Source organism: Pseudonaja textilis, chromosome 4 (assembly GCF_049901715.1).
Source record: "Pseudonaja textilis isolate UNSWEBS1 chromosome 4, rPseTex1.2, whole genome shotgun sequence".
NCBI classification, from domain to species: domain Eukaryota; kingdom Metazoa; phylum Chordata; class Lepidosauria; order Squamata; family Elapidae; genus Pseudonaja; species Pseudonaja textilis.
In genome coordinates, this window is record NC_141993.1 from 63882084 (window position 1) to 64166565 (window position 284482).

The 284482-nt window shown below is 36.2% G+C and overlaps 6 protein-coding genes and 1 long non-coding RNA gene across 14 annotated transcripts; 4 read left to right on the plus strand and 3 right to left on the minus strand.

Annotated features, from left to right (window-relative positions):
* Positions 1-12010: 12010 nt before the first annotated feature.
* On the minus strand, positions 12011-100804 carry TRIP12 (thyroid hormone receptor interactor 12). 6 transcript variants are annotated; one of them, XM_026701547.2, is made up of 42 exons: positions 100251-100804; positions 85047-85193; positions 71009-71134; positions 67565-68373; positions 62730-62835; positions 59833-59969; positions 54968-55051; positions 53169-53264; positions 52419-52567; positions 51884-51919; positions 51504-51599; positions 50234-50326; positions 49900-50061; positions 49575-49643; positions 49325-49490; positions 46506-46623; positions 46225-46381; positions 45171-45324; positions 43538-43766; positions 40936-41054; positions 39208-39415; positions 38575-38675; positions 36307-36481; positions 35669-35810; positions 33729-33920; positions 33053-33204; positions 29452-29609; positions 27552-27625; positions 27253-27452; positions 23829-23956; positions 23507-23658; positions 22628-22770; positions 20436-20592; positions 19751-19849; positions 19045-19159; positions 18167-18321; positions 17392-17556; positions 17035-17199; positions 16264-16377; positions 15417-15511; positions 15183-15286; positions 12011-14104 (listed from the first exon to the last, which is right to left on the minus strand). In XM_026701547.2, exons 2-42 carry the CDS (start codon positions 85142-85144, stop codon positions 13908-13910), a joined length of 6195 nt encoding a protein of 2064 aa, XP_026557332.1. In that variant the 5' UTR covers positions 85145-85193; positions 100251-100804; the 3' UTR covers positions 12011-13907. The 6 variants fall into 6 exon arrangements, with proteins under 6 accessions (XP_026557332.1, XP_026557328.1, XP_026557331.1 ...); XM_026701543.2 differs by having other exon boundaries at positions 29452-29624; XM_026701546.2 differs by lacking the exon at positions 100251-100804 and adding an exon at positions 99803-99975 and having other exon boundaries at positions 29452-29624.
* FBXO36 (F-box protein 36) lies at positions 100796-122037 on the plus strand. The gene is made up of 4 exons (XM_026701550.2): positions 100796-100987; positions 105612-105720; positions 111640-111812; positions 119905-122037. Exons 1-4 carry the CDS (start codon positions 100892-100894, stop codon positions 120094-120096), a joined length of 570 nt encoding a protein of 189 aa, XP_026557335.1. The 5' UTR covers positions 100796-100891; the 3' UTR covers positions 120097-122037.
* A 9694-nt stretch (positions 122038-131731) lies between these two features.
* SLC16A14 (solute carrier family 16 member 14) lies at positions 131732-153937 on the minus strand. 2 transcript variants are annotated; one of them, XM_026701131.2, is made up of 5 exons: positions 153692-153937; positions 138732-139007; positions 136599-136742; positions 134377-135378; positions 131732-132922 (listed from the first exon to the last, which is right to left on the minus strand). In XM_026701131.2, the coding sequence occupies exons 2-5, from the start codon at positions 138991-138993 to the stop codon at positions 132771-132773; spliced, it is 1560 nt and encodes a 519-aa protein (XP_026556916.2). In that variant the 5' UTR covers positions 138994-139007; positions 153692-153937; the 3' UTR covers positions 131732-132770. The 2 variants fall into 2 exon arrangements, with proteins under 2 accessions (XP_026556916.2, XP_087789395.1); XM_087933269.1 differs by lacking the exon at positions 153692-153937 and having other exon boundaries at positions 132645-132922; positions 138769-138855.
* Positions 153938-167982: 14045 nt separating this feature from the next.
* LOC113436943 (putative G protein-coupled receptor 148) lies at positions 167983-168974 on the plus strand. The gene has a single exon (XM_026701681.2). The coding sequence runs from the start codon at positions 168009-168011 to the stop codon at positions 168972-168974; it is 966 nt and encodes a 321-aa protein (XP_026557466.2). The 5' UTR covers positions 167983-168008.
* An 11993-nt stretch (positions 168975-180967) lies between these two features.
* Positions 180968-186054, minus strand: LOC148125865 (uncharacterized). Its single transcript, XR_015743577.1, has 2 exons — positions 185855-186054; positions 180968-184083 (listed from the first exon to the last, which is right to left on the minus strand). It is a non-coding gene; the product is annotated as an uncharacterized LOC148125865 (long non-coding RNA).
* An 85-nt stretch (positions 186055-186139) lies between these two features.
* On the plus strand, positions 186140-225801 carry ZBTB38 (zinc finger and BTB domain containing 38). The gene is made up of 3 exons (XM_026701682.2): positions 186140-186208; positions 186761-187134; positions 218985-225801. Exon 3 carries the CDS (start codon positions 218985-218987, stop codon positions 222573-222575), a length of 3591 nt encoding a protein of 1196 aa, XP_026557467.2. The 5' UTR covers positions 186140-186208; positions 186761-187134; the 3' UTR covers positions 222576-225801.
* Positions 225802-230286: 4485 nt separating this feature from the next.
* Positions 230287-284259, plus strand: RASA2 (RAS p21 protein activator 2). Of its 2 annotated transcripts, XM_026701553.2 has the most exons (24): positions 230287-230497; positions 234053-234170; positions 237523-237626; positions 238720-238814; positions 239881-239957; positions 244931-245014; positions 246432-246504; positions 248146-248222; positions 249364-249462; positions 251099-251255; positions 252756-252904; positions 253816-253930; positions 255690-255764; positions 256716-256839; positions 257743-257849; positions 261365-261451; positions 261531-261608; positions 261979-262052; positions 263683-263789; positions 264367-264449; positions 268284-268492; positions 277624-277727; positions 280343-280532; positions 281434-284259. In XM_026701553.2, exons 1-24 carry the CDS (start codon positions 230434-230436, stop codon positions 281462-281464), a joined length of 2481 nt encoding a protein of 826 aa, XP_026557338.1. In that variant the 5' UTR covers positions 230287-230433; the 3' UTR covers positions 281465-284259. The 2 variants fall into 2 exon arrangements, with proteins under 2 accessions (XP_026557338.1, XP_087789396.1); XM_087933270.1 differs by lacking the exons at positions 230287-230497; positions 234053-234170 and adding an exon at positions 237814-237944.
* The last annotated feature ends 223 nt before the right edge of the window (positions 284260-284482 follow it).

Here is a 284482-nt window from a genome sequence, read left to right on the forward strand (position 1 = left end):
AGGCACAACTAGTCTAAATAGCAAAAAGGTTCCATGCAAAGATTGGCTCTCGCACCAACTAACATCCTACACAATTTAGCCCGACTGATTTGTGATGTAATCATTGCTTGATTTGATTACTGCAGTACATTTACTTGAGGCTAGAGATGACCTAGAAGCTGCAACTCGTACAGAATGCTTTAGTTGCATTATCCGTGATAGTGGAGTGACTAAATAGAACCATAAAACATCAATCCTGAAAACACCACACTGGTTGCCGATAGGTCTAAGTTCAGGTGTTCTATTAATCTGTAAGGTACCTTGCAGTCTAAATATTCATCTCATTTAGTTTGTCGTCCCATTAGCAAGTTTGACTCATGGTACAGTAGCTTAAAGTAGGACTTTATTATATTATATAGAATATTATATTCTTAAGAAACTGTAGATTTTACTTAAGATTCCCCCCTCCTTTTCTGAAAGAGGGTTCTCTGAGAAGAAGGTAATATAGAAGTCAAATAATGTTCCTGATATTATAAATTTAGTTTTTTACTATTGAGAGACAGAAAAGACTTAAATTAGGCTTAGCATAGTTTTCAAATCAATACATTTTTTCAAACACTTTTAAAATCCAGGGGAGAAAATGGAAAATTCTGGCTCAGTCAATTAAAGCTATTCCATAGTCCACTTTAATCATCATCCAATCCAGTGTGGCCATTGGTTCACCCTAAAATGTAATCTGTTGCACCAGCCACCAAGAATGCCTAGATGTATACACATACACACACCAGTTCATATGTTTTATTTGATGGCAAACTGAAAATATTCTGACAATATGGGGAAAGCAATTAATTTTCCCTTCCCCAACTGGCTGCATCTTTTTTCTGCTTTTATCTGCTGAACTTTAATATTACATAAAGTGCCACACTTGCTCCCTCTGGTGGTGATTGTTTCCTAAATTTACACTTGTGCTTGGTGCTTTGCATCACAGCTTCTGTGCAATATCCATGTTGGTGTGATATTCAAGGAATTCTAATGGGAAACACCTGGTGGGCAATTAAAGTGAGGGCTGCTATATTAGATAATGTATTTCCTTTGACCCCAAGTGTTCCTCCATAGCGTTTTTTATAATCTCTCTGTTCAGTGCTGAGTCCTTTTAAATGTAGAATGAACTAAATGAAACCAATCTGATAATGTCCAACCAGCAGTAAATGAAGGTATTAACATGAGTAGAGCTTATTACTGTTTTTTGCAATAGGTTGCCACTTTTGATTTACAGAAGTGATTCTCGTGGCTTTTAGAACTTGCTTCCATCAGCAATCAACTGATTAAAGAAGTAAAGAGAGACTTGGCAAAGTCTTTGGCAGAAAAGAAAATTGAATTCAGCTCAGCTCTCTAGAGCATTGTTTCTTAGTCTTGGCAACTTTTAAGATGTGTGTGCTTCAGCTCCCAGAATTCCACACATTTTGAAGTTGCTGAGGTTGTGAAATGCTACTCCAGAAGGATATCAGTTCTTTGTCTTTTCTAGAATCTAATATACTTGTTTCAGTTCTAAAGAAGGAAGAAAGTTCAAATCCATGTAGACAGTAGAATTTTGGGCTGACTGGTAACACTTTGCATGAGGGCCTGCCCATTGGCTAAAAGCTACTGTAAGCCAGCTCCAAATCCCATTATCCTAGATATGGTTAGTAAGGGGACATGTTTTTTTGTGGGTCTGTTAATTACAGTAGATTGAATGACTGAAAGTATTGTAGCCTTATTTCAAAGGATTTTCACGTACTAGAAGCAAAAAGATTCGAAAAACAATCATTATGCTTGTAATAAATTATAATAAATATATAATATATAAATATTTTTAAAATTCTTCTAATTTCTTCACATGTACACATCGTACATTGCTTATTTCAATAAATTTGTTAGGACACTGCAGTTAGACTTCTTTAGCTTAAATGTGGATTTTAAATAGAAGAAAATTGGATAGGTAATGAACCAGAATAGACTGTTATCTCCAAATAGTTATAACTATAGCTATAAATAACTCTAAATTATAAATAGTACCATTTGCAAATCACTTCAATATTAATTCTTTTCAGAAGTATATATCATATAGACATTTATAATGCAAATAGAACAATTTATAGTGCAAATAGAACAATTATCTTTGGTATGGAAAGTGCTTACTTTCAGTTAAGACCACTATTAGGCCATGTATGTTAACTGTTTGGTCAATTGCATCTAAAATATTTAAAATCTCATTTGCGTCCAGCTCATTATTTGAGCAGAATGTGCTGAGGTAAAATGTTTACGAATCTATGAAAACAGCAGCAAAAAAATCCTTCAAACTGTTCCCTAAGGAAAAGAGTCACATATACATGTATTGAATGTATATATATATTTTTGATCAACCATTGAGAGCTTTGCATAATAAAAACATAAACCCTCTGCTTCAAATTAGGTACAATTGTTTCACTAGCTAACGTCTAAACTTTGATGCCTTGAACACTGCTGGGTCACTTATGACCTTGTCAGCTGGGTAGAACCACAGGAGTAGAAAGGAATGCATAGGGAAGGGTGGGAGGGGCAGAATTCTTCCCCCATCCTGGGCTCATAGGAAGATGACTCCAGCCAGCAGAAAGCTTGTCTAGTTGGGTTTTTGCACTAAAGAGCTTTCTTTGGCTCTGGCAGAATGCACCTTCTGACTCTGAAGGAAATTGATATTACAGGAGGGTTGCAATTATTTTGCAGTTTTAAGCATCTGGGAGAAAATTATTTTTTCCCACCATCTTCTTATGGTGGCTCCAGTCCACAAATGCATGCTGACTTGGCTGCCTAATCATCCTAAACTAGGAGTAGAAAATGAGAAGCATCTAAAATAGTATTTTTCAAACTTGGCAACTGTAAGATGTGTGGGCTTCAACTCCCAGAATTTCCCCAGCCAATATATGCAGTACTTTTTCTTTTATCAGTAAAGAGAGAAAAAAAACACACCTTAAAATAAAAAAGACTAAAAACGCATCCATTTTGGTGTCATAGCACCCTCTAGTGAGAAAGAATTAAAAAATAGCGCAGAGGGGTTCAAGAGGAATTTCTATTACCTGAAATACAACAAAAATAAAGTTGTATTTTAAAATAATTAAATAAAAAGATTACTATTTCACTGACAATAAAATATTTAAGAAAAAATAAATTTAAAAAGTGTGCAGATCTTGGTGTGCTATGCAACCCTTGTACAGCATTCAAGCTGAAATAAGGTACAGATCCCTGCCTAAATCATAATGTGGTTTGATTAGTTTTGGATTATGTTCTATTTATGTTCTATTGTGAGACCGGCCAATTGCAAATTGATCCACAGTTAAGTGAGCCCTGTTTTAACATGTACAAATTAGATTGTTCCATACCTAATTTAAAAAGTCAAGTGCATACTTAATGTGATAGTGTTTAACTTTTTTTTTTTCAAAGTAAAGTCTCCATGAACCTGACTCTTGTTGATTTATGTCACTTTCTGATAATACATTCCAGACTGATTTCTTATTGACAAGTCTAGCCTGCTGCCCTTGTACTTCCTATATATACCCAACCAGGTTCTCAACTACTCTCCCCAGCCAGACAGGGTATACATCAGACGTGGTATTCAGCAGATTCTGAACAGTTCTGGAGAGCCAGCAGTGGAAATTTTGAGTAGTTTGGAGAACCAGCAAATACCACCTCTGACTGGCCATCTATTCTCTGCCTCCCGAGTCCCAGCTGATTGGCTGGGTCTTCTTTTGTTGCCCTGCACAGGAGAACGGAGTTGGAAAGCAGGTTAGTGGGGTGGGGAGGCAATGTGATTTTGCAGTAACCTTCCCCCGGGGTTGGGAAGGGAATGGGGATTTTGCAGTAATCTTCACCTGGAGTGGGGTGGGAATGGAGATTTTACAGTATCCTTCCCCTGCCACACCCACCAAGCCATGCCCACAGAACTGGTAGTAAAAAAAATTGAATCCCACCACTGGTAAACGTGGGTTCCTGGCCAACTGAGTCTTAAGCAAGTAGCTTCAATGAAATAAAGCAATAGTATAATATTATAAAGGTTATATAATCTATGTGTTGGCTTTTTTCTCATATTAAATGTATTATATTTTTAGGTAGGAGGCATTAAGCAGGAACATCTACTAAGATGTTAATTTCTAAAACTATGACTTTATTTATATGTGGATGGATTCTGACCTGTCTATAAAACCAGGAAAAAGGTCTTGGGGTCATGGCGGGTAACTCAATGAGAATGTTGGGTCAGCATGCAACAAATCTGAAAAGAGTAAATCTCATACCAGAGATAATTAAGAAAGGGATTGAAAATAAAAGTGCCAACATTGTTTGAATACTGTTTATAATTCTGGTTGCTACACTTAAAAAAAAAACATAACACAGCTACAAAAAAAAAGGTAGATGTGGGCAAATAAGATGATCTCAGGATCAAATATATTATTTCTGAGAAAAGGCTTTGAAGTTTGGGACTCTTTAGATTTAAAAAAAAAAAAGAGTGAGAGGAGATATGATTGGAATTTATAAAATCATACTTGGCATGCAGAAAGTGAACAAATATTTTCTTTCCCCTTTCTACTTTGTGAAAACATCAGGTTTATCCAATGAAACTGTTTAGATGGACATGTACAAGAAAGAAAAGAAGGCACTTCTTCACTCAGCCTATAATTAATCCATGGGATTTAGAAACCTGAAAACATGGTGATAGTCATTAACATGGACAGTTTTAAAAAGCAGTTGGATTTTTAAAAAGAAAGGTTAAATTCATGGAGGACAGGTATATCAAAGACTATGAATCTTGCAAACTGTTATTTCCAGATTGAGGACATTATGCCTCCAGATATCAATTTGAGGAGAACAAGGACAGGAGTGAGATTTAATGTCTTTTTTTCATGTTTACAGGTATCTCAAAGGCACTCAGTTGGTCCCTTGCAAAACAAAATGTTAATCTATGATGGGCCTTGGCCTGATCTGGATTCCTTTTTCTTTCTTTTTCTTTTACTATTTCCTTCATCATTTCTTCCTTTAGCATTTACCAATGATTTCCTTTAGCATTAACAAAATAGCATTTTGTTCACTATTTCCAAACATGTTAAAAGTATTCTGATAAACAGAACTGTTAGCATGTCTTTTATCTGGTGCATTGCCAGTACATTCCAACCCAAAAATCCACCCGATTTTTTAATTGGGTCACAATTCCCTTTCCACACTGTCCCTTTCAGCGCATGCACAGTCTGCGTAATTTTTTATCTACGCATGCGCAGTCAGTCATGCTTCCGGTCACGACCAAATCAGGTTGCGACTGTAGTCCTGGAATGGATTACGGTCGCGACCCGAGGTTCCACTGTATAAGATTTGTTCTACACAATTTATCTAATGTTTTAATGAAAAAAATATAGATTATAACACTAAGCAACTTCCTTAGTGTGCAATATATCAAACAAAAAAAAAAGATCTATGGTGTGGCTAAAAGAGAACATCACAAAACCCTGAAATGAAAACAAAGATATTCTTTTTAATGAAGCAGTTCTTGACTAGCAGACTGTCCTCTGAAATAAATAGTAGTATCAAATGCCACGGACAGATCTAACAGATCCATGAGGGGCAGACTGCCTTCATCCACGTCTTGGCATCCAGGTCTTGGCATAAGTCAGAGATGGCAAATCGGTGAGCTCAGCATGTCAAAAATTAGGAAAATGCCTAACTTGATTCTGATGGGGTGTCACACGCAAGCAAACAAGAAACAATTCTTTACATATTCATTTATTTTTTAAAAAATACAGTCCAATCGTAAGCATGGCCCCCAAGATATTCCATGTACCACTTACCAATCAGGTGGCATTCTCTTTCTGTTAGAGAGCCTATAATAGCCTGCAGCCTATTTGACGCTGGCCTTTTCAACAAGGGGCCTTTTCAACAAGGGGCAATTCAGTCTCTTTCAAGGCTGGTAGTAACTCCTTCCTGCAAGGAGGCGCTTCCAATCTCCCAGAACCAAATGATTATCTTTTCTCCTGCTCCACACAATAGCCAGGAAGGCCAGGTTCCAAAGAACAAGTGCCAGGAAACAACCTAACCAATATTCCTTCTATTTCTTCAGAGTTCCCAGGCTGAAAGGAATTCCAGATATGGTAATAGTGCAAGACAGTGCGCTAATCACTATAAAGACAGCCCACATGGGCTCAAAACTATGTTAAGTCTGAGCAATTTTATCAGCAAAGTACTTTAGAAAATGGTCACAATGATCTAGGGGGAGATCTGTATATCTCCCTATTAGGAAGTTGGTTGTCGTAAACAAGACTGCCTGCTAACACAATATGGGAGAAATGGCAGACATGCTTTGCCTTCCTTATTGCCACAAAGTATCCTCAAACATGGGCATGTATTTATTCAGGTAATTCAATTTTTGTTCATTCAGATTTGTTTTTTGTCTTTTTCCACTGGCCCTCTAGATCAATTTGCGTTGTTGCATTGTCACGTGATGTATCACTTTTTCTCCCTTTGCTAAAATGGAGTGGATGTGGCCAGTACGTAATGCATACCGCCCACAGGCCACAAGTTTGACATCCTGGCTCTAGATATTGTTTCTCAGCTTCCTGTCCTGAAGACCCCCATTAAATCAAGAACTTGGCTGGGAATGGAGTAGAGGCTACCAAAGAGGCTACTTAGGAGGCAATACTGTTCATGATCTGATTTGTCTCCCATTACTAGTTACTCAATAGCCTTGCGCAGAATTGCTTGCTGGATAGTTTGGAAATTATTTAAATGCACTTTAGATTGATTAGACATCTTGAGAAGCACATTCAAATATCATAACTGCAGATAGTTCCTATATGAGGCAGTCTCTATGCAAGGAGTATCTATCAACTGTAAGACAAAAACAAGGTCCGGTTTATGACCACCTGTATTAGATCTGTTCTCAAATATTCCAAACCCCAGAGATTTTTGTCCCATTAGCTTACTTCAAGCAAGGTCTCTAATCCCTGCCACATATTATGCTTGAGGTAGTCTTTAAGATTTAACAGAAGAGAGTCAAGTCAAATGTTTCCCTCCAAACACTCAGGGTCCATTGACCTTTGCCTTCCATCTTGATAGGTTGGTATTGAAGGTCTTCATCCCAATTCACCAACAGCGATCGTCCAGTCATCTGCATGACTTGGCAACTCTTTGCTGTAGTTGATCCAATCCTGCCCACAGTTGACTGATAACACATTCTGATGCTTTTACAATCTGCATTCCAAGAGGTCCTGCTGAATTATAGTCAATTTAATTCTGCAGCACATTAACCTCTACAAACTTTTTAGAACGGCAATGGAATGGTTCAGCTGCCACAACTCAGCTGCTACTGGAATTCAGCAACATTGGACTCTCCCGTCCAACCACATCCTGTTATTCATGTCTGTTCAGAACTACACTATGTAGGCTTGGTTCAAATGGAATTTACTTCTCCAGAAAACTACCTAAGATTGTTCTCTCAACTATGTAGTGTTATGTCGTATATAATATTTATAGTTGGATTTCTGAATTTGTCTTTCATGGCAGGTATCCAGTTCTTAGCAAGAGATGGACTGGGGAGGGGATTTGTCCTTCGCCAAATACTCCATCATTCCCAGACAGTAAAGCCGATAGCTACAGAAACTGGATTGTTACAGTTCTGGGTAGTCATATACATTTAATAAGTAAAAAAAACATCTAAACAGTCATGTTATTGCAAGGCACATTTATCATGTTTTGTGAAAATAGCAAATAACTGTTTGCTTTTCCTTTCCATTTTATTATAGGGAATATTCAGAAGCTAAATGTTACTCATATACGAATCATGTAAGATACGTTTAAGATAATTTGGCCCATATTCAAGGAGAAGTAACTGGTTACTACATCCTGATATTATTATAGGATTCAGAATAGTTATATTACTGAAGAAACTTAACAATTGTTGAAAAGCTTATTGCAATAAAAGTGTAAAGAAAAAATGGATGGAAACTATGATCAAGGTGAGAAGCAGCCTGGAAATGAGAAACTTCCTAAGAGTGAGAACAATTAACCAGTGGCCCAGCTTGTGTTTAGAAGCTGTAGGTAGTTCATCACTGGAAATTTTTAAGAAAAGACTGGACAGCCACTTGTCTGAAATGGTATCGGGTCTTTTTCTTGAGCAGGGGTTGGACTAGAAGACCTCCAAAGTCACTTTCAGCTCTATTCAGATTGATTGATTTTGAGAATGACATTTAAAATTATTAGAGAATATGAGAAAAAAAACTGTTGTTTAATTAAACACCCTTTTAACTTAGAAGGGAAAACTTTCAGAAAATTGGACAATTGCTGAATTTTCATAGCATGGTGTCAGATATTTTGGGGGACAACGTATTAGCTTACACATCTGCTGACCCTTGAACAGTAAATGATACCTTAATGAAATCTATTTGTGTACAATAGGCCTTGACTTACAATCAGAATTTCCATTGCTAAGCAAAGCAGTTAAGGAGTCACACCTGATTTTATGACCTTTTTGCCATAATTGTTAAGCAAATGAATCAGGTGCTTGTTAAGCAAATCCAGCTTCTTCCATTGACTTTCTCAGAAGCCGGATGGAACGGACACAAATATTAATCACATAACTCCAGGATGTCTTAAATACATGCCAGATGCCAATGGATTTGGATCACGTGACCATAGGGATCTGCCAGTTATAGTAGTGAAGACTAGTCATAAATCACCTTTTTCAGTGCCTTCAAACAAATGGTTACAAGTCAAAAGCTACCTGTATCTAACCCAATATTTGTGCTCTGTTGAAGTTAGTGTATTTTGGATCCCTTTAATTAAATGCCATATATCAGAATATAATAAATGTACCTTCTCTGTTGCAACATCTACCCTCTGGATCCCCAAAGATTCATGTTGTTCACACCCTGATAATGTTCTGGAAGTCTTTAAAAACCTGGCAGTACTTCCAGGTCTTCCAATAAGAGTATTTGTGGAGCCCCTATCAGTTGTGGTACATCCTATACAGAATATGGTTTGCTCAGACACATTTTTCTTCTTGTTTCGTTTTGAAGTGTAAACTGGTGTCATCCTGGAGCCAACAGCCCTCTAAATTTAATGAACAAATGCTACCAGAGAAAAAGCACTGCTGAAGGTGCCTGTTATAGGTGGAAGTCCACAACTTTGGTTAGAAAATTTAACTGGCAAAAGATATTAAACCTTTAAAAAAGATACTCTTAGATTCTAAGACATATTAGCCAAAAACATTTCAATTAATCATATTACACTAAGAATAAACAAAAGCACTTTACTAGTTGTGATTTTTATATATACATAAAAACATATGTATAGATATATTATAGATCCATTCCAAAGTAGCTAAAGCAAGTAGCAGAAATGGGATTTATTCTTGTCTTAAAATCATGTTACCTTTGCAAAAATTATCATGATGAGGCTTTAAAAGCATTAGAAAAAGCAGATGACAAAAATGATGCCTAAATTTTATCTTCAAAAGAAAGATGCTTCTTGACATTTATAAAATTCCCATCCATTTAAGACTCATTTTAAAGGAAGCAAAATTGCATGCAACTTTCACTGTGTTTGCATAAAATACCCATGGTTGACTAACCATCATTTACTGATTTAAGCCATTGTCAGATTGCTTATCACACTGAATCAAAAATTAACATAAATTCAGAGTTCAAACAAACCAATTATATACTATTTTATATTTATAAATCCAGCCTTTGTAAGCTTTATGGTAAATGGTTAGTTTTAGCTTGGTTTTTGGATTAAAGTCAAATTGGAATACATGTTCCCTTGTGACTCTGGGTATTTCTGTAACAATATTTAAAATGATATGGTTTATACAATAACTAAGCCATAATGCAGGCCTAGTATGCTGTGGCAGTGGCTTATTCAATAAACCATGGTTAGATAAAGCTATGTACGATGCATGCAGTCAGTGAGATTTTCCAAATGCTCTGCCATTGACATAATAGTAAGAAACCTGTTTTAGGAATAAATACTCAAGGCACTAATTTATCTAGCTCAATAAATTTATCTAGCTCAATAAATCTATCTAACTCAATTATCTATCTGGCTTTTATATCTTTCTACTAATCAATCTCATCAACTCTAACCAATACATCTTTAGAATTTAGAATTTTAAAGTAGCAAAGAGATGCTCAAGATACTAGCTTAATGTAAGAGTACTATAAATCAATGTAACTTTGCCTGAAGATCATTTTAGAAATATTCCATTTCTTTTGTACATGGAATATGTTTCTCTAGCATCAATCAAAGGCAATAACATTGCAAGAAGTGGCATAGACACTAATTTAGTATCTGAAAATTAAGCAGCTTACTGTGTACTTCCATAATTGCTTTAATGCCTTTAAATTGCTTTAAAAGTGTGCCTTATGACAAAGCTAAGAATTGTTCCTATATTAGGAATAAAATTCAGAGACTTAAAAACAATTTTAAGACACTTAAACACAAATACAGTTAGGAAAGTAAGTGAAGTTCTTTTGAGAAGAGTCATAGAAAGAGATGTTGCTCACTATGAAAGTAATGGTTCAGTTTCACTTTCTATTTTTGCCTACTTTTAAGTAATTATGAAAAGACATGAATAAGCAGAAAAATGGAATGAGAAAGTGCTCTTATGAAGTGTTATAAAATTCATAAAATAGCAACAAATAATGTCTAAAAATATGTATTTAGGATCAATTAAAGACACAGTATTGGAAAGCAGCAGTAGACCAAACAGGAAAGTATAAATGAAAATTTCTTATTGTTCCAATTGTGATTGGAGCCCCTACTGCAATATCTAAAGAACATCCTTGATATATGGAAATAACAGAATTTATCAGATCAGAACACTTTACAAAAACCCACCCTATTTGGAATTACCTATATATCCTTGGACACTATCTTAATTCTTAGGTCCTTTGTTATGACTTTAATTCAGTTTCCACCAGTTTATATACACATGGTAATAATATGGCAAAATACTAACTAGAACTTTTCAGTTTGAAAGTGAATTGAGTTGTGATAGCTACAGGCAACATAATGCATTGCAATTATGAGTTTCAGGGTACCGTACTCATGAAAGGATAGCTTAAGTAAGAGTAGCTTTGTCCACACTATTACTGGCAGACTTTACCCATGCTATGTTGTTAGACTACAATTCCCACAATCTTTTATACAGTTTGATAAATAACAGTTTCCGGTTCTGGTTTAAAGAGTGTTATTCATATTTGAAGAGCAAAACAAATAAGATTGTAAAGTCTTCAAGAAGCAGTATTTTACGTTGTCACTTCTTACTGTGAACAGAACAATTATATATTCAACCCATTTCTTAAAATTTAGCAATGCATATAAACTGCATGCATTAAGCAACGAAAACTAACAAAATATTTATCTGCTTAATTTGCTCAGTAATTCATTTTACTTGAACAGAATTCCAAGCCAGTCTTACAAAATACACAGCTGGAGGCATCTGCCAGTCTACTAAACTACTGAAGACAATCAATCGAGCTACACTTTGTTAGCTGCTTTAAAGCACTATACTTCATACCTTAAATTAGATTACATCGCCACTGTGTCTGCTAACAGCAGCAAAACTATACCCAAAATTAATAGTATGACAATATAGTGATGAACTGTGTCAGTATTCAGGAAACCACGATGTAGTTTTCTATATTTCACTTCATTTTGGCAGACTGAAGTTTGCTATGGTAAAACAGTCAGAAGGCCTCTTCATGTGTCATTCTATACGATTCTTGTGCTTGCTGAATAAACACTATTCTTTTTAAACCCTTTCCATTTTCAAATTAAGCATAAAACTTGCCTGTAGCATGGATCCAATGGGGCAATAGGTCAATTTTTCCTCAAACAATATTTTCCCATACCACCCCCCCACCCCCCCCCACCCCAAAGCTACTTGGGCTTTCAGAAATCAGAGGACTATTTGAATTTAAGAACTGCCATTCAATGAAACCCGGATTCTGTAGGGAGACAACATGGGTAAAAAAAATATCAATACAGATGATATTTTAATACAAAATATTTTTACATAAGTCAATTTTTTTAAAATATAGAACCTTAAAAAAGAACAAATTGCTATCAATATACTATAAACACGAGTCTTTGTGCCATGTTTGATAGCATTATCGGAACAATTTTAAACACCAGTCCATATTTTAACACTGCCTTCCGGTTTTTAAGAAATACTAGCCATGGTCTGTTATGTCCACTGTGAAGTACTTCCATTCAGTTCTAATCTTACAGACTGCTCAATGTCTTTGCATAATGATTTTCACGTTCAGCTTCTCATCACAGTTCAGTGGTGCACAATATGGCCAGTCCCATTATTTTAAAAGAATATCAGTTACATGTACTTGAGTACATTATATAGTTACAAGTTCTTCATCTGAAAAGCAATCTTGCTGAGGTTTAATAGATGCTCTACCCTGATCATTCAACCAAATTTAACAGTACTCCAATGTTTATTTTGATTTCTCAAAGTTGAATAAAATCGTATGTCTGTTTCTAATTAAGAGATGAACTACATAGCATGTACATCTCAGGAATGTTTTAGAATATTCTATTTTTGAAGTCATGAAAATAAAGAAAACTAGATCTTGCAAACTTTGTTTAATGGTAAATCATCCATGACAAGATGGCAACTTAGCCAACAAAATTTAAGATGATTTACTTGCATTGGAATAATTTACAGGTTTGAACTTATGCATACAGTACAGAACTATGAACAAAAAGGTGAAGCAAACTTTATTTATATTCAGGTAAAAACATTGACCTGATGAAGTAAATTATTGCAGATTTGAGAAATCAGCACATAAAACAGTAGGACAGCATTTCTTACAGGTGCATTATCTGTGTCAAAAATGGATGAATTGTCTTGATCCATACCAGTATTGTGGGCAAATGGGGGGGAGGGGGGGAAGGGATGCTAGCTGGCAGCAGGGCAAGTAATTCAGAAAAGATGTGAACTTAAAATAAAGAAAACAGGACTGAACAGGGAAGAAAAAAATATTAATTTGACTTTATAAAAAACTTTACATCAATTCAAAATGTTCTGGCCACATCATAAATATTGGCCAGACCAATCAATTGTTGAGTTTTTCAACTACACAAAAAGCATACACTCCTTCTAGCCCCTGGTAAGAGTTGGTTTGCCGAAATTACTGTGTAAACAGCTCTAGAGTTTCTTCTGGTAAGTAGCCAATATACACTACTACATTAAAACTAAGCTATTGGAAACATCCTACCTACTTACAAAGGTGGAATTATTGACAATATATTTAATAAAATTAAATTATTTTTTTAATTTGAGAAAACATGGAACAATAAATGTCCATGTCCAAAAATGTAACAATTGTGAGGGTTGCACACAAATAGAACCATGTGGATTGCATATCAGACAATACATGAGGGAGGGAAAGGGGAGCAAATCATGGTATACAGAACTAGTCTACTTAGCTAGAGGGTCCAATACTTCTTTCAATTTCTGTACTTATGTACAAAGTTGTCTTTGGGAGGAAAAAACTGCAGACTTGGCTAGATGGATACACACAGCCCAGTATTAAACTGCACAGCAACATTTATTGTTCCAGCCTGAAAAAACATCCCTTTTAAATTTCACACAGCAAAGCAAGTTAAACTTCACTCATTGATAAATGATAATTTAAAACAAGAACTTGCTAAAGAAATCTTGTCACAACAACTTTAGGGCCTGATCACTTTAAAGTCCAAGGGGCCTTTAATGAATATCAACCTAGTGTCTTTGTTTATAATCTGCAAGCCGTTTTCTAAACAAGGCGTAACGTTTCCTCGACTCAGATGATACATTTAGAAAAGAATCATGATTCTCTTTTTGCTGTAACAGGCAGACATTGCATTATTCTTTGTGATCAGGAAAGGTGGAATGACTGCTGCCCTTCTTTTGCAGCTATCAAAAGTTTTTCACGCATTATCTCAATACTTGAATAGTCTGGCAACTTGAGATAGTTTACACAGGTCATTACTGAGGGTAAGAAGTCATCTGGAGTTTCTGTGGATTCAAATGTCTTCCGTACAATCGTAAGGGGAGGATTCAAACTTCGAAAGCCTAAGAAGAAAGTGGGGGGAAACCAATCTTCACTACAAATTTATATATAAAGCTATCACGCTAGAATACAACATGATTTACATTGTTTTTATATCACTAAAGTGGATCCATATGAAAACAAACCATCTTTCAGCTCACATTTCTCAAAGCAAAGTATCTTGTCTTTTCTTCCATTATGGGATTCATCATTACAAAAGATACCTGTGTGCAGATTTCCACAACCTTATCATTTTTGTTGTATGGTTGGTATGATGTTCTTTTCCTAACAAAGAATTGTAATGTTTAAAGTGGAAGACTTTATATTTCCCCTAGAAGCTCCCTCAAATAGTAAAAGGTTTTTTTAAAACAGGAAGGAAAGGTAGAACACATTTGAAGCTATGATGTTTCTTCAAAAATCTCTCGCCAATTTGTTCCTTCCTCAACAGGCTAGAATTCAAGAGTCTTAAATGATTGATTATCACAAACAGTCTAGTTGTTTAGCTCTTTCTAAGTGCATTTCTCCCCTTCCCGCACAAAATAAGCCTGTAAATATGGACTCCTTATTTCATTTATTTATTTTTATTTAGTAATTGCCGCCTAATCGCACACTATTCAAGGCAAATAAATAGTGCTCTGATGAAATTATACATTTTTTATTTTTATTCCAGTTTTCTCAGGAAATCAAGCAGCATCTCTCCCCCACAATAAGCCCGTAAGTAACCTGAGCTGAGAGACAGTGACTGTCCCACAGATATAAAGAGAACGTCCATATAATTAACCAAACCAGAGGTCAGATCTACTTTCATTATAACTTCATATATAACTTCTTATATACTAGGATAATGTTGCAGTCAATATATACTAATCTAGGACTAAAGTTTATTATACTTGACAGCCTTTATTTATTGGTATGATCCAAGCAGGATCAGATCATAAATTATTTTATTTTAAAACATAACTATGGATGATAACAAATTAAGAATTATATAAGTACCTTCTTTAGAGCTAACACTGTGTTATGATTAAATGGAACAAAGATGGCTTTCAACACAAATAAATTATGATTTGTTTTTATTAAGATATCAAACAAAACACCTACCTCCTACTGGCAGTCTAGGGCTACCAGTCACAAATTGAAGAAATAATCTCTGCTGTTCACTATCAAAACTACTAAGAATTTCAAACAGGAATTTCACAGCACGACTAAAATAATAAAAAGAGGAATACTTCAGTTAACAAAGACAGTCATTATGGTATATTGATATAGATGCAATATAAAAAACTGTTTGACTCATAAATGAATTATTGCCACTTATCAAGAAATTCATGTTACCTGTCATGTGTATATCCATGATCTGGCCTGCAACATTCCATTAGTGTCTTTGCATCCCAAGTGTCTGTTTTGCTACCACACAGCAACTGGTCCAGCTATATGAGTGTTTTAGAACAGGAGGCAATATGAGAAATGTGAAGACAGAAGAGTACAGAAGTCAAGTCAGCCTCGGTGGCGCAGTGGTTGAGTGGTATACTGTAGGCCACTTCTGCTGACTATTGGCTGCCTGCAATTTGGCAATTCAAATCCCACCAGACTCAAGGCTGGCTCAGCCTTCCATCCTTCTGAGGTCGATAAAATGAGGACCCAGAATGTTGGGGGCAATATGCTGACTCTGTAAACGGCTTAGAGAGGTCTGTAAAGCACTATAAAACGGAATATAAGTCTAAGAGCTATTGCTATTATTTCTGCAGAACTGTTATATGATTAACAAAATTCCTTGTGCAGAACTGCATGTGCCATTTATCCAAATCTTGCAGAAATTTGTATTTTTCATAGCCTGTTTTTCTTTTTTCCACCTACTTTTTATTCCTTACGAAGTAAACCAAATATCACAAAAGACTATCAGCTCTTAAAAAACAAGCCACAAATTACAGAATTATGCAATACTGTGTAAGAGGTATAGTGTCCTCAACACATCGACTGCAAACACCAAAAAATAAAAGTATGTGGCCATTTCAAAACTGTGCCAAGAAATCAGGATAATTTAGTTTTATGAAGTTAAATATTTTCCATGAGAGATTTCCTTTACCAAACAAGTTGTATAAATCTACACATTTATAACCAAGAAAATACAACTCAAGAATACAAAGTTATTTCTCTAGACTCAAACATGAAATGTACTAACCTCCTCAGGATAGAAGTACTGAAGATGACTAAGGGGAAAGACAGATTCAAATCCATCTCTGAATGAGTCAAATTGTCTAGAAACACCTTCATTTAGTGCCCAGAATATAACTAGCTATAAGAAAACATTGACAAAATAGTAACATTACTATGGTACTCAAGTATTTATTATTAATAATGGGTAACAATGTTTGCAAGAAAACTAATTAATCTACCATCCAAATCTAAGTTATATAACTTAAAACAATTGTTTCTTTTTTGTTATTAATTAAATAATAAAGCAGAAAAACTCAACAATATTTCTCATATAAATTCTCTAATTATGAAATTTATTCTGTATTGTTATTGGTAGCTGCAGCATGATTAACTGACAATACTACACATTTCTATCTAAATAATATTGTTGTCCTATGATGAACCCAGAAGTGGTCTATGATTTTAAATATATGTGTAAAAAATTGTACTGATATTTTTATTTTTAAGTGAAACTTTTAAGTTTAAAAATGATTAAAATATATTTCCTCTCTGACACAGATTAAAACACAATGGAAGCATATTTCTTATCAGTGTAATAAACACATTTATAAATAAGCATATCCAGGAACTAAAGAACACATAACCTTTTAGCAAGTATTTTAGGAACAATTTAAAATAATTGTAGTTGAAGTTTCATCACCAGCATCATGGAACATGTCAGCAATCATTCAGAATTAGTATTAAAAATAAAATCTTATTGCCATTCAAATCCTTCAAAACCTCTGGTGTTACTTACTCTGAGATATTCTTCCAAATTATGAATAGTTACAGATATGTCTTTTCCTCCTTTTTTCAGTTCTATATTTGGAAACCCTGGCAATGTGAAGTCCAATCCTAGATCTTCAACTGAACAGCCATTCATTGTAAGGGTCTCCAGTGCATATTGTAGACTTTCTTTGGTCTAAAGGTATAAGCATAAACACAAATGATTACCTGGTAAAAATGTTTTAGTTTTTTATATTTTAAGTACATAGTTAAACATCTTCTCAGAAGAATTAATTTAAATGCGGGACAAAGTGAAATACTCCTTTTAAGGAGGATCAATTGAAAAGAGAACCAAATATAGCCTTTCCTATCTAATAAGCATGGATACCTGTGATTTGTCTTGTTCAAGTCTTCTCTTCTGTCTCACAATTTCTTCAAGATGATACACAGATTTGGCTACTACAGGGTCAATATTAAACAAGTCATGAGATGTTAGAGATGTTTCCTGTCGCAGCATCCATTTGTAAAAGGGAAGGCCAAGTGGAAGGTCAACCTAAAAGCAAAAGGTAAAACATTTCAATAGCTAAACATTATATACATATATATACACTATATATATATATATATGCATTTTTATTATTTTACTATTGCATCAGTTAAACAATATTGTACATGACCATCTCAAGGATCTGTATGAAATACAGCACCTGACCATATTCAGATCAAACAGGCACAATATATTTTTCATCTCAAGCTGCAGACCACATTGCTTAAGAAAGCTATCCATACCGATAGTTGATAAGTGGGGGATAATTAGAATAATTGACAAACACTATGAATGAAATTAACAAAGGAAATACCACAAACATGGAAAGAAGCACACGCAGCTTTAAATTACAAAGAAGAGAATCCAGAGAAACCACGATACAGACCAATCTTTTTATTGAATGTAGACTATAAAATTTTGACAACAACATTAGCTGAATTAACAAAAAGTAAATCATATCCAGCTAATACTGAATAGAATATTGTTTCCAACATTAAAAGATGTATTGGTTACTTTGTAATTTCACATATGAAATTGATATATGTGACATATAACAATAAAAGTTACTTCAAAGATAGTAAATGTTACATCAAGCTCAAACCAGTTTTGCTCTTACCAGTCTAAAATCCATGATTGCTTTTGCCATTAATTTTCCCAGAAAACGGAACTTCATTTTAACTTTAGCAATATGGGCAGGCTTAGCAGTTCTGCCAAATGGAAGTGCAAACAGACCTTGAATATTATGAATATATTTGGTCCCTTCTTGGCTTCCTGTTCAAAACAAAAAGTAGTCTTATACACAAATCAAACAACAAGATTAAACTAGTAACATCTTAAAGCTAACCACACCAGTTTAAGAGTATTTACTCTAGTATGTTTAAAAACATGGACAAATTCAAGAAAAATCAACAATATCCAGCAGTGTAACATTTTTATGCTGCTCCAAATTGAGCAAAAAGTCAAGTATTTATGACTTAAAGTTTTATAAACTGTAAACTATATTTACAGTTCTATATCAAGTTTAAGGAATTTCTCCAAAGCTTTTGTGTTATTTATAGTATAAAATCCCCCAACATTTTCAATATCAATCTTGAATTTTCACTTTCTAAAAAAGAATCATGCAGAGCAATCCTGATCCTGCATCTGCCAGCTAATGAGAGTTGGGAATAAGGAGGCAAATCTTTGAGTTGCTTCTATTGAGGAAATGGAGAGGCCTGTTTGTCAGTCCAAGATGTCAATCATACTTGTAGTTCATTCTGCAAGTCTATCATTAATTACAGTATATTCCCACTAGTACTAGTTTTAGAAGTGATGTAGGACAGTTACATGGCAGAAGTGATCCTAAATTTATCTGGATTCTAAATTCTTTAGTCTCTGAAGAAATTCTCAGCAAACTAACTTTCACGGTTATTCCCTTCTACCTCGCTAGCAAACACTAGTGGCAGTTACCAGTGAATCGATGATGGAATGCAATTTGATTTGACCCTTATTTACCTTTAGGATTGGCAAGAGTAACTTCTTCACCTCTCCATAGGCCCAAGTCTGCCCGTTGTAATTCCTGAGATACAAGTGCATAAAACTCCAGTGTGGGGCCTAAACCTGTGCCAACCTTTTGAGGAAAAACAAATCACTATTCAACATTATATGATCTTTGAAGGGAAAAAACAACAACCATCCTGCAACAGGAAATGCTAGTTGTTAAAATCCAGCAAACTATAAGTCTTGTTCTTGAAAGGAGGAGAAAACATAAAAAAACAGCCATTGAAAACACTGCAGTGGAAGACTTAATTATAAGTTAGTTATGATAGAAAAATACTCAAAATACTTTTTACTTCAAATACCTTTACTTTAATCTTTTATGATAATTCTGGACAAATAAAGTTATAGCTCCTATGTCAGAGATAACTATTCTGGGGAATGAATTCCTTCCAGTATTTGCCAGAAAATGTTAAGATTTCAATCAAGAACAATGGCATGAGATTTCATGACAAGTTTAAACTTTGAAATATTTTTAACAGCAATTTTCAGATTTTGTAGCTGCAATAGAGCCAATCTGTATGCTTATAGATATTGGCAGTGGACAAAAAAAGGAAAAACAGAAATTTAGAGCACAGAACCTGTTTAATCCTTTTACTTACTCACAGAGGAAGATAAATATTACCACTATCTGTAGAAATCTACAATCATAATCTTTGCTTACTTCATTTTCATACTGGATTTCCAACATAGCTCTTGAACTGCCCAGATCTTGCATCACCGATTCTGCTTGTTTTAACAATTCCTCTCTATTCACTGTGCGCTATTGTCAAAGAAAAGGACAAATTATTTCGTCTGCATTTATTGTCCAGCTACAATTTTAATATCATCATAATCATGGATGAGTATATAAATTCACTTAAATCCTGCCTTTATTATTTTTATAAATAACTCAAGGTAGCAAACATCTCTAATTCTCCTTCCTCTTATTTTCCCCAAAATAATAATACTGTGAAATTGGCTGGGCTGAGACAGAGTGATTGACCTAAAGTCACCCAGCCAGCTTTCATGCATAAGGCAGGATTAGAATTCTCTGTCTCCTGATTTTTAGTCTGGCACCTTAGCCACAAAACTGTCTCTCTAGCCATGTAAATTACCTTTAATTAAATTCATTTAAATTACATATAATGGAAATTTGACATAGGCTAAATTAACATATCATCCTAGGCTTTCGGTTGTTTTAGCTATTGTTTGTTGAAATAATCTAATATTGCAGATGAGCACAGTAATCCTGATGTTTATTTGATTCCTAGATAGACAGCATAAAAAGATAGGCAGCATAAAAATTAATTTAATTAATTAATTATTCAAAATCCAATGACTTAGAATGAATTCCTATAATAATTTACCTTTTTCCGATCCAGACGGGGTGCTACTCTGCTATCCTGAGAATCAGACTGATTGATTTCTGGATTAGTATCCAGCAGTCTCTGCATGGCTCGATCACGATCAAATGCAGTTACATAAAACAGCATTTGCCGAGTGTCAAATGGAAAGAAAAAAGGACTATAAAAAGAGAAATAATGTTTACATTACAAGTTTATTATTTTGGAATTAAATGTCATTACAAATCTGCAATCATGAGACTGAAAACACTTTCATTATCTAGTTCTCACTGCACAATGTAAAATTTTAAAATAACTTGCCAAATGAAAAAATATTAAATACAGTAAAATATTTAAAGTATACTATTGGAGACTACTGAAGGTGCAAATCAGTACAAGCATTTAAATCTGGTAACTGAATGCCTACTGAAACAGATTTCAAGTAAACACCCCTAGGGAAAAAAAAGATGTACCGCATTTTTCAGAGTATAATACACACCAGACTATAAAATGCACCTTGGTTTAGAGGAGGAAAACAAGAAAAAAATATTTTTTTACCTCCACACATCCTGTTTTGTCCTCCCCAGTGTCCGGAAGCAGTCTGCAGGCTCCCAAAACCTTCCGTGGGTTCCGTTTTTGCACTGCCCTGTGTCCAGAAGCACTCTGCAGAGGAGGGAAGGGCAAAAACGGGACCTATGGAGGCCTCTGAAGCAGGGGTGGATTCTACCTGGTTGGTCCGGTTCTATAGAATTGGTTGTTATGATTCTGCCCAGTTCGGAGAACCAGCAAATCATGCCACTGGCTGGCCCTGCCCGGCCCACTCACTCCTTACCTGGCATTCACGCCATCAAACTTGCCTGGGTTTGGTAAGTTGCCATTTTTTCTTTCCCCCTCCCCAACCATCTGCTGTGCCAGGAGATTTAGATTAGCTAGAAAGCAGGAAATCATTGGATTTCTTGCTTTCTAGCTAATCTAAAAGCAGAGCTGAATTTACATACATGTTTGTTGTGAGTTAATTTTGTGAGTTTCCTTGCTAGCAAATTTTGTGACAGACTCAGGTAGCAGATTGCAGAATCATAGATCTCTAAGTGAATCTGTGATTCTGTGAGCAATTCAATCTGCCTGCCTGCTTTGCCTGATTTTGGGTAAAAGTTCTTTTTTATAAAAAAAATTCAATGTTTACATAAATATATTTACATACAATCTACACCCACCCAGTCACATGACCACCAAATTAAGTCATGCCCACAGAACCGGTTTTAAGAAATTTGAATCCCACCCCTGCTCTAAAGGCCAAAAATGGGTGCGTTTTTGGCCTGCAGAGTGCTTCTGGACACCAGGGAGGGCAAAAACTGGACACGCAGAGGATTTGGGAGGCCAAAAATGGGCCCATATTTGCTATATAAGACACACAGACATTTCCACAGATTTTCTATGGGGGGGAAGTGCATCTTATACTCCAAAAAATATGGTGATTTTCTTAGAATCTACAAAACATACCTCTAAAGTTCAAACAACATTACGGTAGTTACCCCTTCAAACAAATCCATTCCAAACTTCTATATGTCAAAATCAGTGTAAAGTGAATTAATTAGCTTATTTAAGTATTGGCAAGATAAAGACTTGAATAAAGCTAGATTTGCAACCAAATTATATTTTTAATTTGCAAAATTCAGCCTCTTATGAAGTTGTAATTCTATCTAGAAAATTTGGGACATGAATAAAAGAAGCCATATCTCCTAATTTTTTAAAATTACTATGTTACATGAATAATACTTAAGTACTCATTTAAAAAGCCAGATTTTTGTAGAACTCCTCTTGGGAGCAGGGATACAACCCAGTGTCATGATTTGGAAAACTGTCACCAAGAAACAACTTCTTTTCATTATTTTCTTTGATCTCCCAACCACTAAGTATCTAGGCAAACTGTATATATTGCATAAACATTAAAGACAAGACAACTCAAAACTTTATGTAAAGAATTGTTTATTCTTCTTGGTATTATGCATTTCAGTAACCTGAAATATAGTGCATGGTGTGTTTGTGCTTCTTATTAAATCAAGTGGTTTTATACGTTTCATAAAGTCATCCGTCTAAAATCAAAATTTAGTATTTTGTATTTATTTTCCTATTTTTTATTCATTCATAATAAAAAAACCTTATGCAATAAGGAATAAACATATTAAAGTATCTATAGTGATTAACAAACTTCATACCATGATTTTCCTAGCTCTGTCAACCATGTTGGTATGTTTCCTGTCATTATTACCAAAGGATCTTGAAGCTGTCTGTTAGCTTTCGCTGTTAGCTTACTGTTGATAAATTCAGATGTTGGAATAATTTCTTTACAGCTTGCATTCTGCAGCAACAAAAAGAAAGTTGTTTTTATTTAGCAGTTAAATGTATGAAGGCTATTACAAGACAGAGATTGTGACATGTCTTCTGAACCTGCTTTGCCTCTTTATAAATCATAGTATACCATCAAAAGCTAGGTGCCATAACTCTCCCACTTCCTCTCTGTATAAAATTTCTCATTCGTATTAACCATGCCTTATATAACATAAAGAAATACCACAAAACATAGAGAACAAAAATGATAATCTCTTCCCAAATCTACCCAGCAATAGCTTAAATTTCCTTCAAAGCATTTTGAAGTACACTTCCAGAGAATCATTTGATAAATGATCATATAAATTATTCTTTGTGTTAAACAATCTCACATGATATGTGCATTTATCAATATACTGAATAGATTGTCTTTGCTGTAATCAAAGGCAGTTCTTATATTCTCAGAAGTGTCAAGTAATCAACATTTGATGTGGTTTTTAAAGTGTAATATCTGCATGAATGGATAACCATACAGTAAATTATTCAGGTCCACTATAATTTTCTATTGATATGCATGGATAAATTAGCTTTGTGGTGAAACAATACTATTGTCATAAGGACAATAACCAATAATTTCATACATAGTTAATTAACATTCTTCTGCTGATCTTATATGGACAATTAAAATTTATTTAAATTATACCTAAGAAAAATTGAAGCTCAACACAGATTCAGACATCTAATGCAAATGTACCATGAATACTTACATCATATAGATAATACCAATAGCGACTGATAGCATGTAAAACTCTTAAAAGAATAACAACATCTACTGAAGGATCTTCAAAAGTTATACTTTCAGGAGCGGAAGATATCAGATAAACTTCCAAAGGATTTGAGACAAAAGGACATATACCATCTATAAGAAAATAAATTCCATTAGAGAAGGAATTGTATACAATATTTTCATCAGTCATTTTACATAATACAAGTGTAGAAATACAATGTCAATTAAATTGCAGTTGAACTAATATAGTTCAAAACTTATACAACCTTTAGTCTACATTAGGAAATGAACAAATTACTTACCATGCCACAATTCATCATGTTTTTTTGCATTTCTGGGAGATGTTTTCGTAGGAGCAGTTTGTGCTCTTCCTCTTTTACCACCAACACAATCTTTATTACTATCTTCATCTTCTCGTACTGGCTTGTACCTAAGAGAAATACATTCTAATAAATAATTGATCCAACAATGGAGAAGCATAAGCAATAGCTTTTTTCCTTGGATCAATTTAAAAATAAAAAAATCAGGTCAATGAAAAAATAAAGTTATATCTATAAAATTAAATTATTAATTTACAATTTATCTCCCAATATCTTTCTATTTATGTCCCTTCATGGGGCACCTCGCAGGACATTGTTTGTTTTTCCTGATCTGAAATCTGCATTCAACTCTATAGTTAGGATAGGCACTGGTATAAATTGATCTTTCACAAAGGAGATATATACTGTTAATATATACTGTTAATTAAGAAAACACAAAAATATCCTGTGAAAGTTATATTTGATCATTATCTTTACCTCTGCCAATATCCTAATGCTGAAAGGGGTAAAGTAAAACAGCATTTTGCCTCTTCTCTTACTTCATATTTATTTGAACTATAGCTTTATCCAAAAGCAACTTTAATCTTTCACTATGAGGAATGTACAGATCACTTTGTTTCCTTATGTTGATGCTGCTGTTATATTTTTACTACACAGATTAGACGCAGAAGACTGAGCTCTAGAAACCTACTATAATGAAAAAACCTTCATTATTAGATGTTGTGACTCGGAGGTTTGAGCCTGCTCTGTTAGAAGACACAGACTTGAGCAATGAGGAAGAGGAGGATTTGGCCTTGAGGTTTGAGCCTGCTTTGCTGGAGGACACAGACTTGAGCCATGAGGAAGAGGAGGATTTGGCTCTGAGGTTTGAGCCTGCTTTGCTGGAGGATTTGGAATTGCCTTCCTCCCCAGGACCTTCCTCCCTGGTTGTGCCTCAGGTGTCGGCAGATAATCAGGAGAGCGTAGCGGAGCCTCTGGCTGAGGATCAAACTGAGGAATGTTGGTTTGATACAAGGCAAAGACACAGGCATAAGCGTGAGATCCAACATAGAAGGAAAGGACAAATCAAACACTGAGATGAGATTGACACGCCCCTCAGGGAATAAAAGTGGGCGTATTAGCTCTGGATTCTCGTCCGGGACAACTTGTTAATTTGGGATAGAAGCTTCTGCATTTTTCCTGTGTGTGGCGTCGGCTCGTGATTTATGCTTCCTTATCAGACTTGGCAGACAGCTGGCGTGAGACTGCCAAGAATGTTTTTGGATTAAGGAAGTTAACACTGTAGTTACCGGACTTGCCTGCTTATTTGTGTTTCAGTTGGAAGTTTGGACTTATTACTTTGTTTGTCCAGGTGAGACATAACATTTAGATACTCTAAATCTTTTTTTAAGGGGGTTCTGCTGTCATAAATATCATTGGCAAATAAATGGAAACTCAATGGTACAATTCCTATTCATTAAATACCTTGGACTGATATTCCATCCTTCCTGGAAAGAATAATGTAAGTCAGTTGTCAAAAAGACAACTGAGAGGGATGCAAAGATTATACTGAGTTTCTTTCTTAAGAGAAGGCTATTGTACATTAGTGGCCATTAATATCTTTAAAACAAAACCAATCTTTCAGATGACATATGGTTCCCACGTGTGCACCCCTCTTAAATCCAATGAAAATCATTCAATCCAAATTTTTGAGTCTTACAGTTTTAACGTACTCTTCAATATCTTCATTAACGACTTAGATGAGGGAATAAAAGGGAAACTTACCAAATTTGTAGATGATACTAAGCTGGCAGGAATAGCTAACACCCAAGAAGATAGGCTCAAGATCCAGATGGATCTTGACAGACTAGAACACTGGGCCATATCTAACAAAATGAAATTCAATGTAGAGAAAAGTAAAGTCCTACACTTAGGCAAGAAAAACCAAAAGTACACATACAGACTAGGTGAAACCAGGCTCAACAGCAGTAACTGTGAGAGGGATCTTGGAGTTTTAGTGGACAACCAGCTAAATATGAGCCAGCAGTGTGCAGCAGCAGCCAAAAAAGCTAATGCAATCCTAACTTGCATTAAGAGATACAATCGAGATCAAGTGAGGTACTAATACCACTCTATAAAGCCTTAGTAAGACCACACCTACAGTACTGCATCCAGTTTTGGTCACCTCATTATAAAAAAGATGTTGAGACTCTAGAAAAAGTAGAGAAGAGAAACCAGGATGATTAGGGTACTGGAGACTAAAACATATGAAGAACGGTTACAGGAACTGGGCATGGCTAGTCTAGTAAAGAGAAGGACCAGGGGAGACATGATAACAGTCTTCCAATATTTGAGGGGCTGCCACAGAGAGGAAGAGGTAAGCTATTTTCAAAAACACCTGTAGGCCAGACAAGGAATAATGGATGGAAACAGAACCAGGAGAGATTTATCCTGGAAATAAGGAGAAACTTTCTGATAGTGAGAAAAATCAACCAATGGAACCCACTTGCCCTCGGAAGCTGTGGGAGCGTCATCACTTGAGATTTTCAATAAGAGATTGGACTGTCATTTGTCAGAAATAGTGTAGGGTCTTCCGCTTGGGCGGGGGGTTGGACTAGATTATATAACTCTGATTATCTGTTAAATGGACTTCCTTGTTTACATAATTAATGGATTTAATATAAGTATACATCTGGGAACCATATTCTAGTACACAGATATATCCAAGCAGTTTTTATTACAATGGTTCAGAAGTAGTTTTGCACTATCTTCTATGATTATTTTAAACTGCCCTAGTCTAGCGTACAACCCTAGAGCTACCTGATGATCTCCTGCTTTACTTCAGAATCCAGACAAAACTGGTCAGATGGCTGTTATAGGAAAAATTGGAACTGGGAGTTTTATACATCATCTTGAACTTCTGGTGGAAGGTGGGATAGAAATAGAACATATAAATAAACCTACTTCTACAGTAATTATAAATGAATAAAAAATAGCATATCAGAGGAAATTAGTGTGATATTTCACCTCATTGAAGAATCATCAGAATTCATGTGAAACATTCAATCTTATTTTTCAAACAAAATGCAATAAAAGGCCTCCAATTTCCTTTCACCAGGAGACAAATATGTAGTTTTAGGGTCTATTGTTCATTCAGGCTCTATAATATCAAAGATGCCAGAATATTTTTTTCCTATTAGGGATGGATGAAATAAACCGAAGCTAATCCCTGTACTCACATATTTTTACATTTGATTAAACCTTCAGAAAGTGTTAAAATCTGCTCCAACCTACTTTCCTCCATTTTGTCATGTTAATTAGAAATTAAGAATAATTTCAATTAGTTCAACTATTTTAATAATATAATTAATATAATACTTCATCAGATTTATATGAGAACTGTCACAGATCCTTTCTTTTGACTCACCAAATGGTATGAGTTTTGGTCCATATGCCAGCTCTTCCCAATGGGTTGCTTTCATCATCTGTAGACTCCCTCTCTTCTTCAGCTTGCAAACTAAATTGTCTAACTGCTTGATAAACTGTCATGTTGTATGGCAGGAGATGATCTCCAATATAGAATTGAAGCCGGTGCCTCACATTCCCTGAATTTAGGAACTGAGCAGCCTATTTTAAAAAAGCAGATGTGCCGGGAGGGGAGAGAAAAACCTTTAAAAACGACTTTTGAAAATGCAAAGCAGAACTATACACTGAACAGTGCCTTACCAGAGATTCATCTATTTCCTCATCTGATCCATCGTCATCACTATCTTCATCATCTTCTCTCACTCTGCCATAACCTAAAATAAACAAACAGAATGTACCACTGGATCATGTACCAAAGAATGCTTTTAAAATAATTACAGAAACTGCAAAGTATATTTTATGCTCTTATATTTATAGAAAACATTTTCTCCAATGAAGGAAGCAAAGACGGAAAATTGCCTTGGCTTTTTAAAATTATTTTTTAAATGCTAAATCGCAATATAATATTCTCTATCAAATAACCCATTACAGAAAGAATAGTTTAGCATAGGAGTTCCAAGAATTTTACTAAGAAGCTTCTACATACTAAGTGATCTAAGAAAGGACAATTAAAACTGTCTGCTTTAGGCATGGGAAGATTTATCAGCATGCTTCTTCTGGGATAAGTGATAGATGGGTGTTATGGTTTTTAAATTATTATGTCTGGGTAATCTAAACTTAGGCTTACAGTCTAAGTCTTAATAATTCAAGTCCTAGCCAAGCATCTTGAGATGGTACTACAGTACCATCTAAAAATATAGGCAGTTCCAAGCAGGGTGATTTTTTTAGGGTATCAGATATATTCAATATTTTGAGATATTGAGGAAGTTCTTTATGTATTGTTTTGAAGGCTCAGGATTGGTATAACAATGAACATGTCTTTAACAGATATACAATTTTGATATGCATATCTCCTACTATTCCGGTATTTCATTTTTTTCCCCAATTGTTTTTCCTCAATCGTTTAAACTGGATTTGGCATTTTTGTCCACCTATCAAGCACTTCCTATGGACCTGGAATGATGAAGACTATACGGTTTTTTGTCACCTTTGTTTATCATTTTTGCTTATACTACAGAAGTAATAATGTGTATCTACATATATACATATGTATATGTGCATGCATAAACAAATACCTTTCTAAGTTATCCAATTACTTTACTTTATTTCTTACTAAGATATGGGCTTGCACAAACTAATGCATATACCTCTATTATGAATCTCTGTATTACTAAAACACACATGCCTATAACCTTCCACTGGGATGAAATGGTGCATCATAGGGCAAAATTTTTTCAACCAAGGTACTACAAATGGTCTAAATTACAGAATGTGTCTAAAGTCTAGGAGCAATGAAGTCCCATGAAATTGAAATTTGACACATTTTATAAATCATGTTGTATCAAAAAACTATTCTAAAACATATAATAAGAAATATCATCAAACATTTCCTGTAGTCAACTCCTATATGTTTGATTGTGCTGTACAGTTTAACATGGGCTATTTTTAAGATGGATACATTTCTGATATTTCCCTGAATATTTAAGAATTTTCCAAATGCATTAGAAGCTATGCTGATGACCCAAAGAATAACAGATTGTCTAATTTCTATCAGAATTCCAAGATAGACAGCAACTGTCACAGAAGGAAAATTATCATTCAGAGTCATCAGGTAGGGAAAGTTGTCATATCATATTGGAAATGTTCCTTGCACATGCAATCCTTAACAATTCAACAATAAACTGCTGATCTATGAAGGAAAATTATACACAATAAAAAAATTAACTTGAGTTATAACAATATTCAATAAGAAATGTCCTTCAATTAGCTATTTGTCCATATTAGCTGGTTAACCTATTCCTGATTCTGGCCTATAACAGGCCATTTGGAATGGGCAGACCAAACTGTTGGCTAGATATATGAGCACTAATTCAATATGGACTAGAATGTCTTTGCAAAGAAACCTTAGCTAGGCTGTTTAAAACTTTTAACTAAGTGGGTTATAATACAGTTTGTAAAAGCTGAGTTTCTAAAACAAAACCAGAAGTACTATACAATTGTGATCATACAGTGGTAGTGAATCGTAACAAGAATAAAATACCTCTAACTACAAGATATCTTTCAATGGCTTGTACCAACGCTAGAGGATCTATCTTCACTGGTCCTCCTTTCCACTGTTTCACATTAGCACAATCTGGATGTCTTTGCAGCTGGCATTTTAATTGATGGGTGTTGAAAAATTTTAAAGCTTGTGATCCTCTGTTAAGAGAAAAACTCAAGATAATTTATGAAAAACGTTGCTACAATTATTCTATTTTCTGTTTCATACAATCAATTCATTATAATAATTAAAATAATTCATCTTTTCCATTGGCTACATAGATTACATTGGTGAGATTACAGGTATTTTAATTTGTCTTTCTAATTCAGAACCTTCATAACATCATGTGATATTTTTTATTTGATTTCAAATTATTATAGCAAGGTGCTTGTTCAAGACAGTTTACATTGATTAAAGTAGCACCTTCATACAATCTTACCCAGGGCAAGACCAATTAAAAAGTGTTACCTCCTTTTGAATAAATATGTAGAATAGTGCACCACAATGCACTAGTAGAAGAAAATAATTAAGATATTACTTTATTAGACATCCCATCTTGTTAGTTTTAATCTCAATGTTCAAGCATACAAACATGTTAGGTCATTGTTTAACCTATTGTTTAATAGGTTATTGTTTTTAGTTCAAATTATAGAAAAAATACGTAGATTTTCACCAATCTAGTCTAAAATCAACATAGACTTCCACTTTCCCACAATTCCTACAGATATCATAGTATCATAGAAGATACAAGAACATTTCAGCGAAGCTGTTACCCACATAATTTAAAAGCTAGCACTTCCCAATAGTTACTTTAAAGTATTTTTAATTAGGTAAATTTCTCAAAGAGTAGCAGGTTTTTTTTCAGGAATTTAGGATATCAGTTTAAAAATTATGATGGATACTAACATCAAAAATGATTTATAAATTGCCAGAAATATTTATGAATTTTCTTTCGGAAATCTAGAGTTTTATCCTAAAAACAAAAGAAACCATTTGAACTATAATTTAAATGATATTCTAATTTTAGAAAATTGGTTTGAGATTTATATGGTGCCTCTTGCATCTTTTTCTCATAATCTATGTGGATTTTCATATATCAGTTATTCTAGGAGGTTTTATACTATAATTTTCATCTTGTAAAAATAAGAAACAGAATAGTCAGAAAGATAAGTTACTTATTTATAACTATAAATCTTTTCATTGGCATTTGCACATTCACATATACAAGTTTTTCACATCTTGCATTAAAGCCTATCAAAAACTTTCTATAGCTAAGGTTTTTGATAGTCAAGAACCTTCTATAATTGAGATTTTGAGTGGAAAACATGTCAGTATTGCCAAAAAATTTCTCCTGTTTCATTCCCAGCTCCTAAGGATTAGTAAAGAAATACTCGAATTAGAATCACCCAGACTTAAAAGAGGAAGAAGACTGTTTTGTGCAAATGCAGATAATAAAGAATCACAGTTGCAAGTAAACAGTCTATTTTCCTTGATTGTGGCCTCAGCGCAACACACATTTGGGGTAAGTTTACCTGACAGTGGTGGCCCAGCAATTAGATCAAAATAAATAAGAGTAAAACCCTAATTAAGAATTTCCCTTGACTCACTGACTGAGTTGGGAACATAGGACAAAACACTAAGGCCTTAAGCAGATGCGTCTTTGTAGATATCTGACAGAAATATACCATTACAAAGCACTGTTGATATTGAAAGGGCCCATGTGGAGTGAATGCATAATTCCTAATGCATTCAGAATCTACTGTACAAAAATGGGCAGAAACCTGCAGTAAAGCTTTTCACAGTCTCTCCAGTGAATATTAAAGGCAACAGAACAATTGCATCTGAGAATTATATTGTGGAATGAAGAGGGATTGATAAACTATTGAAACTTGTTCTGAAAATCACATTTGGATAAAATATTCTCAGGGGCAAACCCACAGTGGAGAATAAAACCAGTGCAAAGAGCCGTTGTACTAAGCTTGATTATATTAATCCACAAACTACAAACTGGAATTCAACAGCCGAGAGCTACCGATTAAGAAGCCAATAAATTCTATTGTACCTTGCCTTTGAAAACAAAATCAATGAGTGAATCTCTTGGCTATTGAGACGATTGAATAAAAAAAGGAATATCCTCTACAATTAACCAACTGCTAAGTGGCAGAAAATGAATGAAGAGGAAGAGACTGATTCCATGCATGCCAATACTGGTTGGGGGGTTGGCCGTGGAACTCGAAGCCAAACAGCAAGATCACAGCTCACCAACTCAAATCCCCCAGCAACTAAGACTAACCTGAGCACTACCAAGCCCCCACCTGAACAGAACACGCCTCCAACCAATCAGAACACGGCCAACCCCCAACCAATCAGAACACAGCCAAACCCCTACCAATGAGAACACACCCCCACCCAATCAGAACACAGCCAAGCCCCACCCAATCAAGTCCCACCCCCACTAGCAGTTAAAAGGAAGAAGCAGCTGCAATCTCACATCACTCTGAGAAGCAAGAGCCGAAGACAGAAGCCTGAAGATGATGAATGAGACTTCATCGAAACGTTGCCTAGATACTTCGAATCTTACGCGGGAGAAAACCCGAACAACCAAAGACAGACAGACAGACAGACAGACAGACAGACAGACAGACACACACACACACACACACACACACACACACACACATATATATATCTTAAGTTTTTGCGGGTACTTACATGTATGGTATTCAGATTTGTTCGGGTATTTTCCCACATCATTATAGTTGTGCTTTTAAAGTTGTAGCAACGTTTAGGTAGAATCTCATCTGCCATCATCAGGCTTCTGTATAGTGTTCGTCTGTGAGTCAGACTTTCACAGCCGTTTCAGTTTAGTCTGACTCACAGACGAACACTATACAGAAGCCTGATGATAGCAGATGAGATTCTGCCGAAATGATGCTACAACTTTAAAAGCACAACTATAATGACGTGCGAAAATACCCAAAGCTGAATACCATACATGTAAGTACCCACGAAAACTTAAGAAAACACACACACACATGTGTGTGCGTACATGTACATGTATGAAAATATATTCTATCATAAATCAACAAGATAAGGCACGATTACATGGTTCATATAATGTTCTGTATTTATCTTAAATTATACTACCACATTTGGTCAATATAGTTTGGTTATAGATCTACCTGTAATGTCTCCCCAATTATAAATTATTGCAAATTCACTTTTGCTGCTAATGACAGAAAGTGTCATTTTCCTTCTCTCTTATATGGATACACCCAGGCTCAAACACTTTTTCAGTAGGTTGAGTATTTTAGATGCAAAAGTGTGAAATGTGAGTAGATGAAATGGGCAAATCATATTCCGACAACTGAAGTTCATGTATCATGCCAGATTAGGAAGCCGGAATTTTATAAATATTATATTCTTGCAACCTCTACACAGAAGTTTAAGATTTTCTGCTAATTTGGAAATACCTATTTAGTATTTAAAGAAAAGAAACAATAAACACCATATAGCATATCATTTTACCTGTGCAGCATTCATAATACAAGGAACATGCTACAAGGAATACAAATACGTTTACCTGAGCATTAATCCTTACCTGCTCCCCGTTCCATTTCCACTTGGAAAATCATGGACTTTAACTGGAAATTGCTCCATCTGACTAAGACAATTATTCATTTTATGAACCAATGCTAGCAAAGGCGCATTTTCTAAAGGTTCCAATCTTCCAAGGGGTTCTTCTCCAGGAAGCTGTAAAAGTTAATTTTTTCCCATTATGTAAAAATCACAAAGTTTGGACAAGTCAACATTTAGATAATCCAAATGGACAAACAGAAATGGTTCCTTCCAAATATAAAATTGGAAGGGACCACTGAATTCATACAGCTCTTATTGAGGAACTGAAATTAAAGAATACAGTATTTTTTTACTTCTTTGGGCAATATGGAAGTTATATTCCAAATGTTCAAGACAGTACAATTCTGACAGACTATACTGACAGACTAGCAGTATAATTGTACTTTATTTAATTTGTTAATTGTCTTGATCATTAAACTAAAGAATTTATATATCAAATAGAAACTCAGATATTTATTTTTGTGTGAGGTTAGCATCAAACCATATTTCAAAATTTGGCATCAAGCATTTACTGGGATAAAATAACCAGAATATTTATCTGGCAGAAATATCTAACATATTCAAAAGATTTGCCACAGAGTAGATAGTGGAATGAAAAGACTCCTATAATACTAAACGAACAATATACGAATACTTACAGGAGAAGAGAAAAACACATGAAGGAACCTTTTCAATCTGACATCTCTGCTTACAGCATCTTTTTCACCCTTTGACGTCAAGTAAAGCAGCAACTGCTTCATAAACCCACTGTGCTGGATCTCAAATGAAGAGACATCAGACTCAGAGACTATACTACGGATTTCTACAAGGCACTCAACTCCACCATCCACCTGAAAGAAATAGTTTCTATATAAGAACAAGGCTTAATAGTTTTGAAACTATTCCATAAATGGAATACAACAACATAGTTAAAAACAGAAATGAGAGAAAAACAAACTGCAAAATATATGCAAATTTGACTTTATTGATCCTGTTTTGTCATATCGGAGTATGGATAGAACCCACACTATAAATAAGAGATAGCGCACAATATATTCATGCAGTGCATGACCCACAGAGATAGGATGCTTGAAATATTTCTTTTCAAAACACTTCCCCAGAGCCATCCAAGTGAAACTTCGACACACAAACAAAAAAATTTTTCTTCTGACTGATTGAGGCAACAAATAATGACCGAACTATGGATTTCTTACTTTCATAACAGTTTCATTGTTTCCATCGTGGCTTATTAAATTTATCAGAACCTATTATTTGTGAATCCTGAATTTTTCATTCATCCAATGCTCACTAATTAGTATACGGTCAATTATATCTGTATTGATATCTACTATTACAAGTTAGTGAATAAAAATATGAAGAACACTTAAAACAGCTTGATGAGAATATTAAGAGCCACTCTTACAAAATAATAAAATAATGTTATTACCCAAGGACTGAATTCAATAGAGATACCAGATCTATTAAGTAACATGGCTGTGCAAAGCATGTGAACAAAATGTTTTGTAATGCATGAGGCATTGAATGAAACATATCTCTTTAATAAATCATTAAAGCAGCTTTATGTTTAGTGGAAAACAAAGCAACAACACTATGTCTACAGAAACACTGGAAAACAATTTATAAAGTAATCACAAGGTTTGCACAAGCTAAAAGCGCATCACCTTTTGCATTAGTATGAATTCATTCGACTATAGGAAGTTGTCATTTAGCAACCACAATAGGGACCAGCAATTTGGTTGTAAAGCAAAGTGGTCACTAACTGAAACTGCAATTGTGCTTACATTCTTACTTCAGCTTTCCTTTGCTTTACAGACTACAAACAGCTGCTATTCAAAGCAGTCACTAAATGAGGACTACCTGTACCATGAAATGAGTACAAGTGTTTTTGAAGTGTTTAAATTGAAGTAATCGTTGCTTATATGGTTAGTTTCAAAGCTCAGTTTCCCCAACGTTTGACCTTTTAAAAAATATTTAGTTATTTTAAGATACATATTGCTAGGGAAAATAATATTTAATTGGATGCAGATTAAATCCAAAATTTACTCAAATGCAAATTTCTAGTGTACTTCAAACGTAAGATGTGGCTACCCTGCTACATTTTCCTGAAGAGAAAGCTTGGTCTTCCTTGGACATGCACATCTTCATATGGGATCATTAATTGGAATGACAATTCCATAACAATCTATTATGTATTCAGCTCTGATCAGTCCAAGTTACTTCCGCTTGTAATTTTAAATTCACACATTCACAGATCGAGCTTAGTTTTACCCTATGTTCAATTGTGCTTGGTACATTATAAAATTACATCTTAGAATTAAAAAAAGCTGGTACAATTCTAATTATATCCTTAAAAATTATTTGAATAAAAACTGATAATAACAATCTTTCTTCAGCAAAAAAAACTACAAGCAAGAAAAACTTATAATCCTCGCACACATCAAGTTTTAAAATCTATCTTTTCCAAAGCAAAGCTATATACATTAAACATTTTTATTTAAGCAAGAAGAGCAAAGTGCTTAATTGTCCTCCCACAAAAGTTACCCTTTTATTTAAAGGCAAATGAAAAAGATATCCTAACCTGAAGGTTGAGTTGTTCAGTTGCAGTGCAAAGTCTCTGTAACACATTTAGTGCAGGGTTACTTCCATCCATATTCTCCGAACTAAAATAACGTTCCACAAATTTGTGAGCCTGCTCTTTAACCCAACCCTTAATTTTCTCTCTACAAGAAATGCACAATTTAATACATTACCATCTTTGTACTGCACACATTCTCTGAAAAGCTCTTTGAATATGTATTTTAATATAAACAAATCACATAATTTTAGAGAAAATGAAAACTAAAAACCAATTTCCACTAGTAATCTCTGTTTATTTTAGATTGTCTCCAACATTCCTTTTCTTTTTATAGAAACGTAATAGTCTTGTCCTAGTTATTTGTCTTGGTTTTAGCTTGAATGATTTGTTCTTTGATATTTTTTTTTCACACATATACTCCCATTACTTGATAATCTCCACCATCTAACTATTGGATAACATTTTTGATCCAATATGGTCTTCTGGATCTTCTATCACTAAGGAACTTATAAGCTTAGTTGCTATAGACAAAGCAATACATTAAAAAATAAAAATAAAAAGTCATGTTCAAAGTTGTACAGAATTGTGTTTTATATAACAAAGCTGATTTTCTTTTGGGGGGGGGGGAGGGGGGAGGGTACCTGTTGTTGGATATTGTATCTTTTGATGCAGCTCTTGCCAGGCCACTCACACCAGCTGTACGTGCTGGTTCAATGTTGTTGCTGTTCGACTGTGTACTTAATCTTCCCCATGTTTTAGGATTCAAACTTGCCAAGAAAGAAGATTTGGGAGACTGTGTAGCAGTAGGGCTTTTTGCTTTTAGAAAAAAATGGAAAACGGTAATAGACTTTAAGTTTGAAGGAACTTACATAGGATGAATACATTTGCCAATTATCTTGAGATTGTTCTAGATTAAGAGCTACCAATATTTGTGTTTGTTAATACTCTTTAAGTGATTCAACCCACAGCAAGCTATAAGCAGTCACAGATGCCAAGTGAATTAAAAATAGTATCAAATTACCAAATGCACTTTCAAAATGAGGACATGTGTTCTTCATGTTTTACATACCCATATTGCTGCCACTCTTTGGTTTATATATACATACAGCATTATATAAGCTGCCACTGCAGGCATATACCACTGTAACAGTTCTTTGGTATACGTACCAACTGTCAAGACTATCAATATGCTGAGGAGTCTGATGTTTGAGTGTCTGCTGACTCTTCGTGCTGACAGTCTAGCATCAGACCCCGCTCAGCATCTATTACCTAGTGCAGGAAATCCCCAGGAGTGGGGTGGGGGGAGAGGAATTAGGTGAGAGCAAGGGATCAGATCCTGGCAGCGCATCAAAGTCCAAATGTGTCTGTGCTGCTCAGCTCCACAAGAAAGAAAGACACAGATGCATATAATTGAGCTATTCATCCAACTGGCCTATTTAAGAATAGCTGCCCCTCTGCTGGAAACAACTCATCCCCCTAGGATCTGCATTCCTATATCCTGCTCTGTTTTATAGCTCTGTCTAACTGACTATCTCTCTAATGTTTGATTTCCGGACCGCAGTGAACATTTGCCTCTCTTTCTCTGCTGTTGCAGCTTCTTTTCTCAAATTTGTACAAGTATTCCTTGACTTACGAACCACAATTGAGCCTAAAATTTATGCTGCTAAGTGACACAGTTAAGCGAATTTTGCCTCATTTTACAATCTTTCTTGCCACAGTTGTTAAGTGAATCACTGCAATAATTTAATTAGTAATACAGTTGTTAAGTGAATCAGGCTTTCCCATTGACTTTGCTTGTCAGAACCTTGCAAAAGGTAATCTCATATGACACCAGAACACTGCAATGGTCATAAATACGAGTCAGCTGCCAAGCATCTGTATGTTGATCATGTGACCATGGGGATGCTGCAACAGCTGTAACTTCAAACGGTCACTAAATGAACTGTTTTAAGGAAAGGACTACCTGTATGTTATCAATGCCCTATGGTTTCACTCTGGACAGCTCTAAACCATTTGTGCTATGTCTAGCTATCAAGAAAGTCTTTTACTTCCCTATGTTCTCCAGGGCAAGCATGCACCTGAACAGCCAACTCTTTGTAATTCCCTACAATATTAAAACACATCATTAAACCTTTTCTAAATCAAGCTGTTGTGGGTACTCAGCCGGAAACAAGACATCAGCCTGTTTTTAAAAAATATTGTGTGTGTTTGCATTTAGAAAGGGATTTTTTTTAATGTTAGAAAATTTGCTGTTGTTTGGTTTCTCCCTATTACCATTAATACTTTGGGTCCCTCAAATGCCATAATTACTGGGGGTGGGGTGTTTCTCCCAAGCAAATCAAAGTAACTGCAAATAAATAATAACTAGAATACAGATACTTAAGAACAAGCCAGGATGTTCCAGATTCTAGCTTATTTCATGTTATGTAACCAATATTTAATTGATTGCTTGTCCATTCATTTAAACATGTATACTGTTGAATTCAATGAAGGGATTCACAGCAGTTTACAGCAAAAGCAAAAAGTATCTGTGATAAGAAATAATAAAACATCCAAGGTAACAAGGACTTACACAGGATTAGAATATCCATGGCATATTTTACATTGTAAAAAAAAAAACCCGGTGGCATTTGTACATTGAAGAGAAGCCCTATGAAACAGTTTGTATTGTCAAGAAGGGGGAAACTTTGATGTCAATTAAAGGCTTTTGTAGAAAATGGTATTTCAGCCAAAAAGCAACAACCACACCTGGCAACAGCCCAGAAATTTCTCAGAAGTAAGTTATCTCAGCAGTTTCACTTGAGATGGTTTTGTTGGCTGAGACAATATTAGCTGAAGAATGTGGCTGGAAGAAACCTAGACCTCAATTTATTTTAACAATTTACAATACCTGTTTTGACAAAACTTACCTTGATTGTCTACTTTGTCCTCATCTCTGGGAGGTGAATATTTTGGCCTTCGGGGTCCACGTTTTGGCAATCTTTTCCTCTTCAAAACATCACTTAATCGGCTATTGAATTAAAAACACATTATATATCAGGCTTATTAATGTGGCTTCACATTTCAACAAATATCAGTTTTAAATACATATGGATTTTAAATGATCCTACTAGATATACTTTTTAGCAGCTAACATTTTAACAAAAGCATTGTTTAAAAGACAAATATCTGCCTAAATACTCAGGTGATTTGTACTACTTTTTCATTTTATATGGCTTAAAAACAGGTTGAGAGAAGTTGGCAAATAGTTAATTGAATATCAGCTACTGATGTATATTTTAAAAGAGTAACAACAGCTAGAACAAAAAAATCAGACTTTAAAAAAACAAATGCATGTAGGACAAAATCCAAAATTATTACGATACTAACATTCTATTTTGTTGACTTTTAAAAAAAAAAAAACTTACTGATACAGTAAATACTGAATCATAACATTCTTCACTCCATTTTTTTATATGCAAATAAAGAATAGAAAACCTTTAACATGTTGATTGATATCTTAAGAGGATATCTGATTCAGACACACAGTCATGTGAACTCACCCCTGTGGACTCAGGTCCAAAGAGTCTTCCCTGCTATGCTGTAAGCTTGGAGAACCTAAGTCTGAAGCAGCATTGCTAGCAGTAGTGGCTGTTCCAGTGCTTACTGTTGTAGTAGCACTAAGCGTTCCTGAGCCATTAGTGCAAGCCTTGGGGGGACTTGTCAGTAAAGCCTCTGATTCTGCTAAATTTTTCACCTGGTGCATAACTCCTGAAAAAAGTGACAGAATTTATAGCTCATTAAATGAAAATTTTACTTTTAAGAACTGGATAGATGGAGCATGGTTTAATAATTATTTTAAAAAATCAATGTTGCATGTGCACTCAAAAATCATGATGCCCAGTCTTATATGGGCTAATGATCCAATGTTATCCTATTTTAAAACAGTGGTAGAATAAAGTAAAATATAATGTAAAATATTTAAATCAAGTTACCCCTCAACAGAAACAAGTAAATGGAAAAAATGAACTTATTCCCTTTTCTTCAACAATTCTCTGACAGCTGCTAACAAAAAGAAACAATTTCCTCTCAAAAATAAAAGTACAGATGTTTCTTGCTGCCTACAGAGCTCAGAAACAAGCAAGTGTACCTCAAACCATTTTTTCATATTAAAAATCAACATTTCAAATTCACTCAGAAGAAATAGGAAGAAGAGAAGGTGTAGTAGGGGAATGCAGAGAAAAGTCATGTCAATGAGGGTATCCAAATGCTTGGATTTCAAACCATTTCAAATTTAAAATATCCTGTTTGGACCAACAATTGGTCTGAGTGTAAGCACAGACTGTCTTGTTCATTTGGGTTCAAGCTCCAAACACTTTCAAGATGGCTGAAATATTGTTTTAAATTCAAAACAAATAATTATGAACTCAAAACAGGAAAATTAGTTTGATTTTGAAACATTTTTCACATATATATGAGCAACAACATTGTATCATGGTTAATGTGCTGGACTGCAACTGGAGAAGCCCAGATACTAATCTTCCATTTAGGCATAGAAGCCAGCTGGGTGATGTTTTACCATTCTTTATAAATCCTAGACAGGAAATCAAAAATAATCCCCAAGAAATAATGGCAAACCACCAAGAAAGCTACATAGAACTGTCCAAGAAGTCATCAGAATCATAACTGTTTCAATAGCACTCAAAAGAAAATGATAGCATATTTTCTTCAGGTTATCCCTGTTGTATGCTCCTTCTTGAAACTGCTCCTGCAGCTAGGAGATAGAGGCAGCTCATTCAGCCCCAAAACCTTTCTGTGGCCAGAAGAGTTATACTAAATGTTAGTGCTAGAACTGGCATACCACTAAAGTTCATGAGAAGGATTGAAAGGACGTCAGCCTTGTAAAATAGACAAGAACCACACCCGGTTGAACTAATCCAATTTTATTGTAAGGTTACATTAACAGACTCTTGTTAGAATGAAAGTTCTTATCCCCTCGTCTCTCTTTTTAGTGCTTGGAATACTAGAGTGTGTGTGGACTAAATTGCCTTTTATCAGACCATTATCTATGTGGGGTTTTCTTCCTGTCTCCAAAGGTCATTCTCACATATCATTATAGGGAGCTCCATCAAGTCCTTATAGCCTAAGAATCATAGAGCATGAAGTTTATATTTTCATAATTCGATAAATACTGAATTTATAACTAGTTGATTATTATCTTATACTTTGCATATAATCAAAACTGTACGTAGGATACCAAAAACCAGAATCCAGTCAAAAGTTCGCATTACCTTCTCTCCTGAAGTAAACACTAAAAACGTCAGGTAATTTTTGCATTAAAATTTCTGCCATCTGAAGGGCTCCAACAACTATCTTAAGATCTTGACTTGACAGCATAGAAGCAATATGACTGTAATAACCAAACAACAAAAAAGAACATTATGGAAAATGCAATTTAACTTTGATAAATTATGATGTTTTCACCATTGAGCACAATGCAAAAAATGGGGAGGAAAAGTATATTGAAAATAACATTAGCAAATACACTTTACATTTCTATTGCATACCCAATATGCTAATATGCAAGCAATGAAGTCCAACAATGGAACATGAGTTTGTTTATTTGTTTGTTTGCCAGACTGTACATTTTTCCAAAATAGTGTTAAAAATAACTATACACTCCTAAATATTTTGTATTTATTTCTTATCTTTATTGCTGAATATTTGAGTCAATTCTCATGGAGAAATAATACAAATATGAAAAAGGAAATCTACTATTCTTTATTAGGGAAAATGTAAAATAGAATTGGGTTATGTTTTGCACTAATATGTAGTTGAGAGCTGGTGGCTGGATCCAGCAGGTACAGTGGTACATGATGGAAGTAATGTCATAAAAGTAAATGGAAAGTATAGGGCACATACACATACACACACAAAATATTGTAGGGATCCCTTAGATAGGTTATGTAGAGGATACATAAGGTTTATAGATATGAAAATTAGCATATCAAAAATGGATATAATTATTGTGACAGAGAAATGGAAGTGAGTAGGTGAGATTTGGCAGAATGTTTTAAACAGATAGAAAAATTAAGAAATTTTAAGAAATGCAAATGCTGGTAGAAAGCTGATGTGAACTATTGTTACCTGTATTTCCTTTTCCTGTCTCACACTCTGAATTTTTTTATCCTACTATTTCTTACTCTTTTTGCATATTCTGTATAATGTTTCTCATTAGCTCTTTATTTCCTTTATATCAATAGGCCACACTAAAACTTTCCTAAAGGCAATTTGTCAGTTATATGATAGGAAATAAGACTAATTTTAGGATGGCATTTTCCAGTATATTAAATTTATTAAAGTACAAATCTGAATTCCATAAACAAGCTGAGAAATGTTTTTACCAAGACCTTGCAGGCTGCAGGAATAAAACTTTGAATGGAAAAATATCAAGATGAGGAAGTATGTTGAACAACCCTGACCCAATAAGAAAAATGTGTGCTCTAAGATAAAGAGAGATCCAGCTGCATCTCAAGATACTTATATTTACTGCTTATGTGTCCTTCAATATGCAGTGCAAAAACTAATACTGATACAAGTTTTTTGATCATTTATTCCAAGTAATATTTAGGCAAAAAGAAGCCAATGACCTCAATGCTTTTCTCATTCCCACTTGGGAGAATGACAAAATTATATCAACTACAAAGCTGAAAGTGCAATTTCCTAAACTATGGCATAATGAACAAAAAATGTGAGAGCCTCCATTATTAATAAATTAAAGGGGAAGAGGGCTAAAATACACCCTTGCCTTACTTTTCTCATAGTAGTAATATTTCCATCAGTAACATCTGACTCTCAACATGGGGTTAAAATAATCTGAATAATAAAAATCAATATTTTATTCACTGTGTTTTCTCTCATAGTCTCTCCAATGGAATCAGATCAAAAGCTGATTTGAAATCCATGAATGTAACCTTTTGACAGTGAAATATAATTTTTTGGCTAAATGGTGCAGGATCCAACAACAATCCAACATTGAACAGTTCACTCTGAATCCAGCCTAGTCCTCAGCAAAAATATTTTCACTTGGACTCAATCCAAGAATTTTAAATACCGTATTTCCCCATGTATAAGCACCCCCTTTGTATAAGCCACCCCCCCCAATTTTTGGACTGTGAAGTTTTGAAAAAAATATTTTATTAGAGAAACAAGTTATGAAGAAAGAAAATTTACAAAGAAACAAAATTCGACGTCTAGATCTACAACTTCGGTCATGACGCCGAAAGCGGTGCGGCGACGCTAGCAATCTATGCATCGGAACGAGAGTAGGAGCAAGCATTCAGGCCGATGCCTAGCGTATGCATTTCTATCGCGTGCTCGCACTCGTAATCGTATCATCACGTACAATTTTACAAAAAAGTATAGCATACTGCTGGAAAACCAGTTTATTCCTACTTTATTATTTTATGCATTTTTCACGTATAAAAAGTGTACCTGCTTTGTATATGCCACCCCCCTACTTTTTGGGCTTGAAAATTTTGGAAAAAGGGGGTGGCTTATACATGGGGAAATACGGTAAATGTTTGCATATAGCTTTCTTACTGTATTAAGCAGGAATATTTGATAATGGTCTGATTCTACTCACATAGGAAACATGCTATATTAATTTAAGTAAATGAAGCAGCTAGCACTTAATATTAAATAATAAACATCTAATGTTGATTAAGTAACATTCTCGACAGTTCTCAATGGCTATAATTGCCAAATACAGAAACTTTAAACAATTAAATATCTTCATTAAATTAAATTATTAAAATTTCAAGAGACTGGTTTCAGCAAAAATCAAGTATTTTTATAGTATCCTTCACAACAAAGATATGGATTAATAAGTACCTTGACACAGCATGATTTTTCAGTACATCTTTCAGAAGTTCAGCATCAGCAAAATAAATTATTCTAAGAATTGCTCTAAGGCACTTGTGTCTAACAGCAGGTCCAGCTGAAGAACTATACACTTCATAGAGAACACCAAATAAGGTTTTAATAAAAGATTTAGCTAAATCTGGATCTTCTTTCATTAGCTGTGCTCGAGCATCATCTTTCTTTGATTCTGGATGTCCGCCTGTAAAAGTATAGAGAGATGGTCAATTTTTTGTATTGAGCTAAATGTACACATAATATTCAATTCGATTCCATTCCATTCCATTTATACATTATGGCATTCTTTTAGAAAACATTTTGATACTTTTACAAAAATATAAATTTCCCAATAACTAAATTTCAAACTAAGCACTAAGAAATAAATAACCTTTCTTAAAGTTTTGTTATTCACTGAAAGAATATGGACCATGAAAAATGAAGGACATATTTAAAAAATGAAAGTAACATTGAAATGGATCTAAAATGTCATGGAGTTTTGCAATATATCCATAACGAAGTTATGGGTATATTATTTCTATAGTCTGTAACCAAGCACTGGCAAGTTCACTTATCTCTCTCATTCCACACTGAAAGAAATATTCTCCCTTGGGATTTGAAGCATAGTATTCTACCACCAATGAGTGAGATCCAACAGAATAGCAAAAATCTCACAAAAACTTAGTATACTACTCTATGAGACCTGCATCATGAAAAAGCTACCTGTATAAAGCCATGCTAGCTTATCCATAACTTATAAACCCTGAAAATAGTACATAGAGCAATGATCTTAAAGAAAGTAAAGTCCAGTTAAATGTTAGGGATGATGTCAGAGCAGTTCAACAGTAGATGCAATCCTTGATGAATTTGGTAAGCTTCCTTTCTGGGCATACTTTAATTTGGAATTCTGTAGTCAGAGAGGGTAGATTTAATGTCTTAAGAATATGCCTAAAACTCTTATGATTATAGGAAAACCAGAATATGTGGCCAAACCTACTCATTGAAACCACTGGGATATATGCAAAAATTTGCTAGCATGCCTTCTACAAGACATTAGTAACCCAAGGTGGGATCTTCATTTTGAATTATGAATATATAAAACTAGTAGATTTACTCCAGCTTCGACCACTAACAGGGATACTATTGCTCAACTACATCTCCTTTAGAATAAGAGTCTCTGAGAAAAATCACTTATATTCTCATTTTGTGCTTATTGGGCTATTGCAGTGTGCTCTACCTGAAGTTACCTTTAAATATAAAGCAATATTATAAGCATTTTGTGGGCAGTGCACTGGCTTCCAACATTTCTAAGAACAATTATCACCCTCTGCTATATGGATACCAGATACCTACAAGATTATCTCCTTCAAGGTGAAATAAATTTGGACAATAGTATTAATACCAGGCATCCTATCTGGTATGCAGTAGGCTATTTTAAATTGCATTGCTGTTTTCAGTTTTTTACTGTGGTTACTATTTCATTGTGACCATATGGAATTGGAATATGGAATGGTGGCTGCTTGGAAAACTAGAAATAAATGTATGAAAAAATAAACTGTAAGACTATACAGGAAGCACTCTTCAGTGACAAAAATAAAATAGTGCTTACTAGTACTGGCATTGGCTAGAGGATTGGGTTTTCTCTGAATGGCACGTGCTGTTCCAGTATCCTCATTGATCTGCTGCATAGAATTAAAGTCAATTGTATAAACACGCCCCAATGTAGACAGACTTATTTCATCTTCACCAACCTGATGAGCTGCCTGAGAACAAATATATAAGTTTAAATACAAGTACAAATTACTTTAGGACAACTTCCTCTTCTTCCTATCCAGCAACACATTTCTGAGTAATCACAGAATGTTTTAAATGGCTTAATTCTCACACAATACTAAACCATAGTGGTTGGGTTACTTCCTTCTGCTTCAGTAGGATTTTTTTAATTACCATTTTGGCTTAATGTCATATGGAAATCAGATCAGAGTTCATCTAAATATATATGTGACTAATGTCAGAATAATGCTTTTAAAAGTTTATTGTCTTTTTTGTTTGACTGATTGTTTAACAATCTTGATTTTGTTTAATCAATCATGTGATCCTGCTGAAGGGCAGTAGAGATATCTTTTCAACAGCAATATATACAATATTAGGAAGAAGTATATTTTAATCAGATAAAGCAGGGGTGTCAAACTCAATTTCATTGAGGACAGCATCAGGGTTGTGTTTCACCTTGGGGGGTGGAGTGGGCGTGGCTAGCTTGACATCACTTGGGTTGGGGGCACCTGTGGCCCAGGTGCTTTACCAGAGAAAACAGGCTCCCAAACTCTGTTTTCAGCTGGGATCAACTCTCCCAGCAAATACAGAGTGGGGAGGCACCACAGGCTGGCCCTTTGCTATTTCCAGGGGTCCCCCATGGACCAGATCTAAGTACTCTGCGGGCCACATCTAGCCCCTGGGCCTTAAGTTTGACACCCCTGAGATCTAGAGCAAGCAAATGATTCAGTAATTGATGAATACTGAATTCATAAGTATCACGTCTTGCCAATTAGTGCTAATTCCAATCTACCTGCAATTCATAGTTGAAATTTGTTTATGACAGTGGCTGATAAGTGATGTCCAAACCCCTATATAAAATGCAGATGTTTATATGCTGATGTTACTACCTCAATTATCCGGCTATCAATTCTGTTATAGGGATGCCAGAGACCCCTGTCATCTCGCCACTGCCATATTGCACCATCTGTGTTTTGCGCATTTCCTTTCTTTAGCATAGTGTCAACAGCAAAAATTCCTTCTTTGGGTAAGCATGGCATCAATTCACTAAAAAGAACAAGTCAACATTTTAACAGTAAATGTGTGATTTAGTAACAGCATTCATCTCATTTTAGGTATTATGAAATATGATCCCGGACAAAAACTGAATAATAATTCAGGTGAAACCTACCAGATAAGTGAAGTAAGTTCATACAGTTCTTGAGGACTTCTTGGAACAAGATCAATTTGTTCCTGACAACTCCCATTTGAGGCTCCACAAAGAAGAAAGTGAAGAGTTTCTGCAATATCTTTAATAAAACTCATACAATTAGAATATTAGTTTCTGCTATAATGTATAATTAACATGTTGCTTTGAAAACATATATTAGGCAGATTTACACGATGTAAATCTTCCTAATATATGGAATATCTGTGGGGAAATGGTTATATATGCTAGTTTTACATCTAGGGTAGGGTAGGGTAGGGTAGGGTAGGGTTTTTTGTGCCTTATGTCAACCTAGATTATTTGTTGATGATTCCATAAATTCACTTGTAAAATGCCATGAATCTGCTGGAATCAATAGCCTATAAACAACTGTGTTTGATAAAACAAATAAATGCAATGTCAGAACATAAATAATTTGAATATGCTTTGCAAACCCAATTTTTAGCTACATGAATTAGGTACCTAGACACAACAATTGAAAAAAAGCCAAACCACAACACTGTTTACTTCACATGCCCTTGAAGGCAGAAAGAAATGACCCATTGCAAGATAGGCATTATTTTCTTTCGGTCTGTTTGTTTAGGCAAGTGTCTAAAGAATGAGGCTCTTCTGTACAAATATGTGGTTTTCTACACATATGTGGTTTTTTTCAGAAATGTAAACATTTACATAATGGAAGAAAAAGGAAGAAGAGGAAGGAAGTATTTATGTAAAAGCAATTATGTCAATAGTTACTTTAAACCAGTTCATTCTACTCTCCATCCATTAATTTTTGAAAAAAAAACAAACAATTGTTTTGCAAAATAGTGCAGTGGAAGCTGTTGAATTTTGATTATGTCAAAGGTACCCCTGCATTAGAACAATGTTTTCCCCATTACATTCTCTGTAGCTAATAGCATATAGACATCCCGTTCCAGTTCATGTTTTAAAAGTTTATAATTTTTTTCTTGATCTATTTCAGTCAAATATTAGGCTGGGATTTGACAAAGAAATTGCTTTCATGGTCTGTCAGATGTCACTGAGAGGTAATAAAGATCCTGATGGTATTTTTTAACACCTCGAGTGATTTGCTGTGGTATTCTTTTGTAGAAACTTAGTATTAGGGTCCTACTTTCTTTTAGTTCCCCCAATCTTCTGACACCTGATTCATAATTTTTGTAGCCCAATTCAAATGAATAGTTTGTACTTTGAACACCTTCATTACTTGGCATGACTCTGATATCTATCACCCAGATCTTTGGAGTCTCTTTTCTAAGGCTACACATTAAATAAAACTTAGTACTTGGTAGTTCCTATTACTTACTACTTGTTTGTCTGAGTTGATAATCCCTTTATTAGGGTATTGTTTACTGCTTGTTTGTCTTAATCTTTCTTTATTTGGGTGTTGATTGCTGGCAAGGAGTGTTCTGATCATTTTTTTTATTGTCTGTTTTGAATGGTATGTATATATGGTTTACCCCTCCTGATTTGTCTAAATGCCAAGCTTCCAGGAATTCCCTAGTGTTTTTGGATTTAACCTGATCTAGCATCTTCATAGATTTCTAGTTGAAACTATGGCTAAGTCTTCCCATATGTTCTAAAGTTTAGGAATTTTCATTGTATATTCTGTCTGTCCTAGATAGTGGCTGTTATAGTTCTTATACATATTGTACATCACTTCTGGGTTTTTTTTCTTTGGTTACTGGATAATTTGGTTTATTTAAGATATTTAGAGGCCTTTCATTGGTTCATGTACTATGGTTGTGCCATGTGGTTGTACTGGTCTGTGTTGCTTGTACAATGCATTTGATGTATGGCAACAGGGAAGGTGGCAAACTGTTGCTACCTGCTGAAAAGACTCACTCTTGTCTCTGAGGGCTGGCTAAAAGGGACCTGAATTCCCTTGGCAGGCAGCTCTTATAGCCAGTCCCCAATGAGAGGGAGCCAAAATCTAAGCAGAAAGGCAGCATGGTAAGGTAAAGAATGTGAGGTATGTCAGGGGAGGCTCTGGTAGGCCTGACAAAGGCCATGCTTGTGTCTCCCTCAGGGGCTGAAAATCCTGCTTGGATTTTGGCAGGGAGGATTTTCAGCTCTTGAGTGAAGCCTCCAGGATCCCCCCGCTACCCTCGAGTCACCCCACAAAACTTACCTGACATCTAACAATCACAACCGGGAGTGACGGGATTGTAGTGGTTGAGAGAAGCAGTCATGTGGGCAACTTTTTAATGACTGTTTCACTTATTGACCAAGATTCCGGTCCTAATTGTGGTCTTACATTGAGGAGCACCTGTACTATGATGGTGGTGGGGGTTTCCTTCCCTTGTGAATTTTAATCTTTTGAAGATGTTGTTGATTGTTTCATGTATCTTCTGTTGATGTTGTTTCATGTGTACCTGTGTGTGCGCGTGCGCGCACGCGCCGTTAAATGCCATTGCCAAAGGAGTTCACATAGCACCCAGTATGATGACATTCCACAGCCAAAATTTTAAAAATATTGCTCATTTCACTTTATCTGTCTTTCATCTAACCTGCTTTTATTCTATTGTTTTCAGCTTTAACAAGTATGTTACTATCTTTCTATACTGCTAGAATGGTCTTGCTACGTAATGGCCTACAAGATTTTATTCCTAGCTAATATCAATAAACTTTTTATTGATGTCAAGAAATGTGCTGCAGTACCCTTGTCAGCTTCTTAAAAATAATTTTGCATCTTCCTTTCCCCAGCTTGGCACTTACTGATCCATTGAACTTCATCTATAAAAACTATCAGCTAATAAACAAAAAAAATTGACACAAGAACTTACTTTGCTTCATAAGCTGAACTGCTAGCATAGGACAGTTGGAACACATTAGGGAAAACATGCGCACCACCATGATGAACATCCCTGAGCTCAAAATTGGAGGAGTCACTACTAGGAGTTGTTGAATATTTGTAAGCAAATCCTTAGAAGCAACCTGCTGCAGTAAATTCTTTGAGAAAAGAAAGAACATTTATTAATATTTCATATAAGCAAATCTTTTTAAGATTTTGCTGAAAAAGTAAAAAGACGCTACCTCTTCATGTTGGAAGTTGTCCACCAAACGTGCAAAACAAAGGCAAGTGCTTTCTACTGACTTTTTATCCTATATGGTTTGAATACAAATATTATGTTTTAATATACAAATATACAATGTCACACATATCAAGAACCAAAATCCTGAAAAATTTCACTAAGAACTGAAACAATTGCTTTTTTATTTTGGCTGTAAAGCTAGGCTGATATTTTCTCCCATAATGGAACTCACTATCATTTAGAATTACAGGAAATTTTGCATGAAATATCTTGAAGTATGCAAGATGAAAATCTTAAACCTACAACAGTTTAAAAGATTTTCCAACCTGGTGGGTTAGCCTTTGGGTAAGCAATGGAAGAGAATCCGCAACAAAGTGAAACTCATCAGGAGTGATGCTCTGGCAGCAATTGGCAGCAATAGCTAATGCATTCCTCTGAGCATTTATGCTGAAAAACTCCAGGTACAGCAAACAGTCTGCTAAGCCTCCCTATAAAAACAAAAGTTAAAAAAAATGTTTGGGTCAAAAAAGACTTCATCTCATCCAGGGAGGGAAAGGGGGTGGGGGAAGAGATTTCTGGGAGTCTTTATTTGCTTGAACAGAAAACTATGGTTATGATCACTATAAAAATAACTTTTTTTTAATTTAAAGCAATACTTACTGCTTGCAAAATAGCTTTACTGTGTCTGCGTGATAACATCTCCAAGGCAGTTAATGCTTGCTCTGCCACATCAATACACTGAATAACTTGAAGCTAGAACAAATGAAAATTATTTAAGTCATATGCAATGAATCAAGATAATTGTCTACAAGAGCAAACATTTCCAAATACTCAATGTTCATCTTACGTAACAAATATTTTACGTTTTCAACTCTTATTTTTCTTCTCGTTCATTTTAGCAGTTTTTAAAAGGCATTCCAAAATACCAAGAAACCTAAAGTATATAAGGACCAGAAATTCTAAAAGAAAACTAAAACTACTTCCTGAATTGAATTTATGCTTAAAGGCACCCATTAGTTATTCTAAGTGTTTATCATTAGCTGCCATTCCCTCTGACACACATGGATAATCTCAAAATCTAGAAAAAAGATCTAAATAGTCCTTTCCAAACTTGGATGAATTACCCAAAATTAGATAAAAGTGGTTTCTCTTCAGAGAACAACACACAAAACAATTACCTAATCACAAGAGGTATATTTAAATTGATTCAGAATATTTTACCTATATTGGATAACAAGGACTTTCTAATAGTTTCAGGTAAAGAAGGAAATGGTTTGGGAAGCACTGATTTAGATCTAAAAAGTTGATCTACTAGAATTTATACTAGATTCGGGGAGAAGATATTCACTTGTATCATAAATATATATTAACATCATGATAATATGTTTGGCTACAAATCAGGAAGAAATATAAGAAAACAATTAAATAAGCCAAAGATAATTGGGATTAAAACAGAAACAAAAAAAGTATTTTGTACAAAGGATACAAGGAATACAGTTCAAGTTTCCTTTAGGCGCAAATAAACAATGCTTGGATAACTGCTACATGTAGAAAGTTTACTAGGCAAAAAAAATCTAAATTTTACGACTTATCTGATCAATATTAGACAGACTTCACATTTCTATATTTAATTTTTTTTCAAAACTCATATATAGTTTTGAAACTATATATAGTTCTATATTTTATAGTGCTCCTGTTCTATCCCTACTGTACATGACATTAAGGCTTAAATGATACTAGACATGAAAAAACGATTAAGAATATTCAGCTATAAATATAAATTTTAAAAAAAATTACTTCTCAAAAGAACTTATAGGAAATTCTCAATTCCTGTACCACAAACAGGCCAGTATAAAGTATAGCCAATGAACAATGACTCTGAGAACATTAATTGACAATGTTATTGCTATTCTTGATTGATTAGTTTTACCTTCTCCAAAAAAACAGGAATTGCATCCACCACAACTGCAGATGATCTGGGAAGTGCTTCCATCATGTAGGTTAAGGCTCGACAAGCATGATTCATCTGTGAAAGCAATCAAATGCAAAAGCAGTCCTGTCAGATCACACAAAAAGTTTGCTTATTTTGACACAGTATTTTCTTTCATAATGTGGCTTACTAGAAATTCCAAAGAAGCTCTGAAACAGAACATTAAATCAATATTTCCCCTTCCTACTGCTTGTTCCCATAGTGATTATTTTAGAGACAAAATGTTTCTAATCATGAAACTAACTCTGAAGATAAGTAGCTCACTTAGACATTTGTCCTCAAAATGTATGGTGTACAAACTTTCAAGATGAAATACTCACAATGTCAAAGTTGTGCTCCATCTGTAGCAAAGTTATCTGTAAATCATAGAAAAAGTATAGTCTTTACTCTAGTTATTGATTTATATTCCCCCTTTTCTTCAAAAGCTTAAGGTAGCAAATTCATTTGTATTAGGGCTATGTCTTTAGTTTATACAATCTTCCCTATTAGCACTCTTAGTAATAGATTAATGAAGTGTGCATTGTATTATATTAAGCAGACAACAATCAGATACCACAAAAATTACAGCTGTCACCAAGAAAGACTAATAAAAAGTATTTCTAAAATTTAGCATCTCCCCATCCCTGAACAAATTATGTTTCTATTTTAGGTACATTGCTATGTTATTTTAAGACAATTTAAGAATTACTCTAACTGCTCGTAACCTTTTATGCTATAGACCCCTTCAAATAAGTAACAACATGGGGGAAAACTTGCTTCCATTTATGTACATATTTCAATTGATCCACTTAAGTCTTTCATGAAATCACAATGAACCAAAGGTAAAAGTTGATATAAATTAATGAATATGCTTACCAGAGCTGGAACAACACTCTTGACTGGAAAACCTCCTAAAGTTTCTTCATTACCCATGACCAATAACTGGCACATTTCTATCACCGACTGTAACTGCTGGCTTTCATCAGTGGCCTGAAGCCCTTGTAGAAGTTGCTGAGCTTTAGAACCTAAAAAAGAGGGAGGGAGGGAGGGAGGGAGGAAGGAAGGAAGGAAGGAAGGAAGGAAGGAAGGAAGGAAGGAAGGAAGGAAGGAAGGAAGGAAGGAAGGAAGGAAGGAAGGAAGGAAGGAAGGAAGGAATATTAAGAGCCAGTAGTGGGGAACCAGCTAATTCTGCTTGGTCCCCCACTACTGGTAGTTCAAGTCTCACCAGCTCACTAGTTGACTCAACCTTCCATCCTTCTGAGGTTGGTAAAAGGAGGACACAGGTTATTAAAAAAAGGTTGTAAAGCACTATGAAACAATATATCTGTCTAACTGCTATTGCTATTTTTTCATAGATATTTGATTAAAATAGATAATAACTTTATTTTTTCTTTGTTAAAAATCACAATAAGAACCCAATAAAATTCATTCATTCATTCATTCATCATTACCCCATGCCACTTCATCAATATCCTAGAACCGGAGGGGGGGAGGGAGTCTTTACTGCTTTTTGAAAGTTAATCCACTAGGCAGTATTTGATAAGAATTTAGGGCTTGATTATAATCCTACAAAATAAAGACTCACTATCATAAAGTACTGTGAAATATACAAATCAGTTTACTTACTAGCTCCACTTCCAATTGTTCGGTGGAATAGCTGAGACATTCGAGGACCAAGAGGACCAAACAGATGTGGAGGGAGTCCTCTAGCTTCTAACAAAGCTAGAAATAAAAAAAGTAAATAAAAAAACCGTTAATCTGCATTAAACTCTCTTTGTATTATATTACAAGCTATAATTTGCATAATATAAATGTTCATTTTGTAGCATTTATATGATTGAAACTTATGCTTCATTTTTAAAAGATTAATTATTAGGCCCAGTTATATATTTCACTTTTATAGAATCCTAGACATAAAACAATTTTCTCTTGAATGTCACTTTGTAATTTATTACCATGCTGTTTTAATGGCCAGACATCTTTTTGTTTCGGCACAAAGTTTTAAATTTTGTAACATTTTGAAAGTCCTGTTAGATATATCCTACTTTACCTTTACTTTTCTAAACCAAAATCAAGGAAACCTGCTCTTTTTCCATATTAAAAATAGCAAAATTTGAATGGAAAATTCACATCCCTATGAATAAAAATGGATTTTGATTTCCAAGAACGTTAATAGACATGACAATGGTCAAGAATGTTAAGAATAAGAGTACAAACAAAATCTAGGTTCCACCAACCCTTGTGTACTTTGGTTAGGTGAACAGAAAACATTTTGAGAATAAAAGGGGACCGAGTTCTAAAGAAAGTTTATATATGTATACACACACACACACACACACACACACACACACACACATATATGTTTTCTTAAGTTTTCGTGGGTATTTATATGTATGGTATTCAGCTTTGTTTGTGTATTTTCCCATGTCATTATAGTTGTGCTTTTAAAGTTGTAGCAACGTTTCGGCAGAATCTCATCTGCCATCATCAGGCTTCTGTATAGTGTTCGTCTGTGAGTCAGACTTTCACAGCCGTTTCTTAACTATGGTTAAGATACATCGATGACACATTTGTTATTTGGCCCCATGGGAAAGAAAACCTAAACGATTTCCTAACACACCTAAACAGCACACACCCCAAAATCAAGTTCACCATGGAAACGGAAACAAACAACCACCATTCCTAGATGTACTAATCTACAAAAAAACAGATGGCACACTAGGACACACCATATACCAGAAGAAAACACACACCAACCGCTTCCTCAACACCCAATCCCACCACCATCCAGCACAGATAAACTCTGTGGCCAAAACACTAATTGCCAAAACCAAATGCCTGGCAGACAAGACACACATAAAGACTGAACTATGCACCCTGACTAAAGTACTGACAGCCAGCCAACGGCTTCCACAAAAGCAAAATCACTGGCTTGATCCACAAAAACAGAGACAGAATGGAGACCAAGAAGATGAACAGACACACACACACACACACACACACACACACACACAGAGAGAGAGAGAGAGAGAGAGAGAGAGAGAGAGAGAGATTGCAGGAGTCCCTCTAGTAATAAATACCTTTGAATATTAAAGAGAGAAAATCAGATGCTACATAAATAAAATAGTTTCTAAAACCAAGTTTCCCTAAACTAAAATGGATTTTACAACTGTATCAATACAATTCTTTAAATCATAATAATAATTTCAGTGTATTCATTTATACCAAAGATGACTGATATGCCACTAATTTTAGCAGACCTTTAATTACTTGGTCAAAAATGACCAAATTTTTTCTTCAAGTTAAAGACAAAAATTGAAGTGAACATCAGAAAAGGCTTCTAAGAAAAGCCTCAACTGTTTAAAAAAATATCTAGAGTTGTAACCTTAAAATTGTTATTTATATAATGGAAGCTTAGTATGTACCTTGTAATCTTCCCATCTCAGAATCATCTGATTCACTTTCACCAGAGGTCGTCATGCCCACAGCTCCAGCAACCGAACTAGAAGCTAATGAAGAACACAAAATAAATGGCATTAATAAATCATGCAGCTTACATACTTACAAACTTAGAAATCTTTCTTCCAAAGTTGTCAACAAAAACCTTTAACAACCCCAGTAGGAATTGGAATGGGCATACAAAACAGCAGGTTTATTTTTAGTTTTGACTTACACAGTATGGAAAGACTGCACTTGAACAGCCGGTTTATGCTTTCAACCACGCATGTGGTTGAAACACTCTGATTTTTACTTATTATGATTTTTATTTGAAATAAGGAAAAACAATTAAACAGAAATCTGACAATTCTATAAAATATGATCAGAGTCAAGTGTTTATCACAAGGGCTTGATAGATCTGAAATTATAGTATATAGATCTGAAATATACACCAAAAAGGATTAATATAACATCTGCACACACACCCAAAAAGAATGAAAATTACTATTGTAGAGAAATGTCTCCCACAAAAATCAAGGAACATGTTCACATCTCTAAGAAACTTTTCCAAAAGAAGCAAAATGCAGTGATTTTGGTGTGTATGTGTGTGTATGTGTGTACACTCAGAATTAAGTTCTATTGATTGCAATGGGGTTTCATTTATTATTAAATATGCGTAAGATTGCAGCTTAACCAAAAATAGAAAACTACAAGGTCAATCATTATTCTGTTTTAATCAGAAAATAAGCTAGAAAATAAGCCTATTGATCATCGCACATTGACAACAATTTAATTTCTTTAACTGCATTTAATAGTATTTTTATCAACATATATTGAATATATCGGATAAAAATGTATTTAACTGGGATCACTCTAGGGAAAAAACCTGGCTCCTTTTAAATTGTACTAAAGACCCTAAAAACCAGTTAAAGGTTCTTTTGAGATATTTTCCCATTCTCAAATATTATATTCACTTAACAAGCAATAAAAACTGTCATCCCAAAGTAATTATTAGTGATAAGGGCTTTTCCTTAATTTCAATGATAAAATGTTGAACAACTGTATATTATTAGAAAGAAAATATGTCAGGAAGAAAAATTCAGGTTCAACATGAAGGACCAATTAAATTAATTGCTAAATCATGACAATGCACAACAAAATTAATTATCAGTTAACATCTCTTGGGGTTATATAAGCATAATAAAATTCGGGGGGGGGGGGGAATGGACTAAGTTCATTTGTGGCTGTGTGGGGATTCTAGCTTGATCTCTCTTTTAACTATGCCCCCATGTTCTGCACATTCCAAGTGCTAGTCTCCTAGAGTCTAAGACATATGGGTTTCAAACTCATGGTATCATGTTGCTGTCACATGATGTTTTGTGACTATTTTCCCTTCGCAGAGCTGGGATGGACGTGGCCTACCTGTGATATATCCAGCCCGTAGGCTGCCAGTTGATACCCTGGGTTTAAGTGGACCTCTAGATTATCAACCCACTTTGATTGGGTCAGTGTGACCCTCTCCTAAACATGGAATATCTCTGGAAACAATGTCTCCTGTTCAGCCCAGAATTAAGATACAAATCAGTGTCCTTTGCTTACTTGTGATACCTGAATCTATCCTAGTAGGGACCACCCTGAGCAGCTTCATTTAGGTCTTAAATAGGAAGACGGAAAATATCATACCTTACGTCTCTCCACAATAGGCAGCTTCAAGGTTTGTTCTCTCATCCTCATCACTGATTTGAATCACAACTTAGAAAGAAGAACCATAATACAATGCCCCCAATATCAAATCTCTCAGATGGTTTAGAAGGATACCATGATTAATTATATTGAAAGCCACTGAGAGATCAATCAGAACCAGGGTGTTTAATTTCTCCACGTTGTTCTTGAGAGAGACCAATCTGAATTCATTTCTCTGTACCTGAGCCTAAACCTTGACTGAAAAGAATAAATTATTTTCTCCTGAATTCCATCCAATCTCAGGACCCATCAACCCTCAAACTTTCAATAACATTCTCCCAGAAGAAAAGATCACGGACTGGTGAATAGCTAATCTAAATTGCTGGGTCAAGTGAAGGCTACAAGTGAATAGCTAATCTAAAATACTGAGTCAAGTGAAGGCTTCTTGATCACAGAGTGCACCAGGCCTCCTTCAAGGCAGGAAGTGCCTCGGAGTGACTGATATCATGGATACCTTCTGGATGCCTTACAATCACATTTCCTTCAAAAAGTATTCATTACCATCCAAACTCAGCATTCTGCCACACTTTAGGAGTTTTTCAACAGCCAGAAGAAAGAATGGGGATTCAAGACATAAGTAGCTGTGCTGATTTTGCAGAAATCAGGACTAACAGACTAAGAGACTCCTTTAAAATAATCCCACATAATCTCGCAAAATTATCTTGATAGGATCTAACCAGTTAACAAACAGTTAACATTCAACTTAAGACTGAATCTGAGTGATTTTAACTCACAAACCCCTCACAGTGACTCAAAATATGGTATTTTAGCCTGTTTTCCTCCAAAGAGCCACAACAGTTTAAGCAGAACAACCAGCCAGGAGTATAAGGACATAATAAAAGCATGAAAAATTAATCTTTTCCCATGTTTATTGCCACAGTATAGTCTCAAACCCGAGTTCACGTCTGTATTCAGTCAAATACAGGCCTTTTCTCTGTTGCTTTATCTTCCAAAGCTCCCCAGTAAGGAAAAGGAAAAAACTCTGGACTGAGAAACTTGGAAAACCACTCAGGTATAATTCTGTTTTATATTTCAGAATGCTACTAAATCTTCTGCCACAAAAATGTTGGGAAAATGATTGCCACTGTAACTTTGGGGGGTGGGGGGAGGAATCAAGTATACTCAAATCAAGAAGATCCATTAGGCACCTGAGATGGACAATCAAATAAGTATATTCTTGTAGAACTTAGAAATACTATCAATTACATAGCGATCAGTGTGCAGCTAATGCTTTCTAAATGTAATTTTGTCTTTAAAAATATAGAAACAAGACTTCAAAATACTATTTTAAACATCTACAATGTTTTAGAAATGGTGAGTATTAAGTTTTTAATTGTTTGTTTAAATAAGCTCAATTCATATCATAAACTAGTTCTATACCTATGCTTCACCATGAAACTATGTGATTGGGCTTAGTTTTGGGGGAGAAAAATAAGGGGGGGGGATTCTGCCTCTGCCTACCAGCATCTATCGGTATTCATCTGGCTAGCGTCCTGTCAGTATGTGAGAGAGTTGAAGGTTGTTTGGAAACTGAAACAGTATTTGCTGTATGAGCAAGGAGACAGCAAGGAGCCTGGGCATGGCTTAACTCAACTGTTCTGTACTAAAGCTGCTTGGTGCTGCGAAACTGAAACTCCTCTCTTCTTCTTGTGTTTTGCATTTGGAACAAATTTCTTTTCAGGTGAGGAACTCCTTGGCATCAGAGAGTGTTAATAATAATATAAGAAATACTAATGCTCTGATGGTCATTTCAAAAAATCCTTTCTTAGTGAACACCTAGAAACCAAGAGGAACACATGTGCCAAATTTCAAGTTTTTAGGCTTTACGGTTCTGGAGATTTTATGATGATGCGTGAGAGGTATTTTGCTTTTATATATATAGAGAGAGAAAGTAGATTAGATATGAAAGTCCTATATTTATCAGAACACATAAGAGGTTTAAAAGCTATTTCAGTATTCTCAACTTTTGACCATAATCGAGACCAGAATCTCAGTTATTATAGAGTCATTGAGTGAAGCAATCATCAGGTGAGAGGCCTACATGACTTCATCCCAGCACTCCCATTAGTAGTGGTTAAGCAATTTCCTGGGTTATAAAGGAGATGGACTGAAAGAGCTGCCTGCCAAGTTCAGCTCCCCTGTATGTGGAAGAGAACTCCTTTGGTGGGCTGCAGGAAAGGAATTCAGATCTTCAGGATCTGAGCTCCGTTTCTTTATCCTGCCAGAGCAATTATGCTCCCCTCCATGCTTTGGAAGGAACTGTTCTCACCAAGTTGTAGAATGAGAACTTGAAAACTTTAGGATCTGAGCTCCATTCTGCGCTCTGCTGAGGGAGTTCAGCTCCTTTCAGCTGGCAACTCTCCCAAAGTCAAGAGGGAGTCCTCTCAGCAGATAGCAGCTTGTAACCTTCCCTGCCAGCTTCCCCACTAACTTTCTGGGGAAGCCAGCAGAGAAGACTGCAAATAGCTATCAGATAACTGCAGGGTGCTTGGCAACTGATAGTAAGTGCAAACCAGTTGCCAAGCATCCAGATTTCAATCACGTGACTGCAGGAGTGGTAATGTCGCATTTTGCAATGGCCAGCAATGTTTTACAGCCTGTATAGCACCCTTTCCACGGCCATTATAATTCCAGATCATCATTAAATGAACAGTGTTAAGTTAAGGATAGCTATAATTCAAATTTTAAAAAATGCTTATATACTTAATTTATTAACAATAATTATAAAGTGTTCAAATCCTCAAGGACTCTAGGAAATTTACAACAGGAAGAGGGGAAAAAGTAATAAAATCACAGTAAAAAAACAAAAAATAGAGGCCTTTAACTATTAAGTGGGATAGAGGTATACTGAAATAGTATCTATATAACTTGGTTAGAGAATGTAAACAATATGTCTATTTCTGTATTTCTGGAGGGATACTATTCCAACAAAAGAAGGCCTACTTTAGAGAATGCTTATCTTGTGCTCAACCCATGAACTTTACAAGGAGTACACATGACTAGTAAAATCCATTCTAGCACAGTATTTCCTGATAAACCCAGCACCCCATTAGAAGAAAGTACTATATATTGAAAGTAACCTACAACTTATAGGAATTGTTTTCCTTACCTGCAGCTCCTTGTGGAGCCTCATCAGCTCGTGCAGCTGAAGAATCAACACCATCCTGATTGTTATCAGGATCAGCCATTTTCTCCTGTCGGCGAGCCTCAGCTGCTCCTCTTTTGCCCAGGCCAGAGCCTCGCCGACTAAAAAAAACCAGGTACAATCAGACACCTTCTAGATTATGTTTTCAGTTTATAATGGCTTCAAATTAAACCCTAAAGGCTCTTGAGTAGTACTTTTTCACTATATGTTCAAAAATACTTCAACTATATATAAAAAGTATACCATCAATATCACCACATCTTGGCTTAGCTGACTTTAACAACCTAGTTCATGGAGAAATACTTTCATGTTAATGCCCATCTATTTTCAAAATCTATATAGCAAATGAAAGATTTAGACTGATACAATTTTTTAAAAACCCTCCCACTGAAGCAGGAGCTGGGGTCAATAAATAATTCAGATTCCACCTCAAATTTTTTAAATCTTCTGTTAAATTATATTTTATTTATTTAAAACATTTATATAGTCACTCTGGGCAGCTTCCAATCAAAAGCAATTGATTGTTTCATCTGCAAATCAATACTACATATAGTCTTCGGGCTATGACAGCGTTTGGGACCAGAACATTTGTTGCTAAGGTCATAAAGCACAATGTTATGTGACCATGTCACTTAGTGACAGTAATTCAGGTAGCTATCGTAACCCCATGATGGCACAAATTATTAAGTGAGAAGAGACAAGAGTTCCATGCAAGGTGCTTCAGAGGATGCATGAGAGCTGCTGGGATGTGTGCATCTGTCACAGGTAGGAATTAGAGATCTGGGATATGCAGGTGCCATGGTAGGTGCTAAAGAGTGCAGGTGGGTTGGGGGGGACTGCAGGGCCTTCCAGTGGAATTATAGAGTGCAGGCACTTTGGCAGGCCAGCAAAGGGTGGTCAGTGGATGCTATGCATCATGGGTGGGCCAGTGGGAGAAGGTACACATGAGTTATGGAATGGGGGGGATGCTACAGATGTTGTACTCCACAGCAGGTCTCCTTGGGAGAAAAAGTGGCAGGAGCAACTTGCAACCTCTTCTGCCAGCATCCTCATTGAATCTGCTTGTAGTAAGCCAGCAGGGAATTTTACAAATCACATAACTGTGGGATACTGCAACTGTTATATGTGTGAGGTTGCCAAGCACCTGGGTCATGAACAGGTGACTGGAAATGCTGCAATTGCCAGAAGTTTGCAGTTAAAATTACCACTTGCTCAGGGCCATTGTAACTTTGAATGATTGCTGAATGAGTAGTCATAATCTGAGAGCTACTTGTACTTACTGCCAAGAACTATGGAGGTTAAACTATAGAGAATCTATTAAGATTGATTCAAAATATTTCTTCTCAAAAATATTTTATTTTTATTCCTATGTCTTTTAGAAACATTTTCACCTATTTTCCAAATCCACATCATTTAGCTTACTTGATCTGTTACATTTGTCCACCACTCAAGTATCTTCAAGTATATTATTTATTAGCTTACCAAACATCACTTTTTTAATGTATAAAGTTATGCATAATATTCAATTTTCTCTATGTTGATTTCAAAGTCTTTCTACCTCCTTTTGGAAGAATATTTACCTCCTCCATCAGCCATATGATTTCTTTGAACAAGAGTTTTATATTGTTATATTTTGTTATATTGTCAATATTGTTTTATATTGAGAAAATTAGTACACAGTCTTCATACTTTTTTCCATTACCTATATTTGAATCCTATTTAAATCCTGTCCTCTTGCAGTCACCTCTACTATTTTTTGAGGATTTCTTTAAAGTTCACAATTCAATGTGTTTGAAATATATAGCACAATTTCTTCAAAGGTTTGGTTAATTTGTTGACATTAAATAATATTATCAAAGCACTCTGGAAAGCTAACAGTTACAAATCCAAATCACAACAAGAAAAAATATGTGAAAAACAATGAAATTGTCACATTAAAAGCTAGCAAAAAGAGCAGCAGCCCCAAATCCACTGTCTTACTTCTTAAAAGTTCATCAGAAAAATATATTCTTAACAAATTTCCAAAAGATTAAAAGAGAGAAACAACTAGCCTAACTATTTCATAAGGATAGAGCAATCACCTTATTTATGTTTAAATATTATATAAAGTTCTGCATAACTAACCAGCAACTTCAGGACTTTTATTTAAACATTATGTTTTTAACACATGCTTATACAACCTACACTTATACAATATATAATTAATTACTCTCCTATAAATGATCTAGTTTAAATGAACAGTTTCAACAGAATTTATTTTGAAAGGGAAATTCATAGAATTGTTGAATGGCCCAATTCAAAGGCTTGTATGTCAGCAATATAAATCAAATTATAACTCAATCTTGTTACAATCTGCTTTCCTTGATGTGCCTGAATTGGGCATTATTTCTCTTAAATTCCAAACTATGAAATATTAAACTATAGTCCTGTTTAATTGAAATCTGACAACCACAGTTTCTGGGTTAAATGTAATGGGAAGCAATTGTTTAAGATGTGCTGTATCACACAGTGTTCCAAAACAAGCATGGTGGGAACAGTAAGAGGATGGCAAAAATGGGAAATAGGTTCCCATATATCTCAAATTATTCGAACTGGATAAAGTTATCTTATTTGAAATCAGCAAAATACTTAGTGCGGACTTGCTAATTCAGTATATATTTAGAAAAGATTGCTTATTTCAAACTGTGATTTTATATGTTATACTGTTTCTCAAATAATTACATTTGTCAAATTAAACATCCTATCAGGCACACAAATACAAACTGTCCATTATGTTCATTCAAATTCTTTATAGGCTTTATAGGCTCAAATGCAATTTCTTCAACTATTTTAAGTGTTAGTAATTTTGTATCACATTATACCTGGTACTAGCACAGGAGCCCGTGGTCTTTTGCCGTGTGCTCCGCCTCAAACTGGGGAGCTCAGCAGGTGGTGATTCACTGCGCTTTTTTGTAGATTTTCTCAAGCCTAAACAAATAGAAGATGGGTAATAATGACAGCTTATATTTCTTCACAAGTTTCCCAACATGAAATGTTCCTTTCATTACGTTCTTAGCTCTTTTTACTCATGCAAACTATGAAATATTATCTCTTTCTTTGTGTAGAACGAGAACTTCTACACAAAGATGATTTAAGAAAAATAAAAACATGGTAAGGTTAAAAATGTATTTAATTTATAAATACACTATACATTATACTATTACTGTGTGCATTTATTTACATGCTATTAGAAAAGCCTTTCAATATTCTCACCAGTAAAAATACGTCAATCAACTATTTTATTGCAGTCTATTGAAAGGTATACACAAAACATTTTAACTTTGAAATATCTACTTTAAAATTATGATTTTCAAATTTGAAACAAGGTATTTTAATCTAATTTTATCTCAAAACAGGGCTGTTCTGTGCACAGGACAATTTTGGACACTAGTTCAACATCAAAATATTTGACATAACTATATATCTTGTATGAAATGAAAAACCGCTAAATAATTTCTCATATAAAAAAATGTCCATATATGAACATTTTGATATATCACGCTAGTTAAAAGAAATTGCCTTTGAATGTCAACAACCTAATAATTCTGCAGTGGAGAATGTATAGGGAGAATCATCAAAATATGATGGGATACAAGAAATTCAAATAGGGATTCATTTTCAATCATTGTTGAAGCTAAAATAGACTTTTTTACATGGAATTAGAAAGTGGAGAGGCTTGATTTTTTTTTTTTTTTAGAAAGTCATAAATATCTGCACAAAATGGAGAACGAAATCCTTTATATCTCAATAAATAGCTTGACTTAAGTTATAATTCCTTTCCAAAATTTAACTGAAGGAAGTTTCTTGAAACTTGGAAAATAATAAGGAAGTTGCTGATAAGAGTTTTGGATGTTCCCATATGCATGATTGTAGAAAGGAAAAAATATTCCCTTCTCCTGGAGAGAATACAAGAACATAAGTGATACCTATTCTTTTATGTGTAGAAAGTAGAACATTCAAATTAAAAAGTTTATATTAACTAATGTCATCTCATTTAATTTTCTTTAAATTTTCAGTGAGGAAAGGCAAAATACTGGGAAAGGAGAAATAATATTTTTACTATATGCTGGTATTATTTCTATACAAGTTAAACATGTCAAACTATAAATTTTGAGTACTGATCAAAGAAGAAAAACTCCTCAAGGACCTGTTTATGGGCTTATTTAAATCAATGTAGTACTGCATGATTCATAGCTGGGGCTGTGCAATGGTTTGAATTCAATTTCTAAAGGATGCTTCCAAATGCAATGGAACACAATTGTAATGTTTATCTTAACTCTTTTTTCCACAGATGCATGGTTACTCCCATGCAACTCTCACATAATCCTGAAAAAGTCCTGGTTCTTTATAGTATCATATTTACTTCTTTGTATGCTCAGAAGCACCTTTTGTGGGTTAAACTAAAGTGCTATACAAGGCTACCTAAACTACTTACTATGGCTATTAATGAATCCATTTAAGTGATAACATCATTCTATTGCTATTGTTGCTCCCTCTACTGGCTATCCATAGCAAGATGCATGCAGCAAAAACTATATTGTTGCCCTTGTAAGAAGCAAGAGAAAGGGAGCTACTGAGTTAGACTGAAATCTGAGAAAAAACAAGGAAGCAATAGAATTTTCTAATATATTTTGAAGTACATTTTTAAATTAGCAAATATGCGAAACTATTACTATTGTGCTGCAAGTTTCCGTCCCTCTCCCACATCTTAATTCTAGAAAAATACTTCAGTTAGCATTCATCAAGTTTTTTTTTACACAACTTCAGCACATTACAATCTAGTGGAATTATTGGGCCAAACCACAACCTAATTGGAAATACAGATCATTAGCCACCTATCTGTGATGAAGAATTTCAAAATTTAGCATGAAAGATGTAACGACACATACATAAATATCTAAAAGATGCCTCTTTATTTAACAAATTTATTTTATTTATTAATAAGATATATATGCTGTTCAAATTGGATGAAAGTCTGAATGGTATGTTCCAAGGTCTAGTAATCCAGATTTTAAAAAATAGGAACAATAAAGCAAAATCAAAGAATAAATCCAATGTAACATTTAACCATTATAAAGCTTAGCAGTTTTGGCACGTCATTTTCAGAAGTCATTCAGTTATTCATCTGATCCCATAAGCTATTTGGAAGAACAAGGCATTAACACCCTCTAAAACAATAGCAAGAAAAGGAGATATCTTTATACCGAGTGGGGTCGGTGGCATCCTATTCTAAAAGAGGAAGAAATTAAAGAAATTTCACCCTCAAAGTCCATGTTATCAACTTTCCCTAGGATTTGGCGTACAAAACAAATCTTCCCAACTAGATCTTACTGGATGGGAGAATCCACCTGTAAAAAGTATTTCTATAAGTACCCAAATCCTTAGCCATAAGGAACTTTAAACTGCAGTTTGAACTGCACCTGGAAGCCTACTGCTAACCAGTTCCCAAAGTAATAGGCAACAAATGGCATTTTGAACTAGCAGAGGCTTCCTGGTGATCTTCATAGACTTTCCATATACAGGAGCTCCAGTTGTGAAGTGCAAAGTCACAAGTACCCATCAACAAAGCCTATTAAGACAGAACTAATATACAAAATGGAACTCTGAAAAGATTCTCCTGGCCAGGGATTAAGTCTAAAGCCTGTTGCCTTCTCCTCCCCTGATGCCAACATGACCTCCAGACTATGAATAGCTCTGTAAAAATCTGAACTATGGAACACCTCTAGTACAGATCAAAGCTAAAAACTCGCTAGTATCTGTCAGATTTTGAATCCACAGTTATTTTAGAGAAGGGGAGATATCACTGTCCCTTAAGGAGACAGTGATTTGCTCCTTCTCTCCTACTTCAATAATCAATCCCTAGTCTCAACTATTTCAGAAAATTTTTGCCCCATTTCCACTCTTTCTTTACTAGGGAAGGTTATTGACAAGATGGTTGCTTTACAACTTCAGAGGGTCCTAGATGAGCCAAATTATCTGCATCCCTTCCAGTGGGTTTTCAGGCTAGAATATGGGACTGAAACAACATTGGATGGTCGTTAGTATGAGGATAGTGTGTCCCCTCCTTATTTTCCCTTAAGAGGACTATAGTCATATATAGTCAAGACACATAAATGTCTTGCTTCATCCTATCTTCCCTATCAAACACAGCACAGAAAATGAGCTACCTTGACTTGAGTATCTGCTTAAGTAGTTCTTCACAATCCTTCCTCTAGAATTTACTATAGAATGATGAACAACTTGGATTATTATTTTTTAAAAATATAACACTTCATAGACGTTAAAGCTGTCAAAGGCTTTTAACTGTCAATATGTCTATTGATCATAAACAGTATCAAAAGGAGAATATTTCTCAAAACTAATTTTTGGAAAACAGAAGTATTAGTTCATACTCTCTGGATTTCCTAGAGGCACCTAACTAATATTCTCAAAACAGTACGGACGAGGCCATTTTTCTTAGGAGATGTAATATGCAGAATCAGAGTACTGGTTTGTTTCAACTCAGAAGCAGCCTTGTGGTATTTTAGTTTTTCTAACTCATTTGGAAATGTTAGAAACATAATAAATTTTATGCAAATTAAACTGCACATAGATTTAATTTGAATTAATTCTAGGTTAAAAAAACTGTTTAGTTCAAACTATATCAAAACATCAAATATATATTTTAAAAATGGGCATTACATTGTAATGATCTAGACTGGACTTTCAACATTTACATAAAAATAATTATTCATGTTCTACATTAAATCCAATATATATCATTTCAGAGAACAAGAATTATAAATATGAATCACTGTGTCCTGACTTTCACTGAACAAATTATTTTTAGACATTAAACATCACCAAACATGCATCCAAACATGTGGTAGTATATAGACTGAAGCGATGGGTTTTTTTAGATCTTTTTAAATTTCAAAATAGCCTCCTTAAACTAAATATTTTCTGCAAAAGCATGTATTGTTTTCTGATAGCACATGATAAATATATATATTTATAGATCATGTAAATTGCAAAGTTAGAAATCAAGTGGAAAAACATTGCATGTTAGTTGATAATTGATACTTTAAGTATCAAAGAGAGACTCTGAACAGAATACTTTCCATCTCTAACCATTAAGTTTTGTTGCAGTAGACAATGTTGCAAAAAAGAAATCATTATTTAGCTAGGATCACCTTTTCTACATTTGGTAACCCTTGTCCAGGCTGATAGCCTTCCCTCCCTCTTTGCTACACAGGATTATGAATAAATAATTCCTATTCTTGTTTGGAAGATAAAATTTAAGAAAGAAGAAAAATGGACTCATTCAACATAAAATATGCTAGTAAACAAGGTCACTTAAAGTATAGGCTATTTATATAAAGTAGAGGGCACTGGAAAGTTAAATCTTTCCTGGTTCATTGTACACACAGAACTTAAAGTAGAAAGACATACACTACTGGAATAGAGATCAAAAGTAAGAACTGATGTCTCTTTGCATCTGAAATACACACCCGCTGCCTAGAGCCCCCTTTCTTGAATTTACTAACCATCCAATGATTATATATGGTAAATTATTTTTCATATGACATTGCAGATCTTACTAAATTATTACAATAGCTGTATTACAATAATAAATTTCCAAGACCTTATAGAAATGAAAACTTTTTCAACAACTCACTTGCTAGTTTAGCCTGTAATCCTGAAGGCCCAGGTTTTGATGCCTCTGGCTTAGAAGAGCCCGGTAGAGAAAGTTTTGTTTTAGGCAAGCTAACCTTAGGGCTAAAACGAGCTGCCCAATCAAACTTTGAAGAGCCACCTATTTTATTTTGTTCTTTATCCCTGCTACTCCTCCGTGGGCTGGGGCTGGATGCAGATCTGGAGCGCCTGGCCTTGCTCTGGTCTTTTCCCTGTTTGACTCTAGCACCCTGAGAAACAGCAGAAGATGCAGAAGCAACAACGGAGGAGGAGGAAGATGTAGAGGCCGAAGAGGAGGAATCTGTGATGGTACTGCACCCAGCTTTGGCTGAGCTCACTGATTTTGAAGCCAGCTTGGTGGGTTTTGCTGGTCTCTCTTCACTGCCAGTTGGTTCAGTTGCTGAACGACTCTTTACAATAGGTAAGGTTTCTGTCCTTTTCCGTTTCTGGTTTCTGGAGCTAACGGTAGCTCCACCCTTTCTGGTGTGAGCTTTGCTGGTTGATGGCAATTGTGAAGACTTTGACTCTTGCTCTTGATGCAAATGTCTTTTCTTAGACTTAGTCTGAGTTTTATTTCTTTCCAAGTCCGAAGAAGAATCAGCGTGCTGAAGTGCTTTGGTTTTTTTGGCAGGGCTAGGAGAATTTGTCTGGTTGTAATCTGGGCTAGCACTGCGCTTCACTCCTCGAGAACTGTCTCTTTTAGACACCTGCCCAGATTTTTGTTGCTCTAAAGTACTGTCTGTGTCCAGAGCCTCTTGTTGTGGAATTATAATAGCAGATGAGCTACAGCCTCTGAGAAGGTAAACATAAATTCAATATTACTACTCAACAAAGAAAATAATATTTTTTAAACCTGCAGAAATCACTTGGGTATTTACTTTGTAATTTTCAAGAAAATGTGGCTGAACAGTTATACTTTACCTCTACATAAGAAGCAGCAGAGCAAAGCTTTGAGTCAAAACATAATAATCAACTAAGCAGTTGTGCTGCAAAGGTTTACAGATTCTCTTACTGTAGATATGTATCTTTCAAATATACTAAACAATTAATGCTGAAAACTCCCAAATCATGAATTATATTTAAGTAATTTTTTAAAGTTAATACTTAGCATAATTGTGCAACGTTTTCAACGGGGAGTAATAGATCAGCTGTAGTAAATGATTATATGAAGAAACAATAACAAATATGATTCTGGAGTCTGCAATATACCCAAGATAGTTTCTTGGATATTTTGTAGTTTTTCTGGCTTGAAAATTGGCTTGAAAATGTCCAGTCCTCCAGTCCACCCAGCCATTCAAAGAATATGTTGAAAAAACTAGACACTGGACCGGTGTAAACTCTTGATGGACATTCGGACACAATGTGATAGATATTTTTGTCGGGGAGCACCACAGTCACATAGAGGTAGAGACAAGACCCCCCACTGGCACACCACAATATGACTACCTTCAGCTTCATATTTTCAAAAATGACAGATTATACATGACCTCTAAACATTTAAAATATAATTAGTGAATTAGTGGGCTTTGTGATCCAGTATTTGAAGAGATCACCTATTCTTTAGAAGTCAAAAGTTATAAGAAAAGAAGGCGAATGGAAACAATTCAATCATATTTTGTGATCAGCTCTCTGTATCAGTTATTTTATAACATGCTCTTAACTTACATATATTCATTAGGCAAGAACAGTGGTTCCTAAAGTGGGCAGTACCCCGCCTGGGGAATGGTGGGATGACTTGGGGGAGGCGATAAGAGGCAAGGGGGGGCGGCAGAGGAGTGCTGGAGGTGGGCCCCTTGCTGGGCGCAATTCAGCTTCCACTCCACCCTACTTGCCTGGCTTGCTGGTAGCCAAAAGGAAGGCAAGCCAGGGCTGACCTGTTGACGATTCTCTGGATCTTCTACCCATGGAGCTTGCATAGCAGTAGCCCGCATTAAGCTAAAATGTTTGGCGAGGTGGCTGGCAGAGGGGCGATGCAGATGGCATAAGCCTCGTGCTTCCTGATTGCCTCCCGCACTCCCCCTCAGCACCCACGACCCGCGAGCCCCAGCAGCTGACAAGATGCGGGCTGGCGGGGAGCCGAGTAGCAACGGCCTGACTGGCTCCCCTTTCCCTCTGCTGCCAGCCTCAGGAGGAAGGTAAATTTGTAGGCAGTCAGGAAAGCCCAAACCCCTGCCGTTTGGGCTTTCCTGACTGCCTACAAATTTACCTTCCTCCCGCAGCTGGTGGCAGAGAGAAAGGTGAGTCAACAGGATGGGCTGGTTCACCTTTCCTGCAGCTCACTTCTCCTGCAGCTCCTGCGGTGAGGCTGCAGCCTCGCTTGAAGTTCACAGCCCTTTCCAAAAAGAGGGAGGGGTAGAAGTCCCGCCCGTGGCCCCTTTGTTGGACCTAGAAGCCTTGCCTGGCGGCTTTTCCGGGCAACGTAGGACCAGGCGTGAATGGACAATCGTGCCCGGTCCCTGGGAGACTTGTCATAAGCGAGCTGCTATTGCTATGGAAGACAACTGAAATAAAGAATTTCTATATTTTTGCTGGTTTGTTCAGAACTACCTTTATGAGAAATGGCAACCAGTGAATTCTGATTTTCAACCCAGTGAAGTTTCTTTGCTTCACATCTGATGTTCTTATATCAAGGTTTTGTAATGCTTCATTTGGAACTACGCTGCGTTTCACAGTGAAAACTGCCAATACTGAACAAAATTAAAGATGCTAAAGTGTTCAGTAAAACAATCTGATTCAATATTACTTGGACAATTGAATTGTTATTTCACTAGATTAAGGGGACTCCTTTAAATGTTCCAAATAGGAAATTTAAAAAATGAAAATACACTGGTCACCTGTTCTTTTGAAATGAATAAAACAGGTCATGATTCAGACAGCCCAGCTGAATTCAGAAGGGCTTTACAAACCTTGAAAATGATTCAGAAAGAGTGCTTTTGACTTTGCACATTTTTTTATTTTAATTACAATAAGTAATTTCCTAAGAGCACAAAGATATGTTGTTCCTTTAAAGAAAAAATAATTAAGCAGTGTTGGTTTAATCTGACTCTTTCATCTTTTTCCTCCCATGGAAGCTTTAAAAAAGACTTGCATACTTTAGCAAATAGCAGAGAAGTGCTATGTTTGCACAAGGCTAGATTAGCATTAGCCCCAAATTATTTCCAAACAGAGCATGTCTCTAATTTTCAACATCTACAGTTTAGGAAAGATTTAAAAGTACACTGCTTTATATTACTCAGACACATTTCATTCTGCTGATATCAGGCTTGTCAAACTTTCATTATCATACACGTTTCAAATCTGAATGTCTCAAATTGAAAGATTTTCTGTGTATTCAGATCAGTTAAAAGTTATTTAGATGTTTCTAATAAATCAGCATGTTTGCAACATAGAAGTTACATTAGTGAATTCATAAACATAAAGCTATTACCTTTTAGAAAAGTGTCCTTTGGACTGTTCAGTAGTAGTATTGGACTGCACTTTGGGTGCCTTTGATATAGATTTTCTACTTTCAGAAGGGCTACGTGCCTTATGTTTTGCCTGCCCTAATTGTGACCTGTCAGCAGAAAGTTAAAAACAGAAAGCTATGAAGAACACTGGGACACAAACACAAACATACATAAGGAGCAATTTAGACACTGAATTTATAACACAATTTCTCATTAAGTTGCATAACATGCTTAGGGAACAGTGTTAGTAGCTAAGCTTTAGGTAAGGTACCTGAAACTCCTGTACCTGAAATTATGTTTAAAACATGAGGTTTTGCTTTGATGTTCTGTTCTTTCCGTTGTTCCAATAATTTACATTAAATAAAATTTTAGAAACAGTACGCTGTTCAAAAGCTTCTATTTTCCTTTATTCTCAATATTTCCCTATTTTATTTAACTTCTAATACTGAGTTACTTTGAAAAATAATCCTGAACATTGTGTTTTCCTTCTCAATAGATTTAAACTATATTAAATTAATGGTGATTTTGGTTAAACAAATCCCATCTGAAAAGAAAATATACGCTTAACTGATTTTAAAGAAATTTGCAAGCATCTTCTGTAAGAATAAAAAGAAACTGCTTAAATGCAGCCTGGGTTAGTCCAAACTTATTTATTATTTATTAAATCTGTATGCAGCCCATCAAGCAATTCTGGCTAGCTTACCATACCATGAAGATGAATGACGTAATTGATGTTAACTATCCCAGAGATGTTTGACAATATGATACTACAAATTATATTTCTACTTGAACCTGAGCACACAATTTAAAGATTTAATCAGCCATAAAACCCCTGGAATATGGATAGGCAAAGTTTGTGTGAAAGAATGAAAGATGTAAATAATGAAAGCAAATGGAAGAAATGGAGATTACTTCCAGGAAACCGATATTGTTGTTGGTCACTAAACAGAACAGTTGCTAACTAAGGACTACCTATATAGAGAGGGTGAAGGCAAGAAAGAACATCGAATTGAGTAACCTCCCCAACCATGCATGTACTTTGTAACAGCTCTGCCCCAAATGCCATTTACTTTGATTTATTTAAATCAATTACCACTTCCCCTTAAAACATTCAAAGCAATTTACTATTACAAACCACATATAAATCTAAACATTTATAAATATAATGCAAAATACAAAGTAAAGTAATAAGCAAAATTTCAGAAAATAAAAGCATTAATAGTTATATCATAACAGCATTGCTACGTTATTAAGAGGCCTGGAAAGCTAAAAATGTATTTACCTGACTCACACAAACTCTGAAAAGATATCTAACATACCTCAGTAACCTCACTGAAAAATATCTCTCTAAAATTGGGGAGAAGAGAGCACACCTCAGGATGGCAGAGCACCTGGAACCAGATCTTCAGAAATCATCTCAGGATATGATTGGAAAGAAATGCTCCTTCAGATACTATAACCCCAAGCCATAAAAAAACCCTAGGTTAAAACAAATATCTGGACCTAGATGATGTATTTGATTGTGAATGAGCTTAGTTTAGGGGAAACTATAATGGTAACTCATGGACTCGAAAACATATAACTTCCTGTAACATTTAAAAAAGTATATTTTAAGTGAGGAATATATTTTGTTTCACTTTAATTATATCTTAGACTTTTCGTATAAAAGTCAGATGTCCACAGACATAGTCAAGACATGACCTTGAGGGCAAATAATAAGGAAACCATATAAAACATAGAACTAGCTGTAACCTGTAACCCATGGCAAGGAATTTTCTTCCCAGAAACCTTTCTTCTTGCCTCCTCCCAAAGATGATCTCATCTCCTCTCCTTATACTGTTCTTAGGGCAGTTTACAGCTCCCAAACCAATTTCTATGTTTAAATTTCCTCAAACATCTCTTCAACAATATAACAAAAGGTAGTATATCAACTACATAAATCTGGGTAACCACATGATAGCACCAAAGAGCTACTTTGAAATCTCTTAACTGCTGCTATATAGTGGGCAGAATTACATATAACTTAAAAAAAAATCAATTAATTGATAGTACAACAAAAAGAAAAAAACATTGTAATGCCTGGAAGAACCAAAACATTGTACCCGCTAACTGAAGGCAGAATTTGAAATGGTGAGACCTTAGACTGTTGTGCATTAAAACTACATTAACAGTAGCACAGCATAGAACCATTCCAGCTGGGCAGTAAGGGTATGCTGTGGGCATCAAGAAACAGAATTCCCTGCTAATTTCAGAATGGGAGGAATATGGCATGGATGTGGATGTGGCCTCAGATAGTAAATAACTAAATATTCATTTACTTAAAATATAAATTATAACAAAAGTCACCACACAGTTTGCTTTTGAAGAGGCTAAGATGGCAGTAATTACCAGTAATGTTAATAATCTTGAAAGGAAAAGATCTGATAGATCATCAACTCAAGTTGACAAATGCTAACTATGTTTACAATGATGTGGGATAAAGATGTTTCAAATATGCATATTTATATTTTTGTACACAGGCTGTACTACAAGAAATTCTACAAAAAAACCTCCCCTGAACTTAATGTAATAACTTCCAAAAAAAGTTGAGAGTCTATGTGATAGGAAACTATTTCTCCTTCAAGAGACTTTTATCAGTCAAAGTACAAATATGCCTCTGACCTACATCATTTAAAATTATTCTTCAGAATAATTTTTCCTTTTAAAATATTTTTACTTGTCCTCTTACTCATCCAATTTTATTCTAGCACTTCTTGAATGGAACAGTTTTGTTATAAATTTGAAAAATGTTGGCGTGGTTAAATTAGAACATAATTATAAAAGCATAAAAGGGGCGTTGGTCTTATCTGATACGCTGCTTCTCAGTGTGCTGAGAGAAAATCCAAGAATGGGTTGACTTTGTCTTTCTGCCCAGAGACTGAGTCTGTCAAACTTCCAGCCACACCTCCTTCGCCTGAGTCCCACTTTTGATGAAGGCATAGCGATTGACTAGAGGTATTTTCAGTGCTGATTCTGGCCACTCTTGGACTCTGGACCAGACGGTTGCCAGGGTGGGTTTGTTTCTGTCTCAGCACACCAAGAAGGAGAGTATCAGGTAAGACCAACACCCCTTCTCCAGTGTGCTGAGTAGAGAATCCAAAAATGGGACATACCAAAGCCGGCTGTCCGAAGGGTGGGTAGCAGTCTGGTCCCGAGTCCCCAAGTCTGTATGCACCATCTGGAGCACCCGCCTGCCAAAGACTGCTTCAGCTGAAGCGAAGGCATCCAGTTTGTGGTGTCTTATAAAAGATGATGGGGAGGACCATATCACTGCCCTACAGATGTCCTCAATAGAGGCCTGTGCTGCCCACGCAGCCCTCGTAACTGCGCTTCTAGTGGAATGAACTGTCACTCACCTGAGCAATGGGACAGCCTGAAGCTCGTAAACTTTGGCGATGCATGCCCATATCCACCAGCCTATGGTCGATGGCGTCACCCAGTTACCCAGCGAAGATGGCTGGAATGACACAAATAGGGATTCTGTTTTTCGAAGAGAGGCTGTCGTCCTGATGTAGGTGGAGAGGGCCCTCCTAACACCCAAGGTGTGCCATTTCTTCTCTAGGGCAAGGGTCATCCCTGGAGAGAAGTCTGGCAAAATTATTTCCTGTGCCCTATGGAACCAGGAATTCACCTTGGGAAGAAAGGAGGGGCCCAACCGCAGGACCACTCTGTCCAAATGGAAAATGCAAAGGTCCCTCTTATAGAGAGGGCCGCCAGTTCGGACATTTGTCTGGCAGAAGTGATGGCACTAGGAAGGTTACCTTCAATGTGAGGAAGCACAGACTGGCTGTCCTCAACAGCTCGAAAGGCACAGATGTGAGGGCTTGTAGTATGGGCAGGTCCCAGATGGGGTAGTTGTGTACCACGGGAGGTTAGCTGCACCTCTAATAAAACTGTGCACAATCGAGTGTTGAGCGAGGGGCTCCAGATCTCTGCATGCTAACACCGTGGGCAGAGCAGCCACTTGTCTGCAAATGGTGTTAAGGGACAGTCCCTTGTCCAACCCATCCTGGAGGAATTCTAGAATTCTAGCCACTGATATCAAGGTAGGTTCAATGTGTCCTTTGGAGCACCAGTTACAAAAAGCTCTCCAGGTTGAGTCATAAACCCTGTTAGTAAATGGCCTCCTGGAGGCCTGGATTGTCCTGCCTCAGAATTCTCCTCTCAAATGCCAGACAGTCAGTTGGAGCCATTGTGGCTCTGGATGGACTAAGGCCCCCTGGCTGAGGGAGATTCTGTCCTGAGGGATCTTCCAAGCTCAGGATATCAACAGGCTGACCAGATCTGCGTACAACAGGCATCTGGGCCAGTGGGAAGGTAGAAGCAGGATTTCTGCCTTCTCTGCCAGCAACTTTTTGATTACCCTCGGAATGAGGGGAAGTGGAGGGAAGGAATATAGTAGGCATTGGAGCCATGGTCTGGGGAGTACATTGACCCCTTCCACCCCTGGAGTTGCAAAGCTGATGTAAAACCTGGGGAACTGGGTGTTCGACAGAGTGGTGAACAAGTCCAGGATCGGATGGCTAAACCTTTCGGACAACTCCCTGAAGAGGTATGGATGCAGGTGCCACTGAGTGGTCTACTGTAGCTCTGGCTGAGCCAGTCCACTTGCACATTCATTGTCTCTGAGATGTGCTCCACTCTGATGGAGAGAAGATGTCTCTCTGCCCAGAGACCCAATTGTTTGGCCTCTTGCATGAGGGACCTGGAATGGGTTCCCCCTTGGTTTGATGTGAGCCTTGGTTGCCACATTGTCCGTCAGAAGGAGGACATGGTGACCAGAGACAGTGTCCTGGAATTGTCAGAGGGCCAAGTGTGCTGTCCTGAGCTCCAACCAATTGATATTATTCTTCAGATCTGCCTGAATCCACCGTCCCTATGTCATCTGGGAATGGAGGTGGGCACCCCAGCCAAAGAGGCTGGCATCTGAAGTGATGGTCAGGCAGCTGGGCTCCTTGAAAGTACACCCCTTGGTTATGACTCAGGACATCCACCATTGGAAGGATCAAAGTGCCTTTGGTAGAACCTGAACCCTGGCATTTGAGTTGCTTCTGCTGGACCTTTGCATGGCAGAAGAAACCACAGTAAGACCCTGGCATGCAGATGCATCCAAGGAACGATTGATATGCAGAACACCATCTTGCCCAGGAGCTGCAAGAGGAGGGCCAAGGATATTGTTTGTTCCACTAGGTTCCGACTCGCTAAGGTCTCTATACTGTCCTGATGTTCCTGCAAAAGGGAGACCTGGCACGACCTCATATCTATCACCGCCCCAAGGTGTAACAGTCGATTGGTGGGAGCCAGGTGCTTTTTCTTGTAGTTGACTGTAAATCCATGATCCTGGAGGACCTGGATCGTGACCTGCAGATCCTCTTTCGCCCTAAGATGAGAGCAGGACTGTATCAGAATATTGTTGAGGTAACACTGGTCAGGCACAGGAATTGCCCTGAGGTGTGCCGTCAGTGCTGCCAGTAATTTGGTAAAGGTCCTGGGCACTGAGGACAGGCCGAATGGTAGGGCTCTGTACTGAAAGTGTCATCCCGCATAATAGAATCTCAGGAACCATCTGTGGGAAGGAAGAATGGGCATGTAGAGGTATGCCTCCATCAGGTCTATGGACATTAGGAAGCCGCCCTCTCATATGGTCTCCATGGATGGACTGGAGGGACTGAATCTTGAATCTCCTGTAAACCAGGTGGATGTTTAATTTCTTGAGGTCCAGAATTGCTCTCCACCACCACCCCAAGCTCTTTGGGACTACGAATATGATGGAGTAGAATCTGCCCCTGCTGGTCCTCTGGAACCGTCTCAATAGCGTGAATATCTAAAAAGTGTTGCATTGTGGTCTCCATGAGGCCTCTATGTTGTTCTTGGAGATGGGACAACAAACGAAGTACTTCAGGAGAGGAATTAAGAGTATGAGGCCTAGCCTCACTGTATTTAGGACCCACGTATCATGTTTAGGACCCATGTATCTGTCGTGATTGCCTCCCTGTTGTGGCCCACTGGCGGCTGACGGAGCTGGCACCAGAGTCGGACAGCGAGAATGTTGGGAAGGAACCTGGGCCAGTCCTGGAGGTTGAGGAAGGCTCAGACGAGGGCTCTGCATCAGATGCAGAGATGGGGCCAGGACAGGTTGGGAGTCATCAGTTGCTTTCGGGTTGGACAGCAGTGAGGCAGGGAAGCTTCTAGAACCGGTTCCAGCCTGCATATGTGCAGAGCGGCCAAAAGGAAGGAACAATTAAGAACTCAGGGTCAACTTGGAAGTAAGGCCACAAGTGGACAATGAATGGCCCCTCCCATAAAGATTAAAAGAGGAACAAAAGGGGAGGGGGCTTTTGTAGAAAACAATTTGTTCGTTCATTTGTTCATTCCAGCCTCGTGAGGATTTGTCTGTATAACCTAGACTCTGTGCCCAGCCCTTCCCTGTCAGCACTACATGTGGAAATATTTACAGGGAAGTTTTTCCAAGATAGATAAGGTCTGAGCTAATAATTATACCTTTCCAAGACTGTTTGCCAGGGTTAAGACAAAACACTCCCATTGGTTCGCAAATAGACCTAGGCGGTCACCAATGGGAGGATTGGACTGGCAGTCACTTCGAGTGACAAAAGGGGCAACTTCCCAACCCGCAAAATCGCCACTTGGCCTGAAATTGTTGCCTGTTCGTGTCCTGAAATCCGGTTCTGTCCAGTTGGCGGTCAGGTCTTTGCAAATAGGGTCTCTGATGTTGAGGGGTATCGAATCCGGTATCTGTAGACCGAAAGGAAGGTCTACGAAAGTAAGGTGAGGGACGGTGGTCTGCTTGCCTGTACATGGAAGGTAGAACCTTTCTCATGTCCTTGTTTTCCATGAGGATGGGCTCCATGGCCTCTCCAAAAAGCTTGCTTCCCTTGAAGGGAGCAGAAGCTAACTTCCATTTAGACCTCATGTCCACCTGCCAATGGCAAAGCCACAACAGAAATCAGGATGTTACTGATGAGGCAATGGCTCTGGAGGCAAACTTAACTGCATTCAAGGTAGTGTTGGCCAAGAATTCAGTTGCCACCAGCTTGTCTTGGTGGAAGCGGAGATCCTCAGGTGGCACTCTCACTTGCATCAGGCAAAGCCAGAGCAAGGAGGTCCATTGAAAAAGGAGGAAGCCATCAGTGCCTTAACCGTCCAGGCCACTGCCTGATATGTCTTGCGGAGGGTCAGCTATGCCTTCCTGTCCTTCATCTTCAGGCCATTCGCTATGTTAGACAGGATGGTGGAGGAAGCTAAGTCCACCACAGGTCCATCCACTGTTGGTAGTTGAAGTGCCTGTGAGGTCCGAGCTAACATTTTAAAACCTTCTGTCACTCCCACTTGGAGTGGGATATGACCCTGGCTGAGACCATTGCCTCTGGACCATGTCCATAAACAGCTTAGGTAAGGGGATCTCCTCATGCTCCACAGTTGGTTCAGAAAATAGCCACTCACTTGGGTCTTGTAGGCACAAACAAGGCTGTCTCTGATGAGTGTGACTCAACTCCCACATGAGCCATGGTATTAGCTTTATACAGGAGGGATTTGAAAAGGGTTGGACGAAAGAGCCCTGCAAATACTGGAGGATCCAGAATCAGTCCCTCATCCTCTTGACAGTGCCAGGTCCCTCTGATCTTTGTCCCATGAGATCGATTCTCCACTCTGCGTGGATGAATTGGGAAATCATGGCCCCTGAAAGGTTACCAAATCTGTTTGGATCTGAGGTTGCTGGCGTAGATGCACAGGGGTATTGGGTGCCAAGGAGGCAGTCTGGCGGCTCCCTGTGTTATGGCCTCTGAAATTAGGATTTTTATCTATTCATAGAATTCATGTCCTTGCCTCTTTCTTGGGCAGAGTTCTGCCTCTGTGGGAATGAAGGTGGCCTCAGGAGCAAAGCTCTACCTTTAGAGGCTAGTTCCCATTCTGCTTTTGCTAGGCAGGAAAGTGGAGCAAAAAATTCCCCATTGCTGCCTGATGGAAAAGGCAGCTGAGAGAACTGCTCTCTGGTGCCATCTGGTGACCAAGCCTGTTGCCTTGTATCATCCAAATGTTCTAATGGTTCAGGCTGCAGAGAGCAGGAAATGACAGGGCCTCCTTGAGGGGAATTTGTTTCTCTCCCTCGCTCTGCTTGTTTTTCGGCCTTGGAGATTTCTTTCTCCAGGGCCTTTTGATGCCTTCTGGTGTCTCTTTCCTCAGCCTTAGAGGCCTTTTTGGAATAAAGGGCTTTTACCATTATCCTGTCGGTTGCTCCTTTGCTAGCCAATTCATATGTTATGGAGCATTTCTCAGCAGGCTTGGGCTGTATAGGTCAACCCTGATCCTCCTTGCTACCTGCTATTACATTGTGATCCTCCATTTTGCCTGCTCCGGCCCTCTTGACAGGCAGACTCATTCCCAAAAGGAATCCTGCTGCCACAGCTTTTTTGTGTTTGAAGTATGTCCCAGAATTAACGTGGCAGTGACTCCGATCACTTTTCCACTGTCAGCGGCTCGAAATGAGGGGCTTTGTGTCATGGCAGCTATGCTGGATGGACCAGTGGAGCCAGCTCACTCACAAGTGGCTAGGATGCTCACAGGCGCAGAGGCTATTCCGGATGGACCAGGGGAGCCAACCAAAGCGCCACCGTTGTGGCAGTCTAGTTGGGCCGGCAGCTATGCTGGATGAACCGGGGGAGCCAGCCAAATCCAAAATGGCTACACTGGGCAATCTGGAAGCCAATTTTTGTGCGGTGGCTATGCCGGAGGACCGGGGAAGCCAGCCAATTCATTTGCTATCCTTGCGAACCGAAGCGCGGTTCAAACAACCTATTGTGAAGTAGAAAATCCAAGAAAACAATTCTGTCCAAGGTCTGTGTCTCTGAGGTGTCAATCTTCCAATGTCTCACTTGACCAAGACTGAGTCAAAACTGGGACTCAGACAGGCGAAGGAGGTGTGGCTGGAAGTTTGACAGACTCAGTCTCTGGCCAGAAAGGCAATGTCAACCCATTCTTGGATTCTCTACTCAGCACACTGGAGAATGCTATTTTATAATGTTCAGAAAGAGTGGCCTCTAGACAACATGGGCAGCACACCAATCAATCAATCAAACACATACATACATACATATATACAAGTGATTATTCTGGAGTTTAAGATACTCAAAAAGATATAAATAGAATCATATGAGGCAGTTAAGAAAGCTGTCTTATGAGCAGTACAAATTTTACAGTTTTTTCTAATTTCAGGAGAAATTTTTAAATATAATCCAAATTTAAGCTTAAAACAGGATTTTTTTCTGTTGTGTACAGATAGTCCTCGACTTACAACCATTCATTTAGAAACCATTTCAATTTACAACAGCACAACACATTTCAACAGTGACTTACAAAGGTGGCTGGTCCTCATACTTACGACTATCAAAACATTCCCACAGTCATATGATCAGAATTCTGGCACTTGGCAACTGGCATGAGTTTATGAAGGCTGAAGCATCCTGGGTTATGTGATCTCCATGTGCAATCTTCCCAGTCATCTTTTGACGAGCAAAGTCAACAGAAGAAGCCGGATTCTTGTTTAACAACCATGTGATTCACTTAACAACTGCAGTGATTCACTTAACAACTGCAGCAAAAAAGGTTGTAAAATTGGGCACAACTCCGTAAACTATGTAACAGAAATTCTGCTCCCAATGGTGGTCATAAGTCGAGCACTACCTGTATTAGGCTACCATTCTGTTGTATATTATTAACTGTGTCCCTAGTAATTCACCATGCAAGTAAACCTCAGCTTATACATCCAAAATCATTATCTTCTAATCAACTCTAATTATCTATCTATCTATCCATCTATCCAATGTACATAGCCATCTATTTCATACATGTAATCCTGGACAGTTGTAGAAACAATTGACCATATTCTATCTCAATGTGCTACTGATGTCAACTGAGGGTTTCTTAATGTAATTGCCCAGTCATATTTTGTGTGATGGGTGGCCAAAATGACAGCTAAATAAAGAAATTTAAGTGAATCACTGCAGTTGATAAGTTAGTAACATGGTTGTTAAGTGAATCTGGCTTCCCCACTGATTTTGCTCATCAAAAGGATGCAAAAGGTAGTCACATGATCTTGGGACACAGCAATGGTCATAAGTATGAATCAGTTGCAGAGCATTTGAATTTTGATGGCATGATCATGGGAATGCTAAAAAAAATTGTAAGTGTGAAAAATAGTCATGTCACTTTTTTCAATGCCATTGTAACTTTGAACAGTCACTAAATAAACTGTTGTAAGTCGAGGACTACCTGTACTAGACAATACAAAATTCCAGCTATATTAATTTTGGGTCCCTTGCCCTCTCAATATACTATGCTTACAAAAAGGAAATTATATACATTCGTAAATGACAGAGATAATAGTAGAAGAACACTAAATCTCAAGAGGCATAACCTAAATCACAGCTGCTGGGGATTATCATACCAATTCATGAGGTTTTATGTTAAGATTCAGTGAGAAAATCCTAGTATGGTTTTTCCTTTTTAATCATCCATAAAACAGTATTTACCTTCAGTGTTCATAGTCTTTCTTGGTGTGAATTATATACAACTAGATAGCCATATTCCATTCTCTACTTAGATGATTGCTTGCTTAATTAGTGCAGGTTAATTGTGTTTTTTCCTGTGTTTAAATATTATGAAGCCTAAGTGTTCTCCGGGTGTTTAAATATTATGAAGCCTAATTATTCTCCAGGTATTTATGAATTTTATAGTACTGACAATATATATGTATTTGTATGTACATGTACACACTGCACCATAATTAAATACCATATCCATTTTCTCTTTTAGAATAATTATGAGACTAAACACATTGTCCAACTTATCCTGTCCTATGCTGGCACAGGCTCTCTTCTTTAGCTGATAGAAACTTTCATTTCTTGAGCCTCCTCCAAAGACCTTCAAAAGGTCCCATGGTGCCTTCTCTTCTTCAGTGAATCTTCTCTAGACCTTAACAGCTCCACTTCAAAAAATGTCAAATTTACTCAAACCAATAATCCTTAAACAATGTAATTGCCTAGTCCATCTCAAGTTTTTTAACCATCATTAAACCAGCAACAAATCTTCAACTGCAGATGCTACGTAACTCCATTTTGGGCTACCAGCCATTATGTCTCCTTCCAGTCTCACTTCTCTTTCTTGACAATGAAGCATTCTTTTTAGCAGTCTTCTTATATCGAGTAGGTGAAAAGATATGTATATTGTATATGGATATACAAAATATTTGTATATTTTGAACTCAAATATGTTGAGTTCAAAATAATCATTTCTGAATTTGAAAGGGGCATTCGCTTACCTGATACTCCGTTTTTCAGGATGCCGATGGAGAACTGGTTATTCCAACCAATTCAAAAATGTTCCATACACAAAGGAGCTCTGTTTCAACTTATGTGTTTTAGAGTTTATGTGCATTTGAAAAAAAAATCTCATTCTTGGACAAGAAATATAGATTCTAGACCTTTACTACTGACAACAAAAATGAAATGAGAGCTTATAAATTTACTCAAAATGTCACTGAATTTACAGAGCTCAACTTACTTGTTACCTATGTATCAAACATAGGGATATTTCACTTTGAAGTTAGACATATTTTCTAGATTGCAGAAAGAAAGAGTACTTGAATATTACCTCTTATTATTTCAATGTTAATAACTTATAGGTTCAAAAAAAGCAGGTACAGCATTCTGGAAACTGTACCCAAAAGAGATTGGTGCCGACAAAAAATGTTTTACAGTAGTCCTTGTTCAGCAACCTCTCATTCAGTGAACATTCAAAGTTATGATGGTGATGAATGAGAGAACCTGATTGTTCCTCAGAGTTGCAGCTATCCCAGCATCTGCAAGATCACATAATAACGATTCGGGCTGAAAATCATGTAATCATGATTTGGCAATTGACTCATAATTATGACAGCGTCCTGCAATTGCCAATTGTAACCTTCATTGTCAGCTTCCAAGAAATAAAGTGAACACAGAAGCTATTAGGTGATCAACAAATAGTGATCCCACAACCATGGTATATATGACAGCAACTGGGATGGTTGCAACTACATTTTAAGTTAGTTTGTCACCTGACATCAAACAGTATGATCACGTCATACTAAGCAATGGATTTGCTGATTCCAAGTACCATTGTTAAGCAATGACTATCTGAACACAACATTACTGTATAATGCATTAAAAGAAAATTAGCTTGCAACTGTAATGTGTAAACACAATACATTTTCATGTAGAAAATAACTACTTTAAATTGAAAACTAAGGATTATCAACAATGAGAAATCTACTTGTAATATGTAATCATTCAAAATCTATAAAATGTATTTCCATGAAGCATCTATATTCCCTAAGTAATTTAAAGGTGCTCCATGACCCATTTCTACTCTGAAAGTAGCTATTACAAAATAGTCAGAATCTTACTGCATCTCATGAAAGAATCAATATTAGTTTTGTTTGTAATTTAAACTATTTAATCAATCCCTTACTAATATTGTACTCCAACTCAGGATGCATTTTCCTTCAAACCATGTTCCTAGAGATTGTTTTGTTAGGGATCCTTCAATTTCCCCATGCAAATAAGTATCCTACACATTAATAAAATGGAAATTATTGGTGTAATGCTAAAACAACTAGGAGGAAGAAAAACATAAAAGTATTTTGCATGAAATCCCAGAAAATTTGAATTTTTACAGTGAAAAGCCTACTGTTTTTCAAATATAAATTTTGAGAAAATAGATTTTCAATATTTGCTACAACCAAGATCTTATTTAGAGTGAATGTTACACCCAGTTCTAATACTTCAATAAATCTTGCTCAAGAGATTGACAGAATGTTATTATACAAGCTCACACCTATTATATTTCTGTTTAAGATATAGTTCTAGGAAGTAACTATTTTAAGCTTCTTTATACTCAAAGTAAATTGACCACCAGAATGACCACTTACAATAGATCAAATGTACAGTAGCTTAAATTCATTTTATCCCTACAGTCTAACTACCTTAGCTACACAAATCCATTTTAAAACATAACTTGCATACTATTTAAACCCTTCAAAACACTTACCAAATAGAATACCAGTAGAAATTGCTAAATATGTTACATTAACTTTAAGTAGTATTTAAATAGTAAAAAAGAGAAAAGCTCTCCAAGCTGACTGTGAATTCCTGCTAGGTAAGAAATGTGCATACTGCCATTTTCTCACACCTAAATTAAAGACTGTCTGTCCATCCTTCAGCCAGCAGAAAACTAAAGCAAAAATATCCTGTCCCAATATCAAATCATATCTTGTCACCAGAGCCATTATTCCACTTCAGGATAGTGGTATCCTGAAATCAGATATCCAGGGTTTATTGAACACAAACACTGATTTTCCTTTCCCAATGTCATCACCTGGCAGAAAGTCATCTGCTAAACACAACTCTTATCAGAAGTTTATCAAGAGGGACAGGAGACTGCCCAAGACACTATGATACGTTCTTCAATTTACTGGGAAAGTTTTCCAGCCCCCAAACCAACTGTTCAATCAAAACCCAATTATGCTATAGCAGTATCAGTGGGGTCTTGACTTTTACACTTCTACTGGTTTCTGCTATTTTAATGGGAAAACATTATTCCACACTGGTATGTATAACCATATTTGTACACTTCTCCCCTAAAATATAGTACATTATTTAAAATTATTATTTGCAGTTATTGTTCAATGTGATTAATATTTGCTGTTACTGTACTCAGTTCAGATATTATCAACAATTAGCTCTTTTTGTTAATGCTTAAAAGAAAGTTACATAAGTTCCTGTCATTTTAGTTGTTAACAGTGTATTCAAAAATATCAGCAATATTAATTAGTACATTCAAGCCTCAGTTTATGTTTAAAAGATATCATAGCTTCCTTTGTACAATAAATTATGCTATCTTTTAAAAATGTTGAAGAAATTAGCATACCTTCCTCCTACTGCGTCGTCTTGTGATTGGGCCCCGACAGTGTTCCTTTGTGAACGTCGCAGTGACCCCCCTGGACTGTTATTAGGCCGGTTGGACATTGGCACCTCTCTCCTGAAGGGACATACCCTTTCTAGACACTACCATTCACTGAAAAGCAAAACAAACATTTTTATTTAATCAAAATATAGGACATTTACCAACAAAATTGTTTGCATGACAGGTTGACACATTCTACTCTATAGCACAAACAGCTTGAATAGTAAAACCATGAAACTTACAATGTTGTTTTGTTCTTGCTATGTTTCCATTTTATGTTAAAGGTTATTTTAACACCTCAGTTTTACAAAATAGAGAATCAAACATTATGACTGTTTCATTCAATAACTGAATTTATGGAATGTTTAAATTACCTCTTAATTACCTTATATATTTATATATTTCATTATGAAATATAATCCTAGAGTTAAAAAAATAGATCTCTGTCAAATTTCATTTAGTTTTTAAGAATGGGAAAATGGCATCTCATACCAATAGAAAATAATTCAATTGTTTAGCCTGAAAAAAAATAGATAATACTGGTGTTTTTATTAATGCAAAAACTAAATTGATCCTAAGTTAAAATGATGTATAAACAGCTGGGATACAAAAATATAAAATTCAAAATTAAGTATCAGTATCTTCTTATTTTGGCTCCAATATTTAAGCTACAAAAAGCTGTGCAGGCTCACTATTTTATTGCAATATTATTCAATCAAAGTGGCATCACAAAAAATGCACCAATAGTCCATTTTAGTCCACTAATGGCCTATCAAAATGCATTGAAAAAAAGAGAAGATATTAAAATAGATATTAATCAAGAGGTAAGAATTATTTCTGAAATACTCCCAATATCTTAGTATAAACATATTTCAGAGGGTACATCATATTAAAAATTACTTTTAATCAGCTGAGTAGGTAGATTAGTAAAAATTACAAACTACCCTAAAACTGTCTAGTATTTAAAATAAAAAATTACAATAATGACCTCATTTTTTTTTAATTTACAAAGGAACAAAATAAAACCAACTAAAAATTTTGTAAACATCCTGCCTTTTCCACTACCAACCTGCCATTTTTTTCAAGATTTTTTTAACAATGATGTTTATGGAATTTCAAAACAAAGATTTTTTTCAGAACATTGTTAATCTGTTGCATGTGAAACACAGTAACCTAGCCCACTTTACCTGTGAAAATAATATTCTTTTTAAAAAAAACAAAAAACAAATTTTATTCAGTTTTTCACATTAAAAACAAAAATCTTTTTTTAGTGGACAACATATTTCCGGGTCATCACCTTTACATACAAATATGACAGCAATTATACATTCATATATGCATGCTTAATTCTATTATTACCTTTTCCATTCCAAATTTTCAGTAAGGAGAGAAACAAACACATTAATTCTAGCCTCTTTCATTAATCTCAATCAAAACATCTTTTTGTTTCATTTCAATTATTTCAAATATAATCCTTTAATATTTAATTTAAAAATAAAGATAAACAATATGTGTTTGCCTAATAATGATGATAATAAAAAAGGTTACCAATGTCTCGCCTTGTTTTTAATAGTCTATATTAACTTAATTTAGTTGGTTCTTTAGTCATATTTCCTTTCCATTACACATTCTTTTTATAAATTCTAGATTAATACAAATTTTAATACGAAAGAAAAAAAAAGTATAGGTTTCCCCCCTTTTACTGCCTTGAGTGTGACACCTCAATGATTAAAATATACCTTTATTCCCTCATCTTGATTCCCAATAAACCATTATTTTTAAGAGGTTACAATAATAATCATTACATCTTTTCATTTGGATTCCACAGCACATTTTCTCCCCTTAATTTTTAATAAAAGTTATCAGTATCTATATTACCCTATTTTCTAAATATTTTTAATTGCAGAAATATTCTTATTACCCCTTGTCACCCTGCAGAATCCCTTTTAATTCATCAACCATTATCTCTGAAAAAACAATTTTTTTCAACATTTTACTATTTCCATATTTCTTTATTTCATGCACCTGTTTCTTACTGCTTCTCTTCTCCCTCTTTTCCCCATATCTTTTCTCATTCCAGTTTATATCCCTCTTTTTCTTAATATCTTCCTTTCCCCTTTTCTGCTGGGTCTTTCTGCCTTTCCCGACTTCACAGGTATTCCCCCTTTTGATTGCCTTCTTAAATCTCAACTTTTTAACCTTCCTTCTTTCCCCACTTCTTTGTAGTGTTCTTTGTGTTAATTGTCTATTTAAAATGTCTTCTCCTTGAGTCGATTCCTCCTCCTCTGAAGCTCTTTCTTCTTGTTCTTCAATCACCATTTCCATTTTTTCTAACACAGAGCAAAGTGATTCGCCTCTTTCCTGTAGTAATTCTCTCATATTTTTAAGTTCCATTTTTAATTCCCAAAGAGATATCATTACACACTCTTGTATTTTATGATCGTTAAAGTCCACAAAAAAAACCACTTTTACTTTCCTTCTTTCTTCTTTCAATTTTCTAAAGTTCTCAATTATTCCAGCCCAGGGTCTATACCAAAACCATCAATCAATCCCACAGTCAGTCTTTCCTTGCTTTTTTCTTTATTCTGATTCTGCTTTCACTTTCTAAGATTCTTACTTTGTTTCAATATTTCTTTAGTGTTGTATCCACACAAGTTCATTCAGAAACAGGATGTGTTCCCTTTTGTTTGAGCTCAAGTTTTTGTCAAAAGATGGCACTCTCCATTATACAAAGTCTTCACCTTTTTCCCCTATTTTTTTATTTAGGGTTTTTCGAACCTCAATATTCCAGCACAGTCCAGCCTCCAATTTGTAAACTTTATTATTATTTTTTGACAATCTTAAGTCCAGCTTTATTTTATGCCTGTTTATTGCCAAAATATTTTAGTCCAATTTAGTTAAATCTTTAGTTCTGTCTTCTTCCTTTCCCGGTTCGAAGCCCCGCTTAGCTGTCAAAAATATTTTCTTATTTTTTTTTTCCTGTTCCTTTGTAATTTCGCCGCTCACTTTTCTTTTCTTAAAAATTCCATGTTACCTTAATTCCAGGTACTTTTGTTTAGTTGTATTGCCCAGTTGTCCCGGTTCAGATGTTATCCACCTCTTTCTTCCTTCCTGCACAAATCTAAATCCAGCTGAGTCCTCCTCTTCGAGGTGGCCATTTTAAACCACCGCTGCAGTCGTCTTTGGGGGGGAAAAGACCAAGCCCAGGAGGGGAGCTGCGGCTCCCCTCAACCTGGCTTGCGGCTTCCCCTTACTCCGCCGCCCCTCCAAGGCAGCTTCAGCCTCTAATCATAATGATCGGGGCTCTCCAACGAAAGAGCACGGACCATAGCCGCAGAGAGTCGCAATCTACAGTCCGTCAGCGAGGAGGCTCCCAAATAAGAAATATTCTTAAATAGAAGCACAAAGACAAATAACATAAATCCAGGTGATAGTTTATGGTGTCTACAAAGCAAAAATCTTTTTTTTCCAAACTCAAGACTAAACAACCTCATTCAAAATGTTCTAATCAAGAAACATGAAGCACATCCCTTGTTCCATTACAAAGCTTAACAGGGATTGTGACTTTAGGCATAAGAAACAATGGGAAAGCTGCTTAAACAAGTCTCTTGCTTTTTTTTTAACCTCAGAGATCTAAAGTAAATATCCAGGTTCACTGATCAAGCCAATTGCAGAAAAAATAGCTAATTAGATTTTTAATATATTTCTTAGAATGTTAAACCAAATTCCAATAAAAAAGAGTGGGAATATAGGCCTTTCATCATTTACTGAAACACTTTAGATTCTGTTACATAAAATGTTTCCTGGAATTCTTAGCTTTAACAAAACAAAGTATTTCACTTCAAAAACATCCTTTACATAAATTCATTCTATTAACAGATGAGGAAAAAGCTGATTCTATTAAAATTCATTTTTCCAATTAACATACAGAAGCAACTCTGGCTTTGGGATGAAGAATCCACAGTCAGGCATTAAAAAATGCTTTTACTTTCCTAAGGATTTGCATCATTTGAAGCACAGCACTTCACATAAACAACCTTTCTTTTACAGATAGTTGTTGACATAGTACTATAATGAAACCTGCCCATTACAGTCGTAAGTCATGACAGTCATAAGTTATGACAGTCATAAGTTACCTGACCAATCCAATTGTACACTTTTCGGTGGCAGTTGTTAAGCAAATCACAATGGAATCTGAAGTTGTTAAGGAAATGCCACAGTCATTAAGTGAATCCATTATTCACTATAAGATGTTTTTGCTGAAGTAAACACCAGTTCTCAACAAAAATGTTATGAATCATAAGACATGTGACCAGGAGATACTGGAATCAACCCTAAATGTGGGCCAGTTGCTACACTCCCAAAATGCAGTAACAAGAATGCAGAAAGGGAGGGCAGCCATTGGAACTTCAGAATTATAAGTACTTTTGGGGAGTCCATTTCATATGGCTGCTAAGCAACCAGTATAAGTCAAGAACTATCGCTACTTGCTTGCAAATAAAGTTCACCAACTCACCTACAAACCATGTAGTTACCCATCTGGATTCTAAGTGTTCCATTTAAAAAAAAAAACATACTCCATTCTCTTCCATTTGGCCCTGATCTTAACAATTTACAGGGAATAAAAAGTGCCTCACTTAGAGAGTTCTTCACCCAGCATCTTTGAAACTGAAAATGCTGCTTGGCACATTGATTTCACCTTGCACAGAGCCAAGCAGTACTTTTGCTCTCAAGGAGGCTAGGGGGAAAAGCCACTCCCATAATCCAAGGAAGATTTCCTGCTTGGATTCCATGACAGCCTTTTGCAGCCAGCCTTCAGAACCAGAGGTAATCCTCTGGGCAAGTGGCTGTGGCTTGCAACCTTCCCTAATGGCTTTCTCATTAGCTTTCTGCAGAACCCAGCAGGGAAGATTGCACATGGCGATTGCAGGGCATTTGGTAACTGATCGTAAGATGCCAGATGCCAAGCAAATCACAATCATGTGATTGCAGGGGCACTACAAATGACCATAAGATTCAAGCATAGGTCATCAAGTCCAGTCGTTCAGTGCCATAATTTTAACTGTTTAACTGAATGGACATTAAATAAGGACTACAATATACTACAGTAAACTTATTGGAATCTTGCCACAAAGAAAATAACAGTCAGATGAAACTTAGATTCTTGCAAACCTATTCTGCTCTCAAACTATTCTCAAACATTGGACTGGAGTATTTTATTGTAATTTTATTTTTGTTTGGTTTTTAATCTAAAATGAGTCAGAAGGGCTGCACTTGTGGCTTCTAGATTGAATTACACCTGAGTGATCTATATCAAATAATTAATGGAGAATTCCACTTTCAATATGTCAAGTGTAAACAAACTAGTGAACCAGAAGTGAAGCTATGGAAGTGAGGCAGAGAGATTTCCTGCCCTCAAGGTTGGGAGTGAGGGACACTGCAGATCACTAGACCACATTTCTAAAATTTAGCTCACAGTTGAATTTCAACAAATATTAGAGCCATATTTTTTTGTGGGGGGAGGGGTGTTGGAGCAACCTACTATTCTACCATACCCAATGGTTTCACCCTTTTTGGTGTATTACTGTTACTGTACCCTTCAGAAAATCAGAAAGCTAAGCTCAATCATCATTCAATCCTGTCTAGAGGAAATTTCAGCCCTTCCAGATAAATCAGACAGGAAGCGGGATTAGATAAATCTTACGTTATTGTAAGGCTATGTTAACAAAATCTCGTAAATCTGAAGGTACAAACTTCCCACTACCATTTTTAACTTCTAGATCCATTAGAAGGTATTCTTCCTAAGTTTCTTTCTCTGACCATTAAGCCACTGAGGGTTCCTGCCTTTCTTGTCCGTTTCCTAGGTAGCATCTCTTCTCTTCTTTCCCCAAGGTCATTCACATACCCCATTACAGGAAATGACAGCATACAAGCAATCCTTAGGTTACAATGATAATTGTGACCGGAATTTCTGTAGGCAAGCAACGTAGTTGTAAAACATGTCATATAACTGCATTGCTTAGCAATGCACAAACCCACAGTCTTAGTTGATGTTTAACCCCAGGACTACATGGGCCATTAAGCATGAGGAGGTGGGAATCCAAGGCAAGGAAGCTGGTGGGTTCAAATACTGTGGAGCATTATGGACAGATTCCGGGACACACGCAGGTGAGCAAGTGCAGGCAGGCACTTAAGAGTGGGGCATAGGCAGAGATGTTTCAGGCAAATGCTAATGAACATGGGCAAGTGGAAAAGTAAAGCGGGTGAAAGCAACTTACAAGTTCTCACTGGCTTCTCCATTGGCTTTGCTTGTAAGAAGCCAGCAGAGAACATTGGAAGTAACTATCACATAATTGTGGTTAACTATGATGTCAGTGCAAGCTGGGCATCAAGCGCCCGGATCAGGATCACATTATTGTGAGGGCTGCAATAATCACAAATTTATAGACCAGTCACAAGTGACATTTAATCAGTGCCACTTTTTCTTTAAATGGTCACTAAAAGAACGGCTGCAACTTGTAGACTGTTATGTGCATTTTGCCTAACTACTAAGTACAGTGATCAACTTTGCAATTCCTTTTAAATACCTAGTGCTAATAGGGTCTGCAGCAAATCATAATTATAACAAAATGATAACACACTCTTAGTGTCATTGTTACACAAATGTTGCCTTCATAGTGTTGCATCAGAAATCAGAATAGAAATTGTATGATTTGGGGGGTGAAATTATCTTGCACGTTTTGTCATTTGTCCTATCTCCATCTGTGGATGACCACAATCAGTGCTTTGATGAATTCACAATGCATAGCCACTCCATTCATGTAGTACGTATAGGAAATCTTCAACTTATGACAATTGGGACAGAATTTCTGCAATTAAGCAAGGTGGCAGTTATGTGAGTCGCACCCTTTTATAACCTTTTTTTGGTTATTAAGCAAATCACTGCAGTTAAGTGAATCATGAGGTCATTAAGCGAACCATTAACTTTGCTTGTCCTAGGCAGACTGGAAAGGTTGCAAATGGTGATCGCAAGACTCCAGAAAAACTGCAACCATCCTAAATACATACTGGTTGCCAAGCACACAATACCTGATCACATGACCATGAAGAACTGTTACAATTGATTGTAAATGTTAGGAGGACCAGTTGTAAATCACTTTTTTCAGTGACACTGTAACTTTGAACATATCCTAAACAAATGGTTGTAAGGAGAGGACTACCTGTACTACATCCCTGTTCACAAATTGAAGAATATTTATTATGTGCTTAAAAACATGTGCAGTTACTACAAAGTGTGAAAAATCTATCCTTAAGACAAAGATTATTTTTCTAATTAGAAAAACTTTCTAATCTGCAAATGAAGCCCAAATCTATACAGTGGAACATTACAGAAGTGCTTCAATAATGGCTCAATACAGTACATGATTTCAAAACACTTCTAAGCATACAACAATGGACTTTCCCTAGTGTGTCACTAACCCTTCATCAGCAGCATTTCCCTTTTAACAGTATAGAACATGATTTTCCAGACTTTCCAGAAAATATACACTGTGACTCCAAACATTATGCCCATGGGCAACAATGTCTTGCCAACAGCTACCTTAACATTTGTACCCTGTCCTACCCCCAGATTTTGAAATATTTTAATTTGGAATGAGATTAAACAGATGGAAAATTGTTAATTCAAACACTAGCTTCCATTATTCTCTATTTACAATTACCTTGAATTCCATACCTATTCTTGTACATAAAATAATAAGTGCTAGTGGCTCAGTGTTTTTTGTTTTGTTTTTAAATGGAAAGGATTGCATGACAGAAACTCAGCCAACCAGCCAGCATAAAGATAGGAAATGGTAGCTAGCTAGCATAAAGATTGCTGACATTATCAGCTGAACAAGAGGACTGGCAAATCACAACTAATCAGCTACTATGTCTTCTGTCACATGTTTAGTATTTTTTTCAAGGGAAAACTAGTTTCATACATTATCTGTGCCATGATATAATTATGATATATCATTAACATTTTAGTATGATAAATAAACCATAATGGTGAAGCATACAAAAGCAAGAATTATGGGTTTTTTTAATAGTAAGGTTTTCTTAACTGCATTTCAAATTTCTCCAGTAAAACAGCATAAAATGGCTATCTGTAATTTTTTTCATAGCCTATCCCAGGGGTGTCAAAATCAAGGCCCAGGGGTCAGATACAGCCTGCAGGGTACTTAGATCTCTCCCGAGCTCAGTTTTCGGCTGCCACAACCTCCTGCAAAAGCTTGGGAGCCCCTTTTCACTGGCAGAGCCGTTCAGGCCACCCCGGGCATCCCGACACAAGTGACATCAAGCTGGCCATGCCCCCTAGCCACAACGCTGCCCCCGGCACCCCAAGGTCAAAAAAAACCTGAGGTGGCCCTCAATGAAATCAAGTTTGACACCCCTGGCCTATACTTTGTAAATGTTAGTTTTTCCACATAGTTTATATATTACTGAACCTTAAAGTCTCAGTCGTGAAAGAGATAGGTTACAAAATATGGTTTAAAAACATATACATTTTTTCTTTGTTGGATACCAAAAGCTGCTTGCTGTTTTAGAGGCTCATCTAACTAAGCACATTTTATACACAGGGAATCAAATAGTACTAACCAACATAAAGATCACTCATTCAGAACAAGGAACATCTTTCTACAAACTTCCACTTATAACTGGACTACAGTACTGCAATCAGAATGGTATGTATATCATTTACACACATGTGCATATGTACAATAACTAGCTCGATACCTGTGCTTCGCTACGAAACTATGTGGTCGGGCTTAGTCTTTGGGGAGGAAAATGGGGGGGTGGGGAATTCTGCCTCTGCCTACCAGCATCCATCGGTATTCATCTAGCTAGTGTCTTGTCAGTGTGTGAGAGTTTTGAGGGCTGTTTGGAAAATGAAACAGTATTTGCTGTGAGAGCATGGAGGAGACAGCAAGGAGCCTGGGTGTGGCATAGCTCAATTATTCTGTACTAAAGCTGCTTGGTGCTGTGAAACTAAAACTGAAACTCCTCTCCTCTGCTTATGTTTTGCATTTGGAACAGATTTCTTTTCAGGAGGGGAGGGGGAGTAGAACTCCTTAGCATCAGAGCGTGTTAATAATAATATACAAAATAATCTGATGGTCATTTAGAAAAATCCTTTCTTAGTGAGCACCTAGAAGCCAAGAGGAACATACATGCCAAATTTCAAGTTTGTAGGCTTTACAGTTCTGGAGATTTTGTGGTGATGCGTGAATGGCATTTTGCTTTTATATAAAGAGATTTCAATTATTTTAAATTTTAGGCTATAGCCATTTAGATAAAATTAAGGTAGACTTTAACACAGAATGTTTCATCATATTTCAGAATTTAATCAAATGTACACATTTTAAATTAGCAAGTTTTCAGAGGGTATATTTCTTTTTCATTAAAACATTATACTTGACTAAATTAAAACTAGCAACTAATACAAGGAGCAAGCTTAGTGTTGCAGGAAAGTTATTTTTCACAAGTTTAGAGCCTCAATAGATTAGTCAAGGGATGTAATGTAATTGCACTGTTTAAAATAAATGGATAAATTCAAATAATGTACTCTATGGAAGACCAAATCGATCAATATAAATAAGTCAAGCAATATACTGCATCCCCGTGAATTCTAAGCAGGAAATACTGAATGAACAGATAGTTTTGATAAAGGCAAACAAGTCCAAATACTTTCCCAGAGTTTAATTCTGTATCAGTCCTGATAATTTCCAGAGAAATTTTCATGGTGAGGCAGCCAGATCCAGTCTTTCTACTCAACTATCTCTTTCATTCTTCCTCCTTGCCCAAGTAGAGTTCTACACTGCCCTGTCAAGAAGCACTGAGGATTCTAAAAAGGCCATGATAATAGTATGAGAGACTTAAGTGCCAACTGTGCAAGCCCATTGTTGTTGAGACAAGGTACCATGTCATCACCAACATACCAATCCTCTTCTGGAAGTGTTTCCTAGTATATCCAGTCTGCATATTTATCCAGCATAAAATACTCACATCACTACAGCAGCCTCAGCTTTCCCTAATTATTACTTTAAACCATAGAAAATAACCTGGAGAACCATATGTATCTCATAGGCCACAATTCTGAATTTTCTATATTAAAATATAGCACTAAGTATCATTTCTGATCAAATGTTAAATCATAGCCATGTCATCACAAACACTAACTATCGACATTCAACCAATGTGAAGTCACTGAAAAGGTGTAGACATAGAAGCAATGTGGATGACCTTGGAAAATTAGGGGAGGAGATGCTGCCTAGGAAACAATCAGACAAGAGAAGAGGAAACCTTCAGTGTCTCAGAGAAAGAAACTTAGGAAGGACTTGCCTCAACTGAACTGACAATTAAAAGTGATAGCCAGAAATGTGTACCTTCAGACTTGTAACACTCTGTTAATGTACCCTTACAATAAAGTAAAATTAGCTCATCATTGTTTCCTGTCTGGTTTACCTGAAAGGGCTAACAAGCAGTTTGATAATGAAACAATAATTGTTGCTGATATTCAGTAACATTACACTACACCTGTAGATGTTACATTTTTCATACTTCATCCACCCACATTTAGGAATGTTTTTGTGCCATGGCTGAATCTGAATCCACTTTATAATTTATGCCAAAGTTTTTTACCTAGTTATACAGACTTCAATGGCTCACCAATACTACACTTAGAATATATGAGTCCTCTCTTCAAAGGACTCAGCAAGAGAGGGAAACAAAGTGACTGTTTAAGGATGCTAAAAGAATAGGAACCCAGCATATCAAACAGTATTTCTAGAGCCTAGGACTGAGAACAGCCTTTGAAAATGTTGCTCTTAAAAAGCAAAATAAAATAAAAGGTTTTACTTTAGTTAGAAATTTTAATTTGAATAGAACTGAATTTCTGGTAATTCATGAACAAATCATGTATAATTTTCTTGGAAACAATATGGAAGTTGTTTGCCACTGCCCTCTTCTGGGATTTTCTTTTTTACTTCTCAGGCTCTAGGTCCTAGTGGCCTCCCACAAAATATTAAATCTGATCTAATGCAGGTTAATTTTCTTAAATTAGGCAAAATTAGCTAGATGTTGATGTTGATCTTGATGTTTTTGAGATAGTTTTATTAATTCTCACTCAGACTTACAATTGTGGCAATAAAAATTATTTTAGCAACACAATTTCAAATTTTATGTATGAACTCATACATAAACAAATCTACTTGAAAAACAGCCTAAGGGAACCCAGATTCTTTGAGTTGTAGGATTTAATATTAAGAGATTAAAAGATTTAGAAGTACTAATACAATGTATTTAAATATATGGCTATCTACATTATATTAACAACATTGAAGAAGTTTTAAATTAAGTCTAAATTGGCTTAGGTTATCTTTCTCCTATCTCACATATTCCACAAGTGTTGGGACTGCAGCCCTAAAATTTTTAACTAACAATTTCTATGCTGATGCTAGATACTATAGTCCCAACACATATAAACGCCACCAGCTCAAGGAAAACCAGCTTAGACATATCTACTACACAACTGTTTTGGAGGTTGTTGTTTTTACTGCAAAAACAGGAATAAAAGAATAAAAATTCTTGGCAGCAATAGTTTGGAAAGGACACCTCAAAGTGTCTCATATTACTAACATCAACCATTTCACACACAGAATTATTACATCAAAATTTAACAGGAAGCAGAGATGACAAGTTTACCTAACCAGGAAAACAATACATTGAGTACAATATAGCTAAAACTTTGAATAAAGTTGAAAATATTGTAATGCAGGAAAATACAATCTCAGGATGCTATTAATAAGTTTTTCTACTAAGTAGGATGTTCTTACTGTCAGGGCCCAAGTGCCCATAACTTTACATTATTCATTAAAAATTTCAGCAACCCCATTTTAATAATTCCTTCAGTCAGACATCTTCAAATCAGTTGAATGCTGTGCTAAATAGCTTCAATTAATCAAAGAAATTGCAGGAATTGTTTATTAGAATGTCCTTTTCATTTATATTTTTGAATGTAAGGGCCTTAGTGGAAATTATTTCAGAGTATTCTATTACTTCAAGTATAAAGAAAAAGAGAAATTACAAATGTATATAGGTAACCTGTTTACACTGTCTTCTTCTCCCCTGATACAATCTGGTGTTCTCAGACATGCCTTTTAAACATCCCAAAGTATAAAGCAGATAAATATTCTCAACTGAAAAGTATTTTCAGTTCCTAGGTGCCAGCATCATATCCATAAAGCAAGATAATAAAGTCTCCAAAATATTTCCATGTAACTTCAAAATCTACTATACTAAACTCATTTAATTCTAGGAACACACACATAATTCATAAAAAGCGTAACAAAATGTTACAAATTCTTTATACTTTTCAACTATCCTGTATCTGTACCTTATTAGGCTTTACACCTTTCTTATCTCCAGCTTTTCGACCACATTAGCATTCCCAGTACTTTGCTGATATCACACATTCTCCTTTATATTTCTTATTTGATTAGTGAATGTATTTCCTATACTTGGAAGAGCCAGCCAGTCAACAGAGATACATACAGTATAGCCTTCTGCCTAGATATTCAGTATAGCCTCTATCCTGTTTATCTGACAACAATATAGAGGAAAAGAATGTCAGTATGGGACATCTCCCACTTCCCCCAAAAGTACAGGAAATATTCAAACATAATTAGTAGTAGAACAACACCTGTTAGTACAAGGTTACTGTATACTAAGTGGTTAGGATAAAGGCCACCTTTTAATATCTCAAACACACACTCCCTTTTAATTTTTTTTAAGATTCTAATGCCTTTCTTTAAACTATCTGATGCAAGTGTGTTTATTTTAAAATATTTAAGAGCAGGTTACAAACTAAACCTAATCAGAAACTTCAATTTTAATACAGCACATTCTCAAATATATAAAATGCCAGTCCTAATCAGTGTTTAGTAAGAATGACATCAATTCAACATTACTATATAAGTGGAAGGTTCTTAACCAATAGACTGCATGTGTACAAAATAATTCTAACACTATTATTCAAGTTAATAAACTTGAATAGAAACATATTGATATATTGAATGCAAATTATGAAAAATTAATAGTTGACACTTGAAATTTCAAAAGTTTTGAAATGTGATTTTGTTGGCCAATAAAATTTCACCCCCTTCCAACATGTCTGTTAATATGAAGGCAGGCTGTAAACATGTCATCAATTGGTAAAGACGGGTAAAGAAAATAATTCCTTATTTGTGGAATATAGGATTAGATGAAACAAACAACAAACTCTTATTTCATAACCTTTCACATATGTACTACCTATTCTTGTAATAAAGCTATTATAAAATAGGGAAATGACCTGGTCAAAAGAGTAATGGGATGTGGCTTTAAAGCTGTATCAATTCAATGCTTAGTTAATTAACTGGGCTAATAATAAAAAGCTTAAAAGTAAGCAGAATTCCCCGTTAAATTATTAGATCAGGGCTACACTGACAAAGCAATCCTGAAATTAAGTCTAACGAATTCTAGAAATGTTTCTAAAATGCGTTCCAGACACTGACTGTAGTCCAATGCCAAGCTTTCATTTCTTTTCTCGGTAAATGCGACATAGTCAGGCCTAGTATGTAGGCCTCTGTAATACAGACAGAACCTTTGTTCCATACATCGATGTTTCTTTCTTAAAAGCTCTTGAACAAAACTTTCCATTCTCCCCGCCTTAATGTTTTCTTGTTCCTAATGTAAACTTTTTCAAATTCCTGATGTCTTTTAAGCCCACTAGGAAGAACACCCCCCCACCGCGACAGGACTGCCCATTAGGAGAAAGGAACAATAAAAGTTGTACAGCAGGCAGCTCGGCCTGCAAGGCTGGCAAACGCCTCGAGATCACTTTGAATGTTAGCCCGGTACTAGTCGGCAGAAGCTCAAGTTGTCGTGCGGGAAGGAAAGGGGGGGGGGGGATGTGAATATCTAAATACGACGCGTTATGCAAACAAACCACAAGCTAGGCTAGTTTCTTCTCGAATTTACCAGTAACACAAACCAGCTCTAAAATTACAGGGTGAAAACAATCTGCTCCAGTATTAGGATTCAACACCTAAGGGAATCTATTAACGATCATTCTTCTCCCCCCCCCTCCCCCCCAACTACACAATATGATTTCCCCAGTTTTCGGCCCCCAAAGCCAGCATTAAGACAACTGATAATTTAGCTTTTTTTTTTTTTTAAGAAGTGTTATGTCTAGTTGAGAAGGATTTTTTTTCCTTGCTTCTCCTAAGAGTATTCAAGGGGGCTCAATAACAGCATCCATGGAAAAAAAATAAGAGAGGCGCGGGGGGGGGGGAGATAGTGATTAGCTGAGGACTTGAGAAGCGAGGCACAGCGAAATGCAAATCGGATTCAGGATAAACATTAAAGCTGCCGTTTTGTATCTAACAGCCACACAAAACCATAAAGACAATCTTTACCGCGGGGTGGGGGAGAGAGAGAGAGAGAGAGAGCAAAGTAGGAAAAGAGGTTAGGATAGGCCCAAACCGCAGAAAGGAGCCCGAGTCCGTTTTCGGCAATGTTGGAAAAGGGGCCTATAAACTGGGTCTTCAAATTCACCCTTTTGATACATCAGAGCTAGCAAAAGAAAGACAGGAAAAGAAAGGAAGGGAAGGGCTGAATCACGATAAGCTTCACCCTACCGCTTGGCCATTTTAGCAGCTCCGTTTCTGCCACCCTGGCTTCCCTTTCGTCACTTCGTTGCTTTGGGGCGAGGAGGGGGCGGGGGGAGAAACACCTTGACCCTGAGAGTTTTCCCACCTCGGTAATAAAAAGCACCTTTCCTTTCTGGCCGATTACTTCCTCATACCTGCGTAAGGCCTCGACCCATGAGACAGCCAACTAAGTCCTCTGCCCTTCCTTCCTTCCCCTCCCCGGCCCAGGACATCCCTCGCCACAAGCCTCCTCTGTCAGGCTCCTCAAAACAGTCCCTTCCCACCCACCCACCCATCCCCCACTTCGGCCCTCAGGAAAAAACAGGCAAGGAAACGAAGGGACCTTCCATTCCCACAAAAAAAGCGTCGCCGAGCAAAAGAAGTGAACGCCGCCGCCCGTGTTGTCTTCTCCCTCCTTCCCTCCTTCGCACAGTACCTAGTTTGTCCCGACGCGGCCTCCGCAAAAGCGCTCCGTGCCTCCCCGGTAGCCCTGGATCCTTTTCTGTCCTGCCCGGCGCCTCTTCTCTTCAATTATCAGCTGAAGCCGCAGCACCGATCAGTGCGCCGTCTGCCTCCGCTACCGTACCCCTCCAGCGGCGTAAAGGGAGGTCGGGGCCTACTTCACCCCCAAAGGGGGCCGAGGGCCCCCCTCTCCCCCCCTCGCCGGCAGCGGGTGTTCTCCTCCTCCCTGTGTCTGCGCTCCCTGCCGCGGAGCCGGCAGCCCCCCTCCTTCTCTTAAAGATCGGCAGTAGTTCTATCCTTCCTGTCCCCCTCCGCTCGTCTCAGACGTTCCTTGGCTGGAAAAGAGGTATCCCTCCGCTGGGGTCGTCACCCCCGGGGTACGTGCAAGCGTTATTCCCCTCAGGGTCGGCGAGATCGCTCCAGTCCGCTCTCTCCCCCACCAACGGTGGCGATTCCGAGGTCTCTCTTTCCTTCCTGGGGGTGATAAAAAACCTCCGAGACTTCTATCCCTAAAAACTGGTCGTCTCCTTTAAGAGAGGGGGCTGAGCTTCCAGTGACCTTCCATTCGCCCGCCCCTTCCTGGTTGCCAGAGCGACTGGGAGTTGGCGTCCTAAAATGGCGTCTCTCCTGGACGATACTTTGTTCGAGACGCGCGGACAAGCGCCGTCGCCCAGCAAAGACTTCTACCAAATCATCGTTACTAGGAAGGAAGTGAGTATACATTTTTATTCTCCCCCCCGCTTTTTTTTTATCGGCCTTCAGAGATTTGTTTGGCATTTCTCGTGGAGGGTGATGACTTAAGTATCGAAGAAGAAAGAATAGTGGACGGTGCCCCGATGAAGGGAAAGAAGGAATGTGGATTACTTTTTTATGAGAATAACGTTCCTTGCGGGCAAAATACAAGAAGGAAAGCGGTGGGGGGGATTCGCCGTGTGCTCCTCTTCTTACCGACAGTTTCTGATTCAGTGCTGGAATGTAAGGATGGACTAACAAAACAAAAAACAAAAATGCCCGGGTGCAATTTATAAGATGATTTTCGCGGGTGGGGCCCTCAACTTTTAATGCTGAGATAGGAATAGGCTACAACAGTTCTAAACCTCTGTGGGCATGGCCATTGTCTGAACTTCTAAAAGTGATAGTAATATCTGAAAAGCAACAATTTGCTTAAATTTGTCAATTTCTGATACTTATTTGCCTCAAATAACTGGTATAAAGATGTTCAATAACTAAAGCAATAATAAATCTTCTAATTAAGCCCTTTGTAATAAAATTTATGTTTGATTCATAATCTGTATGCCTCCAAATAGAAGAGAGGCAGAAGCTGACATGTATTTCTCATTTTACTGATAAATAAAATTCCTGATTTGTTACATTTGTCCCGTATTATACATGAGCAAGGAAAATAGTTTGGAAAATTTAATATGCTTGTTCAAGAACAACTAGCTAGAGAAAGATAGGCAATAAGTATAATTTTGAAAAATAAATACTATAAATGCTTTTGCTTTTACACCTACAAAATTACATGAAAGCGAGATTCTTTGGAAGAGCGGAGTGTTTTATATTTCTTATTTCTAAGTAAATATTTTTTAGTACTAGTGTTTTAGAAACCATGCACTAAACAAGTCAGTATTATGTCCTCAGTCTTCTTTGGATTTTATTCCCATACTCAGCCCATTTAGTAGCAAGGGGCTGGGATTCAAAAAATTTTACTACCAGTTCTGTGGGCGTGGCATGGGAAGGATAGTATAAAATCTCCAGTCAGAGGTGATATGTGCCGGTTCTCCGAACTACTCGAACTACTCAAAATTTCTGCGTCTGGTTCTCCAGAACTGGTCAGAACCTGCTGAATACCACCTCAAAAACTGTTACAATCTGAAGTGCATAGAAAAGATCAGTATGTAGTAAATACAAGAACCTGAGCAGATAAATTAGGGCAAGAATTCAGAAACCAGATGATTAAGATAAAATTGCCAGATTTCAGTTAAGCACTGCACCTGGCACAATTGTGGTTCCTTACAGTTGCTTTTAAGTAAATATAAAAATGTATTTTTCTGGTAACTGAATTGTCACTTAAAAAAAAAAAGAATAAGATAGATTGCTTAAAAAGTAATTCATTCAACACTAGAACATATTTTAATAATTTCCTAATAGAAGACCTGCTCCCTCAAATCCTTCTCTCCTGCCTCCATGAGATGACAGACAGTTTCTAGGAGAGGTGAGCAAAGAATGCCAGGTGTGTACATTGTGATTATATAATCCCAGCAAAGCTGTTTTGCTAAAGCCAATAGGTATGTTTATTGTGTATCGGCAACATAGCAAGATACTGGAGGCAGATGATTAGTGACATCATTTCATACCACAGAAGAGATGACAGTGGCAAACCACCCCTAAATTTAACAGTGAATAGATAATATAAAATTATTGATAATAGTAATGGTTGATTGGCCTCTTAGGTCTAACGGACTCAACATGTTATTGAGGAAGAGCTGAATATCTTTTGGAATATTAATGAAGTTTACAAAATGGCTAGATTAAAGCCTTTGAGATATCTAATTGCTGAGGTTGCTATACAAAAAAGGAAAATGTGAAGCTGCAAAGACATAGTGGAAAAAATATACAAGATGCATCTACATGGGAGAGTTCATACAATGAAAGACAAAATAATTGACTATGCGTTGAACTGTCTAGTATCATTGCATTGAAATTGACTGGAATTGGAAATTTTCAATCAAAAAAATCATACTGTTTATTACTGCAAATATGAAAAACCAAGAAGAAGCAGGGTTTCTTTCATAATCAAGAAAGCTAAAACAAAGGCAGTACTTGGGAACAACGCAATCAATTAAATAGTATAAAATATTTGTCACAGGCAACCATTTATTATGACACTTATCCAAGTTTATGCTCGAACTACTGATGCAGAAGAAGAAGGAGTTAATCTGAAGTTGACAAAATATGTAAGCAAGATGTTCTGCTTGTATTTGGAGACTGGATTACCAAAGTTGGAAATATTACAAAGGAAAATGTAATTTAGCTGTATAGACTTAAGAAACTGAAATGAAGCAGGTCAACTTACAATTTCTGCCAGTCCAATCACTTCTTCCTTGCTTACACTATATTCCAATGACCATATCAATACCTATATACATAAATATCACCAGATGGTGTACACAGAAATAAAACTACAGATATTATTAGCACAAAGAGCTTAATTATAACAGCAAAGACTATGGCTGACTGTAGAATAGATCATAAACAACTCATGTGCAAATTCAAAGTCAAGCTAAAATGGAAGAAAGCCACCCAGTTTCCCTGATACGGTTTTGAGTGTATACTCATCATTTTTAAGAAGAATGAGAGATTGGCTAAATTTTATTGGATGAATCTGCTCTCACTCCACAATTTTGCTCTCTGGTTAGGTTCACAAATGACACAAATCAATGGTTTGTTTAATCATTGTTAGGTTCTCATTAAATGCTGAATATTGTATCATGGTGATTTAAGATTCCAAATAAATCCAGTTAAATATAGTGCATATCATTTTTTAAAAAATCTTTAAAAACATTTTGCTAAGATGGATCATCATCTGAAAGATCCAAAGCTGCTTATTCTAAATGTTTACTTTAGCTCTCCTTTAAAACATTTCTATGTGTTTTCCAAGAAATATTGTGGGAAATATCACAGCATTTAATCTCGGGATTTTCAGCAATTACTTTAATGAGTATATTTATATAAATCAGAATAGGAAGGGAACATTCCTTATTTAAGGAATAATGATAAAATCATTTGTGTCAATCATCTGTGTTATAGCTATTCTGTCTTAAGATTTTAAAAGCAATCTTACTAGTATTCTTAAATATGGCAAATTGATTAATGTTGTATTCATAGATTTAATTTTGAACAATTGGATGGTTTCTCAAATTTTGTATCCAGAAAGATCTGCCTGTATTTTGTTTGTTTGTTTTTGTAGTGGATAACTGTACAATAAATTAAGGTATTAAGGCTTTTTTACTTGAATGCATCATGTCAATAAACTAAATATAAAAGCAGAATCCCATCTGGTATTTTTTCTTCTCTCTGATTCTTAAGGACTTATTTACTTATTTGCTAGGTAATCTTGATTGGTTCTTTATATAATGTTCGGCTAATATTGATTAAAATATTGATATAGCCAAATAGCACAATGAAACACAGGTATATATAATAACCAAAAATACTGATTTGACAAACTCTACCGAATGAAGAGGGTAAAACTGTATAACAGCATAAAATGCATATACATCTTACGTCAGTGCAGCACTCCATAGACCAATGAGATTAGCACAACTACGTATTCCAGAACATGATCCACACATTATTTTGAACCTATTTCCATGGCACATCTTATCTGTCCATCTTTAAGAAATACCTTTATTTCTGAAGTGTATCAGTATAATTTTATCTTGTGTTCTATAACAAAGTGCTTGATGTACCTTCTCTATCCAGTAGCAAAGAAAGATAAAATATTTTGTAAGGAAGTATTATTAGTATTATTCTTTCACATTATTTTAGATGACAAAATTTGGAGCTTTTCAAAATACAAGTAATTTATTTGCAATTGATTCTTTGTAGGGCATTTTTAAGCTCAAACTTCTAAACAGCATATGAAACGCTACTTTTAATATTGAATTTCCCCAAAATATTTTATCAGCATTTGAAGTCTATTGGTCAAATTAAAATTGGACAATCCCCAATCCTGACTATATGAAGTGTTCTCTTTTTTGGTGCAAAGCACCTCGGTGGCTAAGTCAATCCTATGTTATATTTGTGTGACTGAATCACAAATAACCCAATCATATTTTGGCTCAATGGAAATCTGTGATTATTTTGTGGTTAACTGTATTATGTGAATCTGCAAAATTGGATTGAGTAAATCATTAATAAACGAACCATTGTTAAGTGTGATGTGCAAACCTAGTAAAGAAGTTATGTGTTTTCCAAGAAGGAAGCCAGTTAGAGACTTTAGATTCCAATATATTTATTAATGTCCATCCTGAATTATTTTATATAAATATTAATGTTCTGAGTGTCTCACTTAATGTGCAGGCTCTGCTTTTTTGCATGTGTTTGCCTTGTTTTTGCAGTGAGCTTATCAATACATGATACAATGAAGCAGGAAATGTTCAGTAAGCTTGCCATAGAGCCTGATTCTGATTAGGACTGAGAAAAGTGAGTGGCTCTAAATCATCTTTGCCTAATTGGAGCCTCCCCATTCTCAGTCCATCTTCTTAATCACTATATCAGTTGTTTATCTAAATGATTTCTCTAAATACTTGTCACTGTTCTCCATTCATAGGTAATTTTCAGGTGGTGGAAAATTTCTCTTCGGAGTGAATACCGTGAAGCAAGGCCTGGAGAACTCAAAGAATCTCATGAAGATTTCTTGGATAATCCCTCCCTCCAAAGTAGAATACTATGAATTTAGTCATAGCTCAATGAATGTACTAGTCTGAAGAAAATGCATGTTTAAAGAAAATGTGATAAGTCCTATTTTTAACAATTATATATAAACTAGGCTTTCCAATAACAGAACACTTTTATTTTGATGACAAATGTGAAGGCATAATATAGTGCCATGATGGCATGCAGAGCGATCTCTCCAGGTACACCAGCCATAACCTGTTGCTCTTCTGGGTTCCGGCGCACGCATGCATGCCAGCCAGCTGGTGTGCATGCATGCATGAGCGCTGGCCAGCTGGTCTTCGCACACATGGCAGAGCTGGAAACCGAAAGTGTAGCTCCCAGCCTGCATATGCATGCCAGCCACCTGGTCTTCTGGTTTCTAACGTGCATCCATGTGCCACCTAGCTAGTCTTTGTGCGCGCACACCTTTCGGCACTTGGTGCCGAAAAGGTTCACCACCACTGATATAGTGCTAATAATTTGACATCTTTTTAAAAAAGTGTTAAAATTTGGGATGAAATATCCATTATTTGTGCCAAACGAAATAATTATGGATTTCGATTCAGTCATTTACAACAGATAAACTACACTGCTCAAAAAAATAAAGGGAACACTTAAACAACACAATGTAACTCCAAGTCAATCACACTTCTGTGAAAACAAACTGTCCACTTAGGTAGCAACACTGATTGACAATCAATTTCACATGCTGTTGTGCAAATGGAATAGACCACAGGTAGAAAGTATAGGCAGTTAGCAAGACATCCCCAATAAAGGAGTGGTTCTGCAGGTGGTGACCAGAGACCACTTCTCAGTTCCTATGCTTTCTGGCTGATGATTTGGTCACTTTTGAATGCTGGCGGTGCTTTCACTCTAGTGGTAGCATGAGACGGAGTCTACAACCCACACAAGTGGCTCAGGTAGTGCAGCTCATTCAAGATGGCACATCAATGCGAGCTGTGGCAAGAAGGTTTGCTGTGTCTGTCAGCGTAGTGTCCAGAGCATGGAGGCGCTACCAGGAGACAGGCCAGTACATCAGGAGATGTGGAGGAAGCCGTAGGAGGGCAACAACCCAGCATCAGGACTGCTACCTCCGCCTTTGTGCAAGGAGGGACAGGAGGAACATTGCCAGAGTCCTGCAAAATGACTTCCAGCGGGCCACAAATGTGCATGTGGCTGCTCAAACTGTCAGAAACAGACTCCATGAGGGTGGTATGAGGGCCTGACGTCCACAGGTGGGGGTTGTGCTTCCAGCCCAACACTGTGCAGAACGTTTGGCATTTGCCAGAGAACACCAAGATTGGCAAATTCACCACTGGCGCCCTGTGCTCTTCACAGATGAAAGCAGGTTCACACTGAGCACGTGTGACAGATGTGACAGGGTCTGGAGACACCATGGAGAACGTTCTGCTGCCTGCAGCATCCTCCAGCATGACCAGTTTGGCAGTGGGTCAGTAATGATGTGGGGTGGCATTTCTTTAGGGGGCTGCACAGCCCTCCATGTGCTCGCCAGAGGTAACCTGACTGCCATTAGGTACCGAGATGAGATCCTCAGACCCCTTGTGCGACCATATGCTGGTGCGGTTGGCCCTGGGTTCCTCCTAATGCAAGACAATGCTAGACCTCATGTGGCTGGAGTGTGTCAGCAGTTCCTGCAAGGTGAAGACATTGATGCTATGGACTGGCCCGCCCATTCCCCAGACATGAATCCAATTGAGCACATCTGGGACATGCCTTGCTCTATCTACCAATGCCACATTGCACCAGACTGTCCAGGAGTTGGGGGATGCTTTAGTCCAGGTGTGGGAGGAGATCCCTCAGGAAACCATCCGCCACCTCATCAGGAGCATGCCCAGGCATTGTAGAGAGGTCATACAAGCACGTGGAGGCCACACACACTACTGAGCCTCATTCTGACTTATTTTAAGGACATTACATCAAAGTTGGATCAGCCTGTAGTGTTTTTTTCCACTTTAATTTTGAGTGTAACTCCAAATCCAGACCTCCATGGGTTGCTAAATTTGATTTCCATTGATAATTTTTGTGTGATTTTGTTGTCAGCTCATTCAAGTATGTAATGACCAAAATATATTTTGGTCATATTTAATAAGAATATTTCATTCATTCAGATCTAGGATCTCTTATTTTTGTGTTCCCTTTATTTTTTTGAGCAGTGTATATGAAAAATGCAATAACATTCAAAACTACCACTTAACTAACGCTACCAAAATAACATTTCCAAGAATTGTAATCCCAAGAAAAATCTCATCTGTTTGAGTTGCAATCTTCATATCCCCATACTCCAAAGCCATCTTTTCGGATGAAAGCTGAAGTGCTGCTTAGTCCTCCTAATTTATCTTCCTCCAAAATATGAATTTGTATTCCCTAGAATACACTTGAAATGTGTTACATCTCGTTTACTTACAGTTGGTAAAAAATTTGCATAAAATTTAGATGATTCAGAATTGTTTTGGAAAATTAGATCTTTATTATTCAGGAAGCTAGGTTAATTATTCCCAATCATGAACTAAATAATAGGAGAAAAATAGTATTTGTTTATTTTTATTCCATCTCAGCAAGTGAATTGGCTTAAACTCTTAACTACAATCCTGGGCGTTACTGTATACAGTAAGCAAGCAACAAAATAAACAAGTGCATAAATAATTACAATATAATAATATAAATTCATGTAATACTATTACAAGCAGTGTATATTTCAACCCTATGCCCTCAAAAAGTAACATACACAAAGTAGAGAAGTAAAGTATACACTTCAAATCATTGCACATTATATGCAGCAGCTTAGACCTCAGTATTCTGTTTTAAACATTATATGAGAAATGCATAAAATATATTAGTTATTTTCCTGATTTTAGACAAAGTTATGTCTCTCTTGGTCATATTTCAGCCACACTCCAATTTTCATTATATCAGTGTGGATTTCATAATAAAAAAGGGATTTATTATTTCACCCAATGAGTTACTGTATGTAGTAAAAAGTTGATTATGATAGACAAAAATCAGCTTTTTAAGATTAGGCAACAATATTGGAAATTCTGCAGACCTTATATTAGACAAAGATGTAGTGAATTCAGTAAACAGCCTCAAGGCCTTTATTTTTTTTCCAAGAAGGCAGACACTACGTAACTACAATTGGTTTAAAGTAAAAGAAGATGGAGAGAGATTCTGAAGGGCTAATTTCAAAAAGATGCTAGTAGGCAAATACAACATCAGTCATTTTTAAGCAATCCTTGCTTAGTTCCATTGTAATGTCAGGAGGCATTCATAGACATGCTGTTATAAAAAAAATGTTTAATCTCAAGAAAAGATAAAGTAAAATTAAATTTGTCAACCCATTGTATGTCAGTTATTAGTTTTCCCTGAAAAACATTGTGTGAGACATTGCTTATAGCAAAATGCTTATGGAATAAACATTTTAAATAGTGGGGAACTGATAATAGTTTTTAAATGTTTGTAATAATAAATGAACATCAACCATGAACAATAATCAAATGTAATACTAATAATGTTTTCCAATTTATGCACAGTTTTGGCATGCTATTTAAATTAATTTTGTACAAAGTATGATTTTGTGAAAATGCATCATTCTATACACATCAGAACTTCTATAATATATGTGTGTATTGTCCATTCCAGTTCATTCTGATTGTCAATAAGAAATGTTTAAACAAGGATTCCATCCACACAGGAATGTTCTACCTAAATGAAGCCATTTTGATAAAAATGCTTTGTTGGGAAGATTCCATTAGCAGAAAGATAATATCTGAATCCATCTATGTTGTATCTTATAGCTTATGAAATAGAATTAATCTTAGTTTTCTAGAAAATGTGTAAATACAATATCAATTATTTTTGCATCATCATCATTATCTTGGAAAGTGTATAATGTAAACAAATGGAGAGCCATACATCATAAGAGCCAGTTTGGTGTAGTGGTTAAGGCATCAGGCTAGAAACCAGAAGACTGAGTTTTAGTCCCAGCCCTGAAAGCCAGGTAAGTGACTTTGGGCCAGTCATTATTCTTCGGACCTCTCTCAATCTACCTCACAGGATTGTTGTGGAGAAAATAGCAGTAAAGAGTATTAGCTAGATTTGCTGCCTTGAGTTATTTAGAAAAATAAGACAGATTAATATATATATATATAATGAAATTATATGGCACTATCATCTATATACTCAGGGCTGGGCTTCAAAAATTTTAGCAATGGGTTTCTGCCCGGTTGCTGGGTGGGTGTGGCCATGGTGGGCATGGCCTAGTCAGCCTCCGGCATCATGGCTTTCCTTGAGCCTCCAGGAAGATGAAAACAGCCTCCCCGGACTCCAGAGGCTCTCTGGGAGCCAGAAACGGGCCCATTTCTGGCCTTCCTGGAGGCCCGTTTTTTTTACCTACCCTGAGCCTTTGCCTGTGCCCTGTGCTTACATGCGTCCGAAACAGGCCGCGTGGGGACTCCTGGGAAGGGTGAGGGGGAGTGGGTGTGGCCAGCTAGGAGTGGGCTTTGGGGTTTTTCCAAACTGTGCAGAATCTTAGCTAGGGGCTCTCCCAAACCCCCGTGAGCCCCCAGCAGTCCACCCCTGTCTATACTATCTATTTTATAGATGGAAGACACATTTGGATGCTACTTTATTCATCTTATGCAGCTGAATAGATTTCTACAGAAAGTCATTCAGATTCCTTGGAGATTTTGCCATTGAATTGACAAATAGTTTAATTATATACTTGATTAGTCTCTGAAACTCAGAGGTGATAAGTACACTAAGTGCAATTCCTATCAAACAATTTTTGCTTGCCCCTCAACCCCAGGAAATTCCTTCATTCACTAAGGAGCTCTGTCATATAAAACAATTGAAGAGAAACCTAGAGCACCAGTAGTATAAAACAAGTGGTGACCAAGACTGAACATAAGTACGAACTCAGGTTTGAATCTCCAGTCTGACTATAAGAGCATAAATAAATTTAAAAAAAATATATTACCTTGTGAAATATCATCTAGCAGCTCTGTTTAATATGATATGCACCCTGTTGAGAATGGGCAAGCATCAAGACATCACTCCAAGCCACTAGGATTTTGACTAAATAATGTGCTGAGGATTGCTCAGATACCCTGTGGCCAGTATTGGATAAGATAACCTGAGTCATGTCTTGCAAAGTCATCTAGATTTTGTGAGCATGTATGATCACAATTGCTAAAATTATCAGCATAATTTCTTATTCAAGTAAAAAAACAATAAAAAACAAAAAATAAGCTCTACAGTAATTTTAACATAGTTTTAAAAAACCATTTCAAAACTTTCTGTTCCACTCAAAACAATAGAAAAAACCCTTTTACTCCATGATGCTAAGATCGGCCTCTAGGAGGTGCCCATCTCTATGTTAAGTCTTCTTTTACAGCCAGTTAGCGTTCTTCATTATCTTTCATCATGTTGCTTTCATTTTCATTATTCTCACCATCCTGCAATTTCAAGATTTGCTTTTGCTTTTTCTGGCAGCCCAATAGAAGCATTATCTCTGCATGCAGGCACATAAAAAGCAACTAAGGGTGGACTTTGAGTCAAATCTTTCAATAATACTTTTAAGGACAGATGCTTCACTTGTGCAATGCGTATTACAATATGTCCTTTTCAAATACTTTGTAGCCCTAGTAGAGAACAGTAAAGAAGAATCACTATATTGTTATGTTGCTCAGAATTATGGAATTAATCATCCCAGCTCATTTCAGGATGAGGTTGAGGGAAGTATGTTATAACACTGAATATCTCAACTAAGTTCACCAACTCAAGGATCAGTGGGCTTTCAACAATGGTTCCCTAAGTACTGTCTAAATTGTAAACAATAAACCTGTTTAATATCTGTTAGTTTTATTTAAGTTTCTCTGATTTAATTGTATTTTCTAAAATTGCAGTTCAAATAGCCATTGTGTTTGGAGCAAGCACTCTGGAGCATATCTTCAATCTGTGCAGAGGTAATTTTGATTTCCTGGTGCGACTGCCGGATACATTGCTTCTGTACATCATGTCTTACTTGGATCTTGAAGACATTGCAAGGCTTTCCCAAGTATCACACAGATTTGAAACGGTAAAAATGATCTTGAAATGTGTGAGCTTTTAATTCTACTTCTGCATAAAAACCTCATTTCTAAAGATTTATGGTACTTTGATTTCTCTATTAAAGTCTTATAGTAATACCTTAAATTGCTAAGCTAATTGTGAAAGGCTGTCCTCCATACAAGGTGTATAATATCAATATTCTTTTCCTTTTTTTGAATAGCCAGTATTTATATTAGCAGCATAAGGGACTTAATGTGGGAAGCTATACTATTCAAAATCCATCCAATAAACCGACTTCGGTTAGTTTGGTTAGTATTTTGTTAAGACACCAGCAGGTGTCTTAATCAGTCTAGTCTACAACCTGTCAGGGTTGTAGGCTATATTGGGAAGTTGAAAAGCATCCTGAAAGAGGAAACAACAGTGCCCTTTTATAGGAAAGCACTAGAAGTCAACTGCGATTCAAGGAGACTTGTACTTTTCAAATTGGATTGCATAGCTCAGTGATTTCTTCCCTATGTTATATATATATAAAACCATTTGGTTTGACAAATTTAACACTGTCATAAGATACTATTATTAATAATATATTGTACATCTGCATTTCACCTGGCAAATTAACCAGAATGATTTACATCCCTCATAATAATAATAGTAATAATAATAATTTGCAGGATTTTAAAGTCCAAATTGAATGTGGAAACATCATAAAAGCAATAAATACCTGGGCTATACCTGTGATTCGATACTCTGCAGGAATAATTGACTGGACCCAGATGGAGCTGGACAATTTGGACAGAAAAACAAGGAAGCTTATGACTATGAATCATGCCTTGCATCCTAAAAGTGATGTTGATCAATTATGTTTACCAAGAGCAGAGGGTGGTTGAGGTCTCCTACAGGTAAAGCAGAGTGTAGAAGAAGAAAGACACAGCTTGAATGACTACATCCAGAAAAGTGAAGAGCCAAGGATTAAGGAAGTACATAAAGGAGGCCTTTTGAAGACAACCAAGTCAAAAGCTGAATACAAAAAAGAAGTAATTGAGAAGTGAATTGAAAATCGGAAAAGCAAAGCTGTGCATGGCCAATACCTGAAAAGTACTGAAGGCAAAGCTGACCAAAAGCTTACTTGGAATTGGCTAAAATCAGGGATACTGAAAAAAGAAACGGAAGGCTTTATTTTGGCTGCTCAAGAACAAGCCTTAGCCACAAATTGCATGAAGGCAAAGATTCAACACATCACCACCAACAGCAAATGCCACCTCTGTAATGAGAAAGATGAAACAGTTGACCATTTAATCAGTGGGTGCAGCAAAATTTCAAAAACTGACTACCTAGAACGCCATAACTGAATTGCTAAAATAATTCACTGGAAACGGTGTCAAAAGTTTGGATTTGAGGATAGTAACAACCACTGGGAACATCAGGTTGAGAAGGTTCTGGAGAATGAAAAAGTCAAGATCTTGTGGGACTTCAGAATTCAACAATAGTTGAAACGAAAAAGGGTTGATTCATTGACACTGCAATACCTGCTGATGCACGAATTGAAGACGCACAGCAAAAAAAAATCACAAAGTATCAGGATTTACAAATTGAAGTTGAGCGACTTTGGAAAAAGAAATTGTGGGTAATTGGAGCCCTTGGAGCAATACCTAAAGGACTACCTTGCTATTTGGGAATTCTGAATTTATCAGACTTGAATACCCTGATTCTACAAAAAAAAACACCCTACTTGGAACAGCTTATATCCTCTGACACTACCTTAACAGTTCCTAGGTTCTTGGTTAGGACTTGAGCTGTTGAGTTACCAACCACCCCAAAGGCTGTGAATCTCACTAAAGATATAATAATAATAATAATAATAATAATAATAATAATAATAATAATAATAATAATAATAATAATATCCCACGGGGTGCCGTCTTGGCGTGGCGGGGGGCTTAACTGTTCCAATGAAGCTGAGAGCTGTGCTGGTGGTAGCACAAACTACCAGCAGGTCCAACCATGCCAGAGAGGTCTTGGCCAAGGAGCAGAACTATGTGCACCCAATAACCCATGCAATGAATCATGGTGAAACACAACCCGAACGAAGTCTATACCGGCTCGGTCGTCACCTGGGTTAACAAGGACCTGGGGAACCTGGGCATCCCTCGACAAGAGGGCTACAGGCCACGGGTCCCAAAGCTGAGCAACCAGGGGGCATGGGCCTGCAGGGCTACTGGAAGCTGAACAACCTCAGAAGTGGCAGAAATACACCATGTCAGAGAACTGCAATGTAATGAAATGCTACTACAAAGCAGAACCAGAAAAATGAGGCTACCCAAAAATGATGTATAAGTTATGGAAACAAAAATATCCAGACTCAAGGATAACTGAATTACAATTAGCCAATCAATGACGATTCATCACTTGGAACAAAGTGCTCAATGAAGTCGAACTTGAAGAAATACGGAAAAATTGTGAAACAAGAACACAGACTGCTGAACAGCAGACTGCTGAAGTGGCAGCAGAAAATACTCCAATAACATCTGGAGCAACTGAACAGCCTGAATTCAAAGAAAATGCAGATATTTTGAAAAAACAGGATCAGCAAGGGCCTGAAGTCATCATTGAAACACCAGGAGTGCTCAATGCCAGGCAGCAAGAACTGGAAGCTAAAATCTTGGCAAACACTGCAACAAATGCAGAAAGAAAGCGGCTTCCAACATTGAAGACTGTGCCTAGAAAATATTTGGTGCCATTGATGATATATGCGAACTATGCACTTGCAGCAGTCCAGATAACATCAATTGAACAAACAAATCAGCTTGCCTACAGTACAGCAGTCATAGTAACAGAAGAACTGGGGATTCAACAGCCGCAGCCCCTTAGAAAATCAACTAGAAAACCTCAGTAGAAAATCAGGTTGGAGTTGAAAATCAAGAGCCTATGAGCAGATGCAAGCAACTTGAAGCATTTGCGGGAGAAAAAGCTGAAGAACAGCAAGATCAAGAAACATCTGATAAAAAATATGGGCTCAGCACAAGAAAAATTGATGAAGCATTGGAAATTGTGAAGCAGCAGATAACAGCAACAGCAAAAAAAATTGAAAGATACGAAGCCAGAGTCACCCAGTACAAACAAAATCAATTATTCCAATCAGACCAAAGACGGTTCTATCAGAGTCTGAATCAGATGGGGAATACGAAAATTGAAAAACCTGAAAAAATGGCAACTACTTAGTTTTGGAAAGACCTATGGGAGACTGAGAAATGTTGCAACAAAAATGCTGGGTGGATCAGAGACTTTGAGACGAAATTCTCCAAGAACAAAATGGACCAACTGGAAATAACTACTGAAATGATAAGCAACAGGGTAAAAAAAGTCAAGAACTGGACATCGCCTGGCAATGATCAACTGCAACTGGACATCGCCTGGCAATGATCAACTTTTGGCACAAATACCTGACCAGCCTGCACGGAAAAATGGCTGAACAATTCAATGAGATGCTGCAGACAGGAAACATCAGTGAATGGTTAACAGCTGAGAAAACCTACTTGATACAGAAGGATCCAGCAAAAGGGGCAACACCTGCAAATTACAGGCCAATAACGTATCTGCCAACCATGTTCAAGCTGCTGACCGGCATCATAGCTGACAGGATCCAGGTCTACCTAGAAGCAAATAACATCTTGCCAGTAGAGCAGAAAGGAAAGAAATGGGAAGCAGAGGCACAAAAGATCAGCTGATCGACAAAATGATTTTAGAGAACTGCAAAAGCCAAAAAACATACAACTTGGATTGACTACAAGAAAGCATTTGATTCACTACTGCACAGCTGGATCATCAAGTGCCTGGATGTCATCGGAATATGCAAGTGCATTGGTACTTTCACTGCAAATGCGATGAAGCACTGGAAAACTGAACTGTTTATTGGAAGTGAAAGCTATGGACTGGTCAACATCAAAAGACGGATTTGGCAGGGTGATTCTTTGTCACCTCTGCTGTTCATCATCACTATGATCCCACTGTCAACAATTTTACAGAAAACTAACCTGGGTTATCAAACTGCTAAAACTTCACAGAAAATCTATCACCTGCTGTACATGGATGATCTGAAGTTATACGGAAAATTAGAAATTGAAATCCAGTCACTGACCAATACAGTTCGAATTTTCAGCACTGACATCAGCATGGAGTTTGGCCTGGACAAATGTGCCACAGTGGCACTGAAGAAAGGGAAGATTGTAGAAAGTTATGGAATGGAAATGCCCAATGGACAAACCATCAAGTGCCACCACCCGAAGCCTACAAATACCTGGGCATACTGCAGCTGGATAATATCAAGCACAGGCAAGTGAAAAATGTGGTCAGCAAAGAATACACACAAAGGGTCAGAAAACTTCCAAAAAGCAAACTGAATGGCAGTAACACCATCAAGGCTATAAATACCTGGGCCATACCCATCATCAGATATACTACTGGGATCATAAACTGGACACAGGCAGAGCTGGACAGCTTGGATAGGAAAATAAAAAAACTGATGACCATACACTATGCGCTGCACCCGCATAGTGACATCGACAGGTTATATTTGTCCAGAAAAGCAGGCGGCAGAGGACTTTTGCAAGTGAAGCAGACAGTTGAAGAGAAGCACGCTCTGGCAGATTATGTGAAAGACAGTGTTGAACCAGCTTTGATGGAGGTCAGCAAGAGGAAGCTGCTCAAGGTGCAGAAAACCAAGAATCAATATAGAAAAACAGCGATGCAAACTCGGGCTGACAGCTGGTGTAACAAAGCACTGCATAGACATTTCCTTGAAAAGATCCAAGGAAAAGTAGATAAGGAAAAGACCTGGTTATGGCTGACCAACAGAACACTGAAGAAAGAAACAGAAGGCCTGGTTCTTGCAGCCCAAGAACAAGCCATCAGAACTAATGTAATCAAAGCCAGAATAGAAAAATCTGCTGATGACCCTAAATGCAGACTCTGCAAAGAAACAATGAAACCATTGATCACATACTGAGCTATTGCAAGACAATAGCTCAGACTGACTACAAACAACATCACAACCCAATCGCTCAGATGGTCCACTGGAACTTGTGTCACAACTACCATCTGCCTATAGTAAAGAACTGGTGGGATCATAAGTGGTCAAAAAAGTGGTCGAAAATGAGCATGCAAAACTACTGTGGGACTTCTGAATACAGACTGACCAAGTTCTGGAACACAATACTCTGGATATCACAATTGTGGAGAAGAAAAAAGTGTGGATCATCGACATTGCCATACCCGGTGATAGCAGAATCAACGAGAAACAACTTGAAAAAGTCACCAGATATCAGGACTTGAGAATCGAACTGCAGAGACTCTGGCATAAACCAGTGCAGGTGGTTCCAGTGGTACTCAGCAGACTGGATGCTGTGCCTAAAGACTTAGACAAGCACTTAAAAACAATTGGCGCTGACAAGATCACCATTGGTCAGCTGCAGAAGGCCACCTTACTGGGATCTGCTCGCATAATTGCCGATACATCACACAGTCCTAAACACTTGGGAAGTGTTCGACTAGTGATTTGTGATACGAAACCCAGCATGGTTATCTCGTCTGCTGTGTATACTATCATTTTTGTGTACAACAACAGCAACAACAACAATAATAATAATGGAAGCTTAAACCTAATACAAAATGGAAAGTAACAGAATTGCCTTTTTAACAGCTTAATTTTGATTATAAGTATGGTTTATTACTTTTTTTAAAGAACATTCTAAAAAAATTCAAATATTAACAAGGCTCAAGAAAAACGGTTTTACAAAATAATCCTACATTTATATATCAAACACCATTGAGTCTTAATAAGGTTTATCCCTAGGTAAACAGATATAGGATTTATATAAGATTTCAGATTTTATTGTTTATCATTATTTGATACATTTAAGTGATTATAGATCAGATATGTACTATCAGAATGTTGCCTAAAGAGGAATTTGATTTAAAAAATTTCCAATTTTTTGTTTTATTTGTATAAAAGCGCAAAAATTCAATTTCAATCAATATGTTATCTGGGTACAATTATTTTTAGGAAATCAAAATCAATGTTTACAGTAATAATCATCACATATTAATTCAATGATAATAATAATATTTCATTTATCTACTTTAACAACTCTCCTTTATAACATTAGTCCTTTTTGTATCTCCATGTCAAGAAATATTCAGTTGCTTCTTTTTCCTTAATTGTAAGTGTTAATCTGTCCATTTCTGCACATTCTAATATTTTTTTTAGTTACACTCTCATCTGTCGGGATCTCTTTGCTTTTCCATTGCTGTGCAAATACAACTCTGGCTGCAGTTAGTACATGTAAAATCAAATATATATTTCTTTTGTCATACTTTTCCAGTAGGATGCCCAACAAATATATTTCTGGTTTCAAATCTAGATGCTGCTTTATCATTTTTTCCAACCAAGTATGTATTTTTCCAATATTTTTTTGCCTTTGGGCATGTCCACAACATATGATAGTATGAACCAGGTGTCTGGTTACACTTCCGACATTTAGCGGACATGTCTTTAAGCATCTTTGCCAATCTTGTTGGTGAGAAATGCCATCTATAAAACATTTTATACAAGTTTTCTTTGTATGCATTTGACATAGTTAATTTAACATTTCTATCCCACAATTTCTGCCATTTATCCAGTTTTATTGTATATCCAAAGCTTTTAGCCCCATTTAAATTTCATTTAAATTGTCTCCTTTACTTGCTTAATAAATAGCTATATATTTTCTTTATTAGTTTTTCATCTCTCCCAGTTAATATCTGGTGTAATTCTGTTAATTCTTTATTAAATCCATACATTTTAGCATCTTTCTCATATCAAGGATAAATAATTTTTTAAAAACATCTTATCTAAGTTTCATTTAAAAAGGCACGTCAAAATTATCTATGATACAAACAACCATAGTTAAACTTGCCACTCTGCTTTTATCTCCTACATAAAAATATATGTTTATGCTTAGTGATCCAATTAAAGTGGAACAATTTTCATTCAAGTAAATTGTTGGATGTTTTATATTGTAATTTCTGGTAGTATATACCAGAAATACCAGTTTCTTAATTACAGTTGGCCAAACTTCAAATTCAAATGTGAGGAATTTGTGAAAGTTATTGAACCTCCATTGTTTATGACCATTGCCCATACTCCATGGGATAGGAATTTAATATTATATTAAAGGCCACAGATTTCTGTTCTTGTCTAATTCCTATTTTTCTCTATAAGAGTAGCCCTGGTCAAACAGATGCTAGTGTTTTTTATTATTTTTATTACCATAAAATCTTAAAATCAGGAAAAGTTCAGATTTTTTTTGTTTCAAGGTTGCTGGCACACACTTCAAAGCTGAAGTATTTATTACCGTTAAAACAAATAACAGCAAATAGGAATGTAACTCAGATGCCTAGTAAAATGCCTTTGCCTAAAAAATGCTGTTACAGTCCAAGAAGCAAAAACATCACCCAAATATGTTTCAAGAGTCACAGAAAGCCAAATGAGGTAGTCAGCCAAAGGGTCAAAAGCAAGAGTCATCCGTTAGATAGCCAAATGATTATTTCCAGCAAAAGTCTGAAACGAAAGAAACTACCTAAATCTGTCTGCTAACAGTTGGCTGCAATCACTCATGCCTCACCTTTGTTTAATAAGGAGCCTCATTGAGAAGAATTGCTCTGCTTGCCTCTATAGATGTCTAAACTTGGAGCTTGGGGGTGGTGCCTTGTCATCAGACTGTTACATTGGAAGAGGAGATCTCGGGGGCTGATCTCTGGGTCCTGAGGCTGACAATACTGAAGCATAGCCTCAGCTGGATCAGCAGTATCAGATTCAAAATGGATGGTTGTAATAAGTAACTGAAATAAAGGATGGTTCCTAAGTAGCATTTGAATCATTTTTAAAATGTAGAGTTGATACTGAAGGAGGTGATACCAGGTACTATAAATTATGGATATGAACATTATTATGCAGTTGTCTCATTTGTATAAATACATGCAAATGCTGGAACTCAAATAGCCCAGTGGAATCAGATCCTAATATTTATTTGCTTTTAATAAATCTATTTTTATCTGCTCACACTTTTTATTTGTTTTATAAATAGTTATGCAACTCTGACAAACTATGGGAAGTGATTGTGCAAGACTTATTGGGCACCATCACTCCAGAAATGAAGTCCCTGGCACAAGAAATTGGGTGGAAGCAGTTTTTCTTCACTAACAAGCTTCAGCTGCAATTACAGCTACGAAGAAGGAAAAAAAAGTCACCTGGTTCTTCTGGAAGTCTTTCTGATTAGATGAGTATTTTTCCTAATTAAACATTTTGAAAAGTGTGGATTTATTTTTTTTTAGTAAAAAATCTGAATAAAGATTTGAATAAAGATAAGAGGCTGCCTTAAAATAGGCTATTAGAGATGCCTGAGAAAATCTTTGTTTTGTTATTCCATAAATTTTCATTTAATATTTAATTTAAATTGCATTTTGTTCTATATTTGTTTTCAGTAAATTTATTTAAATTGTTCACATTTTATGTCTTTTGATGTGGTTACCCACCCACCCACCCACCCACGTATTCGGACTTGGTGGCCAGCAGATGGCAGCCACCTTTTATTTTGTATCACTGTTATCAGCGGTGATCGCTAATATGTATGTACTGTATGGATTCATAGAGAAAGCTGTTTTCGTTTTTCCATACAATACCTGAAACGACACAAAATAGGTATAGCATTCCTGAAAATAAAATGAGAACTTCCAGGAAATGGCAAATATAATCAGCTGCTGTTATCAAAGAAAGTTAAGAATTCCACTTTCCAAATTAATATCAAATATATGGGATAATGAGCTCATTAGTTCTTGGTTTCATTTGCTATAAAGCTGTTATATACTTTTCTTTTAATCAAATTACTAACATTTATGTGACTGTCCCACAATTTCATTGACAGAGCAAACATTTCTTTCTCAGGCTTTTAGTTCTAAAGTCCTCAGAAGACCTATCCCTAAAAAAAATTAAGGGGTGGAATCTTGCATCCTATGCTTATGAAATAATTTTTCCTGAATTGAACTACAAAATCTGAGTAGCATTAAATTTACCAAGAAATGTATTTGCCAGGCAAGGGTGTAACTTCCTGACATATGACAATTACACTGTGAATTACAAATTTCCAGCATACTGAATCCCTTGTTGTTTCGTAAATGTATAAAAATGTATAATGCTTTTCCTGTAGCGTTAAAATGCTGATTCATCCTGAGTGGCTCAAAAATAAGAATATTCTGTAATAGTTTTGTTTAATAAATTAATTTAAAATGGATAAGAGGACCAGATCAACAAAAATGTAATTTTATCAGAAGCATCGTCAACAAAATAACCTTTTCTTCTTGAGAATACTACTATAGTATTTATGATAGACTGAATGATAAAGCAATATTGTTCATAAGGATCCTGATTATTTGCATTATAAAGGGTCTTTTTGTTACCTAATGTAATTTTCTAGAAAGTATTTATAAAGATGGGGCCATTAATCTTATAATAGGAAAATAGTGTTTCTACTTGAACAACTAAAAATACAGCTAAATGATCTGAAACAATGCAAACACGACAATTTTCTATTTTAACAGCTTCAAAAAACATACCTATTTTTTTCCTATGGATGTAGGTGCTTGGTGTTATAATTTTAAAATAATTATACTTTCAAGATTTGAATTATTTATTACAGAAACAAACATGTGTGGGTTTTCTTCAATATCTTTTTGTTTTCCATTCCATTAATTACATGTGCCAATATTTTACTGGTAGTTAGTACATTTGCTACTGATATGTCTGTTAGGAATATAAGTCACCTAACAACTATTTGGGTTGAAAATTTATAAACCAGGATAGACATTTTAATATTGTATCTTTAAGAAAATGCAAAACTGTAATTGGGTGGTTGCTCAAACGGCCATAAGATGGAGCCAGAAACCTGGGTTGTTTAAGTCTTAGTCTCAAAAGAGAGTGTGTCTGAGTGAGTCTCTTTGTTTCCTTCTGTTGGAGAGTATTGCCGTTCCTCCACTTTTCCTAATTGACTGATATTCATGGATTTGATGTAAGTCTGATATTGAACTGTTTTTGACACTGGACTTTGGTATTGGATTATTCCTGTATTGAAAACTGACTGACTTACCTGTGAATGACTTTGGACTGCTTATTTTGAAATTTGCTTAAACCTTTCTGGAAGTAAAAACATACATTTAATGTACAGCGTATCTTTGTGCTGTGTGTGTGTATTATTCAAACACTGCTCTCAAATACGTCTCCCTGTATGCTCTCATTCTCCTAATGGGGAATTACCTCAACACTGGTTATGGGCCCAGGCCATACCAGGCTCAGATAACTGAGAATTGGTGTGAATACACAGTACTGTATCCAGACAGCTGCTTACTGTTTAACTGTGGTTTACTATCCTGGTAAAGATGGCACAAGTCACTTCAACAAGTCTATCACTGATAACCCGGTTGGATGGAACAAACTATGTTTCCTGGTCTATGAAGTGCAGTCTACTTCTGCATAGAGAAGGTTTATGGAATGTAGTTCAAGACCCACCGGATGTAAATGTTTGGGATCCAGCTAATGAGGATGATGCCAAGAAGCTTGCTGACTTTAAACAGAACAATGAACGAGCTCTTTGTATAATTGGACTAACACTGAGTGACCAGCAGCTAGTCCATATTCGTGGAGAAGAGTCTGCTGCTAAGTGTTGGGAGAATTTGAAGAGGATTTATGTTCGTGACAGTGTAGGCGCACACATACATCTTACACATAAACTGTTTAGAACACATATTCTGAAAGGTGGAGATATGTTAGCTCATTTGAACTTCATGAAAAGAACTTTTCAAGAGCTACATGAAAAGGAACTGATATTTTCAGAGCTGCATCAAGTTTACATCATTCTTTCCTCACTGGATGAAAGTTATGATGATGACGTATCTTCACTGGAAGTCCTGCCCAGAGATAAACTGACATTGACTGACATAACTGGAAGATTGCTGGAAGAAGCAAGAAGACAGCTGGATAGGAACCAACTGAGGAAGGAACAACCACAAGAGGAGGATTTATCTTCAACTGCCTATAATGTTAGGAAATGTTTTTCTTGTGGGGCTAGGGGACATATAGTTAGATTCTGTAAGAAGGGAAAACAACAGAATACTAGTAAACACCAGAAGGCCAAGAAGAATGTTAGTTTAGCTATGTCTAGCAATTCAACTGTAAACCATGATTTGTGGGTTATTGATAGTGGAGCATCACAATGCTTTACTAAAGATAGAAAAAAGTTTGTAAAGATGTCCATGAGTAAACAACACGTATCATTGGCAAATGGATGGAAGATTAACGCGTCAGGTGAAGGTACTGCATATTGTTCTTGTATAAACGAACATTTAACTATGTTATATGTACCTAAACTGAAATTTAATTTATTATCAGTAAGGGCTTTAGTTAATGTTGGTTATGTAGTAACCTTTAAGGGAGATAACTGTATAATAGAGAAAGAGGGTAAAAGTGTTACTGCTACTTTAGAGAATGATTTATATGTGATACATGATGACCAGTTGAAGATGGCTAACTCAGTTTATAACAATGTTAAGCCACATGATGAATGTATACATTTACTACATAGATGTCTGGGGCACGTTAATTTCAAAATGCTCAAACAAACTGTTGAATTGTCAGAGGGAGTAAAATTGAAACCCTGTAGCAAGTATTTAAACTGTAATGCTTGTAGCCAAGAGAAAAGCAAGATTATTCCAGCAAACAGACTTAATGGGTTTAAGACCAAAGAACCAACAACAACTCCCAACAACAACTCCAATAGCAACTCCCAAAACAAAAAAGATTACCCATAACAATAAGGAAACTTCAATCCAAAAAGAAATCACTCTGGCGGAAAAACTAATCTGGTCACGTTGCCAATTTCAAAAGCCGATACAAAAATGTATGCCACCAGATAAAGACTGAATGCACCAATTATCACATTAAACAAGAGGAAAACCTTCTATGCACCAATTCCACCTGCGCTTTTTACAATTTTGTAAACAACAAACTAAAAGACTCAAGGTCCATCCCACCCCTGATAGGACCTAATGGTAAAGACTGCAATGACAACACCATTAAAGCCAACATCTTTAACACATTCTTCGGCTCAGTATTTGTAAACAGCAATGGATCATGCCCAGTATTTCCTAGCCGAACCACAGACAACTACAATGATCTAATACATATTGATTTTACAGAAGACAATGTTGAAAAAGCACTACGCAATGTAAAACCATCTCTATCTATTGGACCGGATGGAATATGTGCCTACTTCTTTAAAAAAAGCTATCCACTGCCATAGCGGAACCTCTAAGCATAATCTTTGAAAAATCTTTCAGGACCAGCTCCTTGCCTAACCTATGGTCACAAGCAACAGTCATTTCCATCTTCAAAAAGGGAGACCCCAGCCTAGTTGAAAATTGCAGACCAATCTCCTTATGCTGTGTCACCTGTAAAGTCATGGAATCAATTATTAACCAATCCATTATCCTCCACTTAGAGACAAACAACCTACTCTCCAATAAACAATTTGGTTTCAGGAAAAAACTATCCTGTAATCTGCAACTCTTACATATGGACTACACAACTCGATCAGGGCAAAGCAATAGACGCAATCTACATAGACTTCTGTAAAGCCTTTGATTCAGTGGTACACGACAAACTACTCCTAAAACTAAAATCTTATGGTATCTCTGGACAACTGTATAACTGGATAGATGCATTCCTGTCAAACAGGCAACAAATGGTCAAAATTGGGAGTGTCCTATCAAATTCTGTACCTGTCAATAGTGGTGTCCCCCAAGGCAGTGTTCTAGGACCAACTCTCTTCATACTCTACATAAATGACCTCTGTGATCATATGAAGAGCAACTGCGTTCTTTTCGCTGATGATATAAAGCTGTTCAATACCACAGACAATACTGCTACCCTTCAAAAAGATCTTGACTATGTATCAGAATGGTCAAAAAAAATGGCAACTTCAAATCTCAACAAATAAATGCTCTGTCTTACATATTGGCAAAAAAAATCAGAAAATAAAATACAAGCTGAATAGTCAAGATCTTATTGATGATCCAAGCTCTGTAAAGGACCTTGGAATACTCATCTCTAATGATCTAAGTGCTAGAGCCCATTGTAACTACATAGCCAAAAAGGCATTAAGAGTTGTTAACCTAATCCTACGTAGCATTTTCTCTGGTAATATCACACTGCTAACTAGAGCATACAAAACATTTGCTAGACCAAGACTCGAATGCAGCTCATCGGTCTGGAACCCACATTACGTATCTGATATTACCACAGTTGAGAAAGTCCAGAAATATTTCACAAGAAGAGTTCTCCACTCCTCTACTCATTGTAGAATACCTTATGCCACCAGAGTTGAAATTCTAGACCTAGAAAACCTTGAATTACACTGTCTTCGGTCTGATCTAAGTATAGTATATAAAATCATACATTGCAATGTCCTACCTGTCAATGAATACTTCAGCTTCAACCATAACAACACAAGAGCACACAATAGATACAAACTCAAGGTTAACCGCACCAAACTTGATTGCAGGAAATACGACTTCAGCAACAGAGTGGTCAATGTCTGGAATACTCTACCTGACTCTGTAGTTTCTTCCCCAAACACCCAAAACTTTAACCTGTCTACTATTGACCTCACCCCTTTCCTAAGAGGTCTGAAGGGGGTGTGCATAAGTGCACCAACGTGCCTACTGTCCCTGTCCTATTGTTTTTTATTTTTCTTATATGTACCCATTTCATGTATTCATAACTATGTATATACTTATACCTATTATCTTGTAAGCAATTGACAAATCAAATCAAATCAAATAAATAAATAAATAAATAAATCTTTAGAGGTTGTTTTTGCTGACATAATTGGTCCTAACAAACCAAGTTTAGGAGGTGCCTGCTATATATTGAGTATTACGGATCATTACTCAAGCTATGATTTCTGCTATCTCATGAAAAACAAAACAGAAACATTCCAACATTTCTTTAACTGGCTGAGGTTTGCTGAGAGAAAAATGAAAAGTAAAGTAGTTAGTTACTGATAATGGGACTGAGTTTGTTAACAAAAGATTCCAAACTATGTTGAAATTGGGTGGTGTTGAGAATAAACGTTCTGCACCTTACAGACCACAACATAACTCATTTGTAGAACGAAAAGGGCAAACATTACAAGCCATGGCTTGCACTATGTTATCTGATTCAGGTTTACCTGAAACACTGTGGGATAAGGCCATAATGTGTAGCAACCGTGTTAAACAATGTAGTTAATACAACAACTGGAGAATTGCCATTCACTCATTGGCATGGCAGAAAACCAAATTTAAGTTACCTACACAGATTTGGAGCTCCAGCATGGGTGCATATTCCCTCACAAAAATGAAAGGGGAACATGGAGCTAAGAAATTATTTTTTGTAGGTTATGAAGCCAACCATAGATCATTTAGATTCTGGGATCAAGGCACGGTTCATGTTTATTGTAGTGCTAGTGCAAAATTTCTTCAGCATGTTGGATGGGATAAACTGGAAAAGAAATCCAGCAATGATATTATTATTGACACCCAAATAGTCCCTAAAGATAAAATCAGCAAACCACAAATAGCCATTAAAGAGGAAGAACAGGAGGAAGTAGAACAGGCACAGGAAGAGATAGAAGAACAGGAGCAGGTGGCACAGGAAAGTCTACCAGTTAGCCCTGTATTACCAAGACGTTCAACCCGAGTAACACAACCACCTGATAGATATCAGGCTAGTGTTGTATGCCAAGTTACAGTTCCAAGTAACCATAGTGAACTAAAACTGTATCCTGCTAAGGATCAGCTTGCTTGGCAGGAAGCAATGGATAAGGAACTAGAATCTTTAAAAAGACTGGAGGTATACGAAAATGTTAAGTTACCACCAGGTAAACATGCCATAGGATGTAAATGGATATATAAGCTAAAGACAGGTGTGGATGGGACTGTTACCCATAAAGCCAAGTTAGTAGCACAAGGGTTCAATCAGACAACAAATGACTATGATGAGGTGTTTGCATCTAGTCTGAAGGTTACTACATTAAGGGCAGCATTAGTGTGGGCAGCTAAGGAGAAATACATTATAAATCACTTGGATGTAGAGACGGCATATCTGTATGCACCATTGCAACACACTATATATTTAAAGAAACCTTTAGGTATTAAAAATGTTAATACAACTGATTGCTGGAAATTGAAAAAGTCTTTATGGCTTAAAGCAATCAGGATATGAGTGGAACCAATGTATAGTTAAAGAATTAACTAAGATAGGTTTTGTAGCTGGCATGGCTGATCCATGTTTCTTCAAAAGAGAAAGTAATGGTGTAATGTCATTGTTGCTATTATTTACTGATGACATAGCATTAATCACCAAAACTGAACAAGAAGCTACTAAAATATCACTGTTAGAGAGGAAATTTAAGATAAAACAGTTAGGAGAAATCAAACAATATCTTGGTTTAAAGATAGATAGAACTAGGGGAAGGATACAAGATCTCACAGGCAGATAAAATTAACCTATTACTAAAAAGTTTTAAAATGGAACTTTGTAAGCCGGCTAAAACACCAACAAGCCAGGAGTTTAGCCATAGTGATGTCCAAAGTCCTATTTTTGATAAGAACATTTATCAGTCCTAGATTGGTAGTTTATCTTATCTCAGTAATTGGTCAAGGCCAGATATTGCATACAGTGTTAATCAATTAGCGAGATTTGATGTTGAGCCAATTGAAAGGCACTGGCAAGCTGCCAAACGTGTGTTAAGATATCTGAAACAAACAATGCATTATGCATTGTATTTGGAGCCTAAAGATGAACTGAGTTTAACTGCATATGCTGATGCAAGTTTTGCTACAAACATAAATACATGAAAATCTACATCGGGTACTGTAGTATTATTGGGAAATGTGTTGATTGGATGGAGGTCTATTAGAAACATCTAAGTTTGTCAACAATGGTGGCTGAATTCTCATGTTTGTCTTTGTTATGTAGATTTAGTTTTGTATAAGCAACTGTTAATTGATATGGGAATTAATGTAACAGATTCTATTGTTGTTTATGAAGATAACCAATCAGCAATACAGATGGCTTCAAATATTGCTGTTAAAACAAGAACGAAACACACATATTTAAGATATTTAAATGTGAGACAATGTGTACAAAGTGAGATGATTAAGCTAGAATATTGTATGTCAGAAAACAATATAGCAGATCATTTTACAAAGGCCCAAGGCTCTATAAAGCATAAGGCTTGCTGTGAAGATTATGGAATTAGAATGTAAGGTTGTATATATTGTCTTACCCAAAAGGGGAGAATGTTAGGAATATAAGTCACCTAACAGCTATTTGGGTTGAAAATATATAAACCAGGATAGACATTTTAATACTGTATCTTTAAGAAAATGCAAAATTATAATTGGGTGTGGTTTCTCAAACAGCCTCCAGTGAGGAAGCACCTATTATTTTTGAAGACAAACTGTTCCATTGGTTAATTGTTCTCTCTGTTGAGAAATGTATCCTTAGTTATAGATTACTTCTCCTTGATTAATTTCCATCGTTTCTTGTTTTGCCTTCAGGTGCTTTGAAAAGTAGGTTGACTCCCTCTCCTTTTTTGCAAATATTGGAACACATACTATTATGTCATTCCTAGTCCTTTTCACACACACACACACACACACACACACACACACACAGTGCGTATATATATATATATATATACATACATACATATAGACTGTGTATGTGTGTACAATTGACTGATATGCTAATAATATTCTTAACATCAATAATCACCTATTTATCCATTTTAATAAATCTTCATTGTAATTAATCTTTCTCTTATACTTTTAAGCTTCTAACTTCTGTTTCTGCTATGTAGCCATTGATAAAACAAATCCCATGTTAAAAATACTCAGTTTCTTCCTTTTCCTTAATTTTAAGTGTTAATCTATCCATTTCTGCACATTCTAATATTTTTCATTAGTTTCATCTGTAGTGATTTCTTCATTTTTCCATTGTTGTGCAAACACAATTCTGACTGTTGTTAACACATGTAAAATTAAATATGAACTCCCTTTGTTATATTTTTCTGGTAAAATATGCAACAAAAATACTTCTGACTTTAGAAGATCTATATGTTGCTTTATTTTTTTTTTTATGCCATGTGTGTATTTTTGTCAATTTTATTTATTTATTTTTTGCTTTTGGGCTTGTTCACCACATGTGATAATATGTACCCATTATCAGGTTACACCCCTAGTCCTTCTTTTCACTAGACTAGACAAACCCAATTCCTGCAATTGTTCTTCATGTTTTAGCCTCAGCCGCCTAATAATCTTTGTTGCTCTTTTCTGCACTCTTTCCCGAGTCTCAACATCTTTTTTATAATATTGTGACCAAAACTGGATGCAGTATTCTTAAGTGTGGTCTTACTAAGGCTTTATAAAGCAGTATAGTGATATTTCTTTGTCATGGCAGAAAAAAAAGGACAAGACAGTCTCATTGTAAAATGCCTATTAGAACTCTAATGGAGAAGTTGGGTTCAATTCTTTATTGGGTTTGCATTGTGTAGTTAAACCATGGATTGTTTAATGAATTAATTAATATTTACCTATCATGCAAAAACATAGTTGGCTTGGGCAGCACTTTGGATTTGAAGGTTAAAAGATACTTTGAAACATCAGGAATGTGAAGGGCCCAAGTACTATAGTTCCAAATCCCCCCCCACCCCCAAGAATGGCTGGTAGCTGTGTAGGCCAGCTATGTAAGCCCAAGAAAAGATGTGATTCCTTTAAGCCATCACTGGCAAATGTGATGCTTGTGTCCCCGAGGTACACAAAAGCACATATTTGCCTTCAGATTCAAAGTGCCCCAATAGTCCTAGTTTATAAATCATATTGATCATGATGAGGCTGGCCTGAATTGAGATGTCAGCAGATATTGTATTTGTAAACAATAAATAGTGTTAGTGGCTGGGAACAGACTAATGATATAAACAAAAAATAAAAGCTCATATGTATGTTTTGAACATCTATTTTAAAAGTTCAGAAAGAAGTGAAAGAAGGTAACAAAGTTCCAGATCTAAAATTATTAATCACATGAGATATTTCTTTTTTTATAATAAAAAGAGGCAGAGCTCCAGGTGACATAGAAGAGTGGTGAACAAAACCCATTTAATTGCTTACTTTACAACATTTCTAAATTGCCCTCATAGTTTACAAGACAGTGAAAAAGAAAACAGGATAAAACAAATAATAGAATAATAAGAAGTAATGATAGCCATGCATTCCATTTACAATTTGTCATCAATAAATTCATTTAGGCACACCAATTGAGTACCAGATATAAATATTTTGCTGAGCTCTTAGTCCTAGAAATAATTATAGTTTTAGAAAATCATTGGGTGAGTAAATTCTGTTTTTTTCACTTCACAAAATGTTTGTGTGATCAACATACCTGGCAGATAAAATAACTTGGATGCAGTCTAACTGATGGAGTGAATCAGATCTTGAAATCTATGGATCTAACATAACTGAAAATCAAACATAAGGCTTTCTTGGTCCCAATGAATGCACACATTATGAATCTGAAGTAAAGCCATTGTCAAGACAATAGGAAAATGCATCAGGATGTTGAATTAAGATAAAGAAGTTCATGATCATGATAGTAGGAATGACTCAAAAACTGAGCCAGACCTTAAGAGCTTGTCACTGATATTTCCATCCACATTGGGAATTTATTATGCTGAGAAGGCAAGGCATAGTAGCGTGTGATTGCAGAAATGATAAAATTGACCATAGTACTAGAATATATTGGAGAAGATAGTTAGATGTTAGTTATAGACAACTTAAATCTTAAGAGTAAAACAAAGGACCAAATCATCCCAAAGATGCTTTTCAAAAGACAACTGGACTTTCTTGATTTTTTTTTTCTTGAAGACGTTTCACTTCTCATCCAAGCTTTAATTTGAAGAAAAGAAAACTGAATAAGCTTCTTGGATGAGAAGCGAAACGTCTTCAAGGGGAAAAAAAAACCAAGAAAATCTAAGTATCTTATGAAAAACACCTTTGGGACAACTATGACCCAAATGATTAAGAACCTCCATTGAAACAAAGGGCCAAATGTTGATAGCTATGGTCAAAACCCTGGATACTTTGTAATTTTTTAGAAATCCTCAGCTCTGACAAACCTGTTTTCTAACTAGCCCAAATCTGATGTATGTACGGAATCTGTTTGCAAAGTACCTCTCTCCTCCATAATTATAGAACTTAATTGTTTCACCAGGAAGGAGAGACTAAGCAAGATGTTCCTGAGCAAAATGGCTCAATTCTTAACAATACAAGCACAAGTCTTTTGCATGCCAGTATTGTTTTTCTTTTACAGAAAGACACTTCCTGCTAGCTCCCAACTGCCATTAGAATATTGTGATGAGCAAGAAGAGGAAACAAGACAAGAGAACGGTGAGATTTTCCTTTTTCACAATAGCATTGCCACAATTCTTTGAGTCTTCCATTTTCAAATTCAGAATTAGATTATCACAGACAGGATCCATTAAGATTCCCTGCCCAATGAACTCATCTCATAACTCATCAGCTAGGCCAAGGATATCAAACTCGTGATGTCATGTTGCCATCATATGAATATGTTTTCCCCCTTCACAGAGCTGGGGTGGGCGTGGCCTGCGCATGACACTTTCGATCCGCGGGCCACCAGTTTGACACCTCTGAGCTAGGCCCTCCTTAAACTGGTGGTTTAATTGCTTTACATTCCAGTCCAAATCCTGACCTAATATCTGAAAGTTTACCACATATGCACTCATCAACCATTTATCTTGTAACAGGCAGTTGATTTTGGTTGGCTGTCATCAGTTTAGCAGAATTATGAAAAACACTCCTCAAACACATCACAAAATTATCATTATCTATATCTAAACTATTTTGAATCAGAAGGGGTAGGAAGTTTTATACAGCCATCCATTATTCAATAATATTATGAATCTTATGAAGAACTGATCTGTAGTAATTTCTCCAGGTTTTTTAAAAGTGTGCTTCACACTGAGTGAGAAAGATCATATTTTTTGCCCACATTCCCATCATATTTGCCAGGCAAAATGAGAGAGTAGTGGAGAACTGTAATTGTAGCAGCTATTGCAACAACAGTTCCTAAGACAAGTGCAACTGCACTAGGATTACTGGTGTGTTGAGCTATGGTAAATTCTGGTTGGTCCATTAGCAGAGCTAGATCATTCAATGAATGGACTGATCTTTCTAGGTTACCATTTGATTCTGATATTGGAGTAAAGCATTAAAATCTAACCCATGGTAAACAAGATAGCAAAAGGGGTTTAATAACCATGGTCTTGGCCTAGAAAATCTGAGCTGGCCTTTCCCTCAGTGGATCAGAAATAAGGAGAAATGTCAGGTATATCTGCTTTGACCACTTGCAATAACCTTCCTGCTGAATTTTGCAGTCTCGGAGTCTCTTTTTATAGCAGCAAGCAATTGCAGAAAGATGAAAATCCATTCTTAACAAACTAGGAACCTGACAGTATTTATATGCATGCACCAAGACTCAAACTTTCTCTCACCTACTTATTATTTTTGGTGGGGATTACAAAGGATTATTTGCAGACTTTTTTCTCACACTGGCCCTATATTTGGCATTTAATGGCAAATGATCAGTACCCAAGTTCTTTGTTTCCTGCCCTTTACCTCCAACTTCACAAAAATTAATGTTCAATTATTGATTGACATGCACCTTAATATAAGGGTTGATATGTTCAGTTTTGTTTAACATTGTTAGCTCTATCAGATATATAATTTGATACTTCCTTCAGAAATGCAAGATTTCTTCCATAACAACATGAATTGAACGATTCTAAACATTTCCATTTTCTACATTTTTTTCTGATGATGGCTGTTTCTTGTCTATATAAGGCTGAACGAGCAAAGTCAGTATTCCCACTATATAAAGGAAACCACATATGTAGAAAGAAAAGTCATATTTTTGTGTGAGATCATAAATCCATCCTAGAAAATAAAAAGAAAGCAGTCAATAGGGTACCGTTAGCAATAATCAAGAAACATAGAACATTAGTTTTTCTATTAATACAGTATTGCTCATAGACACAATTCTATGTCTAACTTCTTTTTTTCATCTGTAACAAGATTGTCATATATTACATTAACTTTGCCACTCTCTCAAATCAGTTTTTTCTTTTATTGTCTTAAGCCTGAAACAGTAGCAGGAAGTTAGTCTGTTTCTTCAAATTTATATTTTAAATACACTTTTTTCTATAAAACCTTTGGAATATCTACTTAAATCAAGAGGTGGGCAACTTTGCTATGACTGTGGTAGACTTATTTATTGTCTCTATGGGTTTCAGGAGTCATGAAACTGACCCATCTAACTTCCTATTTTTTCAAGGGCAATTGGGGTCACGGATTCGAACAGGGTTATTTTTATTTGCACAAATCATGCCACCAAAAAATACTATTTGCCACTAAATGTTCTGCAAAAAATGGGTCAAAGAGGCATATTTTGCACACAGTTTGCTGACCTAGGTCCTAAATCCTACTTTCACTAAACATAAATGCATGTGAGAAAAAATACATGTATTCCTGTTTGCTTCTCTTTTCAGTTTCTTCACTTTTATTTGCTCCTTTTGTATTTATTAAAATTGCAGAATCCTGCTGGAAGAAAACATTTCAGCCATGCATTTCAAACTCCTGCTCCATAGCTGTATCCACATTAAAGTATCCCAATAGATGTCCAGCCTCAGCATGAATTTATCCAATAAGCCCACTATCCTCAAGCTAGTAGAGTCTGTTGTTAAAATGCTCTTAGTATTAGAATTCCCTTCTCCAAAAAAAAATCAATAAAAATCTGACTTCCTGAAAGACCATTACTGTCACTCTTGCATTCTGAGATAACTATATCATACTTATTGTTATAAATAAATATAATAATAATGTAATAGTACTATGGGATAATAAATAAGTATTCCTATAAAGAAAATGCTAAAACCTGTCCCTACTTGACATATTTTGCTGGTGTTTTGTAGAAAATGAACAATATTTGTTGATTTTCAAACTTTAGTATCAGGGCTATACAAAATAGTCAAATGAGGTTTTTATAATTGGTAGGCATGCCATCAAAGCAATTGCTATGTCTAATTGCTTTGTTTCTAGAGAAGCAAAATAATTGAGCATGTAAATATAGGCAGAGATAAGTTGTGATGGCACAGTGGTGCCACAATGCAGCATTGCAGGCTGACTCTGCCCACAACCAGGAGTTCGATCCTGACCAGCTCAAGGTTGACTCAGCCTTTCATCCTTTCGAGGTCAGTAAAATGAGACCCAGATTGTTGGAGGCAATACGCTGACATTTGTAAACTGCAAAGAGAAGGCTGTAAAGCTATGGTGGCATATAAATCTAAGTGCTATTGCTAGTGATACCATGTAAGTAAAAATGTTGTGTTTACCTGCAAATGGTGGTCCTAAGAGTGCTGATATCCCATTGGCACAAATGATGATTCCGTAGGCATTTGCAAGATGCTTAATCCCTACTAGATCTTCAGTGACAACTGGCATAAGGGAAAAATATCCACTGGAAAATCCTATTAGGGCACAAACCACTGCGAGGCTAGCAAATGTATGCATTAATGGCAAAATAAAAATGCAAGAGACAAGAGTAAAATTAGCTGCCATGAAGACATTCCAAACACTGATGCAAGGCAAATCAGAGATTATGCCAAGGACCACCTTCCCCAAAATGTGAACAATTGCAATAATTGAGGTCAAAGGAAAGATGTCATTCTGTGCTGATAACCTGTACTGTTTCACTATTTCGGGGAGATGGATGAAAGGAATTACAAAAGTGCTATAGGCAAATAAAGCCCAAAATACAAAAGCTGCAAATGTTCTGTTAGTGAAGAGAGAAGCAGTTCCAAAGTAACTGGAATACCAGGTCCTGAAGCCTTTCTGGCTTGTGACTGTCAGCTGCCCCACTCGCTTTAGAATACCAAGAGTATAGATTTCCTTTTGGTCTCTGATTCCATCTTTATTTTCCAAGGCTGAAATTTTGGCAATCTTTTCTTTTGTACCCTGTCCTTCCTTTGCCTCTTTCTTCGCTTCCCTTAAAATACAATTCGATGTTAGCACTTCGGCAGAGCAGGAGAGAACTTTTGTTGGACTATTGCTTTGACTCTTGTTTCCATCCTTGCTTTGCTCAGTAGTTTCCTTCTTGTAATGATTTGGCCTCAGAAGTGCTCCACAAACACACAGGTTCAGACAGACTGCGCCGTGAAGGAACACGGCGTTCCTCCAGCCAAACTCCAAACAAAGATATTTCAACAAAGCTGTCATCAGGAAAGCACCAAAGCCTGTTCCAGTTGTGCTGAGTCCCTGGGCAAGAGCCCTTCTCTTTTGAAAATATTCTCCCACCATGACCACAGCAGGCAGGTATACCATCCCACTTCCAATACCTGAAACATGAAACATTTCAGACTTATCCAGGAACCTTCCATGATTGTGTTAATAGATGAAGATTAACTGCCAGAAAATCCTAAAACAGGAATGAAAGGCTGGGCTAAATATCTAAAGAAACATAGATATGTGGTTTTAGGTTTTGGCCCTCAGGAACTAGAAATGAGGCATGAATTGTTCTAGGATCTTTTTAAATTTTATGTGTTGGAAAGTAGTATTTCATCCTAAGCTCATTATCGATGGTCACATTCCAAAGCCATCTCTCCTAGAGCAAATCTACTATTCAACTTCTGAATATCAACTAAGTTAGTACATTTGGGCTGCAATAGAGGTGAAGAATTTGTTAGAAGGCTCTCTCTTGATTTATTTTGAAAGAGGGGATCTACTTTTTAAATTTAGATTTAAATTCATAATCAACAAATGCAATACACATATGTGATTTATATCAGTCAGGCCCTTCCTTCTGGGCTAGTTCCAGGAAAACCTGGCCTAAGGCCCTTCATTTTCAAGATGCCATAGGATTCAATATTCTCCTCCACTTTTATTCAGTATACAGTACATCTGACACTGGTGGGCTAGGTCATCTGCTGTCAAGTATTATTAGTGTGCAGATGATTACATCTACATCCCTAGCTGAGCAAACTGTGCTATGGAAAAATTTCCAGTGCTTTGAGGCTGTGAGGATACAAATAAGGAGGCCCAAAACTAGTAAAACTAAGTGGCATTGGTTTCAAGGACCTGCCAATCCTAATGATTTACCTTCTACAGTTCTTGACTAAATATCACTTCTCCAGGTAAAACTAGTACATAATTTGGGAGTTCCTTTGGATTCTTGCTTCCTATTCAGGGAATAGGTGAGAGCAGATTCCAGAGCTTTTACAGTCTCCCAAATGCCTCTTTTCTTGAATCAGATGGGCCTTCTCTCTGTCACTCATGTTCTAGCAGCTCCCATCTGGACTATTGCAATGCACTCTATATAGGACTACTCTTCAAGACTACTCTAAAATTCCAACTGGTCCAAAAGGCAGTTCCATGAATAGTTAGGATTGAATACATATTGTGTTATATATGCAACTTAACACCTTAATCAAGTTTATGTAGCCTGAAGCTACAGTCTATGTGTTCACAAAGACAGACTTAGGCTTGTTCACGTTAGCATATCTATATTCTTCAGAAAAATAGATTTCCTAATGTATATCCAAAAATTATTAATGCTTACCAGCTATAATTCCAAATGTAATAAAGAGATAATGTACATTTGAAGCATAAGAACTTAATATCCATCCTAGGGCATTTAAGATTCCTCCAGTTATTGCTGTCTTCCGACACCCACAGGTGTTAATAAACAAACCAATAAAGGGACCTGTGACAGAACATGTGAAATAGATTGCTTTCATAAACTCTATTTTCTTCACAAATGTGAGACTTGAAAGCATTTAACTACAATTTTCCAAATCAGTATACATCCCATAAGCATTAATTGGTAAAGGTTTAATACATGAATTTCAGATACTAGATGACAGCAACAAGACCTTACATGAATGTGTCTCAAAAAGCTAAATGTTTGTGGTACAAAACTGCATACTGGTAGCATCTAAGCTCTTATTTAGGTAATCCTCAATTTATGATCATAATTGGGACTGGAACTGCACCCATTGTTATGGCCTCTTTTGTCATAGTCGAATCACCACAGTCATTGCATGAATCACTCAGCCGTTAAGTAAATCCGACTTTGAATTTTGACTTTGCTTGTTGGAACCTCCTATGATCATATGATCCCAGGATGCTGCATCTGCCATAAATAGATGCCAGTTGTCAAGCACCTGAATTTTAATCAGGTAATTATGGGGACATAATGATGGCTGTACATGCAGGACTGGTCCTAAGTCACTTTTTTTCAGCATTGTTATAATTTTGAACAGCCATTAAATGAATGGTTGTAAGTCGAGAATTACCTATATATACATTAAAGGCACTTGAAGGCTATGTTTTCATCATAGATCAATTATCAATAATTAAGCATGCATGATTTTATTCCCTACACACACACACACACACACACTAATTTAAGCCTGAAATTCAGATTTAATGTGCTACTCATACCACAGATAGCCATCATATTAATCGTGATGCTGTAATTACAGCTTATTGAAGGTTATTCATCTGGACTGAAGAACCTCAAGATGGAGACTTTTGCTATAGTTATAACCATCTGAAGTTTGACAAACAGGCAGAATATACATGCTGAAAGTAAATATATAATGCATAAAATAATAGCATGCACAGGAAACAGTGCTTGAAAGACTTTTCCCCAATCATTTGGATCAAGAAGTTGGATGTGCTCTGCTGTTGTTGATGTGTTTTTTTTGTGACTGAAATTATTGTATTTTATACTTGAGCACCAGATTGTATGCTGTTCATGTTTTAATCCTTGCACACTGCCCGCAGTATTATTCTGAGATGGTTGGTCACGCACTCAATTGCATTTTGGGAAATTCTACAGAAACCATTTGAATAAGGTATAATTCAGACACAAAGGGCTCATGAAGATAGCCTCCTGATCCCTGGTCCAAGATGGGTCTGCTTACTGCTTGTTGAAGACCCCATTTTTACAGTGGCGTCTCCATCTCATTGCCAGACTGTTGTTGAGACAGACTGAAGTCAGGGTCAAGGTGACCTGGGAGGAAAGTTGTTTTCCATTCGAAGTGCAATAATACCTTCTAGGCAAACATTCCGAAATGCATCAAAAAGGAATCTAAAGGTGGTCGGCAACCTGTAAGCTCCAATTAGCTCACCGCAGCACTTCCCTACCTGACTGTTAGGCCTGTTTCCTTTCTGGCTGCTGAAGAGAATAGAGCCTTGCTGCAAAGCCTGTAAGAACTTCTTCTGCAACATTTTGCAAACATTCATGCTTGTTTTCTGGCTCAAGGAATTCTATCACAGATGAACGCATACAACAACATTTTCTGATGGCCTGTATTTTAAAAGTGTTATATAATCAAAACTTGGCTCCATTAACTATGAAACAAAACTAAAAAATAATACATGTTGTTGTCACATGTTCTCCAAAGTTTCCACAATCAAAAAGATGTTAGTCTGAACATGCTATCTCAAGGAGATTGCCTTATGCAAAGTCTAAGGAATATTTCTTTTATTAATAAGGTAAGACTGAGAAAATATGTTCAATATTACATATGGGAATCCCCATATGAGTATTTCTTATCCCATGTATATAAGCCTTCTCCACTGAGATAATGGGTTATCCCATATAACTGCATAGGACTGATTTCAATACATCAATATTTAATCAGGATAGCAACTGATATATAATAGTAACAATATGGGATCCTACCTACAATCAGAGTAATACCCATATTGAGGGAGCTGACCCATGCTGTCAGCCCTCGACTTTGGCTGAACTCTTCAAGCCATTCCATGTTGAGAATTCCAAGAGCCATTTGTGACCCCATGATGAGTATATGCACCAGGAAAGAGGAAAAGACTATCATCCAAGCCCATCCTCTATCAATATCTGGATTTGACTTCAGCTTCTGCTCCCTCTCTTTGGAGTTCTTTTCAGAATCAGAATCAATATCTTCATGACTGTCATACATTTTCAGTCAAGTACCTTGAAAAAAATCAAATAATATTTAGTAGTTCCTGATAAAAGTTGCATTTCATTTACTTACTGTTACATTTTTAATAAGATGAAACACAAGTGGATGATACTTGCCAATTGGCCATTTGAACAGACTTCATTGAATTGGCTACCTTTCAGAATAAATCAGGATAAATTTTTTTGGGGGGGAGGGATTGTCCGCATAGTTGAGCATGCTACTTACAAAATTTCAGGCACCTGTTCTGCCTTCTTCCCTTGTTGTTTGAGCTTCCCCCACCCCTCATCACGCAGCAGAGCTGCTATTCAAGCTGCAACCTTGAAACAGGTGTGGGAGAAGATGGGAGTTTTGGAAGCTCTGTAATTACCAGCAAATAGGGTGAAACAGCCAAACCAAAGAAGATATTTTTCTTTCAAAAGGAATAAATTGTCCAGAGGAAGAAGGCACAGCAAGAAAAAGTACAAACACAATATGGCACAATGTGGAAAGGTGCAATTATTCTACATATTCCTTATTCTATAAGGTTCAGTAATAGAAGAAAAAAACAGAAGAAACAGTGTAAGAGGAAAATAACTTTGCTATAGAATGTAGTATTGTAATAATTGAATAATAAAAGTATTGTAGGTGTAATTATTGTAGTAATAGTAACTTGTATAGCAATTTAGAAATATTAGCAATAGGACAGAATATAGGGAACACTTTGTATATAGGCCTGTCATTTTTAAAATTTTACTTCTCTATATTGGTTTTTATCAAAATAAAATATCTTTCCAACCTTTATAAGGAAATATTAAACATCTGTCCAGACACCAAGGCTTTTGTGGCTCTTTTGAATCTAAGCCAATCTAACTGAGTTTAGTATTTTTTTTAAAAAAGTGTGATTCACCCAAGTTAACAATGTAGGATACTTTAGGGTTAAATTGTTTCCCTGCTTGGTATAAGTATAGTCAATAGCTTTAAATTTTTGTTATATTGCATCTATAGCCAATATAATTTTAAAAATATAATTGTGCCATGCTTACCAGCATTTATGTAGAAGCACCTCTAAAACTAAAATTGATTAAAGAACAATATGAGAGAAAAAGGAAACACGTGGATTTTCAGTTTCAAACACCCCTTCCATTGATATAAAGCACATAAATATTGTATATCTGGTAAAAGTTTTATTTGTTTCTGCAGCTGACCTAAGGAAAAACAATGAGGGCCATTATCTAACCTAAAATTAACCTACCTGCTGCTTTCTATAATATACCATCTGCACTTTTGATTTTGCATAATTATACCATCTGTTGCTTATCTCAAGATCTTAAAAGCTGCTTTCTGAGCTTTGCCCATTCTGAACTACTCTCTTTTTAAAAATGTGTTGTGTTTGCACTATCAGGTATTCCAGCTAAAATGCATTTACTAGTAAATTTTGTTCACATCTGCAGAAAAAAATCTTTGCCTTTGGAAGAGAGGAGATAACATGCTCTTAAACCTGGGAAGATAAATGACAGAAATATATGAACTCACTCTTCACGGGCTCATTTTATCACATCATTTCACTGTTGTCTGAATAATCAGAACAGCAAAAAACATGTGAGCCACTTTGATCTAATAGTTAAAGTACCAAACTAGAAACCTGGCGATTTTAAGTTCTAGTCCTTCCTTAGGCATGAAAGCCGGCTAGGTGAATTTGAGCAAGTCATAGTCTCTCAGCCCAACCCATCTCACAAGGTGGTTGCAGTGGGGAAAATAGGAAGGTGTATTAGGTATGTTTGCTGTTTTTCAGTTATTTACAATAAAATAAAATAAAATGAAAATAATAAAGAGGTAAAATATATAAAAATATGGGATACTAGACTTTACATGTTAAAAGTCTGTGTGTTAAAACTATAAAAGAGCAAGTGTCACAAAATATATGGGAAAACACCAAACTTGGATGCCTTAAACTATAGTTAAATTATGGTGTTGCATTAATTATTGATTGTTTAATTTTATTAAAGATATTTACATTGCAGTGTATTTATTACAACAGCTATATTGCAGAGCCAATTCATTCACACTGCAGCTTTATTGAAAGATGCAAAATTTTTGGTAACTGAAAGTATTTGCTACCCAGCAAAGCATTTCTAAGGTGACTATTTCTGCCATTTGCTGTAGTTGTAAAGAAACTTAACCAAAGTACAAGGTCTTGATATTTCAACATCAAGCAATAGGGAAGGCTATCAAACTGTGTACTTTTGTAGGACAGAATTTTGGCAAAGGGTGTTTATATATATAGATATATAGATATGGTATGTCTCTCTCTCTCTCTCTCTTCTCTCTCTCTCTCTCTATATATATATATATATATATATATATATATAGAGAGAGAGAGAGAGAGAGAGAGAGAGCGAGAGAGAGAGAGAGAGACACATACCATATCTCTCGACATCTGAACTGTAAATATACTCTGAAACAGGAAAGGTGATTGTTTTTTTCTAACAAGTTATGCCCACACCCCATCCGCTGGACAGCACTATGATAGGACACAAGATCTCACCTCACAACTGAGTCATCTTGACCTCCTACCATAACCTCCATTCATTCCCTTGCATGACCAGGCTACTGTTCCACAATTAAATACCATGAAAAAAAATTAGAAAGGAGAAGGAAACTCTTTGGAGAAGCAATGACAAACACTGTTATTTGTTCTAAATCAAACAAGATAAGCAGATCCCATTAGGCAATGAAATATTAATCAACTCTCATACTCTTTTGTCAGAAGTTTGACATTTAGGTTTTTTTTAATTATTATTTCTATGTTTGTCATGACCAAGCACAATATATAATATAAAGAGGGAAAGCTGGTGTGGGAGGTTGCATCTCTGAAACTCTCACAGAAATTTTAGCAATCACTTTCCCATTTAGGTATGAAAGTGATAAATTATTTTTATTCAGGTAGAGAAATTACCTGAATGAAACAAAACAAAAGTTAACAAAAGTTATTAAGATAAGATATTCTGACATTTCAGGATAAAGACTACATTTTATACCACAAATATAGGTAGTCCTCAATTTACAACAGTTCATTTAGTGACCATTCAAAGTTACAGTGACACTGAAAAAAGTGACTTATGACCATTTTTCACACTTATGACGGTTGCTGCATCCCCATGGTTACGTGATTGAAGTTCAGGCCTTGGCAACTGACCCATATTTATGATCCTTGTAGTGTCCCAGGATCATGTGATCAACTTTTGTAACCTTATGACAAGCAAAGTCAATGGGGAACCAGATTCACTTAACAACTATGTTACTAATTTAATAACTTAACAAATGTTGTAAAATGGGGCAAAGTCGTAAAATGGGGCAAAAGAAAAGTCGTAAAATGGGGCAAAAGAAAAGTCGTAAAATGGGGCAGAACTCACTTAACAAATTTTTCACTTAACAACATAAATTGTGATCATAAGTTGAGACTATCTATAAACAGATATCCTGGGTAAGTTGTCAATATATTGCATATAATTCTAGTTTGCAGAAGGCCATAGTATGTTAGCTTGCAAGGTAATCTCTATAGTAGAGATCCTATATTAACTTAATATTGGATGTGCTGGTAGCATCCAAAATATATCACACTGATTGTTAACTATCCAGGTTAATGTTATGTAATGCTGCTATAGAGCCTGCATCTTCTCTATATAATTAAAATTGTAATATAAAATCTTCAGTTGACCATTGCTATTATAAAGTCCTGCACAAGATCAACGGAGCTAGAACTATTCAGATTTCAGAAAGGTATATTTAATAGTGTTCTGGAGTAAGTATAAAAACTTAGAAACTAGGCAAAATTTCCCCCTTTCATTTGCAGTGTTAATAATTCAAATTCTCTTTGAATGATTTTAAACAGTATTTCCCAAAATATTTTTGCATAATATTATATTTACATCTATAAGATAAACTGTCAATCAACTCTGTTATTTGATTGTTTATGCCTACTCTCTCTTCTTCTCAGCTTCCCCCAATCTCTATCAGCCATGACAAGTGGCAGAGATCATTAAGTGCAGGCTGAACTGGTAAAGACTGTGATATATCTCTCACACACACACACGCACACACACACACACACATTTTCTGCATGAAGATAGTCTGGTCTTGTAGATTTGAGTTGATGAATAACTATAAGAAAACAAAGGTATACATTTAATTATTAATGAAAGGAACAAATATATATCAGAACTGATTTCATCAAGACTGCATAAGAAAGTAGAAATATACAGGTTGATGATAGTTGTAAGTCACATCCCAGTGAATAGTTACAACAGAAAATACAGAGATGAATTTTGGAGAAATTTCCACAACTTGGAAATGAATGGGACCTGGCGGTGAATGGGTGACAATTATGCTGCTAGGTGACATAAATCAACAGATGAAACCAAAATGAGTACAAACAAAATATGATGAGGTTATTTTGAGTCACAAAGATGAATCAAAATGATAACTGTATGTGTGTATGTGTTTAGAAAAAGGTCCCTTTTGAACACATATTTTAAACGTGGCACATTAACAAATTATAAATCTAAAACTTGATTTGATTATGCTAAAATATTAAGAGAAATAGTGGGAATACATGGCTAATCCGAGAGTCTTAATGTGAGACAGAGCATGGGGGAGGGGGGGTTAAAATCAAGAGTAGATGAACAAAAAGGAAAGAATATGCATATTGGCCATTTTCAGTTACATAAAAATTTTAATGCACAACACAATTGTAAATGTATAAAATATATCATTTTGACAGCAAACCATTTAAATGTAGGCAGGTTATGATTTCTGCTTCATTGAGATGTCATGAGGTCTAAGGAATCCAGTGTTTCATTCTCTCCTAAGTTCAATACTTTTGTTCTCCGAATATTTTTGGATTGGCTATTCCATTTCTGTTCTTTCTTTTATGTACATCTGTTGACTTTAAATACTATGATTTTCATATTTTCCTAGCCTAATCTGTTAAGCACCTTACCCAATACTCAGCAGCTCAACTCCACATGTTTTGATCATTTGGTATTTTAGTGGAATCCAATGTTCTTCCTATCTGGTCTTCATTGACCACCCTATGTATATTTTCTTGTCAGGTGACATGGGTTTTCAAAAATAGTTCCCTCGGGTTTTTGGGGAATTACTTTATACAGGCATTTTTGTCCTACTCTTTTGAATTATCTTGATCTTTTCTGTGTATTTATTGATTTATTGCATTTATGGTATATCCTTACATTATTTATATCATGGGTGTCAAATTCAAGGGCTGTGGGCCTGATCTGGCCCACATAGCGCTTAGTGCCCATGTAGATCTGGTTCACAGGGCCACCCTGGAAACAGCGAAATCCAGCCTGTGGTGCTTCTACCAGTGAAAACAGAGCTCAGGGGGCGCATGTGGCCCTCCTGGGCTCCATTTTCGCTGGCAGAGGGCTAGGAAAACAAACTAAAAACAAAACAAAAGGAGAAATGTTTTCCCTTTTGCATTTGAGCATCCAAGAAGGGACAGGAAAGGAGAAAGAGAAAAGAAAAAGAAAAAGAAGGAAAGATGGGAAGAGAGCAAGGAAAGAAAAAGAATGAAAGAGAGGAGGGAGGAAGAAAGGAGAAGGAAGAGGGAAGGAAGAAGGGAGGGAAGGAGGTAGGGAAGAAAGGAACATTATAATAGAGGGAGGGAGGGTCTGAGGGATGTTCTGCCTTAGCACTTGGCCACCACAGGTGCCCCTCAACATGAGTGACATTGAGCTGGCCATGCCTACACTGGCCACACCCACCCCAGCCCCCAAGGTCAAATACAACCCTGAAGTAACCCTTAATGAAATTGAGTTTGACACCCCTGATTTATACCATTCATGTGTGTTTCCCCTTGTTTATTATTAAACTTTATTAAAATGGAATTATGAGCTACAGTACAATAAATTATGTCCACGCTATTAAGAGTCAATTCCAAATTAAAGGTTTGACCTTTGACTTATTTAGTTTTTTACTCACATTTCATCCAAAATTTTAACAATAAGATCTAATAAGATGCTCTGGGTTATGTGCTGTAAGATTTTCAAATTTGATTGTGTCTAATTTGCCCTTGTTTTGGCAAATCTTTTGATATTGATATAGTTACAGTATCTGAAGGTGTTGAAACTAATCAGATGGACTAAGCTATTCACAGTGAATAAATACTATATTATATATATAGTATATAGTATATTCACAGTATAGCTCTCGGTAATATACAATTCAAAGAAAATAACTGAAACAATCTCCAGTAAGTTTAAAATGCAAATCAGTAATTTGTTCTCCAGAAAAGCATAGCTTTCTACCATTGTATATTCTACTATATAGTGTATTAACTGTTGCAATGTATCTTTGTTTGCTGTTTTTGGAGTTTTATGTTTTCATTCTCTATTTAATTGTCCTTGAAGAGTAGTTATTTTTTTAAGACTTCTTTTGTATTCTTATATTCCCATGTCTTATCTTCAATGTTAGTACATATTGTAACTGAGCTTCATGCTTATCCTTTTTCCTTCTGGATAATTTGACTGGTTGTTGAGGTACAGCATTTATCAGTGTGGCTTGGCTGACCAATTACTAATGATTATTGTGCTTTGTATGAGAACATCCAGGGCAACAGCGCATTTTTGTTTTGTTCTTTTTTACTTCAAATATTATTGCTGGATTTTGTTGATTAAAATGATGTAGGATTTTTTCTAAATCTTATTCACCATGATCCCAAAATATGTTATGTGTCATCAGCATATCTCACCACATATTTAGTTTCTTTGTGATTTATTAATCCAAAATGATTGGTAGAAGCAGTTGGATGGCGAGAATGGCAGTAAAATTAGATGATAGAGCTATCTGTTTTAAATTTGATTAGTAAAATGTGTTAGATTACAAGTATAAGATTTTCTATAATTATTTTTATAGTTATTGATAATGTACTGTGTACTGATTTTGTTATGTTTTTATTTAGTGTTTTTAGCTTAAGGGTTCATTTTAATTGCAGTTAGACTGAATTGTGGAATGGAGCACTTTCAAAATATTGTTTTTTACCTGTATTGTTAAAGCATTTGTTTCCAAGTTACTGCATATTTTAGCCACTTTTAGCCATATTTTTCAGTTCTGAAAAAATGGAAATACATATATGATTCATTTTGAGATATGTATGCAACTTGTTTCACAAGAATGTGAAGACTGCATTTGTGTCTAATAATGGTATATTGATTGAGGTTGTAAAAGAGTATGTGTGTACTTGTGTGTGAATATTCGGATGATGTGTTATTGGGTGACACCTAAATGATTTGCAATGAATGTTAGAAATGCTGCATACTGTAACAAGGAATATGGATCAAAAAACTAATGTATCTGTATGTATATAACTAATAATGTATATAACTAATGTATACTGTCACGGTGGATAAACGAATCCGGGTGTATCCTAATGAAAAACCTTGGATGACCGGGAAGGTTAGACACTTGTTGTACGCAAGAAATAAGGCTTTTAAGTCTGGGAATGATCTAGATTATAGTGCTGCAAGAACAAACTTGAAGAGAGGTATTAAGCAAGCTAAGGCCGAATATAAGAGGAGAATTGAAGACTGCTTTCTCAGTAATAACATGAGGCAGGTTTGGCAGGGGGTTCAACAACTAACGAACTATAAAGCAAAAAAGGTCTCTTTGGATGGTAGTGCGGTGGTGGTTGAGGAGTTGAACAATTTTTTTGCTCGATTTGAGATCCATCAAACTGAAACTGTCCCTTTGCCATCATTTACTCAGCAGAGCCTCCCCTTCATTGTGAATGAGCAGGATGTGAGGCAGACAATGAAGGCGGTTAATTCCAGAAAGTCAGCTGGGCCCGACTCAATTCCTGGTCGTGTGGTAAAAGATTGTGCTGATCAGCTAGCTGGGGTGTGGACTGAAATTTTTAATTGATCCTTGACACAAAGTGTGGTTCCTGTGTGTCTCAAGGCTTCCACCATCGTTCCACTGCCTAAAAAGTTGCCCACAAATGGTCCTAGCGACTATAGCGGTGGCACTAACTTCTATCTTAATGAAGTGCTTTGAGAAGCTAGTTCGAAATTATATTATCTCCTGCCTTCCTGATTCCTTTGATGGGCTTCAGTTTGCTTACAAAGAAAATAGATCAACCGAGGATGCAATTATTACTGTGCTTCACATGGCCTTATCCCATTTGGAAACACCGGGAATTATGTAAGAATGTTGTTCGCAGATTTTAGTTCTGCTTTCAATACCATCATACCGCACAGATTAATAGCCAAGCTCAAAGATCTAGATTTTCCAGATTCTATTTGTTTATGGATATTGGATTTTTTAACAAATCGTCCACAAAGAGTTAAACTGAATGATTATATTTCTACTGTCAAGACACTTAGCATTGGCACTCCGCAAGGTTGTGTCCTTAGTCCACTACTGTTCTCCATTTATTCATCAGATTGCACAAATAAACATCCCAACAATAAGATAATAAAATTTGCAGACGATACTACGCTTGTAGGACTTATTTCTGGGGATGATGTGTCTGCATATCGGGATGAGGTATTACAGCTATCCCACTGGTGCAAAAATAATAATCTTCTATTTAACATTAAGAAGACCAAGGAGGTTATAGTGGACTATAGGAAAAAAGAGCAGACATTCAGCCACTGTATATAGAGGGAGTTCGTGGTGGAACAGGTGGTTGAATGTAAGTATCTCGGGACCATCATTACAAATGACCTGACCTGGAGTGCAAACACCGCTGCTTTAATTAAGAAGGCACAACAACGGTTGTATTTACTAAGGATTCTTAGGAAACAACGACTGGCTGAGAGTCTACTGACTACCTTCTATCGGAGTTCAATTGAGAGTATATTATCCTACTGTCGCTGTGTATGGTTCTCGAGCTGCACAGTGGCAGAGAAAAAGGCAATTCAGAGGGTGATTAAGATGGCCCAAAACATCATTGGCTGCTCACTCCCCTCTTTGGAAGAACGGTATAGGAATAGATGTAAGAGGAAGATATTTAATATATTGAATGACTCCTCTCATCCGGGACATCAGCTCTTTGAACTATTACCATCGAGAAGGAGATTCAGGGTATTAAGAACAAGGACGACTAGATTTAAGAACAGTTTTTATCCAAGTGCAGCTTTGAGTTTGAATGCAGGGTCATAAGATTTTGTGGAATTTAATGGCTGAGAGTAATGGGGTATTTACATTTTTAAATTGTATAGAGATTATTGTATGGTCTGTTGTGTTTAATTTTATTTTTCTTTCAATAGTGTTGTCCAGTTTTACTTGTGGAAGAGCACCTCATTTCGTTGCACCCGCTTGCGAGTGTAATGACAAATAAATTCTTATGTCTTATGTCTTATCAGAGACAAAAGCGGTTTTGTTTCACAAACACAAAGTGAAAACTGCAAGTTATACAAACATTTTGAAACAGATGAGCAAGTGAATGGTATGTAACTCTTGCTAGGATGCTTTCTAAAGAGAGGAAACTGGACAGAGAAATGTTAAGACATGTAAGTCCTATTCGAAAGGGAATGGCCAGCATGTAATTTGTTTACAAAGAATGTAACAATTGTTAGAAGAACCAAAAATGAACTTTGGGAGTGGAAGTTGGCATCGAATGCTATAGAAATGGGCACTTAAGAATAAACAGCAAAAAGTCAAAAAAGTTGCTTGAATAAAAATGTGAATGACCTGTACAAAATGAATAAATATATAGACAGTAATGAATAATATATTTATTTAATAAAACGTTATGCCACTCATCTCTCCTATAAGGTGATTTTGGCAGGCTTAAAGATAAGGATCAAATTGCAAAAAAAAAACTTATGAAGGAAGAATGAATGGATTCTTGACGATTGTTATCCTGGTGAATGCTCATGAAAACTAAAATGGTATTTGGTGGGAGGTTCATACATTCCCATTCAAAAAGAATTGCTAAAAGGTGGAATGTATTTGTATGGTTTAATTTTTAAAAACTAAAATAAAAACTTTTGTATGAAATCATCACAACTTCTACTTCTGGCTTTCAAAGCAATTCTCAGGATTGCAGAAACAAGGACTGAAAAATCCATGATCACAATGTCTTATCTATCTTTACACAACAAGGCTAGGCGTCACCGGCTAAACCTTAAGCAATGAAGCAAGATTACATGGCATTGACTGACACAGTGATAGCAAAATATAGCAAGCTATATTTTGAACTGCTCTGTCCTACTAATGTGTATTTCCTTCAGGAATGTATTTCTTCATTTGCTACTTTTATATACTGTCTCACTATTTTTTGTTTTATTTGTTTTTATCCACCGTTTATTATTTTTATAAATAAATCAAGCAGTGAAGGCATTTACCTTCCTTCTCCTATTTCTCCACAACAATAATTCTGTGAGGTAAATTGGACTGAGAGAGACTGGCAAGTCACCCAAATGGCTTTCACGCCTAAAGTGGGACTAGAACTCATGGTCTCCCAGTTTCTAGCCTGGCATCTTAATCATATATTGAACTGGCTCTCATTTCCTATACAATGAATTGTCCAAACAAATATCTTTTGTAGTTATTAATGACAATCCATATGCTAGCTTCATCTTCAGATCATAAATCAAGCACAAGGACATATACACTAAATATTTCTAGCAAGTAGAAAAATAACATGTAATCAGAGTACAAACTAATCAGCAAAAACCTACTCAAAAAGAATTTTTAGAACTTGAGTTTTAGGTTATCAACAAGGAGCAATTATAGCAAGACTTTTACAAGCTTCACATGCAATGGCATTATCCCAGAAAAATATATCAGGCTAAGGTGCTTCTTAAATAGACACAATATCTGCCTCCCCCATGTGCAGTTGACTGGCCCTCTATGTGCTAGCCATTTGAGACAACTGGGCAATAGAACTGTCAATCAGAGCATACACATGTAGAGCAACTCCAATTGATATTCTACAGGAAAGGGTAGAACTGAGATTTAAGAAGGATCTGAAGGAAGCTTAGAGAATTAGCACCAGATTAACCTCTATTGGTGATAGTGGCAGTTTTATTAATATATATTTAGTGACTGGAAAGACAACAATTGACAGCCAATAGATAACACCATATTAAAGGAATCTGTTTCTTAATACAAGTGGCTCTCAACTAATGGAGTCCCAAATGTACATTGTAAGTCATGAGAGTAACTAATAAATTGAGATACCCATGTGACTGAATCTGATTTTACAGCTTTTTTGTGGTCATTAAGCAAACATGACAGTAATTAAACAAATTAAGGTATTTCTGTGGGTGGTTTTTTTTTGCTGGAAACCAGTTGAAAAGGCCAGAAACCGCCCAAAAAAATGTCATAAATTGTGGTCACATGATTGTGGAACACTACAATTGGCCATCAGGGTGAGCTGGTTGCCAGGCACCCGAAATGTAGTCATATGATTATGGGGGTGACTATAACTGCTAGAACTGGCTTTTGGGAAGGTGCATCATAACTTCAACTGCTAAGCAACTGATAGTTAAGTGAGGACTACTTGTACAAATTCATAGAGACCTTGTTTAACATTAAGGAAGTAATTTTGCTCTTTTGTATCTTGTCTACAGCCTAGCTACTCAAATATTTCTAAAAAAAAATAGACAAACAAAAGCATTTGTAAGTGTTGTAAGCTGCCTGGAGTCACCATGTATGAGTTGAGCAGCCTTATAAATGTGTTAAATAAATAAACTCAGGAGAATGTTTAATGATGGCAACAAAACTAATACAAACATAGCAACTTGAAGATGTGTGGACTTTTAACTCCAAGAATTCCCTTTCTGAGAGTTGGCCCACATATCTTCATACTTCCAAGTCTGAAAAACACTGCTTTGGAGGGTATTTTGGATTAATGGAATTATTCTTTAATTTTGAAGGAAGGAAGGAAGGAAGGAAGGAAGGAAGGAAGGAAGGAAGGAAGGAAGGAAGGAAGGAAGGAAGGAAGGAAGGAAGGAAGGAAGGAAAATAAGAAGAGGACAATTCAACAGAGATAGCGCACAACTCCCTCTTTACAGTCTAGTCTCACTAGGTCTGGCTGAAGTGATATAGCCTAGCATTCCTTGGCCACTTTGCCATTTGTTTAAACACAAATGTCTTCTCCTGATTCTCCTCATCATCTGTAAAGCTCATGAGGCAAAGCCCTGGCATGAATCCAGGAATACAGGCTAGATTGGAAATGGTCTACCAACAATGAACCACTTTCCTACTGCTACAAAAAAAATCTATATTTATGTGTTTATGATATCACCAAGAATAAAAATCAGCTCGATTCCTGGTGATATCAAGAGCCCTTCAAACTATATCACTAGGTGTGGGGCTATTGAAGACTAGTGTCAACTTTTGACTAAATTCAAGAGATGCAGACAGTTCAAATAGGTATAAAATTTATTGTAAGCTTGAGCTCTCTACAAGAATCTCTACATTTGTTAAGTGAATCGCTGCTGTTGTTAAATTAATCAAACTGTTGTAAAGTGAATCTGGCTTCCCCATTGACTTTGCTTCTCATGTCACAAAAGGGGATCACATGACTCCAGGACACCGCAACTGTCACACGTGAATCAGTTGTCAAGCATTCAAATGTAAATCACCATGGGGATGCTGCAATGGTCAGAAGTGTGAAAAATGGTAATAAGTCACTTTTTCAGTGCTGTTGTAACTTTGGTCACTAAACAAACTGTTGTAAGTCAAGGACTACCTGTAGTAGAGGCCCAGGAAAATTAGCAGGAGATAAGAATAGAAGGAATTCAAGGTGGGGGGGATTTAGATCACTTTTGAGTGCGAAGGGATTAATGACTGACAACATGTTTGACCCTTCCCTTGGGCTCAGCCTGGTTATCTCCCACATCTTTCATATTAAATATATTGAGAAGGACCATGGTGGGAATGACAATTATGAAAAATGGTCAACAACATTTACCCTTTGAAGGGATTGGAATTTTCCTGATTTTGAAGGTAGTTTTAAGTATTTCTTCACAATTTTCATCCATTTCATATTTTATGAGAATGTAATAGCTTGGCATTCAACCAACTGAACTTCATTAACAGAGGGAATTCTGAGAATCACAAAAAAAGTCTTTAGGGGCCAGATGTAATCCAGAGGCTTCAAGCCATCTATTCCTAATAGAAAAATTAAACAGCCTTTAAGAGTTAGGTTCTAATCTGGTTACAGAGGAAAAAATGCTACTTACTTTGTTTCTTTCATATTCTAATGGGTGCATAGCTACATCTACAGCAGTGGTCACTAACCAGTGGGCTGGGGGCCACTGGTGGTCCATGAGAAAATTTTGGTGGTCCACAGAGAAATGTCCTTCCCCCCCCCAAAGCAATTAATCCAGACTGTGTAGGAACACAAGGCTGTTGTATCACAGGGTTGCCAAGTACATGTGTTCAAAATCATCAGTGGTGTGTCTTAGAGCCAAATAGTGCACAATACCATTTTTTTAAAAAAAATTATTTCAACATACTCAATTTTTCACATTATTAAAAGCTATTGGTCAACTTTTAATTTTGGGATACTAATTTATTTAGGAAGAACCATCTTGAAAAAGACTGTCATGTTTAATACCTACACATTTGGTCCTGCTTCTTCAACATAGATTCTTAATATTTTAACTTTGTGTTGTTTTAATCTTTTAATTTTTTACTTGTTTTATAATCTGTAAGCTGCTCAGAGTTACCTTGTAAGGGACATGAGTGGCGTAAAACATATAAATAAATAGATTATAAAGCACACTTAGTACTTGTTACTATTATTACTTGTTCAAATAAAAAGACTAGTAATATTATTATTATGGCAGGCTCACTATAGAAATAAATAAGCCTTTTAGCAATTTTTCTCAACCTGTTGTCTTAAAATATATTGGACCTATTGCACCTTTCATATCCAGCCACCATTGGCCATGAGATGTAATCTAATAAATCTGGCAGATGCTAAATTGGAAAGGCTATTCTTTGAAACCGCATTGATATTGCACTTATGTACTTGAATATTTATTTATTTGTTGCATTTATATATCATTTTTACATGATCTCACAAGACTATAAACAGTGACACACACATACACACACTCATTTGTATCTTCACAATGAAATCTTGAGGTAGATCAGTCTGAAAAAAAATAGAATTCAGCAGCTCCACAGCTGAGCTTTGCAATCTAAGGCCACTAGTTTATCTCAAAAACCACAGTGTTTTTCTGCTTTTCAAAAATAATATAACATTGTATAAAGTACATAAAAGCTGGGCTTCTCTCTCCTCGTTCAAATCCAGGCAGCGCCTCCCCACCCACCCCTAAAGCCAGGACCTGGCTCTGTGCGTCTAAGGACCAGGGATCAGAGCCCCGAGGAGCACAGATTGCTAGTAAAGTGCGGACCAGGGAAGCGCCAAGCTCAAAGGCGCCTTCCGGGAAAAATCGCCGGAAAAGAACCTCCGGCCAGCCACAGCAGCGGCAGAATCTTACCCAGCGGAGACGAGCGGCGAGTGGACCGCCAGTCACCTGTCTGCAAAGCCGCCAATCTGTATCGCCGCCAGCAGACAAAGCTGCGCCGCCGCTGCCTCCCTTGCCTTTCTACCTGGGCGCTCGCATCCTTCCTCGCCGAAGCCCCCTAGCCAAACCTAAGCCAGCCCGGTCTGGAAGGAGAAGCGGGGGGGCAGAGACCCGGATAAGCCGAGCACCCACCACCACCAACTCACCCCGAAAGGGACCGTTTTAGTCCTGAACGCCTCCCGAAAATTGGGACGGTACAGCCGCTGCTGCTTTCCATCGATTCCCGGGAAGTGCTGCAAGAGGCATTTTTCCCTCAGCGTCCGGAGCCTTCCCCTGTTGGCGCGAAAGAGGAGAGGGAAGTCAGAGGGACTGGGGCTGGATTGGGGCTTATATCCTCCATTCTCCCCTCCCGACCGTTGCCCTTTTGTCCCCAGAGGAGTTCGCCTCGCCGTAAACCTCCTCCTCCTTCTCCCGCCCCACACCAGCCCATCTCTTGTCATTTGCGCGGTCTTCCAAGCGGGCGACACACCGGCTGGCGCTGGTTTGGCGGCGCCTCGGAAGCCCCGCGCATGCTCTCGCGCTCCCTCAGCCCGGTGACTGGAAGTCTCTGGTTTTGGAGGGTTGAACCTGCCTGTCCTGCGGTTACCACATTCCGCTAAGCGGGGCTGGCAAGTCGCTTCTCCAGGCAAGTTAGTGACGTGAGCTTGCGGGGGGCGGGAGGTGGAGACTTTACTCGGATCGACCAAGAAGCACCTTCTTGGTGATGAGGAAATGGGGAAAGTTTGGGAAAGTGGAAGAAGCCTCGGGGGGAGACGGGACGGGACCCTCGAACGACCGGTGAATTTGCATTCCAGAATAGCTTTCACTCTTAGCCTCTTTTTCAAGCTGTCTTTCTCACCAGGGACCCTTTGCTTTATTTTCTGAATGGCAAGATGACCGCGGTGAAACTATGTTGAAATTATTTGTTTTGCGAAGTTTTTTCACAATTAAAAAATGGAGGATTTTCTTGCACCTCCAAGGCTGACGCGCAGCCCTATTGTATTGTATTGGTGGACAGACCGACATTTATTCAGGAACTAATTGTAGAACCTTTGGAGTCCTTGGTGCTCTGTGATGATGTGACACTAAGTTAGTTGAGTAATGAAATGTCTGCAAGGCAAACGACCAAACTCAGAGAACACCAAGGACCCACAGCTCAATCCTGAGCTAGGAACCTTTCCCATAAACTCCACTGTGAGGTGTTTAGGTCGCTCTTTTCCTTCATATATTTGCTGCAACAGTGGGACAACCCTACACCTAATTTCAAAAGCCTTGCACAAATGATCACTTGACAGTTCTGGCATGGGTGAACTGCTTTTCTGCCAGCTGGGTGGAGGACAAATGAAAGATGGATGAATATAGTGTGAAAACACTTCATCTGATTCTGTCACATGCCCATTTTTGGCCTTGGCCTCAATCTACCACTGAGAAGCAGTCCTCAAAAGACTACACACGAGATAATTTTTGTTACCATGGGGCCACCGAACAATTTGCCCTGTTTTGTAGTAATTTTATTAAACATTACAATTAAAAGACTAAAAACTATTTCTAGTGAAGAGAGGAAAAAGAAAAATTAGAAAAGGAATTAAAGAAAAAATAAGTATAGGAAAGAAAAAGAAGAGGTATATAAAGAAATTATTTACACATTCATCACAAGAATAAATCACTTATCTTTCTCTTAAACCAATAGTGGTCAGATAAAAGAAATCTGAGTCTGAAGCAGAAATATTTGATAAAGCATTTCAGATAGGATCTTCCCTCTTTAACTTTATAATAAAAGTAGTATTAGCATTCATAACTTTGGCCTAGTCTGGTCTGCAACTATATAAAACAATAGGTCCTGTCTACTTAATGTTTCTATTAATTCTTGGCATATTCTATTAATATTAAACTATTCAAATATTAATATTCTATTATTGTTCTGTTAATCTTGGGAAAAGGAGCAAAATCAGTGATTTTATCACAACTGGATTATGAATTTCAAAAACAAGCCCTTAACATAAAGGGACAGCATTCCTTTAGGTCAGGGCACACCTGACATTTTAACACAAGTCAAGAGCATTCTTATATGGCAAGAAGGGGCATTCACAAAAGTTGGATTATACAATAGGCTTAGCTGTGTTTACATGAGCTATAATTTAATTGATTTACCTAATATGAGAGTTCACATGACATACAGAACATCAACCAATCTACCAAGTGTGGATTTGCCTAAAATGTAGGCTAAAAGGTGGCTAGCTTGTCTGTTTTAATGGCATAGTACACTATCAAAATGGCTGTGAAGCTAATGTTATCCTGTTCAGCAAATGGTGGCCATGATGAATTTGCCAGAAAACATTCATTAATAAGAAAGGCAAACACTGGTGAAGTATCTTACCCCATCTCCACTAGTCATGCAGAGTGAATCATTTATCTAGACTAGAGCACCAACAAAGCACTGTCTGCAACAATCAACCATTTTCAAAAAGCATCTCTAGGATAAAGGAGTTCCTAGAGAGAAAGTTCAAAAATTCAAGATGGCAGCTGCAGCCATGCAACCAGAACTACCATTTTCACCTTTCTGCCCCAGCCTTATCATCACTGCCACCACTTCCACACAGCCCAGTGGTTTGGGATCTGTGAGGCCAAGGAGAATTCTTAGTCAAGATGCTAGAAACCAATGGCTAACATAGCAAACCACAATAAAGCCAGAATTACATGAATGTGATATCATCAAATAAATTTTACAATTATATATTTATATGTGGACATCTAAGGAGATAAGCTGCACTCTTTGCATAATAATATAATCTCATACTCTGCCCCCATTCCCAATGAACATCCACGTTGGAGACTGGTTCTTTGCAACATGCCAGTTTTGCAATTATTACTTTTTGATTGTTAAAAAAAATCCTTTAAAAAATCTCAAGAAACACACCTATCTTTTGTTCCTGCTTAGCAATTCCAGACCTGTAGCACCTCCTTTCAGTCACTGTGCCTTTTATTTAAAATGCAGCACACAATGTACATGGTTCAAGTTGTTTCCTAGCACCCACTAATTTGAGATCTGTTAACTGAAGATATTGGGATTAATCTGCTGATTATATGAATTTATGTGTACTCAAGTGCCGAGCTATAACTGTGCCCTCCTCTAGGTCTTGTTGCAGGTGAGTATGATCCTAGGAGTGAGTTTCAAGTGGTTCTTTTTGGTGCAAGAAAGTGGTGCAAGCAGGGGTGGGATTCAAATTTTTTAACAACCGTTTCTGTGGGCATGGCTTAGTTGGTAGGCATGGCTTGGTGGTCATGTGACTGGGTGGGTGTGGCCAACCCAATATCACTCGCACCGAGGCACACATTTCGCCTGACCTCTCATGACTGTGGGGATGCTGCAACAATCATAAGTATGAAAAACGGCCATTAAATCACTTTTTTCAGTGCCATTGTAATTTTGAATGGTCACTCCACACAAGCAAAGTACCAGCAAAGGAGGGGGAAAAAAACTCCAGAGATGTTCCTGAGACAGGAAGTCTAGTCCTGCCAAGAATGTAATAAGGGTTAACGGTTGTAAGCAACACCAGAATGTTTCCTTCCTGCCTTCCTTACAGGATTAGGCCAGTAATTTCTTCTAACAACCGGTTTTCCAAACTGCTTAGAATGTTAACAACCGGTTCTAGCAAATAGATGCGAACTGGTAGAATCCCACCCCTGGGTGCAAGCATTTATTGGAAATGGTGGGCACACACAAACACACAGAGCAAGCTTACTAGCAATAGCACTTAGATTTATATATTGTGTCACAGTGCTTTACAGCCCTCTCTAAGTAGTTTACAGAGTCAGCATATAGCCCCCAACAATCTGGATCCTCATTTTATCAACCTCAGAAGGATGGACAGCTGAGTCAACCTTGAGCTGGTCAGGACCAAACTGCTGGCAATTGGCAGAATCAGCCTGCAATACTGCATTCTAACCACTATACCACATGGCTTTTATCAAAAGATCCCCATGGCTTTGTAAGCAAAAGAGCTTAACTGAGAAAGAGGCCAAATAAGGTGGCCTAGGTGGCACCTAGGTAGCATATTTTGCTCACAGGTCATCCTGATTCAGACATCACAGAAAGGTGATCAGCTGCTCAAGGGTCAAAAAGCTAAAAACGGAGGACATATGTAATTCGTTCAAGGCATAAAGGCGCAACATCAAGGTTGGAATATCTTCATATAAAGAACTAGAAGCTAGCTGTTGTTCTAATGTAGGCCAGCCAACAGGTCACACCCAATTAAGGACATTGCCATTCTTGTTTTGTATGGATCCAGTTAGGTGCCTCTCTTTAGCTTTCTACAGTACACATTACATTCTCAGACAGAATGTTGCTTGGGACCAGGATCCTTGTCATCTGATTTGTGGACCTGATGATAATTGGAGTTAGCTTCAGTTGCCCGGTTATTCCCAATTGCTGATGTTGAGCTCCTCCACTTCAGATTCCCATAACTTATAGGAAACCACAATACTTTAAAGTGATCTAGATTTTGGGCTCTCATCTTGGCACCAAAGGATGCAAGTGAGTTCTTCTTTGTTGGTGTCCATCTGATTGATTTATTTTTTTGTTAACCACCTAGGAGGAGGAGCCAGCAATGTAAAGTACTAATCTGCATATTTGCAGTTATGTCTCTGGGCCTCATAGAGATGTCAGAGAAATTATCAGAAAATATAATAAGTGAATGGCTGCTGTTCAGGGATTTCTTTGAAAGTGTCCACCTGCTCAGGAAAAATAAATTTAAACGCTGTGTAAACACCATATAACTTTCACCATGATAGTTTGATTAATTGTAATGACTAGATTCACACAACATGTTCATTCATTAAAAAGTAAAGAATATTAAGGCTTTTGTGATATTTTCTGCTGTTATAGTTTATAAATCATGGTCTATGGTTTACTGTATTGTATGATTGCAGGTCATTATGGTTTATTAGAAAAATTGTGGCTTAGCATGCCTGGTGAACTGAGCAGCTTCTTTGGGAGTGATTTGGTAACTCCCAAAGAACTAATTTATATACCATTTCATAGTGCTTTACAGACCTATCTTTACAGAATTGGCATAATGCCCCCCAACAATCTGGGTTCTCATTTTACCGGCCTCAAAAGGATGGAAGACTGAGTCAACCTGGAGCCGGTGAGAAATGAAATGCTGACAGTTGCCAGAATTAGCCTGCATTACTGCATTCTAACCAGTGTGCCACCATGATACATATAAGTACAAAATAGATACCCCAAATCCCACACAGAGTCTTGTGTTTTATATGTTTGAGGAATCAAGAAAGTCAGTAGATACTTGCTACCAAATTTCACTTACATACTGAAACGCATGGATCCTGTGAAAAAAACAGTACCACAAATCACAAGAATTTTATACATTATCTTGGTCATAATGTTTTGGTCTGATTTTCTGACTCGGCTTATAGCTTGCAAGCCACATTTTAGAATTCATTGGGTTGTACAAGCCCAGTCATTTGGTGTTTATTTAATAAATAATGTGTAAAGAAACTTTGATTTAGCATGATCCAAGCATTGACATCACTTTTTAGATAGAGAGAGAAAGAGAGATCAGCTGAATAACAAATATAAAAGCTACATATATTAATACATACAGCATTATCTGTGTAGGAAGACTGAAAGAACTGAATTGTACATTCTGCCATGTCTTTATTCTTGAGAGTACCGAAGACTGGTATCTCTGCAGTTGCTCTTTTTCAATTTCCTGGTTGTCTGACATCAGTACATCTTGGGAGAAGCAGAGCAAACAAACCCGCCTGAATAGAGGCATTTGTGCTGCTTTGTTTTCTCAATAATTAATATGTCAATAATCAAGTGGGAAAGATCTGCTGATGCAGCTGGAAAGCTGATAGTAGCTGCCTTTTCCATGCATAGATGGTGGTCTATCTACCTTCAGAGGTACTTAGAAGAAACAAGCGAAGTAAGTAGAATATCGGCTGTCACTCACATCCCTATTAATTTCTGTATAAATATTTCTGTACCTAAAGATCTTTTAAATATTGCTGTATTTTATTGTTTCAATATCTTCTTTAATATTAACATTTTAATACCTTGTTTTCATTTTATGTTTTTAATCATATATTTGCTCTATTTTGGAATTTAGATTGAACAAAAGTTATTAAATATTGAAAACCCTAAACAATATACAATTTTAATATTAGTACTGGAAATCAACAGCCTTTTAAATTGTGTTAGTTTTAAAAGGAAAGGGATTATAGCATATAATAATATAATAGTAGTATTTTTTGAAATTAACATTTTGTTTTAATAGTAAACAGTACATTTTATAGAATACAATCCACTTCAGATAAAGTTACACAACTGATAAAATGGATTCTAATGCAGAAAGATTATGCCTTAACAAATTTGATCATGATGCTACTAGAGATACTTTTTGTACTTCTCTGAAAAAAATCTAGGTCCAATTTTGTCCACGTTTATCAATGGATAATTATTAGGTAAACATGTTAAATATATCACACACTCTCAAATTGTACTAGAACATTAGAATTTCTTTCTTTAAGAAAAAAGCATGCATATTATTGATGTTCTTTCTGCAATTTAGTTTTAATGATTAGTCATTCAATTGACTCCTTATACTTCCCTAACTTTGCTGTTTCACAGCTAAAAATGACAATAGACCTTAGTATATTCCAGAGGTTCTAAATTTTTTACTCTTGGAATCTCTATTTAGGGTATGATTCCATCAAGTTAATGCATAAGCATTTCTTAGTGGTGATTTCTGTTTGGCTATAATAATCATTTTTCTTTTAAGTTCAGTTCTGACATTATAAAAAATTATAAAGATTTTATTATGTTTGGATGTAAGAATAAATACATACATAAAATACATAAATTTTACATAGTAGATCTCTGTGTAGTTGAACTCTTATTTCCCTGAAATGATTTGAATGCTAAATGGGTTTTTAAAAAATAAAGGGAATCATGTAGCTCATTAAAAAAAATAACTTTGAGCAATATCATTCTAAATATGACAAAATAGCAAGGTACTTTTTGATTTCATAGAACTCTTAATATGAATCTTTTAAAAAAAGCCAGAGATGAAAGAGAAAAAAAAACCTGGCACTGTGGTAAAACCAACTGAATGTATTTATTTATTTGTTTGTTTGTTTGTTTATTTTTTATAAGAGGTATAAGTATAAACATAGTTATGAATACATGAAATTGATACATATAAGAAAAATTAAAAGAAACAATAGGACAGGGATGGTAGGCATGTTGGTGCGCTTATGCACGCCCCCTACAGATCTCTTAGGAAAGGGGTGAGGTCAATAGTAGACTGTCTAAGATTAAAATTTTGGGGGTTTGGGGAAGAAATCACAGAATCAGGTAGAGTATTCCAGACATTGACCACTCTGTTGCTGAAATCGTATTTCCTGCAATCAAGTTTGGTGCGGTTAACCTTGAGTTTGTATCTATTGTGTGCTCTTGTGTTGTTATGGTTGAAGCTGAAGTATTCATTGACAGGTAGGACATTGCAATGTATAATTTTATATACTATATTTAAATCGGACCTAAGCTGGCGTAGTTCTAGGTTTTCTAGGTCTAGAATTTTGAGTCTGGTGGCATAAGGTATTCTGCAATGAGTAGAGGAGTAGAGAACCTTCTTGTGAAATATTTCTGGACTTTCTCAACTGTATTAATACCAGACACGTAATGTGGGTTCCAGACTGATGAGTATTGGTCCAGCAAATATTTTGTATGCTCTAGTTAGTAGTGTGATATTACCAGAAAAAAAGCTACGTAGGGTTAGGTTTACAACTCTTAATGCCTTTTTGACTATGTAGTTACAGTGGGCTCTAGCACTTAGATCATTAAGTGAATTAGGCCTCCATGGCATGGCATCTCGGTTTTGAGATATATATTAGCTTTTGTGATAAGGAAATGAATAAAAGCTGATTCAACATTTTAAACTGCAAAAGCCAATGCTCAGATCCATCTTTAAGTAAAATACAGAAAAGATAGAGGGGAGAGATAAAGAGAAAACTGGCTATATTCCTACTAGCAAACTGAATATCAATATGAGCTAATATGTGACAAGTCAAACAGGAGATTTTTTGAGGGGCATTGATTGGAAAACTGGTTCTCAGGAAGAATTAGAATTTGTTTGAAAAAAGGTAGATAGTGGACATTCTATATTAAATAGAAAGCATAAAACTGACTGATTATTTGATGGGTCCTTGGCGCTCTCTGAGCTTGGTTGTTTTCTTGCAGATGTTTCACTACTAAAAACAGTTAACATCATCAGTACTACCATAGGGAGTAGAGCTTGCCATGTCAGCATGGGTAGAGTTGTCTTGGTAGTTCTTTCATTGGCCTTTTTACTGTTTGGCAGTTCCTTGATTGCGGAATTGTTTAATTCTTGATTATTCATGATCATGTTGGTGTTAATCTCTGTTCATCTGGGTGTTAATAGTTGGTGGACTTTTTGTTCCTTTTCTAGCATGTTGTTTCTTTTGAATGGTACTGAATGGTAGATGTTGTTTATATCTTTGTGCCTGTTGATGACCAATTTGACAGTATTGCCAAGCTTCCAGCAATTATCTAGTATTTTTGAACTTGACTTGTCTAGAACAGGGGTGTCAAGCTCACATCGTCATGGTGATATCACATGACGTATCGGGACTTTCCCCCTCTTTAGTAAACTAGGTGTGGGCTGCAGTGTGTTTGAATGATGATTTATGTGATTGGCTTTCTACATGATATTACTGATATTTCTCAGACTGATGTTTCACAGTATGAAAACCTAATAAATACAATATTCCGGAAAGTTGTCTGAAACATCAAAGAGCCACCCCATCTAGTCAGTAGATATTACAAAGCAGCTACCTATCTTGACAGATATAGCTGAATTTAGTTCTTGTAACCAACAGCTAAATGGCAGTGATTATTCCTGTGGTAAGAATTAAAGACTTAGAAGAGATAATTTAGGGGATCAACAGAAAATACTCTGCTAGTGCAGGAATCCAGCTTAAAGCATCCCCAATCAGTGCTGGGATTCAAAATGTTTTACTACTAGTTCTGGGCATGGCATGGCTTGGTGGGCATGGCAGGGGAAGGTTACTGCAAAATTCCCATTCCCTCCCCACCCCACTAACCTGCTTTCCAGCTCCATTCTTCTGTGCAAGGCAACAAAAGAAGATCAGCTGGGACTTGGGAGGCAGAGAATAGATGGGGGCAGGGCCAGTCAGAGGTGGCATTTGCCGGTTCTCCAAACTATTCAAAATTTCTGCTACCAGTTCTCTAGAACTGGTCAGAACCTGCTGAATACAACCTCTGTCCCCAATCCCTGCTTGAAAATATTTCCTTCGGAAGAGTTTTTGTTGCCACATATACATTTCTCTGATTCATGACAGATTTATATTCAATATCTGGAAAAAGGACGCTGGGTGGTATACAGATACAATATTAAACATAAAAACTGTAAATAAAATTTAAATATGAGGCAAGGAAAGGTATGATAACTTTGCATTAAAAATGAACCAAACTGTTAATTTCTAACCTTTCTGTTTTTCCAGATACATTGGTCTTCCTTTTTTTCTTTCTTTTTGCAGACAATAATTTAAAGCATGGTTCCAAGCCTATGTTGTCTGACTCTTAGTGGATTAATCTCCTCCACCTCCATCCAAGTATCCTCAAATATGTTTCAAATATCTTAAAACAAGAATTTTAAAGAATATACAGTACTTTCTGAGCTTGGTGGTTTTCTTGCAGATGTTTCATTATCAAGCTAAGTAACATCATCACTGCATTGATGATGTTATCTAGTTCAGTAATGAAACATCTGCAAGAAAACCACCAGGCTCAAGAGAGTACTGAGGAGCCCACAGTTCAACCCTTATCTACAAATATTCTCTTTTGAAGCATGTACACTTATTGCTAACATACAATAAAATATAGAAATCTTAGATTTGATAAGGCTTGTTCCTTAACAAGATCAGGAAAAAAAATTAAGATGATTAGATATTGCTTGGGAATTTCTCATAATCCTACACTCTCCTTAAGTTTTCAGGTGGTAACAGTAATAAGGAGTGTGTTTCTATACATATTTTTAGTTCAGCAATTGTAGTCATACATACATCATTCTTTTTATTACATGACATTAAGATTATTGCAGCATATTCTATGTGCAACTATCATTAGATAATTTTTATTGCTAATTCCATTCACTCTGCTGATTGCTTCTTTTATAATCCATATAAATCTCTTTGTGTTTCAATCTTTTTATCTTCATCTTGCTCTCTTTAACTACAGTATAGTCCTTTCTCTCTGTACTAAAAAAAAGTTTTTTTCTTTGGATTTTCCCCAAAATCCACTCTTTATAGTCTCTTCTTTTGCCATATGTTCTTATGAACAAATGTAGTTAATGTCTTTAAAGCAGGTAATCAGCAGTCACCAATCTCATTAATTCTTGGGTCTCTGAATGGCTCAGTAACCTTTTGTGTAATCCCTTATTTTGCTCCAACTAATCCATTCATGTCAGTTAACAGAATTACTTTTTCTAGATCACATTCTTTCAGAATGTTACACTGTTTTTTCAAAAAATCATCCCTGATTCCTTCATTGCTATTTACTGGAGCATGACATGCAATTAGTATCAACAAATGAATTTTTATCTTCACACAAACTTGCAACAGTCTGTGGCATACAAATTCATACTTCATGACAATGAAATGAAACCTACATTTTCATAACCATATATGTATTTTAAAAAACTTCTCTGATACATCCTTCTCTTTTGCCGCAGTTTCACAGACACACTACTTACCTATTTTCCTCTCTTTCATTAGATTTGTTCATTTATGTTCTTTACCATTTAATCCTCTTACATTGCAAGTGACAATCTTCTTTTCCTGTGGCTGTTTCCAGATGTTCCCAAAATATAGATCTTCATTGTCCAATATTACTTCGATTAATTGAGCTTCCACATAATTGTTATTGTAAGAAAAGAAAAAGTAGACTAAATTAGCAGCCTTAGTCATATAATATTCCATGCTCATGAGAAGAACACAGTGTAACCAGGTTTCAATCCACTTTTTCAGTATTGTATTACACATTTTTCTATATGCCATAAGTGTAATTAAGGTCCAGTTTTTCTTCTAAGCTGCATGATCATTCTGTTCTGTGCATGCTAGAATCTTTATTCTAAGAACTACCTCTAAACCAAGGTATTTGTTAAGTGCGGGAAACCAAAAATGACACATGTAAAAGATCCAAGCAATTTCTTTATTACATATTCACCCATAGACAAAATCTTGCCAGACTGAAGCATACTCTCCATTAGCTATTTGATAAAATGCTGGGAAGAAATCAGGGAAGATCCCTCCTATGCTACTCCTGTACCACTTCCTGCACAGCATTGACTCAAGGCTAATGTTTCTCTTTTTTCCTCTCTTCTGTAACTCAGCACCTGATTCCACCACAGTACTGTTGACCAAAACCCACCAACTAAGAGGCGCAGGTATTGACACACTGAGGGATTTTCCATGTTTTTGTGAGGGATTTTTACCTTACATACAATTAATAGCTGAAGAATCAATGGTATTGTGAATTGATATGAAAGAGCTAAATAGCATGTAGAATTGATGTTATCTGGTAGGTAAAAGTTTTTCCCCTCACTACTACTTCTTGATTTTGTTGTGATATTTTTAGTACCAACAGCTGTACATTTAATTACATTTCAATCAAATAATGTGTAAAGACGTAGATTTTCAATTGATTCTTTTTTTCTCTTTTTCAGTTTTGTTTTTGTCACATTTGTAAATACACTATTTTCTTTCAAGATAAGCCTGACATTAAATGTTCCCATATAATCAGGAGTCTGTGCCATTTAATTTCAGTTGAGAATCTACTAGAGCAAGTCCAGAGACAAGGTAAGATCTGAACATGGATTTTGATATTTATTGGGATGAATGAGCATCTCAGCTGGATTAGGAGTAATCAACTGGTTGAACCTAGCCAGTAAATTTCCATGGCAAAGGGTGAACTTAAACTTGAGTCAACACTTTAAACATTACACCATACTAGTTCTCTCAAATTGAGAAGTAAATATTTCCTTTGAAGGCATTAATAAAACTGCTGCTTTCACTTCACATAAAAGTCAAGCGATGCAGTTACTGTACTAAAGAAAAAACTCCTAAAAGTGCATGTATTTTTTCTGACTGGACTGACCTCACTTTACTCCCTCCAAACACATTATATTGACTATATTTCTAATAAATTATTAAATAATGCAGGCTAATGATACTGAAGGCCTAACTATTGTCAAAAAAAAATTCCTTTACCAGTTAGAAAGTTCATGATTATTGTATCATATCAGAATAGTTAAACCATTAAGTATTGACAGAAATAGTTAAAAAATAAACAATCCACATTTCTGTATGAAAGTTAGATATAATTTATGTAATTAGATATAATATATGTAATTTTCCAGCTACAAAATAGAAGTTTTGTGTGCTTCCCTTGGGTTTTCAAAATTTCTCTGGTAGCATAGCAAATCCAAAAGATATAGACCAATAGCGGTTTCTTTATTTGGAAAAAAGATAATTTCTTTTGTCTGAGGATGGCTAGTAAGTGTTAGCTTGAGGCATTTTTAGCTTTCCATCTGTTACACAGAATTTGTCAGGTCCAAAGCCAAAGATGAAGCAATGAAATCAATCAGTTCTTATATCTAATGTACAAGATTTTACCGAACTGAAGTTGTAATTCACTAGTCCGATAGATATATCCTAAGATATTGTAGGGCATAGCTACTCTGAATCTCTGGACTGTGCAGTCTCTTAATCTGGGCTTCTTTCTTATGACATCTACTGCCTCATCCCTGGGAAAACTTTGTGTTGCCAAAACTCCTCTCCTGATTCTCCAAGTACATATTCCATCACAACTTTATTACCAATTAGAGACAACTCATGACACTTTAGGCATTGTTTCAAAGATATTCCTAAACTGATAACGTAAATGACTATGGGTTGGCAAAAAAACAAAAACAAATAGTGAGAGTGGAGTGAGTTCTGACTTCCTGTTGGCTTTCTTATTGACTTAGCTTGTGGGAAGCAGGGAACATCAGAAAATGCAGCATTGCATGGTGGTGCTGCAGTGGCCACAATTTTGCCTCACAATCTGTCTGAAAATCCTTAGAATTTCAATCCCACTGTCCTGGATTTTGGATGCATTAAGTTGGCCCATTTGAGGTACCAAAATTTTTTGCCCTATGATGCACTGTTTCCCCCAATTGAAGGTTACAAATCACAAATAGGAGAGTTTTAGTTGTATATATATGATTCATTCTATAAAGCAGGGGTCTCCAAAAGGGGTGGGATTCTACCTGGTTGGACCAGTTCTATAGAACCGGTTGTTACAATTCTACCCAGTTCAGAGAACCGGCAAATCGCACCATTTTCTGGTCCCATGCCTCCCCTCCCTACCCACTCACTCCTTACTTGGCATGCATGCCATCAAACTTGCCTGCGTTTGGTAAGTTGCTATTTTTCCTTTTTTTTTCTTCCAACCATCAGCTGTTCTACTATGCCGGAAAATTTGGAGTAGCTAGAAATCAGGAAATCTTTGGATTTCTTGCTTTCTAGCTAGTCTACAAGCAAAGCTGAACCTCCTTTAGGACTGAAGCTTCTATTTTTCAGTGCAGACTCAGGCAGCAGATTGCAGAAAGGTAGATCTCTGAGTGAATCTGTGACTCTGTGAGCAACTCAATTTGCCTGCCTGCTTTGCTTGATTTTGAGTAAAAGTTGCTCTTTTTTATAAAAAAATCAATATTTACATAAATATTTATATACAAGCCATGCCCAGTTAGTCACATGACCACTAAGCCACACCCACAAATTAGGCCATGCCTACAGAACCAGTTGTTAAGAAATTTGAATCCCACCCCTGGTCTCCAATCTTGGCAACTTTAAGACTTGTGGATTTCAACTCCCAGAATTCCTCAGCCAGAAAAGCTGGCTAGGAATTCTGAGAGTTGAAGTCCACAAGTCTTAAAGTTGCCAAGGTTGGAGACCCCTGCTATAGAGTGTAAAGGAGGAAACGTTGATAAGCCATTATATAATAAATACATAGAAACATGAGAGCCAGGACAGTGTGGTGGTTCCAATGTTAGATTAGATTTAGGGACATTCTTTAAGTGTACTTTCACCCATAGAACTTATAAAGTGACTGTAGCTTAGTCACTTTTTTCAGGCAACCTACCTCTTGCACTTTTGTGGAGATAAAAAGAGGAGATTGTCATGTAACTGCTTTAATTTCTTGAAGAAATGGTGGCATATATTCTAACAAAAAAATAAAATGAGCAACAATGGATGCATATTATAATTGTATTATTTTATCTCACTTGCTTGCCATCAGGCTACATATAAACAGCTGATTTTGATACTATTATTAATCTAATACTTATGTACTTTCAGGGAAGAAAATACCTATTCATTATGAATTCATCTAACTGTTCTTTGCGGAACGAATCTGATTTAATACAAACACTAATAGCAGTAAAAACAGGCCTTTATTTCATTAATTTCACCTTCACTACCACTATGAGTATATTGATAATTAATATTGTAAGACAGAATTACAAAATGAGGAAAGAAGTCAGATACTTCTTTCTTTGCCACCATCTCATTGGCTCTACTTTATTCTGTGCTTTTGGCGTTATAAGCAATGCAATACAAACATCCCAAGTGCAGACACTCTGGATCTGGATCATCTTCAGAGTACAAGCAGCAACTGCAGAATCTGTCCTCATTACTTTAGCTTTGATGGCTCTCAATACTTGCCTTGCAGTTTGCTGGCCTTTGAGATACTTGGCATTTGTGCACTCAGTGAAAAATAAAGTGACAGCTTCTATTTGGATTGGGACTATATTCAAATCTACATTATTGATCATTATTGAAGGTACAGAGCAAAACCCAGAGGAAATTTTTGAAGAGGAACCCTCTTGTCCTACTATGCTTGGTGGCAATTTTGCAAAAATATCTGGTCTTCTTCTCATATCACTTCTTGCAGCTGCCATAATGACTGGTTACATTTTATTGTGCAGAGAAGGAAAACTTTCTGGTCATTTTAACTCTTCAAATAAGAAAGCCAGAAAAACCATTATTATTCATGGCTTGCAAATGAGTTTTCATATTCTTCCACCTTTGATTATTGGAGCCATTGGAAAAGGAACAAAACACACAGAAATAAAATTTGGAGCTTTTGTGGTTTTCTCCTTTGCACAAAGCTTTAGTCCCATGGTTTATGGACTTCGTAATAAGGAAATACTGGAGAAACTATGCATCAGGAAAAAAGGAACTCGAGACAATAACTACTTGGTAAATAATAATAGCAACCCACTGCAGCTTCAAATGACTGAAAATCCAGTAAATGGAAAAACAATTTCTCTATGTAATGTATAAATGTCTCAAAGGTAAGTAATATATATAATAAATTGGGTGTTTATGTTTCTGAATATATTTCTGGATTATAACTCTTGGATACTTCAGAATTATATAAAACACATGCAATGATTCAACTCAACTGAATATATAGAGTTAAAAAGTTATATTGGGCATTTCAAGGCCAGTGAAATAGCCTAACCACAGCTCAGTAAAGATTCATAACCAACTTGGGAAAACAACAGCCAACTGCAGATTCCTCACTTATCTGAGAAAAGGGCAGCCAATTTGTTGGTTCACAGAAATACTGTTACTAAGAAACTAAAAAAGTCCCTGTCTTAATCAAATTGGTTTCTAAAGTGAAAGCAATTCTGTTAATGAATATTCTCTCTCTTATCTCAATTCAATGGATTATACTTTTAATCAAGGGCTTGGCTGACATACCCAGCTAGGATCTTGAAGTGCTACATTTTTACTTCAAAGAAGGATTGAACACAAATCCAGGTCTACGTAGAGTTCCAAGTCTCATTTTTTTCAGCCTCAAAACACTTTCAGACCACACTGTTCAATTGTGATGGTATTTGACTAGAAAGCAACCTTGAGGGCAGCAAGCTATTTTGTCTGTGTTGTCATGCTTTGATTTATATTTGTACTTTTTTTGTTTAATAAAATATTTGTTTAAATAAAAATGTTTCCTTTGGCGCACACACTCTCTCCTCTCTCTCTCCCTCCCTCCCTCCCTCCCTCTCTCTTTCTCTCTCCCCCCGATCTGGCTTTGTGAAGTTCTTTTGCAGAGAAGGTATCTTTGTTCAAGGAATGGATGTTCTTCTAAATATCATCAATCATTTGTTTCTCAGCTATTGTTTTTTTCATTGAAACAGAACATATTTCATTTTATTAAGATCCTAATTCTTAGATAAGCAATTTTTTTACTCTCTCATCAGTTTTTTTTAAAATCTGCTTTATTGATAGGCCATGGTCTCATGACAGCTATTTCGTGAAAACACTTATACCCATAATTTCAGATGTGTTTGTAGGCCCCAAACGTTTGGGAACTAGATATCCAAAATAATAATCCAAATATATATTCCTGTGTAGCTCTGCATTTGAAAGGCCTTTCAACATGTTCTTCAGAAATATGCTTCAAGCAATCTTGCATCATTATTACTGGCATTGGGAGTGAAGGCAGAGAGATAATTTAGTCTTCTTTCTCCTCTTCCCTCAATAACCTTCCTGGGTGAGATATATGTGAGGAAATGAATCATTTGCAGCAAGTCATGCACATTTGGAATTGATTAGCATTAGGAATTGATCTTTATACAATTAATTGTAATATTAAGGTAAAATTGAAACATTTGGTATAATTATGAATGAGAGACTGATTAGAATGCAATATGGTTGGTGGTTAGAATGCAATATTGCAGGCTGACTCTGCCCACTGCCAGGAGTTCGATATTGACCAGCTCAAGGTTGACTCAGCCTTCCAACCCTCTGAGGTCGATAAAATTAGGGCACAGATTGTTGGAGGCAATATGCTGACTCTGTATTCTGACCCATCCTTTACAAGTAGTGATAAGACATTTTCTCACGAGTACAACAAACCCCTTTTGATAACAGGGCAGTCACAGTCTTTTATTCATAGGGATAAACAAAAAAGCAAACATAATTAGTCCCAACAAACCTGGGTTTATCCAAGAAATCTGAATTGCTTGTATACTAGAAATGAACGGTTGTCTGAAATAACCGGCCACTCCCAAACCCTCCTATTTATTTCCCAGCCAGGGAGGAACTGGCTATCATCTGCATCTACCTCTCCCTGTGAGCCAACTTACTGTTTTCCTTTGCTCAACTCTCTTTTCCTCTCTGCACATATGCGCATCTGGGATGGGCTCCATCTGTTCCTCCCTCTCACTCAACTCAGGCCCCAACACAGCTGCCACTCCACCTGGGGGAGGACGGAAGGCCCCGGCACTGCCTCTGTCTCTGATGCTGTTTCCTTATCACAGCCTTCCAAAGGCTCCAGAGCTGGCCTAGGCTCTCCCTCCACCTCCTCCTCATCTGCCTCTGCAGCTATCTCTGCTGGCAGCCAATGGGCCACAACACTCTGTAAGCCACCTAGTTTACAGCCAAAGAGTGCTGTAAAGCATTATGAAGTGGTCTATAATTCTATGGCTATTTATTGACAAATCGATTTTGTTCCTCTCTCATAAAATGTATGACCAACATTTGTAAATGCAGGGCTCTCACTACTCGAAAGGAAACTAAGAAAGATAGTAAGAGTTTTTGCATCACACGCAGCCTTGACTAAAAGAAGTTGCATGTGGTTAGGTATTATCTGAGATTTACTTGGAAGTGTATTGCTGAAAAGTAATGGAACAAAAGCTGTTTGCATAGTATAAGTATAATTAGGAGAAATACTTCACTCCATCATATAGTTCACCTCATTCCAATCAAGTTTACCTAAGCCATGCAGATCCTGAGAGTTCAAGTTTTCTTCTCTTGTTTTTAAGTAGATGCTTTAAACAATTCTTTGGTGTATGTATACCATAAGCACAATTCTAAGAATATATTTATTATTCTGATCTCCCAGTCAAGGCTCAGACCAAGTATATGCCAAAAACTGCATTAGTTCTTCTGGTGAATGGCTTACATCCTGCCCTGAATGGAATGCACTCCTGTTGGTCTTGCTAGCAGCTAGATCATCTGGGGGGTATTCAGAACATATGGGCATACACACGCATAAATATATTTGATCAACCATAAAGAGTTGGGTGGCAATATTGTATAACAATAATAGACCCGGATAAAATATAATAAAATTATATTAAAACGGTATAACAAAATAAAATTGTTAAACATATGTAAAATTCTATTGTCACTGAATGTGACATAACTCATCCTGAGCATAATATTTAGTCTTCATTATTGCAAATCATATTCTGTTGTAATTTATGTTCATTAATAGCAGTGGAACAACATTTTGCTACATTATAGGAAATGTTAGTCGTATTGTCTTATAAGAGAAAAGCAAGATAAAACTTATATCAACATCCTGGCATATGTTCCAAAAAGGGAGATGAGCAGAACAACAAAACATATTGATGATTTCTGTGGAATTAGAATTGCTGACACAAGTTCTTCTGGAAAAAGGAACTTTGGCAAATTGCCATTGAGGATGGCTGAATGAAAACACCACGTCTGGCTTTTTAAAAGGTTCACTGCTGAGCAGGGAATGTGTATAGTTAATCATCTACTTGGTTCCCATCCAAATACTCCTTGATATGATGTGAAATTGAACTAACTTCATTGTGTTTTCTTCCTCAAGAAACCCAACCTTAATAATTTGAAACAGGACAATATCTGGTCAAGAGATATTGAGTCAAAGAAAGACCATTTTTGTATAACTGGGAGATACCTAGAACATTGAAATTGGTCAATCAAAACTAGAGGGATTGATCTAATTGGGAAAACATGGCACAGAATCTCAGGTGGAATTCTATAGTATCTAACATTTTAAATATAGTAAGGCTCCTGAAAATTCAAGCAGAAATCTTAGCCACAAGTCCAAGGCAAAAGATAATAGTTAATTATAATTCCTTTTTTATCTCTACTTGACAGTCTAAGCTAGTAGTAATTTGCCCCATCTCAGTGCCAGGCCTAAAGCCTGGTTTGATCAAGAGTATATAACAGCTAAGTAAGACATTATAGTATAAGGCCATCAATTATCAATAAAATCTTAGCCAGACTTCTCATTATAAGTTAACAGAACATTTAAAAACAAAGTATAAAACTTTCTTGACAACAAAGGAATGGGTGGTCCAGTCACTTCATGCTAAGAATTCTGTTCTTTTTTTGCAATTTCCAAACATAAGAACTGGAGCCAATCTCCTTAAGGAAACTATATTCCTGTTCAGCAATATAGTTTCAGGCCCTTTATAATGCATATAAGGAGCAACATAGCCTATTAAGCTTGAGTCTAGAAGAACCTATGATACTCTTTCTGATTGTCTCATTGTGACAGCATCAGAAATTCAAAAATGTTCACTGAAATTTGTCAAAACTCCCAGAGTGGATCCTATCTGCTGCAAAGCTTTTCAATACAAGATAGACTGATAGAGTCCTGTTTTGACTTTACTCTTTGCATACATAGTTCATACAGGATGTATCCCCCAAGACTGGAGCTAGGCCCATAATTTAAAAAGGAAAAGAAAAGAACTGGCTAATTATAAATGTATTAGACATCTAAGCATAACTTTGTTGGAAAATGCAAGACTGGATAAAGGAAGAATCCAGGGGTGGGATTCCATCAGTATAACAACTGGTTCGGTGATCACGCATGTACTCCGCATTACAAATAGCTCTAACACTTACATTCTACAGCAGTCCCCGTGAAGAAAACAGTTGAGGAGCGGCAAACCACTCTGCCGTGCGAATCAGCTGTGCTCTAAACAAAGGAAGTAAAGGACAGGAAAGAGCAGGGGCGGGGGGACATTCCCACATGCTTGTCGCAATGAACTGGAGCAAGGGTTTCGCCCAAACCGGTCCGAATCAGTAGAATCCCACCCCTGGAAAAATCTATATTAAATAGCAAACAAGCACATTTCAGGGCCATTAATTATGATATCTTCCTGGACTATTTTCAGGAGTCATGAATAATGCTTTATTGTCCACTCCAATGTGGGCAGTTCCAAACTATTGTTATATGGGAAGATTGGCCAACTCAGAAGAATTGAGGCCTTTGAACTATGGTGCTGGAGAAGACTCCTGCGAGTCCCTTGGACTGCAAGGTGATCAAACCGGTCAGTCCTAGAGGAGATCAACCCTAACTGCTCTGTAGAAGGCCAGATCCTGAAGATGAAACTCAAATACTTTGGCCACCTAATGAGAAGGAAGGACTCATTGGATAAAAGCCTAATGCTGGGAACAATTGAGGGCAAAAGAAGAAGGGGACAGCAAAGAGTGTGCTGGATGGACTCATTGAAGCAGTCAGCATGAGTTTAAATGGACTCTGGGTGATAGAGGCCAGAAAGGCCAGGAGGAATGTTGTCCATAGGGTCACGATGGGTTGGACACAACTTTGCAACTAACATGTTTGGACCCAACGGGAGTACTGTAGAACTTACCACTATAATATTTAACTATATAGAACTATCAGAATAGATTTTCTATCAGTTTGGAGTGAGTTATCATCAGAGATGAAGATTCAACTATACAACATCACCCTGGCCAGGCTAGAGATGCTGTGGAAATCTTGACCCAATGCCTGAAAGTTAAGAGATTCTGAATGGCATCTTTAAAAACACACAAAGAATGCTAGCAAAATATAATTTTTGATTAATCAGAAACACTCTGATCACCTTTCACTCTAGTTCAGGGTTGTCAAACTTGTGACCCACGGGCCAGATACATCATGTCTTGCCCAAGCTCATGCCCAGTTTAGCAAGGGGGGGGGGAAGTTGTGATATGTCACGTGATGCCATCGTGACAATGCAGGTTTGACGCTCTAGCAATTGTTTGATGGGAGCATGCCTCTTGTAAGCAAGTAGGTCCATGGCATAAGGGGTCATCCTGGGCTTACGATATCTGTTAAGGCTATGGCCAGGTAAAATATTGCTCGGTTATATTTATATACCAGTTGCAGTTTTTCATGGATTATGACTTCCTATCAACTATGACTCATAGCTTTATTACCAAATTAATATAATTTCACACAGAAGACTTCGGCTGCTTATTTCCCATGCTGATACTGGCTCTAAATGAAATTGACAATAATGCTGGCTATATGTTTTGTCTGAACAGAAATTGCCACAATCTCTGATTGGCAGCTTCCCCTGCTTCTATACTGCCCTTTGTGCTGAGAAAGCAAATAAAACTCCATGCACAGTAGAGACACTGCTTACTCACAATGATTATTTCTACCAGCAGACCAGTGGGGTGAGAGATACATCACATTTTCATCACCCTTGTTCTCAGTTGATTTAAAAGAAGAAACTGATACATTTGTTGATTTCACTTTAGCTCTTGTTCTCATTCCAAAGAGATGCCTTCTCCCAGCATCTGGCTTTTTAGGATAACTTCAACAAGCAAAAAATATTACTAGATCTGGTCTAGGGCAATTGGGAAAGAAGGAGGGCATTGGTTTATCACTTGTGAGGAAGAGATGTGGGGGTTGCTAGCAAATGCATACACAAGACATAATCCTCCTGTCTTCCAATCTTCCAATAGGAGTGGAGGCATTGCCTGCAATGAACTGAAGCACAGCAGACAGCCTGCACAACACTGTTTGTTCCAGATGAATCTGAAAAACATTACTTTTGACACAGAACAAGGGAAAAGAAGGAGGGGTCGGATTCACAGCAGGTCAGGAGTAGCTTGAAGTTAATGCCACATATTCATGACTTCCAGAATTAGTAACTAGGCTATCCTTGAGCTAGGAGAAGCAGATGAAGCCCTAAACTATTATAAGATACTCTATGTGATGCTGCCTTTGAAAATGACCCAGAAACTACAGTTGATAGTAATGTAGCTTGTTTATAGCCTCCTGGTTTCTAGCCCTGTGTCTTAACCACTGGACCAAACCACCTCTGTAATTTAAAATGTTATGCTTCTCTCTGAAGCTTAGGAAACAATGAAGAAGTAGCTTTGAATATTGTGGTCAAATTAGGTAGGTTATGTATGTAAGAGACATAATGCTGGGTGAGCAAAAGACTCAGAGAAACAACTCTCTTATGGGGTGTGCATAAGACATAAGAAGATTGATAAGCAAAGCCAAAATGGGAAAAAGGCTATGGAGGAAAAATTGTGAAGACAAACTCGGGACTTCTCATTCTAGTAATCTAGCATGAGAATCTTATCTACTCACATTTTCATGCTTTCAAATGCAAACTATTAGGTTTAGACACTGGGGCAGGTAACAGGAGCTCACCCCATTGCATGGCGCTTGGGTCTTGAACCTGGGCTGTCAGCTTTCAGCCTAGCATCTTAACTGCTGAGCCATTGCACCCCTTAATTGAATTAATGTTTAAACAATTGTACACATAATTAAAACGTTTATTTCCCATAGATTTAATAGTTTCCCCCTTCTGACAAACAAAAGATATAGTTCTGCAGCAATTTTTGGTAGGAGGATTTAGGCCCCCAGAGCAAGTATTTGTGTTAGAAGTTCTAACATATGGCATATAGTGATAGCGATTTAGAAAGTCTGTACATTTGGAGATAGGCTGTCCAATTTCATATACTTGTAGTGAGGATAGGAAATATAATGAAAGCAAAACATGGAAATATAAGCATAGTTTCAAACAGGTCTTCTATTACATGTGGTATTAAATACTTCTGGTATTAGGTATTAAAAGGAATTAGGGAAGTCCCATGGGTATAGCAAGCATTTGCATTACAACTGTTTAAGGGAGAGACATAAGAGAAAGAAGTAAAACTAATACAAAAGCTTTTGAAGGCCTAGTATTTTAACATCAGTTTATGCATTATATATTGAGCTTATGCATTATGCATTATACATTGAATATATATATATATATATATATATATATATATATATATATATATATCATGTAATATATATTATATATTCAGTCAAGGCCATGCCTATGTTACTCCATGTTAAATCATCCTATTTATGCCAAGACTCAGCAATTTAGATCAGATAAACAGAAGCTGAAGGTATTGACCCCATATAGAAGGTGGTAGTTTAGTGATGCGGTTATATAACATTGTTAAGAAACTTTTCCAGAAAACCCATTACTGGAATAAAGGAAAGGGATGCGATCTTTGCTTGAGCTGTGGGCAAGGCATCCAGACAAGGGTCCAAAGGTGAACAAAGTTTATCATTAGCATGCTAAAAGCACAATCCCTGAGTATTTAGATCAGCATTGTTGAGACTGTGCTTAGAATATTATAGGATGGAACTTGTTACATAGGATTGCATGCACAGTAAGTAAAAGTGGGAAGTAGCAACTAACCAGTGAATGGAATTATAATCTTAGGCTTCAGCAAACTATACAAATAGCTTGGTGTAAAAATATCTTGGGGATCCTCTTTTGCTGAAGCTATCAATGAGATGCTCCTGTGCTTCTGTGCAGAAATAAAGTATTTGAATTCCACTTTCCTTGACTCTGTGTGATTCATTGGCCCATTGTGCCTGGTGAATGAACCCAGTGTTGGCACTGGGTCAATAGTTTGGAGATGCCTCCTTCCATTCCAGGTTTTAATGCTTAAATGGCTTAACCAAAAGAATTAGGTTAAAAGAAGGTAAACATAATTTTATTCTTTTTATGTTTTATATTATACATCTCAAACAATATACATAATTTTCTCTCTACTGTTTTTTCCCAACCTATGAAATGGATTGGGTTAAAAGAGAATGACTGGTTCAAAATCCACCATTTTTCTTTCATTCTAACCTTCCTTTAGACTAGAATTCAAGCTTCCACTTCCTGGTCCAGGACCTTAATCATTGTACTAAACTGGCTCTCACCTTATTAACAACAAAAAGACTCCAATGTTATTCAGATGCTGTGCGAACTTATCCTAATAAACCTCATATGCTGTGCATTAAAAGCTATCTGGAAGCTGTCTGAATCTGAGTCTTTCATGTTGCAGTTTCTTTTGCTATTTTCATGTAGCTATTTTGCTAGAAGGAAAAGATTCTTGATCAACCATTGCTTCAAGTAGGGCCTGGCTCTGAGAGGATTGTAAGTAGTCCTGTCTGGGCCCAGGATAAATATCTCAAATGAGAGTGCTGGGGCTTCGGCTTGGCTTCTAGTCCCCAGTTTCAGCACTGATAACCGAAAGATGAAAAGCAAGAGTAAAAACATACTGAACATTTATTCCTTTTCGGCTGCTACTGCAACAGCAATTGCCTTGAGACGTGTGAGGGTCTGGGCAGCAAAATATGGATGACCACCAGCCAACCAGTGGTTAAGTTATCTGTACTGCTGCTTATGCCCTCCGATGCTTTGAATTCCCACAGTCCAGCTATGAAGGAGAACCAGCACTTGCTGGGAAAGCTGTTCTGGCTTCCAAGGATCTTGCTTTCAATGCATATGGCGCTGCTCAAGGGTTGGCTGATCCAGGAGTGCCATCAGAGCTAGAAATAGTAACAGGAGCAGCAGTGGCTCCTAATAGAATAACAGAGTTGGAAGGGACATTGGAGGTCTTCTAGTCCAACCCCCTGCTTAGGCAGGAAACCCTACACCATTTCAGACAAATGGTTATCCAACTTTTTAAAACTTATTTATTTATTTGATTTGTCAATCGCTTACAAGATAATAGGTATAAGTATATACATAGTTATGAATACATGAAACGGGTACATATAAGTAAAATAGAAGAAACAATAGGACAGGGACGGTAGGCACGTTGGTGCACTTATGCATGCCCCCTACAGACCTCTTAGGAAAGGGGTGAGGTCAACAGTAGACAGTCTAAGGTTAAAGTTTTTGGGGTTTGGGGAAGAAACCACAGAGTCAGGTAGAGTATTCCAGACATTGACCACTCTGTTGCTGAAGTCGTATTTCCTGCAATCAAGTTTGGTGCAGCTAACCTTGAGTTTGTATCTATCGTGTGTTCTTGTGTTGTTATGGTTGAACCTGAAGTATTCATTGACAGGTAGGACATTGCAATGTATGATTTTATATACCATACTTAGATCAGACCGAAGACGGCGTAATTCAAGGTTTTCTAGGTCTAGAATTTCAAGTCTGGTGGCATAAGGTATTCTACAATGAGTAGAGGAGTGAAGAACTCTTCTTGTGAAATATTTCTGGACTTTCTCAACTGTGCTAATATCAGATACGTAATGTGGGTTCTAGACTGATGAGTATTGAGTATTCGAGTATTGGTCTAGCAAATGTTTTGTATGCTCTAGTTAGTAGAGTGACGTTACCAGAGAAAAAGCTACATAGGATTAGGTTAACAACTCTTAATGCCTTTTTGGCTATGTAGTTACAGTGGGCTCTAGCACTTAGATCATTAGAGATGAGTATTCCAAGGTCCTTTACAGAGCTTGGATCATCAACAAGATCTTGACTATTCAGCTTGTATTTTATTTTCTGATTTTTTTTTGCCAATATGTAAGACAGAGCATTTATTTGTTGAGATTTGAAGTTGCCATTTTTTTTGACCATTCTGATACATAGTCGAGGTCTTTTTGAAGGGTAGCAATATTGTCTGTGGTATTGAACAGCTTTATTAAACAACTTCCAGTGTTGGAGCATTCATAACTTCTGGAGGCAAGTTGTTCCACTTATTAATTTTTCTAACTGTCAGGAAATTTCTTCTTAGTTCTAAGTTGCTTCTCTCCTTGATTAGTTTCCATGCTTTGCTTCTTGTCCTGCCCTCAGGTGCTTTGGAGAATAGCTTGACTCCCTCTTCTTTGTGGCAGCCCCTGAGATATTGGAACACTGCTATCATGTCACCCCCTACTCCTTCTTTTTGGTTGCTCTTCTCTCACTCATACTCTCCTTTGTACTGGGCACTATTGCTTCCTTTGGGGTCCTGTTACTAGTAGGCTACCAGGTTGAAAAAAAAAAACACAGCTATAACAAGCTACAGAAAAGTTGTCTTGCTGCCATCTAGTGGTAAAGTAGAGTTTGCAGCCAAGATAAAGTCTCCATATCTTCTGAAGGTAGCAAGGAATGGACAGGAAGCCAAGAGTGGTTGGCATCCCTGTGCATACAAGTCTTAAGTCTATGCTATTCATTTATTTATTTATAAAATTTATTGGCAGCCCATTTTACCATAGGGCAACTTACAATCATAGACATATACTTAGATAAAAAACATAAATAAAGTAAAACCATTAAAATCCTTAAAAGGGAGGGGAGGGCAGGGGGAGGTGGGAATCTGTTGTTAATTAACCACTACAGTGGTGGTATGCTACTGGTTCGGACTGGTTCCACTGAATCAGTAGTAAAAAAATCTGACAATCAGCTGAGAGAATAAAGACGACAAAAGTGCAGGAGTGGCCCTTCCACCCGCCCCTGCGCTTTTCTCTTCTTTATCCTCTCAGCTGATTGGTGCTGTAGGTCTCAGCTGGTATGGGGAAAGCTGTGCATCGGCGTTAGGCAAAACACGCCCAGCAAGCCACGCCCACCAAACCAGTGGTAAAACAATTTGAATCCCACCACTGAATCACCACCACCACTATGCTTTTCCCCTTGGGGGCTGCAAGCTAACTGGCAGAGCCAGGTCTTCAGGCCTTATGAAAGGATAGGAAGGTTAGGGCCAACCCCATATCAAGGGGCAAGATGTTCCAGAGGGCAAGTGCAAATGCAGAGAGGCTCAATTGTGGTTGTAAGTTGAAGACTAGCTATACATCCAATGTTCCCCACAACAATTATTTGAGGTAGATTGGGCTGAGAAAGAGCAACTGGTCCAAAGTCACTCTGATTGTTTTATTGTTTTAAATTGGAAATAATTGTATAACACCATCCTGCCATCTCAATAGACCCAACTAAAGACTATACAAGTGATAATCATGCTGGAAAAAAATAACTTTTGATTATTTTATAAAGAGCCTGACATCACGCAGAAAAAAATGCAGGGCAGAAGGACGGGTCAAGGTTGTTCACAGGAATAGAAACTAAGTTTGTTTTCAGAGTACAAAAATCAGGCGTGAAGAATATACACAAGTAAGGTGTGAAGAATATGAATTTATAAATGCAAAAGGTATCTGCTAGTCTAAGAGCAGAAGAATGTCTAAGTATAAAATATTATTTTTAATTAAATGTTAGAGACACCTGTTGCTTATAGCATACTCTGAGAAATACAAAACTAATCTGATGCATTTGAATTTATTTTTTATAGCCATCAACCTCAAGGTCTGCCAAATGAATTTCAGTACATTTTCCAAGAATAACCAATGAGATGTCACACATCCTGCTAAGAAAGGCTTTTAAAGAATTATTTTAATAATTATGTTATGATCAAAAAATTGATTACATTGCAAACAACAAGCAGAAAAAATACATTAAATTTTTATCTGACTTTCTAAAAACATTATTTTCGTTAAAAATAATGAGTTGATATGTTGCAAAGCAACAATTATCCATTAGCATTATATTTATTTCAAAAAATGCCGTTGGATTTTACAAGGCTTTTGTAAAAAGTCTTAGAAAACAAATGTGTTGCCCCACATACCCAAAAAATGGATTACTGGAAGTGGTGGCGAGCAATTTCACTTTTTGCCTTGTGCACATGGAAGTTGTGTCATTGACTACACCTTTCATAGCAGTAGTTTTATGACAGTAGCCATGATCTGCTCTCAAAATTCTGTATGTACCTCCCAAATTTTGCTTACTTCTGGTTTGAATCTCTTGTTCCCCAATACCCCGATCTATTCTCGTGACTAAGGTTTGTGCTTTGGACTAGAGCAGGGCTGTCAAACCTCTGGCCCATGGGCCGGATGCATCACACGCTGGCCACACCTATGCCCAGTTTAGCAAAGGAGAAAAAAGTCCCAATACGTCATGTGACGCCACCATGACGCCGTGAGTTTGACACCCCTGGACTAGTGGGAAACTGTTCTGTTTCTATTCTCGATCTTATTGCCTGATGAAAGCATTCTGAAAAGTTTTCATCTGAAAATGTTCTCTTTCCCTTTTCAGGTATAGAAGCTAACCAGGCATGAAGTTGACTTTTATTAGGGGCAAAAAGGCAGGCATATGTTACAGTCCACACTGGGAAGTGAATATTTTCTTCCACTGTATCTGAAAGCAGCAAGCTAGCTGAGGGGTAAGGCACATTCTGTGTCAGAGGTCTCCAACCTTGGCAACTTTAAGACTTGTGGACTTTAAGACTTGTGGACTCCCAGAATTCTCCAGCCAGCACAGAATTGTGTCCTTCAAAATGTCATTCTTGTAAGGTGACTGTATCATTATGTCTATCCTACAATTCTCAGAGCCAATTCAGCAATGGAGATTTCTATAGGTGGTCCTCAATTTACAACCATTCACTTAGTGATCATTCAAAGTAACAATGGCACTGAAAATAGCGACCGGTTTTCACACTTAAGACCGCTGCAGCATTTCCATGGTCATGTAATGAAAATTAGGGTGCTTGATAACAGGCATTTATTTGTGACAATTGCACTGTCTCTGAGTTATGTGATCCCTATTTGTAGCCCTCCTACTTGGTTTCTAAAAAGCAAAGTCAATGGGGGAAAACAGATTCACTAAACAACTGCATGATTTGCTTAATAACTGTGGCAAAAACATTCGTAAAATGGGGCACAAGTCACTTACATTTTCAAAACTTTGAAAATGTTAGGCTTACTGCTTTGGCATCTTTCATTTAAAACTTTTTATTCTGTGCATGTTAACTTTATGTGCTATATAAATATCTCGTTGTGTTGAAATGATTAATTAAAGAAATAGAAACCAATAAAACAAATTTAATGGAGTTAAACTACTTATTCAAACAACTTTTGGAGCTCTATTTTGACACTTTCAATAATAGTTGAGAGACATGATAGTTTGTTAGCAGACAATTCCTGTTGCTTGTTTAAGAAGGAAAATGAAAGCACTTAATATAGCAACTGTTTCTATAACTCTGCTAGTTGGTGGCCTTCTGACTGCAACCACCAAGTAGAAAAATGTTTCAGTGGTGCTGCTTATGACCCGACTTTTCTGGAAAGAAGGACGTGCAGTACTCTTTTTATTCTGAGACAAGTAAGTGCTTTGCTCTTTTAGGGTGTTCATGGCATAATTTTTGCTTTAGTGCTATTTGCTTTCCCTAAGTTTGTCCCACTAGGTCTGTTTTAATACTTAAAATTAGCAAACAATTGTAAGGTTCACATGTCACTGCAAATTTTACATGATTATGTGTTACTGTGTTATTTTAATTTTTGCAAACTACTTGCATCTTCTACTTTTCTTTTATAGAAATATGGCTTGATATGGTTTTAATAATAAATATATTTAATTTGAGAGCCACCTTGTGAAGGGATGAAACACACCAGGCTAAAAACTCAGAGACTGTATGGTCCTGTCATAGACACAAGCTATTCAGATTACTTTGCGTGGGCCCCTTTCTCTTAATACTAGGAAGGAAGATGGCCATAGCAAGCAATTTCTGAAAACATTGCTTAAAAAAATTATAAAAAGGTATTCATGCAGCACCCAGCAGTCAAGAGTGACTTGAAAGTACAGAAAAACTTCCTTAACTTTAATGAACTGTAATGTTTGTTAATATATTGTACAATACACTCATTTTACAATATGCTGATTTTATGATCTTTAGTGACAAGCCACATATGATATAATTGTTGCATTATTTATTAAATAAATATTTAATGGTATTTATTAAATAAATAATAAGTAATGTAATTATAGCATAACTCTCATGCTTATTTTATTTTTTTTAACAATAATGGCATACCGAAGAATTTAAAAAGAAATCGTCAGTGTCAAATGATATGCATTCAGTTGAAAATAATTTGCATTTTTCACTTTAAATACTGTGTTATTAAGTGACTCCTGGTTTGGTGTGAACCTTTGTGATACATTTGAGTATTGTGTATCATGTAAGTTTGTAATAAGGAACCTCTGAGCTTTATGTAACTTAGGGCCTTACCGAGTGTAAATCTAACATGGTAACAACGGATTTTAAACTTTTTTTAGGAAAATCTGTTCAAAGGATATTATTAAAATGTACAATACCTAGTTAACTGTGGTTTCATAATGTGCTTGATGATCTCATGTAAGATAATTGATACCTTTGTTGGCCCATCCCAATGCTGGTTTTGTTCACCAGTGTGATGGACCAATAAATTCAAGCAGGGTAGACAAAAGTAGAATTTAAACTGTACTATGTCTGCATTGGTTAACGTGACATGAAATTAAAAAGGTGTTGCAGCAACAGTACAGAAATTCCGTTGCTGCAAGTCATGTGTAGTTTTATTTTTCTCATTCCATTTAATTTTGACACTACCCTCTAAATAAATATTCTCATTTTAAAACATTAAATATCTGCTGTGCTAAGTCTGCAGTTGTCAACATGACCCTGGGAAATTTTTTATCTATTCTACATAATACATTGGTGTCATCGGATTATGAGTTATCCATCTTGATTCTTCTTCATATTCTTGAAATGCTTCCACTGGTGATGTCAGAATCTGTAAATAGAAATAGGGTATAATTAAAATGCTGGGTTTTGTGGAGTTTGATGTTCAAATTATGAAGTTGAGGACAATAATGAAGTTCAGAGCTTCTTAGAAGAGTTAGGAAATCATAAATTTATAACCCAACCCATGTTACACTTTTCCATAACACTGGAGAAGATATTGTAAGCAAGGCCTCAAATTTTATATGACTATGCTATAATTTCTATCTTAAGCAGCAATAAAATAAAAGACTTTAGGATTCTTTATTATTTTTCATTTATCGCAATCTTTACTTGTTTAAATAGAATTATTCTTCTTTATAATGTAAATGGAAAGCTCAGGCTGTTCTTATTTAATTCATGAACAAATATGCTGAAGATGGAGCAAATATTTAATGTTAATGCTTTTTGGAGGGGTTTGTGACAGCATATGTACCAAAAGGGTTTTCCAGATTAACTATACTAGTGAAATAAATACATTGGTGTTTGATTTAAGATTCACTGGATCTGATACATTCGAAGATTATTTTGTAGAGAATTAGAAATAAGAGCACTTTTGAAAAATTCCAGGAGACTTGTGTTTTGTAAGTCAAGAGAGAATAAAGCCTATAACCGCTTTGTAATCCTTTGTAATGGAAAGGATTTCATTCTTCGCTAGTCAGGTAGAATTTTTTCCTTTCTATTAACAGTTTGGTCTTAGTGGTCCTCATAAGCTGTTCCATTCCTCCCTATTTTTCCCAAGAGGAAATTCTGACAATAAATAGAAAGCAAGACTATTCTATTCCAGACAGTTTTTAAAAAACAATTATTTTTTGCTGTTCTATTTCCATCATCTATATTTTATGCGATGTGTACAGTACGCTTCTGTTTAACAAAAACAAATTTGTTTTTAAGATCCTGTCTTCATTTTTAAAAATCTGTTCCTGCTGCCATTCGGTGTATCTAATGCAATGAAACAAGATAACATGCTATTAATTTCAAAAGCAAGAGAAAAGCTTTTTTTAAACGGGGTTTGTGACAGTGATTGGCTTTTTGTTTGTGGTTTACTTTAATTATTTTTTAAAACGTTAGATCTGGATTGTTAAAACTGAGAGTACTTCAGTGGCTGCTCTGACTTCCATGATGCCAAAACATCAGTGTACCACGATAGCAGAGATAGCCTATGAATAAAAAGAATGTCAAAAACAACAACAAACAAGAAGCAGCATCTTAGCTTAAGAAGGTTGGAATGCAGCTTGGAATTCTACTATGAATTCAGCCTGATTGTGGCCAATCTGCTTTTTTTTTTTTTTACTCCAGGAAGCATATATTAGTATATATCACTTAAGTCATCTTAGTATTTTTAGGTCACTGTTTTTTTCAGGACTAACATTTATGGTCATTCTCCATGGCATAGAACAGTGAAGAAGACTATGATGCTTCATTTTCTAGCAGGCGCTGATTTTAAGAACTCTTTAAGGATGGAAAGGCATTTTGAAGCATAAGCTGTATTGCAAAATAGCTTCCGTTTATGCCTTGCAGATATATTTAGCTGTAACCTTGCTTGTGGTTAAGCAGGGTGCAACACAGATGTAAACAGCTGATTATGCAGCCGGACCTGATGTGCTTGTGATTTTGTCAATAGGCTCAGCATTTCAGTAATCCACTGCAGAATTAGTGCTTTAACAATGGTGGTCTCGCCTCTTACATCCTTAACAACAACAGCCACAACAGAGAAAATTATTTGTCGTAAAGAAAATAGCAAAAAGAACAATAGTACTAGAGAGCTAGGACCTAATACGTACTATGTGAAATCTTCATTCATCAAGAAGGGTATTGTGGCGGATTTTCTTTCCGATCTTTTTTTCTTTTTTAAAAAAAAGGAATCTTCTGTTTTTCTCAGTAGGAGATGGCTGTGATTAGTAGAAAGGGATCTGCAGACAGGTTTTTGCCGGAAAATCTGCCATACTTCAAAGCTGCCTTGATGAAGAAACTGGAGCTTTGCTGAACACAGCATAGTAACAATTTACCTTGCATCATCAGTTGATGGCAGGGTTTCCTCCCCACTTCTTCTCCTTTGTTCCCTCCCACACGGTTGCTCTAAGACAACCATATTTGCAATGTCACTTAACATCATTAATCAGATACTGCGTTTTAAGGTGAGCTGTCCCTTGCCTTTCCTCGTAGTGGATCTGTGCTGCTGTAGCTGTCTCCGTCTCATTCTGTTGCAAGCCTAAAATGGCAGGCAGGATTAATGCAGCTTGCGCTGCCTGCATGGTCTTGAGACTGAATTCATTACACCATGCCAAGTATTTCTAAAGGGAGCATGTAAATGCTCTGCGTGCCATATCATGCCCTAGCAAGAGCTTGTTCTTCCTAATGGAGATTGCTGTATAAGTAGGCATTTTCAGAATTCAGTGTCATTTTCTGTACGGTTAGTTAATAGCTCACTTCTAAACCAGCATTGGTTCTATTGTTATTATGATTATTTTAACAAAGAATTAAGCGGATGCTGCTTCCAGTTGGTGTCACCCTCTGCCTTAGCTTCTCTTTAAATAATGTATGTTGTATTGCTAATTAATGACAATATCAAATTAAACCCTTCGAAACTGACGTATTTCTTATAAAGCCCATGCAATCTATTTTTAACTCTTACTGCGTAAGAGGTGTGCATAGGGCTTTGGGTTGCTGAGGTTTTTTTTTTTTTTCAGGAAGGGCAATCATCCTGGGCTGATGTTCAAGCAGATGTGAGAAGGGGCCTTTGCAGTCAGTGGTCATCTTCAAGCCTTGAACCTTCAGAAAAGGAGAGGAAAGTCCTGTGCTGCAGCTTTAAAAACAAACCATCACCTTTCATCACCACCTTGGATGAGAAGATCTCTCCGCATTCCACATTTCTCTTTCCCATTGATAAATTCAGCTATCTTGGTCACAGTCTATTCAAGCAAGGTGTTTTTGAAAACAGCTTCTTTTTTCCTTTAGGATTGTTTTTTTTTTAAATAGTCAAGCTTTCACAGTCTCTCCGTTGCTTTAAACAAGAATGGCTGAGTGCACTGCCATGCTAAGGCTTAATTAAAAACATAAACAGGTAGGTGAAGATTTGCATGTTTTTTTTACCAATTGTTATTCCACAAAGGAAGAATATTAAAATATAGACACTGAACTGCTAAGCTATTAAATAAGTATATCTGGTAATGAGGTACTTCTAAAATGCATTTATTCAAGAGACAGTTTTCTCAGTTTAAGAACATATCTCTTCCAAAATTGAAAATAGCATTTCTGCTAGGTAATCAGGGTGTGGCACCGCTTATGCAATAAAAGATTTTTTTAAAAAGCTCGACAATTTTAAAAGATTTGAAAGTCCACTATGAAAATGAATAGGCTTTTTGCTAAGATACAAACGTCTAAGTTGGGAATATAGCTGTGATAAAAATTTAAAATATTCAAATTTTGTGCTTAAAAAAGCGGTCTTTTGGTATTTATCATAAAAACTAACTTAATATTTATTGTTCTTTTATAAAGATTACTGACATAAAGTAAGGATAATTTAAATACATATTTTTTTTCTTTTTGAGATGTCAGCTATTTTTAAAAGATTAGCACCTATATGCATTCCTTTCCCTTTGAGATGAATGCGAATTAGAATTGGACTTACTTAGCAAATTAAAACAATATGTGCAGATATCCTAATCTGTACATTAATTTTAAGTCATTATATGGACATATAACGTATACTAACATAGCTGCTTCATATCAATATTGGGCCAACCTGTTACCTTGGTAACCAAATTCTGTTAAAGAATGCAATAACAGAGCTGCAAAGGCATTTATTATTATTTATTATTCCTCAATTCAAATGATTATTTCATAACATATTTACATGGCTATGATATTTAGCTGATTGGAGACTTTAGCCTGTAACTATAATATTTTCTGTCATCTTACCTTGATTACTTAAGCAATGCAATAATGCTAGTTATGTTCTCACTAAAACAAACACCATAGTACAAAGGAATTCACCAAGACACAAATGTAGAATATTTATTTATACTTAAAACAGATCCAGTACTGTAGAAGAATTAACTTTAAAAACAGCTAAAAACTATAAATTGGTTTAAAGCTTTCTTCTCTCATTATTTCTTTTAGTAACAATTTTACAGATTTTTATTAGCTATCCATAACTTAATCTGACATTTTAACCAAACTGACCATCTTGTACAATGAAATATATGAGGTGAAAGCTGTGATGATGCAGTTTGTAATTTATTGTAAACTAATGTAAGATGAATCTGACAACAATACAACATGTAATGAAGAGGAGCTTATCTGATATTTTTAACAGTATCTGTAAAATTAAACGTGGGGTGAAAGGTATTACTTTTTGTATAAATATTTTTCTAGTTTTGATATAGATACTTTAGAACATGCAATTTAAATGAAGCACAGCTCTTTGTAAAAATATTTTCAGCATAGAAGCCATCTTTTCATATGCCTAACTTTGAAGTAATAGAAGATTATCATATTCAGCACTCAATATAGATGTTTAGTGGCAATATTAAGAAATACAGTTCCATTGGGCACAGGTATTTAAAGCAAACGTAAACAGCAAATGACAATATTAATTTTGATATGATAGCTCACAATCAACACAATATTTTTGTATCTGAAAAATACTAATAAAACCTGTTTAAAATGAAGCTGTAGAATATGCATATTGCAGTACTCAAATAATATAAATGGGTGAATAGACTAAAATCAGGCATTTTTATTCACTTTTTAATAATTCTTTCAAATACTTAGTGCAAAGATTATGATAGGATTGATTGCATTTTTTCAGGATGAATTATTTTGATCATTTACTTTAGAACATACAATGTAACTATCAGGTCCTTGATAGTATTAGGAACATTATTATTCATTTTATTCGTATTTTTTTTCCTTTTAATAAATCTTACACATCATTCTATGTTATAGTATTAAGCATTTCTACAGGACAGCAGGAAAAAAGGATTTATGAATCACTTGGTTTTCATTTCATCTTTGAAGAACAAATGATGGTATCAGAAAAAAATGCAGCTCTCTTTAGCTATGAAGTTTTCATAGGGCTACTAGCTCTAAGCTACAGAAATCCAGATAGGCATTAGATGGCAGCAAGAGTTTATGCTGCCATATCTAATGGTTATCCTGATTTTTGCAGTCCAGATAGATCTGTTGACAAGCACTGCTCATTTTTTAAATATTACCAGCCAGTTACTATCTATTTTCTCAGCCGTCCCTTTTTTTTTCCCTTAGCCATTTTAGCCTACAGTAGTACCAATGACACTGTTAAATCATGTAATAATGTGGTTTGCTTGTTTATGTCTTTGGATGCTATTTGCGTGAAGCCAGTTATAAACCACAGCTTATGACTTAGTATGAGGTGTGAATTTTGTAGTTTATACTGTATAACCGACCGTGATAAACAAAATTCTAGCAAAGTACTATATGATAAACGAACCAAAATATTGTCATGAATTATTTTCCTCCAAAAGGCTATAAATATCTATTCATTTTCTAAATAGTCATTAGTGTTGGATGGATCATCCCCATCTACCAAATTGTTTTTTTAAGATCCAGACAAAAGGAGAGATTGGGTGATCTGATGTCCCAGTTTCCATCTCCATGCTACATGTACTGTACATGCTACTTCTTGTACATAAAATAGTTAAAAGATGGAATAATCAAAAGCTTTGGAACCATCCATGCTAATTATTCCCAGTATTGTTTCAGTAGCTCTGGAAGCTTCTATCCTATTTGATATTTCATATAGACAAGGCTGACAGTTTTTTTCCCCTACATTTTGTCCAGTTTTGTTACTACATAGTAACTAAATAGTAACTATTTTAAATGTTTGCAAAATGTTTAGTAAATGTCAAGATAGATATTTTTGCTGGTTGATGGCAGATATGCTTGGTTTGATCTGAATATAGGAATTGACTGGAAATGTGCTGGGTGCAAACTAAACTGGAAATTACCCATCAAATTTTCCAATAGAAGAGTTATGGGCCTAATATGCAGCCAGAACTACACACTGAGTACTCAGAGTAGTCAAAGGACCCCAGTCACAAAAACATTCCAAATTATTTCTGGTCCAGCCTATATCTGGTGCTCAGAGGCATGTATCATGGATCTTTACTGGGAATTAACATATCCTAACTGAGGAACTTTTTTTTTCCGTACTGTCAGAGCTTGCATAAATGGACTGGACTGTAAACATCTTGTGAAAATGGGAAAGAATATAGCAATGCATAGGAATAGAGGCATAATTACCACAAAACTATGCATATATGGTAGAGTTAATGAAATTTTATGATGAAATTCCCTTGAGAATATGGAAATACTGAGTACTCAGTCAAACTGGAAATATGCAAGCACATGCAACTCAGTGGTGGTATTCAAAAAAGGTTGCCACTGGTTCGGTGGGCGTGGCTTGGTGGGCACACTTGCAGGCGCAGAGGTGTTCTAACTCGCCTCCTGCAAGCCTGCACGATGCCGGTTGCTGCAGCAGCTGCCGCGCGCCACTATTCTGAGCGGTGCAAAGCAGCTGCGCTTTGAATTCTCACCATAAAAGTGAGTATGGGAGCCCGGCTGGGCCAAACACAGAGCAGCGGAGAGAACCGGTTCTGTCTCTGCTGCTCATCACTGCTACTGGCTCTCCAGAACTGGGCAGAACTGGTCAAATACCACCACTGATGCAGCTGAAGGAATTCTCTAAACAATATCAATGTAATCCATCATTACCAAAATGAAAGTTGATGAATTTAAAAAGAAAACATATTAAAAGAGAAAGCAGACTTTACAGAAATAAGGACCCATACAACAAAAAGAGATAATGAGATGGACTGTCCTAAAAGAAAGGTCAAGCCTTCAAAAGGATTACCCAAAAAATGATGCATTGGGCAAGCCTCCTGGCTTCTAGGTGCTCACTGAGAAAGGATTTTTCGAAATGACCATCAAAACATTTGTATTTCGTATATTATTATTAACACGCTATGATGCTAAGTTCTACTCCCCCTCCCCACCTGAAAAAAATCTGTTCCAAATGCAAAACACAAGCAGAGAGGAGTTTCAGTTTCACAGCACCAAGCAGCTTTAGTACAAAACAGTTGAGCTAAGCCACGTCCAGGATCCTTGCTGTCTCCTTCTTCCACAGCAAGTACTGTTTTAGTTTCCTCACACACTGACAGGATGCTAGTCAGATGAATACTGATGGATGCTGGTAGGCAGAGGCAGAAATTTTTTTCTCTTATTGTTCTCCCTCCAAAATAAGCCTGACTACATAGTTACGTAAGTGAAACAAGTGTATCTAGTTATTTAGTCATAATTGAACAGAAGGAAAAAAATGCTAGGATAAAACAAAGCTACTTATTTACCAATGAAAGATCTAGCTAAAACCTCATAAGCAGAACCTCATTTTGTTTTTTATTTGTTTTAGCCTAGCTTTTGATTTTTTAAAAATGTTTTTATATACTTTTGATTGTGATTATGTATGAGCCCAGAGTAGCTGTGTGAGGTGTGTGGCTATATGTGATTAAATATAAATAAATACATAAATAAACAAATAAATAAGAGTTATAGAATGGGAGCAAATGTCACAACTAAATCTATTTGGATGCAAAGTTTGCCATACAGTAAAATAAAATAAATTTAATTGCAGAACCCAATTAGGAATAATGCTGGTTTATCAAATAAAAACAAAAGGCGACAGGGTTTTGAACTTAAAAACTGAAAAAGTAAACACCCATAATGTTGTTCCTTTCAATAAAGGATAAATGACTTCCAGTAAAATACAAATCAATCTAGTTTTACCAGTAGCATCTCTGTCCAGGCAATTCTCAAAGGGAAGCAGCAAATAAAATCCAGAATTAGAGGTGAGAAGGTCTGAAATATCTAATAAAGGAATCCTGAGAAGCTGCTGCATCGGGGATGGGCCCAATCCATAGAAAAAAAAGTACAGTGTTAGCCAGCAGCACAGAAGGCATGGAGATGGAGGGAACAGGGAAGCTGCATGAGAAGCAAAGAAATCATTGCCCCAAAATAAAACATAGATGTTAACAGAGCTACTAAAGGGCAAGAAAGCCATAGACTGTAAGCATTCTTTCAGAACAAAGCATGATGCTCAGGAAATACGCAATACCATAAAGGTAGGTTTAATAGCTAAGGAATACAGACAAGAATATAGCAAGGTTTATTATGTTTTTGCATTAATAGTTAACCATCTATAACATATTATAGCCATATAATTAAAAAAAAACATGTGCAAAAATCCACACGCAGGCTAAAGCTAGCAGCCAAAGCATGGTCTGATAAAACTAATCAAATGTTGAAAATATGAACTTTGATTAAGGAAAAGTTAGTCCATATTTACTTATGAGCCATGGAAAGATATATGCTTGTCACTGCAAGACAAGATAGAAAGATTTGCACAGGGATTAGAGAACAAACAAAAGTATACAATGTCATCAAGGGAATAAAATAATTGAAATGGAAATGGGTTAGTTACATAGCAAGAAGAATTGAGGGCAGGTGGACCAAGGCATTCATTGAATGGATCCACTTGATACAAAGCATCCATGAAAGATATCTAAAACAAGATGGATTTGACAACATCAGCAAGTATTGCAGGCCCAATTGGCACAAGAAAGCTAAGAAATGCATTGATTGGAAACGTGCAGTAGAGATCTTTATCCTGCAGTGGATAGACAATGGCTAAGATGATGATGGTTTACATACAGCAATTAAATAAGGAGTACATGTGTATAGTCTGTGTTTTGTTAATATAACTGTAAGTGCAATAGACAGCTTGGAGAATTAAGAAGTGGAAATAAAATATTGTGGGCATATTAGCCATTATTTTCAACTGAAATAAGAAAGGACAAAAGGAAAGAAAGCTTGCTTAGTCAAAAACAAAGATAATGTGGCTAATTAGGTTTCTAAGTCTCAGTGAAGCTAAGAAGTATCCCCAGGAAAGTTGTATGCCTAAACAAAGATGGAAAGCAAAACAAGTTGTTGTGTATAGGGCAGCCAGAGGAAAACTAATATGCATTTGAATAAACCTGATCTAGCCGGTGCAGTTGGACTACTACATAGAAAGTTCAGTGAGCCAACAATACAAGAGGACTGGACAGTAGTAAAATAGGCAGATACGTAAAAGGAATGTTTCATCTTTATTTAAAACTGCCTATAATTAAAAAATATAAAATTTATTAGATATATAAATTCAGATTGGCTGGGAGATAAATCTCCAGAACTCAACTACAGAACACTTATTCTTTTATAGGGGCATGCTCACCACAAAGTATTGTAGCCCTGTAATCTACAGATGGTTAATATTGTGCTGTGGAATGAGCATGTAGGAAATATATACAACTACATGACATCTTACTAAACTTTAAAATAAAAGAACCAATCCCAACCTTGTTATCTGAGGACAACATAGGATGTATCAAAACTGCAAACACTCCCCCCCATACCATACGCATAGACATTAAAACTATTACGTGAAGGACATGCAAGTAAAAGGGCAAATGAAACCGATGTACAGTTCTCAACATAATAATGGAAACCAAAATTTCCATTGCTAAGCAAGACAATTGTTAAATGAGTTTGCCCCTTTTACAATCTTTCTTGCCACGGTTAAGTGAATCACTGCTGTTGTTAAGTTAGTAACACAATTGTTAAGTAAATCTGGCTTCCCCATTGACTTTGCTTGCCAGAAGATCATAAAAGGTGATCACGTGACCCTGGGGCACAGGTGGAATTCAGGCATTCACCCAAACTGTTAGTTAATTGCTTATGGACTTCAGAGAACTGGCTAAAAATAAAGTTTCTCTCTCCCTTCAGTTAATAGCTCCAGGCAGACAGCCAAGAACTATTTAACAGTTGCAGCTGGAATGCAGCCTTTACAAGCTGAATCAAGTAAATAAACAATAGAAACCGACAGGATTAGGGCAGGGAAACCCATCTAGGGATGGAATTAACCTCTTCCCTTCAGGAAGGACAATATTACAAACAATTTCATTGTAAAGAGTATTAAGTAACAGTTCTGTGATCAGCTGATACTTCCTGGAGTTCCCCAAGACCTTTTATAGCTGCTGCAGTGTTGGCTACTTCTTGTTTCTTCCTGGGGGAAAAGATACAGGAGGGGACAATGATGCAGCTTGATCATACAGGCCATGATTTTTTTTAAAAAAAAATTTTATTGGTTTTTAAAAACAAACATAAACAAACAAAACATAAAAACATCAAGCTATCTTCCATAGGTGTACATACAGTATGCCGGTTGGTTTACAAATTGTTTTGTGCTTCCATTTTGTAGTCTTCAATTACAATTACATTGCATATAATCTCATATTGTCAATCAAAAATTAAATACCTTAGTATCATTATTAATCAATCATTTGACTATACTTTTATTCATTCATGTTTTACAAGATAATCATAATTTACTTAGTTTATTTTATAACAGTTCATAGTATCACCCCAAATCTATCCTAGTCATTTTGTAGATATAAGAAGGAAGTACATCTTTATATATTTATTATTTTCTAAAAGTCTACATATTTTGTTACTGTATTTTATTGTCTAACCATTGATAGAAAAGATCCCAAATTTTATAAAATTGTTTATCCTCTTGTTCTCTTAATTTCAAATGTCAATCTACTCATTTCAGCACATTCCAATATTTTCTTAATGATTTCCTCCTGTGATGGTATTTTCTCATTTTTCCAGTTTTTAGCAAATACAATCCTAGTCGCTGTTAATACTATTACAATCAGGTATTTCAAGTCTTTACTATATATTTCAGGTAAAATTCCCAATAAAAATATCTCTGGTTTCAAGTCTATATGTTTTTTTGTCATTTTTTCCAACCACATGTGGATTTTAGTCCAGTATTTTTTAGCATCCGCACAAGTCCACCACATATGGTAATATGAGCCAGGTGTCTGATGACATTTCTAACATTTTTCAGATTTATTTTTGAACATTCTTGCTATTTTTGTCGGCCACCTGTAAAACATCTTATACAAATTTTCTTTATATGCTGCTGACATTGTCATTTTATAATTTTGAGACCACAATTTTTGCCATTTCTCTAAATCGATCCCATATCTAAAATTCTTCCCCCAAGCAATCATAGTTTCTTTAACTTGTTCTTCTTCTAGTTTAATTTCTAATAAATATCCATACAATTTTTTAAATCAGCTTTTCATCAGTACCTGTCAAAATCTTATCTAAGTCAGTCAGTTTATCATAGAAACCTTCTGTTTTAGAATCTTTATCATACCTTGAATGTATTTGCGCATATGAAAACCAATTCATCTTTATACCTTGTTCCTCTAGTTTTTGCATAGATTTAAGTTCACCCTTTTCATTCAATATTTCACCATATCTAACTGTTTGTTCCTTTTTGTAATTATAGGATACGAAAATGCTTCAATAGTCGATAACCAGACTGGAATTTTCAAATAACATTGTCTTTTAATCTTCTCCCAGTTTAACCACAGAGACTCCCATATATAATGTCTTCTAAAATACCCACATGTTTTAGTTCCTTTATACCATAAAAAAGCATGCCACCCCAACAACAGATCATGTCCTTCTAATGTCAACAATCTAGTATTTCTTAGTGTTATCCATTCCTTAACCCACATCAGATTTGTAGCTTGATAATACAACTCCCAATTAGGCAAACCAAATCCTCCTCTAATTCTAGCATCAAAAGTTTTAACTTTATTCTCGCTTTCTTACCTTGCCATATATATTTCAACACAATTTTATTTAAATCTTCAAAGTAGTCTTTTCCAAGCCTAATTGGAATTGTTTGAAATAAATATAAAATTCTGGGTAATATATTCATCTTGATTGTTGAAATTCACCCTATTAGTGACAGTTGTAAATTTTCCCATTTCGCCAAATCTAGCGCTATCTGCTGTTTAAGTTTAATATAATTATTCTCTTTTAATGTACTACATCTTGCTGTCAAATATATCCCCAAGTACTTAATCTTATTCGTGACCTGAATTTTCAATAGGTTTGCCAGTTCTTCCTTTTGTCTTAATAGCATATTCTTTGTCAAAATCTTTGTCTTATCTTTATTTATTTTCAAACCAGTCACCTTTCCATATGTCTCTATCTTTTCTATCCATTTTGATGCTGTTTCTAAAGGGTCTTCTAAGATGAAAACCAGATCATCCGCAAATGCTTGCAGCTTAAATTCTTCCTTTTTGATTTTCATTCCTTTTATATTTTTTTCATTTCTAATATTTCTGTTTAGCACTTCCAAAGTTAACACAAACAACAAAGGTGATAGTGGGCACCCTTGTCTTTTTCCTTTTCTCATATTGATAGAGTCTGTCAGTTCTCCCTCTATCATTACCTTTGCCGTTTGCTTATAGTATATAGCTTCTATTGCTTGAATAAATTTTCTAGCAAAACCCATCTGTTCCAACAGTAATAACATGAATTGCTAATCCACATTATCAAATGCCTTCTGTGCATCTAGAAATATCAGAGCCATTTGTTTTTCGGGATGTTCCTCGTAGTATTCCACAGTGTCCAAGATTCCTCTCATATTGTCTTTAATTTGACTCTTTGGCAGAAATCCATTTTGATCAGGATGGATAAAATTATTTAAATATTTTTTAAGTCTTTCTGCCAATATTGAAGCAAAGATTTTATAATCTGCATTTAGTAGAGAAATGGGTCTATAGTTCTTAATTTGTAATGGGTTGGCCTCCTCTTTTGGAATAAGTGTAATATAGGCTTCTGACCATGATTTAGGTATCCTCTTCTTTAACATAACTTCATTCATAACTTCTAGCAATGGAAGATTCAATGATTCTTGTAAAATTCTGCCGGAAGTCCATCTGGGCCTGGTGCCTTTCCATTATTTTGCTTCTTGAGTGCTTCAGTTAACTCCATCATTGTTATATTACTTTCTAACATTGTTTCAATCTCTTTAGGTATCTGGGGTAAATTAGCATTCTGTAAATACTGTTTAACTTTAACCTCATCAATATTCTCTTGTGTGTATAGTTTCCCATAATAGTCTTGAATGATTTCCTTCTTCTCTTTACTACCATAGCAAACTTGGCCTTGGCCATCTATTAATTGCAATATTTTCTTTGATTCTTTCTTCTTTCTCAATTTATATGCTAACTATCTACCTGGTTTATTTGCATCTTCAAAGTAGTTCTGTTTAGCACCTCTAATTTTCTGTGCTAATTCTTCTTTTTCTATTTGACCCATTTTGTGTTTAATTATATCCATTTTTAGCTTGATGTCCTTTTTCTGTGGCATTTTCTGTAGCTCTTTTTCAAGTCTTTTATGCTCATCCTCTAGGGCCTTAGAGGCTAGTCTTTTCATAGTATTCCTTGTATAGTCTATTATCAAGCCTCTAACATATGCCTTCATTGTATCCCATACATTTTGAATTGATGTATCTTCTTTTTTGTTTTCTCCAAAGAAAAAAGCCAATTCTTTCTCCATTCACTGTGAAGTCTTTTTCCTTTAAAATAGTATTATTTAACATCCATCTAGATCTTCTTTTTTGTCATTTCCATTTAATTGTCATTGGATTGTGATCTGCCCAAGTACTTGTTTCAATATTTACTTCTCGAGTGTTAGTTATTAATTCTGTTGACATCCATATCATATCTATTCTGGACCATAATAAGTGTCTATTTGAATAGAAGGTGTATTGTTTAGTTTTAGCATTTCTTTCTCTCCATGTATCTTTTAAATTTATTTCGTCTACCATTTTAAAAAAAGATTTAGGGAGAGTCTTTCTGTTTTGCTTTATTGTTTTCTGTGCTTTATAGTCCAATTTATTGTCTACAATTCCATTAAAATCTCCCATCATAACTATATTAGCATAGTCCAGTTCAATTATTTTCATATGTAATTTTTTATAGAATTCTTCTTGTTCGTCATTCGGAGCATAAATTGCAATCAGGAGTGTTTTCATATTATTGTCCATTATTTCCACCATTAGTATTCTTCCATCATCATCGGTATAGATCAATTTTGCTGGGGTGGTCTTTTTAATATATAAAACCACTCCTCTTTTCTTACATTGCGTCAAAGAAGTAAATATTTTCCCTAATTTTGGCTGTACCAACAATTGTTCATATTGTTTTTTAATATGTACTTCTTGTAGACAAATTGTATCAAATTTTAATTTCTCTAATTTATGAAAGGTTTTCCTTCTTTTAACGGCTGAGTTAAGTCCATTTATATTAATTGTAATCAATTTTTTCTCTTCCATGGTTATATTTTATAATTAGGTTTAGCAGCTCTCGTAGATCTTAGTTCACATTGTTCTTTGGCTTCCACCTTTCTACCTACTGCGCCTTCTTCTTTTTCAGTCGCCATTTGGCAGTCCTCTTGGAATTCAATTAGTGAGATCTCTTTTTCTTCCTCTTCCTCTTTCCTTCCAAAAAATTCTGTATAAAATAATTCCGCTTTCTCAGTTGAGTCAATTCTATGTCTCTGTTCTTGCCATGTGAACATTAAACCTTCTGGAATCAGCCATCTATAATTCACCTCTTTTTAAAGTAGCATTTTAGTCAGGAATCGGTATTCTCTTCTCATCTCTCTCACTCTTCTGGGTACTTGTTTCAATACCACAATCTCCTTGTCTTTATATTTCAATGTTTTCTCTGTTGCCACTTGCAATATTTGCATTTTAATGGCTTTCTTTGTAAATCTTATGTGAACTTCTCTTGGTAAGCTATTTCTCATCGCATATCTTGTGAAAACTCGATAAACCTCATCTATTCCAACCATCATCTTCTCTTGAGTTATTTCCAAAGCTTCAGCCAGTATTTCTATCATTATCTCAGCTAGGTTTTGTCCTTTTCCTTCCTCTACATTTTGGAATCTAAGATAGAATTCTGATCTATCCATCTCCCATCTCAACATACCACTTTTATCTTGTTCAACCACCATTAATCTATTATCAATATCTCCAATCCTTTTGTCTCTTTGTTTATCTTCTTCAATTTTTTGGAATCTCTCATCATACTTCAACATCATTTGTTGGATGTTCTCCACTTTTTCATCAGTTTTCCCTGTTCTTTGTTCAATGTTCTCTGTTCTTTGTTCAATGTTCTCTGTTCTTTGTTCAATGTTGTCTGTTCTTTGTTCAATGTTCTCTATTCTCTTTTCAATATTCTCTGATCTTGCTTGAATATTTTGAATTCCTTGCATAATCATCTGCAGAGTCACTTTTTCTTGTTCTTTTTCTTGCTTTAACATTGTCTGTATTGAATGTTGTCCTCCAGATGGTGGAGAGGAAAAAGTAGAAGTTGAAGAACCAGGAGCTGTAAATTTCCTACTCATTTTAAGCAATTCAAAATCTTCAGGTTCTTCTAAATCTTAATCCAATTGTGAAGTAACCAATTATAGTTCAAAATAAAAATAGTAGAAAAAAGAAGCCCAATAATAATAATAAAAAAAGGAAAAAAAGGGAGGACAAAAGTTCTTCAGGTTCTTGTATACCTTAATCCAATCAATAGTTAGATGAAGAAAAAGACTTAAGAAAAGAAAAAGAAAAAAAAGGAAAAGGAAAAATTCTTCAGGTTCTTCAACACCTTAATCCAATTGAAAGGTCTCAAATACCATGTTTCTCATAAAATAAGGCCGGAGGCAGCAGAGCTCGGCTACCCTTAGAAGGGAGATCGGGTGGGCTCCTGAAAGGAGATGCGGGAGTGGTCCTCATAGGAATGTGGAGGGGAAGCGAGGTGAGTGTGAAAGGGTCGCCGCCATGGCACAGGAGGGCGGGAGGGAGCTGGAGCGAAGAAGGGCAGGAAGGAAGCTAAACCGTCCTTTTTATTGCTCTGGTGAGGGCCGAATATTTGCAGGGGCTGGTTGGAAAGGCCTAATTTTAGTATGAACCTTGAGTCGTGGTGGGGGGAGCTGAATGGCAAAGGCACTCTGCACATGATCCGAGGCAATCCTGCCACAGCTCACGGGTGGCGTTGCTAACAGTTGGGGAGAGTTTGATAACTTCAGTGACGCCTCCTTTTCTCTCTCTCTCTCTCTCTCTCTCTGAGCTCCTGAAAGAGCGCCCATCATTAACCAATTACCAACGCCAGCCTTGGAATCCCTTATTTCGGCATAATTTGGGACGAGAGAGGAGCCATAAAACCAGGGACTTGGCGATGAGGTGCAGGTTCTTTTTTTTTTTTTTTGATTGAGTTCAATCACGAGACATTTCTTGATTTTATCGGATGTCGGAGGCGTTCAGAAGAACTTTTGAAAAACTTGTGGGTCTAACTTTGAGAAGCAATGAGTTTGGTCCTTTCAAATGGCGGATGTTAGGGATGGTCTTTGGAGACCTCCCCTCTCTTTTAGCTGAGGAAGACCTGGGCGATTTTAGGCTAAAAGCTGCCCTGGAGAGATTGATCAGAGAATGGGCAAGAAAGCAAAACAAGAATACATTTGGGCTAAGGCCTTTTCTCCCATTCCCTCTGTCACAATCTCACAATTTTCAACCAGACACAGATACGCATGTGCTTTCTCTCCTGCCCTGTTGATAGATTCAAAGACCACTAATGCGAGCTCCCCTCATGAGGCCATTTCTATCGGCCAATGGAAGCTCCCCAAAGGCAGAGTTGGCAGCTGCTTCTACTGGCCAATAGAAGCAGCTGGTCACTCTGCTTTGGGGAGCTTCTATCGGCTGATGTTCTATCGGTGGTAGATCAGGGTATTCTGGCCTAGGCTACCTGCATAGCGCTCCTAAAGGCAAGTTTTCTCCCCCCCTTCCCTTCCCATTTCTCTTTACCTTGTGTAGTTCTAATGAATCATGTGAGAAACGGTGCAGAAGTGCATGGTTTAAATAGGCCTAAATTTTGGGGGCGGGGCTTAATTTCACCTCATGCCTAGAAATTATGCTGGGCCTTCCTATTGGTGGAGGCTGTATTGTTGGAGAAACACGGTAGAAAAAAGTGCATAAGAATAAACGAGAAAGGTAGATGAAAAAACAAAAATACCAGGAAAGTGGGCGGGGAAAGGCTTTTAAGGCTTTCCCTTTAAAATAAAAAGCAAACGTAGAGATTGGACTTCCAAAGAAAAAAAGAAAAACAAAGACAAGCTCCAACAAAGCCAAAAACCCGTATAGTTATTTTAAAAAAAAGAATTAAAAGAAATACAATAAAGCTGGTGAGGAGGGATAGCACAACTTAGGAAAAGTAAAAAGGCCACACTGCACTTTGTTTAATTATTCAAGGCTCTTATTATAACTCTCTTCTCCAAAAACTTATCATCTTTTTTCCCCCTATGTTTCAACACCAGATCCCAGCTGTTGATAGAAACCCAGAAGAGCACCTGCAATAATACTCTCCCATGCTCTCCCATCTTATAAAATAGCAATGTCCTTGAAAAAGAGTCTCAGTTCTTTCTTTCTCAGCTTTGTCTGGTCACAGGGAAATAGAATATTTTCAAGTCTCTAGTTGGCAGTGTTACAAAGTTTCTTTGCTCTCACTTTCCCCCTCCTTTTCCATGCAGGATATAATAAGAATTAATAAAAAAAGAAAAAGATATTTTTTAAAAATGAAACAACTAAAGGGAGCCTCTAGCCTAAAATATTACAAAATCAAAAAGGAGAAGAAAAAAATAGATATAAATGAAAAAAACCAGTCCAGTTTCAAAATACAAGATCATATATAGAAAATCTAGCAATGAGAAGAAAAAAAAAACATTACTTTGACATTCCTGTTTAAAATCGTCACTTAATCACTTCTGTCAAAACTTTTACAGATTCTTTCTTTTCCTTAGGGTGTCCTTTCAGATCTTAGAATAAAAAAAAAGTTCTCACCAAACCGGCACGCTCTCTCTTTCTTCTCTCTTCTGTTTCGGAGCTGTCCCAACTTCAGCAGCTTTAATGGCTGCCTCTTTGCCACTGGGAAGAAGAGCTTCTCCTGGATTTACCAGGGACTTTTCGGTATCCCTGGGATCGACAGGATGTGCTCTTCACTTTCACCATCGCTTCAGGACAGTTTAGATCCGATAGGACCGTCCAGGAGCAAAGATATCGGCAGTGATCTCAGACCTCCAAGATCACATGCCGTATCGTCACGATGCCAGCTCCACCCTCCTATACAGGCCATGAATTTAATACATGTGTGATCCAGCCAGCGGTATTGCTTCTGCTACGAAGCACCCAATTTCGAACATAGAGAACATAGAATATCAGAATTGGAAGGGTTAATGGCTTTTGGCAGAATTGCCAGGCTTTCAATTAGCATGAGCACTGCTCTTAAGTTTTCCTCTCAGCTGCAGTGTTTGCTTTGAGGTTGACTTTTTTTTAAAGGGATATTTTAAGTTTTCTACATTGTTTTAGTGGTTCCTGGCATTGACCTTTTTGAGTGTTCTTCCCTCAGTCTTTTTGAAAGCCTCTTGAGATGGAGCATCCACAACTTCTGAAGGCAAGCTATTCCATTGGTTGATTGGTCTCACTCTTAGGAAATTTCTCCTTAGTCCTAGGTTGCTTCTCTCTTTGTTAGTTTCCATCTTTTGGGGCCTCTTGGTGCTTTGGAAAAATAGACTGAATCTCTCATTTTTGTAGGAGCCCTTCAAATCTCCTGACAGAACAATCAATCAGTGAAACAACTTGCCTCCAGAAGTTGTAAATGCTGCAACACTGGAAGTTTTTAGAGGAGATTGGATAGCCATTTGTCTGAAGTGGTGTAGGGTTTCCTGCCTAAGCAGGGGGTTGGATTAGAAGACCTCCAAGGTCCTTTCCAACTCTGTTATTCTACTCTATTCTACATGTAACCATTGGAACCGTGCTATTTTATTGTGAGTTGGAATAAGGAGAAATTTCCTAAGGGTGAGACCAATCAAGCTGGCCACACCCTCCCAGTCATTAGGACAGAGAACTGGTTGTTAAATTATTTGAATCCCACCACTGCCAGTTGTTATGTTGTTAAGCAGAAGCCCTCCAAATGTTTTGGGTTACAGCTTCAGGAGCCTGACCAACGTAACCAATGATAAGAATTGAGGAATTTATATTTCAAAGTGGAGGAAATAGATTGCGGTTAGAAGTCACATATTCCTCTACAGTTTAATCTGGCTAATTTAGCTTCTGACTAGTTATTTGTATTATACTTTGTAAGCAATAGGTACAGTTTATTATGATTTTGCCAATCAGATTTCTATAGTTTGCTCAACAAAGCTATGGTTAGGACAAATCATTATTTTCTGCTGTGTGTGACTCCACATCCCTTATTACCTGGTGTAAGTCTTCTGCAGTATTATGGTATGCTCTGTCTATATATTTGTGAACAAATAAAAATATAATAAAATACCAATCGGTTTCCATTGGCCTCCTTCCAAAAGAAGTTATATCCAGTTTGTAGCCGAACTCCTGAATTTTATTTTTATTTTTTTTAATAAAAATTTTATTTCGGTTTTCACAAAACATAATACAAGTAAAATTTCTTCTTTTGAGAATAGCATGGTCCCGGGTTATCACTTCTCCATACAGACACAAATTCAATTTCATATTCATCTTTGTGTTCTATTCCATATCTTATTACTATTTTAACATTTTTTCAATAATTTTTCCCTTCCCTTAGTTTTCTCAATCTTACTTTTAATTATCTCATTCCTTTCTAAATTCATATATATATATATATATATATATATATATATATATATATATATATATATATCTTTTTCTAAGTAATGACCTTGCTAGTCATTATATTTATACTTTTGTCTGTTCTGTTTCAATTTCATATTTTCTTTTCTCATTAAACAACATTTTCCCGTGTAGTTACTAATTGGAGTATGACACCTTTGTATCTTTTAATTTTTATCCATTCAACTCTTATTTAAACTTCAATTTATGCCTTTACAATTATAACATTCAATATAACAACTTCCAGTTGAATTCTGCTTGGTACATTCTTAAAATACGCACTAAGTTCTTAAAGAGAATATATATATATAACAATAATAAATAAAATACTTATTCTATTCCAATTCAGCTCTTCCCCCTTCCATTTTCGACCCCTTCTCTCTCTAATTCTGATTCTCTCTTCTGTAATCCTCTCTTCTGTTTATTCCTAATGTTATAATTACTTTTCAAACTATAATAAATAAAATACTTATTCTATTCCAATTCAGCTCTTCTCCCTTCCCTTTTTGACCCCTTCTCTCTCTAATTCTGATTCTCTCTTCTGTAATCCTCTCTTCTGTTTCTTCCTTATGTTATAATTACTTTTCAAACTATTCTTTTTTGGGGTTGTTTTTTTGGATCTTAAATTTTTCACTCTCTTTCCCCCCTTTCTTTTCCCCACATAGGAATACTTGGTCATTGAAGATGGCTTCTTCTTTGTCCTGCCCTTCTTGTTCTACAGGCATTTCTTGTTGTTTCTCATAGTTCAGGATCTCCATTTCTAAAAATTGAAATTCAAAGCCAAAAGAACCTCTTCCTTCTTGTGCATCTTCTGCTTTTTAAGTTCCATTCTCAATTCTTCCAAGAGTGATGCCATTTTAAAAACTTTTAAACAACCTCCCGATTAATTTCAGTCCTTTAGATCCAATAGCCAAAAATCCAAAAATCATCAAGTAATCCAAATAATCCAAAGTTGTTTCTTCTTGCTTCTTTTTTCCACTTTCTCTTCCTGGGGTTCTCTTATCTTGTTACAAAGTTTCAGTTAAAATGTATCTTTTAGGAATCTTGTTAAAGTTTCACTGTTAATTCCTTTCACTTCCAGGTGGTCTCCTCCCTTTTTCCAGATCCCACCCTTTTGTTTTTTCCTTCTTTTAAAAGTTTTTGAGAATCCAGAAATCTTTATTATCCCTTTGACATTTTATTTTCAGCTTAAATACCTGTTACTGTCAAAGTGGATTTTTGCCGATTTCTTGCTTAAATCTCTTAGTTGTCAATATAGAGAAAAAAAGAAAAAACAAACAAATCCTTTCCCTTCCCTCTCTCATTCGCAGCTTCAAAGTCTTCTTTGGGAACAATGTTGTTCTTTATAATTCAAATTCCAGGATACCTTGCATTGTTTTTCCAGTTCGACCCAGTCAGCCAAAAACTTTCTCTTCTTATCTTCCTCCTGCACATTCTTTTCCGGTCGAGTTCTTTGAGGTGGTCATTTCTGACCACCACTGCAACCGCCTTCGGGAAAGGGAGTAATGGCCAGCTGGGAAGGAGAGATGCAGCTCTACTCGACCCTGCTAGCAGTCTCCCCCCTCTTCACCACCTCTACGCTCCGAAATCAGCCGGCTCGGGGCGCTCCAGTGGCAAGCCGAACTCCTGAAAATTTATTGTGCAGTAGCAATAATAATGATACAGATAATTTCTCCCAATGTATCCCAGTAGATGGAAGAGCCCTCATTGAGCCGTACAATCTCAGAAAAAGCCAGCATCATTTATGCCATCACTCCAACATATTCTTTGTTGCAAGAATCCAATTTAAAGCATCCCTAAAAGGTGCCTGTTATTTGAATACATCCAAAGGGGAAGACATTTTCTCTGGAGGTAATTGGTTCCATTCTCAAACTGATCTTCCTATCTGGAAGTTTGTCCTGATCATCAAGTAAAATCTGCCTTCCTGCAGCAACCTAGTAATAACTGATGGCAGCAGCTCAGAATGCAAAATTATGGTTATATATGTATGGTTAGAATTCTGAGGGGAAAAACATACATCTCCTGTAGGTTCTCTTCCTTGAAAAAGATGGCTGAGTAATCTAGTTTCAGGGAAGGAATCAGCACAGGATAGGAGACATCTTCCATTCTCAGAGCCTGGTGGTTCTAAGTGCTTCTCAACTGTTCTCACTTTCTTTAATGGGAGTTCTAGGTAAAAATTCAGATGGCTGCCATATTTCCAGGCTAGAAGAAATTTGGTATGTCAGCTCTGTTTCTGCTGTTCTCAGAGGTGCAACAGAACAATTTAGTAATGGCTATACTTAATTGCACAAACAGCTTGCTAAATATTTAATTATTTTTTCCCCACTTTTATTTTTTACAAATAACTCAAGGCAGAAAACATATGCAGCATACTTGCCTCCATTTCCCCTATAACAACAACTTTGTTTAGTGGGTTAGGCTGAGAGAAAGTTGGCTTTCTTGGCTAAGATGGGATGTGAATTCATGGTTTCCCATTTATCCTTGGAAAGAGACCAGCACATACTGAAAGAATGGAAAACCTGTGGCCCTGAACTACATCTTCCATTATTCATCACTAATGGCCTGCTGATTGGATCTGCCTGGAAATGTAATCTCTTACTCACAATACCAGCACATACAGCATGCTTTATATATGCTTCATCTCCCAGACAGCAAATCAAAAGGTTGGTAATTTAGGCAGATGAATTCCCACAGATTTGGAAGGCCTCCAGTTTGGGAAGGCAATATGAGGATGCTCTGATGGTTGAAGAAGCTCATGTTTAAAAACCTATCCAGGAAATAAATTCACAGCATAACCATTATTTAAGCATGACTCAGTTCACCAGTTTGATATTTAGAAAATATTATTTTATTAATCTCTGGAATGAACCAATATTTAAGCATAATAGTGATTATTCATATCCTATTTTATTTTGTAGCTGAAATCATCTCTTCCTAGGGGTTAGATTCCTATATTATGCTCAACCATATTTTTAAACCACTGAAAAGACATAGTGGCCTAACTCATACATTCTGTACAATGGTTTACACATTCCTGTAACCTAAGATTACAAGAACTAGCCTGCAGAACTCCAGAAGTTCATTAGTGGGCACCAAAGAGTTCTTTTTCTGTGTCCCGTTGTTGCCATCTAGTTTTTCTGTCCAGTTTTCATAGTTTAGGGTGTTTTATGGCCATACTGCAGTGTTTCTCTCAGCCTTAGTAATTTGAAGATAATCTTCAATACTCTAATCTTTGAATATGCATTTTTGAGATTTGTCATAATGTAGTCTAAATTGTAGCTTGATTACCCTGGGGTCTTGCCTCCATTTTGTGTGGCTTCTTAACGATAGTTTGCAGTTCCAAGACATAAGTGTTAGTTGCAGTTTAAAACTATGATTGGTTTCAATTTCTAGTTATTATTAACTTGAAAGTGATATCTGTTTTACATGTCACTTTAAATCAGCATGTAGAACTAGTACTCTCAAAGACATTGAAACGTTGGAAAAAATGTCCATCTGGGTTCAGTTCCAAGTGGGAAGAAAGACATTGGAAACATGGAGCTGATTGGAAAGATGGTTTAATGGTGAAGCAGAACTACCAAGCATGTGGGATTCTGGATAGCTGACCACATGGGATGGAGAGTGAGAGAGATTTATACCCTCTGTCGGGCTTTGAATTTGCTTCCTGTTCCTGTGGCAAGAAATGTATCCTGACTGGTTTTCAGACTCCTATGGGGTCATACAGGGGTAGGTTGTCTTTTGCTTGTTTGGATCTGAGTGAGGCAGAGGTGGGATTCAAATAAATTTACTACCTGTTCTGTAGGCGTAGCTTGGTGGGCGTGGCAGGGGAAGGATACTATAAAATCTCCATTCCCTCTCCACTCCAGGGGAGGATACTGCAAAATCTCCATTCCCTCCCCACTCCACCAACCTGCTTTCCAGCTCCATTCTCCTGTACAGGGCAACAAAAGAAGACCCAGCCGATCAGGTGAGACTCAGGAGGCAGAGAATAGATGGGGGCAGGGCCAGTCAGAGGTGGTATTCCACTACCGATTCTCCAGAACTGGTCAGAACCTGCTCAATATCACCTCTGGAGTGAGGATTAATCCCATCATCCTGGAGCTGAAGGTCTTTTGTGTTGTAGATAAGTTGTCTTTTGTCTTTCTGGAGCTATTAACAAAGGTGGGGGCTGCATTCCAAGAGCATGTTTCTCCTTTTCTCATCCAGGGAGGTATAATATTCTGTCTTTTTAATATTTCCTAGAATATTTCATTTTTCTAGGAGAAAGGTGGGTGCTAACTTTCTACAAAAAATTAGCTGAAAGCCAAATATACTTCAGTTTTCTTGATTTTTAAAGTAGAATTACAGGACTTATTACCTGCTCAGGATGCTGTGCTCCTTATGTCTAATTACACTCTACTAGTGTATGTGTAAATTCATGCTATGTCAAAACTGCCTTGCAATTTCTCCTGGCTTTATTCCCCTGTGGAACAGATTTCTTCTTAATTTTGTTACTGTTGTTTGGGCATGTTCTGAGGATGCTTGAAAATGTTTTGAATTTCTTTGGTAGTGCTTTAGCATGAGTTTTATTGTTGAGGAGGTCAACAGCAGTGGTGGGATTTGCCAGTTCTCTGAACTACTCAAAATTTCTGCTACCAGTTCTCTAGAACTGGTCAGAACCTGCTGAATACCACTTCTGGTCAAGAGTGCCTCTGCAAGTGTCTGATTTCCTTTACATATCTTTCCATTACTCCAAAGCTTCTCTGACAGCCCACATGTTCTACTATGAAAGATCCCAGCAGGAACAGCTTCCTTGTAATGTCTTTCCATGGATTTTGTTGAAAACGAAACCAAACCAACCATCAGAAATCAAGAAGGCTAACACACTCACCTAGACATCTTGTTCACTTCCTAATTAAGTATAAAAATACCAAACTCAGCCCTTGAGGATTCACCAAAATCCTATTCTTTTTTTAAAAAAACCTTCAAAAATAATTTCTCTCTTATCAAATCAACAGAGGACTGGTAGAAATAATGCAGGATATTTTTTTTCAACACAGCAGTAAAGCTCTAACAACCTCTCTTCAATACAGTATGTTCTGATAAGACAGACCTTGAAACTTTTTAGCCACTAGAGGAAGTGGAAAATATGTAAAACTATGCTGCAGTTTGCTCACCAAAAATAACTCTAAACAGACTTAAAATCTGGCCAGTGTCTGACTATGAAAGAAATTATTGTTGCCAGAGTTTTGGAAATGGTTTTTCCTATATATTTAATGGAAGAATTATTTAAAGTATTGAAAAGGAATATGAAAAAGGATTTTCAAATATGAAGAGGGATTTAAAAAATACATATATATAAAAGTAGAATTCATATAACACAGAATGCATATGACTTATAAAAGGAAAATGAAAAAGGATACATCTTTGCAACTTTTTTTTTTAGATAGGCGGTGATTGAGACCTGAAGAATAGGGCAAGATGTTGCCAACATGAGGTACTCATATATCCCAACATATTATACTTTTGTACTAAGGGTTTTAATCCTAAGCAATTTGGGGAGTTGATTTGGGCTAAAAATCAAAATATAAATATAATATAAAATCATGCATGTCGGTAACACGATTTTAGCCTTTTAAGGAACCCTGGGCAAAGTTAATACTAGGAATGTATCTTGTGCCCAGATATAATATAGGTTTATTGATTTACAGCTGACTTTATGCAAGTCCCCATTGCAATCCTATGGCAGAAGCAGTTGTGGATCAAGTGGGAATGCTCCTAACTATGACATTTTAAACCCCTTCCTTACGTGGACCAACTGACTACATAAGCCTATAAAAGCAGATGAGAACTGAAACAAGACACTTCAACCAAAGTTCCATTGATGGTGTTACCTAGCCTGGTGACAAAATGTTCGGAAACTAAACAAGCTTGGCGAACAAACCAACAACATCTACCACCCAAGCTACAAATATTTTCCACCATGTATAAACCATTTCCTCCTATTTTAAGTGATGACCCAGAAAAAAGCATGTGCAACTGGCTGTACTTCTTGATATCTAGAAAAGTATAGATGCCACATGAGGTGAGAAGAAAAACACACACAAATAGACACTGATAGAGCAACACTGATCAGGTTGCATACCCACATCCTGATCAGTATGAAGAAATAAAGTGTGTGTGTGTGTGTGTGTGTGTGTGTGTGTGCGCGTGCACGCACGCACACACACTCTACTTTGATTCACCAAGCAGCATGACATAGAATATGATGTAGAGAACAACAGGGGGAAAAAAGTAGCCAACATTTGTTCATGCTATGGTTAGGTGCAAGGGTGGACACAGTTTTTGTAAACAATGACGAATTGTACGAAAATGTTTTATTAAAAAAATAGAGTGACTATAATTCATAAATTCAACTTTATAACTGTCAGTGTTGTTAGCTGGAAAACAACATTGGAAAGATGAAAATCATATTGAAACTTCTACAGTGGAAACAGCAAGATATTCTTGGTATTGGAGTTGTAAGACATGTGGATTAATCTTTTCATATCCTTTGTTGTGTGCACATTAGTGTACTTGCCTGAGTTGCATTCTCAAGTGTAGCATTGGAGGGGAGAGAAAAATAATGGAAGCTGAGGGTACAGTAATAAGCTACAGTTTTCTAAGATCAGATGCTTATGCTTTCTGACTCATTTCAGTTAATATAATAAAATCTTTAAAACCTTAGAAAAGTTTCCTTTTGAGTCATTTTTAAAAATTATGTATTTGGTCATTATTAGCACATAGAGAAGAAAATACGTTCATAAGAACATTAACATTGCTTTGATTGAATATCCCACCAACCAGTTATTCCAATATTTTTTAATGACCAGAACATATTAAATTCAGGAAGCTGATAGATTGTGCTATTTCTAACATGTATCATTGTCCTCAGAAATCAAAACTACACTGACTTTTGGCAAGGTGATTTATTATCTTCCTTGAATGTACCCAATTTCCTCTTTGTTTATCATTTTAATATTGCAATGATTTCCAGATTCAGTGTGTGAAAAACTATGTTCCCTAATCAAGATCATAAGGCGATTCCAAATTCTAATATTGTTGGACATGGGAAATTTTTCCTTTTTACATCTTCCACACCATTCATAGGCCCATATTCTTTTATCTATTAATATATCCAATTAGAAATTAATTTTAACAAACATCACAAAAATTTTGAAAGGCATTCCTCAAGTGCATTTTCTTTTATCTGAGCAGAACAAAGTGTGCTGTGTATTTACAATGTGATAAAATTCACCTTTGGTTCTCAATGACTGTCAGAGTCAGAATGTATTGAACAGGTGATATTCTCTTACATCTATCGTTGCTATATTTTGTTCAATGACACTGCTACCTGAATCATTAATTGATAACTAAAGATGAACGCTTGTTCGTACAAATCTTGCCCTGTCCCAAACCTTTACCTAATTCTGTGATCCTTTGAATAATGCACTAGGCTCTATCATACCAATTCCAAAATGTTCAAGATACAAGTATTGCATTAAATTTTTAACTGCTTTGCATTCTTCGGTGAAAGGCTAGCATATAAGGCTTTTATCTAAATCAATTTTCCTTCCTCTTGGCTCCAATGTTATATTGCAGTGTTTAACCTTTTGTTTTTACCAGCTGCATTTTCTCCCAAATTTATTGTAAATCTAGTGTCTCTTAGAGTCAGTGCCTTCGGTGCTATCAAATACTTCCTATTCAGTATTTCCAGATACCAGTACAATGCAGGTAATCACTATTTAGTCATTTGCAGTTGTGATGTTCATGAAAACCATGACCAGTCCTCACATTTATGACCTTTGCAGATTTGCAAAGCAAAGCAAAGCTGAAATAACATCATAAAATTGTGATGTTTCACTTAGCAGCTCCTTTGCCGAATGAGTTGCCAATCCCAATTGTGTTTACTAAATGACGAGACTACTTGTATGATACTAATAATACAATTACAGTCTGCATTGTTGGACAAGAGCTTAATCTCTTATAATGTCACCAACACAATTAAAGAAACATTGGCTAGGGAATTTGAAATTTATCAAACCTGGAAAAACTAAATTAAGAAAAGTTGGAACGTAAGTTCCTTTTATACATAGCAGTTCTAATGCCCCAGTTTACTGGAATGGAAAAGAACGGAAGGAAATAACACTAGCCTTGACAATGGTTAATCTGATAGCAATTATTTATTGCCTAAGAGTAGGCATCTGTCCCAGAACTGGTGGGACACCACCTTATATCTTGCAAATATAAAGAAATGAGTACAGAAGTAGATGGTAAGACAAGAATAGGCAATTACTAAAGCTTCCAAGCCATAACACTCAACTTTGAGAAGTTTATGTTGACTCAAATATCAGCCTGCAGATGGGGTAGGAAACATTTTGCCAGTCACAGACTTGGGATTAAGCATCTGAGATTTACCCCCATGCAAGCTCCTTTGATCAGCAGGGCTTCTGCAGTGTAGAATGTTGATCCTGCTTGGGCCAAGATGTGGAAAACCAGTATATCCTAGAGCTTGTGAACCAGCCAATCTGCAAGTTTTAATCTGGCATCTACTATTTCAATCCATTGCCTTTTAGAAATTGTTGGATAGATGATGTGTAATTTATAATTTGTGATGGTGGCACTAAGAGACCCCATTTCAAAGTGCCAGATTCTCTCTTTACCTAAAATATGAACAGCATTAGCATAGGTGGTGCATCCTCCAACCAGCATGAAGTAACTAATAGGGGGTTGGGTTGATCTCTTCCATGTGGGAAAGTTACTGCTTCTGAGATAATGAGTAGTGAAGCTTAACATCTTTTATATAATTTACCACTGCTTCAAGGGGAAAACAACATTTTAACATGGAAAGATTAAAGATGAATTAAAGTTGTTCAGGTACATATTTGGAGATGAAGGCAAAAGCCTGTGTAGATGAAAATGTGGCAAGGATCTGTTTTTGGGTATACACCTTGACTTGAGATTATGATACTACGGCCTCTTGATTCCTCCCATATTTTTCCAGTTCAAACACTGGCTTCCAATGAAATAATTTTGTAGTTTCTTGCTAATTTTAATATGCACCTGAACTCCTGTTGTAATTGGTGCTATTTTAGTTTATTGCCACCTTGCCTTTCATTATTTATACTTATCTGCCCTCTTCTTTCCTCTAGAATTACTCAGATCTACAAGGATTTTTATCTTCTCTTTGTTCTTGTGGTCACAGTTTACTGTGTTAAAGCATTATCTTGTTTTGGCTATCTTCCAGAATTTCATCATCTTAGATTTTCTGACTGCTGGGTATTGACTTTGACTTTTCACTTGAGTTTCATTGAGGGATGAAAGGTAGCTGTTTTATTATTTTTTCCTTAGAATGAACACTTATATTTAGTAGTTATAGGCCTAATCATCATTATTATTAGGCAGCTTAAGGCTATTAGGACTTCTTTGTTACAAGCAAGTAAATATAAAGCATCAGAATTAAGCTTAGAATAAAATAAATATTGTATATTCATTACTTTAAGACAGCACAAAAAATCTATTCTGCAACCATATCCTAAGATTATACCTATTCTTACAGATATAATTTTCATATTTAATAAATGATTTGTTTTCATTCTGGTTATTTCATTTTATTTTAGTTTCATTATGTTTATATTTATCTATGTACCTTATTTGGTATACAAATTGCAACAAATGAACCAATATTCAAACAAATACTGGGGTCTCTATTCAAAGATCATAACTAAGGAACAATTTATGGGAAGCACTGCTTAAGTATAAGGAATTTAAGTACAAGGTTAACTTTGAATGGAAATGAAGGAAGCTTCAAAGCGTTTGGGTCATTACTTGACAGAGTCAAATTTTAAAAGCAGACATTCTCTTCAACTCTTTTGTTCATGTGGACTGTAAAAACCTTCTTTTTAGTGGAAACTAAGATCAAACTCCATCGCTTTTAGGGGCTTGGTCTGATGTATATGATCACTATACAAAAAAGATGTTGAGACTCTAGAGAGGGTGCAGAGAAGATCAACAAAGATGATTAGGGAGCTGGAGGATAAAACATGGAAAACACAGTTGCAGGAACTGGGAATATCTAGTTTAACAAAGAGAACGACTACCAGTGATATGATAGCAGTCTTTCAATATTTGAGCAACTGTCACAGAGACGAGGGGGTCAACCTATTCTCCAAAGCACCTAAGGTCAAATAAGAAGTAATGGATGGAAACTCATCAAAAAGAAATACAACCTAGAACTAGGAAGAAATTTCCTGATGGTGAGAACAACTAACCAGTAGAATGGCATGGATGTTCCATCACTGTAAGCTTTTAAGAAGAGATTGGACAGCCATTTGGTATGGTACAAGTCTCCTCCTTGAACAGAGGATTGGACTAGTAGACCTTCAAGGCTCCTTCAAAATCTATAATTCTGTATTCTCTGCCTTACCAGAGGAAAAAAAATACAGTCCATCTTTGTTTAACTATAGAACTGTATCTTCAAAGATAATACGTCTATCTCACTCAGTTGCAGAACATAGCTCTTACACACTTGCTGAATCACAGTCCTATGATGGCTATCACGACTCAAACAGTATTCAAATAAAAACCCTTAGTTTTGTCAGTTCTATCAACCCATTACTCACATGCTATAACAAATATGGGTACTCAATCTTGTTTTATCAGGACAATTTTTCTAATGGTGCAATCTGAGACAAGTATATGGATGATGATAACCTGTGGATAATTTTAATAAATGCCAGTATCTGATAGTGGTATGTAATCAGTTATGAATAAATAGGAAATATAAAATATTGATTGTGCTCATAATTTACAGTGGTATAAGATAAATTCAGTCCATACCAAGTCTTGATGTTACAGTAAATAAAGCAGGATTTGTTAGTTACAAATGACTAATAATTTGGCAACTTAGCAATAGTTCGCTCATGTTACTAAAATTATATTAGTTATTTTCTTTTTCCCAATAGTCTGATGTAGTCTCCTTTGAACTGAGCTCCATCTTGTGGTCATACGTACAAGATCAAGATAATGCAATAAGAGACAATAAGGAAATAGTGGCATAACAGGAAAAATCCCATTTAGAGAGTCATACATTTTGTTTCACAAAAAATTAAGGCATTAATTACTCCAGTGATTAAGCTGGTTCAAACATCCACAAAACATCTGTTGTCAAACATGCAAGGTGTTTTGTAGACTGAATTCAGGAAGAATCTATTTTTCTGCTGTGTATGGAAGAAGCTCTGTGCAGAATTGATTCACTTAGCAATGAACATTCCATTCAACACACACTTTCTGTTCTTGTGTAGAGATAGAGAAGTAGTGATGATGATGATGATAATTATAGATAGACAGACTTAGGTTTCCAATAGAAAAATGCAAATATGCAATGAAAAAATATTTTGCCTCCAGAAATTCTAGCAATCACTCATTGTTTTTAAAAATGAAAAATAGTTGCTAAAATGGAAATGCATACATTTTGTGAATATAGGTGTTACTGTAAAAAGAAAGTTATAAAGTCATTCAACATTTCTTGAAGATTGTTTATGGAGTTTATTAGTGAAATATATAACAAATAATTTCAACTGTAAAAATAATGATATGCTGCTCCCAAAAATGATATACAGCTACTCCAATGAAAATAGAAACAGATTTATTTAGAAAATTAAAATATCTAAAGATATCAGACAATTATGATCTAGATATATATTTCCCCATAATCCTCCTCTCTAATTTTTTGTTCATTTGTCAACTGAAAAAATATTTTTGAATGCTTAGAAATATTAAGTTAAAATAAATGATCAATCCTTTGTAAATAATGGGGCCCTTTTGTGTTGTCAGCAAATTATGGAGAGAACAATGGAATGAATTTGTAAATTTTGTTAGCTTACATGTCAGAAAACAAAGCTGACAGCCTTCATTACTGGGTTAAACCAGTAACCAAATTCAATAGTTACAATTGTGTAATCTTTGGCAGTCAACAGAAATTCCGACATGTAACTTTAGCTTTCCAAATGAGAATTTATCTTGCTTACTTTCTCACACACTCCCAAACTTTTAAAATCTGTCTCTGAGGAGAGAGACCTAGCCTGGACTTGCAAAAATGTTTGGCAATTCATCTTATCACAGTCTAAAACAATTCTTATAAGGCCCATTCAGTAAATTGGATTGCTTCTGTATAGAAAGACATAACATATTAACAATATCTAACTTTGTACAACAAAAAGCATATAGGTCTCAGCCCATATTATAATATTTATAACATTCATGGAGGATTCTACCCATCCACCTTGTAATATTGAATATACTTCCTTTTTCTCAATTTCTCAAGTTCTGCCTCTTAAGAATCCTCTCCCATCTGATAGCTCATGCATTTGAGTTGAGGTCACATCCCATCTTCTGAGTTTAGTCAAGAAAAAGAAGGCAAGACCAGAGCAAGAGCAATATACCCAAGGGTATAGATTCATCTAAATTTATTACATAAAATTTATAAATAAATACATGATTAAATACATAGATAGTAGAAATGTCCAGAGGGACTTACTCATACTTAAGCTACCACAGAAATTTGAAGAGGCTTTTTTAAAAGAAGTCAGTGAAGTGGTATGTGTCTGCAGACTTTCAAATAGTTTAGGACTTCTCTCTGCCTGCCTATTTATTTGTCTGTCTGTCTCTGTATCTCTGATTGCTAGGAGTCACAAAATCAGTCAGTCATAGTCTTCAGTGACAGGAAAGACCATAGGAGGAACAAGGTTTACATACCTTGGATCAGCAATTAAACCTATATTACATCACAACTTGCTTAAATAAAAAATATTTAACTTCTCGCTCTACCTTTCCTAGCACATTATTTTTCTGTTGTTTTTAGACATGTTTTTAGCTATATAAACCATATATGTTAGCTATAATAGGATTGCTGCCATACTCCTGGAGCATTTAGGAAGTTTGTTCAAATTTGGCATTTTTTTTTTCCATGAACAATAAATTATTGCAGGCAGTCCTCATTTAGTGACCACAACTGGGACTGGCAACTCAAACGTTAAGTGAAGTGGATGATAAGTGAAACTTGTGACTGTGCTTGATGTCTATGGAGATTCTTAGTCATCCAGGTCATGGTTATCCCAAAGATGCTTTTTCAAGAGGCAACTGTGACTGTATTTATTATCTTACTTCAGTTTTTCTTGGCTTTGCAGCCCTAACATAAATGTGAGAATTGGTCATAAAATTACTTTTTCATCAATATTGAATTATTGCTAAACAAGGCAGTTGCAAAATGAAAACTATCTGTAATTCTATTTTGCAGATTATGTTTCATTTCTGAGTCTTATATAGGTGATTCTAGGCTGTATGGCTGTAGCTTGACTTTTATTTTTATCCTAATTATAGAGGGAAAATTGTATTCCCCTAGGGTCAATCCTGATTGAAGCAGCTTGTAAGTCCTGTTAAAATGAATGAATGAATGAATGAATGAAATCTCTCTTTACTGGGGTTTGTTATATAAAGAGTTACAGCTGCTTCAAGAAGTTTCAGATACAGGTTCAGCGCATATTCTCACATGTTCTGAAGCAGTAGTGGGGCTGAGCAATATGGGAATCGTGTTTACAAGATAGGCAATGCAATAAATAAATATGAAGATCTCCCCTCATCTCAGTCATTCCAAATCTGCCTTTCCCCTTCTGCTTAACTTTCCACTTTGTTCAGCATCTTCCCCTTGCCCACAGGAAAAGCTCTTATCTATATATATAAAAGTGAAATACCATTCACGCATCATCACAAAATCTCCAGAACTGTAAAGCCTACAAACTTGAAATTTGCCACGTATGTTCATCTTGACTTCTAGGTGCTCACTAAGAAAGGATTTTTCAAAAATGACCATCAGAGCATCAGTATTTCATATATTATTATTAACATGCTCTAATGCTAAGGAGCTCTATTCCCCCTCCCCACCTGAAAAGAAATCTGTTCCAAATGCAAAACACAAGCAGAGGAGTTTCAGTTTTACTTTCACAGCAGCAACCAGCTTTCGTACAGAACCGTTCAACTAAACCATGCCCAGGCTCCTTGCTCTCTCCTTCTTGCTCACACAGCCAGCAAATACTGCTTCAGTTTCCAAACAGGCCTCAACTTTCTCACACACTGACAGGACACTAGTCAGATGAATACCAATGGATGCTGGTAGGCAGAGGCACAATTCCCCCCACCACCACCTTATTTTCCTCCCCAAAAACTAAGCACGGATATAGAGCTAGTTTAGACATATAAGAGCTGGATTATAAATCTGCAGGCACCACTAGATAGCAGCAAAGGGTAATGTTTTCTGCATTTCCTTCCTGCAGATCATCATTGTCCAAATGTTGCTGCTGCATGTATGTGCTATCATGGCTAAGTTGAAGCTATGGCACAAGATACAGGCAGTGATGGGAAGTCTACCTGGCCTACCTTAACCAAAATGATGCCATTGTTTTAATTCACAGTCCTATAAAGCCTATCTAGTGTTATTTGTCTGCTTGTTTAAGCATCATATATCAAACTCTTTATTCCCCGCCCCCCCCAAGAGTGAGGAAGTCATTATCTTCTCTCCTCACACACCCATCTAGAGAGTTGCAACTGTTGGGAAATACAAAATTATGTCATCATGGCATCATCACAGATTTCAGCAATGATTTGTATGCGAGACTAACTGTTCATTGATGACCAAGCACCAATTCTCCATTGTAACAATTCAGATTTTGTTTTGTGGCAAAATAGATAAATGCCCAGTACACTGAAATTATGGGGGGAGAGAACTAGCATTTTAATGATAATAGTGGTTACCTTTCTGTGATTTTTTTTAAAATTGTTCTTTGGCAAAAGAAGCTAGCATTGACTGATGGTTTCTGACTTCTGCTGGTCAGTTACAACAATGTCACTGCTCTGGTATAGTTTGCACTGGAGATCAGATTCCTTGCTGACTTTTTAAAAATTCCTGAAAACAGAACTATTCTTGAGATATCCTTTGAACTTCATATTTATCCATTTTTTTCTTTCTTGTTCTTGTTTGTTTTTTACTGGGCTTCACTGGAGATTGCTATGATCTTCTTATGTTTTAATTGTACCACAGATGTTTTACTTTGTATGTATTGAAGGTATACATTGTATATAAGTAACAGAGAGTGATTAGCTTGTGATAGGGTATGAGGACCATAAGTAACTTAGCATTTGATCTTGTTGATTTTAAAATCTCTTCTTTGTTTAAACAGATGACCATCATGTCTCACTTAAAGGATCTTAAAGATGACTTCCACAGTGACACCGTCCTTTCCATATTAAATGAACAACGCATTCGGGGCATTTTATGTGATGTCACCATAATCGTAGAAGACACCAAATTCAAAGCCCATAGTAATGTCCTGGCTGCTTCAAGCCTTTATTTCAAAAATATATTTTTGAGTCATACCATATGCATTTCTGGACATGTATTGGAACTCGATGGCCTCAAGGCTGAAGTGTTCACAGAGATACTTAATTACATCTACAGTTCTACAGTCATTGTTAAAAAACAAGAGTCTGTTGTGGATCTTGCAGCTGCTGGCAAAAAATTGGGAATATCTTTTTTAGAAGAACTTACAGAAAAGAGCCTTTCCGGTTCCCCTTGTCTGTATTCATTTTGCAATACTGAAAAAAATGATGTGAAAGAAGAAAAAAGACAAGAAGACTCAGCCATTACAAATGGACCAAGAATCACAAATGCATACTCAATTTTTGAAACTGAAAATAGTAATAATTTGTTTTCTCCTCTTGATCTGAGGGCAAGTTTTAAAAAAATGCCTGAAACAAATAAAGTATCCAATAGTGATCTGGACAGGACTGGTGCATGCAAAGAGGTTGAGAGAGCCAGCACATTAGCTGAACATTCCTATGCTGTTACAACAGGTTGCAACACTTCGCAACAAAATTCCTTTTATCATGAAAATACTCCACTTTATAAAACAGGTGAAGATTGTTCTGAAGCTGCTGAGTCAGTGCCTCTAGTTAAATCAGCAACACAGTCATATAATGCACCAAAGGCAAGATTTAACTCCAAGATCACAGATGTTCCTACTGTAAAGATATCAGCCCACAAGGGAAGCAGTTCAGAGACTCCCCATAAAGTCAAAAATGATCACAGCCATTCTTTTCAAAAATCCCAGCCGAATAAAACCAATATACTCTCTTCTAAGGAAGACATAAATAAATCTGATAACTTTTCTGGCTCAATAGCCAGGGACATTCCACCTTCTTATAACTGCAGCTGTTGTACTAAATCATTTAATGATAAAACTCAGTTAAGTACTCATCTTAAACTTCATTCTCATTCTCAAGAGACTTCACTTTGCAAATATTGTAGCAAACAGTTTGAAAAAATTGCTGGACTAGAGACGCATGAACAAGCATGTAGGGGTCTGAACAATTTTTGTGTTGAAAATGAAAATGAGCAGAATAGTCTGGATAATTTTGTTCCTTCAAATGAAAAAACTGGCACCTTGTATGTAAGCTCGGAGCCCACAGAAACTGAAAATGAGTTTACTGATTATCCTGCCACAAATGGTGCAATGCCAGAAACAGACCATTTCGTTAAAGTTGTTGGTGGACAGATACTTTATACTTGCAGTGTTTGTAAACGTACCTATGTTACCTTGTCTAGCCTCCGAAGACATTCAAATGTTCATTCTTGGAGAAGAACTTATCCTTGCCATTACTGCAACAAAGTGTTTGCATTAGCAGAGTACCGTACCAGACACGAAATCTGGCACACAGGTGAAAGGCGATACCAATGTATCTTCTGTCTTGAAACCTTTATGACATACTATATACTCAAGAACCATCAGAAATCTTTTCATGCAATTGATCACCGACTTGATGTAAACAAGAAAACAGCTAATGGTGGCTTGAAACCAAATGTATATCCTTACAAGCTTTATAGGCTTTTGCCTATGAAATGTAAAAGGGCACCATATAAAAGTTACGGAACCTCATCCTATGAAAGTGTACAAGTTAATGAAGTTCCATCTAGCACCTGTGTTATTCAAAATACTGTCACTTCTGAACTGGCATCCTTGAATTTTGAACACAACATGTTGCCAAGTTCCAGTATTTCTCTGGATAGTCCTTCATGCGGTGATGCTACAGCAACATCTGAAAATCCTCCAAATGTTTCTTCCTGGAAAATTTCATCAAGGACAGATCTTAACAATAATACTCCCACTAACAGAAGGACATTATCTTCTGTAGAGGATTCTAGTCCCGGGGAATATGATTCCGCTTGTCAAACGATTAGTAGTAGCAATCCCCATGAGAATTCAACCTCTGTGATTAGCTATAACAATTCAGCATCTTCTGTTATAGTGCATAGTGGAAGAGTTTCATCTGTGATAATGCACAGTAATGCTATCAATGCAGTAGGAAGAAGTGATAAGGGGACTTCGGATATTACAATCAGTCAAGTAGCCAGCAATGATCTTATACATGAGTCAGACAATGGCAATAGTAGAACAAAAAGCAATAAAGAAAAGAAAAAGGTGCCTCTACATGACAGAGAAGTAACTTCAAAGGAGGTAAAATATACAACGAATACAGGGATAGCTTCTAACACACCTACACATATCTTTGAAACTTCAGGTAAGACTGAAACTTATATCGCAAAACCTGCACTGCCAGGAACATCATCTGATAGCAATGTTGCTCCTCTTTGTCAAATAACAGTTAAAATTGGAAATGAAGCTATTGTGAAAAGACATATTTTGGGGTCCAAATTGTTTTACAAAAAAGGCAGAAGATCTAAATATGAATCCAAAGGTGACCAGACAGTTCAGGTTGCAGAACGGGAAAAGAGAGAGAGAAGCCTGTCTCGAGTTTGTGCATCAGACTACATTGAGAGTGAAATGGGTGATGATGTCAGTGACCATGACTCTAATGATAAACCTTGGCGGCCATATTACAATTACAAACCAAAAAAGAAATCTAAACAACTAAGAAAAATGAGAAAAGCAAAATGGAGAGAGAAATACAGGAGCAGAAATTCCTGTCAGGAAAGTGAGAAGGCCTATGTCACCACTTACGCTCTTAGGAATATTCCTGAAGAGAAGGTCGGTAATCAAGAAGAGAAAATGCCAGATCTTAACTGTAAGCTCTGTGAAAGGGAGAACCCTTCTACAGCAATATCCCATGATCACTCACACCAGGAGACCACAGAGTCTAAGTCTTTCACTTGTGATTTATGCCAAAAGCACTTCCAGAGCTCTTCTACCCTAAGGATGCATAAGAGATGTCATACGGGGGAGAAGCCCTACCTTTGCAAAACCTGCGGGAAAAGTTTTTCAATCTCCAGCAATTTACAGAAACATGAACGCACCCATTCTGCTGTCAAGGATTTCATCTGTCAACACTGTAACAAAGCATTCACACTCAACGAAACACTCAAAATACACGAGAGAATCCATACAGGAGAAAAGCGCTACCACTGTCAGTTTTGTTTTCAGAGCTTCTTATACCTTTCCACCAAAAGGAATCATGAGCAAAGGCATAAGCGTGAGCACACTGGAAAAGGCCATGCATGTTTTCAGTGCCCCAAGGTTTGTAAGACGGCAGCTGCTCTTGGGATGCACCAGAAGAAGCATTTGTTTAAACCACCCAAGCAAGAGGACAGAAAAGATGGTTTGCTTAATGAAAGCTCAAAATCATGTAAAAGTCAACATTTCTTTGATTCAGAGAAACAGGAAACAGCTAAACCTCTGTTAACTAAATGCGTAACTGATGCAGAGAGTTACAGGGCCAGTAATATTCAGAATACTGGATTTGATGCTGGATTCTGAGTAAGAAAAGGGTGCAGCAACAAAGAAAATAGAAAGTTGAAGGGCCATAAATGCAAGTAATTAATGCAAAAAAAAATTTCCAAATTTATGGAAGTTCTTAAAACTTGAGATATATATTTTTCACATAAATATATTGCATACTTTACATTTTAAATATGCCATAAAAAACAAGATTTGGAAACTATAGTGAAGCTAATGAAGCCTAAAAAAGTAAAGGAGATATTAGTATCGCTCAGAAGAAAGTTTATGTAAAAAAGAATATGCTTAACTGAAATGTTTAAAAGGACATTATAAAGAATTTACTGTTGAACTGGAAATATGCCTAACTTGTTAACGATATCTATCATTTTGGCAAACTAAAAAAGTGATATCTATTGAGTGATATCTATTCAGAACATAGTACAGTTAAAGTGTTTTCTGCTAATAGAAATTACATTCTATCTTTCTAACTATTTGTTCAAAGATCATCACTGTTTCAAAAAAATAATTTAGCCCTAGTTTAATGTATACACAATAAGCATCTGGTTAAGATTCTAGCATTTGTTAGAATCACTCACCTATTCTGAAGTCTGAATATGCTGTTACAGAGCAATTTTGTAAGAGGTTATGATTGGTTCGTCACACAATCAGCCAGATGTATTATTATAATAAATATTTATATTATTAACATGTACCACAATGTGTCATGAGCTCATTAAATATTAGTACTATCAAATTTGCAGAGTGATGTACAAGTTTAAATTAAAGCATTATGCCTCATTCCTTCATGAGCATAGTTAGTTACACACATGGAATAAGATCTCTATCTTATTGAAGAGACTTTTCTTACCATTAGTCTGTGTCTCCACAAGCATCAGAGCACTCAGACCATCAATTCAATGCCCATGTGCCCATGCTCTATACAGTGATTTCTCCTCATTGACTTGGCGTGACTTGTCCTGAGAAGAAATAATCTGCAAGAATCCAGTACAGGAACAGGTAGCTGGATACAATTTCTTCATGAGATCTTCCTAAAACTTACACCTGACGTTTCAGAGTGTTTGCCACTAAATATACATTTAAGACCCAAAAAGAAGGGTGGGGAAGAGGCACCACTGATCCTATTGTAGGTATACTATTGCACTCATGAGTGTGAAGATAGTTTTGGTACCTTGATTTAATCCAAGACCAATATTACCATATTTGGATTTATTGAATTGTATTCCAAGTTAGATAGTCATCCAGCTAGTTTGTGTAATGTACTGTAGAATTTAGACACGCCAATCCTAACCTCAAGGATGTGTAGAACTGAATAATGTGGGTTTTCAGTATTACTTAATATTTTCTTTTCGCATACTTAATGGGCACACTGTGCACTGGGCACCTCTCTCTCCTAATACATTAATAATAATGCGACCAATCATAATATACTGAATATTTTACTGTTAAAAATTAGGACTGTTGTAAAAATGCATCATTACCTAGAAAGGGATCAAATTTTCATAGAAATTTTGATAATTCTACATAAGGTAGTTCTCCTGTAAGCTTTTTGTAAAGTTCTTGTTACCATCTCCTCTGCTGATATTTCTTAGCTATGTCTAAAGAGTTATCTGCATTATATTAAGAGAAATTTTGCTACCCAACAGGCCGTATAAATGTCAAACTGAAAAAAAGAATAATCTCATCTGAAGAGATGAAATGTTTCTAAGCCATCCTTTTATACTGTAGTGGTAACTCTTTCAATCTAATGCATCATGTTTGGTTTGCATCCTCTATTCACAGCTTTGTACCAACCAGGAAGATAATCAAATATACCTGAAAGGCTTTTGGTTATTGTTTTTTTCCTTCCTTCCTTCCTTCCTTCCTTCCTTCCTTCCTTCCTTCCTTCCTTCCTTCCTCCTTCCTTCCTTTCCTTTCTTCCTTCCTTTTCTTTCTTTCTCTTTCTTTTTTAATGGGATAGGTTTTTTTCATCTGAAATTAACATTCTTCAAATAAAGAAGTCTCCAGGCTTTGTTGATCAACTATATGTTTATGTGAATTGATCAAGCTAGACAACTGACATATATTAACAAGAAGAAGTATATGATCAAACTGATATTGGAAAAAAAGCAAAGTTTTAAAGAAAACTATTCTGAATTAGTTACTTTATTAGGCATGTGGTGACTAAAGAAAAGAGAACTCCGAATCAATGAAAATTAGAGTGAAACCCCAATTTAACGTACCAACCAGAGGGTATGGATGCCCAATTCTGTGTCCATTAAATCACAAATTAATTATTCACAGCAACTTATACAATTTCCATATTATATTATGCAAATGAGATAAAATACATTTTAATTTTGCATACAATATAAGACAAATTTTATAAATTGTCACAAATGATGAAAAACTGATATAACTTTGTCTCATTCAGACTATTTTGAATACAGTTGACTTGCCTGTTATTTTGGAGAACGTTTTGGACCAAAATGTGGTCTACTGCATCTAAAATCCTCTAAATAGTGGTCCTTTAAGTTTTCTCTGTAAAACATATCCACTGTTAGCGGTCTGAGAATGTAGAAAACTGCACATATTTTATTATAGCAAAAGTATCATTTAAAGAATATTCTATTTGATACATCTAATTTTGGCCTTTTTTGCTCACATTTCCACATTATATAACACAATTATGATAATATATTTATTCTTAATTGTCTAATGTCATTTTGCACATAATTAAATAGAACATATCCCTCACAATATAAGCACTGAAAAAGATCTAACTATATACATGAAACATTTTTGATGTGAAAGTCTTAGAAAATTACTTAGAAAATTTAGAAAAAAAACTTAGAAAATTACTATGAGCTGTTTAAAATAAGTACTTTATGAGACTTTGTAAAACAATATTATCTCAATAATTCTAGACCAAAGCCAACATTGGTTAAGATTTATATGTAGTCATAATTGTACAAATATTTTCTATAACTGTTTAATTCATATGGAAATAGCTTCTGTCACATTTGAGGGCTTTGTATATTTTGATAAAAACATGCTAACTTTGTAATTCTGCCTGTTTATAGAAAACAATTTTAATATGACAATATGTTTATAATTCATTACTGGAATTTTATTGATCAGCATAATGGACAAGTATTACAACAAACATAGAATTAAAGCAAATATAATTGTTAAGGACAACGTTTATTACATAATGGCATATGCATTTTGTTTTAATAGAACTATTAAAAACTGGCATTCACAACTATTAAGAGAATCAAACTTTTTTCCCTCAACAAAATATTATGACTTCATCAAAAGAGCCAAATTTTTTCATTCATTCTGTCTTATCCCTTCTTTCTGCAATTTATCATACCACTTAAAGAATACAATGTCATGCAATAATTACATAATTGTGCTAAATTATTTTGACAGCAATTGGTTGATAAGCTTACTTGAAATTCATCCTAAAACCTCAGAAAACCAAAAGTATAGTTGTTCAATGATTCAGATTTTATCAAAGCTTTATATACCAATTTGAAAATCACCCACAATGCAAATATGATCATACAACTTACATGTCAATTTTAGAAAAAAGTTAAATGATCACTTTTTTGCAAAAACATAATCTAAGAAACACAAAAAACAAACTGGTGGGTGTGAAGGCGGGTGGGAACCAAGGATTATGAAACTAAACACTAAATACATTGGCATCTCTGGGAATTTGCGTCACAGACGATACTTTACAAACCACCATGACTGGATTTAGTCAATACATGCCCAAATCCAACAAACAGACTGCACTGTGGCTTAGGTTAATGCCTATGCTCAACCTATGAACAATATGTATTTTATTCCATGTGTGTGTGCAATCTGTACGGTGCCACTACCATACTAGGAACTCCTTGGATTACAACAAGAAGTTACTCCTTGAAACTTTCTGAGATCCTTCACTGCCATAAAATGGAATTCAGTATATAGAGCTCCTAATTTTTTTTAAAAAAAAAACTTTTTAAAATTATTATAGTTCAATATGGAGAGTTCCCCCCCATGACTCAACAGAATAAGGAACAATGAATAAGGGAATGAAATCTCTTTCCATATCAGAGCTTCAGGAGTTCAGTTCTAGGATGCCAGTTGCTAAACCAATTAACAGCCTATTACTCTTTTGGAGTAATTGTTCTTGGACTTTAGCTGCTCTCCCACCAAGGCTATTTGCTTGTCTCATAATTCCTGCTCCACAAGTAGTATGACAGGAATATTGTATACCAAAATAAGAAACAGGTTAGTGTACACACTGGCTAAGTTGTACTCTTACATAATATATAAATCACTTATTTTTTCTGAAACCAATTCTCTGATTCAAAATCATTTTTAAATGTCAGGAATAAAAGAAGTTTAGTCCAAGAACATTTGGACACACTATAAATTTTCAGTCTTGATGTATGTAAATCTACTTCTATGATCTAAAAATGAACAAAAATAACTCTTATTTAGCATTAATACTTTTCATGACCAGCCACTACGGTTCAGCTTCCCATGTTCAAGATTAGCATGTTAAAGTGTATGTTAGTATGCTTCTAGAAACAGATGGAAACCATACTGCACATATTGTATTTTTTGTAGCATAGGATATAAATGCTTAAGATTGCTAATTAGAATAAATTCTAGGAAATACTGAGTAGTAACTAATACCAAAATTGCTGGCATTACTTCAAAATAATCCACTTTATTCAGTTATATCCTATTAAATTTTTTTGCTGTTTTTATTAGTTCCTTTTCTACAGTGAGTTACATCCGAAAGTTACATATCCATCTGTACTCAGTGTTCTAAAACCTTCCGTTTTTACATCCACCTACTCCTTCTTGCTAAAAATATATTTTCAAAAAAACATTTTTCTTTTTAAAAAAATCACACAGTATTAATTTGAAACTCATTCAAAGCAAGCAACACATATGTTGTAACTTTCAGCCTCTTTCTGGGTTTCTGGTTGCAAATTAGTAAAAGATAAATGGAAATGACAGGAGGCTAAGTTAGAAATTAAACATTATAGGTTATTAGTTATGAAGCAAAAAGCAAACCACAGTATGGCAAAGTATGTTATATGTGAAAATAGCCCTGTAGATTTTGCATTTGATGTTTCTTTTCACTCCACATCTACTTTAGGTGATATAACTGAAATTAAATTAAAGAAAATTTAGTACCTTACCTTACTGATGCCTAGTGCCTTACTGAAATAATTTCCTTTTTCTATCATTCTAAATGCATTTCTGTTGGTTGTGACAGTACATTTCTGAAAGAGAAAATCTCATTGATTATATTGAAATGCATTTTCTTCAACTTTAGATTCCTTTATTAATTTGCCCTGAATAAATTTGTCTGAAATATGATCTATAGAAATGTAGAAAACTGTTCCATTCTATATTATTAATCATTGCTAGAAATCAAGCAGGACAGAGGAAAGAAAAAGATAATTATAGTGACATTGTTATTTCTAAAAAGGAATTTTCATTCAAAAGCCCATTTTAGTGCCAACAATTGTGCTCACTCTTACAATTAAAAATGGATTTTATTCAACCTAATACTTATATCAGAAGCCATTGTGGTTTATAAGCTATACTTTACTTTTGCTATGTAAATTCAACAATTTCTTCAATAAACCATGATTAAGCCAACCACGGCTTAGTATAGTTGAAAATACTCACAGAAAGGCTGTGATAAAAACCTGGTCAGACAGCTGGAGAAATACATACTATTTCATCACATAATTTTCCTTGCATTGTTACATTATATGAACACAAATAATGGTTCACTAAACCATGGTTATACAGTTCCAAAAAATCAGTTCTCATATTCACAATAAGCCATGGGTTGGCACAATATATGAATCAGCAATTTAATATATCGAGGCTTTTTTAGAGCTTAAAAAATATGCAACTCTAATGATACAGGGATGTCTACAGAGAAGGGTCAAAAAGGCAAGATGGCAGCCACCAGAGTATGATCGAAGAGGTCCCTACAATGGCCACATCTTGACCTTTTTGATCCTATGTTATAAACACTTGTTTATGTACAGGAAGCTACAGTTAAAACTCCCACTGAAAAGCAAAATTTTGAGGAATCTTTAATAAAGCAATGTCAATTTTCATAGAGCAATTTTTGTATTTTACCTCCATGTCTATGAAGTACATTTACCATATCTGGGCTGCAAATTTCAGTGCATCCACAAGATGGCCACAAAAAATTACTGAAACAACTAATTCATAGCCCTAATCTGGTTGCTTTTATGAATATTTCCAGTCCAGGCATGGTGGCTTATGTACCATCAAGATTTTCTTCATGATTATCAGTCCCTAACCTGTTCTTTCAAGTTTTTCAACAATATGCTCATTGTCAATGTTACTGAGTCCATCCATCTTGCTGATGGTGATCCCAAATTTTCAAATTTAAAAAGTAATAACTTGGATTTAAATAACTAGATGCCACTCAAAAATCTTTGGTAACCAGAAAAATCAATGCTGCTGTACTTGTAACATTCTATTACAATTACATGATACATTTAATTACAACTAAATAATAAATTTAGTTAGATATTTGCTCATTTAAGATACTTTAAAGAAAATTTTTAATTATTTCTTTCTTGAAAAACCCAGATAGCTGGGTCTTCACATAAAGTACCCAAAGTAGGAAAATTTGAGCCTGAGTGCAGACAGTTAGTGTGAGTTTTTTTAATAATCCAATCAACAGCACTTTTCCTCTCAGGCACCTAATCACAACACAGACATGTCTGGCAAATAATTTTGCTGCCTCCATGATACCAATTTCATCTCATTCCCAGTCTGACTTCATTTTTAGATGTACTAATGTTAAAATAGTACTGAATCTCTCTCCTTATTTCAGCATTATTTGTCTCCAGAAACATCTGTCCAACTTCATTACCCAGAATCAGCCAAGTGGAAGGACCTGTAAAGGAAATATACCAGTTCAGCAAAGAGCCTGTATATTTCTCCGACTGGGGGCTGGCAATTTGGACTTAGGCAGCTAGTCCATCATAGTGATTAAGGTAGCAGGCTGGATCTTGGGAGACCGCAAATTCTAATCCCAACTCAGGCATGAAACCAACAGAATGACTATGGGCCAGTCACTCTCAGCCCTAGAAAGCAAACCACTTCCGAAGTCTGCCAAGTAAACGCAGGGACTTTTCCATATGTATACCGGTACCATGACGATGGAAGATTATAAAAACGCACGAGGCTCTCTCTCTCTATATATTTGGCCTTAACTGAACAAGGGAAACGACCCATCATTAATATAGAAATGCCCAACTAAGAGCCTCGCGCGTTTTTATAACCTTCCATCGTCATGGTACCGGTATGTACCAGCCTTTGCCGAAAGAGCCGCTCCCCCCTCCCGGTTTCTTCAAAACTGCTTCCATTTTCCAAATCAACATTGGCTTCAATATGCAAAGCACACAGCGCGGTTTAGATCTGCCTGTGACGCTGCGCCCGCATCAGACTGAGTAACGGCTGACAGTTCCGGCCGCCCTGACTTTCTTTTAGACACGCCTAACGGAAAAGCTAAAGCAGCCCTGCCTTCTCCAAAGGGCAGACTCTGATAACCCCCGAATCCGGCCGCTCCACTTTGCCGGGGAAAGGAAACCCGAAAGAGCACGCATGCGCGCGCGGCAGCCGTGCCCTGCCGCCCGCCCTCGAGCTTCTAACCAATGGCAGAAGAGAAGGGGGCCGAGAGCGGTGGGCGTGGCTGCGGTGGTTCGGGCTCTGCCCCTCAGTACCGCGACAGGGTAGGTCTACGCAGTTTTGTACACAGTCCGAGTGCGTCGGGGCGCGTGCGGAAGCCGTTTGGCCTTTCTCTTGGCCGCGCGGCGGGTGGCCCCCGGCTATGGCTGCTGGCGAGGGTGGCGACGAAGAGGTGCGAGTGCTGCAGACTCTCCGCGGAAAGATTTGTGAGTCACTGGGGAGGGTGGACTATCCGCACCCGCTTGTGTGTGTGTGTGTATACACATGTGTGCGTGTATGTATGTATATGTGTACAAGTCGGTGGCCAGAGAGAGCGAACGAGAGGGGCAGAAAGAGAGGGGAGTACGTGTGAGGGCGGAGGTCGGAGACGAGGCGGCAGAGCCGGAAGGAAGTGCCTGTGCCTTGAAGCGGCCTCACTGACTCATCCGCCCCAGCCCTCCAACCCCTGCTGCTTCCCCGGGTGCTTTCGGCGGGTGTGTTGCCTGTGTGTAGGAGTAGATTAGTCCGCCTCATGGCGAAAAAAAGCTACAGGCAGTCGGGGTGGAATATCTGTAATGCAGTAATTGTGATTAATTGACTTGTTGCTGTCCCTTCTGGTTTTGATAGGTTGCTTTTTACTCCTCTTATTGGAGGGGATTTTTATAAGCCACTCCGAAGATTGCATGGATTAAACTCTCTGGAAAATAAAAATAAATACTAGGAAAGTGTAGTGAGAGAAATCAATACACGCGTGCACCCCTATCAAAAAGGGAGAGGAGGGACTGAAGGTTGAGAGAAAGTAAAAAGAAAATAGAAGGGACTTCCAAAAGGAAGATTTTTGCACAGGGATAGATGATGTGTGGGTATAACATGACTTTTTAGCTGGGAACCTCGAGGCTTGTAATCCATTAGGATCTGAGAGCATCAGGGTGGGAAAAGCTGGCATATTAAGTAAATGGGATATTTGTAAGTTTTGGAACCACTAACTATTTGGTAAAAGGGATGCATAAGTCAAGCAAGGCAGTCCAATTTTTTTCTTGCCTGAAGCTAACTGTTACTTGAAAGTGTTTATTACATGTTACATTTGATGCTTGTTTCCCAATTCTGACTTTATGTGGAAACTTCTGTGTGGTAACACTTAATGTTTTAAGTGAAATTTAATTTGGCTGTATAGGTAGGCTTATATGACAAATCCTTGACATTTCTATTCATAAGTAAGTTTAAGAGGATTAATTATGCTAACCTATTGAACGACAAATTGTATTTTGATAGATTTAAAAATAACATTTAAGGCTTAAAAGTAAAATACCAAAGAGTACTTTCTAACAAATCCTATATAACTTTAACATCCTAGGTTGTATCATGTCAAAACAATATTTGGCACCTAGAGTCCATTGCTATCACCTGATCTTTATAATAGGTTACAAGTGGCTGTGATAGGAGAGAAATGAAATAAAGCTGTAACTAGTCTTGCAAGCCAACTGCATTTCTAATAGTATAACAAGATATCCTTGATCACACATTAAATGCCAAGAGAAACTACTGATTTAAATTGAGCTTACCATTGATAAGTCTTCATGTATTTGGTAAATGGTGTACATCTGATTGAATGGATGTTGCCGCCACTACAATAGAGTTTAAATCATATTTTTATATGTAAGAAACTTTATGTACACATATATAGAAATGCAGCTCCAGGTCTTAGAAATTATTGGAACAACCATAAATGAAAAACACAAGTGCATATCAAAATTTGAAAATGAATATACGACATATACAGTATAATTCCATGTTTAACAACCTTTGGCTTATTGATCAATGAATTAATAAATGAATTATCATAGTTCAAAATGTATCTTGTTCTGAAACTTGTAGAAATCATATTTTTATTTACGCACTCCAAATTTAATTTATAGCTTGGAATAGAAGTATCGTTTTCCCTGTTTTCACTCCAATTCTTAGATATTTTTAACCTTTGAGAAAAGAATACAAAATAATGCAGATATTCGTTCCTTGCCTACCAAGAAAGATCTCTGAGGTGAAGGAATTAGACCAATTAAAATGCCTATGCAATGGTTTAGTTCAAAGGATTTGACTAATGATTTTAGCAATTCATAATAATTAGCTTCTCTAACATCTTACCTGTTGCTTGAATAGTTATTACTGTAACCATGACATTTTAATGAAAATGTTAGCATTTATAGATTTTAATTTCTAAAAAGTTGTTCTGGATGAAATTGAGATTTGTTTGAAAGCAACCTTTTTCAAGGGGGAAATATTTTGTTATTTGCATGTAGTTTATTAGGATATTTTATAAATGACCATAGTATGGGAGGAGAGTATTATATTTATTATTAAACTTGATATAACAGTGGCTATCAAAATGGGTTGAAAGTTAATATGATGTTGCTGGCAAATATAATAATGGGGCATCTTAACTTGATAGAAAACGTAAGATAGTCTGAGATATAAGGAATAGAAAAGTGATAATGTTATGAGTCAATTTTAGGGTAACCGGAACAAACAGGATGTAGTGGTTTTGTTGAAATGGGAGGAACTGAAGTACTTTCATGTAAGTCAAATGTAACCCATTTCCTTTCTCACACATTTGAAATAATTGCAAGAAAATGTTTTCAATGAAAATGTATTTTGCAATGTAGTCTTTTGTTCTAGATTTGGTTTAAAACACGCCTGCTTTCAAAATCTTTACTATTTACAGTGTATATTACACTTTCAAAATAGCCAGTGGTATTTGATTTTATCTCAAATTTCTGTGCTGTATCAGTTTCTCACTGAGATGCCAGAGTTTTAAGGAATAAGAACCTGTGATTAAAGCATATCCCAATTCCTACAAATAAATTTTTAGAACTATTGAATTTCACTCTGCTTATGTGTTTAATAAAAATTAGTGAAATAGTATATGTATATATATGCTTTTGGGCTTTGGAATATATTTATACATGTCTGATATTGGATAACCAAAGAATTTATATTTCAACATGCTTTGCATGCTAATAATATGATACTTTTAAAAGGTATTCTTTTTCTGTTTCTGTTAGTATTTGTTAGTGTAACAATGTAGATTTGAAGGGAGAAATGAGATATGGTGTCTTCACTATCAAAACATGCCTTGCTCTGACCATACAAGCCCAAGAAGAAGCATTTTTAAACGATTTGCTTAATTCATCCTGCATGTGTCATTTAATTTTCCCCCCAAGTTGAATTCAGATTGCTATAGATCCCTAGTATTTGTATAGTGTTTTTGTAATGTTTTTAGATAATAAGGTTATTGAGATAATAGGTTGTTTTTTAAATACCTCTAATAAATTAGGGTTACCTTAGTAGTAGATCTCTTAATATAGGGCTGTACACTTGTCCTTAAAGTAGATTTCTGACAGGTTTACTTCTCAAAATAGTTGAAATATGAACGAACATTAGGTGAGATTTGTATGAGATTAAAATATAATGTATAGTTAGGCTAAATTAAATGGAGTTCTATGATGTGTCCATGTGCATTTTTCTCAATCTTGTGACTTTCTTATGTGTTTCCTAATCATACAGGCTGGGATTTATGGAAATTGTGTTTCACCACAAGAATTCCAAAATTGTGGTAGACTTTTATAGCAGTACATATCATAATAATGTTTATTGGCTACTTACTTCAGTCTGCTATTATTTTTTTAACATGATGAGAATAAAGGCACATCAACATTTCATTTGTAAATTGATTGTACCATGATTTTCTTCTACACTGAATTAAAAATATTTTATTTTGTCATTAGGTCAAGCCAAAAACTTAGTGCCATATTTAGGACCAAATAAAATGAGAGACTGCTTTTGTACAATCAATTTGGATCAAGAAGAGGTGTTTCGTACTCAAGTGGTGGAAAAATCTTTAAGGTGAGATTCTAATCATGATGTCAGCCTTACTAAAAGTAAACTTTAGTTAGAAAGCAAACCTTAGTTAAGTTAGAAAATTGAAGGGGTATTTTATTCATTATATTTATCTATAGTATTAACATGTTGGTTGACTAAATAATATATCAGTGTAGCAGATGTTCATCAGAGCTCTGCTTGTTATATTGTGTTTCTATTAATTGGAACTGAGGATATAGAAGGAATGGAAATGTGCAAAAATTGTTGATCCAGGAACAGTCTTGGACAATTCAATTTCAGAGTTGGCTTGGTAGATTCTAGAAGTAAATCATGAATTATAAGGGTTGGAAGGAAGCTTTGAGTTAGAATAATAGCATCTAGCTTCCTTAGTCCACATCTCTGGAAGATGACAATCAAGCCTCGGTGTAAGAATAAACCACTTCCTAAGGCAAGCCTGTTCCACTGCTAAACATCTGTTAATGTAAATATTTTTCTTGATGTCCAATTGAAGTCGTCTTTGTAATTTAAAAACATAATTTCTTGCCCACTAATGCAGCACAGAACAAGGCTTCAGTTATTTGGAAACAGCTGTCCTATCTTCCCACAGGCATTTCTAGTTCATACTAAACATATTCAGCATCTCTAACTAGGATATTGCCACAATGGAAAAACAGTATCAGGGCAACTGAATCCTATCAATGCTGGCGGACTATTGCTGGACACTACAGCAAAATGCATTGGACTCTGAGTAAACGAAAATCAGCAAAACACTTTTGGCTTGATATCAGAAACATGCAATTAAAAAAATAAGAGTTAATTTCATATTTCTCAAGATTCCCATGTACTGCAGTAATTCTGAAATTGTATTTGTGTTCAGTTTGAAAAGATCATAATCACTTCAGGAGCAAAACCTGGATAAAACTTTGTATTTCCAGAGTAATCTTTTTGTTCACACTGTTGGTCAAGCCTACTGACCCAGTAAGACACTCAGATTCTTTTTGCATTTTCTATTGCTCAGTATGATCTTGCCCATTCTACATATGCATTTAATTTTTCCTATGTAAATAAAGGACGTATTTATGCTTCCTAATGCGTGGTCTAGTTGTTTTCAGTCAGTTGTTCCAACTGTTAAGATTCTTGAATTTTGACTGCCCTATACAATGTTTATTATTCTTCCCCCACCCGATCTTTGTCATATGTAAATTAGATCATATCTAATCACTCATCAATCAAATAAAATGCATTATATAGTACAGGGCTTAGAATGGAGCTCTGCTTTAATTTTCAGTTTATATAGCCATCTTGCATAAAGCTAATTTGGCATAGTAGAAATCAGGAGACTGGAGTACTAGGTCTCTCTTAGGCATGAAAACTGCCTCGATGATTGAGACCAGTCACTCTCAACCCAACCTACCTTTCACCTGCTCTTCTGGGATAAATAGGCAGAAGTATTCAGTATGGAGAGGAGAAAAAAGCAAAATAGAAAAATTTTGTCCTCTGCCCATTCCTGTTTTCATCCTATAGTCATCTTCTACATACCTCCTCCTTCCTCTTGCTTCTGACATCATTTAAAAAGGTTTTTTGTTCCTCAAATTCTTTTGCTCCCTATGCTATCACAATATTCTTTCTAAAATTATTTGCTAGTACGTTTCCTTGGTGATTGCACCTATTCTCCTTTTCCTAAATAATCCTTTTGATTCTTAGTTTTCTTAGTTTATGCTTCCACAACATTTTTTCTGTGACTTTTAAAAAATTTTTCATTGAACTAGAGGGCGAGTGTACATTCAGTACTGTCAGGCCCCAAGAACACATGTAAAATTACATCTATAGTTTTCTTTACTGTTCTTATAGACAGAATCTTGCAAACTGAAGTGACTATCTGCATAACTATATATATATATTCTGTGTACTGCTAGGGAGCAACTATTTGAAGTTCATTCCTACAGACCAAACTTCAAGTTCCATTGTCTCTCTGCCTTCTGGAAATCAGCCCTCCCTCCTTGGAATCCAGACTACAGTCCACCACAACTACCTTGCTTTGGAGACATTGTCAACCCTTTTCTATTTCCTTTGGCCCAAGGATTTCTATCCAAGGTGACCTACCCAGAATTTTTTTAAAACTTCCTCAAGTTGGCTCTCCTAAAATCTAATGTGTATGCACAACCATCTCCAGTTTTTCTTTCTGCTTGTTGGACTACTGCAAGCAAGGCAGGACTGGAACCAATTAGGCAAATTCAAATCCAAGCATTCCTGATAAGTGATTTTTTGTTTGGAAAAAATACAAAGCCATAATAACAGAATTCCAGCGATTACAGTGTTTCAACTGCAAACACTTTTCATAGATTTCAGACTTTTTTGCATTTTATTATTTCTCATGCCCTATATAAGGATTACTTAGCCCCAGTTTGGGCAAGGGAAAAACTGTGTTCTTTGTTTAGAAAACAATTTGATTTGTGATCATGTTGTCTCTCACTGACTGCAGGAGATTAACTCTCCCATTTAGTATCTTAGACTCACAATAACATAATTTCCTCCCAAGATTTTTAGTGCTTTTAACTCTTCAGTGAAAACTTCTTTATTGATTAGAATCACATTGGAACAGCAAATCGTATATTTTTTCAGCTTTCTGCAAAAGCCATAAGCAAGACCACAGACTGCAATATTGGCTAAGTTGGTTTTCCAGTGGAAATGTGGATATTTTAAGTCTCCATTATTAATGCATCTGATTTCTAGAAGGTTCTGAATTCTAGCTTGGAACAGCATTATTCCTGTCTTTTACCTGACTTGGTTCAATCAATATCATCTCAGCAAGATAATATTTTTTGCTATTTATCCTTCTCTGTTCTTAAGCAATCTGTCTATATTAGACCTCTGTGCTCAGATTCTTGGATGACTATACATACGGATTTCCTTTACATAAAATGCCACTGTTCCCATTTTTTTCTGGCCTATTCTATTTCAGAAAGTTGCACTCTGTTCATGAGGTTCATCTCAGCAATAGGGCCTACTGAATTATACTTTATTTTTTCTGTTTGTTCCTTATACACTCCTAAGGAACAATCTGCCTTAGAAGTCAAGAATAGATACCATTCTTAAGGCATTCTGGAAACAGGTAAAGACTTGATAGTAGACAGTTTCCAAAAAGTTTCTGGAGTTTTTATATAGAGAATGGCATTTGCAAGAACAGTAAAAAGTTCTTAGGAATAACATTGTTTAATAAAATATGTATCTTAATGTTAATGAGGAAGGCTATGCTAAAATTAGCAGAATAATTAGCAAAATAGAAGGAGAATCCCTTTATAAAAATTTGTAACTTACAAATATAAAGCAGACAAGTTGCAAAATAATCAGGTAGTTTGCTGATTTGTTTTCACAGTCCATTTTTTGGAGAAGAGTTTTACTTTGAAATACCAAGAATATTCCAGTATTTATCATTCTATATTTATGACAAAAATGTTCTACAGAGGGACCTGCGTATAGGTAAGAAATAACAATTGATGAATTAATATTTATGGGTTGTTTTGTTATATTGAATATAAAATTGTTGATCATTAAGGGCTTGCATTTCATTTTTTAAAATATAAAATATATGTTCTACATGATGTGAAGCTCAGGTAATTTTCTATTCCAAATAACTAAATTAACACATGCCATTTGAACTATCAAGAGCCACAGTGATGCAGTGGTTAGAATGAGGTACTGCAGGTTACTTCTGCTGACTACCAGCAATTTGGCAGTTTGAATCTCATCAGGCTCAAGGTTTGAATCTCATCAGGCTCAGCCTTCCATCCTTCTGAGGTGGGTAAATTGAGGACCCAGATTGTTGGGGGCAATATGCTGACTCTGTAAACTGCTTAGGGCTGTAAAGCACTGTGAAGAGGTATATAAGTTTAAGTGTTATTGCTATGATCAGTTTGGCTAAATAAAATGTTCTGGGATAACATGCAAAACCAGACATTTCATTGTGAATTTTTTTCTTAATTCATCTTAAAACAATGGTGGTTATATTTACCATAGCTTCCTAATGCTACAATGAAAAGTAATGCTACAATGAAAAGTAATGCTAGATTATATTTTTAAAATGATGTTTAGGATATAGAGCAGTAGTGGCTAACCTTTTCAGCACCAAGGGCCAAAATGGGAGCGCGTATATGTATGCCGGAAACTAGAAGAGCAGCTCCCTGACACATAGGAGTACAGGAAACTGGAAGCTTAGCTTCCCAACACACACATGCGCCAGCCATCTGGTCTTCTGGTTTTTAACACACATGTGCACATGAGGACCAGCTGGCCAATGTGCATGCACTCCAGGGAGCTGCTCTTCTGGTTTCTGATGCTCCTGCGCACATGAAGACCAGTGGGCCAGCGCACATGCATGCACCGGAACCCAGAAACACAGTGGACGACGGCTAGTGTGCCTGGAGAGATGGCTCTGTGTGCCACTTCCGGCACACGTGGCATAGGTTCACTATCACGGATATAGAGTATTCTGATGCAAATCTTTTCTAGAGCTGTGTTAGATGAACATAATACTTGTTTTTAAATTAATATGCCCATTCAATTTTTCTTTTAGGTAAAGTAGCTATCAAAAAAGAAGATTTGAGCATATATTCTGGCAAGGAAACATGGTTTATACTTCAACCAGTTGATTCTAACTCAGAAGTTCAGGTAAAATTAAATAAACATGAAAATGAATGCTGATATGTGTATAGTGGTGCTTACATGTTTATAAATCCATGTGTATTAGCTGAATTTCTGCATAATTATAACATAAATGTGAGCTATTTTCCTCACGTCCTAAAACTAGATAAAAAGAATTAAACAAATGAGTCAAAAATATATTTGTTCTTTTGGGGAAAATGATCCAAAGTTGCATAGTTGTATGTGGCAAAAGTATGTGAACTTCTAGGACTATCAGTTCATTTGAAGAGAAAATTAGTGGTCATTATCGATGTCATGATAATCAGGTGTGACTGAAGTCCAGCCTTATTTAAACAACAAAATTCTGGGTATTTACTATCAAACTCTGATCTTCACGATGCAAGTATGTGGGAGTGTGTCATGACTTAAAGAAAGGAGATTTCTGAGAACTCTAAAAACTGTTGATACTTATCAGGCTGAAAAAGATACAAGACTGAAAAAGATATAGAAAAAGATAAAGAGTTTGGATTCCACAAGTCCACCACTGGATAGATTGTATACAAATGGAGACAGTGCTAAACCAGCTTCCCTTTGCTATAGAGACCTGAAAAAGTCTAAAAAGCTTTTATCACTATCATCAACGGTTGTTAAATAAGGTAGTCACTAAATAGGACTACCTGAATTCATGATTTTCCCTTTGGGGGAAATTGGATTAATATTCTACCATATGTTCTCTTCAACAGTTTTTACTTACGTGAATTATGTGCTTCCATGTTATCAATTGTTCCTTAGAGGAAGTGGAAGCAATATATATTGTTTGTTAATATTAATTACTTAATATTTGACATCCTAGTGGAATTTATTCAGTAAACAATAATTTAAATCCAACATTTTCAGAGGAAGATGTTAATTGGTAATATTTGGGGTTTTATTCTTTATGGAAACAGCTTTCAGTTTTTCTGCTAAAGTTTTTATACTCTGATGGTAATTTTTGGAAAACATTTTGAAAACATGTAGAATATAGTATTGGCAACATAATAAAAAGTATAATTTGACAGACTTTCAACTCAATGTTTTTCCTCTTTACCAACAGGGAAAAGTACATCTTGAATTAAAATTAAATGAACTGATTACAGATAATGGATCTGTATGCCAGCAGCTAGTAGTACAGTAAGGCTATTTATGAATTCTTTTCAAAAAAATGTTTGCTTATCGAAACTAAATAAGTAGATGAAAATGTTATTACTGAACCATTATAACTAAGTAGGAAAATTTCCAAATGTAAAACACCTTTGAAATTTACTTTTGTTTAATAATGACTGAAATTTATAATTATAAAAATTATAAAACTTATAAAAAAAACCCTTATAATTCAATTTTCTGAACTTGGGGAAAACATTACTTTTCCCATCTTTTTTTTTTTTTAAAGAATTTTTGTATTTAACATGCAATCTATTAGTTTTCATTTATTTTTCCAACTGCAAATTTCATATCTGGGGGAGTTAAAGCAAGACTTGTGTACCCAAACTTTTGAGCGTTAGCACATTATAAAATTTCATGTAACTGACGGGATATAAGTGCATAATGGGCCCAGTAATATTTGAGGGTTTTTATGTATTTTAAGAAATATAAACTTGTATCTAAATAAAAGTAACAAAACACTTAAATGTGTAGAAAAGCACAAAAAGATAAATATTACCAAGATTTTATTTTGATAGATGACATGGTAGATCTTGACAAACATACATGCAGTTTTTCTTTCAGGTATAGCAAGAGATATTAAAACCTTGGATCTGAGCCCATATCAGTCAGATAACTAGCAAAGAAATGATTACATGCTCAAAACTGATCATTGACAAGGAAAATGTAACTTAAGGTTTCTGAAATTCTTACCTTTTATAATTTCAAATGTTATTTTTTGTTTTCATAGGGATCTTGAACAATCCATACATTAATTAGTATATAATCTACAGTTTTAAAAAGCATCATGTAATCTATCATATAAAAGATATGTAGGATGGGATCATTTTCAGAAGAGATTAATAAAAAGTGAAACCTATAAATAGGGTCAGTTGGCATTTTGTTGCACTATGGATTTATTTATATTTCATATTTCTAAATACCCATCTTCATCAAAGAGAGGCTCTGGGTGATGTACAGTATCAATAATTGATAAAGCAATGTGTAAAATTAACATTAAAATTAAATTAGGGTTAAAAAGAATTAAAATGATAGAATAATGACATTGTAAACTTCGAAAGGATAAAAATCCGAAGATGGCCATTTAATGTTGGTTATTACACGGGAGCCCTCTCGTGGACTAGCCAGCTCCGTGGTTGGTCCTTTGTGTTTCCCATGCAAGGCTGCAGAACAAAGTTTTGAGAGAGAATGGAGGCATCCACAAGAGAGTGGTGGCATCCTTCATTTCTCAGGGCAGGATGTTCCATATTGTGGGACAGTGGCAAAGAAGGCTCTCTTCCTAGATACTACCAAATGAAATTGATTGCTAGTCTGCAGCATACCTTTCCTGCCTGAATAAGTGAGACAGGCTGATGAGATGGGGTGAAGCTGGTTCTGTAGGTAACCTGGTCCTAAGCCATGTAGGGTTTTATAGGGAATGACCAAGACCTTGAATTGGATCAGAAACAAACTGGTTCTTGGTGCAGTGTGTGGAGCAAGGGTGTTACATGCACCCTTCCTGAGGCATCCAGTATTGTTCCTACAGTCACATTCTGCACCAGCTGAAGCTTCTGGATACTTTTCAAGGCTAATCCCATGTAGAGCGTGTTGTAGGTGCCCAATGTTTAATGTGAAGATACAGCCACCATATGCTCTTCAAGCAGGAACTGTGAGTCTAAGACCATCCCCAAGTTATGTTCTGGGTGTTTCTGAAGTAGGAACCCCATCGAAGACCAAATATGATAAACTCCTGGATACAGAAGCAATGGGTGGACTCATTTTACTGGGGTTCAGCTGAAGCTTGCTGTTCTCTGTCCAGATCCCTACAGCTTCGAGACATCACAAAAGGATGTCCACGGCAACACATTTCACCTTGGACAGAGATATATAACTGAGCATCATCAGCGTATTGGGATGCCTTGTCCCACAGAGACAGATAGTTTGTATTCATATTGTTAAACATAGGTTTTTAACTGTGGTATAACCCAGTAGAAATTATCTTGTAATTCTATATGTAGAACATTTGTATTGGCTCAGAATTTCAGAAGATCCAGCAACAAATTTCCCATAAATTCTTTCTCTGTGTTTCTTAAGCATATAAAGGATAACAATACTAGTTCTACATACAAATGCCACTTGAGATGAACCCTGTTACATAGAAGGAGAGTTTTGAAAACTTACCTTTTTAAGAAAGCCTAGGAGAAGTTGAACTCTCATCTTGACTTGTGGTTGGAAATTTGTTCTGAATGTTTTAATAATGTTCTGCTATTATTTCATTTTATCACACTTATTGTATTTTAACCTTTTTACTGCAGTCGTCCATCTCTCTGAATAATTATTTCTATTGTTGAGCTCCAGTTATCACTAGAAAGTTCTTTCTAAATTAAATTGGAATCTGCCTTCTGTAACATAAATATGTGAGACCATTGCCTGGTTTGTGGAATGAGAGATGATAGGTCTTGCTATGTGAGTCTCAGGTTTTTGAAGAGTGATAGCACATCCCACCCCCAATTTGTTCTCTCAAGATTAAATGCACATAGCTTCTAGAATGGAGCAGCTATTAAAAAAAAACCTAATGACTTAGAATTATTAATATATGTTTTTAAAAGTTATTGACAAGACAGTGAAAACTGAAAACATGGTTGCTGACCTGTATGAAGAATATATGTCCGACTTCCGGTTTGAAGGGCTTCGGCGACAGACAGAAATCCGTGATCGTGCAAGGTTTCTGTCTGGGCTCACCACTGGAGCGCCCCAAGCAGGCTGGTTTCGGGGCTAAGCCACCCCGTAGAGGTGGTGAAGAGGGGGGAGACCACCAGCAGGGTCGAGCAGAGCTGCATCTCCTTAGCTGGCCATTACTCCCTTTCCCGAAGGCGGTTGCAGTGATGGTCAGAAATGGCCACCACAAAGAAGAACTCGACCAGAAAAGAATGTGCAGGAGGAAGATAAGAAGTGAAAGTTTTAGCTGACCGGATTAAATTGTAAAAGCAACAACCAAGGTACCCTGGAATTTAAACTTACAAAAAATAACATTGCTCTCAAAGAAGAGTCGGAAGCAGCAAAGGAAAGTGAAAAGGGAAAGGTTTGGCTTTTTTTTTTTTCTTCCCTCCTTCCCTATACTGACAACTAAGAGACTTAAATAAGAAATCGGAAAAATCCGCTTTGACATCAGTAGGCAATTAAGCTGAAAATAAAACAAAATGCCAAAGGGATAATAAAGATTCTGGACATTAAAAACTTTCTTTTTCATAAGCAGGAAGGGAGAGAAAAAGAATAAGGGCAGGATCTGGAAGAGGGAGGAGACTGCCTGGAATTAAAAAGAATCTACAGTAAAACTTCAACAAGACTTCTAAAAGATACATTTTAACTGAAACTTTGCAACTAAGCAGTAACCTCAAGAAGAGAAAGTGAAAAAAAAAGAGCAAAAAGAAACAGCTTGCATGTATTTGGATTATTTGGTGATCTTTGGATTTTTGGTTATTATATTTGAATGACTAAAATCAATCGGGTGGTTGATTAAAAATTTATACAATGGCACCACTTCTGGATGAATTGAAAATGGAACTTAAAAAGTACAAAGAAGATGCACAAGAAGGGAGGGGTTCTTTTGGCTTCATCTTTCAATTCTTAGAAATGGAGATTTGGAACTATGAGAAACAACAAGAAAAGACTCCAAAACAAGAAGACTGGGACAAAGAAGAAGCCATCTTTAATGAACAAGTAATTCTATGTGGGGAAGAAAAAGGAAAGGGGGGAAAGAAAATGGAGAATTTAAGACTTAAAAAAACAACCAAAGAAAAGAAAAATAATTCAAAAAATAAGTATAATACTGGAAAGCAACAGAAAAGGGGAATATAGAAGAGAGAAATAGAGGTAGAGAGACAAGGGGGTAAAAAGGAGAGAGAGAAGAAGAGAGGGAAGAAGGAAAGGAAAAGAAGTTACAAAGGACCGGAGCAAGATATAGAGAAACAGGACCTATTTAGAGATAATGGGTGAAAATCTAACTGAAAAAGGGATTCTGTAAAAGTACATAAGATTGTATTGTTATATTAGTAATAGAAATAACTTTAGAAAATTGGAAACAACGTATGATTAAAATGAGGGATAAAATAGTGTAATTTAGTGAAATGTTTATGAATAAAATAAGTGAAATAAAATAAATGAGAAAATTGAATTAGGAATGGGAACATTTTAATTAGTTAATGTTTTATAAAATATAAGTGAAGGGTTGGGAATTAACTATGGAAAGCTTATAATTGTTCCCATAGAAGTATGATATTTAATTGAAAAGTAATGTTAAAAATGTTAAGACTTTAATGAATATTAATATTAATGATAGAATTGAATTGGAATGGAATGTTGTTTTAATTATATACATTTATAATTTTTTTTCCTTTTTTTAAGAATACTGTGTGTATTTTAAGAATGTACCAAGCAGAATCCGAATGGAAGTTATGTATTATATTGAATGTTACAACTTTAGGGAAAAGATATAAAGGCGTCATACTCCAATCAGTAACTACAGGAGAAATTTTGTTTAGTGAGAAAAGATAATAGATAATTGAAACAGGACAGAGAAAAAATATAAATACAATGATTTGAATTGAGATGAGATAATTAAAATAAAATTGAGAAAATTAAAAGAGGGGAGAAGCTATGCAGAAAATGTAAAATAGTAATAAGATATGGAATAGAATATAAAAATGAGCATGAACCTGAATTTGTGTCTATACGAAGAAATGTAACCCGGGATTATGCTGCTTTCAAAAAAGATGTTTTATTTGTATTTTTTTTTCTTTTTGTGAAAACTCAAATAAAATTTACCAAAATATATATATATATGTCCAACACCAGCTGACAGTTGGATTAGCACAACTTATTTTTCACTTATCTATCAGATGTAACATATTTTAAATGAACTGCAACTGGACTAGTAATTTCCTTTTTTCTCTTTTTAATTCTAGGTTGAAGGAATGTCATGGGCTACCTCTTATTAATGGGCAAAATTGTGACCCTTATGCTACAGTATCTGTTGTTGGTCCTTCAAGGTAACTAGTTAAAATGTATTGAAGTTGCCAAGATAATAGTTTAAAATGTACGTAAGCTGAGAAAATAGGTTGATATTAGTGCACCAGTTTTCAGTTGATAAATGTCTCATTAACAAAATATACAGAGTTAATGCACATTTTAAAATAGTATTATATGATAGATTAAACTGAATTATAGGTCTACATATTGTGGGTCTCCATATAAGACAATATAGAGGCATGTTTTTAAAAAATGCCAATATGCCTATTATGCATGAAAATAATCTGAATTGAATTTCAAGTCCTTAACGTAATGCTCTGGGATAATATTGTGCCTATATCCTTGGCTTTTTGTAGGCACTGTGCCTCATATAATACTTTTTGGACCAGCCATGTCACTGTAAAGTCAAGAGTTGGGAACCTTGGGCTCAACTCTGCTTTTGGATATGGAAGCTGACATACTGTCTGTGGACAACTCACTGCTCTTACCCCAATTTACATACTGGATTTCTGTTGGGGGGGAAATGTATATGTATACTGTTTGAGCTTCTGAAAGAAATATGGGGTATAGAACTTACAAAAGCACACATTAGTTGCATCCCCATGACAGCAAGTATTATCCACACTATTCATGTGGAATTCAGAATATGCAGCTAGCTAAACTAGAAAACTATTAAAGAATGCTAGTTTACTGTTGTCTCTACAATATTTTTATTCATTATAGTCACTTTGTTGCTCCTCCCAAAAATTCTGGTTTCTGGTACTTTCTTTTTATTCAGTATTGCATATAAAGATTCCCTCCCTGCTCACATTGATATTTAGATTATAAGAAGAAAGACTAGTCTGCGTGGTTCTACTTTCCCTTCAGTCATTGATTCCCTGCTTGGAGAAAATACCTAATAAAAGACTATTGTGTATCTATACAAAATTGTATGAATATAAGAAAGCAATAGTAGATAGAGAATTTATAAAATGCTAATATAAATGTAAAAAATGGAATTCTATAATTCTTAATTTGCTTCAGACTGCAATAAATAAATAGCATTTCATTTATAAATGATTTTATGAACTCTGTAATTCTAAATCTTCCTTGAAATTTTCTACGTAGTTTTTTTTCTAATAAGTATCCCACATAATCAAATTGTAGTAGGTTTTTAAATCCCGAATGGCCAAAATCTTCCCAATGTATTGAATACAAACTGTATGTGTAGTTTATATATATTTTTTCAGATGCAAATATTTACCTAAGTACTTAATATTTTTAAATTTTTTAATGGGGCTATACAATTTCAAGGAGTCAGTGATGTACTTGGGTGGTTTTTAAAAAGTCTTTTAATTTTAAACTAAAAAATAAATCCTTAATCACATAGATTAATCCTATTAATTACAACAATATATATTAAGACCTGTATGGTAAAACTGTATTATATTGAAACAGGAATGATCAAAAGAAGACAAAGGTAAAGAAGAAAACAAGCAATCCACAATTTAATGAAACATTTTATTTTGAGGTAACTAATTTCTTATCAATATAATGTTGACATTCTGCCCATCAATTTATTCTGTACTGCTTTTATTGTTAGCTATTTAAATGGTAATTTTGAATCAATTTGTAAAATTTTAGGATCAATGTGCATTGGTACTTTCATATTTTCTTGGGTGTAAAATCATGAAAAAAATAGTAAGGAGAAAGGTTATGATGAACAGTCTATGTAAAAAGATTCTAATGACAACAAAAGCTCACAAATTGCAACCATGTGGGCCACAGGACATTACAACTGGTTGTAAATGTGACCCTGTTGCCAAGTTGAATTGTAACCATGTGACTCGAAGGTGCTGCAATGTTTATGTGAGTATAGGTCATAAGTCACTTTTTCCCAAGTGGTATAACTATGAACCATCATTAATTGAATGGTCCGAAGTTGAGAGCTAGCGGTAATCAATATATACGATTTCCACTATAATAAAAGCATCAGATAAATGCTTATACACAATAGAAATTAGAAAATAATCATATTTATTTGATGTGTTGGTTTTCCTTGGCCAAAACTCTGATATACAAGGCTCAGCTTTATATATACCAGATTACCAGAAAACTTGAAATGAACAATGTTGACACCATTTTACAACTTCTTCAATATATTGTATTGAATGCATACACGCAAATTCCAACACTATCTGTATAGCAATTTAGCATGCATACTATGGTGAAACCTCATTCAACTATAGACAATTTTGGAAGAAAAAAGGAAGCTCAGATTTCAAAATAAATAGGTCTATAATGATTTTTTTTCTCCTCTTCAGCATTAATGCCTACTAGATTTTTATATGCTTTACCTAGCACTAAAAGTTGTTTCAGTACTTACATAGGAGTGAATGGGAATTACACATTGGATTCTATCATTTTATCTCAGATGATTCAATAATGATGTTGGCCTGGAATTATTAATAGAAAAGTATGAGTGTTTATTATTACTGTCGACATGATAGCTATAGAAACATGAGTACCAGCCTTTTTCTTCCTCCCTTCACTTTAACGTGAAAGTTCTGGAATATTTAAAAAGTGTTGAAAAGGCTATATGAGAGATTATTTTTAAAATAACAGTAGGATAATATACTAAACTGCAAGACAGCTATTAAAATAGCATTTTTGTGACAACTTCTGTATTTTCTGTATTATGTTCTTCCTAGAAGAATGCTCGCTCTTGTTGTTTTCACTAACATCTGAACCTGGAACTTAAACCAAGATTTTGTACCAATTCAGAATAAAATTATAAATGCTGTCAGAATTTTTTAAAAAAACTTTAAAAATTAAGGGTTAATTAACTAAATTTTTATGATATCAAAACCTGGGCCCTGAGCTTTAACTGACAGGAGTAAAACAAAGATTAAGCATAGTTTTCTTATGTTTTATATAGATTATTAAAATGCTTTTTAGAGCTGACCATCTCACAGCAGTGACTGTTATCATTGATATTTTCCAAACATATTTACTGTAATATTCTTCCTTACATTTCAAGTTATATGTGTTTCTACTTAAAATTTGATCCATTTTCCAGTAACAAACAATGTTAGAAAGGCATAGCTATTAGGCTGGATTAAATGGGTATTGCTAAAAGAGAAACAAATTACTTTTTAAGTTTTATTTTCAGGTAACTAGGTCCAGTAGTTACACCAAGAAGTCACAGTTTCAGGTAGAAGAAGAAGACATTGAGAAACTGGAAGTCAGGTATATTCTTCAACATATTAAGATTAATTCAGATATGGTAATCAAAGCAGACAATGCTTCTTACAATAAAAGTAAAAAATGTTGCTGTGTAATTGCTGAAAATGATCGAGATAATTAAGTTTGGGATGAGATTCAGTTTAAAACTGGCCTTGAAAAAAATGCCTTCAAAAACAGCAGTTGAAGCATATTCAGGAACGCAATTTATTAAGTCAAAGGCAGCATTTATTCTAATTGTGTATAATAAGCATCTGTGGCTAATAAGTAAATCATATTACAGTTAGTGCTATTGATTTTAAAGTACATCTAAATAACTGTTCAGACATTTTAACTGGCTTGTGACTTACACATTTCTTACTATGAAACAAAAACATTTGCATTTGGAAAAATATACAATGATGGAGTGAACAAATGCATATACACACCTCTCAATGCAATAAGTTTTGAGAAGGAATTATAATTGGAATATTTTGAAGAAAAGAATATACTATTTCTTGATCCGACTTCAACTAAACCTTTTCTGTAGGGTAAGTTAGAACATCTGAATTCATATCACAGTAGGTATAACATTTAGGGAGGCAACAGAACCTGCTGCAACATCTTCAGAAGTCTCACAACAAAATGGATTTTTTTTCTCTTCTTAATATATGTGCTGTTTAACAGAAATATTGTTGAGGTAAGACTTAGCAACCCAAATACAGTGTGTGCATATGCTTTTAAGTTACGAATACTTCAAGTGGCTTGGCTAATTTTAAAGATTACATAATGCATGTGTCATTGAAGTGCTACAGTCAGAATAAAGACTAAATGGGATGAATAAAAATAAAACAAGAATAGTAAATGCCTGAGAAGGAAATATAGGGTTTTTTTTCCTTTGAATGCCTCAGCACCATTTTTTTCTTACTGATAAAGCTTCATTTTAACTACTACCGGTAGGCAGATTCTCACAATTGCTTTTTATAGAACTAAGGTACACTTTTCTTCTTAACTCAGACAGACTATTAGATGAGAGATAATAACCTTTTGTGCATGTGGAGTTGGCGTGCTGCTCTGTGTGATCATTTTAAATCAGATGACCACTTAAAAATTAAATATGTTATGACGTCTAACAAATAAATTATTAAAACTAAGATTTAACTTTCAGGATTGACTTATGGAACAATGGCAACTTGGTGCAAGATCTTTTCCTAGGAGAAATTAAGATTCCTGTCAAAACGTTAGGAAGTGATTCTTTCCAAGCATGGTAAGGAATTGAGTACAAAGTTGTCACATTGATAAAATGAAGAATAGGTTTAACATAATTAAACTAGCATAGCTTCTTCTATCTTCGATATCTTTACTGACTAGTCCAAGTAAATTAATTTTTCCTACATTTTATTTTTTAGCAAAAAAATTTAAGTATTACTGTTTGCAGTGAAATAAGCAAACAGTTAATCGTAACTGCGATGAAAGACGGAAAAAGTCAGATTGTGATTGATAGTTTAAAACTGTTCAAAAGCCATGTGGACATAATGTGTATCCAGCAACATGTATAGGGTAGCCCTAAATCCCAATATTATTTAAAGCTTTAGTAAAATTGTATATAAAATTGCTCTGCTATCTGATAGTGCTATAAATGAAGCCATTAGCCTTTGCCAGCTTGTAAAGTATTTGTCATTTCAGTATTTTTTTTTCTAATATGTTAAAGACATTTCTTCAAAAATAAATACCAAAAATATAAGGCTTTTCAAACTTTTCCATGGCCACAGATCTGTTTGTTTTTTTAAAAAACATCCCAGAGCTCATGATTAAGAAGCAAAGCTCTAATAGAAAATTGACTGCATTTGAATAAGTATGGGATTAGTTTTGGTCTCTCACAGAATCCAGTCAAGTTCTTGAGGAATCTTAGGAACACCGTTTGAAAAACACTGTTATGTTGAACACAAAAAATCAATGTAATTTTTAAAGAAATAGTTGAACTTTTCTGCAAGAAGTAATAGTTTATTGCAGTAATAAAGACTCAAAGTTATATATCTTACAATCATTGCAGTGAAGTATAATAGCAGTATGAGCAACTGTAGTACAGGTTAGGCAGAGTTCCAGATAGGTAGAATCAACATTGTAAGGCCTCCCTTACAATGTATAAAAATACTGGATTTCTTCCCTAATGGCATTTGAGGACAACTACCATCGAGGTTTTCAAGATTTGAAAAGGGAATAGAGAATGGCCTTGAAGGACAGGAAGAAGAATCATTGCCATGCAACAGTCAGATAAATGGGGTTTGAAAACATCTCAGACAAGTCCTTGCCTTGTTCACACAAAGATAAAGAATGAAAGGGAGAATTCAGACGAACTGTTACAACAAACTTTGCCTCAACCTATATGACTTTGGATTCTTAGTCTGGATAAAATTCTCTACCACTTCAAAGAAGTCATGCTGTGAAAGCCATCTTGGTGCACAATTGATCTTTACAGCTACTAGGCCTCTTTTATGACTCCTGGCATGATACATTTGAGTCAAGAATTTTGCTTTCTTTGTGGTAGACTCCCCTTACAGAACAAGTTGCTGGAATTTAGACAAGCTTTTTATTATATAAAACATATTGACACATGCCTTTCTTTGCAGTTCCGATTCTTGCAATTTTATATTTCATGAATGGATAATGTTTTAATTGTTTAATAGAATTTGTGTATGCTACCAATAACCATGAAGTGAGCAGACAATACAAACATTTTCTAAATATATGAATAAGTTCGAATTAGCAAATCTACAAAAGAAGGGAAAGGAGAAAGAACCTTTGCTTTTCATTCTCTGTTTATTATGACAATTGGTTAAAACTAGTTTGCTCAGTCTGTCATTTAGAGAATATCTTAAGCCTTCTAATTTATTCTTTTTAAGGTATCTCCTACAGCCAAAAGATAATGGAAATAAATCTGGTAAAAGTGAAGATCATGGATCCCTTAGACTGAATATAAATTATGCTGAAGATTATGTACTTCCATCTGGATACTATGTGTCTCTTAGAGACTTGCTTCTGAAATCATCAGAAATGGAGGTATTTTTCATTTTTCAACTTTTATCAATTTAAGCAGCTAATGCACTACCACTAGTCCACTCCTGTGTTGGATTTGTTGGGAAGTGGTACAAGGTCTCCTTTCAAAAGGTGATATTTTAGATTAGATTTCTGTTCAGAATTCAAAAAACATGTATAAAACAGTACTGTACAGCCCCTAAAATGGTTAACTTTTAAAAACAACTACTTATACTCTATGAAAAGGTAGAATTTTAGATGCTATTTGGTATGGTTGTCAAGAGTTTACTATTCAGAAAACAAACGCTTGAACTATTATATAAAAGTTCTCTACAAAATGTGTGCTTAAAGAATTTTCCTCATAATGAATTTTAAAAGCTGTTTTGTTTTGATCTATTCAATATTGCGAAGTATACATATTGTGCAGATTTGTTTCAGTACATTCTTTTCTAGACAAGAACAAATATTCTGTCATGTAGCCCACAATCAGACTTAACTTCTATTGCAGCAAAAATCTGGTAGAATACGTATGATACTGATAACAGAACCATCTCAATTCTTGGTCCAGGTTTTACATTGTATTTGTACATCAAATTTTCTTGAACTTGGCACAGAATTATATATCAGTCAAAAGAAGGATCTTTATTTAACTTGCATTTTTAATTTGCTACATATTTATATTATTCATACTTTCCCTTATCCCTTGTGATGTACATAGCGCAAAATTCAATAATGTAATTCAATATAGAATTGTATATGCAAGAAACATGTGAAATCTGTTTCAGATATATTTCCCCTGAGACCACACTCAGGACAACTATTATGAGAGTGCACTCTCTATAACAGGGCCAGCAATTGCTTTGATTTATTTTCCTGTTACAGTCAAAGATACTGTGATAAAGTCAAAAATACTGCCATGATTTAGTGAAGTAGATTTGGATCCTATTTGGGTTGGCTTAAAGATGGGAAAAGATCCTCTAAAAGGAAGGATCTGTTCTTTTATTTCAAATTTCCCTAAATCCTTTTTTATTTCTTTTGAAGTAAGACTTCAAATGGTAAGGTGGATTTTTGAGACATGTCAATTTGTATTCTTAACCTTCTTCCCAGGCCTGATTTGCTGATTAATTTTGAGAACAGTTTATTTGGTTGCTGGAAGTGCTCTGTCAGTTTTGGATAGCCCGCACACACAAAGAACTGATTTTGCTTTTTTTTATTGAAAGTTTTGCAGTTGGATGCTCCATCTGATATTAAAAATCTAAATATGAACATAAAATAGTAATTTTTAGGTATTTTTTTCTCTTCCATCAAATGAAAAGCAAAAGGAATATAGAAGGTTTTCTTCTAATCAGCTGGCAAAAAAAGTAACTCTAATTCTTGAAACTGGAAGAAAATTATTTTACATAGGCTTTTTTTTAACTTAGGCTAAGATTTACCTGAAAAATCATTATTACTGTTATTAATATTTCTATGCATATTTCAGTGTGAGGAATTATGTACATTCATCCCATTTTCCTCTCTTTATAGCCAATTTCTGCATCAGCTGCTTACATCTTGGCCGAAGTGTGCCGCGATAAATATGATGGTATTTTGCCACTTGTAAGGTTGTTGCTGCACCATCATAGATTAGTGCAGTTCGTTACCGCAGTGGCAGAATTAGAATTGAAAGAAACACAGTAAGTGAATGACTTTTTTCCATTCTACAATAGCTGTGTCTATGACAAAACTAAATGCTACATGCATTTTCTATGAAATTATTTTTTTCAGTAAATTTTACAAATTTTCTGCTTCTTAGGACTAAATGGTTCAAAATCTTTTGAAATGATAATAGCTGCTTGATTTTGTTGGAAAATAAATAATTTTACAGCAGTCTTGACATAAACTATATTTAAATTCTGGAAAAATCTTGTGATTTTGTAATCTTGGAGAAAAATATAGTGGGTCTTCCACAGTTTATCTTTCTTATCTTTATTAAAGAGGGAATTCTTGCAATTACACTGCCCCCCCCACCACCACCACCAATGAAACATTGCATTAAAATTAGTATGATTCAGCCCAATGTTTCTTCCTCCTTCCTGGTCGAAAGCCAGCTGAGCATGAATTGGTTTTGTTAATGGTTTTAAAATGTGCATATTCTCTTATTTTTCTAGAATTTATTAATGATTTAATTAAAAAAAACAGAAATGGCATAACAATACCACGATTATATAGAACCAAAGAAAGATGAATTTATTCTGTTGTATAATGATGCTATATATTTCTGAGAAGAAATTGAAATCCTTACGTGCATTTTTGAAGACAGTGCCTATGCTGATTGAGTGTTTGGGAAGAGGTGTCAAGAATTAAATTACGCCTTTTGTATCTGCATAAATGTTTATATAATACTGATACCTACTATTAGGGCAACCTAGAAGGCATTGGTATCTATTGATAATATTAAAGATATTTTAATATTTTGCATTATTGTAGACTATATGAGCTAGAAACTCTGCAGCAAAGACCTCTGGTCACCTTGTATCTTCATGTGTATTTGTGAATATGTGTGTATGCATATAGTCTTGAATTTCTAATTTGAATTGTATTACAGAGAAGTAAATACAATCTTCAGAGGAAACTCTTTAACTACTCGGTGTGTAGATGAGATGATGAAAATAGTGGGAAAGCACTACTTGAAAGTTACTTTAAAACCAATTCTAGATGAGGTATGATAAATGTATGTGTTAAAATGTTATATATTGGGAATAATGGAAAAATCCCTACTGCATAAAATTTGCTACTACTGCAGATACCAGTTTTCACCTTTGTGCCAGGTCTAAATGTCTGTATTGCTTTCTTGAGACTGGATGAACTATTCATTTCCTGTCATGCCAGTCTGCAAGACAAATCTCATAAGAATCCAATCACTTTGCAAAATATTTGGTTGCAAATTGCTTAATCCATTTGTTTAATATGTTTACCTTATGTTAATATATTGTGTGAACACCTTACCAAAGGCCGAGCAGCTCATATTAGACTTGAGTGTGCAATATTTTTACATCTACCATATCGTCCCTTTTCAGTAGCCTACATCTGCTTGGCTGGACATAGATTTTAAATTGAATTTCCAGTATGCAAACAGAAAAAAATGCTTATCCTTGCTACTGTTGTTTTATTGGTCAGAATTAGATTTCAAAACTTTTTTAAAAATTACAAACATATCGTAGGATATAGCATAATCTCTTGGCAGTCACATCCACCTGACCCATTAGAGCGAGGAGGCAGGGAATGTTGTGGGTCCCACCACTGAAGAAGGACCTTCTCCGTGGGACCTCCGCCTCTGTGGATCATCATTCCCCCAGAGATTAGAATGGCCCCCTCACTAAGACACTTCTGAAAGGCACTGAAGACCTGTTTTTGCCAGCAGGCCTGGGGAATTCAGAGAGGGATGGAGCCCATCAGGTGGCTAGTGTGATCTGCTGTCGTCAGGGAGCGGGGTGGGAGTTGGTTTTTGATTTTTTTTCCCCAAATTTTGTTTTATTGTATTTTACTAATTTATTTGATTCTTTCTGTTTTTATTGTTTTTATTTTTTGTTTAAAATATGGTTTTACATTGTCTAAGTCGCCTCGAGTCACCATGGGCGAATAGGCGGCAATATAAATTAAACAAATATATATATAAATAAATAATGCAAAAATATTACATTTTTGGAAATGACTATAACCATTAGTTTATGCATATCACAGTGGAAATAGAAAAGATGCAATGTTTATTATGGGCTTGGAGTACTGTCAGGGAGGGGGTATAATTGATTTTATGTGAAGATTGAAGTAAAAAGGCAGCTTGGCAAGCCATATGTTCCTGGTTCATATTTCTCTGACTCCTGATTGTCACAAAAAGGGTTACCTGTTTCATTGTAGCAGGTACAATTGTATGAGCTAAATAACACAACATGTATTGTGTGTGTAGCTTCCCAAAACAGCTCAGGCTCATTCAGCAAAGATTGCTGGCATTCTTGTGACTGCATTCAGACTTTTCCTGCTGGATATCACTTAGCATTACTAGCTGCAAGCCCCAGAACAAGTCAGATATCACTTTAACAAGAAAGTACATTGTTTGCTGATTACCCATATGGGTGATGCATGTTAAAAAAGAGCAGTTTGTTCCTGTAACTGTAGTCCTTCAAATGGTCAACTTTGCATTTACTTCATAGGTAAAATTCTCCACACAAATTATTCTACAACATTTTCAAATGACTGAAGTAAAGGTGTGGTTTTCTGGGTGTTGTAAAAAATCACATGTACCTTGAAGAATCATTGTTATAGGTTAGCAACCTATTTTTAACATCTGATCCAAGAGAAAACATGGTTACTGTATTGTCATTTTACAATGGATAAAACTTTCATTATTTCAACTTAAGAACAAATCTCACTGTCTGAGTAGACAGGTATATGATTGTGCTACAAACTTTAATCTTGTTTCAGATATGTGAGAATCCTAAGCCTTGTGAAATTGATCCCTTGAAACTGAAAGAAGGAGATAATGTGGAAATGCACAAGGTATGCTAAAATGTTGTGTGGGATTTTTAAAAAATTTATATTTATGGAACTTCTAACAACCAAGCATTTTCTGGAATGTAAAAGTCCACAATAATTTTAGTAACAAGATTTGATTGGCCCTATGGCACCTTCTCTAGGAGGAACTAGGTATGCGCTAGTCATAGTTGATGATTACACTAGAGAAGGGTTTTGCTATCTGCTAAAAAGCAAGACGGAGGTATTGCAACAGTTCAAGCAACCCCCATAGGCAATCCAGTAAGACCCCTTGGTAGTATCAAAAGCCAATAGAAAGTCTGAGGCAACCAGGAAAGTTGCACTATCCTCCTTATAGTCCCAAACCAGGTCATCTGCTAGGAGAACCAATGTTCTTTTTCTCCCTTATCCAGGCCTGAATCCTAACTGAAAAGGGTTCAGATAATCTGTTTTATCTAGGGCTCTATGAAGCTGGTCCACCACTATTGTCTTAACAACAATGAGGAAATGTTGGAAACCAGATGATAGTTGCCCAAGACCTGTAGTTCCAGGGCCAGCCTTTTCAGAAGGGAGCATCACACAGTACTTGACAAGACTTCAAGGAATTCCCTCCCTACAAAGAGCTGTTTACAATTTCCCAGATTCAGTGGCAAACAACAGCATAGAAGGTCTTAACTTCCTTCAAGATCACAAACCAGGAGGAATCCTAGTTAGTATCATAGAACCTTGCCCTGTCACCACCAAGGGCAGAGTGACATCACTGATAAAGCGATTGTGTGAGAAAGAAAGAAATAATTTTTGGAGGGCCTTTATAGACTATTGGTGTGCATTTTATTCTTTAAGAAACTGCCGCTAACTGCTAAGATGGTAACTATTCATACAGATTTTGTTGAGATTTTTCTCATTGATAAAATGAGCTTGGTAAACACTTAAAATAAAATAAAAATATTAACTTTCTGAAATTATTTGTCTGCACAGGAAAATCTTCGTTATTATGTTGACAAAGTTTTCAGTACAATTGTACAATCAAGTATAAGTTGCCCAACTTTAATGTGTGATGTGTTGTGTTCTCTGAGGCGTTTGGCTGCTGAAAGATTTCCTAGTAAGTGTATCAATGTCTCAAAATGACAGTATGATCTGTGACTTGAATAAAGGGTCTGTGTCCATGAAAATGTTATCAAAATCAGTTCTATAGCATTTATAAAAAGAGGGAAGTACAAATTTATTAATATGCCAGTTGTAGACACTGCATGCCTTCTGTTGATATACTGCTGTTAACAGCAAGAAACCATACTTATGTGCCACACTAATCTGTATTGAAGGACTAGGCAGCAGTGGTTTTGGACTACAACTACCGTACTATAATAATCTATCACTGGATATGCAGACTGAGGCTGAGGAGTTGTAAATTAAAATTTCTTAATAAGTTGCCTCTTCCTGCTATTTTACAGAAAAATAATTTAGATTTCCTCCCTATAGAAAGTGACAGAGTCATAGAAAATATATTTCATAGGTGAGTATTGCATGCACCAACCTCAGGTGCCTAAATTCATCTCTACCTTTATTTCTAAAGTAAGAGGAAACAGGCAGGAAACCGATTGCACTACATATTTTTGTTAGTATTAACTGTGTTTTATGGAAAATGTATTTTGGAAGTATCTTTCTTTGCATAGTTAAGATTAATCATACAATAGAGCCTACTATTCAGTAAATACACAAGTGGAAACCTGCAATTTCATTCACACCTGTGACAAGAGGAAGGGGCACAGTGCTCAATTTGCTATAACTAGCAGGTAACATCAAATAAACTAACAATTCTGATACGCCCAATAACACAGGGCCATGCATTTTTCATCATAACTTCACTTTCATTTCACACTACTTGCTACTTCTATTTTGCAGAAGAATAGTAATCATTTTTTCTACTGACACCCTACTAAGATTTTCACTACCTTATTTCACCCATTCCTGCTAAGTTGTACATTTCATGGTTTTTCCTCTGCAGATGACCCTCATGTACAGTACTCTGCAGTGAGCAGCTTTGTGTTCCTTCGTTTCTTTGCTGTAGCTGTAGTATCGCCTCATACTTTCCATTTACGACTTCATCATCCAGTAAGTTTTGATGTTATGTTCATATAGTTTATGAGCTTAAGACAATGTATGCAGAGATAAACTTACATCATAAGCAGCTGAAGGAGCCTATAAACCACTTAACATCTTTTTTTAAAAAAACCTTTCTGATCAGTTATCGAACAGTTGAAGCATTCTGGGATACTTTCGTATGTTGAAAGTACTTGACATGAGAAACAAGTATATGACTAAAACCAAATTAAATGTTTAACTAGTTGGAATCTAATGGCTTAACATTTGGGGATATATTTCCTATTTTCAGTAAAATTAAGAAAAATTAAAAATACATTCATGCTGATTTATAGCTAATTTGAAAACATGTACTAAAGAACTAGTCTGGTGTAGTGATTAAGGCACCAGGCTAGAAACTAGGAAATTATTTAGGCATGAACCTAGCTGGGTGATGTTAAGCCAATCATTCTCATAGTCTTAGGAAGAAGGCAATGGCAAACATCCAAATCTTGTCGAGATCTGCAAGGACTAATGCAGGTAGCTACCAGGTGTCAACATTAACGCACACACACACACACACACACACACAGCAATCATACTCCATCATGGTTTGTATAATTTGGGTTATTTAAAAAAAAACTTCAGTTGATTTAACTTTGACTATTTCTCAAAAGCCTTTAATACTGTCTCTTTACATATAGTCCTCAGTACAGTTCATAAATGAGTCATGTTGTTATTCTAAGCAAAATTCTTGTGGAAGCTTCCACAGGAAATACAATGAAGACAGAATGAAGTCAGTAATATTGCACGCAGGTGTCTATTTTTTTTCTTCTTGGATTATTGGTATATGATTCTTTTAGGTGCACAATTTCTACAGCGTATTTATGTAGAAATCTACTGGACCAAGAAGTGAAGCATTTGGCAAAAATCATGATAATTTTGCTTGCTTATTTTGACACTGAAGAAGCTTTTTTCCCTTTAGAAAACACCAAATAGTATGTGTGGAATTTGCACAATTTTTCTTGAAAATTTTTGACCCAGTGTTTTCTCAGCTACACCCTACTTCTCATATCCACTTAAACTTGCATACAGTATTCTTTTCTCTCGTTTTTCCCCACAATCACCACCTTCTCAAGGGATTGGATTCAGAGATAGTGCATGGCTAAAAATCACCTAGTGAGTTTCCATGAGTCAGAGTGGACCTAGACCTTGCCTGTGCCACTTCAACATTTAACCACTATATTGCACTTCATTCTTTTTTTCCCCTTTTTTTCTTTTTCTTTTTTTTTCTTTATGGACCCTTCCTATCAATTCATTCTCACTTGTTCAATCTTAGGTCTCATTCTTCATTAAATTAAAATTGAAACATAATATATTGTCATTACTAAAGGATTAATTTAAATCTGTAGAGATTTATAGAATTAAAGCTTTTTTTGCCCACTAATTAATAGTGTGGTAAAAGCTATTTTCTGTGTTCATTCGAAAAAGTACAGAGAAGAGCAACCAGGATGATTAGGGGACTGGAGACTAAAACATATGAAGAATGATTACAGGAACTGGGCATGGCTAGTCTAGTGAAGAGAAGGACCAGGGAGGACATGATAGCAGTCTTCCAATATTTGAGGGGCTGCACAGAGAGGAAGGGGTCAAGCTATTTTCTAAAGTGCCTGTAGGCCAGACAAGGAATAATGGATGGAAACTGAAGAAGGAAAGATTTAACCTGTAAATAAGGAGAAACTTTCTGACAGTGAGAACAATCAACCAATGGAACGGCTTGCCCTTGGGAGTTGTGTGAGCACCATCATTTGAGACCTTCAAGAAGAGATTGGACTTCCATTTGTCAGAAATGGTGTAGGGTCTCCTGCTTGGGCAGGGCGTTGGACTAGATGACTTACAAGGTCTCTTCCAACTCTGATTATCTGTTATCTGTTCTCACCTGAAAAACTTCTCCAAAAGATTGAGGAACTTTCCAGAACACATGAACAAATATTTTTTATTATTTTAGGGAAAATTACCCTGGATGTAACTGTCCTGACTGCTCTGCTGTCTTGATACCGCTTTATATCTGAAGAAAAACAATTCTTGTTTCAATATAACGCTGCTTATGTGAATGCCAGTGAAATCTGTATTGTTGCAGAAAATGTACGTTTGATATGCTGATGTATCTGTCTATTTCATTGTACAGATAGTCCTTGACTTGGCCAACAGGCAAACAGAACATACACATGTGATCACATGATCATATTTTTGGATGCTTGGTAACCAGTCCACGTTTATGATTGTTTGCAGGATTCTTTGGTCATGTGACTGATTTACAACTTTTTTTTTTGCCGGAAGCCAGCACTTACTTGTTCTGACTCAACCTAGTTCCAAGAGAGCCAACACCAGACAAAGGCAGCCCCCACCTTTTAAGGTTTCATCTACAAATTCTGTTTCTTTACAGATAAAAGGCTGCTTTCAACTAATTAGCTCTGACAAGAAAGAGGCTTGCCAAGTTGTTTGTCAAGGCTGCCAAAAACCCACAGATAAGAAATAGTTTACAAGAGTTTCCAAATGCTAACTATAATGTCCACGAGGCTGAGTTTCAGAACGTCTTTGCCTTCTCCAAAGAAAGCTTCTTCAAACCTGGCTTTTATCCTCTTCAGGGAGGGGCCATTACCTTGCAGCCTTACTCCTGAGTCGTCTGTGCTGCTGTAACTGCTCTCTCCTATGAGCAATCCTGCACACACGCATACTTGGCACAGGTTCCTCGGGAATCTCTTTATCACTGCTGCCAACCCTCACAATCTCTGAAGGCAGCAGTCCACTCCCTAATGGTCCTGGCTGCTCATCTGAGTCCTCAACTCTCCTCCACCATCCACACTTGCTGCCGGCTAACCACAACATTACTTGAGGTTTTTGGCAGAAAACATCCATTGCGGACAATGGGTTCACTTAATAATCAAATCATTTGCTTAACAACCATAGTGATTCACTTCAACGACTGTCACGAAAATATCATAAAATCAGTTCAGTTATATGATGACCTACTTGTTTGGGTTCAATTACAGTTGTAAGTCAAGGACTACCTGAAATATTTTGTCATCAGATACAGCCTATTCGGTGATCATATTACAGGTAGTTCTTGACTGACAACCACAGATTTCTCTTGCTAAGTTAAGAGTTTTGCCCCATTTTACAACCTTTCTTGCCACAGTTGTTAAGTGAATCACTGCAGTTAAGTTGGTTACATGGTTGCTAAGTGAATCTGGCTCCCCCTTTGACCTTGCTTGTCAGAAGATTGCAAAAAGTGAACACATGACCCTGGGACACTGCAAACGTCATAAATACATGCCAATTGCCAAGCATTTGAATTTTGGCCATATGACTGTGAAAATGCTGTGACTTTGTAAGTGTGAAAAGCGGTCATAGGTCACTTTTTTCAGTGCCATTGTAACTTTGCACCATCACTAAATGAATGGTTGTTAGTCAAGGACAACATGTATACAACTTAATTGAACTATCACTTGTAAAATAGTGAATGTTTCTTTAAATGCCTCTTATAGGACGCACAGACATCTAGAACATTAACTCTTATATCAAAAGCAATTCAGACACTGGGAAGCTGGGGAAGTTTATGCAAAAACAAGCTGGTAAGTATCATACTGAAATTACTTTAGTCTACTGGCATCTCTCTATAAAGATTTACTTCTATCTATTTTCCCTTTTTAGTCAAGCTTCAAGGAGACGTTTATGTGTGAATTTTTCAAAATGTTTCAAGAAGAAGAATACATTGAAATAGTCAAAAAGGTATTTCCTTTATACATAATATTTAGCATTCTCAAAAAAATGTTTTCTTTGCTTTGTTGCAAAACTAGAAAGTTTTACCATATTCATTTTTCTCTGTGAGTCACAGATTAATCTAAATTATCCAGCCCAGGCTTCTCTCTATATGTTACATTTAAACTCCTTGTTTTAGTAAAATACTTGGGAGAAATGTTCTGAAAATAAATACATAGTAAGTGCAAAGTAAAAATGTAGAACAACTTTAAACTATTAAAATGTTCATTTTACTTAAAAATAAGTGTATTTTAATGTTCTAAATATTTGTTAATTTTTAAGACTCTGGGTAAAATTGGGAAAATAACTCCTATTATTCTAATATATTCTCCATATTCAGTTTTTAGATGAAGTGTCTTCAACGGAAAGTAAAGAGCCAAGTGTCATGAATGAGCCATTGCATCTAAAAGAAGGGTAACTTAATACAAAGTACAATGTGCAAGGCTGTAATTGATTTTTTTAAAATACATCAAATAAATATGTAAGATTTATGACACTTTATAGTAGTTCCAGGCAGAATTGCAGTCTTTCATTCGCAACTACTTATGTGATTGAAATCGTTGCTCTGAGTGTTAAGGCTTTTAATGAGTGTTAAAATGTGGGTTTTTGTAGGGATTCCTATTGACCTAAATATAAAATACCTTGTTCCCATAAACAAGATTGCCCTTCCCTACCCTTTTACTATCTCTATAAATCAAGCATGGACAAATATTTCAAGTGTGAATGCCATTGTTTTATGCTGCCGAGAGGTATGAAGCCAGAAAATAAAAATTAACAAATAATTAAGGAGTTCAAAAATTATAACCTTAAATATTTGTAGCTCAGTGTTGAGATGAGGGCTCCTTGGTGCTCTTTGAGCTTGGTTATTTTCTTATAGACATTTCATTACCCAAACTAGGTAATACCATCACTATTGGTGTTAACGCCAGCACTTTCATTTTTTAAAGGAATTTCATGAACAATATCTAGAAGTGGTACAGGCATTACCTTGTTGACTTTTATTGTAGTTTAGACGTCCATGAAGTTATTTATAAATGGGGTCTATCTATACAGGGATGTTCTTTTATACAATGAAAGAAAATACAGGTAGTCTTCGACTTAATAGTTAATACAGTGACTGTTCAAAGTTACAATGGCACTGGAAAAAATGCCTTACGATCATTTTTCACACTTACGACCATTGCAGTATCCTCATGATAACTGATCAAAATCAGATGCTTGGCAACTGACTCATTTATGCCAGTTAGTGTCCCAGGGTCATGTGATCACCTTTTGTGACTTTTGTGACAAGTGAAGTCGACGGGGAAGCAGATTCACTTAACAATCATGTTACTAGCTGAACAACTTCAGTGATTCAGTTAACAATTGTGACAAGAAAGGTCATAAAATGAGGCAAAATTCACTTAACTGTCTAACTTAGCAACAGAAATAGGCTCAATTGTGGTCTAAGACTATGTCAAAAATATATTCAAATTTTGTAAACATTTCTTGCTTTATGTAGTAAATTATAGTAACAGTATCAATAAAATATTATTCTAGATTATACCTGTGATTTTTTTTACTATATTCAGTTTTCATTAATATTCCTAAATTAGGTTCCACAACAATTTTGAGTTTGTAGGAAAATTGTGCTTTTTTTAAAAAAAAACTGTGAGTGGTCCAAATCTAGTATAAAACGTTAATCAAACCCTATATCCCAGTTTTTACATGTCACTTTCATACAAGAATAGAAGGCACAAAAACAGTGAGAGAGGGGAGAAAAAGAGAAGAGGACAAGAAAGAAGAGAGTGCACTAAAGAGAAAAGGAAAGAAAATATAGAAACTGTGGCATTTAATTTAGCATGCCTTCATGCTGAATCAGGGAATCAATCCTCAGTACTTTTTTGTTCTGGACACGGCTGTAGTAATTCATGTTCAGAACAAAAATACTGTGATAAGATCAGAAGTTGAATCCATTAATCTAACTTGCAAATGAATACACTTGGATAACCTATTAGAAAATTCGAAAATATCTGTGAAAAATGTTCTTATATTTGTTTCACAGGGAGATGTTTAAAAGAGCACAAGGAAGAACTCTTATTGGAAAAAAGAATTTCAAGAAGCGTTGGTTCTGCCTTACAAGTAGAGAACTCACTTATCATAAGCAACAAGGTATTGTTCTTTCTTTTTTTTTAATGTTAATCTTTCAAGTTATGCAGCTTGACCTGATGGTGATAAACTGATTATATTCTTCAATTCCAATGTTTAAGAGTAATTATAACCTTGTTGAGTATAAACAAATAAGTAAAAGTACTCTTTTATGTTTTTAATTATGTATTAAGTTTACAAAACTACTTACCATTGGGCTTATATATCTGAGTCAATGTGTGTGTAGACAAATACTTTTGAATCTGGGAAACAAAAGATGAAATATTGGATTCTTTTATCTATAGAGTTATTCATTCATTGTTGGGATTTGCAAGGCTGTCTAGTTAATAGACATTGGGCAGCGTACATTAAAAATCAAAACCTATCAAAATCTACAAAAAGTATATAAAACCATATTAATTAACAGCAGACAATCTCTCAGCAGAATACACTCAGCTACCATCCTGACCAGATGCTCTACCATCCTTATCTTCATGGCTCTATGAAGGGATCACGTATAACGTGTTCCACCAGGATTTGTGTTTTGTGTTAAGGTTTTATTCATAATTAAAGGATTTCCTGTTTTTTTTTCTTAATCCAGTTAAAGGACCTATATTCACCATTCCTGTCAAAAACATTCTTGCAGTAGAAAAACTTGACGAGGGTGCATTTAACAGGAAAAATGTAAGTAACTGAAATAACTGTCAAGCATGGGAAATTCTAAAATATCACATAAAAGTGACAGCTGTAATGCTAGGATACAAAGCTCTATTCAAATTCTTGTTACATGTATTGAAAAAGTGGTATGTTGATTTTGAACTACAAGGAATCCTCATGCTACAAATACTATAGAGTCCAAAATTGTAAGGTGAAACAGTTGTTAAGTGGTTTTACCCCATTTTACAACTTTCTTGCCACAGTTGTTAAGTAAATCATCACAGTTGTTAAATTAGTAATGTGGTTAGGGTTAGAGTCAATTTAATGTCAGGGTTTCCAAGTAACATTCATAGCAAACAAAACTCCAAGGCAGGTAGATTAATCAAAGAATAAGTTTATTGGATATGTCATATTGGCACAGGCTGTTGGAAATATTTCCATGGTTTTCACCTAATTAAAAGTAAAACTTTATTACTTTCCCAAACCAACCAGTCATATAGCCCAATCAGGTTACAGTTCAGTTGCTAGGCGACATCAGTCCCCTCCTTCCAAACGACTGTAGGAATGTCCTTGGTTACCAAGAGAAAGTATTTTGTTTGGACTATACTACCCCAACTATCTTTATTCCCACGTCCCTATCCCTCAACTCCAGTGTGTCAGCAGCACTGAAGTCTCAATGGCCTCAGTCAGGCCAGCTTCAGGTTTGATAATAAAGTTTAATGATCCAGTTAAAAACATAAAACTATATCACAATATAATGAGAACTACAACATTTGAAGATGCATTATAACCAACACAGAACTTAGCCACACTAGTACTGATAATGCTAGGGTTAGAATTGGAAAATAGAAATTTTATGCAATAGAGTTTGGTTCATTCTGAATACATTACAGGAGAAGTGAAATAAATGAATTCCACATATTAGAAATTGCAATGCAGCAATATGTGGACAGTGGTTTTGATCTTCTCTGGTTCCCAAAAGCAAACTTATTCAAATAAGGGCAGTTTGGAATATTTGTTCAATAGAAGCACTAATGGTATTACATTATGTTATGCACAGACAAAGTCTTTCCACAACCAGAAAACATAAGTGTATTCCATTTAAAATTTAATGTTTTGGCTTTAAAAAGATTTTAAAAGTGGCAAGAGCTAACTCTCCACCATTAGAGAAAAAGAACATCTAATGGCAGGAAAAAATTATAATGCTGCCCGAGAGGCATAATTATGGTCTTTTAATGATCCTTTGATGTTGAAGACCACTACAAGGTATTTAAAGATGTCAACCTGTTCAATCTAAAAATCTGGGTAAATTTGCATATTAATGGGGCTTTTATGGGGTCCAAAAAGATACAACTATAAAATACTTCATTAGAGGCTGGTGGTTTTCAATGTAGGATGATTTAATGAAAAATAAATCATCCTACATTGAAAACCACCAGCCTCTAATGAAGTATTTTATAGTTGTATCTTTTTGGACCCCAACACAAGGAGAATGGGTGGTACTAAAAAGATAAATTTAGTAATAATCCTCTAATTCCTCAATGCCTGACTCCTATTTGTCATACCTATTAATTCACGTTTGACAGAGTTTTCTTCCCTACATCTCTTCTTTATGTCCCAAATGTGCTGTTTCAGGAGGCAACTGGATTTTCTTGTTTTTTCTTTGAAGATGTTTCACTTCTTATCCAAGAAGCTTCTTCAGCTCTGACAGGATAGTGGGGAATAGAAGGATTTATATTCCTTGCAGACAGCTAGTCATTTGCATCAGTGGTGGGTTTCAAAAAATTTTATTATCAGTTCTGTGGGCGTGGCTTATTTGGTGGGCGTGGCTTGTGGTCATGTGACTGGGAGTGGCTTAGTGGTCATGTGACTGGGTGGGTGTGGCTTGGTAGTCATGTGACTAGGTGGGTACGGCCAACGCAGTGTCACTCACGTCAAGGGAAGCCTTGCCCGGCCCTTCCCCTCCCAGCCATTCCTTGTCATACCCAGCCTCAACTTACCTATAGTTCTGTAGAAATGTTGTTCACCTTTTATTTGACACTCCAGGCACTTTACTCACAAGGGGAAAGCAATACTTCTAGCGTCCATGAAAAATCCAGCCTTGGAGCAGTTTTGGAACTTAACAGACCGCTCCTCTGCCGACAGTCATGTGTTTTCAAGTAGCTGCTTGAAAATGCATGGCTAGGGTGGAGGAGCAGTCCTCCTTTAAACTGCTCCAAGCCTGTATTCCTCGTGGGCGCTGGCTATCTGCAAATGCATGTCTGTTAACTTGCAAAACTGCTCCAAGGCTGGATTCCCCCCAAAGCACCTCCGTGGATGGTGGCAGTGGCAGCAGCATCTACCCTCCCTCCCAAAGACCTCCAGCAGCCGTGGCGGGGCCGTGGAGCAACCCCCCCCAACTCCAGCCCTATCAAAGCACCTCCGCGGATGGCGGCAGTGGCAGCAGCATCCTCCCTCCCTCCCAAAGACCTCTGTGGAGCACCCACACACACACTCCAGCACTCCCAAAGCACCTCCGCAGATGGCGGCAGCAGTATCCACCCTGCCTCCCAAATACCTCTGGCAGCCGCGGCGGGGCTGTGGAGCACCCTCACGCTCCAGCCCTCCCAAAGCACACTTCCACAGAGGGCGGCAACTGCAGCAGCAGCATCCACCTCCCACCCAAAGACCTCCAGTGGCTGCTTGCTTTCTTGCGGGAGTGCAGGGCAGAGTGGGTGGATGTCTCAGCTGGGGCTGCACATGCGGTGCACAATTTTCAGCAACCCTGACTGGGACATCCTCCCGCCCTTGTTGTGCCATGGCCACCATGTAGTTGGGAAAAGCACTGCTTGGGATGGATCCACATTGGCTTAGCCAGCAAGCCGAGCCCAGGGATGGTAGGGAAGGCCTGGAAAAGTGTGGGGATGGGAGGGAAGGCCCAGAAAAGTCTGGGACAGTGGGGGAGGGACTAGCACGACTCGCAGGCTTATCTGTGAGCAGGAAGATCAGGGCTGCTCAGTTGAGGCACAGGCACCATGTGGGAAGGCTTGAATGGCAAGCCACGAGGACCCAGGAGGGGAGGAATTACTGGGCAGGGCGAGTGGCGGGCGGGTGGGCGTAGCAAGCAAGTGAGCATCAGGCAGGTGGGGCAAGCAAGCAAGCGAGCGAAGACTGGGTGACCGGGACAGGGGCGTGACCAGCCAGATGTTGCTACCGGTTTGGCGACCCACGCCAAATTCTTGCTACCGATTCACTCGATCCGGTGCAAACCAGCTGAATATCACCTCTATTTGCATCCTTTTAGAGGGTTGTTGAAGCACTTTGAGGTTTATCTGTGTCCTCAGGAGCACCAGGTGACCCTAAGGACACAAATAAACCTCTTAAGTGCTTCAGTGACCCTCTAAAGATGCAAATGACCAGCTGTCTGCATTTCCCACTATTCCCACTATCCTGTTAGAGCTGAAAAAATGAGAAAGTCCAGTTGCCTCCCGAAAAAGCACCTTTGGGACAATCATGAGCTGGATGACTGAGAATCTCTACAGATTTCTTTTTTATTGTACTAGAACAATTAGAGATAATTTACTTGCTCTCCTCCTTTTTTCCTCCGCCTTAGGATATCCTCAGGTGTCTGATGTTAATCATGGATAAAATTAGGTAGTCTTATCAGCCTAGAAGCAAAAATGTGGATCATAAATTCCCTCCTTTTCTGAGTAAAATGGAAGTCAGTGCATTAACCAGTATCTGTTACACCAAAGCAGCCGTTTGGATAAGCATCCAGTCTTCTGTTTTCAAAGTTTTTAAATATTACACAAACAAATCAGCTCTTTTTTTCTCCTCTAAATAAATTGCTGATTGGTTGAATGGAGCTGTTTTCTTTTTCAGATGTTTCAAGTGATACATGTTGAGAAACCACTCTATGTGCAGGCAAATAATTGTGTGGAGGCTAGTGAGTGGATAGAAGCTCTCTGTAGAGTGAGCAGATGCAACCCAAAGCGATTGAACATCTATCACCCATCTGCTTTTTTGAATGGAAATTGGCTATGCTGTAAAGCCACATCAGAAAACACAGTGGGCTGTATGCCATGTACTGCGTAAGTAACATCTACAAAAAAAATAACACATGCATGTTTTGGAATAGAAATAATTTTGCTTACAATATATTGCTGTAACTTACGTTGCCTTCCTAATGATCAAAGGGAGATTCATATCAGAATTACACATGTGCTTGAGATTAACAAATGAACATTATTAGATTTGAAAACATATTAATATTTATGGCAACTTGTCATCAATTCCGATTATGAAACAACATAGATTATTATTCTGATTATGAAGCAACATAGAATCTATAATAAATGAATGTACACTGCTCAAAAAAATAAAGGGAATACTTAAACAACACAATGTAGCTCCAAGTCAATCACACTTCTGTGAAATCAAACTGTCCACTTAGGTAGCAACACTGATTGACAATCAATTTCACATGCTGTTGTGCAAATGGAATAGACAACAGGGAGAAAGCATAGGCAGTTAGCAAGACATCCCCAATAAAGGAGTGGTTCTGCAGGTGGTGACCACAGACCACTTCTCAGTTCCTATGCTTTCTGGCTGATTGAATGCTGGCGATGCTTTCACTCTAGTGGTAGCATGAGACGGAGCCTACAACCCACACAAATGGCTCAGGTAGTGCAACTCATCCAGGATGGCACATCAGTGTGAGCCATGGCAAGAAGGTTTGCTATGTCTGTCAGCGTAGTGCCCAGAGCATGGAGGCGCTACCAGGAGACAGGCCAGTACATCAGGAGACGTGGAGGAGGCCGTAGGAGGGCAACAACCCAGCATCAGGACCGCTACCTCCGCTTTTGTGCAAGGAGGGACAGGAGGAGCATGCTCAGTCGTAGGGAGGTCATACAGGCACATGGAGGCCACACACACTATTGAGCCTCATTTTGACTTGTTTTAAGGACATTACATCAAAGTTGGATCAGCCTGTAGTGTTTTTTTCCACTTTAATTTTCAGTGTAACTCCAAATCCAGACCACCATGGGTTGCTAAATTTGATTTCCATTGATAATTTTTGTGTGATTTTGTTGTCAGCACATTCAACTATGTAATGAACAAAGAATTTAATAAGAATATTTCATTCATTCAGATCTAGGATATCTTGTTTTTGTGTTCCCTTTATTTTTTTGAGCAGTGTATTTAAGTTGCTATTTGGAAATGATTTTTTTTTCTTTGCAACCTCAGTATATATCATTACAGTGCCCTTTTTTTCCCTTCCTTCATCCTTCCCTCCCTTCACCACTTCTTCCTAGGACATAGGGTATCTCACAATAAAATCCACCATAAACATACTATACTATTGCTATAGAAAAGCAATAAAAGTTTATAACTATGAAGTAAAAAAAAATTATATGGCATCCATAATACATATATTGATAGAAGCAAGGAGGGAGATATACTGAATGAATTTAGCATAAATTAGATTTAGCAATATTTTTCAGTTCAAGCTTTTGTTATTTGGGATTGATATTTCTTACTCTCTGCTTTATATCCTGTTGCTAACTCAAAGCAATAATCTGATGGCATATGTGCCTAGCTTTCAATCTTTTTTTAAAAAAAATTTAAAAACCTTCATTAAACATTAAAAAAGAATATATACAAAAAACAATACAACTCGTTAAAATGCAAAATAGTATCAAAAACATAAACATTACAAATTATTTAGATGGTGCTTACATCATTATTATTCCAATACATATTTCATATTTCTGATTATTCTCATACATTTATCTTTTTTAGACTGTTCCTTATTTATTTGTTCACTTATTTCTGTCATTTATCCATTTGTACCAGTTTTTCCACACTTTATAGTACTTTGAGTCTTCCTTTTCCTTTAATTTTAGAGTAAGTTTATCCATTTCAGCGCAATCATAGATTTTTTGGATTATTAAGACATAAGACATAAGAATTTATTTGTCATTACACTCGCAAGTGGGTGCAACGAAATGAGGTGCTCTTCCACAAGTAAAACTGGACAACACCATTGAAAGAAAAATAAAATTAAACACAACAGACCATACAATAATCTCTATACAATTTAAAATGTAAATACCCCATTACTCTCAGCCATTAAATTCCACAAAATCTTATGACTCTGCATTCAAACTCAAAACTGCACTTGGATAAAAACTGTTCTTAAATCTAGTCGTCCTTGTTCTTAATACCCTGAATCTCCTTCTCGATGGTAATAGTTCAAAGAGCTGATGTCCCGGATGAGAGGAGTCATTCAATATATTAAATATCTTCCTCTTACATCTATTCCTATACCGTTCTTCCAAAGAGGGGAGTGAGCAGCCAATGATGTTTTGGGCCATCTTAATCACCCTCTGAATTGCCTTTTTCTCTGCCACTGTGCAGCTCGAGAACCATACACAGCGACAGTAGGATAATATACTCTCAATTGAACTCCGATAGAAGGTAGTCAGTAGACTCTCAGCCAGTCGTTGTTTCCTAAGAATCCTTAGTAAATACAACCGTTGTTGTGCCTTCTTAATTAAAGCAGCGGTGTTTGCACTCCAGGTCAGGTCATTTGTAATGATGGTCCCGAGATACTTACATTCAACCACCTGTTCCACACAAACTCCCTCTATATACAGTGGCTGAATGTCTGCTCTTTTTTTCCTATAGTCCACTATAACCTCCTTGGTCTTCTTAATGTTAAATATAAGATTATTATTTTTGCACCAGTGGGATAGCTGTAATACCTCATCCCGATATGCAGACACATCATCCCCAGAAATAAGTCCTACAAGCGTAGTATCGTCTGCAAATTTTATTATCTTATTGTTGGGATGTTTATTTGTGCAATCAGATGAATAAATGGAGAACAGTAGTGGACTAAGGACACAACCTTGCGGAGTGCCAATGCTAAGTGTCTTGACAGTAGAAATATAATCATTCAGTTTAACTCTTTGTGGATGATTTGTTAAAAAATCCAATATTCATAAACAAATAGAATCTGGAAAATCTAGATCTTTGAGCTTGGCTATTAATCTGTGCGGTATGATGGTATTGAAAGCAGAACTAAAATCTGCGAACAACATTCTTACATAATTCCCGGTGTTTCCAAATGGGATAAGGCCATGTGAAGCACAGTAATAATTGCATCCTCGGTTGATCTATTTTCTTTGTAAGCAAACTGAAGCCCATCAAAGGAATCAGGAAGGCAGGAGATAATATAATTTCGAACTAGCTTCTCAAAGCACTTCATTAAGATAGAAGTTAGTGCCACCGCCTATAGTCGCTAGGACCATTTGTGGGCAACTTTTTAGGCAGTGGAACGATGGTGGAAGCCTTGAGACACACAGGAACCACACTTTGTGTCAAGGATCGATTAAAAATTTCAGTCCACACCCCAGCTAGCTGATCAGCACAATCTTTTACCACACGACCAGGAATTGAGTCGGGCCCAGCTGACTTTCTGGAATTAACCGCCTTCATTGTCTGCCTCACATCCTGCTCCTTCACAATGAAGGGGAGGCTCTGCTGAGTAAATGATGGCAAAGGGACAGTTTCAGTTTGATGGATCTCAGATCGAGCAAAAAAATTGTTCAACTCCTCAACCACCGCCGCACTACCATCCAAAGAGACCTTTTTTTTTATTAAACTCTCTGTTGGCAAGAAGTCCCCTTTCCAACATTGTACAAGCACCAGTCTTGCTGCAGTGACTATGTACGAGATTAAATGTTTTATCTCCTTTGTGTAGTTTCCTTTTATTATCCCCAATAAAAAGATTTCTGGTTTGAGTTCTTTTTGGAGGATTGTAATTTCTTTTATCCATGTTCATATTTTTATCCAGTATTTCTTAATTTTCAGGCAAAGCCACCAGATGTGGAAAAAAGTGCCCTGTGTCTGCTTACATTTCCAACAGGCTTAAACTGTGGTATATTTTAGCTAATGTCGAGGGGGCAAGATACCATCGATAACTCATTTTGTACTGATTCTCTTTATATACTGCCGATTTTGTTATCTTATAATTCTTTTTCCAAATTCTTTCCCAGTCCTCCAAATCAATATTATGCCCCACATTCCTTGCCCATACTATCATTGGGCCTTTCACTAATTTCTTTGCCAAATCAAATACCAATAAATAACGATAAAACTTCGAAATTAATTTCTCTTCTGTGCCCCCAATGAGTTTATCTAATCGATTTGGTTCTAATTCAATTCCATACTCCTCCTGATCTTTTTTATATCTTGTTTTTATCTGGAGATATGGCCACCAATCTATATTCAAGCCTTGGTCTCTATAAGTTCTTGATGTGTTTTTAATACTCCTTGGAGATCTAAAGATTCATATAGCTAACTATTTTTCCGATTTCCAATGCATTGGGGTGTGTCAATGCCTCCATGGTGGATACCCATCCTGGAATTTTTATGTAGTGTTTATTTTTAATTTCTCTCTCTATTCGGATAGCAAAGGCTCAGAACGAACAAAGACTTGCAACAAAAGTCAAAGATAATAAAAAAAAGTTTCTTCCAACATATAAATAACAAGAAAAAAATCAAGGAAACAGTCGGTCCACTAAAGAGAGAAGATGGCAAGGAAGTAACAGGCAACAGAGAGAAAGCAGAACTGCTTAACTCATTCTTTGCATCTGTCTTCACGCAAAAAGAAACTATAGCTCAACCCACCAAAAACACAACTGTAAAAGACAGACCAGAAATAAAAGTTGAAATAAGCAAAAAAATAATAAGAGAACAACTGTCTGATCTTGATGAAAACAAATCTCCGGGGCTTGATGGATTACATCCCAGAGTTTTAAAGGAGCTGGCAGAGGTCATCTCAGAACCACTGCACCATATCTTTCAAAAATCCTGGAGCACCGGGGAACTACCAGAGGACTGGAAAAGAGCTGATGTGGTTCCCATCTTCAAAAAAGAAAAAAAAAACAGACCCAGGAAACTATAGACCAATCAGCCTAACATCAATACCCAGGAAGATACTGGGAAAGATAACAAAAAAACAGATCTGCCAACATCTAGAAACAAGTAAAGTAATAACTAGCAGTCAGCACGGGTTTGTTAAAAACAGATCATGCCAAACCAATCTTATTTCATTCTTCAACACAGTGACTAAATTAGTAGACCAGCAAAATACTGTGGACATAATATATTTAGATTTCAGCAAGGCATTCGATAAAGTAGACCACAACCTGCTTCTTAGTAAGCTAGAAAAAAGTGGGATAGATAGCACCACCACTAGATGGATTCGCAACTGGCTGGCAAACCATACTCAATGAGTAGTCCTTAATGGGTCTAAGTCTGCATGGAGGGAAGTAAGCAGTGGGGTGCCACAAGGTTCCATCTTAGGCCCAGTACTCTTCAATATCTTCATTAATGACTTAGATGAGGGAATAGAAGGGGAACTTACCGTATTTGCAGATGATACTAAGCTGACAGGAATAGCTAACACCCAAGAAGATAGGCTCAAGATCCAGATGGATCTTGACAGGCTAGAACACTGGGCCATATCTAATAAAATGAAATTCAATATAGAGAAAAGTAAAGTCCTACACTTAGGCAAGAAAAACCAAAAGTACACATATAGACTGGGTGAAACTAGGCTCAATAGCAGTAACTGTGAGAGGGATCTTGGAGTCTTAGTGGACAACCAGCTAAATATGAGCCAGCAGTGTGCAGCAGCAGCCAAAAAAGCTAATGCAATCCTAAATTGTATTAACAGAGGGATAGAATCAAGATCAAGGGAAGTACTAATAAATACCACTCTATAAAGCCTTAGTAAGAGCACACCTAGAGTACTGCATCCATTTTGGTCACCACATAAAAAAGATGTTGAGGCTCTAGAAAAAGTACAGAGAAGAGCAACCAGGATGATTAGGGGACTGGAAGCTAAAACGTATACAATGAGTAGTTACAGGAACTGGGCTTGGCTAGTCTAGTAAAGAGAAGGACCAGGGGAGACATGATAGTGGTCTTCCAATATTTGAGGGGCTGCCACAGGGAGGAAGGGGTCAAGCTATTTTTTAAAGCTGTAGGCCAGACAAGGAATAATGGATGGAAACTGAAGAAGGAAAGATTTAACCTGGAAATAAGGAAAAACTTTCTGCCAGTGAGAACAACCAATGGAACAGCTTGCCCTCGGAAGTTGTGGAAGCGCCATCAGTTGAGATTTTCAAGAAGAGATTGGACTGCCATTTGCCAGAAATGGTGTAGGGTCTCCCAATTGGGTGTGGGGGTTGGACTTGATGCCTACAAGATCCCTTCCAACTCTGATTATCTGTATCTGTATCTCTATTGTATTAATGAGTCTCTCACTATATGTCTGGAAGTAAGCTTGAGTCTTACTTCCTGGATTCCACATGAAGGGATGCCATCCCGCTTGTAAACTGTGCCCCTCTAAAATTAAAGTTCTTTTATTTCTTAAATTGGCCCAATCTTTGATCCATGTTAAAACTGCTGTTTTATAATATGTTTCCTAGGCAGGGAGTCCAAATCCACCTCTGCTCTTATTGTCCTGCAGTGAACTAATTTAATCCTTGCTCTTTTACCTGCCCAAACAAATCTTGTTGTCATTTTGTTTAAATCGCCCAAAACCCTTTTTATCCAATTTTACTGGGATCGTTTGAAAGAGATGAAGTGATCTTGGTAAGATATTCATTTTAACGACCACGATCCTCCCTAACAAAGATAGTTGTATTTTCTCCCACTTTTCTAGGTCTTTCTTTATTTGTTGCACCAAGTTTATGCAATTGTACTCTTTTATTGTTGAGCATCTTGCTGTAAACGAAATGCCTAAATACTTCACTTTTTTTGCAATTTGTAGTCCTATTTCTTCCACTAATTTCTTTTTCTGATTATCCATTAAATTTTTCATTATCAATTTAGTTTTATCTTTATTAATTGTTAGACCAGCTACTTCCCCAAATTTCTCTATTTCCTGTATTAATTTTGATCCTGATTCTATTGGTTCTTTCATAAAGAAACAAGGTCATCAGCAAATGCTTGAGCCTTATATTCTTTTTTAATCTTTAAACCTTTTATTTCCTGATTTGATTTAATTCTTACCAACAAAATTTCTAGTGTCAAGATAAAGAGCAGAGGTGAAAGTGGGCATCCCTGCCGTACTCCTTTCCTTATTTCAAATATGTTTGTAGACTCCCCGTTAATTAATATATGTGCTTTAGGAACCAAGTAGATTGAGCCTATCATTTTTTCGAATCTGTCTCCAAATTTCAAATTTTTTATTTGCTGAATCATAAATTGCCAGTTTACTCTGTCAAAAGCCTTTTGGGCATCCAGAAAAACTAGCACAGCCTGTTTTCCTGGATGAGCCTCATAATACTCCAGTACATTGATTACTGTTCTTATTTGTTTTTTATTTGTCTTGTTGGTAAAAAGCCATTTTGTGCATTTTACTATTCAATATTTTTTTCATTCTTTCTGCCATGATATTCATGTGTGGTATCTGTGCCTTCCTTCACTATTAGGGCAATATAAGCTTCTCCCCACAATTCTGGTAACCTTGCTTCCATTAATACTTCATTGCAAATTTCCAAAATTATTGGATCAATTAATTCTCCTGTGCTTTTATAGATTTCCCCTGGCAATCCATCTGTTCCTGGCGTTTTATTATTTTTATTGTTTTTTTAAGGGATAGCCTCCCTTAATTCTTTTATTGTGATATCTCTATTTAACCTTACCCTATCCTCTTCTATTAGTACTGGCATGGTCTCCCCGTTTAAGTAGTGAGTATTTTTTTCCTCTGTAGTATCCTCTTGTTTATAGAGTTCTTTAAAGAACTCTTATACAATCTTTGTTTTCTTTTCCATATTATATTGTAAATTTCCCTCTTTTTCCTGTAGTTGCTGAATCCTTGTTTTTTCTTTTCTTAATCTATAAGCAAGCCACCTCCCCAGCTTGTTGGCATGCTCAAAGATTTCTGTTAGTTTATATAGATTATAAAGTTCAGAGGTGCAGTTCTTTAAATCTTACTGTAGGACTAAAGAAACTGACAGTCAGCTGTTTGTGTCTTCAAAATGGCAGTCTTATTAAACTTGCATTGTCACTCTCCAGCAACTTCCTTTCTCCTCGGTTCTTTCTTCTTCTGCCGTTGGAGCACCAAATGCTAAGGGAAGAAATTTCAGCACGTTTATTCCAGTCACACCATTCTCTCTCCATCCAGCAGAGCACTTTCAGTTTCTTCTAGTCTGGTCTCGTCTCTTCCTTTCTGTGTCTCTGCCTCTGGTCTCGTATTTTGCCCTCCTCCTGATCTGCTCTTCCTTTTGTTTTTCTGCCTGTTACCACTCAGAGCTGTCAAAGTCATTTCAATGCTGCTCTTCGCACCTCCTCACCATTGATCATAAAATCCAGACTTGAAAATTTCTTCTACTCCCACTGCTTTTACTGCACCATTCACACTCTCCACTTCCTTCTTTTGTATTGTGGGACGTCAAGCCTCTGATTCAGCCATGAAAGCTGGCCTCTTCAGCGTCGGGATTGAAGGTCTCTTCCTAGCGCGGCGGGGGAATCACACCTCCCCATGTCGCCTCCAAAGCTTCCTTTCTTTCTTGCTGGTCCCCCCAGAACCGAACCTCGCCTCTGTTTCCCTGTGCTGCTCCGACTTCACATCACCACCGGAAGCTTTCAATCTTATTCCTACTAAAAAGAGAGTTGGTTGATTGATGCTTGCTTAGTGAGCATTTCTCTGCCTGAAGCAGTTACAGAATAGAGAGTTAAATTTAATATTTTTCTTATTTTTAACCCTAATGTTATATTGGCTGTTTCAATTAATTCTGGTAGGCTACATATTAAGCTTTCCTACCTATCATGATTCAGCTGTAAGTATAAATGATCTAGAACAGTGATAGCTAACCTTTTTGGGCTCCCGTGCCGAAAACTGCAAGTGCGCACATTCCCATGCCAACACCCAGAAGGCAATGTGTGCATACCCCTGCGCATGAGCATGCACGTGTTTCTTCCACACTTCCCGTGCATGCGCCAGATACCCAACAATCAGCTGGCGGGCAGGCGGCTCACGCGCACTTCCGGCATGCGTGCCACAGGTTCGCTATCACAGATCTAGAAGTTTTGCACATCTGCATTACTTGTTTTCTCTTTATTTGTATATGCATAATATATAACTAGTGAATCTCCTTTAAAAATAACTTTTTGTAAAATTTTGTATTTCTAACTTAAGGGGTGTACCTGCTGACGTTCAGATAGAAATAGATGGAGATAGAGAAACAGAGAGAATCTACTCACTCTTCGCAATCAGTATGACAAAACTCCAAAAAATGCAAGGTATGAAAGACTCATAACACAATCAGTTTTGTAATATTAATAGCTATTAGCTATTGTCCTAATTGGTAATCCCATATCCATTCTAGATAATTTTCAAAAGTTGGCTCAAATCAAAACTCATGTTGGACAAAAATGATAGATTGCCAGGCTTTACCCAGCTATTCTTCCTCAGACCCCAGCACTACAATACCCTATACCCATTTGGGAGTCCCTGATCCTTGGGGGCTTTTTTAAAAGGATGCCAAGCTTCATTATGTACAGAGGAGAATGCAAAAGTTGGCTTCTAGTAGGCTCTTTCCTGCCTTTGCTTGCATTCTATATATTGTAAACACAGCTGCTTCTTCCAAGTATAAAATAAAGAAAAACTGTGATTAAATTCCATTATTTGTTTTCAGTTGTAGTGCATTAAGGAAGTATTCAGATCCCCTTCACTTTTGTCAATTTTGTTACACTGCAACTTATTCTACAGTCATTGAAATTCATTTTTTTCCTCATTAAACTATAGACAGTACCCCATAATGACAAAGTAAAAACAGAATTTTAGAAATGTCTGTAAATTTATTAAAAAGAAAAAACTGAAATATCATTGGCATAAGTTCAGACCCTTCACTCAGTACTTTCTTGAAGCATCTTTGGCAGCAATTAAAGCCTTGAGTCTTTTTAAGTATGATGCAAGAAGCTTTGTACACCTGGATTGGAGGATTTTCTGCCATTCCTCCTTGCAAATCTTCTCAAGCTCAGGTTGAATGATGACCATCAGTGAACAGCCATTTTCAGATCCCTCCAGAGATATTCATCAGGGTTCATGTTAGGGCCCTGGCTGGGCCACTCTAGGACATTCACAGAGTTTTCCCTAAGTCACTCCTATGTTTTCTTGGCTGTGTGCTTAGGATCGTTGTCATGTTGGAAAGTGAGCCTTCAACCCAGTCTGAGGTCCTGAGCACTGTGGAACAGGTTTTCATTGAGAATGTCCCTGTACTTTGCTTCAGTCAGCTTTCCCTAAACCCTCACCAGTCTCCCAGTTCCTACTGCTAAAAAACACACACACAGTACAATGCTGCCACCACCATGCTTCAGGGTTGGGGTGATATTGGGCAGTGCCTGGTTTCTTCCAGGCATAAAACATTTAGAATTTAAGGCCAAACAGTTCGATCTTGGTTTCATCAGACCAAAGAATCTTGTCTGGAGAGCTAGTCCTTCGGGTATTATTATGTTGTTGTTGTTTTTTTGCAAACTCCAAGCAGGCTTTCGTGTGTTTTGTACTGAGGAAAGGCTTCCATCTAGCCACCCTGCCATAAAGGCAACATCAGTGGAGGTGCAGTGCTTGGAAGAGTCTTGGTTGTGACAAACTTCTTCCCTTTGAGAATTAGGGAGCCACTGTGCTCTTAGGAACCTTCAGTGCAGCAGAAATTTTATTGTAGCTTTCCCCAGATCCTGTCTGAGCTCTAAAGGCAGTTCCTTTGGCTTTTGCTCTGCTACACTATGCATTGTCAGCTGTGATGCCTTCCTTAGAGAGTTGTGTGCCCAATCAATTTAATTTATTAAAGGTTGGCTCCAATCGAGGTGTAGAAACATATCAGCAACAATCAGGAGAAATATGAGGCACCAGAACTAAATTTCAGTAGCCTAGCTGGATAAAACTTGATTCCCAAATAATGAACATCAAATATAATCATTCCCTGATCGTTGCAAAGGGTCTGAATACTTATGCCAATGTGATATTTCAGTTTTTTCTTTTTAATAAATTTACAGACATTTCTAAACTTCTATTTTCATTTTGTCATGATGGGATACGGAGTGTAGATTAATGAAAAAAAAATGAATTTTAACAACTGGAATTAGACTGTGGCATAACAAAATTGACAAAAATGAAGGGGTCTGAATACTTAGTGAATGCACTGTATTCAAGATGTGGTTCTCAAAGTGTACATCTCAATTACTGTATATGTGTTAGTAAGTAAATTCTACATTTAATAAGCTAATACGTGGAAGGGAAAAATCTCTGTTGAAGCTGAATCTCCATTACATCCAGATAAATTTTCATTTGAGCTTATCCATCCAACTGTAGCAATAGTGGAAGAGATGTCTGTGACTTTAAAGGCTCAAGTAGAACTAAGTCAAAAGCATTCCCAGAGTAACAAATACGGAATTGTAGAACTAGGGAGTGATTGTATTTTATGTTCGTTATTTGGGAACCAAGTTTTATCCAGTTGGGCTACTGCTTCTTTTATTGTATGCTGGAGGTTAGTTTTTATGCATTATATATAAGGTCCATTAAATCAAGAAATCATGTGACTCAGCGCCATCTCCTGGATATTTAGGCTTGATAGAATTTACAGATTTATGAAAGAAGAATATAATATCGATCCTTTTGATCCTTTTACATTTTTTCATGGAAGAGTTTTTACTTATCAGTCCAGATAACAATTTAAATTGCTTTTATTTACACTGATGAATTAGTGAATTAATATGAAACGGTATTCTGTTATGCCCCCAAAATACCTTTCTTCATTATTTTAATTAATCACATTTATGGCAAAACCTATGTTGAAGATATAGAAACTTTGTTTCTTGAACATTTAAAGCTTCATAATACTTTAATATATTATTTCTAGAGGCTTGTGGAAGTATAGCAGTCTACCAAGGTCCACAGAAAGAGCCAGATGATTATTCTAATTTCAAAATTGAGGACTCAGTAGCAACTTTTCAAACTCTTCAGCAAATAATATCAATTGTAGAACAATTGGACATACATCATGATAAGTATCGGGAAAAAAGATCATCTAGTGCTAAATATGGCAGTGAGTAAGTATTGTAGGTAATTCTACCATTACAACAAGCTTGTCCTTTAACAAACTGCTTCTGTATGTTAATGTAATTCTGTGACCACATAGTCATCTAATATATTATGTGTTGTTCAAGATAACTACCAAGATAAATCATGACAATAGGTTTTGGTTGTGAAAGATAGTTCAAGTAAATGTTAACATATTATTTACTGTATCTTTAACAAGGATGAATTGCAATCAGTTCAAATTTGGGGGCAGGTGATTAGAAATCAAGCAAGAGGATTTTGTCCTGTCCTTTACAACATATTAGAAGATGTAATTTGGGAAGAAAGTAAATTCTGAAGCAGAGTGACAGATTTGCCACAATAAAATGAGAATATATTACAACTAAATGCATTCCATGTCAATCCCCAACTATTTTTAATTGAATTTGACTAGTTTGGGGGATACAATGTGTTTAGAATTTGGAATTATCTCTGAGGGCAGATAGGCAGTTAAGACCACATCCTTCATTCTGCAAATCTTAATACAGTAAAACCTTGATTTAACGGACTAATTGGGAGAGGAAGTGTTCAGTATTTCCAACTATTAAATATGAAAATACATTATTTGTACTTGTTTTTTCCTTTCCAAAAGGAAGGTCATTATTCAAATTATATAAACTGCATCTGGTTTTGTAAAATTAAGGTGGTACTGAATTAAATTTTGATTCCTCATCCAGAGTATGTACTGTAGAATGCAGAAGTTTTCTTTTATTTGTGGCAGATATCCAGGTGGATTTAAGTCTGCTCAGTGGGATCAGTAAAATTGAAATTTTATTGTTGTCAGAAAACACAGCATTAATTGTAAGTGAAAAATAATGTTTAACTTGTTGTTTCTAACAAATAGTTACATACGGTTCTTTTTTTCTTTTGTAGAGAAAATCCAATTGTTGGAAAAATTTCTTAACCAAAGGCACTTTCAATAGAGATGGATTTTGAAAGAAAGGATTTGGAATAATTTTCACTCTTTAATAACAGACTGCTTTTGGGATCATTCAGTGAATTTAAGAATATACATTTCTTACAATTAGCTGTATTCACAAGCTTATTTAATATTTAACAGTGGAAAGAACAAATGTGGAATCAGATTTCTGCAGGGATAAGGGAAAACATACTCATATTGTTTAAAGAACTTAACATACAAAAATGTAAGTAAACAAGGTATCTAAAGCTGGGAAGATCTTCTAAAAAAAATAAGCTTTCTACGGAAGAAAACAGCTACCACCTTCAGTTGGGATTTTATCTGCCAGGATAATCATCAGCTTCTGTGACTATCACTATTATCTGGACAAAGAAATTCTGACAGGCGGCAAACGAATTTGAAGCTTTACATTCAGCGCACAGTCACTTTTAAAACTTCCTTTCTTAATTTACAGTATAAATGTTTTTTTTTTTAAAGGAACAAAATGATGGTACTTTTTCAAAATGTGCATTGACAATTAGCAAAGTTATGTTATTTAAGCGGTGTCACTGAAACAGGACAAGTCAGGGAATCTATATGTCTTGTTTACAATTGGAGTGAATAGTGAAAGATACCATGTGGAACCATTGTGTTTTTCTTTTTGAAATAACACAGTATTAGTATTTTTAGTGATTGGGTTAGGGAGGAGGAGAACCTATGCTGTTCAGATAATACTGTAGCTGAATACCATGTGGCATATCATTAGTAATACTTCTTTTAAAAAATGCCTAAAGGTACAGTGAACATTGCCATACCCAATTGTAACTAGCTCTTTTTGAAAGTCACTCCAAGCACTTTACAATATCTGGTTATCCCCAGATTATAATTCTAGATACTTTATAGTATCTAATCATTATGATCAGTTGAATGATCACTATTGTGGCTTAAAACCATACTTTTATTAAATTTTATATCTAGGATATTTTTTACTTGCCAAGTAAAGTTTTGAACTAAGCTTAACTTTTAGAAACTCTTAATCTTGCCTTGTTGTATTTGTACCTGATAAAAAGACTGCTATATAATAAATATGAGCAAACTAATATTTGGGAGAAGAAAAGGCTAAGTTTTTAAAATCAGTATTATATGAAGTTATCAGAAATCAAGCTTAACTCAAAAGAGACTTTACCTTTTCTTTATTGAATGTGGTACTACAGAAAACTCACCTTGGGAGAATTTATTAAGCACTATAAAAATCAGTGTATTTCCACTGAAGTAACATTCATGATTATCTGTTTATTGGGTCTCCTTATCTTTTAATACTCTTGGTTTACTATTATTATTTGCCACCACTCATAGGACTGCTTTCATTGTCTAATAGAAATATAAAATAAGGACATTTAAAAAATAAAACTGGCTTAAATACTACATGATTGTAATGGTATTATGCTAGCAAAATAAGAGAGCTTGCCATTTAAATAAATAGTCTAATCCTAAGACTGAACTAACCTAAATTAATTGCACCTAAATAGAACTTCTTTTCTCTCAATAACTAGTATCCATGCCTTATCACTAAATGTTTTTGATACTTTTGTTTGAGGCATAGGTACAAATACTTATTAAAACAAACGAGCTCCCTGAATATATAAATCTTATCAGCGCAGATTGTGCATAAAATGTAAGGGAAACTGTAATAATTTAGTGACAGAATGAATGACACAGATCGCATAACACAATCATTACCACAAATTATACCTGGTAAATGCAAAGCAAAATGCAAGTGTGATGTGGAGTTGAAGCCTGGGTGTCTTTTATGCAAAATACCTAGAAAAATATGCTTCCATTCCCTTATTAAATTATATTTCCAAAGTTGATATACAAATTTCAACAGCAAAGCAACTAAACAACAAAAAGTGCATTTTAAAAAACATGCACATATATGGCCATCCCAGTTGATTACTGCTAAATATATTTCAACAATAATAATTTTTCCCCTTGCAAAATAGGTCTACCATTTATAAACTTGTACAGCTCTATTTGCCCAACTAATTTGACCTGCCAACTACGTACCATTCAAAAAGTTATCAGGTAAACCCAACAACAAAACTAAATTTCAAACCCTCTTTTAATATATTCTTGTATTTCACATGCAGAAAGTACACAACAGCTTCTAATCTACCATAAACTACTGCAGTCATTATCTCTGATCTGCAGTCTTTGACTGATTCTTTTCCTTAAAATTATAAGCATTAAAATATGCTTTCATTCCTATGCCTATAATCATACATAAGATTTAATACATACAGAAATTGCAAATTATGTTTTAGTATAAGAAAAAAGTGTAAATATCAATGATATATATAATTTAAACACAGAGATAATCTGAGTTTAAAAAAGAAAGTGGATCCTTGACAAAATATTACATTTTCTCAAATACCTCTGAATCTTATGAGTGGAAGGAAAAATCAGAGATTCACCCACAGAAATTCTCCATGTCCAAAACCAGGCTTCCCTTTTAGACTCAGATAGGAAACAGCCATGAGTCCGCTGAAAATATTCTGGAATTGTAACTATCAGTCCAAGAACTATTTTATACCTGTTTACAGTGTTTGGCAGTAAGAAAAACATCATTTCCTTCCTGGATTATACCAAATCAATAGGGTATAAGTAAATGTGAATTCCTCCACCCTGAATTACTCCTATAACACCGATTTAAGATTATTGAAATATTTATACAATAGAAATGAAAGCTTTATTTTGTTCTGAAAAATCTAGCATTTGAATAATAAACAGAAATAATTTACAATCTTTGGAACTTCATTTTGTGTCTCTGTTTAACGGGATTTTTTAATTAGATATTTCTGTGTAATTGTCATACAGGAATATTGTGTACAGAAACTCAACCAGCCAGCTGCTAAATATTTTTTTCACTTCAAATAGCTAATATGCTGTTGGTTATTAGTGTATGGGAGAGGCTAGGTTGACTTCCCCACTAAGTATTTATATAGAAATGTTCATATACAGTAT

Excerpts from the sequence above, each read along its gene's own strand:
- TRIP12 (XM_026701543.2), bottom strand. The coding sequence starts at position 85,144 with ATGTCCAACCGGCCTAATAACAGTCCAGGGGGGTCACTGCGACGTTCA. Across the intron at positions 52,568-53,168 it reads AACAATTGGAAGTGGAGCTA|GTTCTAAAGCTCAGCAACTT; the intron begins GTAAGTAAACTG and ends CCTCTTTTTTAG. Across the intron at positions 46,624-49,324 it reads AGTTCAGCTTATGAAGCAAA|ATATTGCAGAAACTCTTCAC; the intron begins GTAAGTTCTTGT and ends GTTTTATTAAAG.
- FBXO36 (XM_026701550.2), top strand. The coding sequence starts at position 100,892 with ATGGCGTCTCTCCTGGACGATACTTTGTTCGAGACGCGCGGACAAGCG. Across the intron at positions 100,988-105,611 it reads TCATCGTTACTAGGAAGGAA|GTAATTTTCAGGTGGTGGAA; the intron begins GTGAGTATACAT and ends CTCCATTCATAG. Across the intron at positions 105,721-111,639 it reads GGATAATCCCTCCCTCCAAA|TTCAAATAGCCATTGTGTTT; the intron begins GTAGAATACTAT and ends CTAAAATTGCAG.
- SLC16A14 (XM_026701131.2), bottom strand. The coding sequence starts at position 138,993 with ATGTATGACAGTCATGAAGATATTGATTCTGATTCTGAAAAGAACTCC. Across the intron at positions 135,379-136,598 it reads TACATTTGGAATTATAGCTG|GTATTGGAAGTGGGATGGTA; the intron begins GTAAGCATTAAT and ends TTCATGTTTCAG. Across the intron at positions 132,923-134,376 it reads CTTAGGACCACCATTTGCAG|GATGGATTTATGATCTCACA; the intron begins GTAAACACAACA and ends TTTATTTTCTAG.
- LOC113436943 (XM_026701681.2), top strand. The coding sequence starts at position 168,009 with ATGAATTCATCTAACTGTTCTTTGCGGAACGAATCTGATTTAATACAA.
- ZBTB38 (XM_026701682.2), top strand. The coding sequence starts at position 218,985 with ATGACCATCATGTCTCACTTAAAGGATCTTAAAGATGACTTCCACAGT.
- RASA2 (XM_026701553.2), top strand. The coding sequence starts at position 230,434 with ATGGCTGCTGGCGAGGGTGGCGACGAAGAGGTGCGAGTGCTGCAGACT. Across the intron at positions 253,931-255,689 it reads TAAAACCAATTCTAGATGAG|ATATGTGAGAATCCTAAGCC; the intron begins GTATGATAAATG and ends ATCTTGTTTCAG. Across the intron at positions 257,850-261,364 it reads ATTTACGACTTCATCATCCA|GACGCACAGACATCTAGAAC; the intron begins GTAAGTTTTGAT and ends TGCCTCTTATAG.